We start from the raw sequence: 244914 nt of genomic DNA on the forward strand, positions 1-244914 counted from the left end.
CCCCGCCGGGCTCGCCCCCCCTCGCTCCGACCCCCCCGCTCCGCCCCGCCGGGCTTGCCCCTCCGCCCCGCCCCTCCCCGCCGGGCTCGGCCCCCCCCGCTCCGACCCCCCCCGCCCCTCCCCGCCGGGCTCGGCCCCCTTCGCTCCGACCCCCCCGCCCCTCCCCGCCGGGCTCGCCCCCCCCTCGCTCCGACCCCCCCGCTCCGCCCCGCCGGGCTTGCCCCTCCCCCCCGCCCCGCCCCTCCCCGCCGGGCTCGGGCCCCCCCCGCTCCGACCCTCCCCGCCGGGCTCGGCCCCCTTCGCTCCGACCCCCCCCGCCCCTCCCCGCCGGGCTCGCCCCCCCTCGCTCCGACCCCCCCGCGGGCTCGGCCCCCTTCGCTACGACTCTCCCCGCCGGGCTCGGCCCCCTTCGCTCCGACCCTTCCCGCCGGGCTCGCCCCCCCTCGCTCCGACCCCCCCGCCGGGCTCGGCCCCCTTCGCTCCGACCGCCCCGCCCCTCCTCGCCGGGCTCGCCCCCCCCCCCGGTCCGACCCCCCCCCGCCCCTTCCCGCCGGGCTCGGCCCCCCCCGCCCCGACCCTCCCCGCCGGGCTCGGCCCCCTTCGCTCCGACCCCCCCCGCCCCTCCCCGCCGGGCTCGGCCCCCTTCGCTCCGACCCTCCCCCGCCCCTCCCCGCCGGGCTCGGCCCCGCCCCTTCCCGCCGGGCTCGGCCCCCCCCGCTCCGACCCTCCCCGCCGGGCTCGGCCCCCTTCGCTCCGACCCCCCGCCGGGCCCCTCCCCGCCGGGCTCGGCCCCGCCCCTCCCCGCCGGGCTCGGCCCCCTTCGCTCCGACCCCCCCCCGCCCCTCCCCGCCGGGCTCGCCCCCCCCCTCGCTCCGACCCCCCCGCCCCTCCCGCCGGGCTCTGCCCCCTTCGCTCCGACCCCTCCCCGCCGGGCTCGCCCCCCCCCTCCGACCGCCCCGCCCCTCCCCGCCGGGCTCGCCCCTCCCCCCCCGCTCCGACCGCCCCGCCCCTCCCCGCCGGGCTCGGCCCCCCCCCGCTCCGACCCTCCCCGCCGGGCTCGGCCCCCTTCGCTCCGACCCCCCCCGCCCCTCCCCGCCGGGCTCGGCCCCCTTCGCTCCGACCCCCCCGCCCCTCCCGCCGGGCTCGCCCCCCCTCGCTCCGACCCCCCCGCCGGGCTCGGCCCCCTTCGCTCCGACCGCCCCGCCCCTCCTCGCCGGGCTCGCCCCCCCCCCCCCCCCGCCCCCCCCCCCGCCCCTTCCGCCGGGCTCGGCCCCCCCCGCTCCGACCCTCCCCGCCGGGCTCGGCCCCCTTCGCTCCGACCCCCCCCGCCCCTCCCCGCCGGGCTCGGCCCCCCCCGCTCCGACCCCCCCGCCGGGCTCGGCCCCCTTCGCTCCGACCGCCCCGCCCCTCCCCGCCGGGCTCGCCCCCCTCGCTCCGACCCCCCCGCCCCTCCCCGCCGGGCTCGGCCCCCTTCGCTCCGACCCCCCCCGCCCCTCCCCGCCGGGCTCGGCCCCCCTCGCTCCGACCCCCCCGCCCCTCCCCGCCGGCTCGGCCCCCTTCGCTCCGACCTCCCCGCCCCTCCCCGCCGGCTCGCCCCCCTCGCTCCGACCCCCCCGCCGGCTCGGCCCCCTTCGCTCCGACCGCCCCGCCCCTCCTCGCCGGGCTCGCCCCCCCCCCCGCCCCTTCCCGCCGGGCTCGGCCCTCCCCGCCCCGCCCCTCCCCGCCGGGCTCGGCCCCCTTCGCTCCGACCCCCCCCGCCCCTCCCCGCCGGGCTCGGCCCCCTTCGCTCCGACCCCTCCCCGCCCCTCCCCGCCGGGCTCGGCCCCCTTCGCTCCGACCCCCCCCCGCCCCTCCCCGCCGGGCTCGCCCCCCCTCGCTCCGACCCCCCCGCCCCTCCCCGCCGGGCTCGCCCCTCCCCCCCGCTCCGACCGCCCCGCCCCTCCCCGCCGGGCCTCGGCCCCCTTCGCTCCGACCCCCCCCGCCGGGCTCGCCCCCCCCCCTCCAACCCCACCGCTCCGCCCCGCCGGGCTCGCCCCCCCCCCCGCTCCGACCGCCCCGCCTGACACCCCCCCCCGCACAGCGCCCGCTAGCCTAGGGGGGGACTGACCAGACCCCCCCGCACAGTGCACACCCCCGCACAGCAACCGCTAGGCAAGGGGATACTGACCAGACCTACCCCCCGCACAGCGCACACCCCCGCACAGCGCCCGCTAGCCTAGGGGGGACTGACCAGACCCCCCGCACAGTGCACACCCCCGCACAGCGCACACCCCCGCACAGCACCCGCGAGGCAAGGGGTTAGAGACCAGACCCCCCCCACAAACCACCTGCTAGCTCAGGGGTTACCAACCAGACCCCCGCACAGCGCCCGCGAGACGAGGGGATACTGACCAGACCCCCCCCCCCCGCCACACCACACCCCCCCCCGCACAGCGCCCGCTAGGCAAGGGGGGACGGACCAGACCCCCCCCCGCACACCACAGCCCCCCCGCACAGCACCCGCTAGGTGAGGGGGGGAATGACCAGACCCCCCTGCACAGCGCCCGCTAGGTGAGGAGGTACCGACCAGACCCCCCCCCACAAACCGCACACCCCGCACAGCACCTCCTAGGCGAGGGGTTACCGAACACAACCCCCCCCAACAGCGCACCCCCCCACAAAGCGCCCACTAGCCCCGGGGTAATCGACCAGACCCCCACACAGTGCACATCCCCACTCTGGCCACTAGCCCAGAGGGTACTGACCAGATCCTGGAAACCGAACCCCCAGCTCTGCCCACTAACCGAGGGGGTACTGACTAGTCCCCGGCACACTGTACCCCCCCCGCTCTGCCCGCTAGCCCAGGGGTTACCGACCAGACCCCCCGCAAACCGCACACCCCGCTCTGGCCGCTAGCCCAGGGGTTACCAGCCAGACCCCCGCACAGCGCCTGCTAGCTGAGAGGTTACCGACCAGACCCCCGCACAACGCCTGCTAGCAGAGGGTATGTCTACACTACAAAGTTAGTTCGAACTAACAGACGTTAGTTCGAACTAACTTTCATAGGCGCTACACTAGCGCTCCGCTAGTTCGAATTTGAATCGAACTAGCGGAGCGCTTAGTTCGAACTAGGTAATCCTCATTTTACGAGGATTAAGCCTAGTTCGAACTAGCTAGTTCGAATTAAGGGGTGTGTAGCCCCTTAATACGAACTAGTGGGAGGCTAGCCCTCCCCAGCTTTCCCTGGTGGCCACTCTGGCCAAAACCAGGGAAACTCTATGCCCCCCTCCCGGCCCCGGACCCCTTAAAGGGGCTCAGGCTGGCTACGGTGCCCGTGCCAGGTGCAAGCCTGCCAGCACCCAGCCAGCAGACCCTGCACCTGGCACGGCTCGAGCCACCCACCGATGTCCCCCAGCCCTCCCCCTCTTCCCGGGACCAGGCTGGCGGCTCCCGGGAGCTTGCCCTGGACTGCAAGAGGCGGGCACCTTCCTGCGCTAGTGTGGATATCGTGGACCTCGTCCATGACCTCCGCACTAGGCACAGGAAAGTGGCCGTCTAGGGCAGGAGAGCTGCCAGCCTGGCCATCCAGGAGCAGGTGTGCATGAAAATCAAGGGGGTCCACTGAGACCCCCGACCCTGAGCTTACAATGGCCGTCCTGGTCAGACCAATGGTCCATCTAGCCCAGTAGCCTGTCTGCCGACAGCAGCCAACCCTAGGAACCCTGGAGGGGATGGACCGAAGACAGTGACCAAGCCATTTGTCTCGTGCCATCCCTCTCCAGCCTTCCACAAACTTTGGGCAGGGACACCACTCCTACCCCCTGGCTAAGACTACTCCATGGACCCAACCTCCATGACTTGATCTCACTTCCCTTTAAACTCTGTTCTAGTTGTAGCCTTCACAGCCTCCTGCAGCAAGGAGTCCGCAGCTTAACTATTTGCTTTGTGAAGAAGAACAACTTTCTCTTACTAGTTTGAAGCCTGCTACCCATTCCTTTCCTTTGCTGTCCTCTAGTCCTTCTTTATGGGAACGAATGAAGAACTTTTCTGAATGCACCCTCTCCACCCAACCCCTGCTTTTAGAGACCTCTATCCTGTCCCCCCTCCGTCTCCTCTTTTCTAAGCTGAGAAGTCCCAGTCTCTGTAGCCTCTCTTCATATGGGACCTGTTCCCAACCCCTGATCATGTTAGTTGCCCTCCCCTCTCCCAGCCTTTCTCTTCCCCTCTCCCACCTCCTTTTCCCAGTCTCCCCCAGTTTTGTTCAATAAAGACAGAGTCAATGTTGGAAGAAACATTATCTTTATTTTGTACATCAATAAGAAGGGGGGCTAGGGAAGGGTAAGTGGAAGGAGGTGAGGGAGGAATGGGGTACAAGCCCCCGATGGGGAGGACTGGGCTGGCTCTGCGGGCTTCTGGGGGTGGAAGCTCTCCTGCAGCCCCCCAATTGCCCCCTCTCCCCAGATGGCAGCCTGCGGCAAGTGCAGCCGGGCTGATGGCCGAGTGGTGTGATGTGCCCAGTGTGGGTACTCCGGGCACTCCAAGCCAGAACTTCTTTGCAAGCGGGGCACCCCTTAGAACTGTGTGTCCGGGGTGCGGGTCGGGACCCTTTAAGCGCAGCCCTCGGCTAGCCTGAGACAGCATCTCCATGCTCTAAGTCCTCCTCTTATGCCCTGCCGGCACTGCTTCCGGCCATCCTTAAGCCCTGTTCAGAGTCCACTCAATGTGGACTTGCTAGTTCGAATTACCAAAACGTTAATTCGAACTAGTTTTTAGTTCTAGACGCGTTAGTTCGAATTAGCTTAGTTCGAATTAACTAATTTGAACTAAGTTAGTTCGAACTAGCGCTGTAGTGTAGACATACCCTGAGAGGTTACCGACCAGACCCCCGCACAACGCCTGCTAGCTCAGGGGTTACCGACCAGACCCCCGCACAGCGCCTGCTAGCCCAGGGGTTACCGACCAGACCCCCGCACAGCGCCTGCTAGCCCAGGGGTTACCGACCAGACCCCCGCACAGCGCCTGCTAGCCCAGGGGTTACCGACCAGACCCCCGCACAGCGCTTGCTAGCCCAGGGGTTACCGACCAGACCCCCGCACAGCGCCTGCTAGCCCAGGGATTATCGACCAGACCCCCGCACAGCGCCTGCTAGCCCAGGGGTTACCGACCAGACCCCCGCACAGCGCCTGCTAGCTCAGGGGTTACCGACCAGACCCCCGCACAGCGCCTGCTAGCCCAGGGATTATCGACCAGACCCCCGCACAGCGCCTGCTAGCCCAGGGATTATCGACCAGACCCCCGCACAGCGCCTGCTAGCCCAGGGGTTACCGACCAGACTCCCGCACAGCGCCTGCTAGCCCAGGGGTTACCGACCAGATCCCCGCACAGCGCCTGCTAGCTCAGGGGTTACCGACCAGACCCCCGCACAACGCCTGTTAGCTCAGGGGTTACCGACCAGACCCCCGCACAGCGCCTGCTAGCCCAGGGGTTACCGACCAGACCCCCGCACACCGCGCCTGCTAGCCCAGGGGTTACCGACCAGACCCCCGCACAGCGCCTGCTAGCCCAGGGGTTACCGACCAGACCCCCGCACAGCGCCTGCTAGCCCAGGGGTTACCGACCAGACCCCCGCACAGCGCCTGCTAGCTCAGGGGTTACCGACCAGACCCCCGCACAGCGCCTGCTAGCCCAGGGGTTACCGACCAGACCCCCGCACAGCGCCTGCTAGCCCCAGGGGTTACCGACCAGACCCCCGCACAGCGCCTGCTAGCCCAGGGGTTACCGACCAGACCCCCGCACAGCGCTTGCTAGCCCAGGGGTTACCGACCAGACCCCCGCACAGCGCTTGCTAGCCCAGGGGTTACCGACCAGACCCCCGCACAGCGCCTGCTAGCCCAGGGGTTACCGACCAGATCCCCGCACAACGCCTGCTAGCTCAGGGGTTACCGACCAGACCCCCGCACAGCGCCTGCTAGCCCAGGGGTTACCGACCAGACCCCCGCACAGCGCCTGCTAGCCCAGGGGTTACCGACCAGACCCCCGCACAGCGCTTGCTAGCCCAGGGGTTACCGACCAGACCCCCGCACAGCGCCTGCTAGCCCAGGGGTTACCGACCAGACCCCCGCACAGCGCCTGCTAGCCCAGGGGTTACCGACCAGACCCCCGCACAGCGCCTGCTAGCCCAGGGATTATCGACCAGACCCCCGCACAGCGCCTGCTAGCCCAGGGATTATCGACCAGACCCCCGCACAACGCCTGCTAGCTCAGGGGTTACCGACCAGACCCCCGCACAGCGCCTGCTAGCCCAGGGATTATCGACCAGACCCCCGCACAGCGCCTGCTAGCCCAGGGATTATCGACCAGACCCCCGCACAACGCCTGCTAGCTCAGGGGTTACCGACCAGACCCCCGCACAGCGCCTGCTAGCCGAGAGGTTACCGACCAGACCCCCGCACAGCGCCTGCTAGCCCAGGGGTTACCGACCAGATCCCCGCACAGCGCCTGCTAGCCCAGGGGTTACCGACCACACCCCCGCACAGCGCCTGCTAGCTCAGAGGTTACCGACCAGACCCCCGCACAGCGCCTGCTAGCCCAGGGGTTACCGACCAGATCCCCGCACAGCGCCTGCTAGCCCAGGGGTTACCGACCAGACCCCCGCACAGCGCCTGCTAGCTCAGGGGTTACCGACCAGACCCCCGCACAGCGCCTGCTAGCCCAGGGGTTACCGACCAGACCCCCGCACAGCGCCTGCTAGCTCAGGGGTTACCGACAAGACCCCCGCACAACGCCTGCTAGCTGAGGGGTTACCGACCAGACCCCCGCACAGCGCCTGCTAGCTCAGGGGTTACCGACCAGACCCCCGCACAGCGCCTGCTAGCCCAGGGGTTACCGACCAGACCCCCGCACAGCGCCTGCTAGCCCAGGGGTTACCGACCAGACCCCCCGCACAACGCCTGCTAGCCCAGGGGTTACCGACCAGACCCCCGCACAACGCCTGCTAGCTCAGGGGTTACCGACCAGACCCCCGCACAGCGCCTGCTAGCTCAGGGGTTACCGACCAGACCCCCCGCACAGCGCCTGCTAGCCCAGGGGTTACCGACCAGATCCCCGCACAACGCCTGCTAGCTCAGGGGTTACCGACCAGACCCCCGCACAGCGCCTGCTAGCCCAGGGGTTACCGACCAGACCCCCGCACAGCGCCTGCTAGCCCAGGGGTTACCGACCAGACCCCCGCACAACGCCTGCTAGCTCAGGGGTTACCGACCAGACCCCCGCACAGCGCCTGCTAGCCCAGGGGTTACCGACCAGATCCCCGCACAGCGCCTGCTAGCCCAGGGGTTACCGACCAGACCCCCGCACAACGCCTGCTAGCCCAGGGGTTACCGACCAGACCCCCCGCACAGCGCCTGCTAGACCAGGGGTTACCGACCAGACCCCCCGCACAGCGCTTGCTAGCCCAGGGGTTACCGACCAGACCCCCGCACAGCGCCTGCTAGCCGAGAGGTTACCGACCAGACCCCCGCACAGCGCCTGCTAGCCCAGGGGTTACCGACCAGACCCCCGCACAACGCCTGCTAGCCCAGGGGTTACCGACAAGACCCCCGCACAACGCCTGCTAGCCCAGGGGTTACCGACCAGACTCCCGCACAACGCCTGCTAGCTCAGGGGTTACCGACAAGACCCCCGCACAACGCCTGTTAGCTCAGGGGTTACCGACCAGACCCCCGCACAACGCCTGCTAGCTCAGGGGTTACCGACCAGACCCCCGCACAGCGCCTGCTAGCTCAGGGGTTACCGACCAGACCCCCGCACAGCGCCTGCTAGCCCAGGGGTTACCGACCAGACCCCCGCACAACGCCTGCTAGCCCAGGGGTTACCGACCAGACCCCCGCACAGCGCCTGCTAGCTCAGGGGTTACCGACCAGACCCCCGCACAGCGCCTGCTAGCCCAGGGGTTACCGACCAGACCCCCGCACAGCGCCTGCTAGCCCAGGGGTGACCGACCAGACCCCGGCATAGCGCCTGCTAGCTCAGGGGTTTACCGACCAGACCCCCGCACAACGCCTGCTAGCTGAGGGGTTACCGACCAGACCCCCGCACAACGCCTGCTAGCTGAGGGGTTACCGACCAGACCCCCGCACAGCGCCTGCTAGCTCAGGGGTTACCGACCAGACCCCCGCACAGCGCCTGCTAGCCCAGGGGTTACCGACCAGACCCCCGCACAGCGCCTGCTAGCCCAGGGGTTACCGACCAGACCCCCGCACAACGCCTGCTAGCCCAGGGGTTACCGACCAGACCCCCGCACAGCGCCTGCTAGCTCAGGGGTTACCGACCAGACCCCCGCACAGCGCCTGCTAGCCCAGGGGTTACCGACCAGACCCCCGCACACCGCCTGCTAGCCCAGGGGTTACCGACCAGACCCCCGCACAACGCCTGCTAGCCCAGGGGTTACCGACCAGACCCCCGCACAGCGCCTGCTAGCTCAGGGGTTACCGACCAGACCCCCGCACAGAGCCTGCTAGCCCAGGGGTTACCGACCAGACCCCCGCACAACGCCTGCTAGCCCAGGGGTTACCGACCAGACCCCCGCACAACGCCTGCTAGCCCAGGGGTTACCGACCAGACCCCCGCACAACGCGTGCTAGCCCAGGGGTTACCGACCAGACCCCCGCACAACGCCTGCTAGCCCAGGGGTTACCGACCAGACCCCCGCACAACGCCTGCTAGCCCAGGGGTTACCGACCAGACCCCCGCACAACGCCTGCTAGCCCAGGGGTTACCGACCAGACCCCCGCACAGCGCCTGCTAGCCCAGGGGTTACCGACCAGACCCCCGCACAACGCCTGCTAGCTCAGGGGTTACCGACAAGACCCCCGCACAACGCCTGCTAGCTCAGGGGTTACCGACCAGACCCCCGCACAACGCCTGCTAGCCCAGGGATTACCGACCAGACCCCCGCACAGCGCCTGCTAGCCCAGGGGTTACCGACCAGACCCCCGCACAGCGCCTGCTAGCCCAGGGGTTACCGACCAGACCCCCGCACAGCGCCTGCTAGCCCAGGGGTTACCGACCAGAGCCCCGCACAGCGCCTGCTAGCTCAGGGGTTACCGACCAGACCCCCGCACAGCGCCTGCTAGCCCAGGGGTTACCGACCAGACCGCCGCACAGCGCCTGTTAGCTCAGGGGTTACCGACCAGACCCCCGCACAGCGCCTGCTAGCCCAGGGGTTATCGACCAGACCCCCGCACAGCGCCTGCTAGCCCAGAGGTTACCGACCAGACCCCCGCACAGCGCCTGTTAGCCGAGAGGTTACCGACCAGACCCCCGCACAGCGCCTGCTAGCCCAGGGGTTACCGACCAGACCCCCGCACAACGCCTGCTAGCCCAGGGGTTACCGACCAGACCCCCGCACAGCGCCTGCTAGCTCAGGGGTTACCGACCAGACCCCCGCACAGCGCCTGCTAGCTCAGGGGTTACCGACCAGACCCCCGCACAGCGCCTGCTAGCCCAGGGGTTACCGACCAGACCCCCGCACAGCGCCTGCTAGCTCAGGGGTTACCGACCAGACCCCCGCACAACGCCTGCTAGCCCAGGGGTTACCGACCAGACCCCCGCACAACGCCTGCTAGCTGAGGGGTTACCGACCAGACCCCCGCACAGCGCCTGCTAGCTCAGGGGTTACCGACCAGACCCCCGCACAGCGCCTGCTAGCCCAGGGGTTACCGACCAGATCCCCGCACAGCGCCTGTTAGCCCAGGGGTTACCGACCAGACCCCCGCACAACGCCTGCTAGCCCAGGGGTTACCGACCAGACCCCCGCACAACGCCTGCTAGCTCAGGGGTTACCGACCAGACCCCCGCACAACGCCTGCTAGCTCAGGGGTTACCGACCAGACCCCCGCACAGCGCCTGCTAGCTCAGGGGTTACCGACCAGACCCCCGCACAGCGCCTGCTAGCCCAGGGGTTACCGACCAGACCCCCGCACAACGCCTGCTAGCCCAGGGGTTACCGACCAGACCCCCGCACAGCGCCTGCTAGCTCAGGGGTTACCGACCAGACCCCCGCACAGCGCCTGCTAGCCCAGGGGTTACCGACCAGACCCCCGCACAGCGCCTGCTAGCCCAGGGGTTACCGACCAGACCCCGGCATAGCGCCTGCTAGCCCAGGGGTTACCGACCAGACCCCCGCACAGCGCCTGCTAGCCCAGGGGTTACCGACCAGATCCCCGCACAGCGCCTGCTAGCTCAGGGGTTACCGACCAGACCCCCGCACAGCGCCTGCTAGCTCAGGGGTTACCGACCAGACCCCCGCACAACGCCTGTTAGCTCAGGGGTTACCGACCAGACCCCCGCACAGCGCCTGCTAGCCCAGGGGTTACCGACCAGACCCCCGCACAGCGCCTGCTAGCCCAGGGGTTACCGACCAGACCCCCGCACAGCGCCTGCTAGCCCAGGGGTTACCGACCAGACCCCCGCACAATGCCTGCTAGCCGAGAGGTTACCGACCAGACCCCCGCACAGCGCCTGCTAGCTCAGGGGTTAAGAACCAGACCCCCGCACAACGCCTGCTAGCCCAGGGGTTACCGACCAGACCCCCGCACAACGCCTGCTAGCCCAGGGGTTACCGACCAGACCCCCGCACAGCGCCTGCTAGCCCAGGGGTTACCGACCAGACCCCCGCACAGCGCCTGCTAGCCCAGGGGTTACCGACCAGATCCCCGCACAGCGCCTGCTAGCCCAGGGGTTACCGACCAGACCCCCGCACAGCGCCTGCTAGCCCAGGGGTTACCGACCAGACCCCCGCACAGCGCCTGCTAGCCCAGGGGTTACCGACCAGACCCCCGCAGAACGCCTGCTAGCTCAGGGGTTACCGACCAGACCCCCGCACAACGCCTGTTAGCTCAGGGGTTACCGACCAGACCCCCGCACAGCGCCTGCTAGCTCAGGGGTTACCGACCAGACCCCCGCACAGCGCCTGCTAGCCCAGGGGTTACCGACCAGACCCCCGCACAGCGCCTGCTAGCCCAGGGGTTACCGACCAGACCCCCGCACAGCGCCTGCTAGCCCAGGGGTTACCGACCAGATCCCCGCACAGCGCCTGCTAGCCCAGGGGTTACCGACCAGACCCCCGCACAGCGCCTGCTAGCTCAGGGGTTACCGACCAGACCCCCGCACAGCGCCTGCTAGCCCAGGGGTTACCGACCAGACCCCCGCACAGCGCCTGCTAGCTCAGGGGTTACCGACAAGACCCCCGCACAACGCCTGCTAGCTGAGGGGTTACCGACCAGACCCCCGCACAGCGCCTGCTAGCTCAGGGGTTACCGACCAGACCCCCGCACAGCGCCTGCTAGCCCAGGGGTTACCGACCAGACCCCCGCACAGCGCCTGCTAGCCCAGGGGTTACCGACCAGACCCCCGCACAACGCCTGCTAGCCCAGGGGTTACCGACCAGACCCCCGCACAACGCCTGCTAGCTCAGGGGTTACCGACCAGACCCCCGCACAGCGCCTGCTAGCTCAGGGGTTACCGACCAGACCCCCGCACAGCGCCTGCTAGCCCAGGGGTTACCGACCAGACCCCCGCACAGCGCCTGCTAGCCCAGGGATTATCGACCAGACCCCCGCACAACGCCTGCTAGCCCAGGGGTTACCGACCAGACCCCCGCACAGCGCCTGCTAGCCCAGGGATTATCGACCAGACCCCCGCACAGCGCCTGCTAGCCCAGGGATTATCGACCAGATCCCCGCACAGCGCCTGCTAGCTCAGGGGTTACCGACCAGACCCCCGCACAGCGCCTGCTAGCCCAGGGGTTACCGACCAGACCCCCGCACAGCGCCTGCTAGCCCAGGGGTTACCGACCAGACCCCCGCACAGCGCCTGCTAGCCCAGGGGTTACCGACCAGACCCCCGCACAGCGCCTGCTAGCTCAGGGGTTACCGACCAGACCCCCGCACAGCGCCTGCTAGCCCAGGGGTTACCGACCAGACCCCCGCACAACGCCTGCTAGCTCAGGGGTTACCGACTAGACCCCCGCACAGCGCCTGCTAGCCCAGGGGTTACCGACCAGACCCCCGCACAGCGCCTGCTAGCCCAGGGGTTACCGACCAGACCCCCGCACAACGCCTGCTAGCTCAGGGGTTACCGACCAGACCACCGCACAGCGCCTGCTAGCCCAGGGGTTACCGACCAGACCCCCGCACAGCGCCTGCTAGCCCAGGGGTTACCGACCAGACCCCCGCACAGCGCCTGCTAGCCCAGGGGTTACCGACCAGACCCCCGCACAGCGCCTGCTAGCCCAGGGGTTACTGACCAGACCCCCGCACAGCGCCTGCTAGCCCAGGGGTTACCGACCAGACCCCCGCACAGCGCCTGCTACCCCAGGGGTTACCGACCAGACCCCCGCACAGCGCCTGCTAGCCCAGGGGTTACCGACCAGACCCCCGCACAACGCCTGCTAGCTCAGGGGTTACCGACAAGACCCCCGCACAACGCCTGCTAGCTCAGGGGTTACCGACCAGACCCCCGCACAACGCCTGCTAGCCCAGGGATTACCGACCAGACCCCCGCACAGCACCTGCTAGCCCAGGGGTTACCGACCACACCCCCGCGCAGCGCCTGCTAGCTCAGGGGTTACCGACCAGACCCCCGCACAGCGCCTGCTAGCCCAGGGGTTATCGACCAGACCCCCGCACAGCGCCTGCTAGCCCAGAGGTTACCGACCAGACCCCCGCACAGCGCCTGCTAGCCCAGGGGTTACCGACCAGACCCCCGCACAACGCCTGCTAGCCCAGGGGTTACCGACCAGACCCCCGCACAACGCCTGCTAGCCCAGGGGTTACCGACCAGACCACCGCACAGCGCCTGCTAGCCCAGGGATTACCGACCAGACCCCCGCACAGCGCCTGCTAGCCCAGGGGTTACCGACCAGACCCCCGCACAACGCCTGCTAGCCCAGGGGTTACCGACCAGACCCCCGCACAACGCCTGCTAGCCCAGGGGTTACCGACCAGACCCCCGCACAGCGCCTGCTAGCCCAGGGGTTACCGACCAGACCCCCGCACAGCGCCTGCTAGCCCAGGGATTACCGACCAGACCCCGCACAGCGCCTGCTAGCCCAGGGGTTACCGACCAGACCCCCGCACAGCGCCTGCTAGCCCAGGGGTTACCGACCAGACCCCCGCACAGCGCCTGCTAGCCCAGGGGTTATCGACCAGACCCCCGCACAGCGCCTGCTAGCCCAGAGGTTACCGACCAGACCCCCGCACAGCGCCTGCTAGCCGAGAGGTTACCGACCAGACCCCCGCACAGCGCCTGCTAGCCCAGGGGTTACCGACCAGACCCCCGCACAACGCCTGCTAGCCCAGGGGTTACCGACCAGACCCCCGCACAACGCCTGCTAGCCCAGGGGTTACCGACCAGACCACCGCACAGCGCCTGCTAGCCCAGGGGTTACCGACCAGACCCCCGCACAGCGCCTGCTAGCCCAGGGGTTACCGACCAGACCCCCGCACAGCGCCTGCTAGCCCAGGGGTTACCGACCAGACCCCCGCACAGCGCCTGCTAGCCCAGGGGTTACCGACCAGACCCCCGCACAGCGCCTGCTAGCCCAGGGGTTACCGACCAGACCCCCGCACAACGCCTGCTAGCTCAGGGGTTACCGACAAGACCCCCGCACAACGCCTGCTAGCTCAGGGGTTACCGACCAGACCCCCGCACAACGCCTGCTAGCCCAGGGATTACCGACCAGACCCCCGCACAGCACCTGCTAGCCCAGGGGTTACCGACCAGACCCCCGCACAGCGCCTGCTAGCTCAGGGGTTACCGACCAGACCCCCGCACAGCGCCTGCTAGCCCAGGGGTTATCGACCAGACCCCCGCACAGCGCCTGCTAGCCCAGAGGTTACCGACCAGACCCCCGCACAGCGCCTGCTAGCCCAGGGGTTACCGACCAGACCCCCGCACAACGCCTGCTAGCCCAGGGGTTACCGACCAGACCCCCGCACAACGCCTGCTAGCCCAGGGGTTACCGACCAGACCACCGCACAGCGCCTGCTAGCCCAGGGATTACCGACCAGACCCCCGCACAGCGCCTGCTAGCCCAGGGGTTACCGACCAGACCCCCGCACAACGCCTGCTAGCCCAGGGGTTACCGACCAGACCCCCGCACAACGCCTGCTAGCCCAGGGGTTACCGACCAGACCACCGCACAGCGCCTGCTAGCCCAGGGATTACCGACCAGACCCCCGCACAGCGCCTGCTAGCCCAGGGGTTACCGACCAGACCCCCGCACAGCGCCTGCTAGCCCAGGGGTTACCGACCAGACCCCCGCACAGCGCCTGCTAGCCCAGGGGTTATCGACCAGACCCCCGCACAGCGCCTGCTAGCCCAGAGGTTACCGACCAGACCCCCGCACAGCGCCTGCTAGCCGAGAGGTTACCGACCAGACCCCCGCACAGCGCCTGCTAGCCCAGGGGTTACCGACCAGACCCCCGCACAACGCCTGCTAGCCCAGGGGTTACCGACCAGACCCCCGCACAACGCCTGCTAGCCCAGGGGTTACCGACCAGACCACCGCACAGCGCCTGCTAGCCCAGGGGTTACCGACCAGACCCCCGCACAACGCCTGCTAGCCCAGGGGTTACCGACCAGACCCCCGCACACCGCCTGCTAGCCCAGGGGTTACCGACCAGACCCCCGCACAACACCTGCTAGCCCAGGGGTTATCGACCAGACCCCTGCACAGCGCCTGCTAGCCCAGGGGTTACGGACCAGACCCCCGCACAGCGCCTGCTAGCCCAGGGGTTACCGACCAGACCCCCGCACAGCGCCTGCTAGCTCAGGGGTTACCGACCAGACCCCCGCACAACGCCTGCTAGCCCAGGGGTTACCGACCAGATCCCCGCACAACGCCTGCTAGCCCAGGGGTTACCGACCAAACCCCCGCACAGCGCCTGCTAGCCCAGGGGTTACCGACCAGACCCCCGCACAGCGCCTGCTAGCCCAGGGGTTACCGACCAGACCCCCGCACAACGCCTGCTAGCTCAGGGGTTACCGACCAGACCCCCGCACAGCGCCTGCTAGCCCAGGGGTTACTGACCAGACCCCCGCACAGCGCCTGCTAGCTGAGGGGTTACCGACCAGACCCCCGCACAGCGCCTGCTAGCCCAGGGGTTACTGACCAGACCCCCGCACAGCACCTGCTAGCCCAAGAGTTACCGACCAGACCCCCGCACAACGCCTGCTAGCTCAGGGGTTACCGACCAGACCCCCGCACAGCGCCTGCTAGCCCAGGGGTTACCGACCAGACCCCCGCACAGCGCCTGCTAGCCCAAGAGTTACCGACCAGACCCCCGCAAAACGCCTGCTAGCTCAGGGGTTACCGACCAGACCCCCGCACAGCGCCTGTTAGCCCAGGGGTTACCGACCAGACCCCCGCACAGCGCCTGATAGCTCAGGGGTTACCGACCAGACCCCCGCACAGCGCCTGTTAGCTCAGGGGTTACCGACCAGACCCCCGCACAGCGCCTGCTAGCCCAGGGGTTACCGACCAGATCCCCGCACAACGCCTGCTAGCCCAGGGATTACCGACCAGACCCCCGCACAGCGCCTGTTAGCCCAGGGGTTACCGACCAGACCCCCGCACAGCGCCTGCTAGCCCAGGGGTTACCGACCAGACCCCCGCACAGCGCCTGCTAGCTCAGGGGTTACCGACCAGACCCCCGCACAGCGCCTGCTAGCCGAGAGGTTACCGACCAGACCCCCGCACAGCGCCTGCTAGCTCAGGGGTTACCGACCAGACCCCCGCACAACGCCTGCTAGCCCAGGGGTTACCGACCAGACCCCCGCACAGCGCCTGCTAGCTCAGGGGTTACCGACCAGACCCCCGCACAGCGCCTACTAGCCCAGGGGTTACCGACCAGACCCCCGCACAGCGCCTGCTAGCCCAGGGGTTACCGACCAGATCCCCGCACAGCGCCTGCTAGCTCAGGGGTTACGGACCAGACCCCCGCACAGCGCCTGCTAGCCCAGGGGTTACCGACCAGACCCCCGCACAGCGCCTGCTAGCCCAAGAGTTACCAACCAGACCCCCGCACAACGCCTGCTAGCTCAGGGGTTACCGACCAGACCCCCGCACAGCGCCTGCTAGCCCAGGGGTTACCGACCAGACCCCCGCACAGCGCCTGCTAGCTCAGGGGTTACCGACCAGACCCCCGCACAGCGCCTGTTAGCTCAGGGGTTACCGACCAGACCCCCGCACAGCGCCTGCTAGCCCAGGGGTTACCGACCAGATCCCCGCACAACGCCTGCTAGCCCAGGGGTTACCGACCAGACCCCCGCACAGCGCCTGTTAGCCCAGGGGTTACCGACCAGACCCCCGCACAGCGCCTGCTAGCCCAGGGGTTACCGACCAGACCCCCGCACAGCGCCTGCTAGCTCAGGGGTTACCGACCAGACCCCCGCACAGCGCCTGCTAGCCGAGAGGTTACCGACCAGACCCCCGCACAGCGCCTGATAGCTCAGGGGTTACCGACCAGACCCCCGCACAACGCCTGCTAGACCAGGGGTTACCGACCAGACCCCCGCACAGCGCCTGCTAGCCGAGAGGTTACCGACCAGACCCCCGCACAGCGCCTGATAGCTCAGGGGTTACCGACCAGACCCCCGCACAGCGCCTGCTAGACCAGGGGTTACCGACCAGACCCCCGCACAGCGCTTGCTAGCCCAGGGGTTACCGACCAGATCCCCGCACAGCGCCTGCTAGCCGAGAGGTTACCGACCAGATCCCCGCACAGCGCCTGCTAGCTCAGGGGTTACCGACCAGACCCCCGCACAGCGCCTGCTAGCCCAGGGATTATTGACCAGACCCCCGCACAACGCCTGCTAGCTCAGGGGTTACCGACCAGACCCCCGCACAGCGCCTGCTAGCCCAGGGATTATCGACCAGACCCCCGCACAACGCCTGCTAGCTCAGGGGTTACCGACCAGACCCCCGCACAGCGCCTGCTAGCCGAGAGGTTACCGACCAGACCCCCGCACAGCGCCTGCTAGCCCAGGGGTTACCGACCAGACCCCCGCACAACGCCTGCTAGCCCAGGGGTTACCGACAAGACCCCCGCACAACGCCTGCTAGCCCAGGGGTTACCGACCAGACCCCCGCACAACGCCTGCTAGCTCAGGGGTTACCGACAAGACCCCCGCACAACGCCTGTTAGCTCAGGGGTTACCGACCAGACCCCCGCACAGCGCCTGCTAGCCCAGGGGTTACCGACCAGACCCCCGCACAGCGCCTGCTAGCCCAGGGGTTACCGACCAGACCCCCGCACAACGCCTGCTAGCTCAGGGGTTACCGACCAGACCCCCGCACAGCGCCTGCTAGCTCAGGGGTTACCGACCAGACCCCCGCACAGCGCCTGCTAGCCCAGGGGTTACCGACCAGACCTCCGCACAACGCCTGCTAGCTCAGGGGTTACCGACAAGACCCCCGCACAACGCCTGCTAGCTCAGGGGTTACCGACCAGACCCCCGCACAACGCCTGTTAGCTCAGGGGTTACCGACCAGACCCCCGCACAGCGCCTGCTAGCTCAGGGGTTACCGACCAGACCCCCGCACAACGCCTGTTAGCTCAGGGGGTTACCGACAAGACCCCAGCACAGCGCCTGTTAGCTCAGGGGTTACCGACCAGACCCCCGCACAGCGCCTGCTAGCCCAGGGGTTACCGACCAGACCCCCGCACAGCGCCTGCTAGCCCAGGGGTTACCGACCAGACCACCGCACAACGCCTGCTAGCTCAGGGGTTACCGACCAGACCCCCGCACAGCGCCTGCTAGCCCAGGGGTTACTGACCAGACCCCCGCACAGCGCCTGCTAGCTCAGGGGTTACCGACCAGACCCCCGCACAGCGCCTGCTAGCCCAGGGGTTACTGACCAGACCCCCGCACAGCACCTGCTAGCCCAAGAGTTACCGACCAGACCCCCGCACAACGCCTGCTAGCTCAGGGGTTACCGACCAGACCCCCGCACAGCGCCTGCTAGCCCAGGGGTTACCGACCAGACCCCCGCACAGCGCCTGCTAGCCCAAGAGTTACCGACCAGACCCCCGCAAAACGCCTGCTAGCTCAGGGGTTACCGACCAGACCCCCGCACAGCGCCTGTTAGCCCAGGGGTTACCGACCAGACCCCCGCACAGCGCCTGATAGCTCAGGGGTTACCGACCAGACCCCCGCACAGCGCCTGTTAGCTCAGGGGTTACCGACCAGACCCCCGCACAGCGCCTGCTAGCCCAGGGGTTACCGACCAGATCCCCGCACAACGCCTGCTAGCCCAGGGATTACCGACCAGACCCCCGCACAGCGCCTGTTAGCCCAGGGGTTACCGACCAGACCCCCGCACAGCGCCTGCTAGCCCAGGGGTTACCGACCAGACCCCCGCACAGCGCCTGCTAGCTCAGGGGTTACCGACCAGACCCCCGCACAGCGCCTGCTAGCCGAGAGGTTACCGACCAGATCCCCGCACAACGCCTGCTAGCCCAGGGGTTACCGACCAGACCCCCGCAGAGCGCCTGCTAGCCCAGCGGTTACCGACCAGACCCCCGCACAACGCCTACTAGCCCAGGGGTTACCGACCAGAACCCCGCACAACGCCTGCTAGCTCAGGGTTTACCGACAAGACCCCCGCACAACTCCTGTTAGCTCAGGGGTTACCGACCAGACCCCCGCACAGCGCCTGCTAGCTCAGGGGTTACCGACCAGACCCCCGCACAACGCCTGTTAGCTCAGGGGTTACCGACAAGACCCCCGCACAGCGCCTGTTAGCTCAGGGGTTACCGACCAGACCCCCGCACAGCGCCTGCTAGCCCAGGGGTTACCGACCAGACCCCCGCATAGCGCCTGCTAGCCGAGAGGTTACCGACCAGACCCCCGCACAACGCCTGCTAGCCCAGGGGTTACCGACCAGACCCCCGCACAACGCCTGCTAGCTCAGGGGTTACCGACAAGACCCCCGCACAACGCCTGTTAGCTCAGGGGTTACCGACCAGACCCCCGCACAGCGCCTGCTAGCTCAGGGGTTACCGACCAGACCCCCGCACAGCGCCTGCTAGCCCAGGGGTTACCGACCAGACCCCCGCACAACGCCTGCTAGCCCAGGGATTACCGACCAGACCCCCGCACAACGCCTGCTAGCCCAGGGGTTACCGACAAGACCCCCGCACAATGCCTGCTAGCCGAGAGGTTACCGACCAGACCCCCGCACACCGCCTGCTAGCCCAGGGGTTACCGACCAGACCCCCGCACAGCGCCTGCTAGCTCAGGGGTTACCGACCAGACCCCCGCACAACGCCTGCTAGCTCAGGGGTTACCGACAAGACCCCCGCACAACGCCTGCTAGCCCAGGGGTTACAGACCAGACCCCCGCACAACGCCTGCTAGCCCAGGGGTTACCGACCAGACCCCCGCACAGCGCCTGCTAGCCCAGGGGTTACCGACCAGACCCCCGCACAGCGCCTGCTAGCCCAGGGGTTACCGACCAGAACCCCGCACAGCGCCTGCTAGCCCAGGGGTTACCGACCAGACCCCCGCACAACGCCTGCTAGCCCAGGGGTTACCGACCCGACCCCCGCACAACGCCTGCTAGCCCAGGGGTTACCGACCAGACCCCCGCACAGCGCCTGCTAGCCCAGGGGTTACCGACCAGACCCCCGCACACCGCCTGCTAGCCCAGGGATTACCGACCAGACCCCCGCACAGCGCTTGCTAGCCCAGGGGTTACTGACCAGACCCCCGCACAACGCCTGCTAGCCCAGGGGTTACCGACCAGACCCCCGCACAACGCCTGCTAGCTCAGGGGTTACCGACCAGACCCCCGCACAGCGCCTGCTAGCCCAAGAGTTACCGACCAGACCCCCGCACAACGCCTGCTAGCTCAGGGGTTACCGACCAGACCCCCGCACAGCACCTGCTAGCCCAGGGGTTACAGACCAGACCCCCGCACAGCGCCTGTTAGCTCAGGGGTTACCGACCAGACCCCCGCACAGCGCCTGCTAGCCCAGGGGTTACCGACCAGACCCCCGCACAGCGCCTGCTAGCCCAGGGGTTACCGACCAGACCCCCGCACAACGCCTGCTAGCCCAGGGGTTACCGACCAGACCCCCGCACAGCGCCTGCTAGCCCAGGGGTTACCGACCAGACCCCCGCACAACGCCTGCTAGCCCAGGGGTTACCGACAAGACCCCCGCACAATGCCTGCTAGCCGAGAGGTTACCGACCAGACCCCCGCACAACGCCTGCTAGCTCAGGGGTTACCGACCAGATCCCCGCACAACGCCTGCTAGCCCATGGGTTACCGACCAGACCCCCGCACAGCGCCTGCTAGCCCAGCGGTTACCGACCAGACCCCCGCACAACGCCTACTAGCCCAGGGGTTACCGACCAGAACCCCGCACAACGCCTGCTAGCTCAGGGTTTACCGACAAGACCCCCGCACAACGCCTGTTAGCTCAGGGGTTACCGACCAGACCCCCGCACAGCGCCTGCTAGCTCAGGGGTTACCGACCAGACCCCCGCACAACGCCGGTTAGCTCAGGGGTTACCGACAAGACCCCCGCACAGCGCCTGTTAGCTCAGGGGTTACCGACCAGACCCCCGCACAGCGCCTGCTAGCCCAGGGGTTACCGACCAGACCCCCGCATAGCGCCTGCTAGCCGAGAGGTTACCGACCAGACCCCCGCACAACGCCTGCTAGCCCAGGGGTTACCGACCAGACCCCCGCACAACGCCTGCTAGCTCAGGGGTTACCGACAAGACGCCCGCACAACGCCTGTTAGCTCAGGGGTTACCGACCAGACCCCCGCACAGCGCCTGCTAGCTCAGGGGTTACCGACCAGACCCCCGCACAGCGCCTGCTAGCCCAGGGGTTACCGACCAGACCCCCGCACAACGCCTGCTAGCCCAGGGATTACCGACCAGACCCCCGCACAACGCCTGCTAGCCCAGGGGTTACCGACAAGACCCCCGCACAATGCCTGCTAGCCGAGAGGTTACCGACCAGACCCCCGCACAGCGCCTGCTAGCTCAGGGGTTACCGACCAGACCCCCGCACAACGCCTGCTAGCTCAGGGGTTACCGACAAGACCCCCGCACAACGCCTGCTAGCCCAGGGGTTACCGACCAGACCCCCGAACAACGCCTGCTAGCCCAGGGGTTACCGACCAGACCCCCGCACAGCGCCTGCTAGCCCAGGGGTTACCGACCAGACCCCCGCACAGCGCCTGCTAGCCCAGGGGTTACCGACCAGAACCCCGCACAGCGCCTGCTAGCCCAGGGGTTACCGACCAGACCCCCGCACAACGCCTGCTAGCCCAGGGGTTACCGACCAGACCCCCGCACAGCGCCTGCTAGCCCAGGGGTTACCGACCTGACCCCCGCACAACGCCTGCTAGCCCAGGGGTTACCGACCAGACCCCCGCACAACGCCTGCTAGCCCAGGGGTTACCGACCTGACCCCCGCACAACGCCTGCTAGCCCAGGGGTTACCGACCAGACCCCCGCACAGCGCCTGCTAGCCCAGGGGTTACCGACCAGACCCCCGCACAACGCCTGCTAGCTCAGGGGTTACCGACCAGACCCCCGCACAGCGCCTGCTAGCCCAAGAGTTACCGACCAGACCCCCGCACAACGCCTGCTAGCTCAGGGGTTACCGACCAGACCCCCGCACAGCACCTGCTAGCCCAGGGGTTACAGACCAGACCCCCGCACAGCGCCTGTTAGCTCAGGGGTTACCGACCAGACCCCCGCACAGCGCCTGCTAGCCCAGGGGTTACCGACCAGACCCCCGCACAGCGCCTGCTAGCCCAGGGGTTACCGACCAGACCCCCGCACAACGCCTGCTAGCCCAGGGGTTACCGACCAGACCCCCGCACAACGCCTGCTAGCTCAGGGGTTACCGACCAGACCCCCGCACAGCGCCTGCTAGCTCAGGGGTTACCGACCAGACCCCCGCACAACGCCTGCTAGCCCAGGGATTACCGACCAGACCCCCGCACAACGCCTGCTAGCCCAGGGGTTACCGACAAGACCCCCGCACAATGCCTGCTAGCCGAGAGGTTACCGACCAGACCCCCGCACAGCGCCTGCTAGCTCAGGGGTTACCGACCAGACCCCCGCACAACGCCTGCTAGCTCAGGGGTTACCGACAAGACCCCCGCACAACGCCTGCTAGCCCAGGGGTTACAGACCAGACCCCCGCACAACGCCTGCTAGCCCAGGGGTTACCGACCAGACCCCCGCACAGCGCCTGCTAGCCCAGGGGTTACCGACCAGACCCCCGCACAGCGCCTGCTAGCCCAGGGGTTACCGACCAGAACCCCGCACAGCGCCTGCTAGCCCAGGGGTTACCGACCAGACCCCCGCACAACGCCTGCTAGCCCAGGGGTTACCGACCTGACCCCCGCACAACGCCTGCTAGCCCAGGGGTTACCGACCAGACCCCCGCACAGCGCCTGCTAGCCCAGGGGTTACCGACCAGACCCCCGCACACCGCCTGCTAGCCCAGGGATTACCGACCAGACCCCCGCACAGCGCTTGCTAGCCCAGGGGTTACTGACCAGACCCCCGCACAACGCCTGCTAGCCCAGGGGTTACCGACCAGACCCCCGCACAACGCCTGCTAGCTCAGGGGTTACCGACCAGACCCCCGCACAGCGCCTGCTAGCCCAAGAGTTACCGACCAGACCCCCGCACAACGCCTGCTAGCTCAGGGGTTACCGACCAGACCCCCGCACAGCACCTGCTAGCCCAGGGGTTACAGACCAGACCCCCGCACAGCGCCTGTTAGCTCAGGGGTTTCCGACCAGACCCCCGCACAGCGCCTGCTAGCCCAGGGGTTACCGACCAGACCCCCGCACAGCGCCTGCTAGCCCAGGGGTTACCGACCAGACCCCCGCACAACGCCTGCTAGCCCAGGGGTTACCGACCAGACCCCCGCACAGCGCCTGCTAGCCCAGGGGTTACCGACCAGACCCCCGCACAACGCCTGCTAGCCCAGGGGTTACCGACAAGACCCCCGCACAATGCCTGCTAGCCGAGAGGTTACCGACCAGACCCCCGCACAACGCCTGCTAGCTCAGGGGTTACCGATCAGAACCCCGCACAACGCCTGCTAGCCCAGGGGTTACCGACCAGACCCCCGCACAGCGCCTGCTAGCCCAGCGGTTACCGACCAGACCCCCGCACAACGCCTGTTAGCCCAGGGGTTACCGACAAGACCCCCGCACAATGCCTGCTAGCCGAGAGGTTACCGACCAGACCCCCGCACAACGCCTGCTAGCTCAGGGGTTACCGACCAGAACCCCGCACAGCGCCTGCTAGCCCAGGGGTTACCGACCAGACCCCCGCACAACGCCTGCTAGCCCAGGGGTTACCGACCTGACCCCCGCACAACGCCTGCTAGCCCAGGGGTTACCGACCAGACCCCCGCACAGCGCCTGCTAGCCCAGGGGTTACCGACCAGACCCCCGCACACCGCCTGCTAGCCCAGGGATTACCGACCAGACCCCCGCACAGCGCTTGCTAGCCCAGGGGTTACTGACCAGACCCCCGCACAACGCCTGCTAGCCCAGGGGTTACCGACCAGACCCCCGCACAACGCCTGCTAGCCCAGGGGTTACCGACCAGACCCCCGCACAGCGCCTGCTAGCCCAGGGGTTACCGACCAGACCCCCGCACAACGCCTGCTAGCCCAGGGGTTACCGACAAGACCCCCGCACAATGCCTGCTAGCCGAGAGGTTACCGACCAGACCCCCGCACAACGCCTGCTAGCTCAGGGGTTACCGACCAGATCCCCGCACAACGCCTGCTAGCCCAGGGGTTACCGACCAGACCCCCGCACAGCGCCTGCTAGCCCAGCGGTTACCGACCAGACCCCCGCACAACGCCTACTAGCCCAGGGGTTACCGACCAGAACCCCGCACAACGCCTGCTAGCTCAGGGTTTACCGACAAGACCCCCGCACAACGCCTGTTAGCTCAGGGGTTACCGACCAGACCCCCGCACAGCGCCTGCTAGCTCAGGGGTTACCGACCAGACCCCCGCACAACGCCTGTTAGCTCAGGGGTTACAGACAAGACCCCCGCACAGCGCCTGTTAGCTCAGGGGTTACCGACCAGACCCCCGCACAGCGCCTGCTAGCCCAGGGGTTACCGACCAGACCCCCGCATAGCGCCTGCTAGCCGAGAGGTTACCGACCAGACCCCCGCACAACGCCTGCTAGCCCAGGGGTTACCGACCAGACCCCCGCACAACGCCTGCTAGCTCAGGGGTTACCGACAAGACGCCCGCACAACGCCTGTTAGCTCAGGGGTTACCGACCAGACCCCCGCACAGCGCCTGCTAGCTCAGGGGTTACCGACCAGACCCCCGCACAGCGCCTGCTAGCCCAGGGGTTACCGACCAGACCCCCGCACAACGCCTGCTAGCCCAGGGATTACCGACCAGACCCCCGCACAACGCCTGCTAGCCCAGGGGTTACCGACAAGACCCCCGCACAATGCCTGCTAGCCGAGAGGTTACCGACCAGACCCCCGCACAGCGCCTGCTAGCTCAGGGGTTACCGACCAGACCCCCGCACAACGCCTGCTAGCTCAGGGGTTACCGACAAGACCCCCGCACAACGCCTGCTAGCCCAGGGGTTACAGACCAGACCCCCGCACAACGCCTGCTAGCCCAGGGGTTACCGACCAGACCCCCGCACAGCGCCTGCTAGCCCAGGGGTTACCGACCAGACCCCCGCACAGCGCCTGCTAGCCCAGGGGTTACCGACCAGAACCCCGCACAGCGCCTGCTAGCCCAGGGGTTACCGACCAGACCCCCGCACAACGCCTGCTAGCCCAGGGGTTACCGACCTGACCCCCGCACAACGCCTGCTAGCCCAGGGGTTACCGACCAGACCCCCGCACAGCGCCTGCTAGCCCAGGGGTTACCGACCAGACCCCCGCACACCGCCTGCTAGCCCAGGGATTACCGACCAGACCCCCGCACAGCGCCTGCTAGCCCAGGGGTTACTGACCAGACCCCCGCACAACGCCTGCTAGCCCAGGGGTTACCGACCAGACCCCCGCACAACGCCTGCTAGCTCAGGGGTTACCGACCAGACCCCCGCACAGCGCCTGCTAGCCCAAGAGTTACCGACCAGACCCCCGCACAACGCCTGCTAGCTCAGGGGTTACCGACCAGACCCCCGCACAGCACCTGCTAGCCCAGGGGTTACAGACCAGACCCCCGCACAGCGCCTGTTAGCTCAGGGGTTACCGACCAGACCCCCGCACAGCGCCTGCTAGCCCAGGGGTTACCGACCAGACCCCCGCACAGCGCCTGCTAGCCCAGGGGTTACCGACCAGACCCCCGCACAACGCCTGCTAGCTCAGGGGTTACCGACCAGACCCCCGCACAGCGCCTGCTAGCTCAGGGGTTACCGACCAGACCCCCGCACAGCGCCTGCTAGCCCAGGGGTTACCGACCAGATCCCCGCACAGCGCCTGCTAGCCCAGGGGTTACCGACCAGACCCCCGCACAGCGCCTGCTAGCCCAGGGGTTACCGACCAGACCCCCGCACAACGCCTGCTAGCTCAGGGGTTACCGACCAGACCCCCGCACAGCGCCTGCTAGCCCAGGGGTTACCGACCAGACCCCCGCACAGCGCCTGCTAGCCCAGGGGTTACCGACCAGACCCCCGCACAACGCCTGCTAGCCCAGGGGTAACCGACCAGACCCCCGCACAGCGCCTGCTAGACCAGGGGTTACCGACCAGACCCCCGCACAGCGATTGCTAGCCCAGGGGTTACCGACCAGACCCCCGCACAGCGCCTGCTAGCCCAGGGGTTACCGACCAGACCCCCGCACAGCGCCTGCTAGCCCAGGGATTATCGACCAGACCCCCGCACAGCGCCTGCTAGCCCAGGGATTATCGACCAGACCACCGCACAGCGCCTGCTAGCCCAGGGGTTACCGACCAGACCCCCGCACAGCGCCTGCTAGCCCAGGGGTTACCGACCAGACCCCCGCACAACGCCTGCTAGCCCAGGGGTTACCGACAAGACCCCCGCACAATGCCTGCTAGCCGAGAGGTTACCGACCAGACCCCCGCACAACGCCTGCTAGCTCAGGGGTTACCGACCAGATCCCCGCACAACGCCTGCTAGCCCAGGGGTTACCGACCAGACCCCCGCACAGCGCCTGCTAGCCCAGCGGTTACCGACCAGACCCCCGCACAACGCCTACTAGCCCAGGGGTTACCGACCAGAACCCCGCACAATGCCTGCTAGCTCAGGGTTTACCGACAAGACCCCCGCACAACGCCTGTTAGCTCAGGGGTTACCGACCAGACCCCCGCACAGCGCCTGCTAGCTCAGGGGTTACCGACCAGACCCCCGCACAACGCCTGTTAGCTCAGGGGTTACCGACAAGACCCCCGCACAGCGCCTGTTAGCTCAGGGGTTACCGACCAGACCCCCGCACAGCGCCTGCTAGCCCAGGGGTTACCGACCAGACCCCCGCATAGCGCCTGCTAGCCGAGAGGTTACCGACCAGACCCCCGCACAACGCCTGCTAGCCCAGGGGTTACCGACCAGACCCCCGCACAACGCCTGCTAGCTCAGGGGTTACCGACAAGACCCCCGCACAACGCCTGTTAGCTCAGGGGTTACCGACCAGACCCCCGCACAGCGCCTGCTAGCCCAGGGGTTACCGACCAGACCCCCGCACAACGCCTGCTAGCCCAGGGATTACCGACCAGACCCCCGCACAACGCCTGCTAGCCCAGGGGTTACCGACAAGACCCCCGCACAATGCCTGCTAGCCGAGAGGTTACCGACCAGACCCCCGCACAGCGCCTGCTAGCTCAGGGGTTACCGACCAGACCCCCGCACAACGCCTGCTAGCTCAGGGGTTACCGACAAGACCCCCGCACAACGCCTGCTAGCCCAGGGGTTACCGACCAGACCCCCGAACAACGCCTGCTAGCCCAGGGGTTACCGACCAGACCCCCGCACAGCGCCTGCTAGCCCAGGGGTTACCGACCAGACCCCCGCACAGCGCCTGCTAGCCCAGGGGTTACCGACCAGAACCCCGCACAGCGCCTGCTAGCCCAGGGGTTACCGACCAGACCCCCGCACAACGCCTGCTAGCCCAGGGGTTACCGACCAGACCCCCGCACAGCGCCTGCTAGCCCAGGGGTTACCGACCTGACCCCCGCACAACGCCTGCTAGCCCAGGGGTTACCGACCAGACCCCCGCACAACGCCTGCTAGCCCAGGGGTTACCGACCTGACCCCCGCACAACGCCTGCTAGCCCAGGGGTTACCGACCAGACCCCCGCACAGCGCCTGCTAGCCCAGGGGTTACCGACCAGACCCCCGCACACCGCCTGCTAGCCCAGGGATTACTGGCCAGACCCCCGCACAGCGCCTGCTAGCCCAGGGGTTACCGACCAGACCCCCGCACACCGCCTGCTAGCCCAGGGGTTACTGGCCAGACCCCCGCACAACGCCTGCTAGCCCAGGGGTTACCGACCAGACCCCCGCACAACGCCTGCTAGCTCAGGGGTTACCGACCAGACCCCCGCACAGCGCCTGCTAGCCCAAGAGTTACCGACCAGACCCCCGCACAACGCCTGCTAGCTCAGGGGTTACCGACCAGACCCCCGCACAGCACCTGCTAGCCCAGGGGTTACAGACCAGACCCCCGCACAGCGCCTGTTAGCTCAGGGGTTACCGACCAGACCCCCGCACAGCGCCTGCTAGCCCAGGGGTTACCGACCAGACCCCCGCACAGCGCCTGCTAGCCCAGGGGTTACCGACCAGACCCCCGCACAACGCCTGCTAGCCCAGGGGTTACCGACCAGACCCCCGCACAACGCCTGCTAGCTCAGGGGTTACCGACCAGACCCCGGCACAGCGCCTGCTAGCTCAGGGGTTACCGACCAGACCCCCGCACAGCGCCTGCTAGCCCAGGGGTTACCGACCAGACCCCCGCACAGCGCCTGCTAGCCCAGGGGTTACCGACCAGACCCCCGCACAACGCCTGCTAGCCCAGGGGTTACCGACCAGACCCCCGCACAGCGCCTGCTAGACCAGGGGTTACCGACCAGACCCCCGCACAGCGCTTGCTAGCCCAGGGGTTACCGACCAGACCCCCGCACAACGCCTGCTAGCCCAGGGGTTACCGACCAGACCCCCGCACAGCGCCTGCTAGACCAGGGGTTACCGACCAGACCCCCGCACAACGCCTGCTAGCTCAGGGGTTACCGACCAGACCCCCGCACAACGCCTGCTAGCCCAGGGGTTACCGACCAGACCCCCGCACAACGCCTGCTAGCCCAGGGATTATCGACCAGACCCCCGCACAGCGCCTGCTAGCCCAGGGGTTACCGACCAGACCCCCGCACAGCGCCTGCTAGCCCAGGGGTTACCGACCAGACCCCCGCACAGCGCCTGCTAGCCCAGGGGTTACCGACCAGACCCCCGCACAGCGCCTGCTAGCTCAGGGGTTACCGACCAGACCCCCGCACAGCGCCTGCTAGCCCAGGGGTTACCGACCAGACCCCCGCACAACGCCTGCTAGCTCAGGGGTTACCGACCAGACCCCCGCACAACGCCTGCTAGCTCAGGGGTTACCGACCAGACCCCCGCACAGCGCCTGCTAGCCCAGGGATTATCGACCAGACCCCCGCACAACGCCTGCTAGCTCAGGGGTTACCGACCAGACCCCCGCACAGCGCCTGCTAGCCGAGAGGTTACCGACCAGACCCCCGCACAGCGCCTGCTAGCCCAGGGGTTACCGACCAGACCCCCGCACAACGCCTGCTAGCCCAGGGGTTACCGACAAGACCCCCGCACAACGCCTGCTAGCCCAGGGGTTACCGACCAGACTCCCGCACAACGCCTGCTAGCTCAGGGGTTACCGACCAGACCCCCGCACAGAGCCTGCTAGCCCAGGGGTTACCGACCAGACCCCCGCACAGCGCCTGATTCCAGGGGTTACCGACCAGACCCCCGCACAACGCCTGCTAGCTCAGGGGTTACCGACCAGACCCCCGCACAGCGCCTGCTAGCTCAGGGGTTACCGACCAGACCCCCGCACAACGCCTGCTAGCTCAGGGGTTACCGACCAGACCCCCGCACAGCGCCTGCTAGCCCAGGGGTTACCGACCAGACCCCCGCACAGCGCCTGCTAGCCCAGGGGTTACCGACCAGACCCCCGCACAACGCCTGCTAGCTCAGGGGTTACCGACAAGACCCCCGCACAACGCCTGCTAGCTCAGGGGTTACCGACCAGACCCCCGCACAACGCCTGCTAGCCCAGGGATTACCGACCAGACCCCCGCACAGCGCCTGCTAGCCCAGGGGTTACCGACCAGACCCCCGCACAGCGCCTGCTAGCCCAGGGGTTACCGACCAGACCCCCGCACAGCGCCTGCTAGCCCAGGGGTTATCGACCAGACCCCCGCACAGCGCCTGCTAGCCCAGAGGTTACCGACCAGACCCCCGCACAGCGCCTGCTAGCCGAGAGGTTACCGACCAGACCCCCGCACAGCGCCTGCTAGCCCAGGGGTTACCGACCAGACCCCCGCACAACGCCTGCTAGCCCAGGGGTTACCGACCAGACCCCCGCACAACGCCTGCTAGCCCAGGGGTTACCGACCAGACCACCGCACAGCGCCTGCTAGCCCAGGGGTTACCGACCAGACCCCCGCACAACGCCTGCTAGCCCAGGGGTTACCGACCAGACCCCCGCACACCGCCTGCTAGCCCAGGGGTTACCGACCAGACCCCCGCACAACACCTGCTAGCCCAGGGGTTACCGACCAGACCCCCGCACAGCGCCTGCTAGCCCAGGGGTTGCCGACCAGACCCCCGCACAGCGCCTGCTAGCCCAGGGGTTACCGACCAGACCCCCGCACAGCGCCTGCTAGCTCAGGGGTTACCGACCAGACCCCCGCACAACGCCTGCTAGCCCAGGGGTTACCGACCAGATCCCCGCACACCGCCTGCTAGCCCAGGGGTTACCGACCAGACCCCCGCACAGCGCCTGCTAGCCCAGGGGTTACCGACCAGACCCCCGCACAGCGCCTGCTAGCCGAGGGGTTACCGACCAGACCCCCGCACAACGCCTGCTAGCTCAGGGGTTACCGACAAGACCCCCGCACAACGCCTGCTAGCTCAGGGGTTACCGACAAGACCCCCGCACAACGCCTGTTAGCTCAGGGGTTACCGACCAGACCCCCGCACAGCGCCTGCTAGCTCAGGGGTTACCGACCAGACCCCCGCACAACGCCTGTTAGCTCAGGGGTTACCGACAAGACCCCAGCACAGCGCCTGTTAGCTCAGGGGTTACCGACCAGACCCCCGCACAGCGCCTGCTAGCCCAGGGGTTACCGACCAGACCCCCGCACAACGCCTGCTAGCTCAGGGGTTACCGACCAGACCCCCGCACAGCGCCTGCTAGCCCAGGGGTTACTGACCAGACCCCCGCACAGCGCCTGCTAGCTCAGGGGTTACCGACCAGACCCCCGCACAGCGCCTGCTAGCCCAGGGGTTACTGACCAGACCCCCGCACAGCACCTGCTAGCCCAAGAGTTACCGACCAGACCCCCGCACAACGCCTGCTAGCTCAGGGGTTACCGACCAGACCCCCGCACAGCGCCTGCTAGCCCAGGGGTTACCGACCAGACCCCCGCACAGCGCCTGCTAGCCCAAGAGTTACCGACCAGACCCCCGCAAAACGCCTGCTAGCTCAGGGGTTACCGACCAGACCCCCGCACAGCGCCTGTTAGCCCAGGGGTTACCGACCAGACCCCCGCACAGCGCCTGATAGCTCAGGGGTTACCGACCAGACCCCCGCACAGCGCCTGTTAGCTCAGGGGTTACCGACCAGACCCCCGCACAGCGCCTGCTAGCCCAGGGGTTACCGAGCAGATCCCCGCACAACGCCTGCTAGCCCAGGGATTACCGACCAGACCCCCGCACAGCGCCTGTTAGCCCAGGGGTTACCGACCAGACCCCCGCACAGCGCCTGCTAGCTCAGGGGTTACCGACCAGACCCCCGCACAGCGCCTGCTAGCTCAGGGGTTACCGACCAGACCCCCGCACAGCGCCTACTAGCCGAGAGGTTACCGACCAGACCCCCGCACAGCGCCTGCTAGCTCAGGGGTTACCGACCAGACCCCCGCACAACGCCTGCTAGCCCAGGGGTTACCGACCAGACCCCCGCACAGCGCCTGCTAGCTCAGGGGTTACCGACCAGACCCCCGCACAGCGCCTGCTAGCTCAGGGGTTACCGACCAGACCCCCGCACAGCGCCTGCTAGCCCAGGGGTTACCGACCAGACCCCCGCACAGCGCCTGCTAGACCAGGGGTTACCGACCAGATCCCCGCACAGCGCCTGCTAGCTCAGGGGTTACGGACCAGACCCCCGCACAGCGCCTGCTAGCCCAGGGGTTACCGACCAGACCCCCGCACAGCGCCTGCTAGCCCAAGAGTTACCAACCAGACCCCCGCACAACGCCTGCTAGCTCAGGGGTTACCGACCAGACCCCCGCACAGCGCCTGCTAGCCCAGGGGTTACCGACCAGACCCCCGCACAGCGCCTGCTAGCTCAGGGGTTACCGACCAGACCCCCGCACAGCGCCTGTTAGCTCAGGGGTTACCGACCAGACCCCCGCACAGCGCCTGCTAGCCCAGGGGTTACCGACCAGATCCCCGCACAACGCCTGCTAGCCCAGGGGTTACCGACCAGACCCCCGCACAGCGCCTGTTAGCCCAGGGGTTACCGACCAGACCCCCGCACAGCGCCTGCTAGCCCAGGGTTTACCGACCAGACCCCCGCACAGCGCCTGCTAGCTCAGGGGTTACCGACCAGACCCCCGCACAGCGCCTGCTAGCCGAGAGGTTACCGACCAGACCCCCGCACAGCGCCTGCTAGACCAGGGGTTACCGACCAGACCCCCGCACAGCGCCTGCTAGCCCAGGAATTATCGACCAGACCCCCGCACAACGCCTGCTAGCTCAGGGGTTACCGACCAGACCCCCGCACAGCGCCTGCTAGCCCAGGGATTATCGACCAGACCCCCGCACAACGCCTGCTAGCTCAGGGGTTACCGACCAGACCCCCGCACAGCGCCTGCTAGCCGAGAGGTTACCGACCAGACCCCCGCACAGCGCCTGCTAGCCCAGGGGTTACCGACCAGACCCCCGCACAACGCCTGCTAGCCCAGGGGTTACCGACAAGACCCCCGCACAACGCCTGCTAGCCCAGGGGTTACCGACCAGACCCCCGCACAACGCCTGCTAGCTCAGGGGTTACCGACAAGACCCCCGCACAACGCCTGTTAGCTCAGGGGTTACCGACCAGACCCCCGCACAGCGCCTGCTAGCCCAGGGGTTACCGACCAGACCCCCGCACAGCGCCTGCTAGCCCAGGGGTTACCGACCAGACCCCCGCACAACGCCTGCTAGCTCAGGGGTTACCGACCAGACCCCCGCACAGCGCCTGCTAGCTCAGGGGTTACCGACCAGACCCCCGCACAGCGCCTGCTAGCCCAGGGGTTACCGACCAGACCCCCGCACAACGCCTGCTAGCTCAGGGGTTACCGACAAGACCCCCGCACAACGCCTGCTAGCTCAGGGGTTACCGACCAGACCCCCGCACAACGCCTGTTAGCTCAGGGGTTACCGACCAGACCCCCGCACAGCGCCTGCTAGCTCAGGGGTTACCGACCAGACCCCCGCACAACGCCTGTTAGCTCAGGGGTTACCGACAAGACCCCAGCACAGCGCCTGTTAGCTCAGGGGTTACCGACCAGACCTCCGCACAGCGCCTGCTAGCCCAGGGGTTACCGACCAGACCCCCGCACAGCGCCTGCTAGCCCAGGGGTTACCGACCAGACCCCCGCACAACGCCTGCTAGCTCAGGGGTTACCGACTAGACCCCCGCACAGCGCCTGCTAGCCCAGGGGTTACTGACCAGACCCCCGCACAGCGCCTGCTAGCTCAGGGGTTACCGACCAGACCCCCGCACAGCGCCTGCTAGCCCAGGGGTTACTGACCAGACCCCCGCACAGCACCTGCTAGCCCAAGAGTTACCGACCAGACCCCCGCACAACGCCTGCTAGCTCAGGGGTTACCGACCAGACCCCCGCACAGCGCCTGCTAGCCCAGGGGTTACCGACCAGACCCCCGCACAGCGCCTGCTAGCCCAAGAGTTACCGACCAGACCCCCGCAAAACGCCTGCTAGCTCAGGGGTTACCGACCAGACCCCCGCACAGCGCCTGTTAGCCCAGGGGTTACCGACCAGACCCCCGCACAGCGCCTGATAGCTCAGGGGTTACCGACCAGACCCCCGCACAGCGCCTGTTAGCTCAGGGGTTACCGACCAGACCCCCGCACAGCGCCTGCTAGCCCAGGGGTTACCGACCAGATCCCCGCACAACGCCTGCTAGCCCAGGGATTACCGACCAGACCCCCGCACAGCGCCTGTTAGCCCAGGGGTTACCGACCAGACCCCCGCACAGCGCCTGCTAGCCCAGGGGTTACCGACCAGACCCCCGCACAGCGCCTGCTAGCCCAGGGGTTACCGACCAGACCCCCGCACAGCGCCTGCTAGCCGAGAGGTTACCGACCAGACCCCCGCACAGCGCCTGCTAGCTCAGGGGTTACCGACCAGACCCCCGCACAACGCCTGCTAGCCCAGGGGTTACCGACCAGACCCCCGCACAGCGCCTGCTAGCTCAGGGGTTACCGACCAGACCCCCGCACAGCGCCTGCTAGCTCAGGGTACGTCTACACTACAGCGCTAGTTCGAACTAACTTAGTTCGAATTAGTTAATTCGAACTAAGCTAGTTCGAACTAGCGCATCTAGAACTAAAAACTAGTTCGAACTAGCGTTTTGCTAGTTCGAACTAGCGCGTCCACACTGATTGGACGCAGGGGGGCATTTAAGGGCAGCTGAAACCGGTTCTGGCAGGGCATCAGGTCAGCAGTTGCTTTGTGTGGCTGCTGTCTGAGGCTATCTGAGGCTCGTGCTTAAAGGGACCCCCCCTGGACAGCCGGTTCTCAGCTTTTCCTGCTTGCTTGCCAACCTCGCCGAGGGACAGCAAAGCGTTGGTCTCTGTGCCCGTCTGTGTCGGTGCTTCCCTTCGGGGGGGACTGCCGCAGGTGGCAACATGGAGCCACGGCTCGCCCTGCACCTTCTGGTGCACGTTCTGGACTTGCTGCTGCAAGCCTGCCAGCAATGGCTCGAGGCTGCCTGGCACCACCTGGGGAACGTCAGCCCCCTGCCTCTCCGCCTGGCCGCCCTGGGGGCCGTGGAGGAGCCGCGGCGGCGCCCCGGCACCGGCGTGCCCCGCCGCATCTGGCGTCTGGACACCAGCAGCGACTGGTGGGACCGCGTCGTCCTGGAGCGCTGGGACGACCGACAGTGGACCCAGAACTTTAGGATGAGGAGGGACACCTTCCTGGAGCTCTGCGAGTGGCTCGCCCCTGCCCTGCAAAGAAGGGACACTCGCATGAGGCCCGCCATCCCCCTCCAGAAGCGGGTGGCCATCGCCCTCTGGAAGCTCTCCACGCCGGACAGCTACCGATCCGTCGGGAACCAGTTCGGCGTGGGGAGATCCACTGTCGGAGCGGTGCTCATGCAGGTACGGCGCTCGTCGGCCACCGAGCCGGGGGGGAGGGGGGCTGCGAGGAGGGGATGGGCCGCCCCAGGGACAAAGGGGGGGGCGGGAGGAGGCGAAGGCGCCCCGCACCGGAGGGGTCGGGCTGTCCCGGCCGTACTACACGCCGCCAGGGGGGTTGCTTCCGGGAGTGGGGCGCGGGGCACTGCCAGGGCACGCACGCTCCCAGCCACCCGGGCGCCCCACTGATTGACGCTTTGCTGTGTCTCTCTCCGCAGGTGGTCAAGGCCATCAACCGGGTGCTGCTCCGCAGGGTGGTCCGCCTCGCCGACCCGGATGCCGTCATCCGGGGATTCGGCGCCCTCGGCTTCCCCAACTGCGGGGGGGCCATCGACGGGACGCACATCCCCATCCGTGCCCCGGAACACCAGGCGTCCCGGTACGTGAACCGCAAGGGGTACTTCTCCGTCATCCTGCAGGCCGTGTGTGACCACCGGGGACAGTTGACGGACATAAATGTGGGCTGGTCCGGCAAAGCACACGACGCCCGGGTGTACCGGAACTCCTCCGTGTGCCAGCGGCTGCAGGACGGGACCTTCTTCCCCGACCGCCACATCAGGGTCGGGGACGTGGACATGCCCGTCTGCCTGGTGGGGGATGCCGCCTACCCACTGCAGCCCTGGCTCATGAAGCCCTACACGGGACACCTCAATCCCTCCCGCCAGGCCTTCAATAACAGGCTGAGCAGGGCCCGCATCGTGGTGGAGGGGGCCTTCGGGCGACTGAAAGCCCGCTTTCGATGCCTCCTCACCCGTCTGGACCTGGCCGAGCACAACATCCCTCCCGTGGTGGCGGCATGTTGTGTGCTCCACAATTTGTGTGAGCGGAAGGGGGAGGCTTTCTTGCCAGCCTGGATGGCTGAGGCTGACCGCATGGCTGGACACTACGGTCAGCCCCGCACCGCCGCCGTCCGGGAAGCCCAGCGGGGGGCCATCCGGATCCGGGAAGCCCTGCGGGACAGCTTCCAGGTGGAGGAGGAGGAGGACTGACCTCTCCCTGCATGCCCCACCGGGGCCTTCTTCCACCCTACCCCCCCCCTTCCCCTTTCCCCTCCCTATCTACTGTACAATAAAGACACCTGTTTTTCCAACAAAAACGTCTGTTTATTTCAGAGAACTGGGGTGGGGGAGGGAGGAATGAAGGTGGGAGAAGGGAGGGGGAAACCTGGGACGAGGGAGCTGGAAGGGGAGGGGAGGGAAGGGAGGAAGGGAAAGGAAAGCTCAGGGGTGGGAGTCTGGGTGCCTCTCCCGTCTCGCCACACTGCGGGTCCGGGGGCGTCGGTGGGGAATGGTTGTGGAGGGGGGGGCAGAGAGGACAGGGGGTGTGGAGGAAGCAGGAGCGGAAGCAGGAGCGGAAGCAGGAGGAGCAGGAGGAGCAGGGGGAGCAGGGGGAGCAAGAGGCGGAGCAGGGGGAGCAAGAGGGGGAGCAAGAGGGGGAGCAGGGGGAGCAAGAGGGGGAGCAAGAGGGGGAGCAGGGGGAGGAGGAAATGGAAAGCGGTCTAGCAGGCTCTGGAGGTGGCCTCGCAGGGCACGGCCCTGCTCCTCCAGGGCCTCCAGACTCCTCTGGCGCAGCCTGAGGTCCTCCTGGACCCAGTGGTCCTGGAGACGGAGCTGTCGGTCCAGGAACCGGAGATGCCGCCTCTGGTAGTCCTCCTGGTTCCTGGCTGTCCTGCTTGCCCGGGCGCGGGCGGCTGCTGCAGGCGGTGTGGTGCGCCCTGCAGTCCCCGGTGCTGCAGCTGTGGTGCAAGAAGACCAGCGGTCAATTACCCCAGGGGCCCAGGTGTGTGAAACCCAGCTCCCCTCTGCAAGGCCAGGGCCCCTGCAGGATCCCCAGCTGCTGCTCCGTAGTGGGCAAGGCCCAGGCGCACGGTCCCGGGGCTCCCTCTCGCCCCAGCCCCCCGTACACATAAGGGGAACACGAGGGTACTCACAGGTGGACGCCTCCCCGGCCTCTGATGATGCAGGCGAGCGGCTCTGTGGGGTGCCTCGGGGGTCCCGGGTCCTGGGAAGGCTGGCGGCAGGCTCCTGGCTCTCAGAGCCCTCTTCCTCCTCCTCGGTGTCCAGGAGCGGTCCCTCTGCCCCGGGGTCAATCACGTCCCGGGGGGCAGGGACGGCATGAGGCCCCAGGATGCGGTCCAGGGCATGGAAGTGGGGGCAGGCCTCCGGGTCAGCCCCTGGCAGGCAGGCCCGGGAGTAGGACTGCCGCAAGTCTTTAATCTTGCAGCGCACCTGCTCCCGGCTGCGCTGGTGGCCCCTGGCGGCCAGGCTGGCAGCCATGCGTCCATAGACGGCCGCGTTCCGGTGGCTAGTGCGGAGATCGTGGACATTTGAGGCTTCCCCCCAAACCTCGATGAGGTCCACGATCTCCGCACTTGACCAGGCGGGCGCCCGCCTTTTGCGCCCCCGGGCAGGCTCCCGGGAGCCGCCAGGCTGGTCGTGGGGAGCAGTGGAGGGCTGGGAGCCCTCGGATGGCTGGCTCATAGTGTGGCAGGTGCAGGCTGTGCAGGCACGGGTGCTGGCAGCCTTGCAACTGGCACAAAGTGAGTAGCCAGCCCGTGGCCCTTTAAGGGCTCCGGGGCCGGGAGGGGGGCAATAGAGTTTCCCTGGTGTTGGCCAGAGTGGCCACCAGGGAAACCTGGGAAGCCTTAGCCTCCCACTAGTTCGAACTAAAGGGCTACACAGCCCTTAGTTCGAACTAGCTAGTTCGAACTAGGCGTTAGTCCTCGTAAAATGAGGTTTACCTAGTTCGAACTAAGCGCTCCGTTAGTTCGAATTAAGTTCGAACTAACGGAGCGCTAGTGTAGCGCATAGGAAAGTTAGTTCGAACTAACGTCCGTTAGTTCGAACTAACTTTCTAGTGTAGACATACCCTCAGGGGTTACGGACCAGACCCCCGCACAGCGCCTGCTAGCCCAAGGGTTACCGACCAGACCCCCGCACAGCGCCTGCTAGCCAAAGAGTTACCAACCAGACCCCCGCACAACGCCTGCTAGCTCATGGGTTACCGACCAGACCCCCGCACAGCGCCTGCTAGCCCAGGGGTTACCGACCAGACCCCCGCACAGCGCCTCCTAGCTCAGGGGTTACCGACCAGACCCCCGCACAGCGCCTGTTAGCTCAGGGGTTACCGACCAGACCCCCGCACAGCGCCTGCTAGCCCAGGGGTTACCGACCAGATCCCCGCACAACGCCTGCTAGCCCAGGGGTTACCGACCAGACCCCCGCACAGCGCCTGTTAGCCCAGGGGTTACCGACCAGACCCCCGCACAGCGCCTGCTAGCCCAGGGTTTACCGACCAGACCCCCGCACAGCGCCTGCTAGCTCAGGGGTTACCGACCAGATCCCCGCACAGCGCCTGCTAGCTCAGGGGTTACCGACCAGACCCCCGCACAGCGCCTGCTAGACCAGGGGTTACCGACCAGACCCCCGCACAGCGCCTGCTAGCCCAGGGGTTACCGACCAGACCCCCGCACAGCGCCTGCTAGCCCAGGGTATGTCTACACTAGAAAGTTAGTTCGAACTAACGGACGTTAGTTCGAACTAACTTTCCTATGCGCTACACTAGCGCTCCGCTAGTTCGAATTTGAATCGAACTAGCGGAGCGCTTAGTTCGAACTAGGAAAACCTCATTTTACGAGGACTAACGCCTAGTTCGAACTAGCTAGTTCGAACTAAGGGCTGTGTAGCCCTTTAGTTCGAACTAGTGGGAGGCTAGCCCTCCCCAGGTTTCCCTGGTGGCCACTCTGGCCAACACCAGGGAAACTCTATGCCCCCCTCCCGGCCCCGGACCCCTTAAAGGGGCACGGGCTGGCTACGGTGCCCGTGCCAGGTGCAAGCCTGCCAGCACCCAGCTAGCAGACCCTGCACCTGGCACGGCACAGAGCCACCCACCCGATGCCTCCCAGCCCACCCCCTCTTGCCGGGACCAGGCTGGCGGCTCCCGGGAGCTTGCCCTGGACCGCAAGAGGCGGGCACCTTCCTGGGCTAGTGCGGACATCGTGGACCTCGTCCACGATCTCCGCACTAGGCACAGGAAAGTGGCCGTCTAGGGCAGGAGAGCTGCCAGCCTGGCCACCCAGGAGCAGGTGTGCATGAAAATCAAGGGGGTCCACTGAGACCCCCGACCCTGAGCCCTGAGCTTACAATGGCCGTCCTGGGTCAGACCAAAGGTCCATCTAGCCCAGTAGCCTCTCTGCCAACAGCGGCCAACCCTAGGGACCCTGGAGGGGATGGACCGAAGACAATGACCAAGCCATTTGTCTCGTGCCATCCCTCTCCAGCCTTCCACAAACTTTGGGCAGGGACACCACTCCTACCCTCTGGCTAATAGGACTCCATGGACCCAACCTCCATGACTTGATCTCACTTCCCTTTCAACTCTGTTCTAGTTGTAGCCTTCACAGCCTCCTGCAGCAAGGAGTTCCACAGGTTAACTATTTGCTTTGGGAAGAAGAACAACTTTCTCTTACTAGTTTCAAGCCTGCTACCCATTCCTTTCCTTTGGTGTCCTCTAGTCCTTCTTTATGGGAACTCAGGAAGAACTTTTCTGAATGCACCCTCTCCACCCAACCCCTGCTTTTACAGACCTCTATCCTGTCCCCCCTCCGTCTCCTCTTTTCTAAGCTGAACAGTCCCAGTCTCTGTAGCCTCTCTTCATCTGGGACCTGTTCCCAACCCCTGATCATGTTAGTTGCCCTCCCCTCTCCCAGCCTTTCTCTTCCCCTCTCCCACCTCCTTTTCCCAGTCTCCCCCAGTTTTTTTCAATAAAGACAGAGTCAATGTTGGAAGAAACATTAGCTTTATTTTGTACATCAATAAGAAGGGGGGCTAGGGAAGGGCAAGTGGAAGAAGGTGAGGGAGGAATGGGGCACGAGCCCCCGATGGGGAGGACTGGGCTGGCTCTGCGGGCTTCTGGGGGTGGAAGCTCTCCTGCAGCCCCCCAATTACTCCCTCTCCCCAGATGGCAGCCTGCGGCAAGTGCAGCCGGGCTGATGGCCGAGTGGTGTGATGTGCCCAGTGTGGGCACTCAGGGCACTCCAAGCCAGAACTTCTTTGCAAGCGGGGCACCCCTTAGAACTGTGTGTCCGGGGTGGGGGTCGGGACCCTTTAAGCGCAGCCCTCGGCTAGCCTGAGACAGTATCTCCACGCTCTAAGTCCTCCTTTTATGCCCTGCCGGCACTGCTTCCGGCCATCATTAAGCCCTGTTCAGAGTCCACTCAATGTGGACTTACTAGTTCGAACTAGCAAAACGCTAGTTCGAACTAGTTTTTAGTTCTAGATGCGTTAGTTCGAACTAGCTTAGTTCGAATTAACTAATTCGAACTAAGTTAGTTCGAACTAGCGCTGTAGTGTAGACGTACCCCCAGGGGTTACCGACCAGACCCCCGCACAACGCCTGCTAGCTCAGGGGTTACCGACCAGACCCCCGCACAGCGCCTGCTAGCCCAGGGATTATCGACCAGACCCCCGCACAGCGCCTGCTAGCTCAGGGGTTACCGACCAGACCCCCGCACAGCGCCTGCTAGCCGAGAGGTTACCGACCAGACCCCCGCACAGCGCCTGCTAGCCCAGGGGTTACCGACCAGACCCCCGCACAGCGCCTGCTAGCCCAGGGGTTACCGACCAGACCCCCGCACAACGCCTGCTAGCCCAGGGGTTACCGACAAGACCCCCGCACAACGCCTGCTAGCCCAGGGGTTACCGACAAGACCCCCGCACAACGCCTGCTAGCCCAGGGGTTACCGACCAGACCCCCGCACAACGCCTGCTAGCTCAGGGGTTACCGACAAGACCCCCGCACAACGCCTGTTAGCTCAGGGGTTACCGACCAGACCCCCGCACAGCGCCTGCTAGCCCAGGGGTTACCGACCAGACCCCCGCACAGCGCCTGCTAGCCCAGGGGTTACCGATGAGACCCCCGCACAACGCCTGCTAGCTCAGGGGTTACCGACCAGACCCCCGCACAGCGCCTGCTAGCTCAGGGGTTACCGACCAGACCCCCGCACAGCGCCTGCTAGCCCAGGGGTTACCGACCAGACCCCCGCACAACGCCTGCTAGCTCAGGGGTTACCGACAAGACCCCCGCACAACGCCTGCTAGCTCAGGGGTTACCGACCAGACCCCCGCACAACGCCTGCTAGCCGAGAGGTTACCGACCAGACCCCCGCACAACGCCTGCTAGCTCAGGGGTTACCGACCAGATCCCCGCACAACGCCTGCTAGCCCAGGGGTTACCGACCAGACCCCCGCACAGCGCCTGCTAGCCCAGCGGTTACCGACCAGACCCCCGCACAACGCCTACTAGCCCAGGGGTTACCGACCAGAACCCCGCACAACGCCTGCTAGCTCAGGGTTTACCGACAAGACCCCCGCACAACGCCTGTTAGCTCAGGGGTTACCGACCAGACCCCCGCACAGCGCCTGCTAGCTCAGGGGTTACCGACCAGACCCCCGCACAACGCCTGTTAGCTCAGGGGTTACCGACAAGACCCCCGCACAGCGCCTGTTAGCTCAGGGGTTACCGACCAGACCCCCGCACAGCGCCTGCTAGCCCAGGGGTTACCGACCAGACCCCCGCATAGCGCCTGCTAGCCGAGAGGTTACCGACCAGACCCCCGCACAACGCCTGCTAGCCCAGGGGTTACCGACCAGACCCCCGCACAACGCCTGCTAGCTCAGGGGTTACCGACAAGACCCCCGCACAACGCCTGTTAGCTCAGGGGTTACCGACCAGACCCCCGCACAGCGCCTGCTACCTCAGGGGTTACCGACCAGACCCCCGCACAGCGCCTGCTAGCCCAGGGGTTACCGACCAGACCCCCGCACAACGCCTGCTAGCCCAGGGATTACCGACCAGACCCCCGCACAATGCCTGCTAGCCCAGGGGTTACCGACAAGACCCCCGCACAATGCCTGCTAGCCGAGAGGTTACCGACCAGACCCCCGCACAGCGCCTGCTAGCTCAGGGGTTACCGACCAGACCCCCACACAACGCCTGCTAGCTCAGGGGTTACCGACAAGACCCCCGCACAACGCCTGCTAGCCCAGGGGTTACCGACCAGACCCCCGCACAACGCCTGCTAGCCCAGGGGTTACCGACCAGACCCCCGCACAGCGCCTGCTAGCCCAGGGGTTACCGACCAGACCCCCGCACAGCGCCTGCTAGCCCAGGGGTTACCGACCAGAACCCCGCACAGCGCCTGCTAGCTCAGGGGTTACCGACCAGACCCCCGCACAACGCCTGCTAGCCCAGGGGTTACCGACCTGACCCCCGCACAACGCCTGCTAGCCCAGGGGTTACCGACCAGACCCCCGCACAGCGCCTGCTAGCCCAGGGGTTACCGACCAGACCCCCGCACACCGCCTGCTAGCCCAGGGATTACCGACCAGACCCCCGCACAGCGCCTGCTAGCCCAGGGGTTACTGACCAGACCCCCGCACAACGCCTGCTAGCCCAGGGGTTACCGACCAGACCCCCGCACAACGCCTGCTAGCTCAGGGGTTACCGACCAGACCCCCGCACAGCGCCTGCTAGCCCAAGAGTTACCGACCAGACCCCCGCACAACGCCTGCTAGCTCAGGGGTTACCGACCAGACCCCCGCACAGCACCTGCTAGCCCAGGGGTTACAGACCAGACCCCCGCACAGCGCCTGTTAGCTCAGGGGTTACCGACCAGACCCCCGCACAGCGCCTGCTAGCCCAGGGGTTACCGACCAGATCCCCGCACAACGCCTGCTAGCCCAGGGGTTACCGACCAGACCCCCGCACAGCGCCTGTTAGCCCAGGGGTTACCGACCAGACCCCCGCACAGCGCCTGCTAGCCCAGGGGTTACCGACCAGACCCCCGCACAGCGCCTGCTAGCTCAGGGGTTACCGACCAGACCCCCGCACAGCGCCTGCTAGCCGAGAGGTTACCGACCAGACCCCCGCACAGCGCCTGCTAGCTCAGGGGTTACCGACCAGACCCCCGCACAACGCCTGCTAGCCCAGGGGTTACCGACCAGACCCCCGCACAGCGCCTGCTAGCTCAGGGGTTACCGACCAGACCCCCGCACAGCGCCTGCTAGCCCAGGGGTTACCGACCAGACCCCCGCACAGCGCCTGCTAGCCCAGGGGTTACCGACCAGATCCCCGCACAGCGCCTGCTAGCTCAGGGGTTACGGACCAGACCCCCGCACAGCGCCTGCTAGCCCAGGGGTTACCGACCAGACCCCCGCACAGCGCCTGCTAGCCCAAGAGTTACCAACCAGACCCCCGCACAACGCCTGCTAGCTCAGGGGTTACCGACCAGACCCCCGCACAGCGCCTGCTAGCCCAGGGGTTACCGACCAGACCCCCGCACAGCGCCTGCTAGCTCAGGGGTTACCGACCAGACCCCCGCACAGCGCCTGTTAGCTCAGGGGTTACCGACCAGAGCCCCGCACAGCGCCTGCTAGCCCAGGGGTTACCGACCAGATCCCCGCACAACGCCTGCTAGCCCAGGGGTTACCGACCAGACCCCCGCACAGCGCCTGTTAGCCCAGGGGTTACCGACCAGACCCCCGCACAGCGCCTGCTAGCCCAGGGGTTACCGACCAGACCCCCGCACAGCGCCTGCTAGCTCAGGGGTTACCGACCAGACCCCCGCACAGCGCCTGCTAGCCGAGAGGTTACCGACCAGACCCCCGCACAGCGCCTGCTAGCTCAGGGGTTACCGACCAGACCCCCGCACAGCGCCTGCTAGCTCAGGGGTTACCGACCAGACCCCCGCACAACGCCTGCTAGCCCAGGGGTTACCGACCAGACCCCCGCACAGCGCCTGCTAGCTCAGGGGTTACCGACCAGACCCCCGCACAGCGCCTGCTAGCTCAGGGGTTACCGACCAGACCCCCGCACAGCGCCTGCTAGCCCAGGGGTTACCTACCAGACCCCCGCACAGCGCCTGCTAGCCCAGGGGTTACCGACCAGACCCCCGCACAGCGCCTGCTAGCCCAGGGGTTACCGACCAGACCCCCGCACAACGCCTGCTAGCCCAGGGGTTACCGACAAGACCCCCGCACAATGCCTGCTAGCCGAGAGGTTACCGACCAGACCCCCGCACAGCGCCTGCTAGCTCAGGGGTTACCGACCAGACCCCCGCACAACGCCTGCTAGCTCAGGGGTTACCGACAAGACCCCCGCACAACGCCTGCTAGCCCAGGGGTTACCGACCAGACCCCCGCACAACGCCTGCTAGCTCAGGGGTTACCGACCAGACCCCCGCACAGCGCCTGCTAGCCCAGGGGTTACCGACCAGACCCCCGCACAGCGCCTGCTAGCCCAGGGGTTACCGACCAGACCCCCGCACAGCGCCTGCTAGCCCAGGGGTTACCGACCAGATCCCCGCACAGCGCCTGCTAGCCCAGGGGTTACCGACCAGACCCCCGCACAGCGCCTGCTAGCTCAGGGGTTACCGACCAGACCCCCGCACAGCGCCTGCTAGCTCAGGGGTTACCGACCAGACCCCCGCACAGCGCCTGCTAGCTCAGGGGTTACCGACCAGACCCCCGCACAGCGCCTGCTAGCCCAGGGGTTACCGACCAGACCCCCGCACAACGCCTGCTAGCCCAGGGTTTACCGACTAGACCCCCGCACAGCGCCTGCTAGCCCAGGGGTTACCGACCAGACCCCCGCACAACGCCTGCTAGCTCAGGGGTTACCGACAAGACCCCCGCACAGCGCCTGCTAGCCGAGAGGTTACCGACCAGACCCCCGCACAACGCCTGCTAGCCCAGGGGTTACCGACCAGACCCCCGCACAACGCCTGCTAGCCCAGGGGTTACCGACCAGACCCGCGCACAGCGCCTGCTAGCCCAGGGGTTACCGACCAGACCCCCGCACAACGCCTGCTAGCCCAGGGATTACCGACCAGACCCCCGCACAACGCCTGCTAGCTCAGGGGTTACCGACCAGACCCCCGCACAACGCCTGCTAGCTCAGGGGTTACCGACCAGACCCCCGCACAGCGCCTGCTAGCCCAGGGGTTACTGACCAGACCCCCGCACAACGCCTGCTAGCTCAGGGGTTACCGACCAGATCCCCGCACAACGCCTGCTAGCCCAGGGGTTACCGACCAGACCCCCGCACAGCGCCTGCTAGCCCAGGGGTTACCGACCAGACCCCCGCACAGCGCCTGCTAGCCCAAGAGTTACCGACCAGACCCCCGCACAGCGCCTGCTAGCCCAAGAGTTACCGACCAGACCCCCGCACAACGCCTGCTAGCCCAGGGGTTACCGACCAGACCCCCGCACAGCGCCTGCTAGCTCAGGGGTTACCGACCAGACCCCCGCACAGCGCCTGCTAGCTCAGGGGTTACCGACCAGACCCCCGCACAGCGCCTGCTAGCTCAGGGGTTACCGACCAGACCCCCGCACAGCGCCTGCTAGCCGAGAGGTTACCGACCAGACCCCCGCACAGCGCCTGCTAGCTCAGGGGTTACCGACCAGACCCCCGCACAACGCCTGCTAGCCCAGGGGTTACCGACCAGACCCCCGCACAGCGCCTGCTAGCTCAGGGGTTACCGACCAGACCCCCGCACAGCGCCTGCTAGCTCAGGGGTTACCGACCAGACCCCCGCACAACGCCTGCTAGCTCAGGGGTTACCGACAAGACCCCCGCACAACGCCTGCTAGCCCAGGGGTTACCGACCAGACCCCCGCACAGCGCCTGCTAGCCCAGGGGTTACCGACCAGACCCCCGCACAGCGCCTGCTAGCCCAGGGGTTACCGACCAGAGCCCCGCACAACGCCTGCTAGCTCAGGGGTTACCGACAAGACCCCCGCACAGCGCCTGCTAGCCGAGAGGTTACCGACCAGACCCCCGCACAACGCCTGCTAGCCCAGGGGTTACCGACCAGACCCCCGCACAGCGCCTGCTAGCTCAGGGGTTACCGACCAGACCCCCGCACAGCGCCTGCTAGCTCAGGGGTTACCGACCAGACCCCCGCACAGCGCCTGCTAGCCCAGGGGTTACCTACCAGACCCCTGCACAGCGCCTGCTAGCCCAGGGGTTACCGACCAGACCCCCGCACAGCGCCTGCTAGCCCAGGGGTTACCGACCAGACCCCCGCACAACGCCTGCTAGCCCTGGGGTTACCGACAAGACCCCCGCACAATGCCTGCTAGCCGAGAGGTTACCGACCAGACCCCCGCACAGCGCCTGCTAGCTCAGGGGTTACCGACCAGACCCCCGCACAACGCCTGCTAGCTCAGGGGTTACCGACAAGACCCCCGCACAACGCCTGCTAGCCCAGGGGTTACCGACCAGACGCCCGCACAACGCCTGCTAGCTCAGGGGTTACCGACCAGACCCCCGCACAGCGCCTGCTAGCCCAGGGGTTACCGACCAGACCCCCGCACAGCGCCTGCTAGCCCAGGGGTTACCGACCAGACCCCCGCACAGCGCCTGCTAGCCCAGGGGTTACCGACCAGACCCCCGCACAGCGCCTGCTAGCCCAGGGGTTACCGACCAGACCCCCGCACAGCGCCTGCTAGCTCAGGGGTTACCGACCAGACCCCCGCACAGCGCCTGCTAGCCCAGGGGTTACCGACCAGACCCCCGCACAACGCCTGCTAGCCCAGGGTTTACCGACTAGACCCCCGCACAGCGCCTGCTAGCCCAGGGGTTACCGACCAGACCCCCGCACAACGCCTGCTAGCTCAGGGGTTACCGACAAGACCCCCGCACAGCGCCTGCTAGCCGAGAGGTTACCGACCAGACCCCCGCACAACGCCTGCTAGCCCAGGGGTTACCGACCAGACCCCCGCACAACGCCTGCTAGCCCAGGGGTTACCGACCAGACCCCCGCACAGCGCCTGCTAGCCCAGGGGTTACCGACCAGACCCCCGCACAACGCCTGCTAGCCCAGGGATTACCGACCAGACCCCCGCACAACGCCTGCTAGCTCAGGGTATGTCTACACTACCCCGCTAGTTCGAACTAGCGGGGTAATGTATGCATACCGCACTTGCTAATGAAGCCCGGGATTTGAATTTCCCGGGCTTCATTAGCATAAGCGGGGAGCCGCCATTTTTAAATCCCCGCTGCTTCGAACCCCGTGTAGCGCGGCTACACGGGGCTCGAACTAGGTAGTTCGGACTAGGGTCCTATTCCGAACTACCGGTACTCCTCGTGAAACGAGGTGTACCGGTAGTTCGGAATAGGCACCCTAGTCCGAACTACCTAGTTCGAGCCCCGTGTAGCCGCGCTACACGGGGTTCGAAGCAGCGGGGATTTAAAAATGGCGGCTCCCCGCTTATGCTAATGAAGCCCGGGAAATTCAAATCCCGGGCTTCATTAGCAAGTGCGGTATGCCTACATTACCCCGCTAGTTCGAACTAGCGGGGTAGTGTAGACATACCCTCAGGGGTTACCGACCAGACCCCCGCACAACGCCTGCTAGCTCAGGGGTTACCGACCAGACCCCCGCACAGCGCCTGCTAGCCCAGGGGTTACTGACCAGACCCCCGCACAACGCCTGCTAGCTCAGGGGTTACCGACCAGATCCCCGCACAACGCCTGCTAGCCCAGGGGTTACCGACCAGACCCCCGCACAGCGCCTGCTAGCCCAGGGGTTACCGACCAGACCCCCGCACAGCGCCTGCTAGCCCAAGAGTTACCGACCAGACCCCCGCACAGCGCCTGCTAGCCCAAGAGTTACCGACCAGACCCCCGCACAACGCCTGCTAGCCCAGGGGTTACCGACCAGACCCCCGCACAGCGCCTGCTAGCTCAGGGGTTACCGACCAGACCCCCGCACAGCGCCTGCTAGCTCAGGGGTTACCGACCAGACCCCCGCACAGCGCCTGCTAGCTCAGGGGTTACCGACCAGACCCCCGCACAGCGCCTGCTAGCCGAGAGGTTACCGACCAGACCCCCGCACAGCGCCTGCTAGCTCAGGGGTTACCGACCAGACCCCCGCACAACGCCTGCTAGCCCAGGGGTTACCGACCAGACCCCCGCACAGCGCCTGCTAGCTCAGGGGTTACCGACCAGACCCCCGCACAGCGCCTGCTAGCTCAGGGGTTACCGACCAGACCCCCGCACAACGCCTGCTAGCTCAGGGGTTACCGACAAGACCCCCGCACAACGCCTGCTAGCCCAGGGGTTACCGACCAGACCCCCGCACAGCGCCTGCTAGCCCAGGGGTTACCGACCAGACCCCCGCACAGCGCCTGCTAGCTCAGGGGTTACCGACCAGAGCCCCGCACAACGCCTGCTAGCTCAGGGGTTACCGACAAGACCCCCGCACAGCGCCTGCTAGCCGAGAGGTTACCGACCAGACCCCCGCACAACGCCTGCTAGCCCAGGGATTATCGACCAGACCCCCGCACAGCGCCTGCTAGCCCAGGGATTATCGACCAGACCCCCGCACAACGCCTGCTAGCTCAGGGGTTACCGACCAGACCCCCGCACAGCGCCTGCTAGCCGAGAGGTTACCGACCAGACCCCCGCACAGCGCCTGCTAGCTCAGGGGTTACCGACCAGACCCCCGCACAGCGCCTGCTAGCCCAGGGGTTACCGACCAGACCCCCGCACAGCGCCTGCTAGCCCAGGGGTTACCGACCAGACCCCCGCACAACGCCTGCTAGCCCAGGGGTTACCGACAAGACCCCCGCACAACGCCTGCTAGCCCAGGGGTTACCGACCAGACTCCCGCACAACGCCTGCTAGCTCAGGGGTTACCGACAAGACCCCCGCACAACGCCTGTTAGCTCAGGGGTTACCGACCAGACCCCCGCACAGCGCCTGCTAGCCCAGGGGTTACCGACCAGACCCCCGCACAGCGCCTGCTAGCCCAGGGGTTACCGACCAGACCCCCGCACAACGCCTGCTAGCTCAGGGGTTACCGACCAGACCCCCGCACAGCGCCTGCTAGCTCAGGGGTTACCGACCAGACCCCCGCACAGCGCCTGCTAGCTCAGGGGTTACCGACCAGACCCCCGCACAGCGCCTGCTAGCCCAGGGGTTACCGACCAGACCCCCGCACAGCGCCTGCTAGCCCAGGGTTTACCGACCAGACCCCCGCACAACGCCTGCTAGCTCAGGGGTTACCGACAAGACCCCCGCACAACGCCTGCTAGCTCAGGGGTTACCGACCAGACCCCCGCACAACGCCTGCTAGCCCAGGGATTACCGACCAGACCCCCGCACAGCGCCTGCTAGCCCAGGGGTTACCGACCAGACCCCCGCACAGCGCCTGCTAGCCCAGGGGTTACCGACCAGACCCCCGCACAGCGCCTGCTAGCCCAGGGGTTATCGACCAGACCCCCGCACAGCGCCTGCTAGCCCAGAGGTTACCGACCAGACCCCCGCACAGCGCCTGCTAGCCGAGAGGTTACCGACCAGACCCCCGCACAGCGCCTGCTAGCCCAGGGGTTACCGACCAGACCCCCGCACAGCGCCTGCTAGCCCAGGGGTTACCGACCAGACCCCCGCACAACGCCTGCTAGCCCAGGGGTTACCGACCAGACCACCGCACAGCGCCTGCTAGCCCAGGGGTTACCGACCAGACCCCCGCACAACGCCTGCTAGCCCAGGGGTTACCGACCAGACCCCCGCACACCGCCTGCTAGCCCAGGGGTTACCGACCAGACCCCCGCACAACACCTGCTAGCCCAGGGGTTACCGACCAGACCCCCGCACAGCGCCTGCTAGCCCAGGGGTTACCGACCAGACCCCCGCACAGCGCCTGCTAGCCCAGGGGTTACCGACCAGACCCCCGCACAGCGCCTGCTAGCTCAGGGGTTACCGACCAGACCCCCGCACAACGCCTGCTAGCCCAGGGGTTACCGACCAGATCCCCGCACAACGCCTGCTAGCCCAGGGGTTACCGACCAGACCCCCGCACAGCGCCTGCTAGCCCAGGGGTTACCGACCAGACCCCCGCACAGCGCCTGCTAGCCCAGGGGTTACCGACCAGACCCCCGCACAACGCCTGCTAGCTCAGGGGTTACCGACAAGACCCCCGCACAACGCCTGTTAGCTCAGGGGTTACCGACCAGACCCCCGCACAGCGCCTGCTAGCTCAGGGGTTACCGACCAGACCCCCGCACAACGCCTGTTAGCTCAGGGGTTACCGACAAGACCCCAGCACAGCGCCTGTTAGCTCAGGGGTTACCGACCAGACCCCCGCACAGCGCCTGCTAGCCCAGGGGTTACCGACCAGACCCCCGCACAGCGCCTGCTAGCCCAGGGGTTACCGACCAGACCCCCGCACAACGCCTGCTAGCTCAGGGGTTACCGACCAGACCCCCGCACAGCGCCTGCTAGCCCAGGGGTTACTGACCAGACCCCCGCACAGCGCCTGCTAGCTCAGGGGTTACCGACCAGACCCCCGCACAGCGCATGCTAGCCCAGGGGTTACTGACCAGACCCCCGCACAGCACCTGCTAGCCCAAGAGTTACCGACCAGACCCCCGCACAACGCCTGCTAGCTCAGGGGTTACCGACCAGACCCCCGCACAGCGCCTGCTAGCCCAGGGGTTACCGACCAGACCCCCGCACAGCGCCTGCTAGCCCAAGAGTTACCGACCAGACCCCCGCAAAACGCCTGCTAGCTCAGGGGTTACCGACCAGACCCCCGCACAGCGCCTGTTAGCCCAGGGGTTACCGACCAGACCCCCGCACAGCGCCTGATAGCTCAGGGGTTACCGACCAGACCCCCGCACAGCGCCTGTTAGCTCAGGGGTTACCGACCAGACCCCCGCACAGCGCCTGCTAGCCCAGGGGTTACCGACCAGATCCCCGCACAACGCCTGCTAGCCCAGGGATTACCGACCAGACCCCCGCACAGCGCCTGTTAGCCCAGGGGTTACCGACCAGACCCCCGCACAGCGCCTGCTAGCCCAGGGGTTACCGACCAGACCCCCGCACAGCGCCTGCTAGCTCAGGGGTTACCGACCAGACCCCCGCACAGCGCCTGCTAGCCGAGAGGTTACCGACCAGACCCCCGCACAGCGCCTGCTAGCTCAGGGGTTACCGACCAGACCCCCGCACAACGCCTGCTAGCCCAGGGGTTACCGACCAGACCCCCGCACAGCGCCTGCTAGCTCAGGGGTTACCGACCAGACCCCCGCACAGCGCCTGCTAGCTCAGGGGTTACCGACCAGACCCCCGCACAGCGCCTGCTAGCCCAGGGGTTACCGACCAGACCCCCGCACAGCGCCTGCTAGCCCAGGGGTTACCGACCAGATCCCCGCACAGCGCCTGCTAGCTCAGGGGTTACGGACCAGACCCCCGCACAGCGCCTGCTAGCCCAGGGGTTACCGACCAGACCCCCGCACAGCGCCTGCTAGCCCAAGAGTTACCAACCAGACCCCCGCACAACGCCTGCTAGCTCAGGGGTTACCGACCAGACCCCCGCACAGCGCCTGCTAGCCCAGGGGTTACCGACCAGACCCCCGCACAGCGCCTGCTAGCTCAGGGGTTACCGACCAGACCCCCGCACAGCGCCTGCTAGCTCAGGGGTTACCGACCAGACCCCCGCACAGCGCCTGCTAGCCCAGGGGTTACCGACCAGATCCCCGCACAACGCCTGCTAGCCCAGGGGTTACCGACCAGACCCCAGCACAGCGCCTGTTAGCCCAGGGGTTACCGACCAGACCCCCGCACAGCGCCTGCTAGCCCAGGGTTTACCGACCAGACCCCCGCACAGCGCCTGCTAGCTCAGGGGTTACCGACCAGACCCCCGCACAGCGCCTGCTAGCCGAGAGGTTACCGACCAGACCCCCGCACAGCGCCTGCTAGACCAGGGGTTACCGACCAGACCCCCGCACAGCGCCTGCTAGCCCAGGGGTTACCGACCAGACCCCCGCACAGCGCCTGCTAGCCCAGGAATTATCGACCAGACCCCCGCACAACGCCTGCTAGCTCAGGGGTTACCGACCAGACCCCCGCACAGCGCCTGCTAGCCCAGGGATTATCGACCAGACCCCCGCACAACGCCTGCTAGCTCAGGGGTTACCGACCAGACCCCCGCACAGCGCCTGCTAGCCGAGAGGTTACCGACCAGACCCCCGCACAGCGCCTGCTAGCCCAGGGGTTACCGACCAGACCCCCGCACAACGCCTGCTAGCCGAGGGGTTACCGACAAGACCCCCGCACAACGCCTGCTAGCCCAGGGGTTACCGACCAGACCCCCGCACAACGCCTGCTAGCTCAGGGGTTACCGACAAGACCCCCGCACAACGCCTGTTAGCTCAGGGGTTACCGACCAGACCCCCGCACAGCGCCTGCTAGCTCAGGGGTTACCGACCAGACCCCCGCACAGCGCCTGCTAGCCGAGAGGTTACCGACCAGACCCCCGCACAGCGCCTGCTAGCCGAGAGGTTACCGACCAGACCCCCGCACAACGCCTGCTAGCCCAGGGGTTACCGACCAGACCCCCGCACAACGCCTGCTAGCCCAGGGGTTACCGACCAGACCCGCGCACAGCGCCTGCTAGCCCAGGGGTTACCGACCAGACCCCCGCACAACGCCTGCTAGCCCAGGGATTACCGACCAGACCCCCGCACAACGCCTGCTAGCTCAGGGGTTACCGACCAGACCCCCGCACAACGCCTGCTAGCTCAGGGGTTACCGACCAGACCCCCGCACAGCGCCTGCTAGCCCAGGGGTTACTGACCAGACCCCCGCACAACGCCTGCTAGCTCAGGGGTTACCGACCAGATCCCCGCACAACGCCTGCTAGCCCAGGGGTTACCGACCAGACCCCCGCACAGCGCCTGCTAGCCCAGGGGTTACCGACCAGACCCCCGCACAGCGCCTGCTAGCCCAAGGGTTACCGACCAGACCCCCGCACAGCGCCTGCTAGCCCAAGAGTTACCGACCAGACCCCCGCACAACGCCTGCTAGCCCAGGGGTTACCGACCAGACCCCCGCACAGCGCCTGCTAGCTCAGGGGTTACCGACCAGACCCCCGCACAGCGCCTGCTAGCTCAGGGGTTACCGACCAGACCCCCGCACAGCGCCTGCTAGCTCAGGGGTTACCGACCAGACCCCCGCACAGCGCCTGCTAGCCGAGAGGTTACCGACCAGACCCCCGCACAGCGCCTGCTAGCTCAGGGGTTACCGACCAGACCCCCGCACAACGCCTGCTAGCCCAGGGGTTACCGACCAGACCCCCGCACAGCGCCTGCTAGCTCAGGGGTTACCGACCAGACCCCCGCACAGCGCCTGCTAGCTCAGGGGTTACCGACCAGACCCCCGCACAACGCCTGCTAGCTCAGGGGTTACCGACAAGACCCCCGCACAACGCCTGCTAGCCCAGGGGGTACCGACCAGACCCCCGCACAGCGCCTGCTAGCCCAGGGGTTACCGACCAGACCCCCGCACAGCGCCTGCTAGCCCAGGGGTTACCGACCAGAGCCCCGCACAACGCCTGCTAGCTCAGGGGTTACCGACAAGACCCCCGCACAGCGCCTGCTAGCCGAGAGGTTACCGACCAGACCCCCGCACAACGCCTGCTAGCCCAGGGGTTACCGACCAGACCCCCGCACAGCGCCTGCTAGCTCAGGGGTTACCGACCAGACCCCCGCACAGCGCCTGCTAGCTCAGGGGTTACCGACCAGACCCCCGCACAGCGCCTGCTAGCCCAGGGGTTACCTACCAGACCCCCGCACAGCGCCTGCTAGCCCAGGGGTTACCGACCAGACCCCCGCACAGCGCCTGCTAGCCCAGGGGTTACCGACCAGACCCCCGCACAACGCCTGCTAGCCCAGGGGTTACCGACAAGACCCCCGCACAATGCCTGCTAGCCGAGAGGTTACCGACCAGACCCCCGCACAGCGCCTGCTAGCCCAGGGGTTACCGACCAGACCCCCGCACAACGCCTGCTAGCCCAGGGGTTACCGACAAGACCCCCGCACAACGCCTGCTAGCCCAGGGGTTACCGACCAGACTCCCGCACAACGCCTGCTAGCTCAGGGGTTACCGACAAGACCCCCGCACAACGCCTGTTAGCTCAGGGGTTACCGACCAGACCCCCGCACAGCGCCTGCTAGCCCAGGGGTTACCGACCAGACCCCCGCACAGCGCCTGCTAGCCCAGGGGTTACCGACCAGACCCCCGCACAACGCCTGCTAGCTCAGGGGTTACCGACCAGACCCCCGCACAGCGCCTGCTAGCTCAGGGGTTACCGACCAGACCCCCGCACAACGCCTGCTAGCTCAGGGGTTACCGACCAGACCCCCGCACAGCGCCTGCTAGCCCAGGGGTTACCGACCAGACCCCCGCACAGCGCCTGCTAGCCCAGGGTTTACCGACCAGACCCCCGCACAACGCCTGCTAGCTCAGGGGTTACCGACAAGACCCCCGCACAACGCCTGCTAGCTCAGGGGTTACCGACCAGACCCCCGCACAACGCCTGCTAGCCCAGGGATTACCGACCAGACCCCCGCACAGCGCCTGCTAGCCCAGGGGTTACCGACCAGACCCCCGCACAGCGCCTGCTAGCCCAGGGGTTACCGACCAGACCCCCGCACAGCGCCTGCTAGCCCAGGGGTTATCGACCAGACCCCCGCACTGCGCCTGGTAGCCCAGAGGTTACCGACCAGACCCCCGCACAGCGCCTGCTAGCCGAGAGGTTACCGACCAGACCCCCGCACAGCGCCTGCTAGCCCAGGGGTTACCGACCAGACCCCCGCACAGCGCCTGCTAGCCCAGGGGTTACCGACCAGACCCGCGCACAACGCCTGCTAGCCCAGGGGTTACCGACCAGACCACCGCACAGCGCCTGCTAGCCCAGGGGTTACCGACCAGACCCCCGCACAACGCCTGCTAGCCCAGGGGTTACCGACCAGACCCCCGCACACCGCCTGCTAGCCCAGGGGTTACCGACCAGACCCCCGCACAACACCTGCTAGCCCAGGGGTTACCGACCAGACCCCCGCACAGCGCCTGCTAGCCCAGGGGTTACCGACCAGACCCCCGCACAGCGCCTGCTAGCCCAGGGGTTACCGACCAGACCCCCGCACAGCGCCTGCTAGCTCAGGGGTTACCGACCAGACCCCCGCACAACGCCTGCTAGCCCAGGGGTTACCGACCAGATCCCCGCACAACGCCTGCTAGCCCAGGGGTTACCGACCAGACCCCCGCACAGCGCCTGCTAGCCCAGGGGTTACCGACCAGACCCCCGCACAGCGCCTGCTAGCCCAGGGGTTACCGACCAGACCCCCGCACAACGCCTGCTAGCTCAGGGGTTACCGACAAGACCCCCGCACAACGCCTGTTAGCTCAGGGGTTACCGACCAGACCCCCGCACAGCGCCTGCTAGCTCAGGGGTTACCGACCAGACCCCCGCACAACGCCTGTTAGCTCAGGGGTTACCGACAAGACCCCAGCACAGCGCCTGTTAGCTCAGGGGTTACCGACCAGACCCCCGCACAGCGCCTGCTAGCCCAGGGGTTACCGACCAGACCCCCGCACAGCGCCTGCTAGCCCAGGGGTTACCGACCAGACCCCCGCACAATGCCTGCTAGCTCAGGGGTTACCGACCAGACCCCCGCACAGCGCCTGCTAGCCCAGGGGTTACTGACCAGACCCCCGCACAGCGCCTGCTAGCTCAGGGGTTACCGACCAGACCCCCGCACAGCGCCTGCTAGCCCAGGGGTTACCGACCAGACCCCCGCACAGCACCTGCTAGCCCAAGAGTTACCGACCAGACCCCCGCACAACGCCTGCTAGCTCAGGGGTTACCGACCAGACCCCCGCACAGCGCCTGCTAGCCCAGGGGTTACCGACCAGACCCCCGCACAGCGCCTGCTAGCCCAAGAGTTACCGACCAGACCCCCGCAAAACGCCTGCTAGCTCAGGGGTTACCGACCAGACCCCCGCACAGCGCCTGTTAGCCCAGGGGTTACCGACCAGACCCCCGCACAGCGCCTGATAGCTCAGGGGTTACCGACCAGACCCCCGCACAGCGCCTGTTAGCTCAGGGGTTACCGACCAGACCCCCGCACAGCGCCTGCTAGCCCAGGGGTTACCGACCAGATCCCCGCACAACGCCTGCTAGCCCAGGGATTACCGACCAGACCCCCGCACAGCGCCTGTTAGCCCAGGGGTTACCGACCAGACCCCCGCACAGCGCCTGCTAGCCCAGGGGTTACCGACCAGACCCCCGCACAGCGCCTGCTAGCTCAGGGGTTACCGACCAGACCCCCGCACAGCGCCTGCTAGCCGAGAGGTTACCGACCAGACCCCCGCACAGCGCCTGCTAGCTCAGGGGTTACCGACCAGACCCCCGCACAACGCCTGCTAGCCCAGGGGTTACCGACCAGACCCCCGCACAGCGCCTGCTAGCTCAGGGGTTACCGACCAGACCCCCGCACAGCGCCTGCTAGCTCAGGGGTTACCGACCAGACCCCCGCACAGCGCCTGCTAGCCCAGGGGTTACCGACCAGACCCCCGCACAGCGCCTGCTAGCCCAGGGGTTACCGACCAGATCCCCGCACAGCGCCTGCTAGCTCAGGGGTTACGGACCAGACCCCCGCACAGCGCCTGCTAGCCCAGGGGTTACCGACCAGACCCCCGCACAGCGCCTGCTAGCCCAAGAGTTACCAACCAGACCCCCGCACAACGCCTGCTAGCTCAGGGGTTACCGACCAGACCCCCGCACAGCGCCTGCTAGCCCAGGGGTTACCGACCAGACCCCCGCACAGCGCCTGCTAGCTCAGGGGTTACCGACCAGACCCCCGCACAGCGCCTGTTAGCTCAGGGGTTACCGACCAGACCCCCGCACAGCGCCTGCTAGCCCAGGGGTTACCGACCAGATCCCCGCACAACGCCTGCTAGCCCAGGGGTTACCGACCAGACCCCAGCACAGCGCCTGTTAGCCCAGGGGTTACCGACCAGACCCCCGCACAGCGCCTGCTAGCCCAGGGTTTACCGACCAGACCCCCGCACAGCGCCTGCTAGCTCAGGGGTTACCGACCAGACCCCCGCACAGCGCCTGCTAGCCGAGAGGTTACCGACCAGACCCCCGCACAGCGCCTGCTAGACCAGGGGTTACCGACCAGACCCCCGCACAGCGCCTGCTAGCCCAGGGGTTACCGACCAGACCCCCGCACAGCGCCTGCTAGCCCAGGAATTATCGACCAGACCCCCGCACAACGCCTGCTAGCTCAGGGGTTACCGACCAGACCCCCGCACAGCGCCTGCTAGCCCAGGGATTATCGACCAGACCCCCGCACAACGCCTGCTAGCTCAGGGGTTACCGACCAGACCCCCGCACAGCGCCTGCTAGCCGAGAGGTTACCGACCAGACCCCCGCACAGCGCCTGCTAGCCCAGGGGTTACCGACCAGACCCCCGCACAACGCCTGCTAGCCGAGGGGTTACCGACAAGACCCCCGCACAACGCCTGCTAGCCCAGGGGTTACCGACCAGACCCCCGCACAACGCCTGCTAGCTCAGGGGTTACCGACAAGACCCCCGCACAACGCCTGTTAGCTCAGGGGTTACCGACCAGACCCCCGCACAGCGCCTGCTAGCTCAGGGGTTACCGACCAGACCCCCGCACAGCGCCTGCTAGCCGAGAGGTTACCGACCAGACCCCCGCACAGCGCCTGCTAGACCAGGGGTTACCGACCAGACCCCCGCACAGCGCCTGCTAGCCCAGGGGTTACCGACCAGACCCCCGCACAGCGCCTGCTAGCCCAGGAATTATCGACCAGACCCCCGCACAACGCCTGCTAGCTCAGGGGTTACCGACCAGACCCCCGCACAGCGCCTGCTAGCCCAGGGATTATCGACCAGACCCCCGCACAACGCCTGCTAGCTCAGGGGTTACCGACCAGACCCCCGCACAGCGCCTGCTAGCCGAGAGGTTACCGACCAGACCCCCGCACAGCGCCTGCTAGCCCAGGGGTTACCGACCAGACCCCCGCACAACGCCTGCTAGCCCAGGGGTTACCGACAAGACCCCCGCACAACGCCTGCTAGCCCAGGGGTTACCGACCAGACCCCCGCACAACGCCTGCTAGCTCAGGGGTTACCGACAAGACCCCCGCACAACGCCTGTTAGCTCAGGGGTTACCGACCAGACCCCCGCACAGCGCCTGCTAGCCCAGGGGTTACCGACCAGACCCCCGCACAGCGCCTGCTAGCCCAGGGGTTACCGACCAGACCCCCGCACAGCGCCTGCTAGCTCAGGGGTTACCGACCAGACCCCCGCACAGCGCCTGCTAGCTCAGGGGTTACCGACCAGACCCCCGCACAGCGCCTGCTAGCTCAGGGGTTACCGACCAGACCCCCGCACAACGCCTGCCAGCCCAGGGGTTACCGACCAGACCCCCGCACAGCGCCTGCTAGCTCAGGGGTTACCGACCAGACCCCCGCACAGCGCCTGCTAGCTCAGGGGTTACCGACCAGACCCCCGCACAGCGCCTGCTAGCTCAGGGGTTACCGACCAGACCCCCGCACAGCGCCTGCTAGCCCAGGGGTTACCGACCAGACCCCCGCACAGCGCCTGCTAGCCCAGGGGTTACCGACCAGACCCCCGCACAGCGCCTGCTAGCTCAGGGGTTACCGACCAGACCCCCGCACAACGCCTGCTAGCCCAGGGGTTACCGACCAGACCCCCGCACAACGCCTGCTAGCTCAGGGGTTACCGACCAGACCCCCGCACAACGCCTGTTAGCTCAGGAGTTACCGACCAGACCCCCGCACAACGCCTGCTAGCTCAGGGGTTACCGACCAGACCCCCGCACAGCGCCTGCTAGCCCAGGGGTTACCGACCAGACCCCCGCACAGCGCCTGCTAGCTCAGGGGTTACCGACCAGACCCCCGCACAACGCCTGCTAGCCCAGGGTTTACCGACCAGACCCCCGCACAGCGCCTGCTAGCCCAGGGGTTACCGACCAGACCTCCGCACAGCGCCTGATAGCCCAGGGGTTACCGACCAGACCCCCGCACAGCGCCTGCTAGCCCAGGGGTTACCGACCAGATCCCCGCACAGCGCCTGCTAGCTCAGGGTACGTCTACACTACAGCGCTAGTTCGAACTAACTTAGTTCGAATTAGTTAATTCGAACTAAGCTAGTTCGAACTAACGCATCTAGAACTAAAAACTAGTTCGAACTAGCGTTTTGCTAGTTCGAACTAGTAAGTCCACATTGAGTGGACTCTGAACAGGGCTTAATGATGGCCGGAAGCAGTGCCGGCAGGGCATAAAAGGAGGATTTAGAGCATGGAGATACTGTCTCAGGCTAGCCGAGGGCTGCGCTTAAAGGGTCCCGACCCCCACCCCGGACACACAGTTCTAAGGGGTGCCCCGCTTGCAAAGAAGTTCTGGCTTGGAGTGCCCGGAGTGCCCACACTGGGCACATCACACCACTCGGCCATCAGCCCGGCTGCACTTGCCGCAGGCTGCCATCTGGGGAGAGGGAGTAATTGGGGGGCTGCAGGAGAGCTTCCACCCCCAGAAGCCCGCAGAGCCAGCCCAGTCCTCCCCATCGGGGGCTCGTACCCCATTCCTCCCTCACCTCCTTCCACTTGCCCTTCCCTAGCCCCCCTTCTTCTTGATGTACAAAATAAAGATAACGTTTCTTCCAACATTGACTCTGTCTTTATTGAAAAAAACTGGGGGAGACTGGGAAAAGGAGGTGGGAGAGGGGAAGAGAAAGGCTGGGAGAGGGGAGGGCAACTAACATGATCAGGGGTTGGGAACAGGTCCCAGATGAAGAGAGGCTACAGAGACTGGGACTGTTCAGCTTAGAAAAGAGGAGACGGAGGGGGGACAGGATAGAGGTCTGTAAAAGCAGGGGTTGGGTGGAGAGGGTGCATTCAGAAAAGTTCTTCCTGAGTTCCCATAAAGAAGGACTAGAGGACACCAAAGGAAAGGAATGGGTAGCAGGCTTGAAACTAGTAAGAGAAAGTTGTTCTTCTTCCCAAAGCAAATAGTTAACCTGTGGAACTCCTTGCTGCAGGAGGCTGTGAAGGCTACAACTAGAACAGAGTTGAAAGGGAAGTGAGATCAAGTCATGGAGGTTGGGTCCATGGAGTCCTATTAGCCAGAGGGTAGGAGTGGTGTCCCTGCCCAAAGTTTGTGGAAGGCTGGAGAGGGATGGCACGAGACAAATGGCTTGGTCACTGTCTTCGGTCCATCCCCTCCAGGGTCCCTAGGGTTGGCCGCTGTGGGCAGACAGGCTACTGGGCTAGATGGACCTTTGGTCTGACCCAGGACGGCCATTGTAAGCTCAGGGCTCAGTGTCGGGGGTCTCAGTGGACCCCCTTGATTTTCATTCACACCTGGTCCTGGGTGGCCAGGCTGGCAGCTCTCCTGCCCTAGACGGCCACTTTCCTGTGCCTAGTGCGGAGATCGTGGACGAGGTCCACGATGTCCGCACTAGCCCAGGAAGGTGCCCGCCTCTTGCGGTCCAGGGCAAGCTCCCGGGAGCCGCCAGCCTGGTCCCGGCAAGAGGGGGTGGGCTGGGGGGCATCGGGTGGGTGGCTCTGTGCCGTGCCAGGTGCAGGGTCTGCTAGCTGGGTGCTGGCAGGCTTGCACCTGGCACGGGCACCGTAGCCAGCCCGTGCCCCTTTAAGGGGTCCGGGGCCGGGAGGGGGGCATAGAGTTTCCCTGGTGTTGGCCAGAGTGGCCACCAGGGAAACCTGGGGAGGGCTAGCCTCCCACTAGTTCGAACTAAAGGGCTACACAGCCCTTAGTTCGAACTAGCTAGTTCGAACTAGGCGTTAGTCCTCGTAAAATGAGGTTTACCTAGTTCGAACTAAGCGCTCCGCTAGTTCGATTCAAATTCGAACTAGCGGAGCGCTAGTGTAGCGCATAGGAAAGTTAGTTCGAACTAACGTCCGTTAGTTCGAACTAACTTTCTAGTGTAGACATACCCTCAGGGATTACCGACCAGACTCCCTCACAGCGCCTGCTAGCCCAGGGGTTACCAACCAGACTCCCGCACAGCGCCTGCTAGCCCAGGGGTTACCGACCAGACCCCCGCACAGCGCCTGCTAGCTCAGGGGTTACCGACCAGACCCCCGCACAGCGCCTGCTAGCCCAGGGGTTACCGACCAGACCCCCGCACAGCGCCTGCTAGCCCAGGGATTACCGACCAGACCCCCGCACAGCGCCTGCTAGCTCAGGGGTTACCGACCAGACCCCCGCACAGCGCCTGCTAGCTCAGGGGTTACCGACCAGACCCCCGCACAACGCCTGCTAGCCCAGGGGTTACCGACCAGACCCCCGCACAGCGCCTGCTAGCCCAGGGGTTACCGACCAGACCTCCGCACAGCGCCTGCTAGCCCAGGGGTTACCGACCAGACCCCCGCACAGCGCCTGCTAGCCCAGGGGTTACCGACCAGATCCCCGCACAGCGCCTGCTAGCTCAGGGATTACCGACCAGACTCCCTCACAGCGCCTGCTAGCCCAGGGGTTACCAACCAGACCCCTGCACAACGCCTGCTAGCCCAGGGGTTACCGACCAGACTCCCGCACAGCGCCTGCTAGCCCAGGGGTTACCGACCAGACCCCCGCACAGCGCCTGCTAGCCCAGGGGTTACCGACCAGACTCCCGCACAGCGCCTGCTAGCCCAGGGGTTACCGACCAGACCCCCGCACAGCGCCTGCTAGCTCAGGGGTTACCGACCAGACCCCCGCACAGCGCCTGCTAGCTCAGGGGTTACCGACCAGACCCCCGCACAACGCCTGCTAGCCCAGGGGTTACCGACCAGACCCCCGCACAGCGCCTGCTAGCTCAGGGGTTACCGACCAGACCCCCGCACAGCGCCTGCTAGCCCAGGGGTTACCGACCAGACCCCCGCACAACGCCTGCTAGCTCAGGGGTTATCTGACCAGATCCCCGCAGAACGCCTGTTAGCTCAGGGGTTACCGACCAGACCCCCGCACAGCGCCTGCTAGCTCAGGGGTAACCGACCAGACCCCCGCACAGCGCCTGCTAGCTGAGAGGTTACCAACTAGACCATCGAACAGCGCACACCCCCGCACAGCGCCTACTAGCCCAGGGTTTACTGACCAGACCCCCACACAGCGCACTCCCCCCGCTCTGGCCGCTAGCCCAGGGGGTACTGACCAGACCCCACAAACCGGACCCCCCGCTCTGCCTGCTAGCCGAGGGGTTACCGACCAGACTCCTGCAAACCGCACCCCCGCTCTGGCCGCTAGCTGAGGGGGTACTGACCAGACCCCTGCATAGCCCCGCCAGCTAGCACCCAGCTCGCTGTAGTTGCCTAGTTTATTGGTAAGATCACGCGAGAAATGTCAAATGCCTTACTGAAGTCTAGGTATCCCACGTCCACTGCTTCTCCCTTAGCCTATAGATGATGGATCGTATGGTGTGTTCTGGATGGGAGCTGGAAGCATGTAAATAACTGTATGAGTCAGTTACACTCTACACCCCACCATCAACCTCAGCCTGGACCATTTTACATGAGAGATCCATTTCCTGGACACAACAGTACAAATCAGCAATGGAAAATTAGACACCACTCTCTACAGAAAACCCACTGACTCCTACAGTTACCTACATGCTTCCAGCTCCCTCAACTACCCACCCAGGCTGTGTCTAAACTACATGGCTCCATCGATGGAGCCATGTAGATTAGGCTGATTGGTAAAGGGAAATGAAGTCTGGACACTCCCACGCCGACCTGAAAGCCCTTTATCGACCTCCCCCTTATGCCTCATAGGATGAGGTTTACCGGGAAGGTCGATAAAAGGCTTTCATGTCGGCAGGGGAGCGTCCAGACTAGCGTGCTGAGCCGACAAACTGCTGATCAGCTGTTTGTCGGCTCAGCGCGGCAGCCATGTAAATTTAAATGAAGCCGCGATTATTTAAATTGCGGCTTCATTTCCCTTTGCCAAACAAACAAATCTACATGGCTCCGTCGATGAAGCCATATAGTTTAGATGTACCCCCAGAGAAATAAAAAAGCAAATTGAAAGAGCCAGACGAATACCTAGAAACCATCTACTTCAAGACAGACCCAAGAAAACCAACAATAGAACACCACTTGTCATCACCTACAGCTCCCAACTTAAACCTGTCCAACACATTATCAATAAACTACAGCCTATACTTGAACAGGATACTAAACTCCGAGAGGCTCTGGCAGACAGACCCATAGTCTCCTATAGACAACCACCTAACCTCAAAATGATTCTTATCAACAACCACAGGACATACCACACTAATACCAACCCTGGTACCTTCCCTTGCAACAAACCCCGTTGCCAGCTTTGTCCACATATTCATTCTGCTGATACCATTATTGGACCTAACCAAGTGAGTTATAAGATCAAGAACACATATTCCTGCGCATCCAGAAATATAATCTATGCTATCATGTGCCGAAAGTGTCCGTCTGCTACGTACATTGGACAAACATCTCAGACACTTCGCCAAAGGATCAATGCCCACAAAACAGATATCAGACAGGATCACAAAGAAAAACAGTTTCTTGCCATTTCAACCAGAAAGGACATTGTCTCAATGACTTGATTACCTGCATCCTGCTTCAAAGACCTTTTAAAACTTCACTTCAAAGAGAATCCTCTGAACTGTCATTCATGCTTAAATTCAACACTTTACGCTCAAATTTGAATAAAGATGCTAATTATCTTACCCATTACAAAGATAGCTTCCCCAATTATCACCTCTAATATCATTAGCTCACAGACATTTACCTCCCCCCTTCCCCCCCGTCCATCCTTCTGTTCTGAAATGTGATTTGTCCTTTTCATATGTGTTCATTTTTTTTATTTGTATCCTTTGGTATATATGGTTGTGACTGTTTTCTTCCACTATTTGATCTGAGGAAGTGGGTCTGGCCCACGAAAGCTCATCACCTATTAAACCACCTTGTTAGTCTTTAAAGTGCTACACAGTCCTGTTTTTTGTTTCAGCTGCACCAGACTAACTTGGCTACATTTCTACCACTATTTTTAGTATTTGACAAATCTGAGGCATTGTCCCAGACTGAGGTGTCACTAGAGGAGGTTTTGGAACAAAGTGATAAACTGAACAGTAACAAGTCACTGGGTCCAGATGGCATTCACCTAAGAGTACCAAAAGAAATCAAATGGGAAATTGCGGAACTATTAACTATGGTTTGTAACCTGTCCTTTAAATCAGCTTCTGTACCTAATAACTGGAAAATAGCTAATGTGAAGCCACTATTTAAAAAGGGCTCTGGAGGTGATCCTGGCAATTACAGACCAGTAAGTCTAACATCAGTGCCGGGCAAATTAGTTGAAACTATAGTAAAGAATAAAATTGTCAGACACATAGATGAACATAATTTGTTGGGGGAAAGTCAATATGGTTTCTGTAAAGGGAAATCATATCTTACTAATCTGCTAGAGTTCTTTGAGGGGATCAACAGACATATGGATAAGCGGGATCCAGTGGATATCGTGTACTTAGATTCCCAGAAAGCCTTTGACAAGGTCTCTCACCAAAGGTTCTTAAACAAAGTCAGTTGTCATGGGAAAAGAGGGAAGGTCCTTTCATGGGTTGATAACTGGACAGGAAATAAAGGGTAAGAATAAATGGTCAGTTTTCCAAGTGGAAAGAGGTACCTAGTGGGGTCCCCCAAAGGTCTGTCCTGGGACCCATTCTATTCAAATTATTTATAAATGATCTAGAGAAAGGAGCAAAGAGAGAGGTGGCAAAATTTGCCAATGATACCAAACTGCTCAAGATAAAGACCAAAGAAGAATGAGAAGAGCATCCAAACTAAGTGACCAGGCAAAAAAATGGCAAAATTGAATGTTGCTAAATGTAAAGTAATGCACATTGGAAAAATAATCCCAACTATCCATACAAATATGACGGGGACTAATTTGGCTACAACTACTCAAGAGAGATTTTGGAGTCATTGTGGCTAGTTCTCTGAAAACATCCACTCAGTGTGCAGCAGCAGTCAAAAAAGCAAATAGAATGTTAGGAATCATTAAAACAGGAGTAGAGAATAAGACAAAGAATATTTTATTGCCTCTGTATAAAACCATGGGACGCCGACAGCTGGAATAGCGCATACAAATGTGGTCGCCTCATCTCAAAAAAGATATTTTGGCACTGGAAAAGGTTCAGAAAAGGGCAACAAAAATGATGAGGGGTTTGGAATAGCTGCCATTTGAAGAGAGATGAAAAAGACGTGGACTTTTCAGCTTAGAAAAGAGGAGACTAAGTGGGGATTTGAGAGAGGTCTATAAAATCATGACTGTTGTGGAAAAAGTGAGTAAGGAAAAGTTCTTTACTTGTTCCCATAATATAAGAACTAGGGGTCACCAAATGAAACTAATAGGCAACAGGTTTAAAACAAAAGGAAAGTGATAGGGAATAGCCAGCATGGGTTTGTGAAGAAGAAGAAGTTACTCACCCTGTGTAGTAACGATGGTTCTTCGAGATGTGTCCCCGTGGGTGCTCCACTCCAGGTGTCGGGTCCCGTCCCGGCGCCGCTGGTCGGAAGTTTTCCATAGCCGTAGTTGGGCCGGACCGCGCATGCGCGAGCGGAGCGCGCGGCGTTCGCGCCTTTGCAACGGTCCGGCCCTCCCCCTTGTCAGTTCCTCTCACCGCTCGGTCCCTGAAAGACAAAGCAGAGAGACCCGGAGCGGGGAGGAGGGTGGGGCGTGGAGCACCCACGGGGACACATCTCGAAGAACCATCGTTACTACACAGGGTGAGTAACTTCTTCTTCTTCTTCGAGTGGTCCCCGTGGGTGCTCCACTCCAGGTGAGTACAAAGCAGTAACCCAGAACGCGCTCCGGGTCAATTATTTTCTACCGTGGACAGTACCGCAGAGGCTACTGCAGCGTCTGAAGCCCACCTCTTCGTTATGGCATAATGACGTGCGAAAGTTATACTAGAAGCCCAAGTAGCCGCACGGCAAATATCCGCCAGGGGAACTCCCCTTGCAAATGCAGTGGAAGTCGCTACAGCTCTCGTGGAGTGAGCCCGAGGTAATGAAGGAAGAGGTTTGTTTCTAATTGAATGACATTCCATAATACAGAGTGTGATTAATTTTGCAATGCGTTGAGTGGAAAGTGCCTTGCCTTTCGATCTAGGTGCCAAAGATACCAACAACCTGTCGGTTCGTCTCCACTGGCGCGTTCTGTCTATGTAGAACGACAGTGCGCGTCGGACGTCAAGAGTGTGAAACAGAGCGTCTCTACTGGAGGAATGAGGTTTGGGATAAAAGGTCGGTAGAACGATAGGTTCATTGATATGGAAAGAAGAACAAACTTTGGGGATAAAGTCCGGATGTAATCGGAGTGTTACTGTGTCCTTGGAAAAAACAGTGAAGGGGGGGCTTGCCATCAGCGCCCCCAATTCCCCTACCCGTCTTGCCGATGTAATTGCAAGCAGGAAGACTGTTTTCATCGTTAAAATATGTAGCGAAACCGATGTCAAGGGCTCAAAAGGTGGGTGCATAATGGTATCCAACACTAGGTCGAGATTCCAGGAAGGAGAGGGCGCGCTTCGTGGCGGATATAAGTTTTGAAGTCCCTTCAAGAATCTTTTTGTAATTGCGTGAGAGAAGAGCGCGGAACCCTCTACTGGTTGATGAAAAGCACTGATGGCTGCCAAGTGCACTCTTAAAGACGATAGCGTAAGACCTGACTCTCGTAAATCAAGGATGTAGTCCAAAACGTTCTGTAGAGGAGATGATAGGGGGTGTATATTGTTCTGAATGCACCAGTCAGAAAATCTCCGCCACTTTGCCAGGTAGGTATTCCGTGTAGACTGTTTTCTACTGGGAAGAAGTACTGTCTTGACCTCTTCAGAGCATAGATTTTCATCTCCTTTCAACCAGTGAGAAGCCACGCCGTCAGATGCAGCGACTGCAGCCTGGGGTGTAACAGTGTCCCCCCTTCCTGAGTGAGGAGATCCTGATGGAGAGGAAGAAGGTAAGGTGGCTGGATTGACATCCTGTGTAAGAATGGAAACCAGGCTTGTCTGGGCCATGCTGGAGCTAGGAAAATGACCGTTGCTGCCTCTAACCTGATTTTCTCTAGTGTTCTGGAGATAAGCGGCGTGGGAGGAAACGCATACAGAAGTGCTTTCTTCCACCTGATCAGAAACGCATCGCCGAGAGAGCTCTTGCCGAGCCCCGCTCTCGAGCAATATAGGTGACATTTCTTGTTGTCGTATGTTGCAAATAGGTCTACCAGTGGAGTACCCCATCTCTGGAATATCGCAGATAGAATGTCTGTCCTCACTTCCCACTCGTGATCCATGGGGAATTGTCTGCTGAGGGAGTCTGCAATCACATTGGCGGTGCCAGGTAAGTACGATGCTGTTATGCTTACGTTGTTCTGTATGCACCAATTCCAGCACCGCACTGCTTCGGCGCATAGGGAACGTGATCGTGCTCCCCCTTGTCTGTTGACATAATACATCGCCGCTACGTTGTCTGTCAGTATCCTTACTGTAAGCCCTCTGATCTGGGGAAGAAAGTGTTTGCATGCGTAGAAGATTGCTCGAAGTTCCAACAGATTTATATGCAGACGTCTCTCGCTGAGCGACCATTTGCCCTGTATTCGCTCGTTGTCCATATGGGCTCCCCAGCCTATGAGCGAGGCATCCGATGTTATCTGCACGGTTGGTTGCTGTCGATGGAATGGGACTCCCGTGAGGAGGTTTCTCGCTTCTGTCCACCACTGCAGCGATCTCTGAACATGTGGAGGTAACCACACTAGCTTCTGAATGTCGTGCCTCACGGGGACGTAAACCGTGGACAGCCAATGCTGAAGGCTCCTCAAGTGGAGGCGTGCATGAGGAACTACTGCAGTGGCCGCTGCCATATGCCCGAGGAGACGAAGGCAATTGTGTACCGATATGGTCATGTTGCCAGTGAGTATAGTGACAAGATCCTTGATTGCTTGAAATCTTTCTTGCGGTAAGTAAGCTCTTGCCATGCGCGAGTCTAGGTTTATCCCTATAAACCTTATAAACTGAGTTGGAATAAGTGTCGATTTCTGCTTGTTGAGAAGGAGGCCGAGTGATTCGAAAGTTTGTTCGACCATCGCCACCATTTGTGACGCCTCTCGCTGCGTGGCACCTTTTATTAAACAGTCGTCCAGGTACGGATATATTATCACCTGTAACCGACGCAGATAAGCTGCTACGACGGCCAGGGTCTTTGAAAACGCTCTGGGCGCTGACGCCAGCCCGAACGGTAGAACGCGATATTGAAAGTGATCGTGGCCTATCACAAATCGTAGAAAACGTCTGTGCGCAGGATGTATTGTGATGTGAAAATACGCATCTTGTAAATCGAGGGCAGTGAACCAATCGTTTAGATCGAGGGACGGTATTATGGAATGCAGGGTCACCATTTTGAAACGCTGTCTGCGAAGATAACGATTCAAACCTCTTAAATCGAGAATGGGCCTCCAACCCCCCGTTTTCTTTTCCGTTAGAAAGTATCTGGAATAAAACCCTCTTCCCTTGAACTGATCGGGGACCCTCTCTATTGCTCCGATATCCAGGAGACGATGAACTTCCTGTTGCAAGAGATTTTCTTGAGATGGGTCCCTGAACAGGGACGGGGAGGGTGGGGTGGTGGGGGGGATGGAGGCGAAAGGAATGGTGAAGCCGTTGTTTATGACTTCCAGTACCCATTTGTCCGTTGTTATCTCGACCCATTGGTGGTAGTAAGGTCGTAAGCGGTGGTGGAACATGGGTTTGTCCAGGTTGATTGGTAGTGTGCGCTTGCCCTCGACCAGGGAGTCAAACTTGCTGCTTTGAGGCAGCCGTGCCTGTCACTCTAGGCGGTGGTGGACGCCTCCGCTGGGGGCGCTGTCTCGATCGCGCTTGGTCGAAGGGGCGATTTTGCTGCCTCCTCGACTGATAGTCATACCGTCTCTGGTATGGGAAATAACGCCGGCGACGGAATGGTGGTGCGTACATGCCGAGCGTACGAAGCGTTGTTCTTGAGTCCTTCCCAGTATGAAGGACCTCATCTGTTTTCTCCGCAAACAATTTTATCTTATCGAACGGGAGGTCTTCTACCTTGGAGTGCAGCTCCTTAGGTACCGCGGCCGTGGCGAGCCAAGAAGATCGCCTCATTGATACCGCTGTTGCTACTCCCCGAGCTGCTGTATCAGCTATATCCATAGCTATCTGAAGATTGGCCTTTGAACACGCATAGCCCTCCTTGAGAATAGATCGTAGTAGCTCCCTGTCTGCCTCTGATGATCTCTGAGACAGCTCAGTAAGCTTTGTTATACTATCAAAGCTATGATTGGCTAGGAGAGCTGTGTAATTCGCTATGCGAAGGAGCAGCGTGGCTGATGTGTAAACCTTTCGGCCAAAGGCATCCAGTTTCTTCGCCTCCTTATCAATGCCCGCATTTTTCAGCTGCGGGTTCTTAGCCCTTTGGAGAGCTGCGTCGACCACCAACGAGTTTGGTTGCGGGTGAGTGAAAAGAAATTCTGAATCTTTAGACGCTATAAAATATCGCTTTTCTGCCGGTTTTGACGTTGGTGGAGTCGAAGCCGGGGTACGCCAGATTTCTGCAGCTGATTGGAGGATAGCCTCGTCCATAGGCAAGGCGACCTTAGATTGTTGTTTAGGGTTTAGGTTCCTCCAGAGCTTGAATTGTTTCGTTGGAGTGTCCAATATCTGAACCTCCTGAGATTGGGCCACTCTCCTAAACAGATCTTGAAAGTCCTTTGTGTCGTCTGGGGGAGATGGGTCCCCCTCAAACAGTGCGTCGTCAGGGTAGGATGACGACATATCTTTTTGTGACATATTGTGCAGCTGATCGTCCACATCCGATATCTGCCCTTCCTCAGGCTCAGATAGCTGGACTGAAGGTGAGTGGTTTTGCTGTTGAGATGACGCCCCCTTCCAGTCCTTAATTGGTGATAATTGTCGCGATTCATGAGGGGTATGGCAACAACAATGGCCAGGACGATAGTGATATCTTTCATATCCGGATGCTCGATGGCCCCTATGATCAGGGTGATCAGGCGAAGACCTTTGGGAGGAGTATCTACTGGCATACCCCCTATGATAGGATCTTGGGGGGGAATAACTTGGTGAACGAGATCTATATGATGATTCCCTATAATAACGATGACATCGTCCGTGACGATCAGAATAACGAGACCTTGATCTGCATCGCGGGGACCTTGTTTGGTTATGAGAAGATGTGCGATGAGTAATGCTTGGTGAATGAGAGGGAGAGATTGAAGGCTCGAGTGAGGCTGAAATTGAATGCCTCGTGACAGATTTCTTAGCAGCCTTAGTGGGGACTGCAGAGGCAGAAGGAGCCTCTCCCCCTTGCACTGATAAAGAAGAATGGGCAGGGGGAGGACTAACCAGGACTGCGTCGTCCTGTTGTGTTACTGCCCTGGCCGGCACCCCAGTCAGCTGTTCTTGCGGTGCCGTTGCAGCTGCAAACTGATCGGCCGGTGCCGAGTCGGCACGGAGGGGGGCGCTCTGTTTATTGTGTTCACTGAGCTCCGCGGTGCCGTGTGGCAGGGTTGCATCTGGTGCCGGACCCGGTGCCGGCTTACCCTGACTTAGTCCAGGCATTTGCGGTGCCGTTCTGATTCGCGGCTGGGCAGACTGCCGCGGCTCCAGCCCTTGGAGCGGTGCCGAGCGCTGCGTGTCATTCACGCTCTCAGCGGGACGTATAGCCGGTGCCGATGACGTGCGGCTTGATGTTGCCGCCTGCGGCTTATTTGATCTCTCCGGCTGTCTCGCGGCCCCGGAGGCTCCCTGCTTATGTCCCTGAGACACACAGGACAATGAGGGGGGCGGGAGGGAGCGGGCAGGGGAAGCCCTTTTCTTTTGCGTTCCCGTTGCCGGTGGGGATTTCGCTCTTTTACCTTGCCCTCCGGGCGCTCCTGAGAGATGTTGCTCAGAAGGCTGTAGCGCTTTATCGCAGAGGAGGAGCTTTAAGCGCATATCTCTTTCCCTGCACGCTCTGGGAGTTAACTTTGCGCAGTGAGCGCATTTTTGCAGTACATGCGACTCTCCCAGGCATCTGACACAGGCTTCATGCCCGTCAGAGGCAGGCATAGCCTCCTTGCAGTGTATACACCGCTTAAAACCTGGTGAGCCAGGCATAATCTCCCTCTCTCGTCCTCTTCTTGGTTTTTTTTTTTTTTTTTTTTTGATTCGATTAACTACTATTCTTTTATCTTCGTTTGTTTTCTTTTTCTTTTTTTTTTTTTTTTAAACGGTCCTGTGAGGAGAGAAACGGCGTTCCGCCAGCGACCACGGGCGGCTGAGAGGAACTGACAAGGGGGGGGGCCGGACCGTTGCAAAGGCGCGAACGCCGCGCGCTCCGCTCGCGCATGCGCGGTCCGGCCCAACTACGGCTATGGAAAACTTCCGACCAGCGGCGCCGGGACGGGACCCGACACCTGGAGTGGAGCACCCACGGGGACCACTCGAAGAAGAACAAGTCATGCCAAACTAATCTGATAGCTTTCTTTGATAAGATAACGAGCCTTGTGGATAAGGGAGAAGTGGTGGATGTCATATACCTAGACTTTAGTAAGGCATTTGATACGGTCTCGCATGATATTCTTATTGATAAACTAGGCAAATATAACTTAGATAGGGCCACGATAAGGTGGGTGCATAACTGGCTGGATAACCGTAGTCAGAGAGTTGTTGTTAACGGTTCTAAATCCTGCTGGAAAGGGATAGCAAGTGGAGTTCCTCAAGGGTCTGTTTTGGGACCCGTACTGTTCAATATCTTCATCAATGATGTAGATATTGGGATAGAGAATACTCTTATTAAGTTTGCAGATGATACCAAACTGGGTGGGGTTGCGACTTCTTTGGAGGATAGGGACATAATTCAAAATGACCTGAGCAAGTTAGAGAAATGGTCAGAGGTAAACAGGATGAGGTTTAATAAAGAGAAATGCAAAGTGCTCCACTTAGGAAGGAACAATCAGTTCCATACATACAAGATGGGAAGCGACTGTCTAGGAAGGAGCATGGCGGAAAGGGATCTAGGGGTCATAGTGGACCACAAGTTGAATATGAGTCAACAGTGTGATGCTGTTGCAAAAAAAGCAAATATGATTCTAGGTTGTATCAACAGGTGTGTTGTAAGCAAAACTCGTGAAGTCATTCTGCCGCTCTATTCTGCACTAGTTAGGCCTCAGCTGGAGTACTGTGTCCAGTTCTGGGCGCCACATTTCAAGAAAGATGTGGAGAAATTGGAAAGGGTACAGAGAAGAGCGACAAGAATGATTAAAGGTCTAGAGAACATGACCTATGAAGCCAGGCTTCATGAACTGGGCTTGTTTAGTTTGGAAAAAAGAAGATTAAGGGGGGACATGATAGCGGTTTTCAAATATCTAAAAGGGTGTCACAAGGAGGAAGGCGAAAATTTGTTCCTCTTGGTTTCTGAGGACAGGACAAGGAGTAATGGGCTTAAAGTGCAGCAGGGGAGGTTTAGATTGGACATTAGGAAAAAATTCCTAACTGTCAGGGTGGTCAAATATTGGAATAAATTGCCAAGGGAGGTGGTGGAATCTCCCTCTCTGGAGATATTTAAGAACAGGTTAGATAGACATCTGTCAGGGATGGTGTAGACGGAGCTTGATCCTGCCTTGAGGGCGGGGGGCTGGACTCGATGACCTCTTGAGGTCCCTTCCAGTCCTATTATTCTATGATTCTATGATTCACTCAGTGCACAGTCAGCCTGTGGAACTCCTTGCCAGAGGATGTGAAGACTAGGATTTTAAGAGGGTTCAAAAAAGAGCTAGTACATGTATGGCTGTTAGCCAGGATGGGTAGGAATGGTGTCTCTACCCTTTATTTGTCTGGAAATGGATGACAAGAGAGGGATCACGTGATGATTCCCTGTTCTGTTCACTCCCTCTGGGGCACATGGCCTTGGCCACTGTCGGCAGACAGGACATGGGGCTAGATGGACCACTGGCCTTATGATTTAGGTAGCACCAGAAACAGAGTGTCCCTGGTTTGTACCTTCACTGCAGCAAGAGCCATCCAAGATTTAAAGACTTTAAGGGGTGGAGATTCCAGTCCTTCCTTAAGTGACTTTAGTGGTTAATCATCACAATTACAAAGTTGTGTCTTATCTCCAGTATGAACGTGTCCCACTACTAGATAAAGAGCCTTCAGCTACCAGAAATGTGTCCCATCATGTTAATATCTCAAGTGTGCAGAAGGTGAGACTAGATGATCATAGGGGTACTTCTGACCTTGCTAGGTCACCTCTTAACCTGCTAAATGCTACTCAGCTTGTGCTTTTTCAGTCTCTCACTGAGGGCAGGTTTTCCAGACCTTGAGTTGACCTCGTTACTCTTTTTGGAACCCTTTCCAAATTTATCAACATCATTTCTAAAGGCTGGACACTTGGACGAGACAGTCTCCAGTAATGGTCTTTCAGACGTGGTAACACCTCTTCCTTGCTCCTACTTGACACTTCCCTGTATATGTATCCATTCTTACATTTGCCCTCTGGCCACCACAGCACACTGGAGGTATGTCTACACTACAAAGTTAATTTGAACTAACAGCCGTTAGTTCGAATTAACTTTCATAGGCGCTACACATACAAACCTATTCTATGAGGACTAATGCCTAGTTCGAATTAAGTAGTTCAAATTAAGGGCTGTGTAGCCACTTAATTCGAACTAGTGGGAGGCTAGCCCTTCCCAGTTTGCCCTGGTGGCCACTCTGGGCACCACCAGGGAAACTCGTCTGCCCCCTCCCGGCCCCGGAGCTCTTAAAGGGACATAGTCTGGCTACGGTGCTTGTGCCAGGTGCAAGCCTGCCAGCACCTAGCCAGCAGACCCTGCACCTGGCACAGCATGAGCCAGCCACCCGCTGCCACCCAGCCCTCTGCCTCTTCCCAGGACCAGGCTGGCAGCTCCCAGGAGCCTGCCCGGGGCCACAAGAGACAGGTGCCCACCTGGTCTAGTGCGGAGATCGTGGACCTCATCCAGGTTTGGGGGGAGGCTTCTAATGTCCACAACCTCTGCACTAGGCACAGGAAAGTGGCCGTCTAGGAGTATAGCTGCCAGCCTGGCCACCAAAAGCCACATGTGAACCCAGGAGCAGGTCTGCATGAAAATCAAGGTGGTCCAGTGAGACCCCCGACCCTGAGCCCTGAGCTTAGAACATAAGAATGGACGTACTGGGTCAGAGCAAAGGTCCATCTAGCCCAGTAGCCTGTCTGCCGACAGCGGCCAACACCAGCTACCCCAGAGGGGATGGACCAAAGACAATGACCAGGCCATTTGTCTGGTGCCATCCATCTCCAGCCTTCCACAAACAGAGGCCAGGGATACCGTTCCTACCCCCTGGCTAATAGCACTCCATGGACCCAACCTCCATGAATTTATCTAACTTCTCTTTAAACTCTGTTATAGTTCTAGCCTTCACAGCCTCCTGTGGCAAGGAGTTCCACAGGTTGACTATTTGCTTTGTGAAGAAGAACTTTCTTTTATTAGTTTGAAGCCTGCTACCCATTCATTTCATTTGGTGTCCTCTAGTCCTTCTATTATGGGAACTAATGAAGAACTTTTCTTTATGCACCCTCTCCACACAATTAATGATTTTATAGACCTCTATCCTATCCCCCCTCAGTCTCCTCTTTTCTAAGCTGAAAAGTCCCAGTCTTTTTAGCCTCTCTTCATATGGGACCTGCTCCAAACCCCTAATCATTGTAGTTGCCCTTTTCTGAACCCTTTCCAAGGCCATAATATCTTTTCTGGGGTGAGGAGATCACATCTGTACACAGTACTGAAGATATGGAATACCATAGTTTTATACTTCCTCTCCTCCTTCTTCCCCTGGCTTCCCCCTCCCCTCTCCCACCCTTTCTCTTCCCCTCTCCCACCTCCTTTTCCCAGTCTCCCCAGAGGTTAATCCCCCCCCCCCAGTTTTGTTAAATAAAGAGAGTTTATAAAGAGGGGTCTACGGAGGGGTAAGTGGAAGGAGGTGAGGGAGGAAAGGGGTACGAGCCCCCGATAGGGAGGACTGGGGTGGCTCTGCGGGCTCCTCGGGGTGGAAGCTCTCCTGCAGGGCCTCCTGGATCCTGACAGCCCCGATTGACCCCCCCCCGGATGGCAGCCTGCAGCAAGTGCAGCTGGGCTGATGGCCAAGTGCTGTGATGTGCCGAGTGTGGGTACTCAGGGAACTCCAAGACAGGACTGCTTTGCTGCCCCTCATCGAGGTAGACAAGCAAGCGGGGAACCCTGAGAACTGTCTGTCCAGGGTGGGGGTTGGGTCCCTTTAACCACAGCCCTCGGCTAGCCTGAGGCAGCAGCTCCACGCTCTAAGTCCTAACCTGATGCCCTGCTGGCACCTGTTCCGGCCAGCCTTAACTTCAGTTCAGGGTCCTCTCAATGTGGACATGTTAGTTCGAATTAGCAAAACGCTCATTTGAATTAGTTTTTAGGTCTAGATGCACTAGTTCAAATTAGCTTAGTTCGAATTAACTAATTCAAATTAAGTTAGTTCCAATTAGTGCTGAAGTGTAGACATACCCTGGGAGATCTTGTTTGGTTCAGTGTTTAATGGGATGGAGCGGATTGTCAATTGATAGATACAAACCCAGAAAAGCCTACTGTGATCGAAGTTCTTATGAATTAATTCCTGTTTGGACTGAAATGGGCCTTTTAGGAAGACATCTGATCTTGGTTTAGAAATCACTGTCTCAGCCCTGGTAAATTGTTCTCTGATAAAAACTTGCCTCTTATTCCCAATCTGAATTCATTTAACTTCCAGACACTGGATTGTGTTGTCGATTGAAGAACCCTCCAGCTATGAAATCTGTGTTCCCCGTGTAGGTACTTACAGATTGTGACCTCTTAATTTCCTCTTTGTTAAGGTGTACAGGGCCTCAAGGAGCTCTGTCACTTTCATCTTCCCAGCAATGTTATCTATGGCTTTCATTTCTCCAGGGCTTTTTATGGCATGGAAGGCCCCAGAGTTTCCAAGAAAGGAAGCAGTAGTGACTGTGCAGTTGGCTTGTCTTCTCTTCTCCCCCTTGCATGAATATACATTATGCTGTGAAAACAGATACCGATTTCTGCTTCAGACAGGAAAATGACCAGTGGAGTCCTGGATACTTCTACCACTTGGTACCAAGGACCAAAAGCAGTGTCTCTGAATGGGACTTGGGGTTTGTGGTGCGAACCAGCTGAACATGAGGTCCCAGCACAAGGCTGTGTCTAGGCGAGCAAATATGATTCTTGGCCGTCTAAAGAGCGGGCTATTGAGTAGGAGCAAGGGTGCGGTACATCCCTCTGGAAGCTGTGGCCATACTTCAGACCGGCTGGTGACCATTCAAAAAGGTTCAGAAAATAGCCAGGAGCTTGATCTGGGATCTGGAAAGCCTGCCGTACAATGAGAGTTTGAAGGTACTGAGTATGTGCACGCGAAGGCTGAGATTCCCGTCTGTGAGCACTTCTGTGGGGACAGGACTTCTGAGAGCAGAGGGCTGTTTAATACAGCAGACAAAGGCAGAATGAGATGCAAGGCCAGAAGCTGAAGGAAGAGAATTCAGAGTAGAAATAAGACCCAGCTATTAACAGGGAGGGAACAGCTCCCTTTGAGATGTGCTGGATTCTTGATTGCTGAGGGTATGTTTAGATTACATGGCTCCGTCGATGGAAACGATGTTTACCGGACCAGTCGACAAAGGCTTCCCTTGTCGACTGTGGTGCATCTAAACTGCCCCACTGTGCCGATCAGCTGATCGTTGGCACAGCGCGGCGGCCATTTTGATGTAAATGAAGTGGCAATTATTTAAACTGCTGCTTCATTTTGCTATGTCTAGTAAACTCATCTACATGGCTCCGTCGATGGAGCCATGTAATCTAGACATACCCCAGGGTGATTTGTAGCCTCTCAGGGTGTCTCCCGCAAAAAGCACTTCTCTAGCTCAGCTGGATGCAGGAATCACTGAGAAGCCAGACCAGCTGGGCACTTCTCACCTTAGCATCTCTGAACAGTACAGTAGTCCTTGGAGATTGCAGCCATGCTCTGGGGTGCTGTACAAACCCAGAACAAGAGGCAAGCCCTGGCCCTGACCATGCAAAGACTTATGCTTCTTGGTGTAGTTCATTGATTTCAGTGTCTAAAGTTAAGCATGTAGATAGAATCATAGAGCTAGACAAGACCTCAGAAGGTCATCAAGTCCAGCCCCCTGCCCAAGGCAGGGCCAATCCCAACTAAATCAACCCAGCCAGGGCTTTGTCAAGCCGAGACTTAAGCACCTCTAGGGATGGAGACTCCACCTCCTCCCTAGGGAACCCATTCCAGTTCTTCGCCACCCTTGTAGTAAAATAGTTTTTCCTAATATCTAACCTAGACCTCCCCCACTGTAACTTGAGCCCATTGCTCCTTGTTCTGCCATCTGTCACCACTGAGAACAGCCTCTCTCCATCCTCTTTGGAACCTCCCTTCAGGAAGTTGAAGGCTGCTCTCAAATCCCCCCTCACTCTTCGCTTCTGCAGACTAAACAAACTCAAATCCCTCAGTCTCTCCTCATGGGTCATGCGCTCCAGCCCCTAATCATTTTGGTTGCCCTCCACTGGACCCTCTCCAATGCATCCACATCCTTTCTATAGTGGGGGGCCAAAAACTAGACACAATACTCAGATGTGGCCTCACCAGAGCCGAATAAAGGGGAATGATCACTTCGCTGGATCTGCTGTCAATGCTCCTCCTAATGCAACCTAATATGCCATTAGCCCTCTTGGCTACAAGGGCGCCCTGTTGACTCATATCCAGCTTCTCATCCACTGCAATCCCCAGGTCCTTTCTGCAAGACTGCTACATAGCCAGTCGGTCCCCAGCCTGTAACAATGTTTGGGATTCTTCCCTCCCAAGTGAAGGACTCTACACTTGTGCTTGTTGAACCTCAACAGATTTCTTTTGGCCCAATCCTCTGATCTGTCCAGGTCACTCTGGACCCTATCCCTGCGCTCCAGTGTATCTACCTCTCTTCCTAGCTTAGTGTCATCTGCAAACTTGCTGAGGGTCCAATCCATCCCCTCATCCAGGTCATTAATAAAGATGTTGAACAAAACCGATCCTAGAACAGATCCTTGGGGCATTCCACTAGAAACCGACCGCCAACCTGACCAAGCTGTTGATCACTACCCATTGCGCCCGACAGTCTAGCCAGCTTTCTATCCATTTTACAGTCCATTTATCCAATCCATATTCCCTTAACTTACTTGCAAGAATATTGTAGGAGACCATATCAAAAGCCTTGCTAAAGTCAAGGTATATCACATCCACTGACTGTCCCATATCCACAGAGTCAGTTACCTCATCAGAGAAGCTAATCAGATTGGTCAGGCATGACTTTCCCTTTGTGAATCCATGTTGGCTGTTCCTGATCACTTTCCCCTCCTCCAAGTGCTTCAAAATGGATTCCTTGAGGATTCCCTCCAACATTTTTCCAGGGACTGTGGTAAGGCTGACTGGTCTGTGGTTCCCTGGATTGTCCTTCTTCCCTTTTTTAAAGATGGGCACTCCATTTGCCTTTGTCCAATCACCCGGGATCTCTCCCGATCTCCATGAGTTTTAAAAGATAATGGCCAAAGGCTCCACAATGACATTTGCCAACTCCCTCAGCACCCTCAGATGCATTAAATCTGGGCCCATGGATTTTCTAAATAGTTCTTAACTTGTTCTTTCCCCACCAAGGGCTGTCCACCTCCTTCCCATACTGTATTGCCTAGTGCATTTGTCTGGGAGCTGACCAGGTCCGTGAAGACAGAGGCAAAGAAAGCATTGAGTACTTCAGCTTTTCCCACATCATCTGTCACCAGGTTACCTCCCTCATCCAGTAGGGGCCCCACAACCTCTCTGATCACCCTCTTATTGCTAATATGCCTGTAAAACCTTTCTTGTTCTCCTTCACATCCCTTGCTAGCTGCAATTCCGATTTTGCTTTCGCCTTCCTGATAACTCCCCTGCATTCTCGAGCAATATATTTATATTCCTCCCTAGTATCTGTCCAAGTTTCCACTTCTTGTAAGTTTCCCTTTTGTGTTTAACCTCACCAAGGATGTCCCCAGTAAGCCAATCTGGTCACCTACCATATTTGCTTTTCTTGCTGCACATCAGGATGGTTTCTTCCTGTGCCTTTAATAAGGCTTCTTTAAAATACTGCAAGCTCTCCTGGACTCCTTTCCCCTTCATGTTACATCCCAGGGAATCCTGCCCATCAGTTCTCTGAGGGTATGTCTACACTACAAAGTTAATTCGAACTAACAGACGTTAGTTCGAACTAACTTTCCTAGGCGCTACACTAGCGCTCCGTTAGTTCGAATTAAATTCGAACTAACGGAGCGCTCAGTTCAAACTAGGTAATCCTCATTCCACGAGGATTAAGCCTAGTTCGAACTAGCTAGTTCGAATTAAGGGGTGAGTAGCCCCTTAATTCGAACTAGTGGGAGGCTAGCCCTCCCCAGCTTTCCCTGGTGGCCACTCTGGCCAACACCAGGGAAACTCGTCTGCCCCCCTCCCGGCCCCGGCCCCCTTAAAGGGGCACGGGCTGGCTACAGTGCCCGTGCCAGGTGCAAGCCTGCCAGCACCCAGCCAGCAGACCCTGCACCTGGCACGGATCGAGCCACCCACCCGATGCCCCCCAGCCCTCCCCCTCTTCCCGGGACCAGGCTGGCGGCTCCCGGGAGCTTGCCCGGGACCGCAAGAGGCGGGCACTCGCCTGGGCTAGTGCGGACATCGTGGACCTCGTCCACGATCTCCGCACTAGGCACAGGAAAGTGGCCGGCTTGGGCAGGAGAGCTGCCAGCCTGGCCACCCAGGAGCAGGTGTGCAAGAGAATCAAGGGGCTCCACTGAGACCCCCGACCCTGAGCCCTGAGCTTACAATGGCCGTCCTGGGTCAGACCAAAGGTCCATCTAGCCCAGTAGCCTGTCTGCCGACAGTGGCCAACCCTAGGAACCCTGGAGGGGATGGACCGAAGACAGTGACCAAGCCATTTGTCTCGTGCCATCCCTCTCCAGCCTTCCACAAACCTTGGGCAGGGACACCACTCCTACCCCCTGGCTAATACCACTCCATGGACCCAACCTCCATGACTTGATCTCACTTCCCTTTAAACTCTGTTCCAGTTCTAGCCTTCACAACCTCCTGCAGCACGGAGTTCCACAGGTTGACTCTTTGCTTTGTGAAGAACAACTTTCTGTTACTAGTTTGAAGCCTGCTACCCATTCCTTTCCTTTGGTGTCCTCTAGTCCTTCTTTATGGGAACTAATGAAGAACTTTTCTGTATGCACCCTCTCCACCCAACTCCTGCTTTTAGAGACCTCTATCCTGTCCCCCCTCCGTCTCCTCTTTTCTAAGATGAAAAGTCCCAGTCTCTTTAGCCTCTCTTCATATGGGACCTGTTCCCAACCCCTGATCATTTTAGTTGCCCTCCCCTCTCCCAGCCTCTCTCTTCCCCTCTCCCACCTCCTTTTCCCAGTCTCCCCCAGTTTTGTTCAATAAAGACAGATTCCATTTTGGAAGACACGTTATCTTTATTTTGTACATCAAGAAGAGGGGCTAGGGAAGGGTAAGTGGAAGGAAGTGAGGGAGGAATGGGGCACGAGCCCCCGATGGGGAGGACTGGGCTGGCTCTGCGGGCTTCTGGGGGTGGAAGCTCTCCTGCAGCCCCCCAACTGCTCCCTCTCCCCAGATGGCAGCCTGCGGCAAGTGCAGCCGGGCTGATGGCCGAGTGCTGTGATGTGCCCAGTGTGGGCACTCAGGGCACTCCAAGCCAGGACTGCTTTGCAAGCGGGGCACCCCTGAGAACTGTCTGTCCAGGGTGGGGGTTGGGACCCTTTAAGCACAGCCCTCGGCTAGCCTGAGACAGCATCTCCACGCTCTAAGTCCTCCTCTGATGCCCTGCCGGCACTGCTTCCGGCCATCCTTAACCCCTCTTCAGGGTCCACTTAATGTGGACGCACTAGTTCGAATTAGCAAAACGCTAATTCGAACTAGTTTTTAGTTCTAGATGCGTTAGTTCGAATTAGCTTAGTTCGAATTAACTAATTCAAACTAAGTTAGTTCGAATTAGCGCTATAGTATAGACATACCCTGAGGGAGTCAAAGTCTGCTTTTCTGAAGTCCAGGGTGTGTGTTTTGCTACTCTCCTTTCTTCCCTTGGTCAGGATCCTGAAATCAAGCTGAGCATGGCCCCTTCAGCACTTGTACCAAGAAGTTATCCCCAACATTCTCCAAAAACTTCCTGGATTGTCCGTGTACTGTTGTATTGGTCTCCCAACAGATGTCAGGGTGATTTAAGTCCTCCATGAGAACCAGGGCCTGTGATCTGGAAGCTTCTCTCAGTTGTCTGAAGAAAGCCTGGTCTACCTCATCCACCTGATCTGGTGGTCTATAACAGACACCAACCACAACATCACCCCTGTTGCTTTCACCTCTAAACTTAACCCATAGACTCTCAACAGGCTTTTCTCCCTCTAAATACTGGAGCTCTAAGCAATCATACTGCTCTCTTACATACAATGCAACTCCTCCTTTTCTCCCCCGCCTGTTCTTCCTGATCAGTTTATACCCTTTCATGACAGTGCTCCAGTCATGCGAGTCATCCCACCAAGCCTCCGTTATTCCAATCAAATCATAGTTCTTTGACTGGGCCAGGGATTCTAATTCTTCCTGTTTGTTTCCCAGGATTCTCGCATTTGTGTACAAACACCTTAGATAACCAGTTGATCACCCTGCCTTCTCCATCCATATCAGGAGTCCTCTCTTGTTGCTCGTTCCTCCTTGTGTTTCTTCCCAGTATCCGACTGCCTCACTTACCTCAGGGCTTTGGTCACTGTCCCCCAACAAACCTAGTTTAAAGCCTCCTCACTAGGTTTGCAAGCCTGCCCGCGAAGACGCTCTTTCCTCTCTTGGTTAGGTGGATCCCATCTCTTCCTAACAATCCTTGTGCCCGGAACAGGGTCTCATGGTCAAAGAAACCAAAGCCCTCTCTGCGACACCATCTGCACAACCACACATTTACTTCCTCAATTTGACAATCCCTACCCGGACCTTTTCCTTCAACCAGAAGGATGGACGAGAACACCACTTGTGCTTCAAATTCCTTAATCCTTCCTCCCAGCGCTACATAATCTACTGTGACCCGCTCAAAGTCATCTTGGCTGTATCGTTAGTTCCTACATGGAGAAGCAGGAAGGGGTAGCGATCTAAAGGTTTAATCACTTTTGGAAGACTCTCGGTCACATCCTGAATGTGAGCTCCCCGTAAGCAGCACACTTCTTGAGATTGCAGGTCTGGACGGCAGATGGATGACTCAGTCCCTTTTAGGAGGGAATCCCTGACCACTACACCACCACCCGTCCTCTTCTTTTGGGGGTGGTGGTCTTGGAACCCCCATCTCTAGGACTATGCATTCCATGCCTTCCAGTAGATGGTGTTCCCTTCGGATTTCTTCCCTGAGAGGTCCCTGCCAAAGAATTCTCCACCACAGTGCCTGGGGAGAGAGCCTGAAACCGGTTACTTACCTCTACAGGAATGGGGGATACCTGAGTTGGCCTTCTTCTCCTTCTAGAAGAGACATGCTGCCAGTTTTTGTCCTTGTCCTGTACAGTCCTCACTGGCTCTTCAGCCTGCTGTGCCTGCAGGACTAAATGCTGCCTTCTATCAAGGAAGTCTTCATCCTCTCTGATGGAACGTAGGGTCGATACTTGGGCCTCAAGTCCTCTAATTTTTTCTTTCAAAATGGCAACCAGCTTGCAGTTAGTGCAGATGACATCCCTTCTTTCTTCTGGGAGGAAGACAAACATGGCACATGCTGTGCAGATAACAGACGACCTATCACCATCCATATCTGACTTCCTTCTGAGAGATTCCTCAGATGTTATTAAATGCCTCCTTGAAGGGCAGGAGTGTAGTGTGTAAGTCCTTGCTGAATCTAATAGAAGTCACACCCCCTTCCTACTTGCTACTCCCATTTGCACATCCAAGGGCTGCCTCGGCCCCTTTTGCCCTGGCATTGTGCTGGCAGTTGATACTGAGGTGTAGTAACAGGCTGGTCTGAGGGCATGTCCCTCTCTTGCTTCCCTGCGCCACATCAAGCACAACTAACCAAAACCAAGGACGAGTCCTCCTGAGGCACCTTAATGATGTACATGTTTATTGGGGCATCCACTTTTGGGAGAAAAACCACTTTGTCAGATGCAAGACAGGCCTGAGCTGAGCAGGGCTTGAAAGAGAGATTTGTTCGGAAGATTAGGACATGCTGAGTGACACAAAGCAGAATGAAAAGTACATTCCAGGTCCCTCACAAGGGAGCCAGCAGGAGTTCAGTGCTGTTTTATGAGGAAGCAGGGCCCACGCGCAAGGAAAGAACAATACTGAGGTCTGGATAAGAGACTGGAACAGGACCACATGAATATGGCACACATTTGGTGGATGAAAAGTTTGCTTGCTGAAAGGCCTCAGAATGTACGGGGGACGGAGGTTCCCAGTGGCCCCTGCAGGAGTTGGTTCCTGGCTCTGTACTAGTTGACATTTTTATCAACGACCTACAAGGGAATATATGAAGCGTGCAGATGCCATGCCACTAGGGAGAGTGACAGATAATGAGGGGGACAGTTCACTGACGCAGAACTATTTGGATTGCTTGGTCAGCTGAGCACTAGCAAACAGTACCCGCTGCAACGTGGCCAAGAACACAGTCAGGTCTACAGGCTGTGAGCACAGACCAGGAGACTCTGCGTGAGAAGCAGTGACCCTGAAAAGCTTTGGGGATCATGGGGGCAATCAGACATGAACTCTCAGTGCAATGCTATGACTCAAAGGGGCAATGCGATTCCTGAACGTATAAACGGGAAGATGGAGTTGAAATGGACTAGTTCTGTTCCCTTGGCATTAGGCACTGCTGCCACAGCTACTGGGACCAGTCCTTGTGCCCACAACTCGGAAAGGCTGTTGCTAAATTAGCAGAGGTTTGGAGAAGGGCCACAAGAACGATAAAAGGGTTAGAAAATACACTTTGGAGTAGGGGTCTCTAGCCTTCCTAAGCACGAGATCACCTTTTGAATGTAAGTGCACTCCAGGATCTACCTCAAAGCCAAGATACCCTTCCCCCTTGCTTCGCCCATTGTTACTCACTGTCACCGGGCTGGGACAGAGCTGGGGGCGCAGGGCAGGCTGAGGAGTTTGAAGTGTGGGAGGGGCTCCAGGCAGAGCCTGGGGCAAGGGGTTTGGTACAGGAGGGAGCTGAGGCTGCAGGCTCTGGGAGGGCGTTTGAGCACTGGAGGGGCTTCGGGCTGTGGTTCAGGATGCAGGCTCTGGCTGGGTACCACTTATCTCAGGTGGCTCCTGGGTGGGGGTGCAGTGGGGCGAGGCAGACTCACTCCCGTCCTGGCCCTGCACCACTCCCAAAAGGGGCTGGCACAAGGTGGCTCCATACACTGCCCCATTTGCAAACACCACCCTCACACCTCCCATTGGTCATGGCTACCCATTCTTGGACAATGGGAGCTGCAGGGGCAGTGTCTACAAGCAAAGCCTCTGGGCCACAGCAACCTGCCAACCACTTCCAGAAGCAACACAAGCCCTGGGCAGGACTGAGGCTACCTTAGTCTCTCTGCGCTGTCGCACCATTAGCGGCCGATATCCCAATATGGCTGCTGGAGTCTCTAGGAAATTGAGCCCAATTCCAGAAGGCTTCCAGCTAATGTTCTACACATGGATGGAAAAAATTAGAGGGAATGAATTTTATGTGCACCAATATTGCGGTGATAGCAGATGTGCAGCATGAGCAGAAACACAAAATCTAGAGAGAATATTTTAAAAAATTACTATGGGGATTATTAATGCACCCACAACAGGTTAGGCAGTTTAGAACTCACTACTCCAAGAATTACATTTAAGTGTAGAGAATCCCAGGGCGGGCAGAGACTTCAGGAGTCATTAGCTAAGTATAGACTATGGGGCTTTATTAGAAAAAACTATGCAAATTGTCCTGCGCAATTTGCGTAGCTTTTTCTGATCGCTTTTCTGGAAGAGGCTTTTCCACCATTTGGCCCAGTCTAGATGGGGCCAAATGGTGGAAAAGCCTCCTCTTTTGGCAGAGCCCTTATCCCTTGTGGAATGAGGTATACAGGGCTCCCTGAAAAAACACGTTTGCTCTTCTGATTTTTTCACGGAAGAGCAAACGCACTCCCTGGATGCGGCAGATTTTTTCTGGGATACCTCTGGTATCATGCAAAAACCCCAGAGTCTAGTCCAGTGGTCCCTAACCTTTAGAGGCTGCCGGGCGCCAGGGGGCATGGCTGTTCTCCTGCCGGGCGCCAGAGGGCAGGGACACATGCACGCCCGGGGGCACCCCCCCCATAGCCACGTGCTCGGGGGCAGGGGCCCCCCGCAAGCGCCCCGCTCCGGGGCCGGCGCTCCTCCCAAGCGCCGCGCACCCAGGGCCAGGCCTCCCCCCTGCAAACGCCGCGCTCCCGGGGCCAGCGCTCCTCCCAAGCACCGCATGCCGGCGCCCCCTCCAAATGCCGTGCGCCTGGGGCCGGCGCCCCCCCCCCAAGCGCCGCGCACCTGGGGCGCAACCGGCCAATTCGCGGTGCTCCTGGGGCCAGCGCTTACCATGCGCCCGGGCCGTCTCCGGCCCCGATGAATGCACCACGTGCCCGGGGCCAGGCCAGCCCCGAGCACTTGCTGGGCGCACACAAATGGGCCCGCAGGCACCGTGTTGGGGACCACTGGTCTAGTCGTAGCCTCTGAGTCCAGCCCCCTGCCCAAAGCAGGACCAGCCCCACCTAAATCATCATATGAGAGAAATAAAAATGGTAAAATGCACAGACCCAGTCTAAACCCTAACATAGTACACTTGGAAAGAAGCAAAAGATGTAATTACACCACCACCAGGCTACATCTAGACTGGCATGATTTTCCAGAAATGCTTTTAACGGAAAAGTTTTCCGTTAAAAGCATTTTTGGAACAGAGCATCTAGATTGGCACGGACGCTTTTCTGCAAAAGCACTTTTTGCGGAAAAGCATCCGTGCCAATCTAGACGCGCTTTTCTGCAAAAAAGCCCCGATCGCCATTTTTGCGTTCGGGGCTTTTTTGCAGAAAACAAATCTGAGCTATCTACACTGGCCCTTTTGTGCAAAAGTTTTGCTCAAAAGGACTTTTGCCCGAACGGGAGCAGCACAGTATTTCTGCAAGAACACTGACAATCTTACATGAGATCGTCAGTGCTTTTGCAGAAATTCAAGCGGCCAGTGTAGACAGCTGGCAAGTTTTTCTGGAAAAGCGGCTGATTTTCCGGAAAAACTGGCCAGTCTAGACACAGCCCCAGTGTGTGCTGTGTCAGAAGGTGAATGTGAATGGCAGCATGTTGGTGTGAGGCACAGATGCTGTGTGAGAACAAGAGAGATTCACACTGTGCCTTTAAGTGTACTGAGCATGTTCAGATATAGGAGCAGATGCCAGCAAGCCCCCTTCACCCTGATCTAGGGATGTCAATGGGGAACCGGGAACTGGAGCCCTGGAGCAGCCTGCCATGGGCAGAGATCTGCTCCAGCCCCACCAGGCCCCACTGCCACATAGAGCTGGGAGTGAGCAGAGCCATGGGCAGAGGTCTGCTCCAGCTCCCCTGGGCCCCCCTGCCACACGGGTCCAGGAGTCAGCAAAGCTACGTGCTGGAATCTTGTTTAATTGGTTAAGCAGGTAAACTTAATTTTTAACTGGTTAGCTGATTAAATGGGACTTTACACCCCTATCCCAAGCCCTGTCACGCCCCCCTCTCAGTGGAGATGGCATATGGAGTGGTCAGGGGGACACCTTGACATCAGTGGCTCCCTGCTTTGCTTCTCCCACCCTGCACATCCAACTGGAGGCTCCTGGGGGCAGCTCCAAGGCAGAGGGCAGGCATGCCAGTGGGGGAAGAGGTACTGAGGTGCTGGCACTTGAAAGCCTGCCAGCCAAACCGGTCAGGATTAGGAATCATAGAACTGGAATGTAGAATACCCTTTAATCAGTGAACTGGCTGAACGTTATGTTTAACTGGTTAACCACTCAAATAGGGGAGGCCGCTTCCGGCCACCAGTTAATTGTAGCAACTAATCATCACCCGGTAACCAGGGTTAGACAAACCCTGGCAAGAGCCACTCGCCAGCCCCGCACTGCGCATGCGCGAAGCGCCCGTGAATGGGGCTCACAGTGCGACCAGCTGAAATCTACTCACCACGGGCGAGTGGATTCAGGGTTTGTCGAGCCCTGCTGGTAACTATTCACATACCTAGTTAGGGTCACCTGTCAGAGGCTCCAGGAACTACTATTAGATCCCGATCTACTAGTTGAGAACCACTGCCTTACAGTAACAGACTCCAAGAACTAACTCTTATTAACATAACAAAGAGGGTGACTTTTTCAGTCTGTATTTGCTTATATGGGGAACAGAAATTTAAGAGAGAGCTTTTCAATTGGCAATGAAGATGCCATGAATGGAAACTGAAGTGAGGCCTTGTCTACACTGCAGACTTTTGTTTTGTTGTTATTTTGATTTTCCCAAAGGCAGCTTTTTCGTGTCAAACCAAAGGAGATGTACACTCTGCAGTGCCCCTTTTGGTGACAAAATAATTCACTTGAAGAGAGGCATGGGGCTTTTTATGCAAAAGTTGTGTTGCTACAGTGTCAATGTAGACCCCTCCTTTGCTTTTATCTCATTGCCTCCAGAAAGTGTTCTACCACGCCCATCCTGACTGCACTGCCCTGCAGCTGCCCACTTCGCCTCCTCCTTTGAAGCCCTGGGCATTTTTGGAAATTCCACTTCTTTGCTCCCATCCCATTGTCTCAACAGACCATGGCACCTCCATTCAGCAAACGCTCTCTGGCATGGACCGCATTTGGAGCGAGGAGGCTGTGCAGCCCCAGCCACGCGCCATACCTAGAGGGCTAAGATCAGGACATGCTGCAGTGCAGAGCAGAGTTCTGGTCCACATGCCTCAGCTCCTAGAGGGCAAGGGAGCTGAGCCACGGCCCTGGTGCAGCCGTCTTCATAAGGATTGGGTCGCTATCCTTGGCATCGATGCCACCTGTACTGCCTCGGCAGGGCTGGAGCCTGCAGAAAGTGGATGTAGGCCAGACAATGAAGTCACTGATGAAGAGGTGAAGGTAAATGACAATGTGGGACCCATAGTAAGGTCACCCAGTGCTGCATCTAGACAGGAGCTGTTCTCAACTCCAGAATCACAGAACTGGCTGGGCCCTCAAGTCCAGTCCCCTGCTCTCACAGCTAAGGATCTCAACGTGAAGTCAATTATACAATTAACCAATACGCCTAGGCTTATGGGTTCATCTTGTCAACTACACACATCCTCCCGCTTGCTACCTCTGTGGGGGGAGCAGGAGCCGGTGCCTGTGAGATGCTAGCTTAAAAGCAGCTCCCCATGAGCACCGGATCCACCTGGCCCCCCACCCGCCACGCTGCTGCCTCTGGTAGAGAGGCAGCAGCACAGAGGGTGAGGGGGCAGGCTAGAGTTGATATGTGTGGGCTCCCATTGACCCACATTCCCCCACCTTGCTGTCTCCTACAGAGGCAGTGAGGAGGGGCACGCAGAAGCCGGTGCTGCCTCCTGCCCTGCCGCTTGCATCAGAGGCAGCAGCACAGGGGGGGAAGGGGGCGGGGGAGGCTGCCATGAAGCAACGTCTGTCAGCGGGAGAGCCAAGCTTCCCATGGAGCAGCCTGTCTGTGGGGAGCTCAGACCCTCCATGGACGAGGCTGCTGCTCTGTATCAAGAGGCAGCAGTTCAGGGCAGCCGGTCTGCACAGGGAGCTGGTTTTTAAACTGGCTCCCCTCATGGACTGACTCCACCTGCCATCCCACACTGCTGCCCCTGTGGCAGGGGCTCCTGGGAGTGCACAGGCTGCTGGCCCCACCCACAGGGACTATCGAATAGTCGTGTAACCACAGTTACACTACATCTAACATCCCTACTCACAATCCAGATCGGGGCGGGGAACCTTTTTTGGGTTGGTGGCCACTGACCCTCAGAAAAAAAGCAGTCAAGGGCTGCACACAAGTTAGGGGAAAACCCCCTCATTGACGTGGCCACCCACTGGGAAGCAGAAAGATGTTCCCCACAGTCCCCTGTGCACTAGAGCCCAGAGGGCCCAACTAAGGATGTTCAAATGCGGTTATCAGGCTAATCGTATAGTTGATACAATTTGTATCAACTCCAGGAGCCACCTGCACTGCGGCTCTGCATTTTAAATGTAGTAAGAGCTGCTGGGCTCCTACTACATTTAAAATGCAAAGGCGGAGAGATCAGCACAAGCCAGGACTGGTTGGCCCCAGCTTGCACTGAGTCCAGCAGCCCCTGTTCATGATGGACAGCCCTGTCCGCTGCAAACCTCTGCCTGCGGCCAGCCCTGGTTGCTGCAAACAGGGGCTGCTTGGCAGCAACAGCCCCAGTCCACGGGGTGTCCAGCTCCCTGCTGGGACCTCTATGGATAGGGGCTGCTTTGCAGCAGCCTGCCCTATCTGCCCCCTTGCTGCCTCTCATAGGGAAGGGCGCAGCAGGGAGAGCAAGACCAGTGGGCCCTCAAGCTGTCCCCACTGACCCTGTGTTCCCACTTCAGCCTTTGAAATGTACAAGAGAGCTGCAGGAAGCAGGGGGCCAGCAAGACAGTCCCTGTTCTCCCTGTGGCACTTTCAGCGGTTGCACGGTTACCTGTTTAACCCACTTTTTACATCTCTCGTCAATAGTGTGACATGGCTGCAAAAATAAGCAGACATCACTCTGGGATACATTAATATGAGTGCTGTCAGCAAGACATGAGAAGTCATTCTTCTGCTCTACTCCATGCTGATTAGGCCTCAGTTGGGAGTACCGTGTCCGGTTCCAGGCACCATATTTCAGGAAAGATGTGCAAACATTGGGAAAAGGCAAAAGAAGAGCACCAAAAGTGATTAAAGGTCTGCAAAACCTGACCTATTCTGGAAGACTGAAAGAAATGGATTTGTTTAGTCCGGAAAAGAGAAATCTGAGAGGGGGCATGATAGTAGCTTTCAAGTACCTAAGAAGTTGTTAGACAAAGGAGGGAGAAAATGTATTCTCCTACACCTCTGATCATAGGACAAGAAGCAACTGGCTTAAATTTCAGAGAAGGAGATTTATGGGGGACATTAGGAAAAGTTTCCCGTCAAGGTGCTTAAGTGCTGGAATAAATTGCCTAGGGAGATTATGGAATCGCTATCATTAGACAAGCACCTGTCAGAGATGCTCTACATGGTGCTTGGTCCTGCCTGCAGGGGACTAGATTTGAAGACCTCTCCAGGGTCCTTCCAGTTCCATGACTTAGGTGTCCCTGTGCTGCTGGGCTGGGGTGAGCTCAGCACATTTCCCAGAAGATTACAGTGCGGGTGGTCTAGGTTGGATATTAGGGAAAACTATTTCCCTAGGACGGTGGTGAAGCACTGGAATGGGTTCCCTAGGGAGGTGGTGGCATCTCCATCCCTAGAGGTTAAGCCCCAGCTTGACAAAGCCCTGGCTGGGTTGATTTAGTTGGGATTGGTCCTGCTTTGGGCAGGGGGCTGGAATCATAGAATCATAGGGCTGGAAGAGACCTCAGAATGGACTTGATGATCTCCTGAGGTCTCTTCCAGCCCTATGATTTGAAGGTGTCTTTCCTCATCCAAAAGTTCTGCAGCTGAAAACATACATAACAACGTGACCCACCTGAGCCAAAAGTGACGTGCTCCATGGTGCGCAACTGTTCCCTGAATGCCCAAAGTGATCAAATGCCGCTTCTGCCAAACTCAGACGATGCCTCAGGCAACAGTGAATCCCATGAGGTTTGAAACTTCACCATTAGCTACAGGGCTGTTCAGTGCCGTGCTGCTGACAGTTATGCTAATACGGGAGAGCCGGGTGGGATCCTCTCTTGTACACAGCGATGGCAAGGGGAGCAGAAAACAAGGGATTTAGAAAAATGCTTAGCATGCCGGGACCATAGAGTCCAGACCCATGACGCCATCCGCTCTGCCTTCCCACAAGAGCTAACAGTGAAGGTGGAGAGCTACCCACACTGCAGTGCTCTCTGTTCATGCTGCTGCCCCAAGTGTGGAAGTGCTCTGCAGACAGAGGACAATGGGAACATGAAACACCACCTTTCTTTTAGGGCTTTTTGATCAGCAGCTACACTTTCAGTGAAGCAATTCGGGCAGAATAGATATACCTAGAAACAGGACGTGAAATGTTAACAAGGAGGGTAATTAATGACTGGGATAATTTCCCAAGGATTGTGGTGGATTCTCCTCCACTGACTGTTTAAAATCAAGATTGGATTTGTTCCTTAAAGATCTGATCTAGTTCAAATAGCCATTAACTCAAGGCTGCCTATACACTGGGACACAGAGGTCAGACCAGACAATTGAATCTGCCACCATCTCAATCCGCTCTACCTCTTCTCCTCTGCCCCCTCCCCAGCTCCACCCCTCCAGTTCCTCCCTCATCTGCCCCTCCCCAACTCCACCCCCTCCTGCTTCCTCCCTCCTCTGCCCCCTCCCCAACTCCACCCCCTCCTGCTTCCACCCTCCTCTGCCCCCTCCCCGATTCCACCCCCTCCTGCTTCCCCCCTCCTCTGCCCCCTCCCCGGCTCCACCCACTCCTGCTTCCCCCCTCCTCTGCCCCCTCCCCGGCTCCACCCCCTCCTGCTTCCTCCCTCCTCCGCCCCCTCCCCGGCTCCACCCCCTCCTGCTTCCCACCCTCTCCTGCTTCCCCCCTCCTCTGCCCCCTCTCCGGCTCCACCCCCTCCTGCTTCCCCCCTCCTCTGCCCCCTCCCCGGCTCCACCCCACCTGCTTCCTCCCTCATCTGCCCCCTCCCCGGCTCCGCCCCCTCCTGCTTCCCCCCTCCTCTGCCCCCTCCCCGGCTCCACCCCACCTGCTTCCTCCCTCATCTGCTCCCTCCCCGGCTCCACCCCCTCCTGCTTCCTCCTTCATCTGCCTCCTCTCCAACTCCACCCCTCCTGCTTCCTCCCTCCTCCGCCCCCTCCCCGGCTCCACGCCCTCCTGCTTCCTCCCTCCTCCGCCCCCTCTCCGGCTCCACCCCCTCCTGCTTCCTCCCTCCTCCGCCCCCTCCCCAGCTCCATCCCCCTCCTGATTACTCCCTCATCTTCCCCCTCCCCGGCTCCGCCCCCTCCTGCTTCCTCCCTCCTGTTCCCCCTCCCCGGCTCCGCCCCCTCCTGCTTCCTCCCTCCTCTGCCCCCTCCCCGGCTCCACCCCCTCCTGCTTCCCCCCTCCTCGGCTCCACCCCCTCCTGCTTCCCCCCTCCTCTGCCCCCTCCCCGGCTCCACCCCCTCCTGCTTCCCCCCTCCTCGGCTCCACCCCCTCCTGCTTCCTCCCTCCTCTGCCCCCTCCCCGGCTCCGCCCCCTCCTGCTTCCTCCCTCCTCTGCTCCCTCCCCGGCTCCACCCCCTCCTGCTTCCTCCCTCCTCCGCCCCGTCCCCACGCCCTCCTGCTTCCTCCCTCCTCCGCCCCCTCTCCAGCTCCACCCCCTCCTGCTTCCTCCCTCCCTGGCTCCACCCCTCCTGCTTCCTCCCTCCTCCGCCCCCTCCCTGGCTCCACGCCCTCCTGCTTCCTCCCTCCTCCGCCCCCTCCCCGGCTTCACGCCCTCCTGCTTCCTCCCTCCTCCGCCCCCTCCCCGGCTCCGCCCCCTCCTGCTTCCTCCCTCCTCCGCCCCCTCCCCGGCTCCACCCCCTCCTGCTTCCTCCCTCATCTTCCCCCTCCCCGGCTCCACCCCCTCCTGCTTCCTCCCTCCTCCGCCCCCTCCCCGGCTCCACCCCCTCCTGCTTCCTCCCTCATCTTCCCCCTCTCCGGCTCCACCCCCCTCCTGATTCCTCCCTCCTCCGCCCCCTCTCCGGCTCCACCCCCTCCTGCTTCCTCCCTCCTCCACCCCCCCCGGCTCCACCCCCTCCTGCTTCCTCCCTTCTCCGCCCCCTTCCCGGCTCCACCCCCTCCTGCTTCCTCCCTCATCTTCCCCCTCCCCGGCTCCACCCCCTCCTGCTTCCTCCCTCCTCTGCTCCCTCCCCGGCTCCACCCCCTCCTGCTTCCTCCCTCATCTTCCCCCTCCCCGGCTCCACCCCCCTCCTGCTTCCTCCCTCCTCCGCCCCCTCCCCAACTCCACCCCCTCCTGCTTCCACCCTCCTCTGCCCCCTCCCCGATTCCACCCCCTCCTGCTTCCCCCCTCCTCTGCCCCCTCCCCGGCTCCACCCCACCTGCTTCCTCCCTCATCTGCTCCCTCCCCGGCTCCACCCCCTCCTGCTTCCTCCTTCATCTGCCTCCTCTCCAACTCCACCCCTCCTGCTTCCTCCCTCCTCCACCCCCCCTGGCTCCACCCCCTCCTGCTTCCTCCCTCATCTTCCCCCTCCCCGGCTCCGCCCCCTCCTGCTTCCTCCCTCCTCCGCCCCCTCCCCGGCTCCGCCCCCTCCTGCTTCCTCTCCAGCTCTGTCCCCTCCCTGGGGACAGGGTGTGTACACGTCACGGTGGGGGCTGAGGCTGCGCAGGGCAAGAGCCGGGACTCATTTTTGTCCACTCTATAAGGCGCCCCTGGCGGAGGGATTCCGATGCGCTTGCGCTTTAAGTTTTCTCTGCCCCTCCCCGCCTCCGGCAAGTTCCCTCTCAAGGACGCGCATGCGCAGCGAGGGTCAGCTAGCGTGCGGCGGATAACACGCTCGGTGGGGGGGGCGCACGCGCAGAGGGAGTGCAGCTCTACGCATGCGCAGTAGAAAGCAGCCTGAAGGTTCCCTCCAACGCGTAGCGCCTCGGACGCTTCGTCTTCCCACGCATGCGCAACGCCCACCAACGGTCTTCTTACCCGGCGGAAGAATCTCAAAAAGTTCTCCACTCGTGTCATCACGTGGTTCGACTGATCACCGCGGTGCGGAGGTGCCCGGCTGGCGGTGCCGTCGGCGCAGGCGCAGTGAGCTGGCTTCCCCGCCGCGCTGCCCTTCTGCTCTCGGCTCAGCCAGGCTCATTGTGCGGAAGGAGCCAGGCCGCAGCGCGCTCCAGCCCGGCCGCCGGCGCCCCTCCCCCCGCCCCGCGCGCCAACCGCCGCCGCCTCGCGCCGCCGCTCGAGCCGCCTCGCGCGCGCGCGCCCGCCCGCCGGACTCCTCCGGGGCCGCGCCGGCGCCGCCATGTTGAAGCAGCCGCAGCCGCTGCCCCCGCAGCCCCCCCCGGGCGGCCCCGGGCCCCAGGCCGGGCCCCCGCCCGCCCGCAAGGCGCCGCCACCCGGCGCCCCCAGCCCCAACGGCAGCCTGAGCCCCAGCGCCGGGCCGGCCCGGGCCGCGGCCCCGACCGGGGGAGGCGGCGGCACCAGGTAACGGCGGGGCGGGGCCGGGGCCCTCGTGCGCGGCGGGGGGGCTGGGAGGGAGCGAGGGTCCCGTCACTGCGCGCGCGTCGCGGGGGGGGGGGGGCTCTAACAGCGCGAGCGCGGCGCTGATTGGTCGTTTGTACAGCCAATCCCCGCCCAGCGGCGCGCGAGAGCGAGACCCCGGCCCCTCCCCCGCCGTGGGACCCAGCGTCCGCCCCTCCCCCCCGCCACGGAACCCAGTGTCAGCTCCTCCCCCGCCGTGGGACCCAGCCTCCGCCCCTCCCCCTTCCCCCCCAGCCACGGAACCCAGTGTCAGCTCCTCCCCCGCCATGGGACCCAGCCACCGCCCCTCCCCCTTCCCCCCCAGCCACGGAACCCAGTGTCAGCTCCTCCCCCGCCGTGGGACCCAGCCTCCGCCCCTCCCCCTTCCCCCCCAGCCACGGAACCCAGTGTCAGCTCCTCCCCCGCCGTGGGGCCCAGCCTCCGCCCCTCCCCCTTCCCCCCCAGCCACGGAACCCAGTGTCAGCTCCTCCCCCGCCGTGGGACCCAGCCTCCGCCCCTCCCCCTTCCCCCCCAGCCACGGAACCCAGTGTCAGCTCCTCCCCCGCCGTGGGACCCAGCCTCCGCCCCTCCCCCTTCCCCCCAGCCACGGAACCCAGTGTCAGCTCCTCCCCCGCCGTGGGACCCAGCCTCCGCCCCTCCCCCTTCCCCCCCAGCCACGGAACCCAATGTCAGCTCCTCCCCCGCCGTGGGACCCAGCCTCCGCCCCTCCCCCTTCCCCCCCCAGCCACGGAACCCACTGTCAGCTCCTCCCCCGCCGTGGGACCCAGCCTCCGCCCCTCCCCCTTCCCCTCCCAGCCACGGAACCCAGTGTCAGCTCCTCCCCTGCCGTGGGACCCAGCCTCCGCCCCTCCCCCTTCCCCTCCCAGCCACGGAACCCAGTGTCAGCTCCTCTCCTGCCGTGGGACCCAGCGTCCGCCCCTCCCCCCCGCCACGGAACCCAGTGTCAGCTCCTCCCCCGCCGTGGGACCCAGCCTCCGCCCCTCCCCCTTCCCCCCCCCAGCCACGGAACCCAGTGTCAGCTCCTCCCCCGCCGTGGGACCCAGCCTCCGCCCCTCCCCCCCCGCCACGGAACCCAGTGTCAGCTCCTCCCCCGCCGTGGGACCCAGCCTCCGCCCCTCCCCCTTCCCCCCCCAGCCACGGAACCCAGTGTCAGCTCCTCCCCCGCCGTGGGACCCAGCGTCCGCCCCTCCCCCCCGCCACGGAACCCAGTGTCAGCTCCTCCCCCGCCGTGGGACCCAGCCTCCGCCCCTCCCCCTTTCCCCCCCAGCCACGGAACCCAGTGTCAGCTCCTCCCCCGCCGTGGGACCCAGCGTCCGCCCCTCCCCCCCGCCACGGAACCCAGTGTCAGCTCCTCCCCCGCCGTGGGACCCAGCCTCCGTCCCTCCCCCTTCCCCCCCAGCCACGGAACCCAGTGTCAGCTCCTCCCCCGCCGTGGGACCCAGCCTCCGCCCCTCCCCCTTCCCCCCCAGCCACGGAACCCAGTGTCAGCTCCTCCCCCGCCGTGGGGCCCAGCCTCCGCCCCTCCCCCTTCCCCCCCAGCCACAGAACCCAGTGTCAGCTCCTCCCCCGCCGTGGGACCCAGCCTCCGCCCCTCCCCCTTCCCCTCCCAGCCACGGAACCCAGTGTCAGCTCCTCTCCTGCCGTGGGACCCAGCGTCCGCCCCTCCCCCCCGCCACGGAACCCAGTGTCAGCTCCTCCCCCGCCGTGGGACCCAGCCTCCGCCCCTCCCCCTTCCCCCCCCAGCCACGGAACCCAGTGTCAGCTCCTCCCCCGCCGTGGGACCCAGCCTCCGCCCCTCCCCCCCCGCCACGGAACCCAGTGTCAGCTCCTCCCCCGCCGTGGGACCCAGCCTCCGCCCCTCCCCCTTTCCCCCCCAGCCACGGAACCCAGTGTCAGCTCCTCTCCTGCCGTGGGACCCAGCGTCCGCCCCTCCCCCCAGCCACGGAACCCAGTGTCAGCTCCTCCCCCGCCATGGGACCCAGCCTCCGCCCCTCCCCCTTCCCCCCAGCCACGGAACCCAGCGTCAGCTCCTCTCCTGCCGTGGGACCCAGCCTCCGCCCCTCCCCCTTCCCCCCCAGCCACGGAACCCAGTGTCCACTCCTCCCCCGCCGTGGGACCCAGCCTCCGCCCCTCCCCCTTCCCCCCCAGCCACGGAACCCAGTGTCCACTCCTCCTCTGCCATGGGACCCACTGTCCGCCCCTTCTCCCCCAGCCACGGAACCCAGTGTCCACTCCTCCTCTGCCATGGGACCCACTGTCCGCCCCTTCTCCCCCAGCCACGGTACCCAGTGTCCCATCCTGGGAACTCAGTGTCCGCCTTTTCCCTGCCGTGGGACCCAGCCTCCGCTCCTCTCCCTCCCTCCCCCCCAGCCACGGAACCCAGTGTCCACTCCTCCCCCGTCGTGGGACCCAGCCTCCGCCCCTCCCCCTTCCCGCCCCAGCCACGGAACCCAGAGTCCACTCCTCCCCCGCTGTGGGACCCAGCCACGGAACCCAGTATCCATTCCTCCCCCGCCATGGGACCCAGCGTCCGCCCCTCCCCCCCAGCCACGGAACCCAGTGTCCACTGCTCCCTTGCCGTGGGATCCAGCCTCCGCTCCTCCCCCTTTTACCCCCCAGGCACGGGACCCAGCATCTACTCCTTCCCCGCCGTGGGACCCAGCGTCCGCCCCTACCCCTTCCCCCCCCAGCCACGTAACCCAGAGTCCACTCCTCCCCCGCCGTGGGACCCAGCATCCGCCCCGTCCCTTCCCCCCCCCAGCCACAGAACCCAGCATCCACTCCTTCCCCGCCGTGGGACCCAGCATCCACCCCCTCTCCTCCCTCCTGCCATGGAAGCCAGCATCCGCCCCTCCCCTCCGCTGTGGAACCCAGTGTCTGCCCCTCTCCCTTCCCCCCCAGCCATGGAAACCCAGTGTCTTTCCCCCTAGCCATGGGACCCAGCATCTGCCCTTACCCCACCATGGGACCCAGGCGTCTGGCCTCCCAACCCCATCCTTCAGCCCCTGTCGTCCCTCCCAAACTCTAGGACCCAAGCATCTGGCCTCCTAGTTGCCCCTCACCCCCATCCCCACAGAGCCCGGACAGGACACACACATCCCCCCTCCATGAACCCTGGCTTCTGGTCTCCCAGCCCCACCTCCCCCACTCTGGAATTCAGGTGTCTGGCCTCCCCCCTTGCCTCTCCAGAGCCAGGATGGGCTCCCAGCAGCCCCTCCCACTCTCTCTGGCCACCACCCTGAGCTGGGACAGGACCCTGGTGTCCAGGCTTCTAGCATGTCCCCTCTCCTTGCCCACCCTACATCTCTTGCCCCTCCCAAAGATGAGCTAGAACCCAGGCATATAGGCTCCCTGCCCCCTACCCTCCACTCCCCAAGCAGAGCCAGACTAGATCCCAGGTGTCTAGGCTCCTAACCTTCCCCCCTTCCAGAAGCTCCCAGGCTCCTTCCAACCCAGATCTGGGCTTGAACTCCCATATCTGAGTTCCATGACCCCACTTCCACCCAGAGCTGGGATAGGACCCAGGTGTCCAGGCCTGGGATGTAATAATGTAGTTGATTAACTGATTACGTGTATTCCTCCCTCCTCCCCCACTTTGCCAGTACATTTTTTTAGCAGGCTGGCCAGCAGCCTGGCTCAGTCCTGGATTGTGACAGATCCAGGACCTACCCCTGCTGCGGCTCTGCATTTAAAGTGTATTAGGAGCTGGGTGGGCAGGCAGCCCAGTTTAATTCTGGCTCGCGCTGGGTCTGGAAGCTCAGCCCCTCCTCTGGACAGGGGCTGCTGCCACCGCACCCTGCTGCCTCTGGTTTTTATACTGGCTCCCCTCACAGACCAGTTCCTGCCTGGCACCAGCGAAGTGGCGGGGGGCTCCTTGGGAGTGGTGCCGGAGTGCACAGGCTGCTGGCCCCACTCCCAGGGACTATAGAATAGTCAAGTAACTGATAAGAATTCATGAGATCAATTAGCCGCTATTTAACATCTCTCGTCCGGGCTATCGGCCTGGTGAGCCCGGCCTAGTGGCTGGGCCTGGCTGTGGGGCCTGAGGCTATAGCAGTTCTGTAATCAGCACTCTCTGTGATTTGTTTTCAGGGGGCAGAGCACAGGGAAGGGGCCTCCCCAGTCTCCAGTAAGTACCTCAAGCTCTTTCTAAAGGGGGGAGGGGGAACCTCCTACTGGTCACAGGATCTCCCAGCCAAGCCAGGCTGTCAAGCTCTGTCTGTGGTACTGACTTCCTGATCAAGGGCTGCTTTTCTTCCGCCTCAGCCAGGGTGGCTGGACAGGCCCTTCCTCTTTCCTGAGAACATGGCCTGGGCTGAGGACAATTTGCACTGGACCCCATTCATTCCTTCCCCTGGGCTTCTGCTGGACTTGCTTTCTGCATCATGGTACCAGTGCAAGTGTCACTGTTTCCCAAAAATGTGCGCTAGAGATGCATGGGGCCCCCAGCATTCTGACCCTGTGGCCCAGGGGCTGTGTATGGCTCATAGCTGATTGTTGGTAGCACTAGCATCTCTTGGATCTGAAGGGACATCAGTATGACAAGGTCCTCAGTGAGCCAAGCCAGTTCCCCTGGCGCCTGGAGGTAGATCAGAATCAACACTCTTAAATGGTGCCGTTCCTCACCCCCTGAGCCTGCCAGTTCCTTTTCCTGAGGCCAGATTGGAGCTAGTGTCCCCTGGAAGGGGAAGGCCCATACCTCCTTCCCAGATACCCCTTAAGGCAATGTATTGCTCCAACCCAGGTCCAGATTGGGGTGAAAGGTCCCATTGTTTCCTCAGTCCCCAGTGTGCCTGTGCTTTTAAATTGGTCCCTCACTTTCACTCCTAGTGTGCTAGAAACACTTACCGCATCCCCACTGGCTTCTCATCCCTGGGGGGTGTTCTGCTCTGAGAAGCAGCTTTAAAAGAGGCACGTTATGCCTCAGGTTCATGGTCCTGATGACAGCCGATTTAGTCTGCACTCTTCTCAAGGCCAGACGTGTTCTCTGGCTCCCTGAAGATGGCTCTTCGGCTTTGACTATCACAGCAACAGACGCTACCTCAGCAGAGCTGTGCTGCAGGACTGGGCTGGGAGGTGGAGCGTGAGGCAGGGCTCATGGGAGTTGCCGTACTAGTGGGGAGAACAGAGTCGCCAGTGGGACTCTGACATCCAGCTGTCTCTCTCTCAGATCCACCTTGGAGGAGGTTTCCCTGCAATGCTGTCTCTTCCCTCTCACTGGGCCATGTGCTGGGGTTGCTGGGTGAGATTCTCTGGCTTGGGTTATGCAGGAGGCCAGACTGGACCATTCTGGCCTTAAGAACTGTGAATTCTTTAATTGGCTCCTTCTGGAAAGAGGGGGCAGGCTCACTCTGGGCCTGCCAGTGCCGATGGGGTTGGCATGAGCTCAGGGTGCCAAAATGTGGGGGTCGTTCAGGACCTAAGCCTGCGTCTCTGCACAGCAGCAGGTGGCTGGCCCTGGAGACATACCTCAAGCATGCCCTGTAACAATAGCACCACAGAGGTGATTGCTGGTAGCCCGGGCTCCGAGGGTGGCGCATCTAGGGGAAGCCGGGGAAATGCAGGAGGGATGCTCACTGCTCCTTGCTGATGGGCTCATCTTACTGTGTTAACGACAGGTATTTGAAGGTGTCTATAACAATTCTCGAATGCTGCATTTCCTGACGGCTGTCGTGGTAAGTGCTGTCAGTTCCGCTGTAATGCTGAGGGGTTGCTCACCGTGGTGCACTCAGAAGCAGGCTGTAATTTGGGAAAAGGGGGAGTGTTTAGCTTGGGAGGAGGGTGGTCATGCTATCCCCTCTGTCAGAAATTCCTGGTTCCCAGCAATGGCCTTTGAGTTGGGAAGCAGGGAGTGGGGTGGAGAGGGAGGAGTCTGGGGCATGGGGGCGGAAGGAGGGAAGAGAGGGAAATGTGGGGTATTTTCGGCCCAGGGGACTGGACCTGTGGGGGGAGAGGAAAGGATCAGCAGGCGTGTTGATGGCAGGGGCAGGAAGGAGAAGGAGCTGAAGGCTGGCACTGCAGTTTGGGTGTCAGTGCCAGCTGCTGCTATGCCTGTTGGATGTGTTCATCCCCAGAGCATGGAGGCCTGGTCGTTATGTGCCCAGTGGGACTGGGGAGAGGGCACTGGGTGCTGTGCATGCCCTGCTGTAGAAAGAGAATTGCTTGGAGGTGGTCTGGGAGCTTCCCAGCCAAAGATTTCACCTCATCCCCACCCACCCACCCACCCTGCAAGCAGCCCAGGCTTTGGCAGCTTTTGCATTCACAATAGGTCACATTGGTGTTTCCCCAGCGAAGTGGGGCTGGCTGAGCTAAGGGCACCCAGGAGCAGCCGTGAGTCCAGGTGCTCATGGCACAGTGTGTTGCTTCCTGGCGATCCCTTTTGGGTCTCCCCTCTCTCCCAGCCCAGGAGGGTGAGCAGGGCGACTCTGGGAGCTGCATGGGGGTTGGGAGTGGTGGGAGGCAGATTGTGCTCTGGGGAGGGGACCCTGGACCCTCTGGCTTGTGCTTTCCCAGCCAACGCTAATCTCTGGCTCTGTCCCCAGGGCTCCACGTGTGATGTGAAGGTGAAAAATGGCAGCACCTTTGAGGGGATTTTTAAAACCCTCAGCTCTAAGGTAAATGTTACAGGGGGTAGAAATGGCAGCTGTTAGCATGGATGGCCAGTCCTTTGGACAGCAGCAAGTTGGTATTTGGGGCAGGGCAGCGCCTCTGAGCTCTGCAGAGGATGTGTGGGGTCCCCCTTGGCAGTGGTGGGGGAGGAGCAGCGCCTCTGAGCTCTGCAGTGGGCATGCGGGGTCCCCCTTGGTAATGGCGGGGCAGGGGCAGCGCCTCTGAGCTCTGCAGTGGGCGTGTGGGTTCCCCGTGGCTCTCAAGGCAGGGGCAGCGCCTCTGAGCTCTGCAGTGGGCATGCGGGGTCCCCGTGGCTCTCGAGGCAGGGGCAGCGCCTCTGAGCTCTGCAGTGGGCATGCGGGGTCCCCGTGGCTCTCAAGGCAGGGGCAGCGCCTCTGAGCTCTGCAGTGGGCATGCGGGGTCCCCGTGGCTCTCGAGGCAGGGGCAGCGCCTCTGAGCTCTGCAGTGGGCATGCGGGGTCCCCGTGGCTCTCGAGGCAGGGGCAGCGCCTCTGAGCTCTGCAGTGGGCATGCGGGGTCCCCGTGGCTCTTGAGGCAGGGGCAGTGCCTCTGAGCTCTGCAGTGGGCATGCGAGGTCCCCGTGGCTCTCAAGGCAGGGGCAGCGCCTCTGAGTTCTGCAGTGGGCATGCGAGGTCCCCGTGGCAGTGGTGGAGGAGGCCTGGCTCTCGAGGCAGGGCACAGCATGCAGTAACCGTTGCTGTTTGTAGTTTGAGCTGGCAGTGGATGCAGTGCACAGGAAGACCCAGGATCAGCTGGCAGGACCTAAGCGGGAGGACATTGTGGACACCATGGTCTTCAAGCCCACGGATGTCATGCTGGTGCATTTCCGCAACGTCGATTTCAATTATGCCACAAAAGGTAACGTTGGCCCTTGGTCGGGGCCTGTCCCTGCTTGGTGCGGAGTTGGGGGGTTGCCCCGCAGGGTGCAGACCTTACAGCCCATTGTCTGCTCCTAGACAAGTTTACGGACTCAGCCATCGCCATGAATTCCAAGGTGAATGGGGAGCACAAAGAGAAGGTGCTGCAGCGCTGGGAAGGGGGTGACAGCAACAGCGACGACTACGACCTAGAGTCTGACATGGTAAGAACCCTGCTGCTTGGATCCTGGGCCTGGAGAGAGGGCTTGGCTACCCACATCCCTTCCGCGGCTGCGGGCTGCAGAGCCCATCTCTCACACTTGTCCTTGTTGCAGTCTAATGGCTGGGACCCCAATGAGATGTTCAAGTTTAATGAAGAAAACTATGGAGTGAAGACAACTTATGACAGCAGTTTGTCATCCTACACGTGAGTGTGGGCCTGGGCGTGCTCTCGAGCGACTCTCGGGTCAGGCTACACGTGTCCGAGGGGTTGCTCCTTCGGAGGAGAATGGCCGTATCACACCCCACTGCGCTGAAGGAACGTGCAGCTCTCGGCAGCGAGGAGAGCCAAGTTCAAGTTCAGGCTGGCTTTCTTTAGAGTCGCTCTGCTGTTGGAATGATTTTGTTCATTCTTGTCCTGTACAAAAATTACCCTTTTCCCCATTTTCTGTGGGGATTTGTCTAGTCCATCTTCCTGCTTCCATGGGCCAGTGATTCTCAACATACTTACCGTTGGGTGCCACACATGCTTCCTGTGTGTTGTGAGCTGCAGCCACACGGTATACACGTTACCTCTACGGCCCTAAGGATGCCACAGAAGCTGCACCCTTTGGGCCAGGGCTGGAGAACCACTGCCCTGGAAATCACTCTGTTTTCTTTGCCCTTGTGGGTTGCTCTCATAGCAGAGGGGGAGAGAGAAGGCAGCTTTAAACCCACACACATGAGCAGGGGCGGGGTGTGTGGTGGCAGGGGTGGCTCAGGTTGGAGGACCTGGGATAGGTGTGGAGGGCAAGCTGGGAGTAGATGTGGAAGTTGGAACTATAGCTTTTCTAACTGCCTTCTTCTGGAGTGGATGTCGTTCCTGTCAGCTGTTTGGGAAGCAAACCAGAGCAGCCCAGGGTTCGTGTGCGTGGCCCTGAGGAGCCCAGCCTTGCTCACTGTGCAGCTGCGCATGGCAGGGTGCGGCTCTCCAGCGCACACGCACAGAACACGTACACGTGTGATTCTTGGTGGAAGCAGCTCCTTGCTCGCACTTGCTTTTCATTGTGTAAAGCCTGTCACTCGTCAGTTCCAAATTGCCCTGGGACACTGACATGCTGCCCTTGCTGGGGCTGTCCTCTGCTCCCGAAGCGCTGCTTCCTCCCCAGCTGCAGCAGTGCTAATCACACCAAGCAGGGAGCTTGCTTTTTCCATTGCCAGTGTGCAAGGGGACTTCCCCCTGCTCCGATGGGCGCATCATTTCCAGAAACAGGCTCCCTCCAGCAGAGACCAGAGCAGCAATGGGAAGGCTTCAGACAGCTCGGAGCCACAGCGGTGTCCTGTGCTGACCCTGAGGCCTGTCTGTTCCTGTCCTAGCGTCCCTCTGGAGAAGGATAACACGGAGGAGTTCCGGCAGCGGGAGGCCCGGGCAGCCCAGCTGGCCCGGGAAATTGAGTCAAGTCCCCAGTACCGCCTGCGCATTGCCATGGAGAATGATGATGGCCGGACGGAAGAGGAGAAGCACAGCTCTGTGCAGAGGCAGGTGTCCGGCAGAGACAGCCCCAGCTTGGCCTCCAGGTGAGAGAGGGATGCCTGGGGCTGGGGTAAGGAGGCCATGGGGGCCAGTGTTAACCCCCTGTTCCATCTGTGTCTGCAGGGAGAGCAAGTATGTCCCGCTGCCACAGCGCGTCAGAGAGGGCTCGCGAGGAGGTGTCCGGTGCAGCAGCTCCCGGGGCGGGAGACCAGGGGTGGGGTCCCTACCTCCCCGTGGCAGCACGCACCATCCAGACAGCAACTCTAGCCCTGTCCCGGAGCAGCGAGGGATCAATGGAGGTGAGAGCTGAGAGGCTTCCTGGCTCTGGCGCTAACAGAGCCTGAGGCTGGTTTCCAGGGCCTTCCAGCCTGGAGTTCTGGGAGGCCAGCGACTGTCCAAGCTGCTGCACCTGTCCTGTAACCCCTTCCTGTGCTTGCTTGCTTTCCAGGGCCCTCTCGAATGTCTCCAAAGTCCCAGCGTCCCATCCGGGGTGCCAAGACCATGCCTTCCCCATCAAGCCGCCCGGTAGAGGTCTCAGCAGCTCCCCCAGCAGGTGGGCGGCAGGGCCTCCAGTCTGCTCTGACGAGGAGCCCATGAGCAGGAAGGGTTAGCCTGCAGGGCGCCAAGAGGGGGCTTGTAATGCCCGAGAGCCCTAGTCTGTGTGGCTGTCCCCCTGAGGGAGGGAGGGAGGGTTAGGACCCACATCTTCACCAGTCTCTCACCAGAGTTCCCTTTCTCCCTGCAGTGGGCCGCATGTACTCTCCTCGCTCTCCCAAGTCTGCCTCAGCCACTCCGCTGTCTTCCCAAGAAGCTCCAGTGGGATCGGCTGTCCCAGCAGCGCCTGCGTCCCCCTCAGAGGCCAGAAGTGGTCTGGAATCAAGTGTTTCCCCAAATCCCCCTTCTCCCAAAGTAGCAGCCCCTGCACCAGCCACTGCTATGGAGGGTAAGGCCCAGGGAGCAGCGTGGGGCTTCTGGGGACTTGTGGCAACAGATTAGAGGGGCCTTGGAGCTGTGGCAGGGCAGTGCTCATGCCTTGAGGAATTTCCCTTCTCTCCTCTCCCCCCAGGGAAAGATGTTCCCACATCTGCGGCTAAAGACCCTGGCAGAACCTTGGAAGTGACGGGGCCCTGTGAGCTCAGCAAGTCAGCCAGCAAAGGTGTGTGTGTCTGGGAGCCAGCACTAGCTACCCTGTGGTGTGTCCTGAGGGGGCCTGCGCCCTCCGTGGGAGCAAGCCAGGTTCAGGGGCTTGGGGGCAGGAGGTAGAGGTTGCCCAGTGTCTGAGGCTGTAGCAGCCCCTCAGCTGGCCTCTCACCCAGGGCTGTTCCCACAGCAGGGCTGCAGAGTGAGCAGAAGCGGACCCAGCTGGAGGAGCTGCGCAAGTTTGGGGCCCAGTTCAAGGTGAGGCCTGGCGGCAGCAAGGAAACCAAGAGAGATGGGTGTGTCTGGGCTGGGCTCACCTCTGGCATCTGGCTTCCCCACAGCTCCAGCCGAGTGGCTCTCCAGAGGCCAGCCTGGAGTCTTTCAGTGCCAGGCCTAAGGAGCCTCTGGAGGGCAAGGACAAGGCCCTGGAGCCGGGGATCTGCGAGGGGCCCGAGGAGGCGCCCGCCATCAGCATGGTGCCGAAGCCCAGTGGGACCAGCCTGGAGTTGCTGCCGGAGAGTGGCAAAGAGGAGAAGGGGCTTTGTGAGGGGGCTGAGCAGCAGCTGGCCAGTCCCCCGGGGAAGGGCGAGCCCGAGGACAAAGAGGAAGGGCCTGTGTCTGAGTGAGTCTGCTGTGTTGGCACTGGGGAGGAGGTTGGGGGCATGGTAGGGTGCCTGAGCGGAAGCCAAAGGCTCTTCAGGGTTTTAACCTGTCTGTCCTGCCTTGCTTTCAGGCAGGTGAAGAAATCGACTCTGAATCCCAATGCCAAGGAGTTCAACCCCTCAAAACCACTGTTGTCTGTGGTGAGTGCCAGCCCCTCCATTGGCTCCAGCCGCTGCTGGCCTCGTTGCTGGGGGTGTGGCCAGGCTCCATGCTCATCTGCTCTCTCTCTGCTTCCAGAACAAATCGACCAGCACCCCCACCTCACCGGGCCCTCGTGCCCATTCCACTCCCTCCATCCCAGTGATCACGGCTGGACAGACCGGCATGTACAGCCCCCAGTACATCTCCTACATACCTCAGATCCACATGAGCCCTGCGGTCCAGGTCAGAGGAAAATGGGGGAGCGGGCTGGGCAGGCCCTGTGCAGAAGGGGAGGAGAGGGCTGCCGGGGGCGGGAGCACACTGGGAAGGACTGCAGAAGTTGGGTAAATGTGACTGGGGGAGCTGGGCCCTGCGTGGGGAAGGAAGACAGCAGCTCTGCTTGTTCTCCGATGACCCCCTGCTGTGCCCCTCTCATTGCAGGCCCCCCAGATGTACCCGTATCCTGTCTCCAGCTCTGTGCCTGGCCAGCAGGGCAAGTACCGAGGGGCCAAAGGTGAGCCTGGCATTTCCTGGGGGGCACATTCCAGCTGCCGCCCGACCTGCGATGGAGGGGCTGTCTAAACCATGGGCAGAGCTCCCCTCCCTGCTGGCTAGACCAATGGGGCAGGAGTGGGATGGGAGGCAGCAGGGATTGACGGGGAGCTGCTGTATTACTGTGGGAGGCGGGTCCCTCACCATGTGGCCTGGGGGCTTCTGGGGTCACTTCTGAGCTGCTGGCTCCTTTTCCACAGGTTCCCTCCCGCCCCAGCGCTCCGATCAGCATCAGCCAACATCTGCGCCCCCCATAATGCAGGCGGCGGCGGCGGCAGGCCCCCCGCTGGTTGCAGCTACGCCCTACTCCTCCTACATTTCCTATAATCCCCAGCAGTTCACAGGGCAGCCCACCCTGATGCAGCCCATGGCTCACTACCCCTCTCAGGTAAGGGTCACAGGGCGGAGTTGGGCAGTGAGTGTGCAGGGATGGTCCCTCTAACAGCCATGGGGCACGGCTCTTCCCTTGCAGCCTGTGTTTGCTCCGATGCTGCAGAGCAACCCCCGCATGATGACATCCGGCAGCCACCCCCAGGCCATCGTGTCCTCCTCCACACCCCAGTACCAGCCTACAGAGCAGCCCACGCCCCAGACACTCTATGGTGAGTCTGCATGCTGGGGGCTGGGACCCTCCAGAGCTGGGATCTGTTCTGCTTAGGGGACTGATGGGGGTGTGTGTCTCCCTCTAGCTACAGTTCATCAGTCCTACCCTCACCATGCGACACAGCTGCACCCCCACCAGCCCCAGCCAGCCACCACTCCAACAGGGAGCCAACAGCAGGCCCAGCACGCTGCCCCTAGCCCTGTGCAGGTGAGAGGGTGCTCCCCCAGGGCTGAGGAGGAGGGTAGTGGGTGAGCTCCCCTGTCCGTGCTCACTGTGTTCCTATGTCCTGGCATAGCACCAGGCCGGGCAGCCGCCCCACCTGGCCAGTGCTCAGCAGCAGCAGAACCTGTACCACACAGCCACGCTGACAGCCACGCCGCCCTCCCTCACGCCGGGGCCCAACGCCCAGTCCCCCCAGAACAGCTTCCCACAGCAGGCTGTCTACGCCATCCACGCCCACCAGCAGCTGCAGCACAGCTACACCAACATGGCCCACGTCACCCAGGTAGGTAGGAGGCAACTGAGCTGTGGGTATGGCCACTGCGCTGGCCCCACCCACCAACACTTGCCTGCTCTCTCCCACAGGCCCATGTCCAGACTGGAATAACAGGAGCACCACCCCCCCACCCTGGGGCGCCTCACCCTCCCCAGGTCATGCTGCTCCACCCCCCGCAGACCCATGGGGGGCCCCCCCAAGGCGGCGTGCCACAGAGCGGGGTGCCCACCCTCTCGGCCTCCACACCATCTCCATACACCTATATAGGACACCATCAAGGTCAGTGGCGGGTGTGTGCGCTGGGCCAGACTGGTACCAGAGGAATCCCTCCATGGGTGTAAGGTGCAGCTGGCTGGCCAGGTGTCACATGGCTCGGGTGCTGGTGGTGCAGCAGGGAGGGTTGGGCATGTTCATGGTGCACTGTGCTTCTCTTCCCCCACTTGCCTTAAGCCCAGGGCAGGCCCCGTGGGGGGGGGAGGTGCAAGAGCAGGCTGGAATGGCCTGGTTTGGGGGAGGGGGTCATCAGGCTGCAGCCCTGTCTCCTTGCAGGGAGTCCAGTCCTGCTTTGCTCACTAACCATCTCTGCTCTCTTTCTAGTTCAGTCTCACCCATCCCAGCAGCTCCCATTCCACCCCCCTGGAAACTGAAGCCTCGATTCCTGACTGTGAACTGAACTCCCCCTGCCGGGATCCGGTTTGCTCCTTGCCCCTCGTGTGCGCACCGGCCTGGCCGCCGGGCCTTGCAGTGGAATCCCCTTGGGGAGCCACGGCTGGGGGCGGGGCTTTACCCAGCACCTTCTTTTGTTGAGTTGCAGACTGCGCCGTGGCGAGTGCCACCTGCCCCCGGCTCCTGGAGCCGCCAAGGGTTTCTTTTCTATTATTTATAACTCCAATCGGGCTGTTAAACAGAGTGTTGGGCTCCCTCCCCTAGTAACTTGAGCACAGGAGCAGACCAGACTGAGGAACGTGGACTTTTTATTACATAAAAATATTTAAAAAGTGAAAAAAAATAAAATAAAATTTTAAACTAACTCCATGGTTGGTGTTGAGGTGAGTCTCTGGCATGCCAAAGGCAGGGGCCTAGGCTGCGCTCTGGCTGTCCCTCTTCCCGCCCAAGAACAAGATGCAACCCAGCCATGATTCCACACCTTTATTAACAACAGAAATGAACAGGAGGAGCAGCAAGCCACAGGCCCTGCTCTCCCCCCCCCCCCCCCCCCCACTGGAGAGGGCTGTGGGCAGGACACTCCCAGCGGAGCAGCTCTAGGTGAACATGAGCCAGCCTGGGGCAGCAGTCCTAGCCAGGCTCTTTCCTCCCTCCCCAGCATGGGACATGGGCAGAACTAGCTGCCTCCCTCTATTTGCAGCGCTGGTCCAGCCCAGCCTTTACGCCCAGCCCTTCACATCATCCAGATCCACCTCCAGTGTCTTGGTGACCACGCCTGTGCCAATGGTGCGGTTGGTGTCCCGCAGCGTGAAGCGCTGTCCCTCCTCCAGCACCATGGGCTGCCGCAGTGTGAGGGTCAGGGCTGTGTCCTCACCAGGCATCACCATCTCCTGCAGCGGGAGAGTGAGAGCAGGGGATGGGCACCACTAAGGAGCCAGGTCCTGTCCCTGCAGTGAGCCCAGGGTGGGGGGCTCCATACCTTTTCGGGGGGGACAGTGACCCGACAGGCCATGTCCCACGTGAGGGAGAACATGACAGGCGTGTAGTTAGAGAAGAAAGGCTTGTGCCGTCCACCCTCCTCCTTGCTGAGGATATACACCTGGGGAGTGGAGAGAGGAGAGTTACAGCCCAGCAGCCCACCTCCCCTGCCCCTCCCAGCCCCTGTCACTCCCCCACCTGGGCCTGGATCTTCTGATGGGGCTTAATGGAGCCGGGCTTGCACATCACCATGCCACGCCGCACATCTTCCCGCTTCAGCCCCCGCACCAGCGCACCCAGATTGTCTCCAGCCTCTGCCCGCTCCAGGCTCTGGTGGAACATCTCAATGCCTGTGGGGGAGGGATGGGGTGAGCAGGGGTCCCCAGCCCCCAGAGGGAGCAGGGGAGGGGTTCCATTAGCAGCACCTCCTACCTGTTACCACAGAGCGCAGGTTGCGGTTGTGCCCCAAAAACTCACACTCATCCCCCTTCCTGACAATGCCACGCTCCAGCGTCCCCGTCACCACAGTCCCACGCCCTGCAAGGGCACAGGGTTAGTGCCACAGCGTTCTGGGGAGGGGTCCCTAGAAGGGCGTGGAGCAGGGACCTGCCTTACCCGGGATGGAGTAGATGGATTCAATGGGCAGCAGGAACGGCTTGTCCAGCTCCCGCGTGGGCAGTGGGACGTGCGTGTCAACCGCGTCCAGCAGCTTCAGGATGGAGTTCAGGCCCAGCTCCGGGTTGCGGTGCTAGAAGGGGGGAGAAGAGGGCATTAGCATAGGCAGCAGATGGGTGAGGCACTGCCAGGGCAAAGGGAACTCACCTCCAGGGCACAGAGGGCAGAGCCCACGATGACAGGAGTCTTCTCCCCATCATAGCCAAACTCTGAGAGCAGTTCCCGGATCTCCAGCTCCACCAGCTCCAGCATCTCCTGGTCCTCCACCACGTCTGCCTTGTTGACGTACACCACGATGTGCTGCACCCCGATCTGAGGGGGCAACAGGGTGAGGGTCATGCCAGTTGGGCCCTGGGGGATGCCCCCACTTGCAGCCCATGCCCAGGGACCCCTGGGGTAGGAGTAGGGCGTGCTTTGTACAAGTCTGCCTCGTGAGGTATCAACAGCAGTACCCTGGAGGCTAGTCCATGCGAGTCTTCCACGGAGAGCGAGGGAGTTTTGCTGTTACTGAAACACGGCATGAGGCTAGGAGACGAGACGTGCTGAGGGTCCTTGAAGGGAAATCCACACCCCCAGGGACTGACTATGCAAGGAAGAGCCCACCAGCCCTCTCACCTGTTTGGCCAGCAGCAAGTGCTCTCGGGTCTGTGGCATCTGGCCATCAGTTGCCGCCACCACAAGAATGCAGCCGTCTAAGGGAGCGGTGCCAGTGATCATGTTCTGGAAGAAAGGGATGGCAGCACTCAGGCCACGTATGGGGCAAGGGAATGCGCTATTGCTGCCCCACGCCTGGTGGTGAACTCCTCAGGGTGACATGCAGTCCCAGGCCACAGCAGGGGAAGAGTGTAACCACCACCCCCTGCCTCCTCACTGCTTCTAGCCAGCCCCATTGCTTGCCTGCTCCCTGCCCCTTGCCCAGCCAACGGGAGTGTGGGGGTGTGCATGTGCGGATGGAGGAGTGTCTCAAAGGGGCACATTCAGGGAGTGGTGAAGAAAGCAGAGTTCTGGGAAGCGTGCCCTCAAGGCAGCAGCCAGGCTGCCCAGCAGTACCATGACTCCATAGCCTTGGAGGTCTCACAAGCAGCCCCCAGCCCTCACCTTCACGTAGTCAGCGTGGCCGGGGCAGTCGGTATGGGCATAGTGCCGGTTGGCCGTAGCATACTCCACGTGGGAGGCGTTGATGGTGATGCCACGAGCCTTCTCCTCTGGTGCGTTGTCAATCTCTTCATACTTCTTGAACTTGGTATCTCCAGCCTCAGCCAGGACTGGAGGCGGGGGCAGAAAGAGGGGGGTGAGTAACCAGCTGGCTAGGGGAGGGGGCTTGAGAGCCAGGGTGCCTGGGTTCGATCCTTCTCTGGGAGGAGAGCCAGTGTGTCCCAGCAGGGAGGGCTGGGTTCAATGCCTAGCTCACCAATGACTTCTACGACCTTGGGCCAGTCCTCTCCACTTGGCTCCTGCGTGCACAGTCACCTGTTCAGCCTGGGAGCCCCTGGGACAGGAGTCACCCTTGGGCCTGGGCAAAGCCCAGCACGACGGAGTCTGCTCCTGGCCAGGAGCCTCTTAATGCAATCAATGGGGCCAGGGGCATAGGAAACCCCTGGCCACCCAACTCCCCACCCAGAACCCCCCCCACTCACTCTTGGTGATGGCAGCCGTCAGGGTGGTCTTGCCGTGGTCCACGTGCCCAATGGTGCCCACGTTGACGTGGGGTTTGTCCCGCACATAGGTCTTCTTGGCCTCGACAGCAAAGCTGCGCAGCAGGAGGGGACAGAGGTGCGGGGTAGGTCTGGGCAGGGACACCTAGGAGCACAAGGAGCCTTGGCATGAGTACATCCCCATGCCCCCATCAACCCACGGATCCCACCTGGGTTCCACCCCCCACATCTCATCCCCAAACCAGGCTTCAACCCCACCCGATAGCCCCCACATCCCTACCCAGTCACCCCACCCCCATACCCCTACATCCCTACCCAGTCACCCCACCCCCGATACCCCTACATCCCTACCCAGTCACCCCACCCCCGATACCCCTACATCCCTACCCAGTCACCCCACCCCCGATACCCCTACATTCCTACCCAGTCACCCCACCCCCGATACCACTACATTCCTACCCAGCCATCCCATCAGGCTCCTCATTTCCACCCACTCCTTCCCCAGCCATTCCAGCATGGTTACCACCACCGCACTGCAGCTCCCAGCACACAACCCTGCCAGCCCACCCCCACTAGCACTTTACAAGCCCAATCCTACCTCATTTGCTGTGCCCCATGCCCCTAGCCTCTAACCCATAACTCATCCACCTCACCCAACACAATGCCCCTGCAGCTCCACACCCCTCCTCACAGCCAGTCTTCTGCTTCCGTGGCCACAGCCCCAAGCACCCCATTGGATAGCAGGAGCCTGCCTGCACATACGCCAGTCCTCGCCATATCCCCAGTCCCTCCCAGATTGGTGGCTCCTTACCGTCCCCAAGACGCCCAGCAGGTAGCTGGACAGGCAGCCCCGGAGGCCTGTAAGAGATCCAGAGAAAAGCTGATATGACCCTCTGGCACTGTTCAGTCATAGCCCCCATCTCACAGCAGCACGGAGGCTCATCTGGTCAACAGGAATTCACACCGGCTGTGGCCATTCAATCCTCTCTCCTGCCTAGCCCAAGAGTGTCTCCTACCAACTACTGTGCAGGGGAAGCCCTCCCCCAGAGTAGCTGACCCCAGCTGTCTCTACCCCAGTATCAGTCACTCTCTTCCCACAACCCTCATGACCCTATTTCACTCCCTCCTGCAAAACTCCACCCCTCCCTTTCAACCCCACACCAGCTCCCCAGGATCTTCTTCAATGGGTGTCAGCACCCCAGAATCCCTCCTCTCAGAACCCTGGGCCAGCCTGTTCTGCCCCCTCCCCCTTACAGGCTACTCTTTCCCCTGCCCCCACTAACCCCCAGCCCAGACGCCAGCCCCCCTCCGCTTGCAGCATCTCTGCTCCCCTCCTCTGCCAGCTGCCCAGAACCCCCCTTTCCACCACTACCTGACTCCTGCCACATGCACAATCCCTTCCCACCCCTCCTCTCTCAGGGTTCCCCCGCCCCCCCACTGCCCCCCGCCCCCCCGAACCCCCCTTTCCACCACCACCTGACTCCTGCCACATGCACAATCCCTTCCCACCCCTCCTCTCTCAGGGTTCCTCCGCCCCCCCACTGCCCCCCGCCCCCCCCAGAACCCCCCTTTCCACCACCACCTGACTCCTGCCACATGCACAATCCCTTCCCACCCCTCCTCTCTCAGGGTTCCCCCGCCCCCCCACTGCCCCCCGCCCCCCCCAGAACCCCCCTTTCCACCACCACCTGACTCCTGCCACATGCACAATCCCTTCCCACCCCTCCTCTCTCAGGGTTCCCCCGCCCCCCCCGCCCCCCTGAACCCCCCTTTCCACCACCACCTGACTCCTGCCACATGCACAATCCCTTCCCACCCCTCCTCTCTCAGGGTTCCTCCGCCCCCCCACTGCCCCCCGCCCCCCCCAGAACCCCCCTTTCCACCACCACCTGACTCCTGCCACATGCACAATCCCTTCCCACCCCTCCTCTCCCAGGGTTCCCCCGCTCCCCCCACTGCCCCCCGCCCCCCCCGGAACCCCCCTTTCCACCACCACCTGACTCCTGCCACATGCACAATCCCTTCCCACCCCTCCTCTCTCAGGGTTCCCCCGCCCCCCCCTGCCCCCTGCCCCCCCGAACCCCCCTTTCCACCACCACCTGACTCCTGCCACATGCACAATCCCTTCCCACCCCTCCTCTCTCAGGGTTCCCCCGCCCCCCCACTGCCCCCCGCCCCCCCGAACCCCCCTTTCCACCACTACCTGACTCCTGCCACATGCACAATCCCTTCCCACCCCTCCTCTCTCAGGGTTCCCCCGCCCCCCCACTGCCCCCCGCCCCCCCGAACCCCCCTTTCCACCACCACCTGACTCCTGCCACATGCACAATCCCTTCCCACCCCTCCTCTCTCAGGGTTCCCCCGCCCCCCCACTGCCCCCCCGCCCCCCCGAACCCCCCTTCCCACCCCTCCTCTCTCAGGGTTCCCCCGCCCCCCCACTGCCCCCCGCCCCCCCGAACCCCCCTTCCCACCCCTCCTCTCTCAGGGTTCCCCCGCCCCCCCACTGCCCCCCGCCCCCCCGAACCCCCCTTCCCACCCCTCCTCTCTCAGGGTTCCCCCGCCCCCCCACTGCCCCCCGCCCCCCCGAACCCCCCTTCCCACCCCTCCTCTCTCAGGGTTCCCCCGCCCCCCCACTGCCCCCCGCCCCCCCGAACCCCCCTTCCCACCCCTCCTCTCTCAGGGTTCCCCCGCCCCCCCCCGGGCGATCTACCCAGGGGGGGGACTCGCTGGAACGCGACTTAGGCAGAGACAGGCCCGGGCCCCGCTTCGCAGTTGGGTCCCCCCCGCGCCCCCCCGCACTGACCAGCAGGCCCGCGCTGTCCCCCGCGCCTCAGCAACGCGCGCGCCGCCATCTTCCGACCGGAAGTGACGCACGGAGAGCAGGCGCCCGTCCGCCGGAAATGAGGAAGTGGGAAGCAGCCGATTCCGGCCGCGGATCTCGAGCGCCCCGGAAATGCAGCGAGGCCGCTCCCGCACTTCCGCCACATCTCGATGGTAACAGCGGGCGCCTTCCGCCTGCGATGCGGTAGAAAGGGCGGGGCCAAAACCCGGCGCCCTCACGTGACCCCTACCCCGCGGGGAGTTCCATAGATCGGCCGCGCGCGGAACACGGCCCCGCCCCCCGCTCTCCGCCCAGCAGCCCCGCCCTTCCAGTGCCGCGCGCCCGCCCCCCCCGGGGGTCGGACACGGGGCGGCCGGGCGGGACCAGCCAGAATCCCCCCCCCCCCCCGCCCCCCCCCGGGGGTCGGACACGGGGCGGCCGGGCGGGACCAGCCAGAATCCCCCCCCCGCCCCCCCCGGGGGTCGGACACGGGGCGGCCGGGCGGGACCAGCCAGAATCCCCCCCCCCGCCCCCCCCGGGGGTCGGACACGGGGCGGCCGGGCGGGACCAGCCAGAATCCCCCCCCCCCCGCCCCCCGCTGGTCGGACACGGGGCGGCCGGGCGGGACCAGCCAGAATCCCCCCCCCCCGCCCCCCCGGGGGTCGGACACGGGGCGGCCGGGCGGGACCAGCCAGAATCCCCCCCGGCCCCCCCGGGGGTCGGACACGGGGCGGCCGGGCGGGACCAGCCAGAATCCCCCCCGCCCCCCCCCCGGGGGTCGGACACGGGGCGGCCGGGCGGGACCAGCCAGAATCCCCCCCCCGCCCCCCCCGGGGGTCGGACACGGGGCGGCCGGGCGGGACCAGCCAGAATCCCCCCCCCGCCCCCCCCGGGGGTCGGACACGGGGCGGCCGGGCGGGACCAGCCAGAATCCCCCCCCCCCCCGGGGGTCGGACACGGGGCGGACCGGGCGGGACCAGCCAGAATCCCCCCCCCCCCGCCCCCCCGGGGGTCGGACACGGGGCGGCCGGGCGGGACCAGCCAGAATCCCCCCCCGCCCCCCCGGGGGTCGGACGGGACCAGCCAGAATCCCCCCCCCGCCCCCCCCCGGGGGTCGGACACGGGGCGGCCGGGCGGGACCAGCCAGAATCCCCCCCCCGCCCCCGGGGGTCGGACACGGGGCGGCCGGGCGGGACCAGCCAGAATCCCCCCCCGCCCCCCCCCCGGGGGTCGGACACGGGGCGGCCGGGCGGGACCAGCCAGAATCCCCCCCCCCCACCCCCCCGGGGGTCGGACACGGGGCGGCCGGGCGGGACCAGCCAGAATCCCCCCCTGCCCCTCCCCCGGGGGTCGGACACGGGGCGGCCGGGCGGGACCAGCCAGAATCCCCCCCTGCCCCCCCCCCGGGGGTCGGACACGGGGCGGCCGGGCGGGACCAGCCAGAATCCCCCCCCCGCCCCCCCCGGGGGTCGGACACGGGGCGGCCGGGCGGGACCAGCCAGAATCCCCCCCCGCCCCCCCCCGGGGGTCGGACACGGGGCGGCCGGGCGGGACCAGCCAGAATCCCCCCCCGCCCCCCCCGGGGGTCGGACACGGGGCGGCCGGGCGGGACCAGCCAGAATCCCCCCCCGCCCCCCCCCCGGGGGTCGGACACGGGGCGGACGGGCGGGACCAGCCAGAATCCCCCTCCGCCCCCCCCCGGGGGTCGGACACGGGGCGGCCGGGCGGGACCAGCCAGAATCCCCCCCCCCGCCCCCGGGGGTCGGACACGGGGCGGCCGGGCGGGACCAGCCAGAATCCCCCCCCCCGCCCCCCCGGGGGTCGGACACGGGGCGGCCGGGCGGGACCAGCCAGAATCCCCCCCCCCCGCCCCCCCGGGGGTCGGACACGGGGCGGCCGGGCGGGACCACCCAGAATCCCCCCCCCGCCCCCCCCGGGGGTCGGACACGGGGCGGCCAGGCGGGACCAGCCAGAATCCCCCCCGCCCCCCCCGGGGGTCGGACACGGGGCGGCCAGGCGGGACCAGCCAGAATCCGCCCCCCCCCGGGGGGCGGACACGGGGCGGCCCGGGCGGGACCAGCCAGAATCCCCCCCCCTGCCCCCCCCCGGGGGTCGGACACGGGGCGGACCGGGCGGGACCAGCCAGAATCCCCCCCCCCCACCCCCCCGGGGGTCGGACACGGGGCGGCCGGGCGGGACCAGCCAGAATCCCCCCCCCCGCCCCCTCCCGGGGGTCGGACACGGGGCGGCCCGGGCGGGACCAGCCAGAATCCCCCCCCCGCCCCCCCCGGGGGTCGGACACGGGGCGGCTGGGCGGGACCAGCCAGAATCCCCCCCCGCCCCCCCCCGGGGGGTCGGACACGGGGCGGCCGGGCGGGACCAGCCAGAATCCCCCCCCGCCCCCCCCCGGGGGTCGGACACGGGGCGGCCGGGCGGGACCAGCCAGAATCCCCCCCCCCCCGCCCTCCCCGGGGGTCGGACACGGGGCGGCCGGGCGGGACCAGCCAGAATCCCCCCCCCCGCCTCCCCCGGGGGTCGGACACGGGGCGGCCGGGCGGGACCAGCCAGAATCCCCCCCCCCCCGCCCTCCCCGGGGGTCGGACACGGGGGCGGTCCGGGCGGGACCAGCCAGAATCCCCCCCCCCCGCCCCCCCGGGGGTCGGACACGGGGCGGCCAGGCGGGACCAGCCAGAATCCCCCCCCCCGCCCCCCCCGGGGGTCGGACACGGGGCGGGCCGGGCGGGACCAGCCAGAATCCCCCCCCCCGCCCCCCCCGGGGGGTCGGACACGGGGCGGGCCGGGCGGGACCAGCCAGAATCCCCCCCCCGCCTCCTCCCCCGGGGGTCGGACACGGGGCGGCCGGGCGGGACCAGCCAGAATCCCCCCCCCCCGCCCTCCCCGGGGGTCGGACACGGGGCGGCCGGGCGGGACCAGCCAGAATCCCCCCCCCCGCCCCCCCGGGGGTCGGACACGGGGGCGGGCCGGGCGGGACCAGCCAGAATCCCCCCCCCCCGCCCCCCCCCGGGGGTCGGACACGGGGCGGCCGGGCGGGACCAGCCAGAATCCCCCCCCCCGCCCCCCCCCGGGGGTCGGACACGGGGCGGCCGGGCGGGACCAGCCAGAATCCCCCCCCCCGCCCCCCCGGGGGTCGGACACGGGGGCGGCCGGGCGGGACCAGCCAGAATCCCCCCCCCCCCCGCCCCTCCCGGACACCCGCAGGCTCTGAGGCCCGGCGGCTCGTTCTGCAACAGGCTCCACTTGCGCCTGGCCTCTCCCCCGCTCCCCTGTAGCCCCCGTTGCCGGGGCAGCTGCGCTGTGACAAACGTGGACGTGGACAGGCGGACACGAGCTGCAGCTGGGACGTTACAAAAATCCCTTTATTAGCCTGCGCCGCGGCCCCTGCACACAGGCAGGTGTTAGTGTCGGGAGCTGGGGGCCCGGCGGCCCAGCCTGGCGGGGGCAAGGGGAACACCCTGCGCCCACATCCCTTCTCAGTGTTAGTAACAGGCAGGAGCAGATACTGTCTTCACTCCCTCCTGGGGGAGGGATGGTCAAAAGCTGCATCTTGGGTTAGTGGGGGGAGGGGCTGGGCTCCTCTCCCCAATCCCCCAGAGGGGCCTGGGGAGGGGTTAGTAGGAGATGAGGGTCAGAGCCTGATCAGGCCACAGACAATGTCCAAGGCCCCCTACCGGGGAGCAAAGGATCAGCCTCATGGCCCCCTGGGGAGATGGCATCTGTGCCCCGCCCCCCCAGGGGGAAGCCCCATTGCTGTCCCAGCCCCTCAGGGCTCCTTGAGCTCAGCCACGTCCTTCAGCCGCGTCCCGTCCACAATGCTGCGCACCTGCTCCAGTGACGGGGCCTGGCGGATCCGTTCCAGCTGCACCTGAGGGGCAAGAGGGACATTGGCGGCTCCCTCCCAAGTTTCCACCGGCTCCTGGGCTGCAGATGCACCCCTGCGCCTCCCCACAGGGCACAGGTGGGACCCGCCCCGTGACACCCCAGCCTGTACCTGCAGAGTCTGCGAGAGGCGGACAAAGTCCCTCTGCACCTGCTCACTGGTGTCCAGTTCTGCCTGCAACCGCTGCAGCTTCCCCCGCTGCTCAGCCAGCAGGGCCTCCAGCCTGGCCTGGGGGAGAGACAGTCACAGCCTGGAACCAACACCCCCACCCCGTCCCTCTGTACCCATCCCCAGCCTGACCTGGGGGGAGAGACAGTCACAGCCCTGGAACCAACACCCCCACCCCGTCCCTCTGTACCCATCCCAGCCTGACCTGGAGGAGAGACAGTCACAGCCTGGAACCAACACCCCCACCCCGTCCCTCTGTACCCATCCCCAGCCTGACCTGGGGGAGAGACAGTCACAGCCTGGAACCAACACCCCCACCCCGTCCCTCTGTACCCATCCCCAGCCTGACCTGGAGGAGAGACAGTCACAGCCTGGAACCAACACCCCCACCCCGTCCCTCTGTACCCATCCCCAGCCTGACCTGGAGGAGAGACAGTCACAGCCTGGAACCAACACCCCCACCCCGTCCCTCTGTACCCATCCCCAGCCTGACCTGGGGGAGAGACAGTCACAGCCTGGAACCAACACCCCCACCCCGTCCCTCTGTACCCATCCCCAGCCTGACCTGGAGGAGAGACAGTCACAGCCTGGAACCAACACCCCCACCCCGTCCCTCTGTACCCATCCCCAGCCTGACCTGGGGGAGAGACAGTCACAGCCTGGAACCAACACCCCCACCCCGTCCCTCTGTACCCATCCCCAGCCTGACCTGGAGGAGAGACAGTCACAGCCTGGAACCAACACCCCCACCCCGTCCCTCTGTACCCATCCCCAGCCTGACCTGGAGGAGAGACAGTCACAGCCTGGAACCAACATCCCCACCCCGTCCCTCTGTACCCATCCCCAGCCTGACCTGGGGGAGAGACAGTCACAGCCTGGGACCACTGCCGCCCAGCCCGGCTTGGGGGAGAGACAGTCACAGCCTGGAACCAACACCCCCACCCCGTCCCTCTGTACCCATCCCCAGCCTGACCTGGGGGAGAGACAGTCACAGCCTGGAACCAACACCCCCACCCCGTCCCTCTGTACCCATCCCCAGCCTGACCTGGAGGAGAGACAGTCACAGCCTGGAACCAACACCCCCACCCCGTCCCTCTGTACCCATCCCCAGCCTGACCTGGGGGAGAGACAGTCACAGCCTGGAACCAACACCCCCACCCCGTCCCTCTGTACCCATCCCCAGCCTGACCTGGAGGAGAGACAGTCACAGCCTGGAACCAACACCCCCACCCCGTCCCTCTGTACCCATCCCCAGCCTGACCTGGAGGAGAGACAGTCACAGCCTGGAACCAACACCCCCACCCCGTCCCTCTGTACCCATCCCCAGCCTGACCTGGGGGAGAGACAGTCACAGCCTGGAACCAACACCCCCACCCCGTCCCTCTGTACCCATCCCCAGCCTGACCTGGAGGAGAGACAGTCACAGCCTGGAACCAACACCCCCACCCCGTCCCTCTGTACCCATCCCCAGCCTGACCTGGGGGAGAGACAGTCACAGCCTGGAACCAACACCCCCACCCCGTCCCTCTGTACCCATCCCCAGCCTGACCTGGAGGAGAGACAGTCACAGCCTGGAACCAACACCCCCACCCCGTCCCTCTGTACCCATCCCCAGCCTGACCTGGAGGAGAGACAGTCACAGCCTGGAACCAACATCCCCACCCCGTCCCTCTGTACCCATCCCCAGCCTGACCTGGGGGAGAGACAGTCACAGCCTGGGACCACTGCCGCCCAGCCCGGCTTGGGGGAGAGACAGTCACAGCCTGGAACCAACACCCCCACCCCGTCCCTCTGTACCCATCCCCAGCCTGACCTGGGGGAGAGACAGTCACAGCCTGGGACCACTGCCGCCCAGCCCGGCTTGGGGGAGAGACAGTCACAGCCTGGGACCAACACCCCCCTCCCCAGCCCGACCTGGAGGAGAGACAGTCACAGCCTGGGACCAACACCCCCACCCCGTTCCTCTGTACCCATCCCCAGCCTGACCTGGGGGAGAGACAGTCACAGCCTGGGACCAACACCCCCACCCCGTTCCTCTGTACCCATCCCCAGCCTGACCTGGGGGAGAGACAGTCACAGCCTGGGACCAACCCCCCTCCCCCCCCACAACTCTGTATCCACCACCGACCTGGCCTGGAGGAGACAGTCACAGCCTGGGACCAACCCGCCCTCCACCTCTGTACCCATGCCCAGCCCAGCCTGGGGGAGATATGGTCACAGCTGGGGACCAACCACCCGCCCCTAGTGGGTATCCATTGGGGGCGGCTCTGCTTGCAGAGAGGGACGCTGAAGGAGGAATGCTGCCATGCCTTTCTGAGCCAAGTGTGGGGCTCAGTCCCCCTTTGCCTGGGGCAGACATGCCCATCCCCCCAGGTGCTCGGGCAGAGCTTGCGGCGTCATTCAACTCCCCTTTGCCTGACAGCGGCAGCCACCCCAGGCTTCCTTTGGACCACGGGCAGCCGGCCCAGGAGGGGCCCCCAAGGGAGGGGGTGTCTCAGCTCACTCACCTTCTCCTGTCCCCAGGCCTGGTCGCGCTGGGCGAGGTCCCCCCGCAGCCTCTGCACGTCCTGCTCCAGCCCCTCTGCCCGCTGCTCAGCCTGGGAGGGAACCAGTGTGATCGGACGGCCCCCCCTGGCGGTGCCCCCTGCCCACATGGGAAGAGTTCAGCAGGGCTCCTCCTCTGCCAGACCCCCAGCCGCTCGCTCACCTGCCCAAGCTGCTGCTGCAGCCGCTCCATCTCCGACCGCACGCTGCACAGCGAGGCTGCGAGGGGACAGGTGGGGCAGGGTCAGTCACGGAAATGGGAAGGAGACGGACACCCCCCCCCTCTGTGCCCCACTTACCCTCCAGGAGCTCTGTGGGGAGGGGAACAAAGAGAGAGAACGTTACATCAAAGGGGGAGCCATGACACCGAGAGCCCTTCCTCCTCCCGCCCAGCCGCGCCTTACGGCTCTCCTCGCGCTGGGCCTCCAGAACACCCTGCAGCCGGGCCCGGGCAGCCGTCTCCTCCTCCAGCCGCTCGCGCAGGGTGACGATCTCGATGCGCAGCCGCTCGCTTTGGTGCTCGCTGCTTCGGTGCAGGGCCCCAGCCTCCTCCTGCAGCCGGCGCACCAGTGCCTGCAGCTCCTGGGGGGAGAGCGAGCTGTACCCTGGCGCCATACATACACCCTCGCCACCGCACCAGTGCCTGCAGCTCCTGGGGGGGGAGAGCGCTGTACCCCCGCCCCCCGTGCTCAGCTGTACCCTGGCACCATACATACCCCCCCGCCACCGCACCAGTGCCTGCAGCTCCTGGGGGGAAAGCGAGCTGTACCCTGGCGCCATACATACACCCTCGCCACCGCACCAGTGCCTGCAGCTCCTGGGGGGGGAGAGCGAGCTGTACCCCCGCCCCCCGTGCTCAGCTGTACCCTGGCACCATACATACCCCCCCGCCACCGCACCAGTGCCTGCAGCTCCTGGGGGGGGAGAGCGAGCTGTACCCCCGCCCCCCGTGCTCAGCTGTACCCTGGCACCATACATACCCCCCCGCCACCGCACCAGTGCCTGCAGCTCCTGGGGGGGGAGAGCGAGCTGTACCCCCGCCCCCCGTGCTCAGCTGTACCCTGGCACCATACATACCCCCCCGCCACCGCACCAGTGCCTGCAGCTCCTGGGGGGAGAGTGAGCTGTACCCCCGCCCCCCGTGCTCAGCTGTACCCTGGCACCATACATACCCCCCCGCCACCGCACCAGTGCCTGCAGCTCCGGGGGGGAGAGCGAGCTGTACCCTGGCACCATACATACACCCTCGCCACCACACCAGTGCCTGCAGCTCCTGGGGGGAGAGAGAGCGAGCTGTACCCCCGCCCCCTCCGTGCTCAGCTGTATCCTGGCGCCATACATACACCCTCGCCACCGCACCAGTGCCTGCAGCTCCTGGGGGGAGAGCGAGCTGTACCCTGGCGCCATACATACACCCTCGCCACCGCACCAGTGCCTGCAGCTCCTGGGGGGGGGGGAGAGCGAGCTGTACCCCCGCCCCCCGTGCTCAGCTGTACCCTGGCACCATACATACACCCTCGCCACCACACCAGTGCCTGCAGCTCCTGGGGGGAGAGAGAGCGAGCTGTACCCCCGCCCCCTCCGTGCTCAGCTGTATCCTGGCGCCATACATACACCCTCGCCACCGCACCAGTGCCTGCAGCTCCTGGGGGGAGAGCGAGCTGTACCCTGGCGCCATACATACACCCTCGCCACCGCACCAGTGCCTGCAGCTCCTGGGGGGGGGGGAGAGCGAGCTGTACCCCCGCCCCCCGTGCTCAGCTGTACCCTGGCACCATACATACACCCTCGCCACCACACCAGTGCCTGCAGCTCCTGGGGGGAGAGAGAGCGAGCTGTACCCCCGCCCCCTCCGTGCTCAGCTGTATCCTGGCGCCATACATACACCCTCGCCACCGCACCAGTGCCTGCAGCTCCTGGGGGGGAGAGCGAGCTGTACCCCCGCCCCCCGTGCTCAGCTGTACCCTGGCACCATACATACACCCTCGCCACCGCACCAGTGCCTGCAGCTCCTGGGGGGGGAGAGCGAGCTGTACCCCCGCCCCCCGTGCTCAGCTGTACCCTGGCACCATACATACCCCCCCGCCACCGCACCAGTGCCTGCAGCTCCTGGGGGGGGAGAGCGAGCTGTACCCCCGCCCCCCGTGCTCAGCTGTACCCTGGCACCATACATACCCCCCCGCCACCGCACCAGTGCCTGCAGCTCCTGGGGGGGGAGAGCGAGCTGTACCCCCGCCCCCCGTGCTCAGCTGTACCCTGGCACCATACATACACCCTCGCCACCGCACCAGTGCCTGCAGCTCCTGGGGGGAGAGCGAGCTGTACCCTGGCGCCATACATACACCCTCGCCACCGCACCAGTGCCTGCAGCTCCTGGGGGGGGAGAGCGAGCTGTACCCCCGCCCCCCGTGCTCAGCTGTACCCTGGCACCATACATACCCCCCCGCCACCGCACCAGTGCCTGCAGCTCCTGGGGGGGGAGAGCGAGCTGTACCCCCGCCCCCCGTGCTCAGCTGTACCCTGGCACCATACATACCCCCCCGCCACCGCACCAGTGCCTGCAGCTCCTGGGGGGAGAGCGAGCTGTACCCTGGCGCCATACATACACCCTCGCCACCGCACCAGTGCCTGCAGCTCCTGGGGGGGGAGAGCGAGCTGTACCCCCGCCCCCCGTGCTCAGCTGTACCCTGGCACCATACATACCCCCCCGCCACCGCACCAGTGCCTGCAGCTCCTGGGGGGAGAGTGAGCTGTACCCTGGCACCATACATACACCCTCGCCACCGCACCAGTGCCTGCAGCTCCTGGGGGGGAGAGCGAGCTGTACCCCCGCCCCCCGTGCTCAGCTGTACCCTGGCACCATACATACACCCTCGCCACCGCACCAGTGCCTGCAGCTCCTGGGGGGAGAGTGAGCTGTACCCTGGCACCATACATACACCCTCGCCACCGCACCAGTGCCTGCAGCTCCTGGGGGGGGGGAGAGCGAGCTGTACCCCCGCCCCCCGTGCTCAGCTGTACCCTGGCACCATACATACACCCTCGCCACCGCACCAGTGCCTGCAGCTCCTGGGGGGGGAGAGCGAGCTGTACCCCCGCCCCCCGTGCTCAGCTGTATCCTGGCGCCATACATACACCCTCGCCACCGCACCAGTGCCTGCAGCTCCTGGGGGGGGGGAGAGCGAGCTGTACTCCCGCCCCCCGTGCTCAGCTGTACCCTGGCACCATACATACACCCTCGCCACCGCACCAGTGCCTGCAGCTCCTGGGGGGGGGGGAGAGCGAGCTGTACCCCCGCCCCCCGTGCTCAGCTGTACCCTGGCACCATACATACCCCCCCGCCACCGCACCAGTGCCTGCAGCTCCTGGGGGGGGAAAGCGAGCTGTACCCCCGCCCTCCGTGCTCAGCTGTACCCTGGCACCATACATACCCCCTCGCCACCGCACCAGTGCCTGCAGCTCCTGGGGGGAGAGCGAGCTGTACCCTGGCGCCATACATACCCCCTCGCTACCGCACCAGTGCCTGCAGCTCCTGGGGGGAGAGCGAGCTGTACCCCCGCCCCCCGTGCTCAGCTGTACCCTGGCACCATACATACACCCTCGCCACCGCACCAGTGCCTGCAGCTCCTGGGGGGAAAGCGAGCTGTACCCTGGCACCATACATACACCCTCGCCACCGCACCAGTGCCTGCAGCTCCTGGGGGGAGAGAGAGCGAGCTGTACCCCCGCCCCCTCCGTGCTCAGCTGTACCCTGGCGCCATACATACACCCTCGCCACCGCACCAGTGCCTGCAGCTCCTGGGGGGGGAGAGCGAGCTGTACCCCCGCCCCCTCCGTGCTCAGCTGTACCCTGGCGCCATACATACACCCTCGCCACCGCACCAGTGCCTGCAGCTCCTGGGGGGGAGAGCGAGCTGTACCCCCGCCCTCCGTGCTCAGCTGTATCCTGGCGCCATACATACACCCTCGCCACCGCACCAGTGCCTGTAGCTCCTGGGGGGAGAGCGAGCTGTACCCCCGCCCTCCGTGCTCAGCTGTATCCTGGCGCCATACATACACCCTCGCCACCGCACCAGTGCCTGCAGCTCCTGGGGTGGGAGAGCGAGCTGTACCCCCGCCCTCCATGCTCAGCTGTATCCTGGCGCCATACATACACCCTCGCCACCGCACCAGTGCCTGCAGCTCCTGGGGGGGGAGAGCGAGCTGTACCCCCGCCCTCCGTGCTCAGCTGTATCCTGGCGCCATACATACCCCCCCGCCACCGCACCAGTGCCTGCAGCTCCTGGGGGGGAGAGCGAGCTGTACCCCCGCCCTCCGTGCTCAGCTGTATCCTGGCGCCATACATACACCCTCGCCACCGCACCAGTGCCTGTAGCTCCTGGGGGGGAGAGCGAGCTGTACCCTGGCACCATACATACACCCTCGCCACCGCACCAGTGCCTGCAGCTCCTGGGGGGGGAGAGCGAGCTGTACCCCCGCCCTCCATGCTCAGCTGTATCCTGGCGCCATACATACCCCCCCGCCACCGCACCAGTGCCTGCAGCTCCTGGGGGGGGAGAGCGAGCTGTACCCCCGCCCTCCGTGCTCAGCTGTATCCTGGCGCCATACATACCCCCCCGCCACCGCACCAGTGCCTGCAGCTCCTGGGGGGGAGAGCGAGCTGTACCCTGGCGCCATACATACTCCCCCGCCACCGCACCAGTGCCTGCAGCTCCTGGGGGGGAGAGCGAGCTGTACCCCCGCCCCCCGTGCTCAGCTGCACCCCGGCGCCATTCATATCCCCTCGCCACCGCACCAGTGCCTGCAGCTCCTGGGGGGGAGAGCGAGCTGTACCCTGGCACCATACATACACCCTCGCCACCGCACCAGTGCCTGCAGCTCCTGGGGGGGAGAGCGAGCTGTACCCCCGCCCCCCGTGCTCAGCTGTATCCTGGCGCCATACATACACCCTCGCCACCGCACCAGTGCCTGCAGCTCCTGGGGGGGAGAGCGAGCTGTACCCTGGCACCATACATACACCCTCGCCACCGCACCAGTGCCTGCAGCTCCTGGGGGGGAGAGCGAGCTGTACCCCCGCCCTCCGTGCTCAGCTGTACCCTGGCACCATACATACACCCTCGCCACCGCACCAGTGCCTGCAGCTCCTGGGGGGGGAGAGCGAGCTGTACCTCCACCCCCACTGTGCTCAGCTGCTCCCCTCCCTGCCCAGCTGTACCCTGGCACCCATTCATACCCCCCGCCACCACACCAGTGCCTGCAGCTCCTGGGGGGGAGAGCGAGCTGTACCTCCACCCCCACTGTGCTCAGCTGCTCCCCTCCCCGCCCAGCTGTACCCTGGCACCCATTCATACCCCCCGCCACCACACCAGTGCCTGCAGCTCCTGGGGGGGAGAGCGAGCTGTACCTCCACCCCCACTGTGCTCAGCTGCTCCCCTCCCCGCCCAGCTGTACCCTGGCACCCATTCATACCCCCCGCCACCACACCAGTGCCTGCAGCTCCTGGGGTTGAGACTCACATTCCATATACACTCCTACTACCCCCTCCAACTTGTGGGGGGACTGCAGGGGCAGAGGGTGCACCCAATGGCCCCGGGCAGGTCAGGGAGACGGCCTGGAATCCCCACCAGGTACCTGCACAGAGCTGGGCAGCGAGGGCTGCTCCGTGGGCGTCAGGGGGGCACGGGAGCCCCGCAGGCCTTCATTCTCCTCGCTCAGCCGCTGCACCTCGTAGCTCAGCCGCTTGTGGGATGATGCCAGGTCAGCCTGGGGGGATGAGCAGAGATTGGACCAGGCCCCAACTCATGGCCTTCCCCAGTGCCCCACCATGGATCCCGGCCCTCCCAGGCACCCCCTGCTCACTATCTGCTCCTGGGTCCGGTGCTGGGTCTGCCACACGGTCGCCTGCAGGTTCTGCAGCAGCTGCTCCGAGTTCTGGATCTGATCCAGCAGCACCAGCACCTGGGGGAGACTCAGCCATCAGCACAAGCCAGCCTGGCCCGGGGAAAGGGGCTACGGGGCTGGGGGAGGGGCAGCTGTCCATGGCACCTGCTTGGCACAGTCCTCACTGCTCCGTCTCAGTGCCTCCTGCAGTCCCCGCTTCTCCTGGGTCACCACCTCCAGCTGCTGCAGGGACTCCTGGTACTGCTTGACCTGGGGGGCAAAATCTCAGGTCACCCTGTCCAAGCCACATTCCCTGCCCAGATCCATCACCTCCTCCCCAGGGTCTGTACCCCCCAGTCCTGCTGCTTTGCTCCCCCCAGGGTCTGCACCCCTCTGCCCACTCCCCACACTTCTCCCTGCAAGATCTGCACCCTCACAGTCCTGCTGCTTTGCTCTCCCCCAGGGTCTGCACCCCTCTGCCCACTCCCCACACTTCTCCCTGCAAGATCTGCACCCTCACAGTCCTGCTGCTTTGCTCTCCCCCAGGGTCTGCACCCCTCTGCCCACTCCCCACACTTCTCCCTGCAAGATCTGCACCCTCACAGTCCTGCTGCTTTGCTCCCCCCCAGGGTCTGCACCCCTCTGCCCACTCCCCACATTTCTCCCTGCAAGATCTGCACCCTCACAGTCCTGCTGCTTTGCTCCCCCCCAGGGTCTGCACCCCTCTGCCCACTCCCCACACTTCTCCCTGCAAGATCTGCACCCTCACAGTCCTGCTGCTTTGCTCCCCCCCAGGGTCTGCACCCCTCTGCCCGCTCCCCACACTTCTCCCTGCAAGATCTGCACCCTCACAGTCCTGCTGCTTTGCTCCCCCCCAGGGTCTGCACCCCACTGCCCACTCCCCACACTTCTCCCTGCAAGATCTGCACCCTCACAGTCCTGCTGCTTTGCTCCCCCCCAGGGTCTGCAACCCTCTGCCCGCTCCCCACACTTCTCCCTGCAAGATCTGCACCCTCACAGTCCTGCTGCTTTGCTCCCCCCCAGGGTCTGCACCCCTCTGCCCGCTCCCCACACTTCTCCCTGCAAGATCTGCACCCTCACAGTCCTGCTGCTTTGCTCCCCCCCAGGGTCTGCAACCCTCTGCCCGCTCCCCACACTTCTCCCTGCAAGATCTGCACCCTCACAGTCCTGCTGCTTTGCTCCCCCCCAGGGTCTGCACCCCACTGCCCACTCCCCACACTTCTCCCTGCAAGATCTGCACCCTCACAGTTCTGCTGCTTTGCTCCCCCCCAGGGTCTGCACCCCACTGCCCACTCCCCACACTTCTCCCTGCAAGATCTGCACCCTCACAGTCCTGCTGCTTTGCTCCCCCCCAGGGTCTGCACCCCTCTGCTCACTCCCCACACTTCTCCCTGCAAGATCTGCACCCTCACAGTCCTGCTGCTTTGCTCCCCCCCAGGGTCTGCACCCCACTGCCCGCTCCCCACACTTCTCCCTGCAAGATCTGCACCCTCACAGTCCTGCTGCTTTGCTCCCCCCCAGGGTCTGAACCCCACTGCCCGCTCCCCACACTTCTCCCTGCAAGATCTGCACCCTCACAGTCCTGCTGCTTTGCTCCCCCCCAGGGTCTGCACCCCACTGCCCACTCCCCACACTTCTCCCTGCAAGATCTGCACCCTCACAGTCCTGCTGCTTTGCTCCCCCCCAGGGTCTGCACCCCACTGCCCGCTCCCCACACTTCTCCCTGCAAGATCTGCACCCTCACAGTCCTGCTGCTTTGCTCCCCCCCAGGGTCTGCACCCCACTGCCCGCTCCCCACACTTCTCCCTGCAAGATCTGCACCCTCACAGTCCTGCTGCTTTGCTCCCCCCAGGGTCTGCACCCCACTGCCCGCTCCCCACACTTCTCCCTGCAAGATCTGCACCCTCACAGTCCTGCTGCTTTGCTCCCCCCCAGGGTCTACACCCCACTGCCCGCTCCCCACACTTCTCCCTGCAAGATCTGCACCCTCACAGTCCTGCTGCTTTGCTCCCCCCCAGGGTCTGCACCCCACTGCCCGCTCCCCACACCTCTCCCTGCAAGATCTGCACCCTCACAGTCCTGCTGCTTTGCTCCCCCCCAGGGTCTGCACCCCTCTGCCCACTCCCCACACTTCTCCCTGCAAGATCTGCACCCTCACAGTCCTGCTGCTTTGCTCCCCCCAGGGTCTGCACCCCACTGCCCGCTCCCCACACTTCTCCCTGCAAGATCTGCACCCTCACAGTCCTGCTGCTTTGCTCCCCCCCAGGGTCTGCACCCCACTGCCCGCTCCCCACACTTCTCCCTGCAAGATCTGCACCCTCACAGTCCTGCTGCTTTGCTCCCCCCCAGGGTCTGCACCCCTCTGCCCACTCCCCACACTTCTCCCTGCAAGATCTGCACCCTCACAGTCCTGCTGCTTTGCTCCCCCCCAGGGTCTGCACCCCTCTGCTCACTCCCCACACTTCTCCCTGCAAGATCTGCACCCTCACAGTCCTGCTGCTTTGCTCCCCCCCAGGGTCTGCACCCCTCTGCCCGCTCCCCACATTTCTCCCTGCAAGATCTGCACCCTCACAGTCCTGCTGCTTTGCTCCCCCCCAGGGTCTGCACCCCACTGCCCACTCCCCACACTTCTCCCTGCAAGATCTGCACCCTCACAGTCCTGCTGCTTTGCTCCCCCCCAGGGTCTGCACCCCACTGCCCGCTCCCCACACTTCTCCCTGCAAGATCTGCACCCTCACAGTCCTGCTGCTTTGCTCCCCCCCAGGGTCTGCACCCCTCTGCCCGCTCCCCACACTTCTCCCTGCAAGATCTGCACCCTCACAGTCCTGCTGCTTTGCTCCCTCCCAGGGTCTGCACCCCTCTGCCCACTCCCCACACTTCTCCCTGCAAGATCTGCACCCTCACAGTCCTGCTGCTTTGCTCCCCCCCAGGGTCTGAACCCCACTGCCCGCTCCCCACACTTCTCCCTGCAAGATCTGCACCCTCACAGTCCTGCTGCTTTGCTCCCCCCCAGGGTCTGCACCCCACTGCCCACTCCCCACACTTCTCCCTGCAAGATCTGCACCCTCACAGTCCTGCTGCTTTGCTCCCCCCAGGGTCTGCACCCCACTGCCCGCTCCCCACACTTCTCCCTGCAAGATCTGCACCCTCACAGTCCTGCTGCTTTGCTCCCCCCCAGGGTCTGCACCCCACTGCCCACTCCCCACACTTCTCCCTGCAAGATCTGCACCCTCACAGTCCTGCTGCTTTGCTCCCCCCCAGGGTCTGCACCCCTCTGCCCACTCCCCACACTTCTCCCTGCAAGATCTGCACCCTCACAGTCCTGCTGCTTTGCTCCCCCCCAGGGTCTGCAACCCTCTGCCCACTCCCCACACTTCTCCCTGCAAGATCTGCACCCTCACAGTCCTGCTGCTTTGCTCCCCCCAGGGTCTGCACCCCACTGCCCACTCCCCACACTTCTCCCTGCAAGATCTGCACCCTCACAGTCCTGCTGCTTTGCTCCCCCCAGGGTCTGCACCCCTCTGCCCGCTCCCCACACTTCTCCCTGCAAGATCTGCACCCTCACAGTCCTGCTGCTTTGCTCCCCCCAGGGTCTGCACCCCACTGCCCGCTCCCCACACTTCTCCCTGCAAGATCTGCACCCTCACAGTCCTGCTGCTTTGCTCCCCCCAGGGTCTGCACCCCTCTGCCCACTCCCCACACGTCTCCGTGCAAGATCTGCACCCTCACAGTCCTGCTGCTTTGCTCCCCCCAGGGTCTGCACCTCTCTGCCCGCTCCCCACACTTCTCCCTGCAAGATCTGCACCCTCACAGTCCTGCTGCTTTGCTCCCCCCAGGGTCTGCACCCCTCTGCCCGCTCCCCACACTTCTCCCTGCAAGATCTGCACCCTCACAGTCCTGCTGCTTTGCTCCCCCCAGGGTCTGCACCCCTCTGCCCGCTCCCCACACTTCTCCCTGCAAGATCTGCACCCTCACAGTCCTGCTGCTTTGCTCCCCCCAGGGTCTGCACCCCACTGCCCGCTCCCCACACTTCTCCCTGCAAGATCTGCACCCTCACAGTCCTGCTGCTTTGCTCCCCCCAGGGTCTGCACCCCTCTGCCCACTCCCCACACGTCTCCGTGCAAGATCTGCACCCTCACAGTCCTGCTGCTTTGCTCCCCCCAGGGTCTGCACCTCTCTGCCCGCTCCCCACACTTCTCCCTGCAAGATCTGCACCCTCACAGTCCTGCTGCTTTGCTCCCCCCAGGGTCTGCACCCCTCTGCCCGCTCCCCACACTTCTCCCTGCAAGATCTGCACCCTCACAGTCCTGCTGCTTTGCTCCCCCCAGGGTCTGCACCCCTCTGCCCGCTCCCCACACTTCTCCCTGCAAGATCTGCACCCTCACAGTCCTGCTGCTTTGCTCCCTCCCAGGGTCTGCACCCCACTGCCCACTCCCCACACTTCTCCCTGCAAGATCTGCACCCTCACAGTCCTGCTGCTTTGCTCCCCCCCAGGGTCTGCACCCCACTGCCCACTCCCCACACTTCTCCCTGCAAGATCTGCACCCTCACAGTCCTGCTGCTTTGCTCCCCCCCAGGGTCTGCACCCCTCTGCCCACTCCCCACACGTCTCCGTGCAAGATCTGCACCCTCACAGTCCTGCTGCTTTGCTCCCTCCCAGGGTCTGCACCCCACTGCCCACTCCCCACACTTCTCCCTGCAAGATCTGCACCCTCACAGTCCTGCTGCTTTGCTCCCTCCCAGGGTCTGCACCCCACTGCCCACTCCCCACACTTCTCCCTGCAAGATCTGCACCCTCACAGTCCTGCTGCTTTGCTCCCCCCCAGGGTCTGCACCCCTCTGCCCGCTCCCCACACTTCTCCCTGCAAGATCTGCACCCTCACAGTCCTGCTGCTTTGCTCCCCCCAGGGTCTGCACCCCACTGCCCGCTCCCCACACTTCTCCCTGCAAGATCTGCACCCTCACAGTCCTGCTGCTTTGCTCCCCCCAGGGTCTGCACCCCACTGCCCGCTCCCCACACTTCTCCCTGCAAGATCTGCACCCTCACAGTCCTGCTGCTTTGCTCCCCCCCAGGGTCTGCACCCCTCTGCCCGCTCCCCACACTTCTCCCTGCAAGATCTGCACCCTCACAGTCCTGCTGCTTTGCTCCCCCCCAGGGTCTGCACCCCACTGCCCGCTCCCCACACTTCTCCCTGCAAGATCTGCACCCTCACAGTCCTGCTGCTTTGCTCCCCCCCAGGGTCTGCACCCCTCTGCTCACTCCCCACACTTCTCCCTGCAAGATCTGCACCCTCACAGTCCTGCTGCTTTGCTCCCCCCCAGGGTCTGCACCCCTCTGCTCACTCCCCACACTTCTCCCTGCAAGATCTGCACCCTCACAGTCCTGCTGCTTTGCTCCCCCCCAGGGTCTGCACCCCACTGCCCGCTCCCCACACTTCTCCCTGCAAGATCTGCACCCTCACAGTCCTGCTGCTTTGCTCCCCCCCAGGGTCTGCACCCCTCTGCCCGCTCCCCACACTTCTCCCTGCAAGATCTGCACCCTCACAGTCCTGCTGCTTTGCTCCCCCCCAGGGTCTGCACCCCTCTGCTCACTCCCCACACTTCTCCCTGCAAGATCTGCACCCTCACAGTCCTGCTGCTTTGCTCCCCCCCAGGGTCTGCACCCCACTGCCCGCTCCCCACACTTCTCCCTGCAAGATCTGCACCCTCACAGTCCTGCTGCTTTGTTCCCCCCCAGGGTCTGAACCCCACTGCCCGCTCCCCACACTTCTCCCTGCAAGATCTGCACCCTCACAGTCCTGCTGCTTTGCTCCCCCCCAGGGTCTGCACCCCTCTGCCCGCTCCCCACACTTCTCCCTGCAAAATCTGCACCCTCACAGTCCTGCTGCTTTGCTCCACCCCCAGGGTCTGCACCCCTCTGCCCGCTCCCCACACTTCTCCCTGCAAAATCTGCACCCTCACAGTCCTGCTGCTTTGCTCCCCCCCAGGGTCTGCACCCCTCTGCCTGCTCCCCACACTTCTCCCTGCAAGATCTGCACCCTCACAGTCCTGCTGCTTTGCTCCCCCCAGGGTCTGCACCCCACTGCCCACTCCCCACACTTCTCCCTGCAAGATCTGCACCCTCACAGTCCTGCTGCCCTCCCAATCACCTCCTGACCCTCCATTCTTGGAGCGTCAATGTGGTATATTAGCACTAGTATAAGTAGAATGCTGGTGGTAAGGCCTATACAAGAAAAGCAGAAGTAGAAGTTCTGTAGAAGTCTGCCCTGCAAGTCACCCTGACTCCTTCTTAGCAGCACAAATCAAGTGGTGTTTGTTGTCTACTTTGCAAAGTAAGTGGTGAGAGATTCTGTCACCTCCTTGGTAGAGCTATAGCCATCTCTGAGCTGCGTCCTGTCCGCAGCTGTGAGAGGGCGCTTGTGATGCAGTCAGGGTGTCGGTATATTCACTGTGTGTGTGTATGGGTACCCCTGTTCAGCACCACCCCCAGCTCTGTGAGAGGGCGCTTGTGATGCAGTGGGGGTGTCGGTATATTCACTGTGTGTGTGTATGGGTACCCCTGTTCAGCACCACCCCCAGCTCTGTGAGAGGGCGCTTGTGATGCAGTCAGGGTGTCGGTATATTCACTGTGTGTGTGTATGGGTACCCCTGTTCAGCACCACCCCCAGCTCTGTGAGAGGGCGCTTGTGATGCAGTGGGGGTGTCGGTATATTCACTGTGTGTGTGTATGGGTACCTCTGTTCAGCACCACCCCCAGCTCTGTGAGAGGGCGCTTGTGATGCAGTGGGGGTGTCGGTATATTCACTGCGTGTGTGTATGGGTACCCCTGTTCAGCACCACCCCCAGCTCTGTGAGAGGGCGCTTGTGATGCAGTCAGGGTGTCGGTATATTCACTGTGTGTGTGTATGGGTACCCCTGTTCAGCACCACCCCCAGCTCTGTGAGAGGGCGCTTGTGATGCAGTCAGGGTGTCGGTATATTCACTGTGTGTGTGTATGGGTACCCCTGTTCAGCACCACCCCCAGCTCTGTGAGAGGGCGCTTGTGATGCAGTCAGGGTGTCGGTATATTCACTGTGTGTGTGTATGGGTACCCCTGTTCAGCACCACCCCCAGCTCTGTGAGAGGGCGCTTGTGATGCAGTGGGGGTGTCGGTATATTCACTGTGTGTGTGTATGGGTACCCCTGTTCAGCACCACCCCCAGCTCTGTGAGAGGGCGCTTGTGATGCAGTGGGGGTGTCGGTATATTCACTGTGTGTGTGTATGGGTACCCCTGTTCAGCACCACCCCCAGCTCTGTGAGAGGGCGCTTGTGATGCAGTGGGGGTGTCGGTATATTCACTGTGTGTGTGTATGGGTACCTCTGTTCAGCACCACCCCCAGCTCTGTGAGAGGGCGCTTGTGATGCAGTGGGGGTGTCGGTATATTCACTGTGTGTGTGTATGGGTACCCCTGTTCAGCACCACCCCCAGCTCTGTGAGAGGGCGCTTGTGATGCAGTCAGGGTGTCGGTATATTCACTGTGTGTGTGTATGGGTACCCCTGTTCAGCACCACCCCCAGCTCTGTGAGAGGGCGCTTGTGATGCAGTGGGGGTGTCGGTATATTCACTGTGTGTGTGTATGGGTACCCCTGTTCAGCACCAACCCCAGCTCTGTGAGAGGGCGCTTGTGATGCAGGGGGGTGTCGGTATATTCACTGTGTGTGTGTATGGGTACCCCTGTTCAGCACCACCCCCAGCTCTGTGAGAGGGCGCTTGTGATGCAGTCAGGGTGTCGGTATATTCACTGTGTGTGTGTATGGGTACCCCTGTTCAGCACCACCCCCAGCTCTGTGAGGGCGCTTGTGATGCAGTGGGGGTGTCGGTATATTCACTGTGTGTGTGTATGGGTACCCCTGTTCAGCACCACCCCCAGCTCTGTGAGAGGGCGCTTGTGATGCAGGGGGGTGTCGGTATATTCACTGTGTGTGTGTATGGGTACCCCTGTTCAGCACCACCCCCAGCTCTGTGAGAGGGCGCTTGTGATGCAGTCAGGGTGTCGGTATATTCAGTGTGTGTGTGTATGGGTACCCCTGTTCAGCACCACCCCCAGCTCTGTGAGAGGGCGCTTGTGATGCAGGGGGGTGTCGGTATATTCACTGTGTGTGTTTATGGGTACCCCTGTTCAGCACCACCCCCAGCTCTGTGAGAGGGCGCTTGTGATGCAGTGGGGGTGTCGGTATATTCACTGTGTGTGTGTATGGGTACCCCTGTTCAGCACCACCCCCAGCTCTGTGAGAGGGCGCTTGTGATGCAGTGGGGGTGTCGGTATATTCACTGTGTGTGTGTATGGGTACCTCTGTTCAGCACCACCCCCAGCTCTGTGAGAGGGCGCTTGTGATGCAGTGGGGGTGTCGGTATATTCACTGTGTGTGTGTATGGGTACCCCTGTTCAGCACCACCCCCAGCTCTGTGAGGGCGCTTGTGATGCAGTGGGGGTGTCGGTATATTCACTGTGTGTGTGTATGGGTACCCCTGTTCAGCACCACCCCCAGCTCTGTGAGAGGGCGCTTGTGATGCAGGGGGGTGTCGGTATATTCACTGTGTGTGTGTATGGGTACCCCTGTTCAGCACCACCCCCAGCTCTGTGAGAGGGCGCTTGTGATGCAGTCAGGGTGTCGGTATATTCACTGTGTGTGTGTATGGGTACCCCTGTTCAGCACCACCCCCAGCTCTGTGAGGGCGCTTGTGATGCAGTGGGGGTGTCGGTATATTCACTGTGTGTGTGTATGGGTACCCCTGTTCAGCACCACCCCCAGCTCTGTGAGAGGGCGCTTGTGATGCAGGGGGGTGTCGGTATATTCACTGTGTGTGTGTATGGGTACCCCTGTTCAGCACCACCCCCAGCTCTGTGAGAGGGCGCTTGTGATGCAGTCAGGGTGTCGGTATATTCAGTGTGTGTGTGTATGGGTACCCCTGTTCAGCACCACCCCCAGCTCTGTGAGAGGGCGCTTGTGATGCAGGGGGGTGTCGGTATATTCACTGTGTGTGTTTATGGGTACCCCTGTTCAGCACCACCCCCAGCTCTGTGAGAGGGCGCTTGTGATGCAGTGGGGGTGTCGGTATATTCACTGTGTGTGTGTATGGGTACCCCTGTTCAGCACCACCCCCAGCTCTGTGAGAGGGCGCTTGTGATGCAGTGGGGGTGTCGGTATATTCACTGTGTGTGTGTATGGGTACCCCTGTTCAGCACCACCCCCAGCTCTGTGAGAGGGCGCTTGTGATGCAGTGGGGGAGTCGGTATATTCACTGTGTGTGTGTGTACGGGTACCTCTGTTCAGCACCACCCCCAGCTCTGTGAGAGGGCGCTTGTGATGCAGTGGGGGGTGTCGGTATATTCACTGTGTGTGTGTGTATGGGTACCCCTGTTCAGCACCACCCCCAGCTCTGTGAGAGGGCGCTTGTGATGCAGTCAGGGTGTCGGTATATTCACTGTGTGTGTGTGTACGGGTACCTCTGTTCAGCACCACCCCCAGCTCTGTGAGAGGGCGCTTGTGATGCAGTGGGGGGTGTCGGTATATTCACTGTGTGTGTGTGTATGGGTACCCCTGTTCAGCACCACCCCCAGCTCTGTGAGAGGGCGCTTGTGATGCAGTCAGGGTGTCGGTATATTCAGTGTGTGTGTGTATGGGTACCCCTGTTCAGCACCACCCCCAGCTCTGTGAGAGGGCGCTTGTGATGCAGTGGGGGTGTCAGTATATTCACTCTGTGTGTGTGTGTGTATGGGTACCCCTGTTCAGCACCACCCCCAGCTCTGTGAGGGCGCTTGTGATGCAGTGGGGGTGTCGGTATATTCACTGTGTGTGTGTATGGGTACCCCTGTTCAGCACCACCCCCAGCTCTGTGAGAGGGCGCTTGTGATGCAGTGGGGGTGTTGGTATATTCACTGTGTGTGTGTATGGGTACCCCTGTTCAGCACCACCCCCAGCTCTGTGAGAGGGCGCTTGTGATGCAGTGGGGGTGTCAGTATATTCACTGTGTGTGTGTATGGGTACCCCTGTTCAGCACCACCCCCAGCTCTGTGAGAGGGCGCTTGTGATGCAGTGGGGGTGTCGGTATATTCACTGTGTGTGTGTATGGGTACCCCTGTTCAGCACCACCCCCAGCTCTGTGAGAGGGCGCTTGTGATGCAGTGGGGGTGTCGGTATATTCACTGTGTGTGTGTATGGGTACCCCTGTTCAGCACCACCCCCAGCTCTGTGAGAGGGCGCTTGTGATGCAGTGGGGGTGTCAATATATTCACTCTGTGTGTGTGTGTATGGGTACCCCTGTTCAGCACCACCCCCAGCTCTGTGAGAGGGCGCTTGTGATGCAGTGGGGGTGTCGGTATATTCACTCTGTGTGTGTGTATGGGTACCTCTGTTCAGCACCACCCCCAGCTCTGTGAGAGGGCGCTTGTGATGCAGTGGGGGTGTCGGTATATTCACTGTGTGTGTATGGGTACCTCTGTTCAGCACCACCCCCAGCTCTGTGAGAGGGCGCTTGTGATGCAGTGGGGGTGTCGGTATATTCACTGTGTGTGTGTATGGGTACCTCTGTTCAGCACCACCCCCAGCTCTGTGAGAGGGCGCTTGTGATGCAGTCAGGGTGTCGGTATATTCACTGTGTGTGTGTATGGGTACCTCTGTTCAGCACCACCCCCAGCTCTGTGAGAGGGCGCTTGTGATGCAGTGGGGGTGTTGGTATATTCACTGTGTGTGTGTATGGGTACCTCTGTTCAGCACCACCCCCAGCTCTGTGAGAGGGCGCTTGTGATGCAGTGGGGGTGTCGGTATATTCACTGTGTGTGTGTATGGGTACCCCTGTTCAGCACCACCCCCAGCTCTGTGAGAGGGCGCTTGTGATGCAGTGGGGGTGTCGGTATATTCACTCTGTGTGTGTGTATGGGTACCTCTGTTCAGCACCACCCCCAGCTCTGTGAGAGGGCGCTTGTGATGCAGTGGGGGTGTTGGTATATTCACTGTGTGTGTGTATGGGTACCTCTGTTCAGCACCACCCCCAGCTCTGTGAGAGGGCGCTTGTGATGCAGTGGGGGTGTCGGTATATTCACTGTGTGTGTGTATGGGTACCTCTGTTCAGCACCACCCCCAGCTCTGTGAGAGGGCGCTTGTGATGCAGTGGGGGTGTCGGTATATTCACTCTGTGTGTGTGTACGGGTACCTCTGTTCAGCACCACCCCCACACTCTGCATGAGGGGTAGAGGCTGGGCATGAGTCGCTCCAGGTGTGTATTGGGCCAGACACAGGAGAGAACTCCTCCTGGCTGGGTGGGGGGACAAAGGATAGGCAGGTCTGCCCTAGGCTGGGGGGTCTGGCCTGTCACGTCACTGGATTTGAAGGGGAGCAGACAGATCCCTGGTGCAGCCTGGGGGGCGTTTCCCCCGATTCGGTACAGAGGGGCCATGGGAGGTGTCCAACGAAAGCTTCTGTTCTGCTGATTCTATGTGTGCTACGCGTGCGCGTGCGATGTCTGTGTGTGGAGTCATGCATATGGGCTCGCTGCTGGTGCTGGGAACGCTCTCTGGCTGAGACAGCAATGGGCCTGGACTGCCTGTAGTCAGGAAGGCTTGTTCAGTGACTGGCTGTGCTACCTCGCACTGCTGCATGGACACTGGCTCTGAGTGGCCAATTCACACCTGAGGGATGCGTCTGGAAACCTGCAGAATGGCCAGTGCCTCATGGCTCCTGGCACGTGAGACAGAGACAGGGCGCTTGATCATGTGACCAGCTCCAGTTTGGGAGACCCCAGAGATCTAAAACTCCGTCTCCATCTTGTCTTCAATCTTGCTACTGATCCCAGATGCAGCCTTGCGAGGGACAGAGCCGCGAAGGATTGCTGACCCGTCCTGATACAGGATGGACACCAGGGACTTCTAAGCTGGCCGTTTGCAACATCTCTGCTGAGCGCCTGCGTCAGGAACTTGGTAATTGATGTATGTAATGTATTCTGCTTCACAATCTTACTCTCAACCTTTTCTTTCTTTTATTAATAACCCTTTAGATTCCAAAGGACTGGCCCAGCGAGCTCGTGTGCGTAAGATCTGAAGTGTAAACTGACCGGGAACCGGGCCTGGGAGGACCCATTGGGGGGGGGGGGTGAGATGGGTTCTAGAACCCCTCACCGGTGTGCAGGCCCGGGGCTGACTGGGGCACAGGGAGAGCTGGGGTGGCCGAGGGGTTTTGCTCAGGAGGTTTCCTGCTGGCCGGACTGGCAGCTGGAGCGCTCGGTGGGACTGGCGTGTGGCCTGTGTGGAAGGTCTCCAGTCGAGGGCTGTAGGGAGCCCTGGTTTAGAGCCATTCGCCCTGAGCGGTGCCCAGACCCGGCCCGGCACAGGGCCTGTGGGAAGAGTCAGTCTTGGCTGGGCTAGGATGAGAAATGAGGCTTGGAGCAGGAAAGGGGGAGTTCAGGGTCCATGAGCCCCTTCCGCCCGCCCCCAGACGAATGAGGCTCCTGCTCCTGGCCCCCGAGCTCACACTGATCCTCTGCTGCGCTGTGTCCCTGGGAACCAACAAATCTTCTGTTCTACCTGCCGCCTGAGTCCCCTCTGGCTGCGGGTGGGGACCCCCGACACTCCATGACAGCGCTTAACAGGGAATTCTCAGCAGGCAGACTGGTGTGGGCGGAGCACACCTGTGCTACTCAGGAGAAGTGTGACAGCCACCACCAGTGCAGTGGGAACCCTGAAGATCCGCAGGAAGCATCCCTTGTGCTGGATGCTAAAACTGAGTTAGTAGCACTGACGCACCTTGGAGACAAGCAGAGATCCTAAGAGTGGGGCACAGCCTGGAGACACGGAGCCTGACGCCGCAAGGCCCAGCGACTCCTCTGGGAACTGCACAGGCGCATCGAAAGGGGGGCTTGGCCCTGGGACTCTGCCGTCAGCCCTGCAACTTGGGAGTCTCAAATCACACCTGACAGAACCCAGCTCCTCACTCCTGTTCAAGCTAACTGGCCAGCCAATCGAGGTGAGCCACAACAGATTAGTAACTGCCAATCATCTGCAGGGGCACGTGTCTCTGCATGTGCGTTGGTATCTGTGTCTGCGTGCCCATCTTCGTGCGTCTGCGCGTGGGCAGCAGCGTCTGTCTGCGTGCATGTCCACATGCCTGCATGGGCACGCATATCCGTTTGTCTGCGTGTCTAACTACAACTGCGTGCGCATCCGCATCCACTTGTGTGTGTGTCTACTGCTGCGTCCACGTCCGCGTGTGTATCTACATCTGCATCCGCATCTGTGTGTATCTACCGCTGAGTGCACATCTGCATCTGCGTGTGTATCTACATCTGTGTCCGCGTCTGTGTATCAACAGCTGCATGCACATCCACATGTATATCTACATCTGCGTCTGCTTGTCTGCGTGTGTATCTACAGCTGCGTCTGCGTCCATATCTACAGCTGCATCCGTGTCCACTTGTCTGCGTATCTACATCTGCATCCGCGTCTGTGTGTGTATCTACAGCTGCATGCGCATCCGCTTGTCTGCGTGTGTGTATCTACAGCTGTGTGCGCATCCGCGTGTGTATCTACAGCTGTGTGTGCGTCCGCTTGTCTGAGTATGTATCTACATCTGCGTATGCTTGTCTGTGTATCTACAGCTGCGTGCACATCCATGTGTGTATCTACATCTGCATCCACTTGTCTGCGTGTATCTACATCTGCGTCCGCGTCTGTGTATCTACAGTTGCATGCGCGTCTGTGTCTGCTTGTCTGTGTATCTACAGCTGCGTCCATGTCCGTATCTACAGCTGCATCCACGTCCACTTGTCTGCATGTGTACCTACATCTGCATCCGCATCTGTGTACCTACAGCTGTGTGCACGTCCGCGTCTGCTTGTCTGTGTATCTGTGTCCCCATCCACTTGTCTGTATGTGTATCTACAGCTACGTGCGTGCACGTCCATGTGTGTATCTACAGCTGCGTGCATGCATGTCCGCATGTGTATCTACAGCTGCGTGTGTGCACGTCTGCGTCTGTCTCTCTACATCTGTGTGCCTACGTCATCATGAGTGTGCAAATCTGCATCTGCATGTCTGCATGCCTGTCTGCATCTCTGTGTGCCTGTGTGCGTGCATCTCTGCATCTGCTTGTGTGCCTGCGGCTGTATCTGTGCCTGCGTGTGCATGTCTGCATATGTGTCTGCGCATCTGCTTGTCTGTATGCGTGTCTGCCTCTGCTTGTCTGTGTCTGCGTGCCTGCACGTGCGTCTGCATGTCCAGGTGTGTCTGTGTGCCTGCATGTGCATCTGCATGTCCGGGTGTCTGCGTGCATGTCTGCGTGCCTGCATGTGACTCTGCATGTCTGCATGCGTGTCTGCATGTGCGTCTTCATGTATGGGTGCCTGCGTGCCTGCATGTGCATCTGCATGTTTGCGTGTCCACATGCTTGTCTGCATGCCTGCATGTGCATCTCCATGTCCGCATGCACGTCTGCGTACCTGCATGTGTGTCTGCGTGCCTGCATGTGCGTCTGCATGTCCGGGTGTCCACGTGCATGTCTGTGTGCCTGCATGTGCGTCTGCGTGCCTGTGTGCATGTCTATATGTGCCTCTGCATGTCCAGGTGTCCACGTGTCTGTCTGCCTGCATGTCTGTGTACCTGCATGTGCGCCTGCATGTCCGGGTGTCCACGTGCATGTCTGTGTGCCTGCATGTGCGTCTGCGTGCCTGTGTGCGTGTCTATATGTGTGTGACGTAGTGGGGGTACCTGGCTGGTTCCTATGCTGCTGGCTCTGGGGTAACCCCCACTGGCTGCCGTGGGTACCACAACCCAGCAAAACAGGATGAGTCACTATGCAAACCAGTGGCCAGACACCCCCCATGGAGAGGAACAAAGGAAGGTGGAATGCTGCCCTGGCTGGGGGGCAGGGCTGGAAGAGGGTTAGTGGGTTGCTGGCTGCCTGTGAGCATGGAGGAGACAGGCTAGGGAGAGGGGCTGGAGTTTAGGGGCCCAGCCTTCCCCCAACTCAAGGGGGCCTGAGGCATCCTAGCCCAGCTCTGTGACCAGATTCCATCTGTGCTGGGCTATATCCTGGAGAGGCAATAAACTTCCTCTATTCCACTGGCTGGTGCAGTCTGTTTGTGCCATTTCGGGGTGCAGGAGACGGGGGACCCCCAACGCGCCGTCACAATGTGCGTCTGCATGTCCGGGTGTCCACATGTGTCTGTCTGCCTGCATGTGCGCCTGCATGTCTGCGTACCTGCATGTGCGCCTGCATGTCCGGGTTTTCACGTGTGTGTCTGCGTGTCCGGGTGTCCACGTGCATGTCTGCATGTCCGGGTGTCCGCGTGCGTGTCCGCGTGCCTGCATGTGCGCCTGCATGACCGCGTGCGTGTGTCTGCATGCCTGCATGTGCAGGTGTCCGCGTGCATGTCCGCATCTGCCTGCACATCCACGTGCCTGTGTCTGCGTGCGCGTGTCTGTACACGCTGCTTTTCACGTTCTACACTCGAGCGCAGCGTGTTGCCTGGCCCCTGACAAATCCCCTGTGCTTCTTCTCGGCACAACTCCCCAGTCTCACCTCGAGCTGCAGCTGCGCCCACTCTCTGTCAGGCACCAGCTGGAAGCCAGGGGGTGGCAGGTAGATGCTCTCAGGCACCAGGGTGCCGGTGGACAGCAGAGAGGCTGTATCCTCCTGCTCCAGGCTGGGCCGGCGCCGGGGCCGCAGGGAGCCTGTGCTGGAGCTCGCAATGGAGATGCTGTCACAGCCATGGGCAAAGGCCAGGCTCCCTCCTGGTTCCTCCTCCCCTTCTGGCCCAAAGCCTTCGTCCCCCTCCCCACCAGGGTGGGCAGGGGGCACCTGGCTGGGGGTCTCCACATCAGACAGCAGGGACTCCGACGAACTGCAGAGTGAGCCCTAGGGGAAGGAGTCATGGGGCAGTCGGACCCCCTGGTCCATCCACATCAGCTACCCACCCCACCCAACCTCCTGCATGGCCCGGGTCTCTGCCCCCAGCACCCACTGCCTCCTGCAGGGCTCCCCGTCTCACCTCAGGCCCCTGCAGTCCCCGGATCAGGTCCTCAGCCCGTGAGAGTTTGCTCTTGAGCTGGGCAATCTCCTCCTCCATGGGCAGCACGATGCTGCGCAGCCGCTCGGAGTCCTCCTGCGCCTGTGGGGACAGAGTGAGCCAGGACCCCAGTGCCCTCGGCCTGCCCTGCAAGCCTGGGCCCCCCAGCCGCTCGGAGTCCTCCTGCGCCTGTGGGGACAGAGTGAGCCAGGACCCCAGTGCCCTCGGCCTGCCCTGCAAGCCTGGGCCCCCCAGCCGCTCGGGGTCCTCCTGCGCCTGTGGGGACAGAGTGAGCCAGGACCCCAGTGCCCTCTGCCTGCCCTGCAAGCCTGGGCCCCCCCGCCGAACGGAGTCCTCCTGTGCCTGTGGGGACAGAGTGAGCCAGGACCCCAGTGCCCTCGGCCTGCCCTGCAAGCCTGGGCCCCCCAGCCGCTCGGAGTCCTCCTGCGCCTGTGGGGACAGAGTGAGCCAGGACCCCAGTGCCCTCGGCCTGCCCTGCAAGCCTGGGCCCCCCCGCCGCTCGGAGTCCTCCTGCGCCTGTGGGGACAGAGTGAGCCAGGACCCCAGTGCCCTCTGCCTGCCCTGCAAGCCTGGGCCCCCCCGCCGCTCGAAGTCCTCCTGCGCCTGTGGGGACAGAGTGAGCCAGGACCCCAGTGCCCTCTGCCTGCCCTGCAAGCCTGGGCCCCCCAGCCGCTCGGAGTCCTCCTGCGCCTGTGGGGACAGAGTGAGCCAGGACCCCAGTGCCCTCGGCCTGCCCTGCAAGCCTGGGCCCCCCAGCCGCTCGGAGTCCTCCTGCGCCTGTGGGGACAGAGTGAGCCAGGACCCCAGTGCCCTCGGCCTGCCCTGCAAGCCTGGGCCCCCCAGCCGAACGGAGTCCTCCTGCGCCTGTGGGGACAGAGTGAGCCAGGACCCCAGTGCCCTCTGCCTGCCCTGCAAGCCTGGGCCCCCCCGCCGCTCGGAGTCCTCCTGCGCCTGTGGGGACAGAGTGAGCCAGGACCCCAGTGCCCTCTGCCTGCCCTGCAAGCCTGGGCCCCCCCGCCGCTCGGAGTCCTCCTGCGCCTGTGGGGACAGAGTGAGCCAGGACCCCAGTGCCCTCGGCCTGCCCTGCAAGCCTGGGCCCCCCAGCCGAACGGAGTCCTCCTGCGCCTGTGGGGACAGAGTGAGCCAGGACCCCAGTGCCCTCTGCCTGCCCTGCAAGCCTGGGCCCCCCAGCCGCTCGGAGTCCTCCTGCGCCTGTGGGGACAGAGTGAGCCAGGACCCCAGTGCCCTCTGCCTGCCCTGCAAGCCTGGGCCCCCCAGCCGCTCGGAGTCCTCCTGCGCCTGTGGGGACAGAGTGAGCCAGGACCCCAGTGCCCTCGGCCTGCCCTGCAAGCCTGGGCCCCCCCGCCGCTCGGAGTCCTCCTGTGCCTGTGGGGACAGAGTGAGCCAGGACCCCAGTGCCCTCGGCCTGCCCTGCAAGACTGGGCCCCCCCGCCGAACGGAGTCCTCCTGCGCCTGTGGGGACAGAGTGAGCCAGGACCCCAGTGCCCTCTGCCTGCCCTGCAAGCCTGGGCCCCCCCGCCGAACGGAGTCCTCCTGCGCCTGTGGGGACAGAGTGAGCCAGGACCCCAGTGCCCTCTGCCTGCCCTGCAAGCCTGGGCCCCCCAGCCGCTCGGAGTCCTCCTGCGCCTGTGGGGACAGAGTGAGCCAGGACCCCAGTGCCCTCGGCCTGCCCTGCAAGCCTGGGCCCCCCAGCCGCTCGGAGTCCTCCTGCGCCTGTGGGGACAGAGTGAGCCAGGACCCCAGTGCCCTCTGCCTGCCCTGCAAGCCTGGGCCCCCCAGCCGCTCGGAGTCCTCCTGCGCCTGTGGGGACAGAGTGAGCCAGGACCCCAGTGCCCTCTGCCTGCCCTGCAAGCCTGGGCCCCCCAGCCGAACGGAGTCCTCCTGCGCCTGTGGGGACAGAGTGAGCCAGGACCCCAGTGCCCTCGGCCTGCCCTGCAAGCCTGGGCCCCCCCGCCGCTCGGAGTCCTCCTGCGCCTGTGGGGACAGAGTGAGCCAGGACCCCAGTGCCCTCTGCCTGCCCTGCAAGCCTGGGCCCCCCAGCTGCTCGGAGTCCTCCTGCGCCTGTGGGGACAGAGTGAGCCAGGACCCCAGTGCCCTCTGCCTGCCCTGCAAGCCTGGGCCCCCCAGCCACTCGGAGTCCTCCTGCGCCTGTGGGGACAGAGTGAGCCAGGACCCCAGTGCCCTCGGCCTGCCCTGCAAGCCTGGGCCCCCCAGCCTGCCCTGCAAGCCTGGGCCCCCCAGCCGCTCGGAGTCCTCCTGCGCCTGTGGGGACAGAGTGAGCCAGGACCCCAGTGCCCTCTGCCTGCCCTGCAAGCCTGGGCCCCCCAGCCGCTCGGAGTCCTCCTGCGCCTGTGGGGACAGAGTGAGCCAGGACCCCAGTGCCCTCTGCCTGCCCTGCAAGCCTGGGCCCCCCCGCCGCTCGGAGTCCTCCTGCGCCTGTGGGGACAGAGTGAGCCAGGACCCCAGTGCCCTCTGCCTGCCCTGCAAGCCTGGGCCCCCCCGCCGCTCGGAGTCCTCCTGCGCCTGTGGGGACAGAGTGAGCCAGGACCCCAGTGCCCTCGGCCTGCCCTGCAAGCCTGGGCCCCCCCGCCGAACGGAGTCCTCCTGCGCCTGTGGGGACAGAGTGAGCCAGGACCCCAGTGCCCTCGGCCTGCCCTGCAAGCCTGGGCCCCCCCGCCGCTCGGAGTCCTCCTGCGCCTGTGGGGACAGAGTGAGCCAGGACCCCAGTGCCCTCTGCCTGCCCTGCAAGCCTGGGCCCCCCCGCCGCTCGGAGTCCTCCTGCGCCTGTGGGGACAGAGTGAGCCAGGACCCCAGTGCCCTCTGCCTGCCCTGCAAGCCTGGGCCCCCCCGCCGCTCGGAGTCCTCCTGCGCCTGTGGGGACAGAGTGAGCCAGGACCCCAGTGCCCTCTGCCTGCCCTGCAAGCCTGGGCCCCCCCGCCGCTCGGAGTCCTCCTGCGCCTGTGGGGACAGAGTGAGCCAGGACCCCAGTGCCCTCGGCCTGCCCTGCAAGCCTGGGCCCCCCAGCCGAACGGAGTCCTCCTGCGCCTGTGGGGACAGAGTGAGCCAGGACCCCAGTGCCCTCTGCCTGCCCTGCAAGCCTGGGCCCCCCAGCCGCTCGGAGTCCTCCTGCGCCTGTGGGGACAGAGTGAGCCAGGACCCCAGTGCCCTCTGCCTGCCCTGCAAGCCTGGGCCCCCCAGCCGCTCGGAGTCCTCCTGCGCCTGTGGGGACAGAGTGAGCCAGGACCCCAGTGCCCTCTGCCTGCCCTGCAAGCCTGGGCCCCCCAGCCGAACGGAGTCCTCCTGCGCCTGTGGGGACAGAGTGAGCCAGGACCCCAGTGCCCTCGGCCTGCCCTGCAAGCCTGGGCCCCCCCGCCGCTCGGAGTCCTCCTGCGCCTGTGGGGACAGAGTGAGCCAGGACCCCAGTGCCCTCGGCCTGCCCTGCAAGCCTGGGCCCCCCCGCCGAACGGAGTCCTCCTGCGCCTGTGGGGACAGAGTGAGCCAGGACCCCAGTGCCCTCTGCCTGCCCTGCAAGCCTGGGCCCCCCCGCCGCTCGGAGTCCTCCTGCGCCTGTGGGGACAGAGTGAGCCAGGACCCCAGTGCCCTCGGCCTGCCCTGCAAGCCTGGGCCCCCCCGCCGCTCGGAGTCCTCCTGCGCCTGTGGGGACAGAGTGAGCCAGGACCCCAGTGCCCTCTGCCTGCCCTGCAAGCCTGGGCCCCCCCCGCCGAACGGAGTCCTCCTGCGCCTGTGGGGACAGAGTGAGCCAGGACCCCAGTGCCCTCGGCCTGCCCTGCAAGCCTGGGCCCCCCAGCCGAACAGAGTCCTCCTGCGCCTGTGGGGACAGTGTGAGCCAGGACCCCAGTGCCCTCTGCCTGCCCTGCAAGCCTGGGCCCCCCAGCCGCTCGGAGTCCTCCTGCGCCTGTGGGGACAGTGTGAGCCAGGACCCCAGTGCCCTCTGCCTGCCCTGCAAGCCTGGGCCCCCCCGCCGCTCGGAGTCCTCCTGCGCCTGTGGGGACAGAGTGAGCCAGGACCCCAGTGCCCTCTGCCTGCCCTGCAAGCCTGGGCCCCCCAGCCGCTCGGAGTCCTCCTGCGCCTGTGGGGACAGAGTGAGCCAGGACCCCAGTGCCCTCGGCCTGCCCTGCAAGACTGGGCCCCCCAGCCGAACAGAGTCCTCCTGCGCCTGTGGGGACAGAGTGAGCCAGGACCCCAGTGCCCTCTGCCTGCCCTGCAAGCCTGGGCCCCCCAGCCGCTCGGAGTCCTCCTGCGCCTGTGGGGACAGAGTGAGCCAGGACCCCAGTGCCCTCTGCCTGCCCTGCAAGCCTGGGCCCCCCAGCCGCTCGGAGTCCTCCTGCGCCTGTGGGGACAGAGTGAGCCAGGACCCCAGTGCCCTCTGCCTGCCCTGCAAGCCTGGGCCCCCCAGCCGAACGGAGTCCTCCTGCGCCTGTGGGGACAGAGTGAGCCAGGACCCCAGTGCCCTCGGCCTGCCCTGCAAGCCTGGGCCCCCCCGCCGCTCGGAGTCCTCCTGCGCCTGTGGGGACAGAGTGAGCCAGGACCCCAGTGCCCTCGGCCTGCCCTGCAAGCCTGGGCCCCCCCGCCGCTCGGAGTCCTCCTGCGCCTGTGGGGACAGAGTGAGCCAGGACCCCAGTGCCCTCTGCCTGCCCTGCAAGCCTGGGCCCCCAGCTGCTCGGAGTCCTCCTGCGCCTGTGGGGACAGAGTGAGCCAGGACCCCAGTGCCCTCGGCCTGCCCTGCAAGCCTGGGCCCCCCAGCCGCTCGGAGTCCTCCTGCGCCTGTGGGGACAGAGTGAGCCAGGACCCCAGTGCCCTCGGCCTGCCCTGCAAGCCTGGGCCCCCCCGCCGCTCGGAGTCCTCCTGCGCCTGTGGGGACAGAGTGAGCTAGGACCCCAGTGCCCTCTGCCTGCCCTGCAAGCCTGGGCCCCCCCGCCGCTCGGAGTCCTCCTGCGCCTGTGGGGACAGAGTGAGCCAGGACCCCAGTGCCCTCGGCCTGCCCTGCAAGCCTGGGCCCCCCCGCCGCTCGGAGTCCTCCTGCGCCTGTGGGGACAGAGTGAGCTAGGACCCCAGTGCCCTCGGCCTGCCCTGCAAGACTGGGCCCCCCAGCCGAACGGAGTCCTCCTGCGCCTGTGGGGACAGAGTGAGCCAGGACCCCAGTGCCCTCGGCCTACCCTGCAAGCCTGGGCCCCCCAGCCGCTCGGAGTCCTCCTGCGCCTGTGGGGACAGTGTGAGCCAGGACCCCAGTGCCCTCTGCCTGCCCTGCAAGCCTGGGCCCCCCAGCCGCTCGGAGTCCTCCTGTGCCTGTGGGGACAGAGTGAGCCAGGACCCCAGTGCCCTCGGCCTACCCTGCAAGCCTGGGCCCCCCAGCCGCTCGGAGTCCTCCTGCGCCTGTGGGGACAGAGTGAGCCAGGACCCCAGTGCCCTCGGCCTGCCCTGCAAGCCTGGGCCCCCCCGCCGCTCGGAGTCCTCCTGCGCCTGTGGGGACAGAGTGAGCCAGGACCCCAGTGCCCTCTGCCTGTCCTGCAAGCCTGGGCCCCCCAGCCGCTCGGAGTCCTCCTGCGCCTGTGGGGACAGTGTGAGCCAGGACCCCAGTGCCCTCTGCCTGCCCTGCAAGCCTGGGCCCCCCTGCCGCTCGGAGTCCTCCTGCGCCTGTGGGGACAGAGTGAGCTAGGACCCCAGTGCCCTCGGCCTGCCCTGCAAGACTGGGCCCCCCAGCCGAACGGAGTCCTCCTGCGCCTGTGGGGACAGAGTGAGCCAGGACCCCAGTGCCCTCGGCCTACCCTGCAAGCCTGGGCCCCCCAGCCGCTCGGAGTCCTCCTGCGCCTGTGGGGACAGAGTGAGCCAGGACCCCAGTGCCCTCTGCCTGCCCTGCAAGCCTGGGCCCCCCAGCCGCTCGGAGTCCTCCTGTGCCTGTGGGGACAGAGTGAGCCAGGACCCCAGTGCCCTCGGCCTACCCTGCAAGCCTGGGCCCCCCAGCCGCTCGGAGTCCTCCTGCGCCTGTGGGGACAGAGTGAGCCAGGACCCCAGTGCCCTCTGCCTGCCCTGCAAGCCTGGGCCCCCCAGCCGCTCGGAGTCCTCCTGCGCCTGTGGGGACAGTGTGAGCCAGGACCCCAGTGCCCTCTGCCTGCCCTGCAAGCCTGGGCCCCCCCGCCGAACGGAGTCCTCCTGCGCCTGTGGGGACAGAGTGAGCCAGGACCCCAGTGCCCTCGGCCTACCCTGCAAGCCTGGGCCCCCCAGCCGCTCGGAGTCCTCCTGCGCCTGTGGGGACAGTGTGAGCCAGGACCCCAGTGCCCTCTGCCTGCCCTGCAAGCCTGGGCCCCCCAGCCGCTCGGAGTCCTCCTATGCCTGTGGGGACAGAGTGAGCCAGGACCCCAGTGCCCTCGGCCTACCCTGCAAGCCTGGGCCCCCCAGCCGCTCGGAGTCCTCCTGTGCCTGTGGGGACAGAGTGAGCCAGGACCCCAGTGCCCTCGGCCTGCCCTGCAAGCCTGGGCCCCCCAGCCGAACAGAGTCCTCCTGTGCCTGTGGGGACAGAGTGAGCCAGGACCCCAGTGCCCTCTGCCTGCCCTGCAAGCCTGGGCCCCCCAGCCGCTCGGAGTCCTCCTGCGCCTGTGGGGACAGTGTGAGCCAGGACCCCAGTGCCCTCTGCCTGCCCTGCAAGCCTGGGCCCCCCAGCCGCTCGGAGTCCTCCTGTGCCTGTGGGGACAGAGTGAGCCAGGACCCCAGTGCCCTCTGCCTGCCCTGCAAGCCTGGGCCCCCCAGCCGCTCGGAGTCCTCCTGCGCCTGTGGGGACAGAGTGAGCTAGGACCCCAGTGCCCTCTGCCTGCCCTGCAAGCCTGGGCCCCCCAGCCGCTCGGAGTCCTCCTGTGGCATCCGAGTGGCCAGGCACGGTCAGTCCAAAGGCCCATCAGTCCAGCGTCCTGCTGTCCAAAGCAGCCGGCGCCCAGTGCCCCAGAGGGAGGGCACAGAGCAGGCGATCACGCCTTGTCCGTCCCAGCATCTGGCATACAGGGGACACCCACACGCAGGGCTGCCCCGGCCCGGCCCGGAAGCAGAGCGCGAGCGGAGCCAGGCAGCACTGAGCTGTTACCCCTGCTCTCCTTGGCACCCCGGGGAATCGGAGCCGCGCTCTGGCCCTGGCCTTCTGTCGCTCGCGCCAGCTGGCGAAAGCAGCAGCTCCCCAGCCGCGCGAGCCACGGCCGAGGTGCTCACTTGTGGAAGAGCAAGTGTCGCACTCGGCTGCGAGCGAGGAGCAAGCTCGGCTCTGCGTCCTGCAGCTCCACCAGGCCTCCCCCTGGCCAGGAGCCCCTAGACCCTTCCTGCCACCTGACTTCAGCCTGCGGCCTCTGAGCCTCATGGCTCCTTCCGGACCTCTCTTGTGTGTCCCCTTATTCTCTCACAGGCCGACCGGCCCCAGCTGCAAGTGCTCCTCGCACAGGCGCCATGCACACCCAGACCCCTTTCTGTGCCATTCTGGCCGGAGATGGGTGCCCAGCCTGCTGCAGGGTTCGAGGGAGGGACACGCCAGGAATGAGTTCAGAGACAAGATGGGATTTTCCGTCCCATCCTCTGACCCTCCCTAGCGATTGCCAGCACAGCTGCCCAGTCTGGCTGTGGCTGCCCCCACACGCTGCTCCGCAGCGACCCCCAATCTCTCCCTGAGCGACACCAGCTACTGACCACATAGGACCTTCGGCCCTCCCACTCTGCACAGCGTCTTGCTGGATCTGGGGAGTGAGGGACCCACATCCACCTTCTCTTGGGATGAAGACATTGCTTATGTGAGTAATCCTGTGCCCACAATTCTTAGCAGCTAGTTTCTAGATTGCTCCCCCCATGCGTTCCTGGCTCCTGGCCCCACTCCTTGCCTGTGCTGCTGCCTCTGCGTGCCACGGAGCAGCCTCTGTCCACGAAGACCTTGGGCCCCCTGCAGACAGGGGCTGCTACCGTCCCACGTTGCTGCCTCTGCGTGCCACAGAGCAGCCTCTGTCCACAAAGACCTTGGGCCCCCTGCAGACCGGGGCTGCTACCATTCCACGTTGCTGCCTCTGCGTGCCACGGAGCAGCCTCTGTCCACAAAGACCTTGGGCCCCCTGCAGACCGGGGCTGCTACCATCCCACGTTGCTGCCTCTGCGTGCCACGGAGCAGCCTCTGTCCACAAAGACCTTGGGCCCCCTGCAGACCGGGGCTGCTACCATCCCACGTTGCTGCCTCTGCGTGCCACGGAGCAGCCTCTGTCCACGAAGACCTTGGGCCCCCTGCAGACCGGGGCTGCTACCATCCCACGTTGCTGCCTCTGCGTGCCACGGAGCAGCCTCTGTCCACAAAGACCTTGGGCCCCCTGCAGACCGGGGCTGCTACCATCCCACGTTGCTGCCTCTGCGTGCCACGGAGCAGCCTCTGTCCACAAAGACCTTGGCCCCCTACAGACAGGCGCTGCTACCGTCCCACGTTGCTGCCTCTGCGTGCCACAGAGCAGCCTCTATCCACAAAGACCTTGGCCCCCTACAGACAGGGGCTGCTACCGTCCCACGTTGCTGCCTCTGCGTGCCACGGAGCAGCCTCTGTCCACAAAGACCTTGGCCCCCTACAGACAGGGGCTGCTACCGTCCCACGTTGCTGCCTCTGCGTGCCACAGAGCAGCCTCTATCCACAAAGACCTTGGCCCCCTACAGACAGGGGCTGCTACCGTCCCACGTTGCTGCCTCTGCGTGCCACGGAGCAACCTCTATCCACAAAGACCTTGGGCCCCGTGCAGACCGGGGCTGCTACCGTCCCACGTTGCTGCCTCTGCGTGCCACGGAGCAACCTCTATCCACAAAGACCTTGGGCCCCGTGCAGACCGGGGCTGCTACCGTCCCACGTTGCTGCCTCTGCGTGCCACGGAGCAGCCTCTGTCCACGAAGACCTTGGGCCCCCTGCAGACCGGGGCTGCTACCGTCCCACGTTGCTGCCTCTGCGTGCCACAGAGCAGCCTCTGTCCACGAAGACCTTGGGCCCCCTGCAGACCGGGGCTGCTACCGTCCCACGTTGCTGCCTCTGCGTGCCACGGAGCAGCCTCTGTCCACAAAGACCTTGGGCCCCCTGCAGACCGGGGCTGCTACCATCCCACGTTGCTGCCTCTGCGTGCCACGGAGCAGCCTCTGTCCACAAAGACCTTGGCCCCTGTGACGGCGCGTTGGGGGTTCCCCGTCTCCTGCACCCCGAAATGGCACAAACAGACTGCACCAGCCAGTGGAATTGAGGGTGGTTTATTGCTCCTCCAGCACAGCGCAGCACAGATGTAATCTGGTCACAGGAACTGGGCTAGGATGCCTCAGGCCCCCTTGGTGATGGGGGAGACTGGGCCCCTAAACTCCAGCCCCTTCTCCTAGGCTCTCCTCCATGCCCTCCGACAGCCAGCAACCAACTCCCCCACTTCCAGCCCTGCCCCCCAGCCAAGGCAGCATCCACCTTCCTTTGTTCCTCTCCATGGGGGGTGTCTGGCCACTGGTTTGCATAGTGACTCATCCTGTTTTGCTGGGTCGTGGTACCCACGGCAGCCAGTGGGGGTTCCCCCAGAGCCAGCAGCATAGAAACCAGCCAGGTACCCCCACTACGTCACAGTTCTCCCCCCTCCGAGAGCGAACTGAGCAGGGTCACTCCGCTCGTGACCTAGGGAAGTTCGGGTCCTCTGCGTGGGAACCCGCCCCGGGGGCATGGGTGCTCCCCTTGACTCAGGCCGGCCGTGGCAAGGCCCCACATGAGCTGGCTTCCCTCTGTCCACTCGCCGCCCCGCTCCAGGGCGACTGGCGCAGGCCTGTCCTCGGGGGTCACACCCACCCTTCCGCTGGCCTTGACCTCTGGCCAGGGTCTCTCGGGCCGGGGCCATGAGCCCAGTGAGCCTTCTCTGGACAACCAGGGCGGCTTCCACCCCCGAAGCTCCATCCAGGGAGGTCTTCCCCTCCCATAACTCTCTCAGCAAGCCCAGAGGGTCTATCTGGGGTAGAGACCCCCAAGCCGCTTTCCTCCTGTCTTGGGCCTTCCCGCCCCTCTGGCAGGAGTCACAGGACCGGCAGTACCGCTGCACGGCTGTAAAGATTCCCGGCCAATAGAAGTGCTGGAGCAGCTTCAGCCGGGTGCTCCGGATCCCCCGGTGGCCCCCAACGGGGACATCGTGGGCCAAATACAGCAGCTTGAGGCGATACTTTCGGGGGACGACCAGCTGCCGCTGGACACCCCATGCCCTCGCCTTCCTGGGGGGGAGCCACTCACGGAACAGGAGCCCACGCTCCCGCAGGAATCTCTCCTGGCCACCTCTCCCCCGGGGCTGAGCTGCCCGGAGGCCAGCCTGGTCCCTCAGCCTCTGCAAGGAGGGGTCTGCCTGCACCTCAGCCTGGAATTCAGCTGCTGAGGCAGGGATCGGGACCTGTTCCCCACCTTTGCCTAGGTCCGGAGTCCCAGCCTGGCTGGACCCCGTGTTCACTGGGATGGGACCCTGAGGACGCTGCCCGGAGTCCTTCCCTGGAGCCAGGTGGCCAGCCCCCCGGTGGCTCTGGCTCCGGGTAGTGACTAGAGCCCGCTGGGATTCATGGGGCCACTCCTCTAGGTCATTCCCCATCAGCACCTCGGTGGGCAAGTGCGGGTGCACCCCCACTTCCTTGAGGCCTTCCTTCGCCCCCCATTTCAGATGCACCCTGGCTACAGGCACCTTAAACGGGGACCCGTCTATGCCCTTCAGGGTCAGCTGGGTGTGGGGTAGCATCCGCTCCGGGGCCACTATGTCGGATCGGGCCAGAGTCACCTCCGCCCCCGTGTCCCAGAAGCCCGTCACCTTCCTACCATCCACCTCCAGGGGTATGAGGCACTCGCTCCGCAGGGGCCGTCCTGCCCCCACCCGGTACACGGAGAAATCCGCCTCCTGAGAATCAGACCTCCCAGGGGAGGTGCACTGAGCATCCTTCCCCTCTCTCTGAGCTGAGGTTTGCCTGCCAGCCCCTGCCTCTGGGGCAGCCTGCCCTTCCTCCCGCCCCAGCCAGTTAACCCTGGATAGTCCCCGGTCCTGGGACCTGGTGCACTGAGCCCTCTTGTGGCCTTTTTGCCCACAGCAATGGCAAGTTAGGCTTTGGGCTGTCTCTGTCCAGGCCCTGGCTGGTTCTCCGGGGCGCAGACGACCTGTTCCTTGGTCTCGCCCCGTAGTTGACTCCCTCCGTCGCTCAGCCGAGATCCGGTCTCTGCGCGGTTCCCTCTCTCTCCGGGACTCCCGTTCACACCCGGACCGGCTCTCCGTGAACTCATCCGCCAGTCTCCCGGCCTCCTGGGGGTTCTCTGGTCTCCGGTCCTTGAGCCACAGCCTCAGTTTGGGTGGGCACGCTTCATAGAACTGCTCCATCATGACCAGCTTGAGCAGCTCCTCTGCGGTCTGGGCTCCGACTCCAGACACCCACTTGCGGCAGTATTGCGCCAGGCGGGAGGCCAGGTCCACATAGGTCTCCCGTGGCCCTTTCTGTACCCCCCGGAACTTCTTCCTGTACATCTCGGGGGTCAGCCCGAACTTGTGCAGCAGGGCCTCCTTGACTCGGTTGTAATCCCCTGGCTGTAGGTCCTCCAGCTGACTGAGCACTCCGGCCGCCTCCTGGTTCAGTGCGGGGATGAGCTCCTGCAGCCAGTCAGCTGGGGGAACCCGTTGCAGTCCACAGGCCCTCTCAAAGGAGCTGAGGAACCCGTCTATGTCGCCCATGTCCTTCAATTGGGCCACCATGAGCCTCTCCAAGCATCTGGCAGTCCTGGGACCCTGGGGCCCATCCGCACTTGGCGCAGCCGGTGCCCCGCCGGTTCTCCGCTCTGCCATGGCCAGCTCATGCTGTCGCTGCCTCTCTCGATCTTGGCGATCCCTTTCTCGGTCCTCTACTTCCAATTCCTTGATCCGCAGCTGGATCTCCAGCCGCCGCAGCTCCGCTGGGCTGGCCCCTGCCCTAAATGGGCTATGGCTTGCAGGCCTCCCGGGAGACGCTGTCTCATCTCTCCGGTGGGTTCCAGCGCTCCTCCCCCTCTCTGAGCCTGACACACTCTCAGGGGGGGTCTGGCTGCTTCCCCTGGGGACAAGATCCTGGCCCTGTGGCTGGTCATTCTCTTCCAGCTGGGCAATCAGCTGGGCCTTGGTTGCTTTCCGCACAGGCAAGCCCCTCTCTCTGCACAGCCCCACCAGCTCTGCCTTCAAGAGTCGGGCGTAGGCCATCTGCCCGCTGGGCCCCTTGGTGCAGACTCACCAGTCTAGTGCTGCAGCGCCCCACGATTCCCAGGAACCGCTTCGCTCTGTCTCCAGCACGCCTGGCTCCAGGGCTCTTGCTTCTACTGCGCCTTGTCGCTCGCCGCTGGAAGCTCCATCCACGGGGTGCAGTGCATCCCGCTCCTGACACCAGTGTGACGGCGCGTTGGGGGTTCCCCGTCTCCTGCACCCCGAAATGGCACAAACAGACTGCACCAGCCAGTGGAATTGAGGGTGGTTTATTGCTCCTCCAGCACAGCGCAGCACAGATGTAATCTGGTCACAGGAACTGGGCTAGGATGCCTCAGGCCCCCTTGGTGATGGGGGAGACTGGGCCCCTAAACTCCAGCCCCTTCTCCTAGGCTCTCCTCCATGCCCTCCGACAGCCAGCAACCAACTCCCCCACTTCCAGCCCTGCCCCCCAGCCAAGGCAGCATCCACCTTCCTTTGTTCCTCTCCATGGGGGGTGTCTGGCCACTGGTTTGCATAGTGACTCATCCTGTTTTGCTGGGTCGTGGTACCCACGGCAGCCAGTGGGGGTTCCCCCAGAGCCAGCAGCATAGAAACCAGCCAGGTACCCCCACTACGTCACAGCCCCCTACAGACAGGGGCTGCTACCGTCCCACGTTGCTGCCTCTGCATGCCACAGAGCAGCCTCTATCCACAAAGACCTTGGCCCCCTACAGACAGGGGCTGCTACCGTCCCACGTTGCTGCCTCTGCATGCCACGGAGCAGCCTCTGTCCACGAAGACCTTGGGCCCCCTACAGACAGGGGCTGCTACCGTCCCACGTTGCTGCCTCTGCGTGCCACGGAGCAGCCTCTGTCCACAAAGACCTTGGCCCCCTACAGACAGGGGCTGCTACCGTCCCACGTTGCTGCCTCTGCGTGCCACAGAGCAGCCTCTATCCACAAAGACCTTGGCCCCCTACAGACAGGGGCTGCTACCGTCCCACGTTGCTGCCTCTGCGTGCCACGGAGCAACCTCTATCCACAAAGACCTTGGGCCCCGTGCAGACCGGGGCTGCTACCGTCCCACGTTGCTGCCTCTGCGTGCCACGGAGCAACCTCTATCCACAAAGACCTTGGGCCCCGTGCAGACCGGGGCTGCTACCGTCCCACGTTGCTGCCTCTGCGTGCCACAGAGCAGCCTCTATCCACAAAGACCTTGGGCCCCGTGCAGACAGGGGCTGCTACCGTCCCACGTTGCTGCCTCTGCGTGCCACGGAGCAGCCTCTGTCCACAAAGACCTTGGGCCCCGTGCAGACAGGGGCTGCTACCGTCCCACGTTGCTGCCTCTGCATGCCACGGAGCAGCCTCTGTCCACAAAGACCTTGGGCCCCCTGCAGACCGGGGCTGCTACCGTCCCACGTTGCTGCCTCTGCGTGCCACGGAGCAGCCTCTGTCCACAAAGACCTTGGGCCCCCTGCAGACCGGGGCTGCTACCGTCCCACGTTGCTGCCTCTGCGTGCTGATCATTTAAAACTCAGACGAACAGGCTGAGACTTAGTTTAAAATGCAGAGCATGCGGGGGCGTGGGGTTGTGGTTAACGGACCATTAACTGATAAGCAATCGCTCATCGGTTAACTGACTAGCCCCTAACATCCCCACTTTCTCCAGCCCCGACCCATCTCCCACCCCCAAGTTCCCTGGGCCTGAGGAGCACCCCTCCCCGCCTCACCTTCTCCATCTGCCGCTCCAGCGAGTCCAGGTGGCTTCCCTGCGGCCGGTGCTGCTGCAGGTGGCTCGGCTCCCGGCCCCCTCGGGACTGCTCCTGCTGCAGGATCACAAGGCGCGCCTCATAGGTGCTGATGGTCTCTGGGGAAGCAGCAGAGGGCCCCATGAAGGTACACGGCTCAGCAGGGCCCCCCAGCGGATGCCCCGCACACTGGGGAGTGAGGGCCCATCCCCAGGCTGGAGCTGCACAGACACAGATGCGTGGGCATGTGCACCTTTCTCTCACACCGACTTGTCTAACATCCCCCTGCTGAAGGGCATGGAGGCAGGAGTGTGGGGTGGTACATGCGGGGTCTGCATCGGGCTGGTGGCAGATGGGGAGGGATGGGGATGGGGGCCGTGTGCGTGACAACAGGGTGATCACAGAAGGAGAATGGGGGTAGCGTGTTGAGAGAGCAGGGGTGGAGGTACCGGCCTATAGGAGCCATGGAAGGCGATGGGCATGTGCAGATGGTAGTGGGAGTGTGGGGTATGGATGGGGCTGTGATGCGTGCACAGAGCCTGTGGGCGCAGGAGGGCAGGAGGCATGGTGGGGCTGCGATGCGTGCACAGAGCCTGTGGGCGCAGGAGGGCAGGAGGCATGGTGGGGCTGTGATGCGTGCACAGAGCCTGTGGGCGAAGGAGGGCAGGAGGCATGGTGGGGCTGCGATGCGTGCACAGAGCCTGTGGGCGCAGGAGGGCAGGAGGCATGGTGGGGCTGCGATGCGTGCACAGAGCCTGTGGGCGCAGGAGGTCAGGAGGCATGGTGGGGCTGCGATGCGTGCACAGGAGGCATGGTGGGGCTGTGATGCGTGCACAGAGCCTGTGGGCGCAGGAGGGCAGGAGGCATGGTGGGGCTGCGATGCGTGCACAGAGCCTGTGGGCGCAGGAGGGCAGGAGGCATGGTGGGGCTGCGATGCGTGCACAGAGCCTGTGGGCGCAGGAGGGCAGGAGGCATGGTGGGGCTGCGATGCGTGCACAGAGCCTGTGGGCGCAGGAGGGCAGGAGGCATGGTGGGGCTGCGATGCGTGCACAGAGCCTGTGGGCGCAGGAGGGCAGGAGGCATGGTGGGGCTGTGATGCGTGCACAGAGCCTGTGGGCGCAGGAGGGCAGGAGGCATGGTGGGGCGGGGGGCGGGCAGGCAAGTGGGGGTCTCACCTTTGAGGATGGCCTGCAGAGATGCCACCTCCTCCTGGCACTGGCGCTGCACGGCAGCCACCGCCTCCTGCTTCGTGCTCTCGCTGACCGTGGCCACAGCTCGCACGGTCTCCACCTCGGCCAGCGCGGCTGCCAGCTGCGCCCGCAGCATCTCCTCGGGGTCCGGTTCTGGATCCAGGCCGGCTGCCTGCAACGCCACGCCTGGCTCCTGGGGGGCTGCGACCTCTCCGCCCAGCCCCTCCACCCCACACAGCTCTGGGGGCAGAGATGGGGGTCACAGACCCAACGTGTCGGTTGACATGACCCGACCCCTGCCCATCCCAGAACACTGTGCCCGGTCTCCAGGGGTCAAACCCCACGGCCCCTCAGGGGAGTCACCCCCCCCGCCCTCAGGGATCGCAACCCGCCCCCCAACCCAGGGCCCCCCCACACCCCACCAGGGGAGTCACCCCCCACCCCCAGGGATGGCAACCCGCCCCCCAACCCAGGGCCCCCCCGCACCCCACCAGGGGAGTCACCCCCCACCCCCAGGGATGGCAACCCACCCCCCAACCCAAGGCCCCCCCGCACCCCACCAGGGGAGTCACCCCCCACCCCCAGGGATGGCAACCCGCCCCCCAACCCAGGGCCCCCCCGCACCCCACCAGGGGAGTCACCCCCCACCCCCAGGGATGGCAACCCGCCCCCCAACCCAGGGGAACCCCCCGCACCCCACCAGGGGAGTCACCCCCCACCCCCAGGGATGGCAACCCGCCCCCCAACCCAGGGCCCCCCCGCACCCCACCAGGGGAGTCACCCCCCACCCCCAGGGATGGCAACCCGCCCCCCAACCCAGGGCCCCCCCGCACCCCACCAGGGGAGTCACCCCCCACCCCCAGGGATGGCAACCCGCCCCCCAACCCAGGGCCCCCCCGCACCCCACCAGGGGAGTCACCCCCCACCCCCAGGGATGGCAACCCACCCCCCAACCCAGGGCCCCCCCGCATCCCACCAGGGGAGTCACCCCTCACCCCCTGGGATGGCAACCCACCCCCCAACCCAGGGCCCCCCCGCACCCCACCAGGGGAGTCACCCCCCACCCCCAGGGATGGCAACCCGACCCCCAACCCAGGGCCCCCCCCGCACCCCACCAGGGGAGTCACCCCCCACCCCCAGGGATGGTAACCCGCCCCCCAACCCAGGGCCCCCCCGCACCCCACCAGGGGAGTCACCCCCCACCCCCAGGGATCGCAACCCGACCCCCAACCCAGGGCCCCCCCGCACCCCACCAGGGGAGTCACCCCCCACCCCCAGGGATGGCAACCCGACCCCCAACCCAGGGCCCCCCCCGCACCCCACCAGGGGAGTCACCCCCCACCCCCAGGGATGGCAACCCGCCCCCCAACCCAGGGCCCCCCCGCACCCCACCAGGGGAGTCACCCCCCACCCCCAGGGATGGCAACCCGCCCCCCAACCCAGGGCCCCCCCGCACCCCACCAGGGGAGTCACCCCCCACCCCCAGGGATGGCAACCCGCCCCCCAACCCAGGGCCCCCCCGCACCCCACCAGGGGAGTCACCCCCCACCCCCAGGGATGGCAACCCGCCCCCCAACCCAGGGCCCCCCCGCACCCCACCAGGGGAGTCACCCCCCACCCCCAGGGATGGCAACCCGCCCCCCAACCCAGGGCCCCCCCGCACCCCACCAGGGGAGTCACCCCCCACCCCCAGGGATGGCAACCCACCCCCCAACCCAAGGCCCCCCCGCACCCCACCAGGGGAGTCACCCCCCACCCCCAGGGATGGCAACCCGCCCCCCAACCCAGGGCCCCCCCGCACCCCACCAGGGGAGTCACCCCTCACCCCCTGGGATGGCAACCCGCCCCCCAACCCAGGGCCCCCCCGCACCCCACCAGGGGAGTCACCCCTCACCCCCTGGGATGGCAACCCACCCCCCAACCCAGGGCCCCCCCGCACCCCACCAGGGGAGTCACCCCCCACCCCCAGGGATGGCAACCCGCCCCCCAACCCAGGGCCCCCCCGCACCCCACCAGGGGAGTCACCCCCCACCCCCAGGGATGGCAACCCGACCCCCAACCCAGGGCCCCCCCCAGGGATCGCACCCTCCATGCCCGGCTCCCCCGCTGCAGGCTCCGCACTTCCGGGTTCAGGACGAGCTGGGGGCGGTGCTACCGGGCAGAGCCGGAAACTGCCGAACGGAGTCGAGAGCCCGAGCCTGGCGCGAGAGCCCCCGGCAACCACGTCCCTAGCAACCGCCCCTCCCTGGCAACCACGTCCCGAGCAACCACCTCCCTAGCAACCGCCGCTCCCTGGCAACCACGTCCCGAGCAACCGCCCCTCCCTGGCAACCACGTCACGAGCAACCACCTCCCTAGCAACCGCCCCTCCCTGGCAACCACGTCCCAAGCAACCACCTCCCTAGCAACCGCCGCTCCCTGGCAACCACGTCCCGAGCAACCGCCCCTCCCTGGCAACCACGTCACGAGCAACCACCTCCCTAGCAACCGCCGCTCCCTGGCAACCACGTCCCGAGCTACCGCCCCTCCCTGGAAACCACGTCATGAGCAACCACCTCCCTAGCAACTGCCCCTCCCTGGCAACCACGTCCCGAGCAACCACCTCCCTAGCAACCGCCCCTCCCTGGCAACCACGTCACGAGCAACTGCCCCTCCCTGGCAACCACGTCATGAGCAACCACCTCCCTAGCAACCGCCCCTCCCTGGCAACCACGTCCCGAGCAACTGCCCCTCCCTGGCAACCACGTCACGAGCAACCACCTCCCTAGCAACCGCCCCTCCCTGGCAACCACGTCCCGAGCAACCGCCCCTCCCTGGCAACCACATCCCGAGCAACCACCTCCCTAGCAACCGCCCCTCCCTGGCAACCACGTCCCGAGCAACCACCTCCCTAGCAACCGCTCCTCCCTGGCAACCACTCCCGAGCAACCGCCCCTCCCTGGCAACCACGTCCCGAGCAACCACCTCCCTAGCAACCGCCCCTCCCTGGCAACCACATCCCAAGCAACCACCTCCTTAGCAACCGCCCCTCCCTGGCAACTGTGTCCCCAGCAGCCACCTCCCTAGCAACCGCCCCTCCCTGGCTACCACGTCCCAAGCAACCACCACCCTAGCAACCGCCCCTTCCTGGCAACCACGTCCCGAGCAACCATGTAGGAGACAGACATGTTAAGAGTCTCTGGGTTAGGCTAAAAGGAGTAGAAAAAGCAAGGGTGATGTCATGGTAGGGATCTACTACAGGTGGAAGAGGTGGTGTGGCGCAGTGGGGATGCTGTCTGTCTTGTAACCCAGTGCTCTCTCCTGGCTGTGTTGTTTGATTCACTCCACATGTGTATTGGCCCAGACACCTGGTACCAGAATAAGCAGATAAGAAGGAAGGGAAAGACAAAGAAAGAGCGACGGGGATGGCCGCCTGGCTGGGGGGTAGGGCCTGGGAGCTGGGTCAGTCTCAGCTGGGCTAGGAAAAGGGAGGATGTTTTTAGACCAAGGAAGGGGGTGAAGCCCCTTCCCCCCAAGAGGACTAAGGCTCTGCCCTGGCTCCTATGTCAGCATCGAGCCTGTGCTGGGCTGTATCTCTGAGAAGCAATAAATCTTCTATTCTACTGGCTGGTGGCGTCACATCTGGCTGCAGATGAAGGTGCAAGGTCGGGGGCCCCCGACGCGCCATCACAGGTGAATGAGGCTTTTTTTAAACAACTCACAAAATCAACCAAAGCGCAGAATTTGGTAGTGATGGGGGACGTCAGCTATCCAGACATGTGTTGGGAACATGACACAGCGGGGCACAGACTGTCCAGTAAGTTCTTGGACTGCATTGGAGACAACTTTTTATTTCAGAAGGTTGAAAGAGCTATTAGGGAGGAAGCTGTTCTAGATTTGATTTTAACAAACAGGGAGGAACTGATTCAGAATTTGAATGTGGAAGGCAGCTTGGGTGAAAGTGATCATGAAATCATAGAGTTCATGATTCTAAGGAAGAGTAGAAGGCAAAATAGAGACCATGGATTTCAGGAAGGCAGATTTTAGTAAGCTCAGAGAGCTGATAGGTAAGGTCCCATGGGAAGCAAGACTAAGGGGAAAAACAATTGAAGAGAGTTGGCAGTTTTTCAAAGGGACATTATTAAGGGCCCAAAAGCAAGCTATTCCACTGAGTAGGAAAGATAGAAAGTATGGCAAAAGACCTCCTTGGCTTAACCAGGAGATCTTGCATATATAAAAATTGGAACCTGGGATAAATTACAAAGGATGAATATAGGCAAACATATAGGAATAATATAGGAATGCAGGGGCAAGATTAGAAAGGCAAAGGCACAAAATGAGCTCAACCTAGCTACAGATATAAAAGGAAAAAAGAAGACATTCTATAAATATATTAGAAGCAAGAGGAAGACCAAGGAGAGGGTAGGCCCATTGCTCAGTGAGGCAGGAGAAACAGTAACAGGAAACTTGGAAATGGCAGAGATGCTTAATGACTTCTTTGTTTCGGTCTTCTCCAAGAAGTCTGATGATGAAGGAAGGGCTAACATAGTGAATGCTAGTGGGAAGGGCGTAGGTTTAGAAGATAAAATAAAAAAAGAACAAGTTAAAAATTACTTAGAAAAGTTAGATGCCTGCAAGTCACCAGGGCCTGATGAAATGCAGCCTAGAATACTCCAGGAGCTGATAGAGGAGGTATCTGAGCCTTTAGCTATCATCTTTGAAAAAAGATCATTTTTTGAAAGAAAGGGAAATAAGAACAACCCAGGAAACTACAGGCCAGTCAGTTTAACTTCTGTGCCAGGAAAGATAATGGAGCAAATAACTAAGGAATTCATCTGCAAACACCTGGAAGATAATAAGGTGATAGGGAACAGCCAGCATGGATTTGTAACGAACAAATCATGTCAGACCAATCTGATAGCTTTCTTTGACAGGATAACGAGTCTCGTGGAGAAGCAGTGGACGTGGTATACTAAAACTTTAGTAAGGCATTTGATATGGTCTCGCATGATCTTCTTATCAATAAACTGGGCAAATAAAACTTAGATGGGGTTACTATAAAATGGGTACATAACTGTCTGGACAACCGTACTCAGAGAGTAGTTATTAATGGTTCACAATCCTGCTGGAAGCTGCATAACAAGTGGGGTTCCACAGGGGTCTGTTCACTATCTTCATCAGCGATTTAGATATTGGCATAGAGAGGACGCTTATTAAGTTTGCAGATGATCCCAAGCTGGGAGGGGTTGCGACTGCTCTGGAGGATGGGTCAGAATTCAAAATGACCTGGACAAATTGGAGAAATGGTCTGAAGTAAATAGGATGAAATTTAATAAGGACAAATGCAAAGCGCTCTGCTTACGAAGGAACAATCAGTCTCACACATTGTGACATAGTGAGCATGCGGTACACTCTGGTTGGGCAGGCTGGGCATTCACTGGTCGCTGTGCTTGGGCTGTGGGTGACCCCTACTGGCCTGCGTCTGTAAGCAATGCCCAGCGGGGGTCGCCCTGAGGGGCCTCATGTCACGTAGACCATGGCCCAACCAGTTCTCACCTGAGCAGGAAAGAACAAAGAAATGGTAGGGTTTGGAGAAGGGTCAGTCTTGGCTGGGAAACATGAAGAGAAGGGACTGAGCCAAGTGCTGGGGGTTCAGGAGCCTGTATACCCCTGCCCTAAGGCTGCCTGGCCCTGACTCCTACGTCCACATCGCGCCTAGGCTGGGCTGTATCCTGGAGAAGCAATAAACCCCCTCTACTCTACTGGCTGGTGGAGTCTCCTCTTGCTGCAGACGGGGTGCAGGGTCGGGGGATACCCTACGCATCGTCACACACACACAGCATGGGAAGCGACTGTCTGGGAAGGAGTACGGCAGAAAGGGATCTAGGGGTCAGAGTGGACCACGAGCTAAATATGAGTCAACAGTGTGATGCTGTTGAAAAAAAAGCCAACATGATTCTGGGATGCATTAACAGGTGTATTGTGAGCAAGACACGAGAAGTCATTCTTCCGCTCTACTCTGCACTGATTAGGCCTCAGTTGGAGTACTGTGTCCAGTTCTGGGCACCACATTTTAAGAGAGAGGTGGAGAAATTGGAGAAGGTCCAGAGAAGAGCAACAAGAATGATGAAAGGTCTAGAGAAGATGACCTATGAAGGAAGGCTGAAAGAACTGGGCTTGTTTAGTTTGGAAAGGAGAAGACTGAGAGGGGACATGATAGCGGTTATCGGGTATCTAAAAGGGTGTCACAAGGAGGAGGGAGAAAACTTGTTCTCCTTAGACTCTGAGGATACAACAAGAAGCAATGGGCTTAAACTGCAGCAAGGGAGGTTTAGGTTGGACATTAGGAAAAACGTCCTACCTGTCAGAGTGGTGAAACACTGGAATAAATTGCCCAGGGAGGTTGTGGAATCCCGATCACAGGAGATATTTAAGAACAGGTTAGATGGACATCTATCAGGGATGGGTTCTGCTGTGAGGGCAGGGGACTGGACTCGATGATGACCTCTTGAGGTCCCTTCCAGTTCTAGTGTTCTAGGAGTCTATGAAAATGTGTTTAAGTCCATCAGAAGCAGGAAGCTGCTAAACAACCAGCAGGGCCCTTGGACGATCGAGATGCTAAAGGAGCCCTCAAAGACGAAGGAAACTAAATGAATTCTTTGCTTCAATCTTCGTGGCTGAGGATATTGGGGAGATTCCCAAACCTGAACCATTCCTGGTAGGTGACAAATCTGAGGCATTGTCCCAGACTGAGGTGTCACTAGAGGAGGTGTTGGAACAAAGTGATAAACTGAACAGTAACAAGTCACTGGGTCCAGATGGCATTCACCTAAGAGTTCTGAAAGAATCCAATGGGAAATTGCGGAACTATTATCTGTGGTTTGTAACCTGTCCTTTAAATCAGCTTCTGACCCAACGACTGGAAGGTAGCTAATGTGAGGCCAATATTTAAAAAGGGCTCTAGAGGTGATCCTGGCAATTACAGATGTCAGTACCAGGCAAATTAATTGAAAGTATAGTAAAAAATAAAATTGTCAGACACATAAATGAACATAATTTGCTGGTCAACATGGTTTCTGCAAAGGGAAATCCTGCCTTACTAATCTGTTAGAGTTCTTTGAGGGGTCAACAAACATGTGGCCAAGGTGGATCCAGTGGCTATAGTGTACTTAGGTTTCCAGAAAGCCTTTGACAAGGTCCCTCACCAAAGGCTCTTATGCAAAGTCAGTTGTCATGGGAGAAGAGGGAAGGGCCTTTCATGGGTTGGTAACTGGTTAAAAGACAGGAAACAAAGGGGAGGAAGAAATGGGCAGTTTTCCACGCGGAGAGAGATAACAAGTGGGGTCCCTCAGGGGTCTGTCCTGGGACCCATCTGTGACATTGTGGGGATTTTGTCCCATCTTGGAGCCCATGGGCTCACGCTGGTGCCGTATTCACTGGTTGCTTTGTTGTGTGTGCGATTCCTGCTGTCCTGTGTTGCTCTGCTGTGCCTTTGTGAGTGTGTGAGGTGCCCAGCAGGGGCTGGGGTCTCTGGGCAAGGACTCCTGGGCTAGGTCTGTACTGCTTCCTTCTTGCACAAAAGCCTATGCAAATGAAGAGCAGATTAGCATATTGTTGCACTTTGTTTGCATAATTAATTAGGGGCCATTTTTGCTCAACAGGCTTTCAGGCAAAAAGGAGCTGTGTAGATGACTCCTTTTTGTGCAAAAAAGCCCTCTTGTGCAAGAGCCGTTCTTCCTCATTTTTTCAGGAAGAATGGCTCCTTTTTGTGCAAAAGCCTCTTGCGCAAAAACGGCCCCTAATTAATTATGCAAATGAAGCACAGCAATATGCTAATCCATGCTTCATTTGCATAGGCTTTGCGCAAGAAGGAAGCAGTATAGACGTAGCCCTGGGGGAGGCACGTGGGGGATGGCCCAGGCCAGCCTGGCACCTGAGCCGGGGGCAGGATTCAGGCTGGTGACCCTTGGCCCGGGAAGCTGAACAAAGCAGGAAGCTGGTGGCCTGGGGGCAGTGGGCAGTGGCTGGGGGTGTGAATGAGCATTCACCTGGCTGGGGGAGGGGAGCCGAGCTGGCCTGGAGGCTGCACCTGGCTCCTGTAACAACAAGTCTGGGCTGCACTGTGACCCTGGGAACCAATAAACCTTCAGTTCTACCTGCCGCCTGAGAGGTGGGGGCAGGGCCTGGTGAGTCTCCCACACTCCTTGCCACCAGCCTATTCAATGTATTTATAAGTGATCTGGAGAAAGGGAGAAACAGGGAGGTGGCAACATCTGCAGACAACACCGAACTGCTCAAGGGAGTTAAGACCGAAGCAGCCTGGGAAGAGCTTCCAAAAGATCTCGCCAAACTAAATGACTGGGCAACAAAATGGCAAATGAAATGTAAAGTGGATAAACATAAAGTAACGCCCACTGGAAAATAATCCCAACTATCCATGCAAGATGACGGGGACTAATTTGGCTCCAGCTACTCAAGAGAGAGATCTTGGCGTCACTGTGGAGAGCTCTCTGAAAACATCCGCTCAGTGCACAGCAGCAGCCAGAAAAGCAAACCGAATGTAAGGAGTCATTAAAAAGGGATAGAGAATAAGACAGAGAACATCGTATTGCCTCCATATAAAACCATGGGACACCCTCCTCTTGAATATTGCATACACCTCAAAAAAGATCTATTGGCATTGGAAAAGGTTCAGAAAAGGGCAACTAAAATGCTGAGGGGTTTGGAACGGGTCCCATGTGAAGAGAGGCTAAAGAGACCGGGACTGTTCATCTTAGAAAAGAGGAGACTGAGGGGGATATGACAGAGGTCTATAAAATCATGACAGGTGTCGAAAAAGTGAATAAGGAAAAGTTATTTACTTATTCCCATAATGTAAGAACTAGGGGAACCAAATGAAATTAATAGGCAGCAAGTTTAAAACAAACTAAAGGAAGTTTTTCTTCACTCAGTGCACAGTCAACCTGTGGAACTCCTTGCCAGAGGATGTGGTGAAGGCCAGGACTTTAAGAGAGTTCAAAAAGAGCTAGCTGGATTCATGGAGGTTAGGTCCATTAATGACTAATAGCCAGGATGGGTAGAATGGTGTTCCTGGCCCCTGTTTGTCTATAAATGGGTGACAGGGGAGAGATCCTGTAAGGATTCCCTGTTGTGATCCCTCTGTCTGGGGCATCTGGCATTGGCCGCTGTCGGCAGACAGGAAACTGGACTAGATGGACCTTTGGTCTGACCCAGCCTGGCCTCTCTTACGTTCATATCCCTCCCCAGGAACCACGCCAGCAACTGCCCCTCCCTGGCAACCACACTAGCCACCAGCTTTCCCAGCAACCAACCCAACAGCTGCATTTCCACACACACACACCCCCCCAACCTCCAGCAACTGCATCTTCCTAGTTACCTACTCAGGCAACCACTCAGGGCAACCACATCTCCTTGGTAACCACTCTCTGACAACTGCATTGTCCCCAGCAACCACCCTGGCAACCATGTCCCCCTAGCAACCTCCCTCTGGTAACACACTGCTCCTGCCAATCACCCCAGCAATCTCCCTGACAACCACCCTCAGCAACTGCTCCTTGGTAACGAGCTGCTCCTGCCAGCGCCCTGTAGCGTCCCCCGGGCAGGCCCTGGGCTGAGCTGCAGGAGGTGTGTGGCGGCCTGGGCCCTGCAGCACTGGGCTGGGGAGTCTGGCCAGTCTCCGGTAACTTCTTGGGCGGGGAAGCAGGACAAAGCAGGAGATGGGGCTGCCCACTGGGCTGAGACCATTTGCTGGGTTTTGACTGCCTTAGGGAGAAGGGAGTCTAGCTGGCCTGGGGGCCAGGAAGGGGGGGCCCAGGGCCCTGGCTCTGAGACCCCCCCACCAGTCCCCGGTCTGGGATGGGCTGGGCTGGGGGGCAAGAGCCCTGGCTCTGAGACCCCCCCCCCCCGTCCCTGGGCTGGGATGGGCTGGGGGGCAGGAGCAGGAGCCCTGGCTCTGAGACCTCCCCCCACGTCCCCGGGCTGGGATGGGCTGGGGGGCAGGAGCCCTAGCTCTGAGACCCCACCCCGTCCCCGGGCTGGGCTGGGCTGGGGGGCAGGAGCCCTGGCTCTGAGACCTACCCCCCTGTCCCCGGGCTGGGCTGGGCTGGGCTGGGGGGCAGGAGCCCTGGCTCTGAGACCCCCCCGTCCCCGGGCTGGGCTGGGCTGGGGGGCAGGAGCCCTGGCTCTGAGACCCCCCCTGTCCCCGGGCTGGGCTGGGCTGGGGGGCAGGAGCCCTGGCTCTGAGACCCCCCCCCCGTCCCCGGGCTGGGCTGGGCTGGGCTGGGGGGCAGGAGCCCTGGCTCTGAGACCCCCCCCGTCCCCGGGCTGGGCTGGGCTGGGGGGCAGGAGCCCTGGCTCTGAGACCCCCCCATTCCCGGGCTGGGCTGGGCTGGGCCGGCTGCTCCTGGCTCCTGTAACACGTCTGGGGTGCGCTGTGTCCCTGGGATCCAACAAACCTTCTCTTCTACCTGCCGCCTGAGAGTCCCCTCTGGCTGTGGGTGGGGGACAGGGCCCGGGGACCCCCACACTCCGTGACATACCCCCAGCAGCCGTGTTCCTCCGACAATGCCCCAGGCTACTGTGTCTGCCTGGCAATAGCCCTCAGAGATCATGTTGCCCTGGCAAGCACTGCTCTAGGGACCCTGCCAACCCCTGCCCCACACACACCCGCATCTCCCCGCCCAACATCTGTGGTGTTGGGCCCGAAAATCAGCAGGTCAGGCAAGCCCAGGCCTCACAGGCTGTTTTACGGCCCCGTCGCTCCTGACCAAAGGGCACTGCTGCCTGGTTTCAGCATTTCCAGCGCCCCCCCCCCCCCCCGCCCCATCTGTGCTGCTGCCAACCCCGACCGCAGGGGCTGTGTGTGGGGGGAGAACTTGGGGTTCTCGGAGCCAGGCACCAGGGCAGAAAGCAGTCCCCTCCCCCACTTCTCCAGTGCAGCTGCAAAGGTGTTTACACCAACCCGGCGGCCCCCAGGGAGGTGCCAGGAAGCGGGCAGGCTGCGCAGACATTTGCAGGGCGGAGGACACAGGATATGTGGGGCTCGGGCTGCCGGGGGTCTGGCTTGGAGCCGGGCAGTCCAGGACTGGAGCTTTCTGTTCGGGAACCAACGGAGCCAACCGAACTGGGGGGTTCTAACCCAGAGGGGATGTCGATTGTCACGTCATGTCAAGCGGGTCCCTACGCCAGCGTGGGCAGCACAAGGTGGAGGGGCTTGTGGGGCGTGGGCTGCCCTAGTCACAGGCGGGACACCCCAGGGCCCTCAGGCCTGCCCCTCCAATCCGAGAGTCCCCTGCCGTGGAGCCCTGTGCCCCTTCCCCACAGCTGCAGGGCCCCGGCGGCCCCCAGGGACTCTGCTGAGAACGTCACGGTCCAGGGCCCGGCGCGCCACAGCCACGCAGGCCTGCTGGAAATCGCGGGCTCTGGGCCTGCCCCCCGGCGCCGCAGGGCCTTGAGCTGGGCGCAGGCCATGGCACCCGCGCTGCGCTGCTTGCTGCTGCTGGGCTGCGCAGGGGCGGCCAGGATCGGGGCCCTCCCGCCGCAGAGGGAGCCAGCCAGACGGGTCAATGCCACAGGTAGAGGCTCTGGGGGGAGCCCCAGGGGAGCTGCAGGGGTGCGTGGGGAGGCCGTCGCGCTGGACCAGGCTGAGAGGGAGCAGCCGCAGGATCCGGCCGTGGCAGGGCTGAGGGCCGGTGGCTGGGCGTTCCCCACTGATGAGTCTCTCCCTCTCCCCACCAGAGTCAGAGGCTGCTGTGCTTCCCTGTGTGCATGGGGCTCCCCCTGCTCCACTCTCCTGGCTCTGGGAGGGCCCGGGGGGCCATAGGCTGCTGAGCCTGAACGTGAGCCTGGGGGAGCGGCCGCCCCGCACTGGGACAGGCATCGGGGCCTGGGGGGCCCTGGTGCTGCCCAATGTCTCCCCCGCGGACGCAGGCGTCTACAGCTGCCAGTGGGCCCAGGGCAGCGCGAGGAGCGTGCTGCTCAATGTTCCAGGGAGCCGTGAGTCCGGGGCACCAGGGGCTGCTATGGGGGGGCTGGGGGAGACCCGGAGCGGGGGGCCTGTGGACCTGGGGGTGGGGCTGGGCTGGGGACAGAGGGTGTTTTGGGGCGTGTTGGGGGGCAGTGCCAGTGGGGCGGCGTGACAGACTCCCAGACCCTCGCTGTGCCGAGTGGCCCTGGCAGCTCCCCCACCCGGTGAAGGGGCTGCTCTCGCTCTCCTAGGACCGCAGCTGTACCCCCTCGCCCCGGGAGCGATGCCCAGCCTGCAGTGACCCCCCCGCCCGGGCCAGGCCGGTCTCAGCACAGCATGGCTGGGTCTGCCCCACCCCCAGGGGCTATGGGGAGCCTCACGCTGTCCTGCCATCCCGGCTGTTCCCCTGGGGCCCTGTGTGATGTAGTGTGTGTACCTCAGAGCCCCCCCACACCTTTGCAGCTCTCTCTGCATGCAGGGGAGGCCAGGCAGGACTCACTGGGGAAGTGTGTCCGTGTCTCCCCCCTTGGCTCTGGGAGCAGGACAGCGCAGGGCGGGGCTGCCTGGGGGCTGAGGGAGGAGCTGCTGGGGGTTGGGGCGCTTGGGCGGAGGGAGGCATGCAGGGAGCAGACTAGTCCAGGCCAGGGGGTCCAGGGGCCTGTGAACCCCTCCCCCAGAGGACTAGGCTCTGCCCTGGCTCCGGGGGCCACGTGGGGCCCGTGCTGCGCTGCCTCTGAGAAGCAAGAACCCTTCCACCCTACGGCCTGACAGTCACACCCGGCTGGGGCCGGGGTCCCCGACGCGCCGACACACCCTGCTCCGCTCTCCCTGGCCAAGCCCAGCTGCTAGGCCGCTCGCCCATTCAGCCTCCGCTCGGCCAGGCCACTTTGCACACAGCCCCTGGAAAGGGGGAAGGGGCCTCGGGGCATTCTGCAGGCCCTGAGTCGCGTGTTAGCCCGTGCCTGGTGCACGGGGACCCCAGGGCCCACCAGTTGCCCTCTGACCCCCCACGGCTCCGTTTGCCCCAGGCCCCCTCTCATCTCGGTCTAGAATTCAGCTGCTGGGGTCAGGGGCCAGCACCCGCTGCTCTGCCTCGGCTTCTGCACCTTGGGACAAGGCCTCAGCCTCCTCCCCTTCCGGAGACGCTACGTCCCCTGCAGCCAGTTCCCCAGCCCAGCCCCAGCAACGTCCCATGTGGGCGTAGCCTCACTCCGGGCACCCCGAGGGTCAGCGTTGCCCGGGGCACTGCCTGGCCTGCCAAGCCTTCACACCTGCCCGACTGCCCCTTAGACCTGCCCTCATCCTCGGCCCGCTCCGACAAGCGGCTCCTGGCCTCCCCCACGGGTCAGAGGGGCCTGAGCCCAGGGATGGATCAGATGGCGTCTGGCAAGGAGGGGAGCCCACTCCTGCAGCCCCTGCCCAGGAGCCGGCGCCGGGGGTGCTCCCTCCAAAGGGGCAGACAGCTCTGGAGAGCCTCGTTCAGACGGTTCCCCCGGCTCCCTCCCACCAAGACGTCTTGTACCTTTTTGCCAGCGCAGTAATTACACCCCTGGTCCCAGGGAGGGGCTGCCAGCTGCGGACTTGTGGGCACCCCCCTGGATGGCTCCGACCCCCACGTGCTGTTCACAGGCGTGTCTGCTGGACCCGCACAACTCAGGCCTTGGGAGTTTGGAGGGCAGATGTCCCCCAGCGGCTTCAGTCCAACCCAATTATTCACCGCCTCTGCGGGAGCAGCCCCGCACACACAGCCCGCAGCAGAGGGGTGACTCTCCTTGAGAGAGACACCCGGGGTCTCTCTTACCCCCGCGTCTTCCCCTGTGTGCTGCAGGTCCATTCGCATGCACGCTGCCAGGCCTGCTTGCGCTGGCCATGCTCCCCCACCCTACACTGTCCCTTTGGGCTCTAGCGCGGGGTAACAGGGCCAGGGGAGCGCCCGCGCTGGCCGGCTGTGCATGTGTTCTTAGACCCCTTGGCGGTTCTCAACTCAGCCCTCCAGCCAAGCTGTGAACCAGACCTGTGAGCCTGCCACAGTGTACAGTGTCCCTGGGCCTGTCTCCAGCGCCGGTACGGGGCCATCCCCGGGAGACACTGTCATCCTGCAGCTCTCTGGACAGGCTCAGTCCTCAGCCAGTCCCCACACCCAGCCAGGAGCAATCCCTGCTAGCAGCCTGGTTTTGACTCCTCTAGGCACACGGTGCAATCTCCTCCAGCGCCAAGCAGCAACTTGCTGCTTCGCCACGGGGCTGCAGCTCCTTTTCTATGGCCTTTCTGGTTCCTGACTGGCAGTTCCAGCACTCCCTCTGATTGGCTGCATCCTCACAACCTCTGCTTTCCTGAGGCAGGTGTGGCAGGATGTGACGACACTGCACCCTGTTCCGGAACCGGATGTGACGGCCAGTAGAATAGAAGGGTGTGACGGTGTGTTGGGGTCCCCCGCCTCCTGCACCCCCGAAAGGGCACGAACAGACTCCCCCAGCCGGTAGAACAGAGGGGGTTTATTGCCTCTCCAGGATACAGCACAGCACAGATGTCATCTGGTTACAGGGCAGGCCTAGGATGCCTCAGCCCCCCTTAATATGGGGGGGTCCGGCTTCTAAACCCCCCAGCCTGTTGCTGAGGCTGCTTCCTCCATGCTCCCAGACAGAAACTAACTAACTCTCCTCCAGCCCTGCCCGCCCCGGCCAGGGCAGCATCCACCTTTGTTCCTCTCCATGGGGGGTAGCTGGTCGGACAGGTTGAGAGATCCCTTTGCATAATGCCCCATCCCTGTCCTTCTGGGCTGTGGTACCGGCGGCAGCCAGGGGGGTTACCCCAGAGCCAGCATAGAAAGCAGCCCAATACCCCCACTACGTCACAGAAGGGTTATTGGTTCTCAGAGACACAGCGCAGCACGGGCCCCACGTGGCCCCCGGAGCCTAGTCCTCTGGGGGGAGGGGTTCACAGGCCCCTGGACGCCGTGTCCTGGACTTAGTCAGCTCCCTTCATGCTTCCCCCAACCAAAACTAAAGCAACCCCCAGCAGCTGGTCCCTGAGCCCCTAGGCAGCCCCGCCCTGTGCTGTCCTGCTCCCAGACCCAAGGGAATCTTTTGTCACCTGGTCCCAGGGGGGAGACACAGACACACTTCCCCAGTGAGTCCTGCCTGGCCTCCCCTCTCATGCAGAGAGAGCTGCAAAGGGAGGAGGGGGCACTGAGGCGCGCACACACACACACACACACCAGCAGTGACTGTAACAGCACCCCCACTATGTCACACAGGACCCTGAGACCAACAGGGAGCAGTTGGGCCTTGTCCACCCCCTCACACATCCCTGACGGCCACAGGGTTGGGCTGGTAGGATCATAGAATCCCAGGGCTGGAAGAGACCTCAGAAGGTCCCCAAGGTAGGACCAATCCCAACTAAATCAACCCGGCCAGGGCTGTGTCAAGCTGAGACTTAAACACCTCTAGGGATGGAGACTCCACCCCCTCCCTAGGGAACCCCTCCCAGCACTTCCCACCCGCCTAGTGAAATAGGGAATCTCTCCTTGCAGTCCTCCCACAGGGACCAGGAACCGGCACTGCCCTGGGCAGCCAGGGGCCTCAGCGTCTCCAAGGAGGGATCCCAGTGCAGCTCCACCTGCAATTCCACTGCTGGGCTGGTGCTCATGGCCCCGGAGGGTTGTGCCTCAGTTTCCCTACCCTGGGCTGGAGGCTCTGGGCTGCCATTGTCTAGCCCTCCCCTCGGTGCTTCCCTTCCCCTCGCTGACTCTGGCTCCGGGTGAGGACCAGGGTATTCTCAGTGCTCTCTGGCCAGTCCTCCAGACCCATCAGCACCTCCGTGGGCAGCTGATCCTGCACCCCCACCTCTTTGGGCCCCTCCTTGGCCCCTACTTCAGGTGTATCCTCGTGACAGGTACCGTGACCAGGTCCAACACTCCCCTCAGAGTTAGGTAGGCATCAGGCACCATCACAGAGCGTCGGGGGGTCCCCACTCCTGCCCCCCACCTGCAGCTGGAGGGGACTCTCAGGCGGCAGGTAGAATGGAAGGTTTGTTGGCTCCCAGGGACGCAGCGGGATGGATGTGAGCACAGAGGCCAGGAACGGGAGCTTCCCTCCTCTCGGTGGGGGGGGGGTCCTGGGCCCTTCACCCCTAAGACCCTTCTCTCATCACAGCCCAGACGAGACTGACCCCTCGCCCCGGCCTGGGGCCGCCCGCCTGCCCTTTGTGTCTCTTCCGGGCCAGGAGCCGCTGTGTCCTGTGTCTGGCCCCACACGCGTTGGGCGAGTCGTGCCCAGCCTCTCCCCCCGTGCAGAGAGCGCTGGGAGGAGAGGAGGAAACTGAGGCACGCACCCAGCCAGTAACAGCCCCCCACTATGGCACAGCCTGCCCCTCCCTTCCAGAGCGCACCTGCTAGCGCCTGGTCCCGCACCCCCAGCCCTTGGCTCTGTCCACTCCAGGGGGCCCTGGGAGGCTCCAATCGCTCTCTAGGCTTATGCCCCCCCCCAGTGGAACCGGCCGGGCAGGTCACTGGGCCCCTCTCCTCCATCCTGTGCCCCCCCCACTGGAACCGGCCGGGCAGGTCACTGGGCCCCTCTCCTCCATCCTGTGCCCCCCCCACTGGAACCGGCCGGGCAGGTCACTGGGCCCCTCTCCTCCATCCTGTGTCCCCCCCACTGGAACCGGCCGGGCAGGTCACTGGGCCCCTCTCCTCCATCCTGTGCCCCCCCCCCACTGGAACCGGCCGGGCAGGTCACTGGGCCCCTCTCCTCCATCCTGTGGCCCCCCCCCCACACTGGAACCGGCCGGGCAGGTCACTGGGCCCCTCTCCTCCATCCTGTGTCCCCCCCCCACTGGAACCGGCCGGGCAGGTCACTGGGCCCCTCTCCTCCATCCTGTGCCCCCCCCACTGGAACCGGCCGGGCAGGTCACTGGGCCCCTCTCCTCCATCCTGTGCCCCCCCCACTGGAACCGGCCAGGCAGGTCACTGGGCCCCTCTCCTCCATCCTGTGCCCCCCCCCACTGGAACCGGCCGGGCAGGTCACTGGGCCCCTCTCCTCCATCCTATGCCCCCCCCCACTGGAACCGGCCGGGCAGGTCACTGGGCCCCTCTCCTCCATCCTGTGTCCCCCCCCACTGGAACCGGCCAGGCAGGTCACTGGGCCCCTCTCCTCCATCCTGTGTCCCCCCCCACTGGAACCGGCCGGGCAGGTCACTGGGCCCCTCTCCTACATCCTGTGTCCCCCCCACTGGAACCGGCCGGGCAGGTCACTGGGCCCCTCTCCTCCATCCTGTGCCCCCCCCCACTGGAACCGGCCGGGCAGGTCACTGGGCCCCTCTCCTACATCCTGTGCCCCCCCCACTGGAACCGGCCGGGCAGGTCACTGGGCCCCTCTCCTCCATCCTGTGCCCCCCCCACTGGAACCGGCCGGGCAGGTCACTGGGCCCCTCTCCTCCATCCTGTGTCCCCCCCCACTGGAACCGGCCGGGCAGGTCACTGGGCCCCTCTCCTACATCCTATGCCCCCCCCCACTGGAACCGGCCGGGCAGGTCACTGGGCCCCTCTCCTCCATCCTGTGCCCCCCCCCCACTGGAACCGGCCGGGCAGGTCACTGGGCCCCTCTCCTCCATCCTGTGTCCCCTCCACTGGAACCGGCCGGGCAGGTCACTGGGCCCCTCTCCTCCATCCTGTGTCCCCCCCCACTGGAACCGGCCGGGCAGGTCACTGGGCCCCTCTCCTCCATCCTGTGTCCCCCCCACTGGAACCGGCCGGGCAGGTCACTGGGCCCCTCTCCTCCATCCTGTGTCCCCCCCCACTGGAACCGGCCGGGCAGGTCACTGGGCCCCGCTCCTCCATCCTGTGTCCCCCCCACTGGAACCGGCCAGGCAGGTCACTGGGCCCCTCTCCTCCATCCTGTGCCCCCCCCCACTGGAACCGGCCGGGCAGGTCACTGGGCCCCCTCTCCTCCATCCTGTGCCCCCCCCCCCACTGGAACCGGCCAGGCAGGTCACTGGGCCCCTCTCCTACATCCTGTGCCCCCCCCACTGGAACCGGCCGGGCAGGTCACTGGGCCCCTCTCCTCCATCCTGTGCCCCCCCCCCCACTGGAACCGGCCGGGCAGGTCACTGGGCCCCTCTCCTCCATCCTGTGCCCCCCCCACTGGAACCGGCCAGGCAGGTCACTGGGCCCCTCTCCTCCATCCTGTGCCCCCCCCCCACTGGAACCGGCCGGGCAGGTCACTGGGCCCCTCTCCTCCATCCTGTGCCCCCCCCACTGGAACCGGCCGGGCAGGTCACTGGGCCCCTCTCCTCCATCCTGTGTCCCCCCCACTGGAACCGGCCGGGCAGGTCACCGGGCCCCTCTCCTCCATCCTGTGTCCCCCCCACTGGAGCCGGCCGGGCAGGTCACTGGGCCCCTCTCCTCCATCCTGTGTCCCCCCCACTGGAACCGGCCGGGCAGGTCACTGGGCCCCTCTCCTCCATCCTGTGCCCCCCCCACTGGAACCGGCCGGGCAGGTCACTGGGCCCCTCTCCTTCATCCTGTGTCCCCCCCACTGGAACCGGCCGGGCAGGTCACTGGGCCCCTCTCCTCCATCCTGTGTCCCCCCCACTGGAACCGGCCGGGCAGGTCACTGGGCCCCTCTCCTACATCCTGTGTCCCCCCCACTGGAACCGGCCGGGCAGGTCACTGGGCCCCTCTCCTACATCCTGTGCCCACCCCCCACTGGAACCGGCCGGGCAGGTCACTGGGCCCCTCTCCTCCATCCTGTGTCCCCCCCACTGGAACCGGCCGGGCAGGTCACTGGGCCCCTCTCCTCCATCCTGTGTCCCCCCCACTGGAACCGGCCAGGCAGGTCACTGGGCCCCTCTCCTACATCCTGTGCCCCCCCCCACTGGAACCGGCCGGGCAGGTCACTGGGCCCCTCTCCTCCATCCTGTGTCCCCCCCACTGGAACCGGCCGGGCAGGTCACTGGGCCCCTCTCCTCCATCCTGTGTCCCCCCCACTGGAACCGGCCAGGCAGGTCACTGGGCCCCTCTCCTCCATCCTGTGCCCCCCCCCACTGGAACCGGCCGGGCAGGTCACCGGGCCCCTCTCCTCCATCCTGTGCCCCCCCCCACTGGAACCGGCCGGGCAGGTCACTGGGCCCCTCTCCTCCATCCTGTGTCCCCCCCCACTGGAGCCGGCCGGGCAGGTCACCGGGCCCCTCTCCTCCATCCTGTGCCCCCCCCCACTGGAACCGGCCGGGCAGGTCACTGGGCCCCTCTCCTCCATCCTGTGTCCCCCCCACTGGAACCGGCCGGGCAGGTCACTGGGCCCCTCTCCTACATCCTGTGTCCCCCCCACTGGAACCGGCCGGGCAGGTCACTGGGCCCCTCTCCTCCATCCTGTGCCCCCCCCCCCACTGGAACCGGCCGGGCAGGTCACTGGGCCCCTCTCCTCCATCCTGTGCCCCCCCCCACTGGAACCGGCCGGGCAGGTCACTGGGCCCCTCTCCTCCATCCTGTGTCCCCCCCACTGGAACCGGCCGGGCAGGTCACTGGGCCCCTCTCCTCCATCCTGTGCCCCCCCCCACTGGAACCGGCCGGGCAGGTCACTGGGCCCCTCTCCTCCATCCTGTGCCCCCCCCACTGGAACCGGCCGGGCAGGTCACTGGGCCCCTCTCCTCCATCCTGTGTCCCCCCCACTGGAACCGGCCAGGCAGGTCACTGGGCCCCTCTCCTACATCCTGTGCCCCCCCCCACTGGAACCGGCCGGGCTGGTCACTGGGCCCCTCTCCTCCATCCTGTGTCCCCCCCACTGGAGCCGGCCGGGCAGGTCACTGGGCCCCTCTCCTCCATCCTGTGCCCCCCCCACTGGAACCGGCCGGGCAGGTCACTGGGCCCCTCTCCTCCATCCTGTGTCCCCCCCACTGGAACCGGCCGGGCAGGTCACTGGGCCCCTCTCCTCCATCCTGTGTCCCCCCCCCACTGGAACCGGCCGGGCAGGTCACTGGGCCCCTCTCCTCCATCCTGTGCCCCCCCCACTGGAACCGGCCGGGCAGGTCACTGGGCCCCTCTCCTCCATCCTGTGTCCCCCCCACTGGAACCGGCCGGGCAGGTCACTGGGCCCCTCTCCTCCATCCTGTGTCCCCCCCACTGGAACCGGCCGGGCAGGTCACTGGGCCCCTCTCCTCCATCCTGTGTCCCCCCCACTGGAACCGGCCGGGCAGGTCACTGGGCCCCTCTCCTCCATCCTGTGTCCCCCCCACTGGAACCGGCCGGGCAGGTCACTGGGCCCCTCTCCTCCATCCTGTGTCCCCCCCACTGGAACCGGCCGGGCAGGTCACTGGGCCCCTCTCCTCCATCCTGTGTCCCCCCCCACTGGAACCGGCCGGGCAGGTCACTGGGCCCCTCTCCTCCATCCTGTGCCCCCCCCACTGGAACCGGCCGGGCAGGTCACTGGGCCCCTCTCCTCCATCCTGTGCCCCCCCCACTGGAACCGGCCGGGCAGGTCACTGGGCCCCTCTCCTCCATCCTGTGTCCCCCCCACTGGAACCGGCCGGGCAGGTCACTGGGCCCCTCTCCTCCATCCTGTGTCCCCCCCCCACTGGAACCGGCCGGGCAGGTCACCGGGCCCCTCTCCTCCATCCTATGCCCCCCCCCCACTGGAACCGGCCGGGCAGGTCACTGGGCCCCTCTCCTCCATCCTATGCCCCCCCCCCACTGGAACCGGCCGGGCAGGTCACTGGGCCCCTCTCCTCCATCCTGTGTCCCCCCCCACTGGAACCGGCCGGGCAGGTCACTGGGCCCCTCTCCTCCATCCTGTGTCCCCCCCCACTGGAACCGGCCGGGCAGGTCACTGGGCCCCTCTCCTCCATCCTGTGCCCCCCCCACTGGAACCGGCCGGGCAGGTCACTGGGCCCCTCTCCTCCATCCTGTGTCCCCCCCACTGGAACCGGCCGGGCAGGTCACTGGGCCCCTCTCCTCCATCCTGTGCCCCCCCCCACTGGAACCGGCCGGGCAGGTCACCGGGCCCCTCTCCTCCATCCTGTGCCCCCCCCGCTGGAGCCGGCCGGGCAGGTCACTGGGCCCCTCTCCTACATCCTGTGTCCCCCCCCACTGGAACCGGCCGGGCAGGTCACTGGGCCCCTCTCCTCCATCCTGTGTCCCCCCCCACTGGAGCCGGCCGGGCAGGTCACTGGGCCCCTCTCCTCCATCCTGTGCCCCCCCCCACTGGAACCGGCCGGGCAGGTCACTGGGCCCCTCTCCTCCATCCTGTGTCCCCCCCACTGGAACCGGCCGGGCAGGTCACTGGGCCCCTCTCCTCCATTCTGTGCCCCCCCCCACTGGAACCGGCCGGGCAGGTCACTGGGCCCCTCTCCTCCATCCTGTGTCCCCCCCCACTGGAACCGGCCGGGCAGGTCACTGGGCCCCTCTCCTACATCCTGTGCCCCCCCCCACTGGAACCGGCCGGGCAGGTCACTGGGCCCCTCTCCTCCATCCTGTGTCCCCCCCCCACTGGAACCGGCCGGGCAGGTCACTGGGCCCCTCTCCTCCATCCTGTGTCCCCCCCACTGGAACCGGCCGGGCAGGTCACCGGGCCCCTCTCCTCCATCCTGTGCCCCCCCCACTGGAACCGGCCGGGCAGGTCACTGGGCCCCTCTCCTCCATCCTGTGTCCCCCCCCACTGGAACCGGCCGGGCAGGTCACCGGGCCCCTCTCCTCCATCCTGTGCCCCCACCCCACTGGAACCGGCTGGGCAGGTCACTGGGCCCCTCTCCTCCATCCTGTGTCCCCCCCACTGGAACCGGCCGGGCAGGTCACTGGGCCCCTCTCCTCCATCCTGTGCCCCCCCCACTGGAACCGGCCGGGCAGGTCACTGGGCCCCTCTCCTCCATCCTGTGCCCCCCCCACTGGAGCCGGCCGGGCAGGTCACCGGGCCCCTCTCCTCCATCCTGTGCCCCCCCCACTGGAACCGGCCGGGCAGGTCACTGGGCCCCTCTCCTCCATCCTGTGTCCCCCCCCACTGGAACCGGCCGGGCAGGTCACTGGGCCCCTCTCCTCCATTCTGTGCCCCCCCCCACTGGAACCGGCCGGGCAGGTCACTGGGCCCCTCTCCTACATCCTGTGCCCCCCCCCCACTGGAACCGGCCGGGCAGGTCACTGGGCCCCTCTCCTCCATCCTGTGCCCCCCCCACTGGAACCGGCCGGGCAGGTCACTGGGCCCCTCTCCTCCATCCTGTGCCCCCCCCCACTGGAACCGGCCGGGCAGGTCACTGGGCCCCTCTCTTCCATCCTGTGCCCCCCCCCACTGGAACCGGCCGGGCAGGTCACTGGGCCCCTCTCCTCCATCCTGTGCCCCCCCCCCACTGGAACCGGCCGGGCAGGTCACTGGGCCCCTCTCCTCCATCCTGTGCCCCCCCCCACTGGAACCGGCCGGGCAGGTCACTGGGCCCCTCTCCTCCATCCTGTGCCCCCCCCCACTGGAACCGGCCGGGCAGGTCACTGGGCCCCTCTCCTCCATCCTGTGCCCCCCCCCCACTGGAACCGGCCGGGCAGGTCACTGGGCCCCTCTCCTCCATCCTGTGCCCCCCCCACTGGAACCGGCCGGGCAGGTCACTGGGCCCCTCTCCTCCATCCTGTGCCCCCCCCCACTGGAACCGGCCGGGCAGGTCACTGGGCCCCTCTCCTCCATCCTATGCCCCCCCCACTGGAACCGGCCGGGCAGGTCACTGGGCCCCTCTCCTCCATCCTGTGTCCCCCCCCACTGGAACCGGCCGGGCAGGTCACTGGGCCCCTCTCCTCCATCCTGTGTCCCCCCCACTGGAACCGGCCGGGCAGGTCACTGGGCCCCTCTCCTCCATCCTATGCCCCCCCCACTGGAACCGGCCGGGCAGGTCACCGGGCCCCTCTCCTACATCCTGTGTCCCCCCCCACTGGAACCGGCCGGGCAGGTCACTGGGCCCCTCTCCTACATCCTGTGCCCCCCCCACTGGAACCGGCCGGGCAGGTCAGTGGGCCCCTCTCCTCCATCCTATGCCCCCCCCCCACTGGAACCGGCCGGGCAGGTCACTGGGCCCCTGTCCTCCATCCTGTGCCCCCCCCCCCCGCTGGAACCGGCCGGGCAGGTCACTGGGCCCCTCTCCTCCATCCTGTGCCCCCCCCACTGGAACCGGCCGGGCAGGTCACTGGGCCCCTCTCCTCCATCCTATGCCCCCCCCCCCACTGGAACCGGCCGGGCAGGTCACTGGGCCCCTCTCCTCCATCCTGTGTCCCCCCCCACTGGAACCGGCCGGGCAGGTCACTGGGCCCCTCTCCTCCATCCTGTGTCCCCCCCACTGGAACCGGCCGGGCAGGTCACTGGGCCCCTCTCCTCCATCCTGTGCCCCCCCCACTGGAACCGGCCGGGCAGGTCACTGGGCCCCTCTCCTACATCCTGTGTCCCCCCCCCACTGAAACCGGCCGGGCAGGTCACTGGGCCCCTCTCCTCCATCCTGTGCCCCCCCCACTGGAACCGGCCGGGCAGGTCACTGGGCCCCTCTCCTACATCCTATGCCCCCCCCACTGGAACCGGCCGGGCAGGTCACTGGGCCCCTCTCCTCCATCCTGTGTCCCCCCCACTGGAGCCGGCCGGGCAGGTCACCGGGCCCCTCTCTGCACAGCCCATCAGAGCTGTCTACCTGCCAAGCTGGGGACAGCCGCTTTGTCCCAGCTCCATGAGCTCCCATATCCCCAGGAAGTTGTCCGGGTTCTTGAGGGCACACCAGGTCCCCACCAGCCACAAGCCCTCTCCTGCTCCCCCATTACAAGGCAGAGCACAGGGAAACTGAGGCACACACAGTGCTCATGCAAAACACCATGCCACCCAAAGCCCTGTTTGCTCCCTGGAGAGGGATGTGGGGGTCCCTTTGGGAGCAGAGCTCAGGAGGCCTGGGGGCTGATCTAGAGGGCAGGTAGCGGGGGCTGAATTGGGGGCTGACTGAGGCAGAGGCTGGGGTGGCCTAGGTGTGGTCTGAGCCCTCTCTCACCCCGCCAGGGGACCTGTACGTCTCTGCCACCCAGGGGCGCCAGGTGGAGCTGCCCTGTGTCGGGGCGGAGCCACCTGCCGTGGAGTGGTTCTGGGATGCTGGCAACGGGACCCATCCCTTTGTCCTGCTGGGCGCCGGGCACCAGCGCAACGGCAGCAGCCTGCTCATCGAGAGCCTGGGCCCGGAGGATGCTGGGTGGTACCAGTGCCGGGCCGGGAACCAGAGCTGGGCCGTGCACCTGCGCCTGGGAGGTGAGCGCGCCAGGATGCCCCGCAAGGGTTCCTGCTTTTGCACTGTAGAACCTGAACGCCCCCGCCCTGAGACCCCGCCCCCGCCCTGAGACCCCCGCCGCCGTCCTGAGACCCCGCCCCCGCCCTGAGACCCCGCCCCTGCCCTGAGACCCCCGCCCTGAGACCCCGCCCCTGCCCTACCCCCATCCTGAGACCTCGCCCCTGCCCTGAGACCCCCGCCCTGAGACCCCGCCCCTGCCCTGAGATCCAGCCCCTACCCTCAGACCCCGCCCTGAGACCCCGCCCCTGCCCTGAGACCCCACCCCTGCCCTGAGACCCCGCCCTGAGACCCCCGCCCCTGCCCTGAGATCCAGCCCCTACCCTCAGACCCCGCCCTGAGACCCGGCCCCTGCCCTGAGACCCTGCCCTTGCCCTGAGACCCCGCCCCCGTCCTGAGACCCCCGCCCCTGCCCTGAGACCCCGCCCCCGCCCTGAGACACCCGCCCCCGCCATGAGACCCCGCCCCCGCCCTGAGACACCCGCCCCTGCCCTGAGACCCCGCCCCCGCCCTGAGACACCCGCCCCCGCCCTCAGACCCCGCCCCCGCCCTGAGACACCCGCCCCCGTCCTGAGACACCCCGCCCGTGCCCTGAGACACCTGCCCGTGCCCTGAGACCCCGCCCCTGCCCTGAGACCCCGGCGTGAGACCCTGCCCCTGCCCTGAGACCCCGCCCCTGCCCTCAGACCCCGCCCTGAGACCTCGCCCCTGCCCTGAGACCCCGCCCTGAGACCCCGCCCCTGCCCTGAGACCCCGCCCCTGCTCTCAGACCCCGCCCTGAGACCCCGCCCCTGCCCTGAGACCCCGCCCTGAGACCCTGCCCCTGCCCTGAGACCCCGCCCCCGTCCTGAGATCCTGCCCCTGCCCTGAGACCCTGCCCCTGCCCTGCCTCCACCCTGAGACCTCGCCCCTGCCCTGAGACCCCGCCCTGAGATCCTGGCCCTGCCCTGAGACCCCGCCCCCGTCCTGAGACCCCGCCCCTGTCCTGAGACCCCACCCCTGCCCTGAGATCCTGCCCCTGTCCTGAGACCCCGCCCCTGCCCTGAGATCCTGCCTCTGCCCTGCCCCCGCCCTGAGACCCTGCCCTGAGACCCTGCCCCCGCCCTGAGGTCCCTCCCCTGCCCCTGCCCCCGCCCTGAGACCCTGCCCTGAGACCCTGCCCCCGCCCTGAGGTCCCTCCCCTGCCCCTGCCCCCGCCCTGAGACCCTGCCCTGAGACCCTGCCCCCGCCCTGAGACCCTGCCCTGAGACCCTGCCCCCGCCCTGAGGTCCCGCCCCTGCCCCCGCCCTGAGACCCTACCCTGAGACCCCACCCCTGCCCTGCCCCCGCCCTGAGACTCCGCCCCTGCCCTGCCCCGAGGTCCCGCCCCTGCCCCTGCCCCTGCCCCGCCCTGAGACCCTGCCCCTGCCCTGAGGTCCCGCCCCTGCCCCCGCCCTGAGACCCCGCCCCCGCCCTGAGGTCCCGCCCCTGCCCTGCCCCCGCCCTGAGACCCTGCCCTGAGACCCTGCCCCTGCCCTGAGACCCTGCCCTGAGACCCTGCCCCCGCCCTGAGGTCCCGCCCCTGCCCCTGCCCCCGCCCTGAGACCCTGCCCTGAGACCCCGCCCCTGCCCTGCCCCTGCCCTGAGACTCCGCCCCTGCCCTGCCCCGAGGTCCCGCCCCTGCCCCTGCCCCGCCCTGAGACCCTGCCCCTGCCCTGCCCCCTCCCTGATACCCTGCCCCTGCCCTGAGGTCCCGCCCCTGCCCCCGCCCTGAGGTCCCGCCCCTGCCCTGCCCCCGCCCTGAGACCCCGCCCCTGCCCTGCGACCCCGCCCCCGCCCTGAGGTCCCACCCCTGCCCTGCCCCCGCCCTGAGACTCTGCCCCTGCCCTGCCCCCGCCCCCGCCCTGAGGTCCTGCCCCTGCCCTGCCCCCGCCCTGAGACCCCGCCCCCGCCCCAGCCCCACCCTGGGATCCCCTTGTTCACTTGCTCATTTGAGCAGAGGGTGGGCCTGGGGGTCTGAGAGTGGGGGGGCTCAGAGCTGAGGCGGGGGCTGAGGCGCCAGAGAGAGGAGGTGGCCCCTAGCCACGGCGCTGGCCAGTGGGGGCTGTGGTGCCGGCGCACGGGGCCGTGCCTGGGAGCTGGGCAGAGCCAAGCCACCAGCTCCGTGCTGTGCACAGCTGGTGCCGCCAGGCTCTCTGGGCGTCCTGGCCCCGTTCCCTGCGAGCCCCGGCCCACTCCCAGCCCTGGCTCGCCCTGTCCCTGCAGGGGAGCCGGCGTTCCTGGTGCAGGAGGGGCACACAGCCATGCTGCCCTGCCACGGCTCCCTGCCGCACCCCGGGGCCCACAGCTCCCTCGCCTGGAAGCGGCTGGCCCCGGGGGGCTCGTGGCACCTGCTGCTGGAGGTGAGGGCGCAACACTGGGGAGAAAGCCTGTTCCAGCTCGTCCTGGGCGCCGGTGCGGCCCTGGTGCTGCCGGCTGTGACGCCCAGCCAGGCCGGAACTTACCGCTGCCTCTGCGGCAACCACAGCCACCTCGTGGAACTGGGAGTCACGGCCCGTGCAGGTAGGGGCAGTGAGCCCGGGGGCCACGCCTTGCACGGGGGGCAGTGAGCCCGGGGGCCACGCCTTGCACGGGGGACAGTCAGCCCGGGGGTCACGCCTTGCACGGGGGGCAGTGAGCCCGGGGGCCATGCCTTGCACGGGGGGCAGTGAGCCAGGGAGCCACGCCTTGCACGGGGGGCAGTGAGCCAGGGGGCCACGCCTTGCACGGGGGACAGTCAGCCCAGGGGCCACGCCTTGCACGGGGGGCAGTGAGCCAGGGGGCCACGCCTTGCACGGGGGACAGTGAGCCAGGGGGCCACGCCTTGCACGGGGGGCAGTGAGCCAGGGGGCCACGCCTTGCACGGGGGACAGTCAGCCCGGGGGCCACGCCTTGCACGGGGGGCAGTGAGCCAGGGGGCCACGCCTTGCACGGGGGGCAGTGAGCCAGGGGGCCACGCCTTGCACGGGGGACAGTCAGCCCGGGGGTCACGCCTTGCACGGGGGGCAGTGAGCCCGGGGGCCATGCCTTGCACGGGGGGCAGTGAGCCAGGGGGCCACGCCTTGCACGGGGGACAGTCAGCCCGGGGGTCACGCCTTGCACGGGGGGCAGTGAGCCCGGGGGCCATGCCTTGCACGGGGGGCAGTGAGCCAGGGAGCCACGCCTTGCACGGGGGGCAGTGAGCCAGGGGGCCACGCCTTGCATGGGGGACAGTCAGCCTGGGGGTCACGCCTCGCACGGGGGGCAGTGAGCCCGGGGGCCACGCCTCGCACGGGGGGCAGTGAGCCCGGGGGCCACGCCTTGCGCGGGGGACAGTCAGCCCGGGGGCCACGCCTCGCATGGGGGACAGTCAGCCCGGGGGCCACGCCTCGCACGGGGGACAGTGAGCCCGGGGGCCACGCCTTGCGCGGGGGGCAGTGAGCCAGGGGGCCACGCCTTGCACGGGGGACAGTCAGCCCGGGGGCCACGCCTCGCGCGGGGGGCAGTGAGCCCGGGGGCCCCGCCTTGCGCGGGGGGCAGAGTGACTGGAGAGTAGGCATTGGCAGGGGGATTCGGGCTGAGGCCGGGCCCATGTGGAGGAGAACTGGGGTGCAGGGGCAGGGGGATTCGGGGTGAGGCCGGGCCCATGTGGAGGAGAACTGGGGTGCAGGGGCATTGGCAGGGGGATTCGGGGTGAGGCCGGGCCCATGTGGAGGAGAACTGGGGTGCAGGGGCAGGGGGATTCGGGGTGAGGCCGGGCCCATGTGGAGGAGAATTGGGGTGCAGTGGCAGGGGGATTCGGGGTGAGGCCGGGCCCATGTGGAGGAGAAATGGGGTGCAGGGGCAGGGGGATTCGGGGTGAGGCCGGGCCCATGTGGAGGAGAAATGGGGTGCAGGGGCAGGGGGATTTGGGGTGAGGCCGGGCTTGTGCAGAGAACTGGGGTGCAGGGGCAGGGGGATTCGGGGTGAGGCCGGGCCCATGTGGAGGAGAATTGGGGTGCAGTGGCAGGGGGATTTGGGGTGAGGCCGGGCCCATGTGGAGGAGAACTGGGGTGCAGGGGCAGGGGGATTTGGGGTGAGGCCGGGCCCATGTGGAGGAGAAATGGGGTGCAGGGGATTCGGGGTGAGGCCGGGCCCATGTGGAGGAGAAATGGGGTGCAGGGGATTCGGGGTGACGCCAGGCTTGTGCAGAGAACTGGGGTGCAGGGGATTCGGGGTGAGGCCGGGCTTGTGCAGAGAACTGGGGTGCAGGGGTTTGGGGAGAGGCCAGGCCTGCCCCTGTGACGATGTCTCTGCTCAGAGGGGTGGCGGCCCTGGATCGTGGGGGCTGCAGCCGTGACATACGCTGCTGTTGGTGCGGCCTCCCTGTATGGATACTGCCGGATCCGCCAAGGTGAGTTGGGGACGAGTGCCCCTGCTCTCTGCCCCACATCCCAGCCTGCCTTGCAGCCCTCTGCCCCAGCCCTGGGCTTTGTGCTTTGGGAGCAGTGATGGCGCGTCGGGGTCCCCCGATCCCGCACCCCCGGAGCAGCCAGACCAGACTCCCCCAGCCAGTAGAACGGGGGTTCTTGCCCAGCACAGACGGGAGGAGGCTCCAGGAGTCGGGGCCAGGATGCCTCAGCCCCCTGGGGGTAGGGTAGGGGGTCCATCGCCCCCCCCAGGCCCTCAGCTCTCAGCTTGGGCTGTTCCCTTCAGGTTTCCCAGCCAGCTACTGCCCCTGCCCCCGGCCCGGTGCCCGTCTCCCCTCCCTCCCTTTGTCTCCCCGGGGCAGAGCCTTGTTACCTGCCCAGCTGGGCCTGGGCGTCTGGGCCAATGCGCATGTGGGTGGGTCCGTGGGGATCCCACAGCGCAGGGGACCCCGGTCACAGAGCAGACAGCCCCCCCGCTATGTCACGGGGCGGGGGGGAAGTGCAATGGGGCTCAGCCCCCCAGCTCCCAGTACGCCAGAGGGGGGGCCCCACGGTGGGGGGAGTGGCCATGCGGGCGCAGAGGGGAACAGGTCCTGGGTGCAGGTCCTGGAGGGGGACTGGCTTGGTAGGGGAGGGGCACAGGTGCTAGGGGGTCCTGGGGGCTCACTGAGGGCTGGGGGGGTCGCTGAGGACTGGGGGGACTGGCTGGGGGGGAAGGGCACGGGTGCTGGGGAGTCCGGGGGGGGACTGGCTGGGGGGGAAGGGCACGGGTGCTGGGGAGTCCGGGAGGGGACTGGCTGGGGGGGAAGGGCACGGGTGCTGGGGAGTCCGGGGGGGGACTGGCTGGGGGGGAGGGTCACGGGTGCTGGGGGATCCGGGGGGGGGACTGGCTGGGGGGGAGGGGTAAGGGTGCTGGAGGATCAGGGGGGGACTGGCTGTGGGGTAGGGTCACGGGTGCTGGGGGATCCGGGGGGGGGACTGGCTGGGGGGAAGGGCACGGGTGCTGGGGGATCCAGGGGGGGACTGGCTGGGGGGGAGGGCACGGGTGCTGGGGAGTCCGGGGGGGGGACTGGCTAGGGGGGAGGGTCACGGGTGCTGGGGGATCCAGGGGGGGACTGGCTGGGGGGGAGGGGTAAGGGTGCTGGAGGATCCGGGGGGGGGACTGGCTGGGGGGGAGGGTCACGGGTGCTGGGGGATCCAGGGGACGACTGGCTGGGGGGTAGGGTCACGGGTGCTGGGGGATCTGGGGGGGGACTGGCTGGGGGGAAGGGCACGGGTGCTGGGAAGTCTGGGGGGGGACTGGCTGGGGGGAAGGGCACGGGTGCTGGGGAGTCTGGGGGGGGACTGGCTGGGGGGAAGGGCACGGGTGCTGGGGAGTCTGGGGGGGGACTGGCTGGGGGGAAGGGCACGGGTGCTGGGGAGTCCGGGGGGGGACTGGCTGGGGGGGAGGGGTAAGGGTGCTGGAGGATCCGGGGGGACTGGCTGGGGGGGAGGGTCACGGGTGCTGGGGGATCTGGGGGGGACTGGCTGGGTGGAAGGGCATGGGTGCTGGGGAGTCCGGGGGGGGACTGGCTGGGGGGAAGGGCACGGGTGCTGGGGAGTCTGGGGGGGGACTGGCTGGGGGGGAGGGTCACGGGTGCTGGGGGATCCGGGGGGGGGACTGGCTGGGGGGAGGGTCACGGGTGCTGGGGAGTATGGGGGGGACTGGCTGGGGGGGAAGGGCACGGGTGCTGGGGGGGCTGGCTGGGGGGGAAGGGCACGGGTGCTTGCGGGCTGGCTGGGGGGAAGGGCACGGGTGCTGGCGGGTCCGGGGGGGACGACTGGCTGGGGGGAAGGGCACGGGTGCTGGGGTGTCGGGGGGGCTGGCTGGGGGGAGGGGCACGGGTGCTGGGGGGGCTGGCTGGGGGGAGGGGCACGGGTGCTGGGGGGTCGGGGGGGGCTGGCTGGGGGGAGGGGCACGGGTGCTGGGGGGTCGGGGGGGCTGGCTGGGGGGAGGGGCACGGGTGCTGGGGGGTCGGGGGGGACTGGCTGGGGGGAGGGGCACGGGTGCTGGGGGGTCAGGGGGGGACTGGCTGGGGGGAAGGGCACGGGTGCTGGAGGGTCGGGGGGACTGGCGGGGGGAAGGGCACGGGTGCTGGGGGGTCGGGGGGGACTGGCTGGGGGGAAGGGCACGGGTGCTGGGGGGTCGGGGGGGACTGGCTGGGGGGAGGGGCACGGGTGCTGGGGGGTCGGGGGGGACTGGCTGGGGGGAGGGGCACGGGTGCTGGGGGGTCGGGTGGGACTGGCTGGGGGGAGGGGCACGGGTGCTGGGGGGTCCGGGGGGGACTGGCTGGGGGGAGGGGCACGGGTGCTGGGGGGTCGGGGGGGGACTGGCTGGGGGGAGGGGCACGGGTGCTGGGGAGTCTGGGGGGGGACTGGCTGGGGGGAAGGGCACGGGTGCTGGGGAGTCTGGGGGGGGACTGGCTGGGGGGAAGGGCACGGGTGCTGGGGAGTCCGCGGGGGGGACTGGCTGGGGGGAGGGGTAAGGGTGCTGGAGGATCCGGGGGGGACTGGCTGGGGGGAAGGGCATGGGTGCTGGGGAGTCCGGGGGGGGACTGGCTGGGGGGAAGGGCACGGGTGCTGGGGAGTCTGGGGGGGGACTGGCTGGGGGGGAGGGTCACGGGTGCTGGGGGATCCGGGGGGGGGACTGGCTGGGGGGAGGGTCACGGGTGCTGGGGAGTACGGGGGGGACTGGCTGGGGGGGAAGGGCACGGGTGCTGGGGAGTCTGGGGGGGACGACTGGCTGGGGGGAAGGGCACGGGTGCTGGGGAGTCTGGGGGGACTGGCTGGGGGGAAGGGCACGGGTGCTGGCGGGTCCGGGGGGGACGACTGGCTGGGGGGAAGGGCACGGGTGCTGGCGGGTCCGGGGGGGACGACTGGCTGGGGGGAAGTGCACGGGTGCTGGGGGGGTCGGGGGGGACTGGCTGGGGGGAGGGGCACGGGTGCTGGGGGGTCGGGGGGGCTGGCTGGGGAGGGGCACGGGTGCTGGGGTGTCGGGGGGGCTGGCTGGGGGGAGGGGCACGGGTGCTGGGGGGTCGGGGGGGACTGGCTGGGGGGAGGGGCATGGGTGCTCGGGGGTTGGGGGGGACTGGCTGGGGGGAGGGGCAAGGGTGCTGGGGGGTCCGGGGAGGACTGGCTGGGGGGAAGGGCACAGGTGCTGGGGGGTCGGGGGGGTGGCTGGGGGGAAGGGCACGGGTGCTGGGGGGTCAGGGGGGGACTGGCTGGGGGGAAGGGCATGGGTGCTCGGGGGTCGGGGGGGTGGCTGGGGGGAAGGGCACGGGTGCTGGGGGGTCGGGGGGGACTGGCTGGGGGGAAGGGCACGGGTGCTGGGGGGTCGGGGGGGACTGGCTGGGGGGAGGGGCACGGGTGCTGGGGGGTCCGGGGGGGACTGGCTCCCCTGGGCCCCCTCACTGCCCTATGCTGTCTGCTTCCAGCCCTGCAGAGCTGGAGGAGGAGGAGACGCCTGACGGACCCAGCGAGGAGGTGACCTGGAGTGGAAGGGGCTCAGGGGGGCAGGCCAGGGCGGGGCGGAGGGGCCAGTCTGTGGCTCTGATTTCCTGGGGTACTTGCCCCATTTGCAGGTTTTTCAGGGTGACTGGGAACGGGACTAACAGCCCTTACGGGAACGTCCTGGCGCCCCGAGGCCCTGCAGGTGAGTGTCCCTTCTGCCCCACTGCCCCTTGACCCCCGCCTCGCCCCTGCCCCTACAGACACCCCCGACTGGACCCAGCCCCCCCCGCACCTGCCCCCGCCGTCCCCGAGATCCCGGCCAGTGGCCCGCCCCCTCCGGCCCCGGCCCCGGCCCTCGCGGGGGCCCCCGTGCTCCGCAAGGAAGGCGGAAGAGCAGGCGCTCCCTGGGCGCGGCGGAGTTTCTCCGGGACACCTCTGGCAAGCCGGACCCCGCAGTGCAGACGCAGCCGGGGCCAGGGCCACGGCACCGGATCAGTCCCAACACGGCCCCCCAAGCTCCCAGCCAGCCTCACCTCCTGACCCCCAAACCGGCCCGGGGGTGGGGTAGGGGAGCCACGGGGGCGCGTTTCTTCCTGACCCTGTGGGTGACAGGCCACGGTCCTGACGCATGCGGCTGGAGCACAGGCATTGTCGGAGGGCAGAGCTGGTCACCCGCGTCCCCTCCCCCGGCCCCCCGGCCTGCGTACCCTCCCCCTCCCTCGGACCCCGGCCTGCGTCCCCTCCCCCTCCCTCGGACCCCGGCCCGTGTCCCCTCCCCCGGCCCCCCGGCCTGCGTCCCCTCCCCCTCCCTCGGACCCCGGCCCGTGTCCCCTCCCCCGGCCCCCCGGCCTGCGTCCCCTCCCCTCCTTCGGACCCCGGCCTGCGTCCCCTCCCCCGGTCGCCCGGCCTGCGTCCCCTCCCCCTCCCTCGGACCCCGGCCCGTGTCCCCTCCCCCGGCCCCCCGGCCTGCGTCCCCTCCCCCTCCCTCGGACCCCGGCCTGTGTCCCCTCCCCCAGCCACCCGGCCCATGCCCCCCCCCCCCCGGGCCTGCGTCCCTTCCCCCAGGGATGGCAAGCCACCATGTCTGGCTGCGTTGACCTGTCCCCACTGCTGCTGCCCAGCCATGTAGTGGGGGGTGGCTGCGGGGGGCGGGAGCAATGAACGAAAGAGATGGGGCAGCGCTGTGGGGCGGGGGGCCATGGGGCGCTGTCAGCTCAGGGAGACCCCCTGATATCCTGCCCTCAGCCCTGCCCCCTCCCATTCCCCGATGGGGACCCCCCCAGCCCTTTCCCCAGCCGGGGCCGCTCTGACCCTGCCCTGCCCCCAGGTGTGGGGCCCACGGAGGCCGTGCCCTATGAGAAGGTGGCGCTGGGCACAAGAGGGCAGGGGAGGCTGCTGCAGGCGGAGGGGTCCCTCAGCGCCGTGGAGTCCGAGGGTGAGTGGTGACCCCTGCCCCAAAGTGCCCCGCGGGGGCAGGGCACAGCCGGGGAGGCCGGGAGGGGGGTGAGAGGGCTGGGCGTGCGGTGCAGGGAGGGGGCAGAAAGAGCCAGGAAAGGGGGGTCTAATACGGTGAGTCTGTGACGCGGGGGGCAGCGTTCACTCACGGCTGGTGTGTGTCTGTGTGTGTGTGTGTGTGACGCGGGGGGGCAGCGTTCACTCATGGCTGGTGTGTGTCTGTGTGTGTGTGTGACGCGGGGGGGCAGCGTTCACTCATGGCTGGTGTGTGTGTGTGTGTGTGTGTGTGTGTGAGGCGGGGGGCAGCGTTCACTCACGGCTGGTGTGTGTCTGTGTGTGTGTGTGTGTGACGCGGGGGGGCAGCGTTCACTCATGGCTGGTGTGTGTCTGTGTGTGTGTGTGACGCGGGGGGGCAGCGTTCACTCATGGCTGGTGTGTGTCTGTGTGTGTGTGTGACGCGGGGGGGCAGCGTTCACTCATGGCTGGTGTGTGTGTGTGTGTGTGTGTGTGTGTGAGGCGGGGGGCAGCGTTCACTCATGGCTGGTGTGTGTCTGTGTGTGTGTGTGTGTGACGCGGGGGGGCAGCGTTCACTCATGGCTGGTGTGTGTCTGTGTGTGTGTGTGACGCGGGGGGGCAGCGTTCACTCATGGCTGGTGTGTGTCTGTGTGTGTGTGTGACGCGGGGGGGCAGCGTTCACTCATGGCTGGTGTGTGTCTGTGTGTGTGTGTGACGCGGGGGGGCAGCGTTCACTCATGGCTGGTGTGTGTCTGTGTGTGTGTGTGACGCGGGGGGGCAGCGTTCACTCATGGCTGGTGTGTGTCTGTGTGTGTGTGTGACGCGGGGGGGCAGCGTTCACTCATGGCTGGTGTGTGTGTGTGTGTGTGTGTGTGTGTGAGGCGGGGGGCAGCGTTCACTCATGGCTGGTGTGTGTCTGTGTGTGTGTGTGACGCGGGGGGGCAGCGTTCACTCATGGCTGGTGTGTGTCTGTGTGTGTGTGTGACGCGGGGGGGCAGCGTTCACTCATGGCTGGTGTGTGTCTGTGTGTGTGTGTGACGCGGGGGGGCAGCGTTCACTCATGGCTGGTGTGTGTGTGTGTGTGTGTGTGTGTGTGAGGCGGGGGGCAGCGTTCACTCATGGCTGGTGTGTGTCTGTGTGTGTGTGTGTGTGACGCGGGGGGGCAGCGTTCACTCATGGCTGGTGTGTGTCTGTGTGTGTGTGTGACGCGGGGGGGCAGCGTTCACTCATGGCTGGTGTGTGTCTGTGTGTGTGTGTGACGCGGGGGGGCAGCGTTCACTCATGGCTGTGTGTGTGTGTGTGTGTGTGTGTGTGTGTGTGTGTGTGTGTGTGAGGCGGGGGGCAGCGTTCACTCATGGCTGGTGTGTGTCTGTGTGTGTGTGTGACGCGGGGGGGCAGCGTTCACTCATGGCTGGTGGGTGTGTGTGTGTGTGTGTGTGAGGCGGGGGGCAGCGTTCACTCATGGCTGGTGTGTGTCTGTGTGTGTGTGTGACGCGGGGGGGCAGCGTTCACTCATGGCTGGTGTGTGTGTGTGTGTGTGTGTGAGGCGGGGGGCAGCGTTCACTCATGGCTGGTGTGTGTCTGTGTGTGTCTGTGTCTGTGTGTGTGTGTGTGTGAGGCAGGGGGCAGCGTTCACTCATGGCTGGTGTGTGTCTGTGTGTGTGTGTGTGACGCGGGGGGGCAGCGTTCACTCATGGCTGGTGTGTGTGTGTGTGTGTGTGTGTGTGTGTGTGTGAGGCGGGGGGCAGCGTTCACTCATGGCTGGTGTGTGTATGTGTGTGTGTGTGACGCGGGGGGGCAGCGTTCACTCATGGCTGGTGTGTGTGTGTGTGTGTGTGTGTGTGAGGCGGGGGGCAGCGTTCACTCATGGCTGGTGTGTGTCTGTGTGTGTCTGTGTCTGTGTGTGTGTGTGTGAGGCAGGGGGCAGCGTTCACTCATGGCTGGTGTGTGTCTGTGTGTGTGTGTGTGACGCGGGGGGGCAGCGTTCACTCATGGCTGGTGGGTGTGTGTGTGTGTGAGGCGGGGGGCAGCGTTCACTCATGGCTGGTGTGTGTCTGTGTGTGTGTGTGTGACGCGGGGGGGCAGCATTCACTCATGGCTGGTGTGTGTGTGTGTGTGTGTGTGTGAGGTGGGGGGCAGCGTTCACTCATGGCTGGTGTGTGTCTGTGTGTGTGTGTGTGACGCGGGGGGGCAGCGTTCACTCATGGCTGGTGTGTGTGTGTGTGTGTGTGAGGCGGGGGGCAGCGTTCACTCATGGCTGGTGTGTGTCTGTGTGTGTCTGTGTCTGTGTGTGTGTGTGTGTGAGGCAGGGGGCAGCGTTCACTCATGGCTGGTGTGTGTCTGTGTGTGTGTGTGTGACGCGGGGGGGCAGCGTTCACTCATGGCTGGTGGGTGTGTGTGTGTGTGTGTGTGAGGCGGGGGCAGCGTTCACTCATGGCTGGTGTGTGTCTGTGTGTGTGTGTGTGACGCGGGGGGGCAGCGTTCACTCATGGCTGGTGTGTTTGTGTGTGTGTGTGTGAGGCGGGGGGCAGCGTTCACTCATGGCTGGTGTGTGTCTGTGTGTGTCTGTGTCTGTGTGTGTGTGTGAGGCGGGGGGCAGCGTTCACTCATGGCTGGTGTGTGTCTGTGTGTCTGTGTGACGCGGGGGGGCAGCGTTCACTCATGGCTGGTGTGTGTGTGTGTGAAGCGGGGGGCAGCGTTCACTCATGGCTGGTGTGTGTCTGTGTGTGTCTGTGTGTGTGTGTGTGACGCGGGGGGCAGCGTTCACTCATGGCTGGTGTGTGTCTGTGTGTGTGTGTGTGTGTGTGTGTGACACGGGGGGCAGCGTTCACTCATGGCTGGTGTGTGTCTGTGTGTGTGTGTCTGTGTGTGTGTGAGGCGGGGGGCAGCATTCACTCATGGCTGGTGTGTGTCTGTGTGTGTCTGTGTGTGTGTGTGTGACGCGGGGGGCAGCGTTCACTCATGGCTGGTGTGTGTCTGTGTGTGTGTGTGTGTGTGTGTGTGTGTGTGAGACACGGGGGGCAGCGTTCACTCATGGCTGGTGTGTGTCTGTGTGTGTGTGTGTGTGTGTGTGTGTGACGCGGGGGGCGGCGTTCACTCATGGCTGGTGTGTGTCTCTGTGTGTGTGTGTGTGTGTGACGCGGGGGGCGGCGTTCACTCATGGCTGGTGTGTGTCTGTGTGTGTGTGTGTGTGTGTGTGTGACGCGGGGGGCAGCGTTCACTCATGGCTGGTGTGTGTCTCTGTGTGTGTGTGTGTGACACGGGGGCAGCGTTCACTCATGGCTGGTGTGTGTCTCTGTGTGTGTGTGTCTGTGTGACGCGGGGGGTGGCGTTCACTCATGGCTGGTGTGTGTCTGTGTCTGTGTGTGTGTGTGTGTGACGTGGGGGGCAGCGTTCACTCATGGCTGGTGTGTGTCTCTGTGTGTGTGTGTGTTTGTGTGACACGGGGGCGGCGTTCACTCATGGCTGGTGTGCGTGTGTGTGTCTGTGTGACGCGGGGGGCGGCGTTCACTCATGGCTGGTGTGTGTCTGTGTGTGTGTGTGTCTGTGACGCAGGGGGCAGCGTTCACTCATGGCTGGTGTGTGTGTGTGTGACACGGGGGCAGCGTTCACTCATGGCTGGTGTGTGTCTCTGTGTGTGTGTGTCTGTGTGACGCGGGGGGTGGCGTTCACTCATGGCTGGTCTGTGTCTGTGTCTGTGTGTGTGTGTGTGTGACGTGGGGGGCAGCGTTCACTCATGGCTGGTGTGTGTCTCTGTGTGTGTGTGTGTTTGTGTGACACGGGGGCGGCGTTCACTCATGGCTGGTGTGCATGTGTGTGTCTGTGTGACGCGGGGGGCGGCGTTCACTCATGGCTGGTGTGTGTCTGTGTGTGTGTGTGTCTGTGACGCAGGGGGCAGCGTACACTCATGGCTGGTGTGTGTGTGTGAGACGTGGGGGCAGCGTTCGCTCATGGCTGGTCTGTGTCTGTGTCTGTGTGTGTGTGTGTGTGTCCGTGTGACGTGGGGGGCGGCGTACACGCATGGCTGGTGTGTGTCTGTGTGTGTGTGTGTGTGACGCAGGGGGCAGCGTTCACTCATGGCTGGTGTGTGTCTGTGTGTGTGTGTCTGTGTGACGCGGGGGGCGGCGTTCACTCATGGCTGGTGTGTGTGTGTCTGTGTGACGCGGGGGCAGCGTTCGCTCATGGCTGGTGTGTGTGTGTGTGTGTGTGTGACGCGGGGGCAGCGTTCGCTCATGGCTGGTGTGTGTGTGTGTGTGTGTGACGCGGGGGCAGTGTTCGCTCATGGCTGGTGTGTGTCTGTGTGTGTGTGTGTGACGCGGGGGCAGTGTTCGCTCATGGCTGGTGTGTGTCTGTGTGTGTGTGTGTGACGCGGGGGCAGCGTTCGCTCATGGCTGGTGTGTGTCTGTGTCTGTGTGTGTGTGTGTGACGCGGGGGCAGCGTTCACTCATGGCTGGTGTGTGTCTGTGTGTGTGTGTGACGCGGGGGCAGCGTTCGCTCATGGCTGGTGTGTGTCTGTGTGTGTGTGTGACGCGGGGGCAGCGTTCGCTCATGGCTGGTGTGTGTCTGTGTGTGTGTGTGACGCGGGGGCAGTGTTCGCTCATGGCTGGTGTGTGTGTGAGGGGTTTTGCTCGTGAGGCTTCAGGGGGGCCGGGGGCTCTGGGGAGCACTCCTGGGGGTGCCGGGGGAGGGCCCGGGGGGGCCGGGGTCTCTGGGGCGCACTCCTGGGGGTGCCGGGGGAGGGCCCGGGGGGGGCCGGGGTCTCTGGGGAGCACTCCTGGGGGTGCCGGGGGAGGGCCCGGGGGGGCCGGGGTCTCTGGGGAGCACTCCTGGGGGCGCCGGGGGAGGGCCCGGGGGGGGGCCGGGGTCTCTGGGGAGCACTCCTGGGGGCGCTGGGGGAGGGCCCGGGGGGGCCGGGGTCTCTGGGGAGCACTCCTGGGGGCGCCGGGGGAGGGCCCGGGGGGGGCCGGGGTCTCTGGGGAGCACTCCTGGGGGCGCCGGGGGAGGGCCCAGGGGGGCCGGGGTCTCTGGGGAGCACTCCTGGGGGCGCCGGGGGAGGGCCCAGGGGGGGGCCGGGGTCTCTGGGGAGCACTCCTGGGGGCGCTGGGGGAGGGCCCAGGGGGGCCGGGGTCTCTGGGGAGCACTCCTGGGGGCGCTGGGGGAGGGCCCAGGGGGGGCCGGGGTCTCTGGGGAGCACTCCTGGGGGCGCCGGGGGAGGGCCCGGGGGGGGGCCGGGGTCTCTGGGGAGCACTCCTGGGGGCGCCGGGGGAGGGCCCAGGGGGGGCCGGGGTCTCTGGGGAGCACTCCTGGGGGCGCTGGGGGAGGGCCCGGGAGGGCCGGGGTCTCTGGGGAGCACTCCTGGGGGCGCTGGGGGAGGGCCCAGGGGGGGCCGGGGTCTCTGGGGAGCACTCCTGGGGGCGCCGGGGGAGGGCCCGGGGGGGGCCGGGGTCTCTGGGGAGCACTCCTGGGGGCGCCGGGGGAGGGCCCGGGGGGGCCGGGGTCTCTGGGGAGCACTCCTGGGGGCGCTGGGGGAGGGCCCGGGGGGGGCCGGGGTCTCTGGGGAGCACTCCTGGGGGCGCTGGGGGAGGGCCCAGGGGGGGCCGGGGTCTCTGGGGAGCACTCCTGGGGGCGCCGGGGGAGGGCCCAGGCTGGGGTCTCTGGGGAGCACTCCTGGGGGCGCTGGGGGAGGGCCCAGGGGGGGCCGGGGTCTCTGGGGAGCACTCCTGGGGGCGCTGGGGGAGGGCCCAGGGGGGGGCCAGGGTCTCTGGGGAGCACTCCTGGGGGCGCTGGGGGAGGGCCCAGGGGGGCCGGGGTCTCTGGGGAGCACTCCTGGGGGCGCCGGGGGAGGGCCCAGGGGGGGCCGGGGTCTCTGGGGAGCACTCCTGGGGGCGCTGGGGGAGGGCCCGGGGGGGGCCGGGGTCTCTGGGGAGCACTCCTGGGGGTGCCGGGGGAGGGCCCGGGGGGGGCCGGGGTCTCTGGGGAGCACTCCTGGGGGCGCCGGGGGAGGGCCCGGGGGGGGCCGGGGTCTCTGGGGAGCACTCCTGGGGGTGCCGGGGGAGGGCCCGGGGGGGGGCCGGGGTCTCTGGGGAGCACTCCTGGGGGCGCCGGGGGAGGGCCCAGGGGGGGCCGGGGTCTCTGGGGAGCACTCCTGGGGGTGCCGGGGGAGGGCCCAGGGGGGGGCCGGGGTCTCTGGGGAGCACTCCTGGGGGCGCTGGGGGATGGCCCAGGGGGGCCGGGGTCTCTGGGGAGCACTCCTGGGGGTGCCGGGGGAGGGCCCAGGGGGGGCCGGGGTCTCTGGGGAGCACTCCTGGGGGCGCTGGGGGAGGGCCCCGGGGGGGGCCGGGGTCTCTGGGGAGCACTCCTGGGGGCGCCGGGGGAGGGCCCAGGGGGGGCCGGGGTCTCTGGGGAGCACTCCTGGGGGCGCCGGGGGAGGGCCCGGGGGGGGCCGGGGTCTCTGGGGAGCACTCCTGGGGGTGCCGGGGGAGGGCCCAGGGGGGGCCGGGGTCTCTGGGGAGCACTCCTGGGGGCGCCGGGGGAGGGCCCGGGGGGGCCGGGGTCTCTGGGGAGCACTCCTGGGGGCGCCGGGGGAGGGCCCGGGGGGGGCCGGGGTCTCTGGGGAGCACTCCTGGGGGCGCCGGGGGAGGGCCCGGGGGGGGCCGGGGTCTCTGGCGAGCACTCCTGGGGGCGCTGGGGGAGGGCCCAGGGGGGCCGGGGTCTCTGGGGAGCACTCCTGGGGGCGCTGGGGGAGGGCCCGGGGGGGGCCGGGGTCTCTGGGGAGCACTCCTGGGGGCGCCGGGGGAGGGCCCAGGGGGGCCGGGGTCTCTGGGGAGCACTCCTGGGGGCGCTGGGGGAGGGCCCGGGGGGGGCCGGGGTCTCTGGGGAGCACTCCTGGGGGCGCTGGGGGAGGGCCCAGGGGGGGGCCAGGGTCTCTGGGGAGCACTCCTGGGGGCGCCGGGGGAGGGCCCGGGGGGGGCCGGGGTCTCTGGGGAGCACTCCTGGGGGCGCCGGGGGAGGGCCCGGGGGGGGGCCGGGGTCTCTGGGGAGCACTCCTGTGGGCGCCGGGGGAGGGCCCGGGGGGGGCCGGGGTCTCTGGGGAGCACTCCTGTGGGCGCTGGGGGAGGGCCCGGGGGGGGCCGGGGTCTCTGGGGAGCACTCCTGGGGGCGCCGGGGGAGGGCCCGGGGGGGGCCGGGGTCTCTGGGGAGCACTCCTGTGGGCGCCGGGGGAGGGCCCGGGGGGGCCGGGGTCTCTGGGGAGCACTCCTGGGGGCGCTGGGGGAGGGCCCAGGGGGGCCGGGGTCTCTGGGGAGCACTCCTGGGGGTGCCGGGGGAGGGCCCAGGGGGGGCCGGGGTCTCTGGGGAGCACTCCTGGGGGCGCTGGGGGAGGGCCCGGGGGGGGGCCGGGGTCTCTGGGGAGCACTCCTGGGGGCGCCGGGGGAGGGCCCGGGGGGGGCCGGGGTCTCTGGGGAGCACTCCTGGGGGCGCCGGGGGAGGGCCCGGGGGGGGCCAGGGTCTCTGGGGCGCACTCCTGGGGGCGCCGGGGGAGGGCCCGGGGGGGGCCGGGGTCTCTGGGGAGCACTCCTGGGGGCGCTGGGGGAGGGCCCGGGGGGGCCGGGGTCTCTGGGGAGCACTCCTGGGAGCGCTGGGGGAGGGCCCAGGGGGGGCCGGGGTCTCTGGGGAGCACTCCTGGGGGCGCCGGGGGAGGGCCCGGGGGGGGCCGGGGTCTCTGGGGAGCACTCCTGGGGGTGCCGGGGGAGGGCCCGGGTTGGGCCGGGGTCTCTGGGGCGCACTCCTGGGGGCGCCGGGGGAGGGCCCGGGGGGGGCCGGGGTCTCTGGGGCGCACTCCTGGGGGCGCCGGGGGAGGGCCCGGGGGGGGCCGGGGTCTCTGGGGCGCACTCCTGGGGGCGCTGGGGGAGGGCCCGGGGGGGGCCAGGGTCTCTGGGGAGCACTCCTGGGGGCGCTGGGGGGGGGCCCCCCGGGGGGGGGCCGGGGTCTCTGGGGAGCACTCCTGGGGGCTCTGGGGGAGGGCCCGGGGGGGGGCCGGGGTCTCTGGGGCGCACTCCTGGGGGCTCTGGGGGAGGGCCCAGGCCGGTGACCCTTGGCCGGGAAGCTGAACAAGGCCGGAGGCGGGTGGCCTGGGGGCAGTGGCTGGGGCTGTGGGTTAGTGTTTCCACTGGCTGGGGGAGCAGGGAGCCGAGCTGACCTGGGGGGCAGGAGCCCTGGCTCTGAGACCCCCCCTGTCCCCGGGCTGTGCTGGGCTGGGGGGCAGGAGCCTGGCTCTGAGACCCCCCCCTGTCCCCGGGCTGGGCTGGGGGGCAGGAGCCCTGGCTCTGAGACCCCCCCCCCCGTCCCCGGGCTGGGCTGGGGGGCAGGAGCCCTGGCTCTGAGACTCCCCCGTCCCCGGGCTGGGCTGGGCTGGGGGGCAGGAGCCCTGGCTCTGAGACCCCCCCCCCGTCCCCGGGCTGGGCTGGGGGGCAGGAGCCCTGGCTCTGAGACCCCCCCGTCCCCGGGCTGGGCTGGGCTGGGGGGCAGGAGCCCTGGCTCTGAGACCCCCCCCGTCCCCGGGCTGGGCTGGGCTGGGGGGCAGGAGCCCTGGCTCTGAGACCCCCCCCGTCCCCGGGCTGGGCTGGGGGGCAGGAGCCCTGGCTCTGAGACTCCCCCCGTCCCCGGGCTGTGCTGGGCTGGGGGGCAGGAGCCCTGGCTCTGAGACCCCCCCCACCTGTCCCCGGGCTGGGATGGGGGGGCAGGAGCCCTGGCTCTGAGACCCCCCTGTCCCCGGGCTGGGCTGGGCTGGGGGGCAGGAGCCCCTGGCTCTGAGACCCCCCCCGTCCCCGGGCTGGGCTGGGCTGGGGGGCAGGAGCCCTGGCTCTGAGACCCCCCCCCGTCCCCGGGCTGGGCTGGGCTGGGGGGCAGGAGCCCTGGCTCTGAGACCCCCCCCGTCCCCGGGCTGGGCTGGGCTGGGGGGGCAGGAGCCCTGGCTCTGAGACCCCCCCCGTCCCCGGGCTGGGCTGGGCTGGGGGGCAGGAGCCCTGGCTCTGAGACCCCCCCCGTCCCCGGGCTGGGCTGGGCTGGGGGGCAGGAGCCCTGGCTCTGAGACCCCCCCCCGTCCCCGGGCTGGGATGGGGGGCAGGAGCCCTGGCTCTGAGACCCCCCCCGTCCCCGGGCTGGGCTGGGCTGGGGGGCAGGAGCCCTGGCTCTGAGACCCCCCCCCGTCCCCGGGGCTGGGCTGGGGGGCAGGAGCCCTGGCTCTGAGACTCCCCCGTCCCGGGCTGTGCTGGGCTGGGGGCAGGAGCCCTGGCTCTGAGACCCCCCCCCTGTCCCCGGGCTGGGATGGGGGGCAGGAGCCCTGGCTCTGAGACCCCCCCCTGTCCCCGGGCTGGGCTGGGCTGGGGGGCAGGAGCCCTGGCTCTGAGACCCCCCCCGTCCCCGGGCTGGGCTGGGCTGGGGGGCAGGAGCCCTGGCTCTGAGACCCCCCCCCGTCCCCGGGCTGGGCTGGGCTGGGGGGCAGGAGCCCTGGCTCTGAGACCCCCCCCCCGTCCCCGGGCTGGGATGGGGGGCAGGAGCCCTGGCTCTGAGACCCCCCCCGTCCCCGGGCTGGGCTGGGCTGGGGGGCAGGAGCCCTGGCTCTGAGACCCCCCCCTGTCCCCGGGCTGGGATGGGGGGCGGGAGCCCTGGCTCTGAGACCCCCCCCCTGTCCCCGGGCTGGGCTGGGGGGCAGGAGCCCTGGCTCTGAGACCCCCCCCTATCCCCGGGCTGGGCTGGGCTGGGGGGCAGGAGCCCTGGCTCTGAGACCCCCCCCCCGTCCCCGGGCTGGGCTGGGCTGGGGGGCAGGAGCCCTGGCTCTGAGACCCCCCCCTATCCCCGGGCTGGGCTGGGCTGGGGGGCAGGAGCCCTGGCTCTGAGACCCCCCCCCCCCCGTCCCCGGGCTGGGCTGGGCTGGGGGGCAGGAGCCCTGGCTCTGAGACCCCCCCCTATCCCCGGGCTGGGCTGGGCTGGGGGGCAGGAGCCCTGGCTCTGAGACCCCCCCCTATCCCCGGGCTGGGCTGGGCTGGGGGGCAGGAGCCCTGGCTCTGAGACCCCCCCCCGTCCCGGCTGGGCTGGGCTGGGGGGCAGGAGCCCTGGCTCTGAGACCCCCCCCGTCCCCGGGCTGGGCTGGGCTGGGGGGCAGGAGCCCTGGCTCTGAGACCCCCCCCGTCCCCGGGCTGGGCTGGGCTGGGGGGCAGGAGCCCTGGCTCTGAGACCCCCCCCATCCCCGGGCTGGGCTGGGCTGGGGGGCAGGAGCCCTGGCTCTGAGACCCCCCCCGTCCCCGGGCTGGGCTGGGCTGGGGGGCAGGAGCCCTGGCTCTGAGACCCCCCCCGTCCCCGGGCTGGGCTGGGCTGGGGGGCAGGAGCCCTGGCTCTGAGACCCCCCCCTGTCCCTGGGCTGGGCTGGGCTGGGGGGCAGGAGCCCTGGCTCTGAGACCCCCCCCGTCCCCGGGCTGGGCTGGGCTGGGGGGCAGGAGCCCTGGCTCTGAGACCCCCCCCGTCCCCGGGCTGGGCTGGGCTGGGGGGCAGGAGCCCTGGCTCTGAGACCCCCCCCCCCGTCCCCAGGGCTGGGCTGGGGGGCAGGAGCCCTGGCTCTGAGACCCCCCCATTCCCGGGCTGGGCTGGGCTGGGGGGCAGGAGCCCTGGCTCTGAGACCCCCCCCGTCCCCGGGCTGGGCTGGGCTGGGGAGCAGGAGCCCTGGCTCTGAGACCCCCCCCATCCCCGGGCTGGGCTGGGCTGGGGGGCAGGAGCCCTGGCTCTGAGGACCCCCCCCGTCCCCGGGCTGGGCTGGGCTGGGGGGCAGGAGCCCTGGCTCTGAGACCCCCCCCATCCCCGGGCTGGGCTGGGCTGGGGGGCAGGAGCCCTGGCTCTGAGACCCCCCCCCGTCCCCGGGCTGGGCTGGGCTGGGGGGCAGGAGCCCTGGCTCTGAGACCCCCCCCCCGTCCCCGGGGCTGGGCTGGGCTGGGGGGCAGGAGCCCTGGCTCTGAGACCCCCCCCTGTCCCCGGGCTGGGCTGGGCTGGGGGGCAGGAGCCCTGGCTCTGAGACCCCCCCTATCCCCGGGCTGGGCTGGGGGGCAGGAGCCCTGGCTCTGAGACCCCCCCCCCCGTCCCCGGGCTGGGCTGGGGGGCAGGAGCCCTGGCTCTGAGACCCCCCCGTCCCGGGCTGGGCTGGGCTGGGGGGCAGGAGCCCTGGCTCTGAGACCCCCCCCGTCCCCGGCTGGGCTGGGCTGGGGGCAGGAGCCCTGGCTCTGAGACCCCCCCCGTCCCCGGGCTGGGCTGGGCTGGGGGGCAGGAGCCCTGGCTCTGAGACCCCCCCCGTCCCCGGGCTGGGCTGGGCTGGGGGGCAGGAGCCCTGGCTCTGAGACCCCCCCCGTCCCCGGGCTGGGCTGGGCTGGGGGGCAGGAGCCCTGGCTCTGAGACCCCCCCCCCCGTCCCCGGGCTGGGCTGGGCTGGGGGGCAGGAGCCCTGGCTCTGAGACCCCCCCCCCCCCCGTCCCCGGGCTGGGCTGGGCCGGCTGCTCCTGGCTCCTGTAACACGTCTGGGCCCGTGGGACCCAACAAACCTTCTCTTCTACCTGCCGCCTGAGAGTCCCCTCTGGCTGCGGGTGGGGGTCAGGGCCCGGGGACCCCCACACTCCGTGACAGTTGCCAGACATGGGGAGTGACTGGCAGGGGATGCGGTAGGTGGGGGCGCAGGAGCAGGAACGTGACGGGGTGATGGACTGTGAGGAAGCAGGACCCACACTGAAACCCCTCTTCTCTCAGATGAGGAGGGGTACGAGCACCCAGACAGCGAGGAAGAAGCAGCACCCGAGGGTGAGTAGGGCCGGAGAAGCAGGGAGCTGGGCTTTGCGGGGCAGGCATCAGGAGGGGCGATGGAAGGGGCCAGGGCTGCACCCCCAGGGCCAAGGTTTGGGGTCACCTGCTCTGCTTTTCTCTCCCGGCTCCAGATGGTGACAACTATGAAAACACGGCCAGGGACGTGACACTGTGCATGGGAGACAAGGGGTCCAGCGGTAACAGCCCCCGCCTCTCCCGGCACCCACAGCGCAGCGATGGAGCGTCCCCTCTAAGCCAGCCAGTCCCCCTGGCCAGACCGGAGTCCATGCCCCTGGCTGGGAGCCGGCGCCCATTCCCCACTTCCTCACTCTCCCTGGCCCTCCTGGGAGCCTCCTAGGGCAGGGTGCCAGGTCTGGCTTGGCCTAAGCGCCCAGTGGCCGAGGGAGTGAGCCTGGTGGCTCCAGCCAGCCATCGGCGGCACAGCGGGGCTAAGGCCGGTCCCTGCCAGAAATGACGGGGAGACTCTGGCCCTGAGCCTCAGCTCTGCAGCGCCCATTGGCTGGGAAGGGTGGCCAATGGGATCAGCAGGGGCGGGGCCTGTGGGCCCAGGCAGTGCGAAGAGCCAGCTGGCCCCACGTTTGCCTAGGGGGTGCAGGGACACGCCCTGAGCCCCGGGGCCCAGCCTGAGCACAGGAGCGAGGGAACGGCCGTGGTGCAGCCTCGGGGCGGGCAGGGCTGGGTTTTCCCCAATCAGCAAGTGGGCAACCTGCCTGGGGGCAAAGCCAAGGCTCCTGCTCCCCTGATGCCCTTCCCTTCCCCCAGAGGGTGCCTGCTACGAGAACAGCCTGGAGAACAGAATGGGGGGCAGCTGGGCTTCAGGTAAGGGGGACACTGGATGGGGGCCAGGGCTGTAGGGGTCCCAGCTGGGGCAGGGCTGGGGGGTGTCCTGCTCTCAGGTGGTGGCCACGCTCCACTCATCTGTCCCCGGGCAGGACCCCCCCTCCAGTGCGGCAGCTCCTTCCCGGGGGGCCCTCCGGCCCAGCAGCAGTGAGACAGCCCCTTCTCCGGGGGCCACTCCAGTGCAGCGACCCTCTCCTGGGGGGCCCTCTCCCCTGGGGGGTCCACCCCTCCGCCTCCGGGACGGCGCCTCTCAGGGCCTCCAGCCGCCTCCTCCGCCGTGAGCCCCTTGGGGGGTCCCCTCCCTCTGGACCCCAGGGCCTCCCCTCCCAGAGGGAACAGCCCAGCCCTGCTCCCCAGCCCAGAGCGACCCCCCGCAGCACCCACAGGAGGGGCTATGGAGCTTTGATCCCTCAGCCCGCACGTCAGTCTCCCCTGCAGCCAGCTGAGTCCTGCCTGCTCCGCTCTGTCCCCCCCAAAACAGCCCCCGTCTCCCAGCAGAGCCTCCAGTACCCCCGCAACAGCCCCCCCGCCCAGTGTCTTCTGTCCGGTTACAAGGTTGGGTGGGGTCCAAGCTGTGAAGTGGGAAGGAAAAAGGCCGAGAGGGTCCGGACTAGGGAGTGGAAGAGGGGCAGGGCTGGGGGGGGTCCCGGCTGGGGAATGGGAGGGGGCAGGGCCGAGGGGTTCCCGGCTGGGGAATGGGAGGGGGCAGGGCCGAGGGGGAGTCCCGGCTGGGGAATGGGAGGGGACAGGGCTGGGTGGGGTCCAAGCTGGGAAGGGGAAAGGCTGAGAGGGTCCCGACTAGGGAGTGGAAGAGGGGCAGGGCTGAGGGGGAGTCCTGGCTGGGGAATGGGCTGAAGTTTGGGGGGGTCCCCATCGGGGAATGGGAGGGGGCAGGGTGGGGGGGGATCCCACCTGGGGAATGGGAGGGGGCAGGGCTGAGAGCAGGGTATCAGGGGTCTCCCTGAGCTGACAGCGCCCCATGGCCCCCCGCCCCACAGCCCTGCCCCATCTCTCGTTCATCGCTCCCGCCCCCGCTATGCGATGGGTGGCCAGGGCCCACGGCTGGAGGCCTGGATTCTGAAGGTGGCAGTGGGGGGGCTGGCGGGGGACCCCACACTGGGTGGGTCTGGCTCGTCTCATCACCGTGGCTGGGACTGGAGCGGGGCGGGGGGGTCTGCATGGCCAGGCCACAGTTTCCCAGCATCCAGAGCATCGCCTTAGCAACAGCACCCGGCAGCCTGTTCCTCCCCCGGGGGCAGCCCCGTGTTGCCCGGGGGGGGGGAGGGGGGGCTGTGACTGACAGGCCCCTGTGTTGGCAGATGGCGAGTGTTACGAGAACACGGAGGAGGACAGCGCCCCGCTGAGCCCTGGAGCAGCACGGCTCATCACAGGTGGGGCACCCCGAGGGCAGGACTCAGGGGTCTGTCTGGGGGTGGATGCTGGGGTGTCTGTGTCTGGGGGTGGATCCTGGGATGTCTGGGGGTGGGGGTAGTTTCAGGGTGTCTGTGTCTGGGGGTGGATCTGGGGGTGGAGGTAGTTTCAGGGTGTCTGTGTCTGGGGGTGGATCCCGGGGTGTCTGGGGGTGGAGGTAGTTTCAGGGTGTCTGTGTCTGGAGGTGGATCCCGGGGTGTCTGGGGGTGGAGGTAGTTTCAGGGTGTCTGTGTCTGGGGGTGGATCCCGGGGTGTCTGGGGGTGGAGGTAGTTTCAGGGTGTCTGTGTCTGGGGGTAGATCCCAGGGTGTCTGGGGGTGAGGGTAGTTTCCAGGGTGTCTGTGTCTGGGGGGTCGATCCCGGGGTGTCTGGGGGTGACGGTAGTTTCCAGGGTGTCTGTGTCTGGGGGTGGATCCCGGGGTGTCTGGGGGTGAGGGTAGTTTCCAGAGTGTCTGTGTCTGGGGGTCGATCCCGGGGTGTCTGGGGGTGGAGGTAGTTTCAGGGTGTCTGTGTCTGGAGGTGGATCCCAGGGTGTCTGGGGGTGAGGGTAGTTTCCAGGGTGTCTGTGTCTGGGGGTGGATCCCGGGATGTCTGGGGGTGGAGGTAGTTTCCAGGGTGTCTGTCTGGGGGTGGATCCCGGGGTGTCTGGGGGTGGAGGTAGTTTCCAGGGTGTCTGTGTCTGGGGGTGGATCCCGGGGTGTCTGGGGGTGGAGGTAGTTTCAGGGTGTCTATGTCTGGAGGTGGATCCCGGGGTGTCTGGGGGTGGAGGTAGTTTCAGGGTGTCTATGTCTGGAGGTGGATCCCGGGGTGTCTGGGGGTGGAGGTAGTTTCCAGGGTGTCTGTGTCTGGGGGTGGATCCCGGGGTGTCTGGAGGTGGAGGTAGTTTCAGGGTGTCTGTGTCTGGAGGTGGATCCCAGGGTGTCTGGGGGTGGGGGTAGTTTCCAGGGTGTCTGTGTCTGGGGGTGGATCCCGGGGTGTCTGGGGGTGGAGGTAGTTTCAGGGTGTCTGTGTCTGGAGGTGGATCCCAGGGTGTCTGGGGGTGAGGGTAGTTTCCAGGGTGTCTGTGTCTGGGGGTGGATCCCGGGATGTCTGGGGGTGGAGGTAGTTTCAGGGTGTCTGTGTCTGGGGGTGGATCCCGGGGTGTCTGGGGGTGGAGGTAGTTTCCAGGGTGTCTGTGTCTGGGGGTGGATCCCGGGATGTCTGGGGGTGGAGGTAGTTTCAGGGTGTCTGTGTCTGGGGGTGGATCCCGGGGTGTCTGGGGGTGGAGGTAGTTTCAGGGTGTCTATGTCTGGGGGTGGATCCCGGGGTGTCTGGGGGTGGAGGTAGTTTCCAGGGTGTCTGTGTCTGGGGGTGGATCCCGGGGTGTCTGGGGGTGGAGGTAGTTTCAGGGTGTCTGTGTCTGGAGGTGGATCCCAGGGTGTCTGGGGGTGGGGGTAGTTTCCAGGGTGTCTGTGTCTGGGGGTGGATCCCGGGGTGTCTGGGGGTGGAGGTAGTTTCAGGGTGTCTGTGTCTGGAGGTGGATCCCAGGGTGTCTGGGGGTGAGGGTAGTTTCCAGGGTGTCTGTGTCTGGGGGTGGATCCCGGGATGTCTGGGGGTGGAGGTAGTTTCAGGGTGTCTGTGTCTGGGGGTGGATCCCGGGGTGTCTGGGGGTGGAGGTAGTTTCAGGGTGTCTGTGTCTGGAGGTGGATCCCAGGGTGTCTGGGGGTGGGGGTAGTTTCCAGGGTGTCTGTGTCTGGGGGTGGATCCCGGGGTGTCTGGGGGTGGAGGTAGTTTCAGGGTGTCTATGTCTGGAGGTGGATCCCGGGGTGTCTGGGGGTGGAGGTAGTTTCCAGGGTGTCTGTGTCTGGGGGTGGATCCCGGGGTGTCTGGGGGTGGAGGTAGTTTCAGGGTGTCTGTGTCTGGAGGTGGATCCCAGGGTGTCTGGGGGTGAGGGTAGTTTCCAGGGTATCTGTGTCTGGGGGTGGATCCCGGGATGTCTGGGGGTGGAGGTAGTTTCAGGGTGTCTGTGTCTGGGGGTGGATCCCGGGGTGTCTGGGGGTGGAGGTAGTTTCAGGGTGTCTGTGTCTGGAGGTGGATCCCAGGGTGTCTGGGGGTGGGGGTAGTTTCCAGGGTGTCTGTGTCTGGGGGTGGATCCCGGGGTGTCTGGGGGTGGAGGTAGTTTCAGGGTGTCTATGTCTGGAGGTGGATCCCGGGGTGTCTGGGGGTGGAGGTAGTTTCCAGGGTGTCTGTGTCTGGGGGTGGATCCCGGGGTGTCTGGGGGTGGAGGTAGTTTCAGGGTGTCTGTGTCTGGAGGTGGATCCCAGGGTGTCTGGGGGTGGGGGTAGTTTCCTGGGTGTCTGTGTCTGGGGGTGGATCCTGGGGTGTCTGTGTCTGGGGGTAGATCCCAGGGTGTCTGGGGGTGAGGGTAGTTTCCAAGGTGTCTGTGTCTGGGGGTAGATCCCGGGGTGTCTGGGGGTGGAGGTAGTTTCAGGGTGTCTGTGTCTGGAGGTGGATCCCAGGGTGTCTGGGGGTGGGGGTAGTTTCCAGGGTGTCTGTGTCTGGGGGTGGATCCCGGGGTGTCTGGGGGTGGAGGTAGTTTCAGGGTGTCTATGTCTGGAGGTGGATCCCGGGGTGTCTGGGGGTGGAGGTAGTTTCCAGGGTGTCTGTGTCTGGGGGTGGATCCCAGGGTGTCTGGGGGTGAGGGTAGTTTCAGGGTGTCTGTGTCTAGAGGTGGATCCCGGGGTGTCTGGGGGTGGGGGTGCACGGGACTTGCCCTCTTTCCAGCGCCCCCTCCAGCGGAGGGTGTGTGCCCTCAAGCTGCCATGCCCGTTACTGGCTCTGGGAGTGGCGGGATCCCTGCTGCCTTTTTTCTGGCTCGTCCAGGACCAGGTTTCGTTCCTGCTCCTGGGGGGCGGGGGACCCAGGCCCCCCCCCTGCTCTGGGCCCTGGCCCAGGGACCCCTAAACAGAATTGCCTGCAAAGTGTCAGTCCGTACTGTCCACTGCTCCTGGCTCCCTGCCCCGGGTCTGCCCCAGCCTGGCCTGTCTGCTATCAGGGTGCCCGCACGGGGTCCAGTGGGGGTGATTCGGGGTGCCCGCAGGAGGTGCTATCGGGGTGCCTGCAGGGGATCCAGTGGGGGTGATTAAGGGTGCCCGCAGGAGGTGCTATCGGGGTGCCCACAGGGGATCCAGTGGGGGTGATTCAGGGTGCCCGCAGGAGGTGCTATCGGGGTGCCCACAGGGGATCCAGTGGGGGTGATTAAGGGTGCCCGCAGGAGGTGCTATCGGGGTGCCCGCAGGGGATCCAATGGGGGTGATTCGGGGTGCCCGCAGGAGGTGCTATCGGGGTGCCCGCAGGGGATCCAGTGGGGGTGATTTGGGGTGCCCGCAGGAGGTGCTATCCGGGTGCCCACAGGGGATCCAGTGATTTGGGGTGCCCGCAGGAGGTGCTATCGGGGTGCCCACAGGGGATCCAGTGATTTGGGGTGCCCGCAGGAGGTGCTATCGGGGTGACTGCAGGGAATCCAGTGGGGGTGATTCGGGGTGCCCGCAGGAGGTGATAGCGGGGTGCCCGCAGGGAATCCAGTGGGGGTGATTCGGGGTGCCCGCAGGAGGTGATAGCGGGGTGCCCGCAGGGGATCCAGTGGGAGTGATTCGGGGTGCCCACAGGAGGTGCTATCGGGGTGCCCGCAGGGAATCCAGTGGGGGTGATTCGGGGTGCCCACAGGAGATGCTAGCGGGGTGCCAGCAGGGGATCCAGTGGGGGTGATTCGGGGTGCCCGCAGAAGGTGCTAGTGGGGCGCCCGCAGGGGACCAGTGGGGGTGATTCGGGGTGCCCGCAGGAGGTGCTATCGTGGTGCCCACAGAGGAGCCAGTTGGGGTGATTTGGGGTGCCCGAAGGAGGTGCCATCGGGGTGCCAGCAGGGGATCCAGTGGGGGTGATTCGGGGTGCCCGCAGGAGGTGCCATCGGGGTGCCCGCAGGGGATCCAGTGGGGGTGATTCGGGGTGCCCGCAGGAGGTGCTATCGTGGTGTCCACAGGGGATCCAATGGGGGTGATTCGGGGTGCCAGCAGGGGATCCAGTGGGGGTGATTCGGGGTGCCCACAGGAGGTGCTATTGGGGTGCCCACAGGGGATCCAGTGGGGGTGGTTCGGGGTGCCTGCAGGAGGTGCTATCGGGGTGCCCGCAGGGGGTCCAGTGGGGGTGATTCGGGGTGCCCGCAGGAGGTGCTATTGGGGTGCCCACAGGGGAACCAGTGGGGGTGATTCAGGGTGCCCGCAGGAGGTGCTATCGGGGTGCCCGCAGGGGGTCCAGTGGGGGTGATTCGGGGTGCCCGCAGGAGGTGATAGCGGGGTGCCCGCAGGGAATCCAGTGGGGGTGATTCGGGGTGCCCGCAGGAGGTGATAGCGGGGTGCCCGCAGGGGATCCAGTGGGAGTGATTCGGGGTGCCCACAGGAGGTGCTAGCGGGGTGCCAGCAGGGGATCCAGTGGGGGTGATTCGGGGTGCCCGCAGGAGGTGCTATCGTGGTGTCCACAGGGGATCCAATGGGGGTGATTCGGGGTGCCAGCAGGGGATCCAGTGGGGGTGATTCGGGGTGCCCACAGGAGGTGCTATTGGGGTGCCCACAGGGGATCCAGTGGGGGTGGTTCGGGGTGCCCGCAGGAGGTGCTATCGGGGTGCCCGCAGGGGGTCCAGTGGGGGTGATTCGGGGTGCCAGCAGGGGATCCAGTGGGGGTGATTCGGGGTGCCCACAGGAGGTGCTATTGGGGTGCCCACAGGGGAACCAGTGGGGGTGATTCAGGGTGCCCGCAGGAGGTGCTATCGGGGTGACTGCAGGGAATCCAGTGGGGGTGATTCGGGGTGCCCGCAGGAGGTGATAGCGGGGTGCCCGCAGGGAATCCAGTGGGGGTGATTCGGGGTGCCCGCAGGAGGTGATAGCGGGGTGCCCGCAGGGGATCCAGTGGGAGTGATTCGGGGTGCCCACAGGAGGTGCTATCGGGGTGCCCGCAGGGAATCCAGTGGAGGTGATTCGGGGTGCCCACAGGAGATGCTAGCGGGGTGCCAGCAGGGGATCCAGTGGGGGTGATTCGGGGTGCCCGCAGGAGGTGCTAGTGGGGCGCCCTCAGGGGACCAGTGGGGGTGATTCGGGGTGCCAGCAGGAGGTGCTATCGTGGTGCCCACAGAAGAGCCAGTTGGGGTGATTTGGGGTGCCCGAAGGAGGTGCCATCGGGGTGCCAGCAGGGGATCCAGTGGGGGTGATTCGGGGTGCCCACAGGAGGTGCTATTGGGGTGCCCACAGGGGATCCAGTGGGGGTGGTTCGGGGTGCCCGCAGGAGGTGCTATCGGGGTGCCCGCAGGGGGTCCAGTGGGGGTGATTCGGGGTGCCCGCAGGAGGTGCTATTGGGGTGCCCACAGGGGAACCAGTGGGGTGATTCAGGGTGCCCGCAGGAGGTGCTATCGGGGTGCCCGCAGGGGATGCATTAGGGGTGATTCGGGGTGCCAGCAGGGGATCCAGTGGGGGTGATTCGGGGTGCCCACAGGAGGTGCTATTGGGGTGCCCACAGGGGAACCAGTGGGGGTGATTCAGGGTGCCCGCAGGAGGTGCTACCGGGGTGCCCGCAGGGGGTCCAGTGGGGGTGATTCGGGGTGCCCACAGGAGGTGCTATCGGGGTGCCCGCAGGGGATGCATTAGGGGTGATTCAGGGTGCCCGCAGGAGGTGCTATCGGGGTGCCCGCAGGGGATGCATTAGGGGTGATTCGGGGTGCCCGCAGGAGGTGCTATCGGGGTGCCCGCAGGGGATGCATTAGGGGTGATTCGGGGTGCCAGCAGGGGATCCAGTGGGGGTGATTCGGGGTGCCCACAGGAGGTGCTATTGGGGTGCCCACAGGGGAACCAGTGGGGGTGATTCGGGGGGCCAGCAGGGGATCCAGTGGGGGTGATTCGGGGTGCCCACAGGAGGTGCTATTGGGGTGCCCACAGGGGAACCAGTGGGGGTGATTCAGGGTGCCTGCAGGAGGTGCTATCGGGGTGCCCGCAGGGGGTCCAGTGGGGGTGATTCGGGGTGCCCACAGGAGGTGCTATTGGGGTGCCCACAGGGGATCCAGTGGGGGTGATTCAGGGTGCCCGCAGGAGGTGCTATCGGTGTGCCCGCAGGGGATGCATTAGGGGTGATTCGGGGTGCCAGCAGGGGATCCAGTGGGGGTGATTCGGGGTGCCCACAGGAGGTGCTATTGGGGTGCCCACAGGGGAACCAGTGGGGGTGATTCAGGGTGCCCACAGGAGGTGCTATCGGGGTGCCCGCAGGGGGTCGAGTGGGGGTGATTCGGGGTGCCCGCAGGAGGTGCTATCGGTGTGCCCGCAGGGGATGCATTAGGGGTGATTCGGGGTGCCAGCAGGGGATCCAGTGGGGGTGATTCGGGGTGCCCACAGGAGGTGCTATTGGGGTGCCCACAGGGGAACCAGTGGGGGTGATTCAGGGTGCCCACAGGAGGTGCTATCGGGGTGCCCGCAGGGGGTCGAGTGGGGGTGATTCGGGGTGCCCACAGGAGGTGCTATCGTGGTGCCCACAGGGGATCCAGTGGGGGTGATTCAGGGTGCCCGCAGGAGGTGCTATCGGGGTGTCCGCAGGGGATGCATTAGGGGTGATTCGGGGTGCCCGCAGGGTGCTGGGGATCCAGGGGCACCTCACCCAGTGCTTCATCTCCCCTCCCAGACCTGCGGATGCTGCTGGTGGGGAGTGAGGAGCCGGAGCGGGAGCGGCAGGACGGACGCAGCGAGGGCTCCGCTGGTGAGCAGGATGGGACTGCCCGAGGGGGGTGCAAGAGGCGCCCTGACCCCCTCGTTCCCCTGACCCCCTCGTTCCCTACAGGCTCGCAGGCCTATGAGGAGATGGCTGGGGCTCTGTACGCGGCCCCTGCCCGCCACCTGCACCTCCGAGACCACAGCCAGGAGGAAGGTGAGCGTCAGGCATGGGACTGGTGCTTAGACTTCCCCCTTTGGACCCCCACGGCCAGCGCCCCGAGCTCCCTCCCTGGGCTCAGCCCCACGGCCAGCGCCCCGAGCTCTCTCTCCCTGGGCTCAGCCCCGCGGCCAGCGCCCCGAGCTCCCTCCCTGGGCTCAGCCCCGCGGCCAGCGCCCCGAGCTCCCTCCCTGGGCTCAGCCCGGCGGCCAGCGCCCCGAGCTCCCTCTCCCTGGGCTCAGCCCCGCGGCCAGCGCCCCGAGCTCCCTCTCCCCGGGCTCAGCCCCGCGGCCAGCGCCCCGAGCTCCCTCCCTGGGCTCAGCCCCGCGGCCAGCGCCCCGAGCTCCCTCCCTGGGCTCAGCCCCGCGGCCAGCGCCCCGAGCTCCCTCTCCCTGGGCTCAGCCCCGCGGCCAGCGCCCCGAGCTCCCTCCCTGGGCTCAGCCCCGCGGCCAGCGCCCCGAGCTCCCTCCCTGGGCTCAGCCCCGCGGCCAGCGCCCCGAGCTCCCTCTCCCCGGGCTCAGCCCCGCGGCCAGCGCCCCGAGCTCCCTCCCTGGGCTCAGCCCCGCGGCCAGCGCCCCGAGCTCCCTCCCTGGGCTCAGCCCCGCGGCCAGCGCCCCGAGCTCCCTCCCTGGGCTCAGCCCCGCGGCCAGCGCCCCGAGCTCCCTCCCTGGGCTCAGCCCCACAGCCAGCGCCCCGAGCTCCCTCTCCCTGGGCTCAGCCCCGCGGCCAGCGCCCCGAGCTCCCTCTCCTTGGGCTCAGCCCCGCGGCCAGCGCCCCGAGCTCCCTCCCTGGGCTCAGCCCCACAGCCAGCGCCCCGAGCTCCCTCCCTGGGCTCAGCCCCACGGCCAGCGCCCCGAGCTCCCTCTCCCTGGGCTCAGCCCCGCGGCCAGCGCCCCGAGCTCCCTCTCCTTGGGCTCAGCCCCGCGGCCAGCGCCCCGAGCTCCCTCTCCCTGGGCTCAGCCCCGCGGCCAGCGCCCCGAGCTCCCTCTCCCTGGGCTCAGCCCCACAGCCAGCGCCCCGAGCTCCCTCCCTGGGCTCAGCCCCACGGCCAGCGCCCCGAGCTCCCTCTCCTTGGGCTCAGCCCCGCGGCCAGCGCCCCGAGCTCCCTCTCCCTGGGCTCAGCCCCGCGGCCAGCGCCCCGAGCTCCCTCCCTGGGCTCAGCCCCGCGGCCAGCGCCCCGAGCTCCCTCCCTGGGCTCAGCCCCGCGGCCAGCGCCCCGAGCTCCCTCTCCCTGGGCTCAGCCCCGCGGCCAGCGCCCCGAGCTCCCTCCCTGGGCTCAGCCCCGCGGCCAGCGCCCCGAGCTCCCTCCCTGGGCTCAGCCCCGCGGCCAGCGCCCCGAGCTCCCTCTCCCTGGGCTCAGCCCCGCGGCCAGCGCCCCGAGCTCCCTCTCCCTGGGCTCAGCCCCGCGGCCAGCGCCCCGAGCTCCCTCTCCCTGGGCTCAGCCCCGCGGCCAGCGCCCCGAGCTCCCTCTCCCTGGGCTCAGCCCCGCGGCCAGCGCCCCGAGCTCCCTCTCCTTGGGCTCAGCCCCGCGGCCAGCGCCCCGAGCTCCCTCTCCTTGGGCTCAGCCCCACGGCCAGCGCCCCGAGCTCCCTCTCCTTGGGCTCAGCCCCACGGCCAGCGCCCCGAGCTCCCTCTCCTTGGGCTCAGCCCCGCGGCCAGCGCCCCGAGCTCCCTCTCCCTGGGCTCAGCCCCGCGGCCAGCGCCCCGAGCTCCCTCCCTGGGCTCAGCCCCGCGGCCAGCGCCCCGAGCTCCCTCCCTGGGCTCAGCCCCGCGGCCAGCGCCCCGAGCTCCCTCTCCCTGGGCTCAGCCCCGCGGCCAGCGCCCCGAGCTCCCTCCCTGGGCTCAGCCCCGCGGCCAGCGCCCCGAGCTCCCTCCCTGGGCTCAGCCCCGCGGCCAGCGCCCCGAGCTCCCTCTCCCTGGGTTCAGCCCCGCGGCCAGCGCCCCAAGCTCCCTCCCTGGGCTCAGCCCCGCGGCCAGCGCCCCGAGCTCCCTCTCCCTGGGCTCAGCCCCGCGGCCAGCGCCCCGAGCTCCCTCCCTGGGCTCAGCCCCGCGGCCAGCGCCCCGAGCTCCCTCCCTGGGCTCAGCCCCGCGGCCAGCGCCCCGAGCTCCCTCCCTGGGCTCAGCCCCGCAGCCAGCGCCCCGAGCTCCCTCTCCCTGGGCTCAGCCCCGCGGCCAGCGCCCCGAGCTCCCTCCCTGGGCTCAGCCCCGCGGCCAGCGCCCCGAGCTCCCTCTCCCTGGGCTCAGCCCCGCGGCCAGCGCCCCGAGCTCCCTCTCCCTGGGCTCAGCGCCGCGGCCAGCGCCCCGAGCTCCCTCCCTGGGCTCAGCCCCGCGGCCAGCGCCCCGAGCTCCCTCTCCCTGGGCTCAGCCCCGCGGCCAGCGCCCCGAGCTCCCTCTCCTTGGGCTCAGCCCCGCGGCCAGCGCCCCGAGCTCCCTCTCCCTGGGCTCAGCCCCGCGGCCAGCGCCCCGAGCTCCCTCTCCCTGGGCTCAGCCCCGCGGCCAGCGCCCCGAGCTCCCTCTCCCTGGGCTCAGCCCCGCGGCCAGCGCCCCGAGCTCCCTCTCCCTGGGCTCAGCCCCGCGGCCAGCGCCCCGAGCTCCCTCTCCCTGGGCTCAGCCCCGCGGCCAGCGCCCCGAGCTCCCTCCCTGGGCTCAGCCCCGCGGCCAGCGCCCCGAGCTCCCTCTCCCTGGGCTCAGCCCCGCGGCCAGCGCCCCGAGCTCCCTCTCCTTGGGCTCAGCCCCGCGGCCAGCGCCCCGAGCTCCCTCCCTGGGCTCAGCCCCACGGCCAGCGCCCCGAGCTCCCTCTCCCTGGGCTCAGCCCCACGGCCAGCGCCCCGAGCTCCCTCTCCCTGGGCTCAGCCCCGCGGCCAGCGCCCCGAGCTCCCTCCCTGGGCTCAGCCCCGCGGCCAGCGCCCCGAGCTCCCTCCCTGGGCTCAGCCCCGCGGCCAGCGCCCCGAGCTCCCTCTCCCTGGGTTCAGCCCCGCGGCCAGCGCCCCGAGCTCCCTCCCTGGGCTCAGCCCCGCGGCCAGCGCCCCGAGCTCCCTCTCCCTGGGCTCAGCCCCGCGGCCAGCGCCCCGAGCTCCCTCCCTGGGCTCAGCCCCGCGGCCAGCGCCCCGAGCTCCCTCCCTGGGCTCAGCCCCGCGGCCAGCGCCCCGAGCTCCCTCCCTGGGCTCAGCCCCGCGGCCAGCGCCCCGAGCTCCCTCTCCCTGGGCTCAGCCCCGCGGCCAGCGCCCCGAGCTCCCTCCCTGGGCTCAGCCCCGCGGCCAGCGCCCCGAGCTCCCTCTCCCTGGGCTCAGCCCCGCGGCCAGCGCCCCGAGCTCCCTCTCCCTGGGCTCAGCGCCGCGGCCAGCGCCCCGAGCTCCCTCCCTGGGCTCAGCCCCGCGGCCAGCGCCCCGAGCTCCCTCTCCCTGGGCTCAGCCCCGCGGCCAGCGCCCCGAGCTCCCTCTCCTTGGGCTCAGCCCCGCGGCCAGCGCCCCGAGCTCCCTCTCCCTGGGCTCAGCCCCGCGGCCAGCGCCCCGAGCTCCCTCTCCCTGGGCTCAGCCCCGCGGCCAGCGCCCCGAGCTCCCTCTCCCTGGGCTCAGCCCCGCGGCCAGCGCCCCGAGCTCCCTCTCCCTGGGCTCAGCCCCCGCGGCCAGCGCCCCGAGCTCCCTCTCCCTGGGCTCAGCCCCGCGGCCAGCGCCCCGAGCTCCCTCCCTGGGCTCAGCCCCGCGGCCAGCGCCCCGAGCTCCCTCTCCCTGGGCTCAGCCCCGCGGCCAGCGCCCCGAGCTCCCTCTCCTTGGGCTCAGCCCCGCGGCCAGCGCCCCGAGCTCCCTCCCTGGGCTCAGCCCCACGGCCAGCGCCCCGAGCTCCCTCTCCCTGGGCTCAGCCCCACGGCCAGCGCCCCGAGCTCCCTCTCCTTGGGCTCAGCCCCGCGGCCAGCGCCCCGAGCTCCCTCTCCCCGGGCTCAGCCCCACGGCCATCGCCCCGAGCTCCCTCTCCCCGGGCTCAGCCCCGCGGCCAGCGCCCCGAGCTCCCTCTCCCCGGGCTCAGCCCCGCGGCCAGCGCCCCGAGCTCCCTCTCCCCGGGCTCAGCCCCGCGGCCAGCGCCCCGAGCTCCCTCTCCCCGGGCTCAGCCCCGCGGCCAGCGCCCCGAGCTCCCTCTCCCCGGGCTCAGCCCCGCGGCCAGCGCCCCGAGCTCCCTCTCCCCGGGCTCAGCCCCGCGGCCAGCGCCCCGAGCTCCCTCTCCTTGGGCTCAGCCCCGCGGCCAGCGCCCCGAGCTCCCTCTCCCCGGGCTCAGCCCCGCGGCCAGCGCCCCGAGCTCCCTCTCCTTGGGCTCAGCCCCGCGGCCAGCGCCCCGAGCTCCCTCTCCCTGGGCTCAGCCCCGCGGCCAGCGCCCCGAGCTCCCTCTCCCTGGGCTCAGCCCCACGGCCAGCGCCCCGAGCTCCCTCTCCTTGGGCTCAGCCCCGCGGCCAGCGCCCCGAGCTCCCTCTCCCTGGGCTCAGCCCCGCGGCCAGCGCCCCGAGCTCCCTCTCCTTGGGCTCAGCCCCGTGGCCAGCGCCCCGAGCTCCCTCTCCCTGGGCTCAGCCCCGCGGCCAGCGCCCCGAGCTCCCTCTCCTTGGGCTCAGCCCCGCGGCCAGCGCCCCGAGCTCCCTCTCCTTGGGCTCAGCCCCGCGGCCAGCGCCCCGAGCTCCCTCTCCCCGGGCTCAGCCCCGCGGCCAGCGCCCCGAGCTCCCTCCCTGGGCTCAGCCCCACGGCCAGCGCCCCGAGCTCCCTCTCCTTGGGCTCAGCCCCGCGGCCAGCGCCCCGAGCTCCCTCTCCCCGGGCTCAGCCCCGCGGCCAGCGCCCCGAGCTCCCTCTCCCTGGGCTCAGCCCCGCGGCCAGCGCCCCGAGCTCCCTCTCCCCGGGCTCAGCCCCGCGGCCAGCGCCCCGAGCTCCCTCTCCTTGGGCTCAGCCCCGCGGCCAGCGCCCCGAGCTCCCTCTCCCCGGGCTCAGCCCCGCGGCCAGCGCCCCGAGCTCCCTCTCCCCGGGCTCAGCCCCGCGGCCAGCGCCCCGAGCTCCCTCTCCTTGGGCTCAGCCCTGCGGCCAGCGCCCCGAGCTCCCTCCCTGGGCTCAGCCCCGCGGCCAGCGCCCCGAGCTCCCTCTCCCTGGGCTCAGCCCCGCGGCCAGCGCCCCGAGCTCCCTCTCCCTGGGCTCAGCCCCGCGGCCATCGCCCCGAGCTCCCTCTCCCTGGGCTCAGCCCCGCGGCCAGCGCCCCGAGCTCCCTCTCCTTGGGCTCAGCCCCGCGGCCAGCGCCCCGAGCTCCCTCTCCCTGGGCTCAGCCCCGCGGCCAGCGCCCCGAGCTCCCTCTCCTTGGGCTCAGCCCCGCGGCCAGCGCCCCGAGCTCCCTCTCCCTGGGCTCAGCCCCGCGGCCAGCGCCCCGAGCTCCCTCTCCCTGGGCTCAGCCCCGCGGCCAGCGCCCCGAGCTCCCTCTCCCTGGGCTCAGCCCCGCGGCCAGCGCCCCGAGCTCCCTCTCCCTGGGCTCAGCCCCGCGGCCAGCGCCCCGAGCTCCCTCTCCCTGGGCTCAGCCCCGCGGCCAGCGCCCCGAGCTCCCTCTCCCTGGGCTCAGCCCCGCGGCCAGCGCCCCAAGCTCCCTCCCTGGGCTCAGCCCCGCGGCCAGCGCCCCAATCCCCCCCAGCAAGCACCCCAAGCCCGTCCTCATTGGGGTCAGCCCCACTGCCAGCACCCGGAGCCTCCCTCCCTGAGGTCACCCCTCAGCCAGTGCCCTGAGCCCCCCCCAGCGAGTGCCCCAAGCCCCTCCTCCCTGGGGTTACCCCACAGCCCAAACCCCAATATCCCATCAGGGTGGGACCATCCCTGGCCTTGGGGTCCCCACTCCAGGCCCTCCCTCTGGTGCCCCCAAGATGCAGCGTCCTCCTCCCCAGGGCCAGGTGCAGCAGGGGACGGGCAGGGCCCAGAAGTGGGGGGAGGGGTTCCACTCCCAGGCTCTGACCCTGGCTCCTGTCCGCAGACGCTGACTCCTACGAGAACATGGAGGGGGGGCTGGGCTGCCTGCTGCCCCCCCGGGAGGGGAGCGCCGGGCTGCGAGATGGTGAGTGGCGGGCTGGGGGCAGGCGCCAGCGGGGGACGGCCGGGGGCTCTGACCTGCTTTGCTCTCCTTGCAGTGGAAGCAGCCAGGCGGGTGCTGCCCCGGAGCCTGGCCCAGGACTAGGACTCGCCGCCCACGGACCTGGCAGCCAGGGGGCAGGGGCTGGCTGTACCTGCCTCCACGGATCCACTCCCTACTGCTGCTAGGCATGGTCCCGCGCCTGCCTGTGGGGCCCGTGGGCTCTGGGAGCTGCTCCATGGATGCTCCGGGCACTGTGCCTCGGTTCCGAGGGTCAGCCGCTGACACGATGCCCCCGGGTGCCTCGGCCTGCCATGCGTGGCAGCTCCACCAGATTCCTGTTATCGGACACGTGCACGTCAAGGCCCCCCCAGCACCAATACATACCCCCAGACGTGCTTCTGCAGCGCCTGTACATACCCCCAGATATAGTGGGAACAGGCACCCTTCCAGTGCTTGTATATACCCCTAAACATGCTCAGAACAGGCACCCCTCCAATGCCTGTACATACCCCCGGACCTGCTGGGCACAGGCACCCCTCCAGCACCTGTACACCCCCCCCCAGACATGCTGGGAACACGCATCCCTGCAGGGCCTGTACATACCTCAGTCATACAGGGAACAGGCCCCCCTCCAGTGCCTGTACATACCCCAGACATGCTGGGAACACGCATCCCTGCAGGGCCTGTACATACCTCAGTCATACAGGGAATAGGTACCCCCTCCAGTGCCTGTACATACCCCAGACATGCTGGGAACACGCATCCCTGCAGGGCCTGTACATACCTCAGTCATACAGGGAACAGGCCCCCCTCCAGTGCCTGTACATAGCCCAGACATGCTGGGAACACGCATCCCTGCAGGGCCTGTACATACCTCAGTCATACAGGGAATAGGTACCCCCTCCAGCACCTGTACGTAGCCCAGACATGCTGGGAACAGGCATCCCTGCAGCGCCTGTACATACCCCAGACATGCTGGGAACAGGCCCCCTGCAGCGCCTGTACATACCCCAGACATGCTGGGAACAGGCCCCCTGCAGCGCCTGTACATACCCCAGACATGCTGGGAACAGGCCCCCTGCAGCGCCTGTACATACCCCAGACATGCTGGGAACAGGCATCCCTGCAGCGCCTGTACATACTAAAGATGTTACAATGCGGTTCCCTCGCTACTCACATAGTAGATCTTTGTACTGACTGTACGACGAGTTGAGAGGTGCCTCTGCAGAGCTGCAGTGAGGGGTGTGACATGGGGGGGCTGTCTGCTCTGTAACCCGGCATTCCCCCGCGGCTGCACTGCGCTGCGATTCCCACTGACTCACCCCATGTGCACTGGCCCAGACACCTACTCCCAGCCTGAGCTGTTAACAAGCCTGTTCCCAGGGGAGAGACAAAGGGAGGGAGGCGGAGACGGACACCTGGCTGGGGGGCAGGCCTGGGAGCTGGGCAGTCTTGACAGGTGGGGGGGAGGCATGAAGGGAGCAGACTAGTCCAGGCCAGGGGGTCCAGGGGCCTGTGAACCCCTCCCCCCAGAGGACTAGGCTCTGCCCTGGCTCCGGGGGCCACGTGGGGCCCGTGCTGCGCTGTCTCTGAGAAGCAATAACCCTACGGCCTGACAGTCACACCCGGCTGGGGCCGGGGTCCCCAACGCGCCGTCACAGGAAGCTCCAGAGGCCAGCTCGAGCCAGACTCAGCTGTCCTGGTCCCCGCGCTGCGGCTCAGCATGTTACAGGGAGCAAGAGCCTCTGGGCTCCGACTACGTTGAAATGCAGCAGCCAGCGGTCCCCTGGCCACGGTGGACAGGCTGCTTGGCAGCCTCCCCCCACCTATTATAGAGACAGCAGGGGGCAGGCAGGGCCCTGGAGAAACGGGGAGGGTCTGGATTTAAGCCACCCTTCCCCCCTGCAGCCCCACTCCTGCTCCCCTTGACTGCAGATGGGCCCCATGCTCCCTGCGGAGCGTCGGCTGCTGAAATGGCCGCGAGTCCCCAGGCTCGTTGCAGACACAGACGCCGCCGTGTGGGGACGTTTCCCACTGCACCGCTGCCTCCCTGCCCCCGCAGAGCTGTACCTGGGGGGGCACATAGGGGATAGCCCAGGCCAGCCTCTCGCCTGACCCGAGGGGAAAGCTGCAACCAGGGACAGTCAGAAACCACCTTGGGACCAGGAAGTAGCACAAAGAGGGTGGGGGAGGGGGCTGCCTGGGGGCTGTGACCAGTGCTGGGTGCGAGAGTTTAGTTTTTGGCTGGCTTGGGGAGAAGGGAGCTTGGCTGGGGGGGCCTGTCCTCAGGCTGGGCTGGGCCGGCTGCCCCTGGTTCCTGTAACAACAAGTCTGAGCTGCGCTGTGTCCCTGGGACCCAACAAACCTTCTCTTCTACCTGCCGCCTGAGTGTCCCCTCTGGCTGTGGGTGGGCGGCAGGGCCCGGGGGTTCCTCGATGCACCATCACAGTGGTGGCAGCGGTGGGATGGGCTGCACCCCATGGACAGACCACCCGGCAGTAAGTGACGAGGTGCAGTAGGAGGAAGGGGGTTTGCAAGAGCCAGGCGCTAGAGGCTGGGAGAAGCGGTTCCAGGAAGCGGAGAGGCAGGCGTAAGGTGACCAGAATTTGAAAATGTGTGAGGACACTGAGTTGACAAAAAAAACCAAACTTGTATATGTACATAAATAATCGTATAAATAAGTGATCACGATATTAGTTGTTTTGTAAGACAAACAGACTTAACAAAAACAATCAAAACATCAATATTTGTCGCTCTTTCATGATCTTTCAATTTCGCGTTCAGTCCATTCATTGTCTTTTATTATATTTTTAATTCTTCATATTTCGTCGAACAATAAATTGTCATTTATTGTGATGCTACATTTTTCTTTAACGAATAAAACTGTTTCAAGGATTTTATTCAATTGAATTTCTTCATTCAGCAGAATCCAATCAAACATGTTCACTGGTTCATCATGCTTAGTCCAATTTTCTAGCTATTCAAGAGCACTTTTATAAAAGCTCATCCCCTCCCTCGTAAATTCTGTCTTCATTCCCGGATTGCTCTCTTGCAATTTGTTTAAATTAGTAATTACAACCAATGGAAGGAAGTTGGACTCAAGACGTTATTGAAGTTGCTCTTTAATTGTTTACTATGCAATCCCACTTCTGTAGAAGTGATATGCTCTTTTGCAATACTTTTTATAACTGACTGGAACAAAGTTGCTTGATTGTGAACAAAATCCAGAGTTACTTCAGCAGATTCAGTCCTAAAAAAGGTTTTCAAGATTAGTGGACATTTTTCCTAACTTAGAAAATATGATTTTAAAGGCTCGAACAATTGCAGCCCTCGTTCAATGGCTGGCATTAAGGTGAACCATCTTGTTTTCGAATATCCCAACAGTTTTTTATATTCAACTGAGGCTTCTTCGCAAAAAGCCTTTAATGATGTAACTCTTACTGTGAATCGGTCAAAATGTAAATACATTTGGGGTATCACAACTTCAACATCGATGGACATTGAGCTTGATGCTGTATTGATGGCATTAGATACAATATGGGCATTGCAACCGATTCCAATAATCGTTTTCCAAAGTAAATGCATCATTTTCTTATGAACATTGTTATCGCCTTTGTGATTTACACCGCCAAAATTAGTATTTGTGTTATCTGAACACATCGCAATTATTTTTTTCTTTCAAATTATGATTATTCACTAATTTTTTTATATGATTGGATATTATTTCAGATCTCTCACCACCAATTGCTTCCAAATTCAAAACTTTGATTGAATACCATTTTCAAAATTGAAGTAACGAACTAACACCGGATACAACTTTATATCTTTGTGGTTTGACGCAGCTGAAAGAAGTGTAACAAATTTAGCTTCATCTAAATCTTTCTTCAAATTCTCTTGTGCGTACGTTTGAAAAACATTGCAAATAAGAGCCCCTCCTTCAGTTCTGGCACAATGGAATTTTTTACAGTACAGTCCATGCTCCAAAAACTTTGACTGTGCATCACAGTGTGGTAAACAGTCAGACCTTCGGCAGCTGCTAAATTCTTTTCGTCTTCTCCAAATGATGTACTTCCTAAGAAGTCTGTAACTTTCTGGGACATTGATGCCGATGTTAAAGAATTTTGATTTTTTTTTTATGAAACTTGCTTCATTATGCTGGATCGGCCACCTACTGCCACGCTGAATTCCACCGAACAGACAGTCCACTTCACTAATGAATCATCTCATGTTTCATCCACAATTCTGGTGAAAGGAAATTCCTTTTTTAAATTCTCATTGGGAATTTTCTTTTAACAGAGAATTTTAATCTGAGGGTTCCGATGGGGGTCCAAACCCCTTTCCCAATTTATTCCAGACGCCCTTCTTAAGCAACCAGCTTTATTCAGGAATGCATTCCAGGGCAAAAACCTCCAGGATACTCTCAGGAAAAGTTTTTGCAACTTCCCAAACAAAGGGCAATGTCTTTTGTACTATCCTACATGGTAATCACCCCTTTCCCACTGACCCCTTACAGCTGCATGTATACACAGGTCAAGCCCTTGCACCAAAACTCCTCCAATCATTACCTACCCCTGACATTCCCTTCTCAGGCCTTACAACAGGTTCAAAGCACTAAAACAGGTTTATACCAACCTGTTTATACCAACCAGGTTTAAAACAACCTGGACATTATAATCAAACCAGGCGACAAAGGGGGTGCTGTGGTCATTATGAATAAGGCCGACTATAACCAGGAGACAACCAGACAACTCTCGAATACCACATTTTACAAACCTCTCCCCTCGGATCCCACCTTGGAATACCAAAAGAAACTACACTGTCTCCTTAAAAGCCGCCCCACAGCTACTCGGGAACAAATCCTCACAGAATCACCTTCTGACCCCCGACCAGGATTGTTCTATCTACTTCCCAAGATCCATAAACCTGGGCACCCCGGACGTCCCATCATCTCTGGTATTGGCACGCTCACTACTGGTCTATCCAGCTATGTAGACTCTCTTCTCAAAGCCTTCGCAACCAATACCCCCAGCTATCTCCGAGACACTACTGACTTCCTAAGGAAACTACAAAACATCGATAACCTCCCCAATAACACCATCCTCGCCACCATGGATGTAGAAGCTCTATATACCAACATCCCACATGAAGACGGATTACAAGCAATTAGAAACACTATCCCAGAGGACACTACTGCCAACCTGATAGCAGACCTATGTAACTTTGTTCTCACCCACAATTATTTCCAGTTTGAGAACAACTTATACCTCCAGATCAGCGGCACAGCCATGGGTACACGCATGGCCCCACAGTATGCTAACATCTTTATGGCTGACCTAGAACAACGTTTCCTCAACTCCCGTCCCCTTTCACCCCTTCTCTACCTACGGTACATTGATGACATCTTTATGATCTGGACGCATGGCCAAGAAACACTGGAGATATTCCACAGAGATTTCAACAACCTACACCCCACCATCAACCTCAGCCTGGACCATTCTACACGAGAGATCCACTTCCTGGACACCACAGTACAAATCAACAATGGAAAATTAGACACCACCCTCTACAGAAAACCCACCGACTCATACAGTTACCTACATGCTTCCAGCTCCCATCCAGAACACACCACACGATCCATCGTCTATAGCCAAGCCCTTCGATACAACCGCATCTGCTCTAATCCCACTGACAGAGACCAGAAGCTTCAGGATCTCTACCAAGCATTTATAAACTTCAACTACCCACCCGGAAAAATAAAAAGGCAAATTGAAAGAGCCAGACGAATACCTAGAAACCATCTACTTCAAGACAGACCCAAGAAAACCAACAATAGAACACCACTTGTCATCACCTACAGCCCCCAACTTAAACCTGTCCAACACATTATCAATAAACTACAGCCTATACTGGAACAGGATACCATACTCCAAGAGGCTCTGGGAGACAGACCCATAGTCTCGTATAGACAACCACCTAACCTCAAGATGATTCTTACCAACAACAACAGGACATACCACACTAATACCAACCCTGGTACCTTCCCTTGCAACAAACCCTGTTGCCAGCCTTGTCCACATATTCATTCTGCTGATACCATTATTGGACCCAACCAAGTGAGTTATAAGATCAAGAACACATATTCCTGCGCATCCAGAAATATAATCTATGCTATCGTGTGCCGAAAGTGTCCGTCTGCTATGTACATTGGACAAACATCTCAGACACTTCGCCAAAGGATTAATGCCCACAAAACAGATATCAGACAAGATCACAAAGAGAAAACAGTTTCTTGCCATTTTAACCAGAAAGGACACTCTCTCAATGACTTAACCACCTGCATTCTGCTACAAAGACCTTTTACATCTGCACTTGAAAGGGAATCCTCTGAACTGTCATTCATGTTAAAATTTGACACTCTCCGAGAAGGAATGAACAAACACTCAAACTATCTTACCCATTACCAAGATAGCTTCCCCAATTATCACCTCTAATACCATTAACTCACAAACATCCCACTCTCCCCACCTCTAATATCATCAATTCACAGACACTTACCTACCTTCCCCCCCCCCCCCCCGCATCCCCCTCCTGTTCTGAAATGTGATTTGTCCTTTTCATATTTGTTCATTTTTTTAAATTGTATCCTGTGGTATATATGGTTGTGACTACTTTCTTCCACAATTTGATCTGAGGAAGTGGGTCTGGCCCAGGAAAGCTCATCCTCTAATAAACCATCTTGTTAGTCTTTAAAGTGCTACGTTGTCCTGCATTTTGCTTCAGGTTTATACCAGTGATAGAAATGCAACCCTGTTAGTCTGGTGTAGCTGAAACAAAAAACAGGCCTATGTAGCACTTTAAAGACTAACAAGATGGTTTATTAGATGATGAGCTTTTGGGGGCCAAACCCAGTCCTGTATTTTGTTTCAGGTTTATACCAGTTTCACCGATCCCCTCCTGGTTGTATACCTGTGTCCAAGCACCTACCTCTTTACAAAGACCAAGCTTAACACCAAGGTCACACAGAGGTCATACTGACAACAAATTAATTTTATCCTTCATTTTAATTCGACATTTTTAGGGTTAATTGTGTCAACTAAAAAATCACATTGACAGTAAATTAAAATGGCTCAAAATAAACAATAACATTTCATAAATTCCCTCTAAGGGTACGTCTAAACTACATGCCTCCATCGACGGAGGCATGTAGATTTGTGTATTCGAAAAAGGGAATTGAAGCCGCGATTAAAATAATCGCGGCTTCATTTAAATTTTCATGGCTGCTGCGCTGAGCCGACAAACAGCTGATCAGCTATTTGTCCACTCAGCGCGCTAGTCTGGACACTCCCCTGCCGACATCAAAGCCCTTTGTCGGCAGCCCCGGTAAACCTCATCCCACGAGGAATAATGGGGCTGCCGACAAAGGGCTTTGATGTCGGCAGGGGAGCGTCCAGACTAGCGCGCTGAGTGGACAAACAGCTAATCAGCTCTTTGTCGGCTCAGCACGGCAGCCATGTAAATGTAAATGAAGCCGCGATTAAATGCTTTTAACGGAAAACTTTTCTGTTAAAAGTATTTCCGGAAAATCATGCCAGTGTAGACGTAGCCTGGCAGTATAACGATACTTTAAAAAACAGCGGGATATATTTTTTTGGCAAAGTAGGACAAGAAGGACCATTCTTTTCAAAGGAGGACATAATTATTGGGGAGGACAAGCCCCTCAAAGGAGGACGTCTGGTCACCTTAAGGCGGCTTAGCCCGAGTGTGGCCGCGGAGAAGCAGATTCCCCCCCAGGATGGCGCTCGAGGAGCCTGGCCCACTGAGGGGATCTTCCTGGGCGTCGCGGGCGCTGCAGCATCGGCCGGGAGTCTGCACCCCGGGGACCGGCGGGGCGATGGCCGACACCCGACTCCTCAAGGCAGACGCTGTGAGGGGCCTGCCCGTGGGGAGACTGAGCAAGGCCCAGCTGATCGCCCGGCTGGAAGAGAATGATCGTTCCGGGGCCCTGGATCCTGTCCCGGCGGGGAGCAGCCTGACCCCCCCCGGGAGCGTCTCAGGCCCTCAGACCGGAGGGGGCTGGAGCCTGCCAGACAGACGCGGTGCCCACCCGGCCATGCTCCGCCAGCAGCGGTTCGTCCAGGGCGGGGTCCATCCCGGCAGGGCTGCGGCGGCTGGAAAGCGAGCTGGGGCTAAAAATCGGAGGTACAGGACTGTGACGGGGCGAGGCAGCCGCGCTCTGAGCCCGCAGGGCCCAGCCAGGGTTACCTGGCTCCAGAGGCCTCTGCCCCGCAGCCCTACCCAGCATGCCCGGGCTGTAGTGCCGCTATAAAAGCCTGGGGAAGGACGCAGTCGGGGGCAGCTGGAGGAGAAGGACCCGCGAAGGGGGATCCTGCACAGCCGCCGCCAGAGACGCCAAGAGAGGCCGGTGGGGACGTGGGCGAGCTGGTGCATCCAGAGGCTGCCCGCTGAGGAGACGCCGGCCCGGAGGCCGCAGCGAGCTGGACGAGTACGTGGGAAGGAACCCCGGGGAACCAGGTAAGAAGTGGCCCAGGGCAGGAGCGGGAGCCATCTCTCCTGCCCCCAGACCCTCGGCGCGTTTCGACCGGATTGCCCTGCCGAGGGAGTGACCCGCCTCCCGGTCGCTCGCAGGGCCCTGGGCCGGGACCCAGTGGAGTAGGGTGGGCCCAGTCCCCTGCTACAACCCTGAACGGTGTTCCAGACTCGGGCCGGCAGGCCTAGGTCCAGGGAGGGCCAGGCGGGAGTAGCCTGCCACACTGATGTAGATATTGGGATAGAGAGTACGCTTATTAAGTTTGCAGATGATACCAAACTGGGTGGGGTTGCGACTTCTTTGGAGGATAGGGACATAATTCAAAATGACCTTAGCAAGTTAGAGAAATGGTCAGAGGTAAACAGGATGAGGTTTAATAAAGAGAAATGCAAAGTGCTCCACTTAGGAAGGAACAATCAGTTCCATACATACAAGATGGGAAGCGACTGTCTAGGAAGGAGCATGGCGGAAAGGGATCTAGGGGTCATAGTGGACCACAAGTTGAATATGAGTCAACAGTGTGATGCTGTTGCAAAAAAAGCAAATATGATTGTAGGTTGTATCAACAGGTGTGTTGTAAGCAAAACTCGTGAAGTCATTCTGCCGCTCTACTCTGCACTAGTTAGGCCTCAGCTGGAGTACTGTGTCCAGTTCTGGGCGCCACATTTCAAGAAAGATGTGGAGAAATTGGAAAGGGTCCAGAGAAGAGCGACAAGAATGATTAAAGGTCTAGAGAACACGACCTATGAAGCCAGGCTTCATGAACTGGGCTTGTTTAGTTTGGAAAAAAGAAGATTAAGGGGGGACATGATAGCGGTTTTCAAATATCTAAAAGGGTGTCACAAGGAGGAAGGAGAAAATTTGTTCCTCTTGGTTTCTGAGGACAGGACAAGGAGTAATGGGCTTAAAGTGCAGCAGGGGAGGTTTAGATTGGACATTAGGAAAAAATTCCTAACTGTCAGGGTGGTCAAATATTGGAATAAATTGCCAAGGGAGGTGGTGGAATCTCCCTCTCTGGAGATATTTAAGAACAGGTTAGATAGACATCTGTCAGGGATGGTGTAGACGGAGCTTGATCCTGCCTTGAGGGCGGGGGGCTGGACTCGATGACCTCTCGAGGTCCCTTCCAGTCCTATTATTCTATGATTCTATGATTCTATGATTGAGCTGTGGCTAGGGGCCCTGCTGTGTGTGGAGCTGGGGTCACCGCTAATGTTCCCACTAATCTTGTCATCCCTGTGCAGAATCAGTTTTCTTCTGTGCACTGTGGCTGTGCACCACCAGGGAAACACAAAGCTGGTTGTGGGGGTTGCCAATCAGCCGGGCGGCCCCCAACACTCTCCTGGCGGCCGTGTGGGCACCCAGCTCCCCGGGGCACTGACCAGCAGGGCTCTCGGCCCAGGCCAGCCCGGTTTCGCTTCCGTCTGGCTGCTGCAGGAGGCGCCTGCAGACCTGCTGGCTGGCAGGTGGGGGCCAGGCCCGGAGCACTGCAAGGCTGCCCGGGGGGCCGGTGCTAGGCTCCCGGTAAGGCCGGCTCTCAGCCCAGCTCCAGGGCAGGGGGTCACCAGGAGGCCCGCGCAGACGCCTGGTGTCCCAGGCGCTATGAGGATCTGCCCCAGCGCCAGGCAAGCGGCTCCCTCCCTGCAAGCCCTGGTGCCTTTGAGGGGGTGTCCGTCTCTGCTGGCAGACGTCTGTGCCCTGGGCAGGGGCTTCTCTCCGTGGGGCGGGCCAGTGGGACCAGGTGCCCCACAGCAGGGAGCTGGGGAGCAGGAAGGGACGGGGGTGCCCCAGCAATGGGGGGGGGCGCAGCCTCTCCTGCTCGCTCCATCTCTCGCCATGGGGCTGGAGTGTAGAGCCCCACAGGCTGGGAGCCTGGCTCAGTGGGGGAGCCGTGGGGATCCTGTGTGGGGCAGGGCAGGCCCCACAGGCTGCTCTCTGAGCCTGGCCCATGCTACAGCTCTCCCTGCTGGAGCTGACCAGGTCTGAGCCCGACATCCGGGGGCTCCTTCCTGCCCTACGCGAGCCCAGCGCCCGCCCAGGACTTGCCCGCTGCCCGTCTGCCTCACCCTCTGCTGCCTGCAGCTGCCAGGGCCAGGTCCTGCAGAGGCTGCTTCAGGGCATCCTGAAGGGAGGGGGTGGGATGCAGCATCGCACAGGGCAGGGCACCAGGAAGGGAGCTGTGCCGGTGGCTGGCTCGCCCCGTGGGGCTGGCGACGGCCGGCGGGGGCGGGGGCAGCAGCAGCTGGGGGGCCTCCCGCTTCCTGCCAATGCCCTCGAGCTACTGCCTGCCCGTGCCCCCCCCGCGCAGAATTCCTGCCCCCGAGGGGCGATTCCCCTGCGCACGTGCTGCAGCATCCGCCTGGGCCGCCCTGCGGGGCCCTGTGCACACAGGCGCCTCCGCCCGCACAGCCAGACCGGCCACATGCTGCCCTGCCTGGGGAGTGGGGCCCCGAGGGGACACAGGTGTGGTGCAGTGGGGGGGGCTGCCTGCTCTGTGCCCGGGGTCCCTGCGCGCTGAGGGGCGATGCCCACGCTGTGCTGGGCGCTGGGCGCTGGGTGCGGGCTGTGACTGACCCCTACTGGCCCAGCGGGGGGGGCTGCCTGCTCTGTGCCCGGGGTCCCTGCACGCTGAGGGGCGATGCCCACGCTGTGCTGTGCTGGGCGCTGGGCGCGGGCTGTGACTGACCCCTACTGGCCCAGCGGGGGGGGCTGCCTGCTCTGTGCCCGGGGTCCCTGCGCGCTGAGGGGCGATGCCCACGCTGTGCTGTGCTGGGCGCTGGGCGCGGGCTGTGACTGACCCCTACTGGCCCAGCGGGGGGGGCTGCCTGCTCTGTGCCCGGGGTCCCTGCGCGCTGAGGGGCGATGCCCACGCTGTGCTGTGCTGGGCGCTGGGCGCGGGCTGTGACTGACCCCTACTGGCCCAGCGGGGGGGGCTGCCTGCTCTGTGCCCGGGGTCCCTGTGCGCTGAGGGGCGATGCCCACGCTGTGCTGTGCTGGGCGCGGGCTGTGACTGACCCCTACTGGCCCAGCGGGGGGGGCTGCCTGCTCTGTGCCCGGGGTCCCTGCGCGCTGAGGGGCGATGCCCACGCTGTGCTGTGCTGGGCGCTGGGCGCGGGCTGTGACTGACCCCTACTGGCCCAGCGGGGGGGGCTGCCTGCTCTGTGCCCGGGGTCCCTGCGCGCTGAGGGGCGATGCCCACGCTGTGCTGGGCGCTGGGTGCGGGCTGTGACTGACCCCTACTGGCCCAGCGGGGGGGGCTGCCTGCTCTGTGCCCGGGGTCCCTGCGCGCTGAGGGGCGATGCCCACGCTGTGCTGGGCGCTGGGCGCGGGCTGTGACTGACCCCTACTGGCCCAGCGGGGGGGGCTGCCTGCTCTGTGCCCGGGGTCCCTGTGCGCTGAGGGGCGATGCCCACGCTGTGCTGGGCGCTGGGCGCTGGGCGCTGGGCGCGGGCTGTGACTGACCCCTACTGGCCCAGCGGGGGGGGCTGCCTGCTCTGTGCCCGGGGTCCCTGTGCGCTGAGGGGCGATGCCCACGCTGTGCTGGGCGCTGGGCGCGGGCTGTGACTGACCCCTACTGGCCCAGCGGGGGGGCTGCCTGCTCTGTGCCCGGGGTCCCTGCACGCTGAGGGGCGATGCCCACGCTGTGCTGTGCTGGGCGCTGGGTGCGGGCTGTGACTGACCCCTACTGGCCCAGCGGGGGGGGCTGCCTGCTCTGTGCCCGGGGTCCCTGCGCGCTGAGGGGCGATGCCCACGCTGTGCTGTGCTGGGCGCTGGGCGCGGGCTGTGACTGACCCCTACTGGCCCAGCGGGGGGGGCTGCCTGCTCTGTGCCCGGGGTCCCTGCGCGCTGAGGGGCGATGCCCACGCTGTGCTGGGCGCTGGGCGCGGGCTGTGACTGACCCCTACTGGCCCAGCGGGGGGGGCTGCCTGCTCTGTGCCCGGGGTCCCTGCGCTGAGGGGCGATGCCCACGCTGTGCTGTGCTGGGCGCTGGGCGCGGGCTGTGACTGACCCCTACTGGCCCAGCGGGGGGTGCTGCCTGCTCTGTGCCCGGGGTCCCTGTGCGCTGAGGGGCGATGCCCACGCTGTGCTGGGCGCTGGGCGCGGGCTGTGACTGACCCCTACTGGCCCAGCGGGGGGGGCTGCCTGCTCTGTGCCCGGGGTCCCTGCGCGCTGAGGGGCGATGCCCACGCTGTGCTGTGCTGGGCGCTGGGCGCGGGCTGTGACTGACCCCTACTGGCCCAGCGGGGGGGGCTGCCTGCTCTGTGCCCGGGGTCCCTGCGCGCTGAGGGGCGATGCCCACGCTGTGCTGTGCTGGGCGCTGGGCGCGGGCTGTGACTGACCCCTACTGGCCCAGCGGGGGGGGCTGCCTGCTCTGTGCCCGGGGTCCCTGCGCGCTGAGGGGCGATGCCCACGCTGTGCTGTGCTGGGCGCTGGGCGTGGGCTGTGACTGACCCCTACTGGCCCAGCGGGGGGGGCTGCCTGCTCTGTGCCCGGGGTCCCTGCACGCTGAGGGGCGATGCCCACGCTGTGCTGTGCTGGGCGCTGGGCGCGGGCTGTGACTGACCCCTACTGGCCCAGCGGGGGGGGCTGCCTGCTCTGTGCCCGGGGTCCCTGCACGCTGAGGGGCGATGCCCACGCTGTGCTGGGCGCTGGGCGCTGGGCGCGGGCTGTGACTGACCCCTACTGGCCCAGCGGGGGGGGCTGCCTGCTCTGTGCCCGGGGTCCCTGCGCGCTGAGGGGCGATGCCCACGCTGTGCTGGGCGCTGGGCGCGGGCTGTGACTGACCCCTACTGGCCCAGCGGGGGGCTGCCTAAAGCACCTAGACAGACCCGCCAGTCAGAGGAGTGGGGGCAGGGAGTGTGCGGGGGAGGGGCGGTCTGGGGCTCGCAGCATGACGGGGACAGACTGAGGAGGGGGCTGGAATCCAGGGGCCCAGGGACCCATCCCAAGGGGGCTGAGGCATCCTGGCCCCGACTCCTGGAGCCTCCTCCCGTCTGTGCTGGGCTGTGTCCTGGAGGGGCAATTACCCCCGTTCTACGCCTGGGGGAGTCTGTTCTTGCTGCTACGGGGGGGGGGGTGCAGTGTCGGGGGAACCCCGACGCGCCGTCACACTGGTGTCAGGAGTGGGATGCCCTGCACCCCGCGGATGGAGCGTCCCGCAGCGAGTGCCAAGGTGCAGTAGAGGGAAGGGGCTTAGAGCCAGGCGTGCTGGAGGCAGAGCGAAGCGGTTCCTGGGAATCGTGGGGCGCTGCAGCACTAGACGGGTGAGTCTGCACCGAGGGGACCAGCGGGCAGATGGCCTACGCCCGACTCCTGAGGGCAGAGCTGGTGAGTCTGCACCGAGGGGCCCAGCGGGCAGATGGCCTGCGCCCGACTCCTGAGGGCAGAGCTGGTGAGTCTGCACCCAGGGCCCAGCGGGGCGATGGCCTGCGCCCGACTCCTGAAGGAAGAGCTGGTGAGTCTGCACCCAGGGGCCCAGCGGGCCGATGGCCTACGCCCGACTCCTGAGGGCAGGGCTGGTGAGTCTGCACCGAGGAGCCCAGCGGGCAGATGGCCTGCGCCCGACTCCTGAGGGCAGAGCTGGTGAGTCTGCACCCAGGGGCCCAGCGGGGCGATGGCCTGCGCCCGACTCCTGAGGGCAGAGCTGGTGAGTCTGCACCCAGGGGCCCAGCGGGGCGATGGCCTGCGCCCGACTCCTGAAGGCAGAGCTGGTGAGTCTGCACCCAGGGGCCCAGCGGGGCGATGGCCTGCGCCCGACTCCTGAAGGAAGAGCTGGTGAGTCTGCACCCAGGGGCCCAGCGGGCCGATGGCCTGCGCCCGACTCCTGAGGGCAGGGCTGGTGAGTCTGCACCCAGGGGCCCAGCGGGCAGATGGCCTGCGCCCGACTCCTGAAGGAAGAGCTGGTGAGTCTGCACCCAGGGGCCCAGCGGGGCGATGGCCTGCGCCCGACTCCTGAAGGAAGAGCTGGTGAGTCTGCACCCAGGGGCCCAGCGGGGCGATGGCCTGCGCCCGACTCCTGAAGGAAGAGCTGGTGAGTCTGCACCCAGGGGCCCAGCGGGCCGATGGCCTACGCCCGACTCCTGAGGGCAGGGCTGGTGAGTCTGCACCCAGGGGCCCAGCGGGCAGATGGCCTGCGCCCGACTCTTGAAGGAAGAGCTGGTGAGTCTGCACCCAGGGGCCCAGCGGGGCGATGGCCTGCGCCCGACTCCTGAGGGCAGAGCTGGTGAGTCTGCACTGAGGGGCCCAGCGGGCAGATGGCCTGCGCCCGACTCCTGAGGGCAGAGCTGGTGAGTCTGCACCCAGGGGCCCAGCGGGGCGATGGCCTGCGCCCGACTCCTGAGGGCAGAGCTGGTGAGTCTGCACCCAGGGGCCCAGCGGGGCGATGGCCTGCGCCCGACTCCTCAGGGCAGAGCTGGTGAGTCTGCACCCAGGGGCCCAGCGGGGCGATGGCCTGCGCCCGACTCCTGAGGGCAGAGCTGGTGAGTCTGCACCCAGGGGCCCAGCGGGCAGATGGCCTGCGCCCGACTCCTGAGGGCAGAGCTGGTGAGTCTGCACCCAGGGGCCCAGCGGGGCGATGGCCTGAGCCCGACTCCTGAGGGCAGAGCTGGTGAGTCTGCACCGAGGGGCCCAGCGGGCAGATGGCCTGCGCCCGACTCCTGAGGGCAGAGCTGGTGAGTCTGCACCGAGGGGCCCAGCGGGGCGATGGCCTGCGCCCGACTCCTGAGGGCAGAGCTGGTGAGTCTGCACCCAGGGGCCCAGCGGGGCGATGGCCTGCGCCCGACTCCTGAAGGAAGAGCTGGTGAGTCTGCACCCAGGGCCCAGCGGGCAGATGGCCTGCGCCCGACTCCTGAAGGAAGAGCTGGTGAGTCTGCACCCAGGGGCCCAGCGGGGCGATGGCCTGCGCCCGACTCCTGAGGGCAGAGCTGGTGAGTCTGCACCCAGGGCCCAGCGGGCCGATGGCCTGCGCCCGACTCCTGAGGGCAGAGCTGGTGAGTCTGCACCCAGGGCCCAGCGGGCAGATGGCCTGCGCCCGACTCCTGAGGGCAGAGCTGGTGAGTCTGCACCCAGGGGCCCAGCGGGGCGATGGCCTGCGCCCGACTCCTGAAGGCAGAGCTGGTGAGTCTGCACCCAGGGGCCCAGCGGGCAGATGGCCTGCGCCCGACTCCTGAGGGCAGAGCTGGTGAGTCTGCACCCAGGGCCCAGCGGGCAGATGGCCCGCGCCCGACTCCTGAGGGCAGAGCTGGTGAGTCTGCACCCAGGGGCCCAGCGGGGCGATGGCCTGCGCCCGACTCCTGAGGGCAGAGCTGGTGAGTCTGCACCCAGCGGCCCAGCGGGCAGATGGCCTGCGCCCGACTCCTGAGGGCAGAGCTGGTGAGTCTGCACCGAGGGGCCCAGCGGGCAGATGGCCTGCGCCCGACTCCTGAAGGAAGAGCTAGTGTGTCTGCACCCAGGGCCCAGCGGGGCGATGGCCTGCGCCCGACTCCTGAGGGCAGAGCTAGTGAGTCTGCACCCAGGGGCCCAGCGGGCAGATGGCCTGCGCCCGACTCCTGAGGGCAGGGCTGGTGAGTCTGCACCCAGGGGCCCAGCGGGCAGATGGCCTGCGCCCGACTCCTGAAGGAAGAGCTGGTGAGTCTGCACCGAGGGGCCCAGCGGGGCGATGGCCTGCGCCCGACTCCTGAGGGCAGAGCTAGTGAGTCTGCACCCAGGGGCCCAGCGGGCAGATGGCCTGCGCCCGACTCCTGAGGGCAGGGCTGGTGAGTCTGCACCCAGGGGCCCAGCGGGCAGATGGCCTGCGCCCGACTCCTGAAGGAAGAGCTGGTGAGTCTGCACCGAGGGGCCCAGCGGGGCGATGGCCTGCGCCCGACTCCTGAGGGCAGAGCTGGTGAGTCTGCACCCAGGGCCCAGCGGGCCGATGGCCTGCGCCCGACTCCTGAGGGCAGAGCTGGTGAGTCTGCACCCAGGGCCCAGCGGGCAGATGGCCTGCGCCCGACTCCTGAGGGCAGAGCTGGTGAGTCTGCACCCAGGGGCCCAGCGGGGCGATGGCCTGCGCCCGACTCCTGAGGGCAGAGCTGGTGGGTCTGCACCGAGGGGCCCAGCGGGGCGATGGCCTGCGCCCGACTCCTGAGGGCAGAGCTGGTGGGTCTGCACCCAGGGGCCCAGCGGGGCGATGGCCTGCGCCCGACTCCTGAGGGCAGAGCTGGTGAGTCTGCACCCAGGGCCCAGCGGGCAGATGGCCTGCGCCCGACTCCTGAGGGCAGAGCTGGTGAGTCTGCACCCAGGGGCCCAGCGGGGCGATGGCCTGCGCCCGACTCCTGAGGGCAGAGCTGGTGAGTCTGCACCGAGGGGCCCAGCGGGCAGATGGCCTGCGCCCGACTCCTGAGGGCAGAGCTGGTGAGTCTGCACCCAGGGGCCCAGCGGGCAGATGGCCTGCGCCCGACTCCTGAGGGCAGAGCTGGTGAGTCTGCACCCAGGGCCCAGCGGGCAGATGGCCTGCGCCCGACTCCTGAAGGAAGAGCTAGTGAGTCTGCACCCAGGGGCCCAGCGGGGCGATGGCCTGCGCCCGACTCCTGAGGGCAGAGCTGGTGAGTCTGCACCGAGGGGCCCAGCGGGGCGATGGCCTGAGACCGACTCCTGAGGGCAGAGCTGGTGAGTCTGCACCGAGGGGCCCAGCGGGGCGATGGCCTGAGCCCGACTCCTGAGGGCAGAGCTGGTGAGTCTGCACCGAGGGGCCCAGCGGGGCGATGGCCTGCGCCCGACTCCTGAGGGCAGAGCTGGTGAGTCTGCACCCAGGGGCCCAGCGGGCAGATGGCCCGCGCCCGACTCCTGAGGGCAGAGCTGGTGAGTCTGCACCGAGGGGCCCAGCGGGGCGATGGCCTGCGCCCGACTCCTGAGGGCAGAGCTGGTGAGTCTGCACCCAGGGGCCCAGCGGGCAGATGGCCTGCGCCCGACTCCTGAAGGAAGAGCTGGTGAGTCTGCACCCAGGGGCCCAGCGGGCAGATGGCCTGCGCCCGACTCCTGAGGGCAGAGCTGGTGAGTCTGCACCCAGGGGCCCAGCGGGGCGATGGCCTGCGCCCGACTCCTGAGGGCAGAGCTGGTGAGTCTGCACCCAGGGGCCCAGCGGGGCGATGGCCTGCGCCCGACTCCTGAAGGAAGAGCTGGTGAGTCTGCACCCAGGGGCCCAGCGGGGCGATGGCCTGCGCCCGACTCCTGAGGGCAGAGCTGGTGAGTCTGCACCCAGGGGCCCAGGGGGCAGATGGCCTGCGCCCGACTCCTGAGGGCAGAGCTGGTGAGTCTGCACCGAGGGGCCCAGCGGGGCGATGGCCTGCGCCCGACTCCTGAGGGCAGAGCTGGTGAGTCTGCACCCAGGGGCCCAGCGGGCAGATGGCCTGCGCCCGACTCCTGAAGGAAGAGCTAGTGAGTCTGCACCCAGGGGCCCAGCGGGGCGATGGCCTGCGCCCGACTCCTGAAGGCAGAGCTGGTGAGTCTGCACCGAGGGGCCCAGCGGGCAGATGGCCTGCGCCCGACTCCTGAGGGCAGAGCTGGTGAGTCTGCACCCAGGGGCCCAGCGGGGCGATGGCCTGCGCCCGACTCCTGAAGGAAGAGCTGGTGAGTCTGCACCGAGGAGCCCAGCGGGGCGATGGCCTGCGCCCGACTCCTGAGGGCAGAGCTGGTGAGTCTGCACCCAGGGGCCCAGCGGGCCGATCGCCTACGCCCGACTCCTGAGGGCAGAGCTGGTGAGTCTGCACCCAGGGGCCCAGTGGGGCGATGGCCTGCGCCCGACTCCTGAGGGCAGAGCTGGTGAGTCTGCACCCAGGGGCCCAGCGGGCAGATGGCCTGCGCCCGACTCCTGAGGGCAGAGCTGGTGAGTCTGCACCTAGGGGCCCAGCGGGCAGATGGCCTGCGCCCGACTCCTGAGGGCAGAGCTGGTGAGTCTGCACCCAGGGGCCCAGCGGGGCGATGGCCTGCGCCCGACTCCTGAAGGAAGAGCTGGTGAGTCTGCACCCAGGGGCCCAGCGGGGCGATGGCCTGCGCCCGACTCCTGAAGGAAGAGCTGGTGAGTCTGCACCCAGGGGCCCAGCGGGCAGATGGCCTGCGCCCGACTCCTGAGGGCAGAGCTGGTGAGTCTGCACCCAGGGGCCCAGCGGGCAGATGGCCTGCGCCCGACTCCTGAGGGCAGAGCTGGTGAGTCTGCACCCAGGGGCCCAGCGGGGCGATGGCCCGCGCCCGACTCCTGAGGGCAGAGCTGGTGAGTCTGCACCCAGGGGCCCAGCGGGCAGATGGCCTGCGCCCGACTCCTGAGGGCAGAGCTGGTGAGTCTGCACCGAGGGGCCCAGCGGGCAGATGGCCTGCGCCCGACTCCTCAGGGCAGAGCTGGTGAGTCTGCACCCAGGGGCCCAGCGGGCAGATGGCCTGCGCCCGACTCCTGAAGGAAGAGCTGGTGAGTCTGCACCCAGGGGCCCAGCGGGGCGATGGCCTGCGCCCGACTCCTGAAGGAAGAGCTGGTGAGTCTGCACCCAGGGCCCAGCGGGCAGATGGCCTGCGCCCGACTCCTGAGGGCAGAGCTGGTGAGTCTGCACCCAGGGGCCCAGCGGGGCGATGGCCTGCGCCCGACTCCTGAAGGAAGAGCTGGTGAGTCTGCACCCAGGGGCCCAGCGGGCTGATGGCCCGCGCCCGACTCCTGAGGGCAGAGCTGGTGAGTCTGCACCCAGGGGCCCAGCGGGGCGATGGCCTGCGCCCGACTCCTGAAGGAAGAGCTGGTGAGTCTGCACCCAGGGCCCAGCGGGCAGATGGCCTGCGCCCGACTCCTGAAGGAAGAGCTGGTGAGTCTGCACCCAGGGGCCCAGCGGGGCGATGGCCTGCGCCCGACTCCTGAAGGAAGAGCTGGTGAGTCTGCACCCAGGGCCCAGCGGGCAGATGGCCTGCGCCCGACTCCTGAGGGCAGAGCTGGTGAGTCTGCACCCAGGGGCCCAGCGGGGCGATGGCCTGCGCCCGACTCCTGAGGGCAGAGCTGGTGGGGCTGTGCAGAGGGAGGGGCCTGCCTGTGGGGAAAGCAGCCAAGGCCCAGCTGATTGCCCGGCTGGAAGAGAATGACCCGTCCAGGGGCCTGGATCCTGTCCCAGCGGGGAGCAGCCAGGCCCCCCGGGATGAAGGGCAGGAGCCCGCCAGAGAGACGTAGTGCCCACCAGGCCAAGCCCTGCCAGCCATGGTTCGAGCGTCGGCAGAGCCGCGGCAGCTGGAGATGGAGCTGTGGCTAAAGGAACTAGAGGACCATAGGGAGGAGCGCCAGGACCGAGAGGCAGCGACAGCGTGAGGGGCCATGGCAGAGCGGGGCAGCTGAGAGGCTCCGGTGCGGGGGCCTGGGGGGGCCAGATGCTTGGAGAAGCTCGTGTTGGCCCAGTGTAAAGACGTGGGGGACATGGACGGCTCCTCAGCGCCTTTGAGCGGGCCTGTGAGCTGCACCGTCCCCCAGCTGAGCAGCTGCAGCAGCTCCCCCCGTGCTGGGTCAGGAGGCCACAGGGGGGCTCGCCAGCCAGGTGATTACGAACGGGTCAAGGAGGCCCTGCTGCACGAGTTCGGGCTGACCCCTGAGACGTTCTTCTTCGAGTGGTCCCCGTGGGTGTCCCGGCCCGGCGCCGCTGGTCGGAGATTTCCAGAGCCGTAGCCGGGCCGGACCACGCATGCCTGAGAACAGCGCGCGGCGTTCGCGCCTTTGCAACGGTCCGCCCCCCCGTCAGTTCCTCTCAACCGCCTGTGGTTGCTGGCGGAGCGCCATTTATCTCCTCAGAGAAAAGCCGTGCTGAAAAAAAAAAAAAGAGAAAAGCTTGTTCTCCACAGTTGGTATTCTGGTGTAGTTAGCGGTTCAATTGTTAGTTACTTGTATATAGTTAAGTGGTTAACACCGTGCCCGGCTCACCCGGGTTTAAACGCTGTGCGCGATGTAAGGAAGCCACGCCGGCATCTGACGGGCACGCGACCTGGATCAGATGCCTACGAGAGTCGCATGTACCACAGAAATGCGCCCCTTGCGCGAAACTGACACCTAGAGCACCAGGGAGAGACATGCGATTGAAACGCCTGCTGTGCCATAAGGCTCTACAGCCTTCTAATGACCAGGTGTCAGAAACCCCGCAGGGCAGAGGAGATCGCGATCCCCGCGGCGATGGGGTCAAAGAGAAAGAGAGCGTCTCCGTCCAGGCACTTCATTGTCCCGGACCAGCCAGGGACACAAGCTGGGTACGTCTGGAGGGACAGGGCACACTGGGCACTGCTAATGATGCTGGAGCAGCTCTATGGAGCGTGTCCGCCCAGCCTGAGGCTGTGGCTCCAGGACCGGAGGCCAGAGGACCCAGGAGGCCGGGAGGCTGGCGGCCGAGTTCACGGAGAGCCGGTCCAGGTGTGAACGGGAGTCCCGGAGAGAGGGAACCGCGCAGAGACCGGATCTCGGCTGAGCGATGAGAGAGTCACCTCCGAGGCGAGCCCAAGAGACAAGGACCAGCCAGGGCCCGCAGGACCTAACCTGCCATCGCTGCAGGCAAAGAAGCCACAAGAGGGCTCAGTGCACCAGGCACCAGGCCAGGGCCCACGACCTGGGCCGTTCCAGGGTTAACTGGCTGGGGCGGGAGGAAGGGCAGGCTGCCCCAGAGGCAGGGGCTGGCAGGCAAACCTCAGCTCAGAGAGAGGGGAAGGATGCTCAGTGCACCTCCCCTGGGAGGTCTGACCCTCGGGAGGCAGATTTCTCCCTGTACCGGGTGGGGCCGGGCGGGCCCTGCAGAGCGAGAGTCTCGTACCCCTGGAGGTGGGTGGCAGGGTGGTGACGGGTTTCTGGGACACAGGCGGAGGTGACGCTGGCCCGGCCCGAGGTCGTAGCCCCAGACCACATGGTGCCCAGCACCCAGCTGACCCTGAGGGGCATGGACGGGACCCCTTTAAGGTGCCCGTAGCCGTGTCCTGTAGACACCTCCCATCTGTGCTGGGCTGTGTCCTGGAGAAACAATAACCCCTGTTCTACTGGCGGGCGGAGTCTGCTCTGGCAGCTACGGGGGTGCAGGGTCGGGGGACCGGCGCACCGGCACAGCAGGGTTCCCTTGAGCAGGCTGCTGCTGGCTGCCAGCGAGTGGGTCTCAGTGTGACGGCGCGTTGGGGGTTCCCCGTCTCCTGCACCCCGAAATGGCCCAAACAGACTGCACCAGCCAGTGCACTTGAGGGTGGTTTATTGCTCCTCCAGCACAGCGCAGCACAGATGTCATCTGGTTACAGGAACTGGGGGCTAAGAGGTCTCAATGCCCCCCTTGAGATAGGGGAGTCCCAGCCCCCTCCCCAGCTCCTTCTTCTCTGCCTTCCAGCCTGCAACTGACTAACCCTCTTCCAGCCCTGCCCCCCAGCCAGGGCAGCATCCACCTTCCTTTGTTCCTCTCCATGGGGGGTGTCTGGCCACTGGTTCAACAAGTTTGGCATTACCTTGGCCTAGTGAGGCTTTCCCTGCTGGGTCTTGCTCCAGACAGCAGAGGTCACCACAGCCCAGCAAGTACCCCCACTACGTCACAGTTCTCCCCCCTCCGAGAGCGAACTGAGCAGGGTCACTCCGCTCATGACCTAGGGAAGTTCGGGTCCTCTGCGTGGGAACCCGCCCCGGGGACATGGGTGCTCCCCTTGACTCAGGCCGGCCGTGGCGAGGCCCCACATGAGCTGGCTTCCCTCTGTCCACTCACCACCCCGCTCCAGGGCGACTGGCACAGACCTGTCCTCGGGGGTCACACCCACCCTTCCACTGGCCTTGATCCCTGGCCAGGGTCTCTCGGGCCGGGGCCATGAGCCCAGTGAGCCTTCTCTGGACAGCCAGGGCGGCTTCCACCCCTGATGCTCCATCCAGGGGGGGCTTCCCTTCCCATAACTCTCTCAGCAAACCCAGAGGGTCCTCTATCTGGGGTAGAGACCCCCAAGCCGCTTTCCTCCTGTCTTGGGCCTTCCCGCCCCTCTGGCAGGAGTCACAGGACCGGCAGTACCGCTGCACGGCTGTAAAGATTCCCGGCCAATAGAAGTGCTGGAGCAGCCTCAGCCGGGTGCTCCGGATCCCCCGGTGGCCCCCAACGGGGACATCGTGGGCCAAATACAGCAGCTTGAGGCGATAATTTCGGAGGACGACCAGCTGCCGCTGGACCCCCCATGCCCTCGCCTTCCTGGGGGGAAGCCATTCACGGAACAGGAGCCCACGCTCCCGCAGGAATCTCTCCTGGCCACCTCTCCCCCGGGGCTGAGCTGCACGGAGGCCAGCCTGGTCCCTCAGCCTCTGCAAGGAGGGGTCTGCCTGCACCTCAGCCTGGAATTCAGCTGCTGAGGCAGGGATCGGGACCTGTTCCCCACCTTTGCCTAGGTCCGGAGTCCCAGCCTGGCTGGACCCCGTGTCCACTGGGATGGGACCCTGAGGACGCTGCCAGGAGTCCTTCCCTGGACCCACGTTGTCAGCCCCCCACTGGCTCTGGGTGGTGACTAGAGCCCGCTGGGATTCATGGGGCCATTCCTCTAGGTCATTCCCCATCAGCACCTCGGTGGGTAAGTGCGGGTGCACCCCCACTTCCTTGAGACCGTCCTTTGCCCCCCATTTCAGGTGCACCCTGGCTACAGGCACCTTAAACGGGGACCCGTCTATGCCCTTCAGGGTCAGCTGCGTATGGGGTAGTATCCGCTCTGGGGCCACTATGTCGGATCGGGCCAGAGTCACCTCCGCCCCCGTGTCCCAGAAGCCCGTCACCTTCCTACCATCCACCTCCAGAGGTATGAGGCACTCGCTCCGCAGGGGCCGTCCTGCCCCCACCCGGTACACGGAGAAATCCGCCTCCCGAGGGTCAGACCTCCCAGGGGAGGTGCATTGAGCATCCTTCCCCTCTCTCTGAGCTGAGGTTTGCCTGCCAGCCCTTGCCTCTGGGCCAGCCTGCCCTTCCTCCCGCCCCAGCCAGTTAACCCTGGAAAGTCCCCGGTCCTGGGACCTGGTGCACTGAGCCCTCTTGTGGCCTTTTTGCCCACAGCGATGGCAAGTTAGGCTTTGGGCTGTCTCTGTCCAGGCCCTGGCTGGTTCTCTGGGGCGCAGACGACCTGTTCCTTGGTCTCGCCCCATAGTTGACTCCCTCCGTCGCTCAGCCGAGATCCGGTCTCTGTGCGGTTCCCTTTCTCTCCGGGACTCCCGTTCACCCCCAGACCGGCTCTCCGTGAACTCATCCGCCAGTCTCCCGGCCTCTTGGGGGTTCTCTGGTCTTCGGTCCTTGAGCCACAGCCTCAGTTTGGGTGGGCACACTTCATAGAACTGCTCCATCACGACCAGCCTGAGCAGCTCCTCTGCGGTCTGGGCTCCGACTCCAGACACCCACTTGCGGCAGTATTGCGCCAGGCGGGAGGCCAGGTCCACATAGGTCTCCCGTGGCCCTTTCTGTACCCCCCGGAACTTCTTCCTGTACATCTCGGGGGTCAGCCCGAACTTGTGCAGCAGGGCCTCCTTGACTCGGTTGTAATCCCCTGGCTGGAGGTCCTCCAGCTGACTGAGCACTCCGGCCGCCTCCTGGTTCAGTGCGGGGATGAGCTCCTGCAGCCAGTCAGCTGGGGGGACCCATTGCATTCCACAGGCCCTCTCAAAGTAGCTGAGGAACCCGTCTATGTCACCCACGTCCTTCAACTGGGCCACCACGAGCCTCTCCAAGCGTCTGGCAGTCCTGGGCCCTTGGGGCCCATCGGCACTTGGCGCAGCCGGTGCCCCGCCGGTTCTCCGCTCTGCCATGGCCAGCTCATGCTGCCGCTGCCTCTCTCGATCTTGGCGTTCCTTCTCTCGATCTTGGCGCTCCCTCTCTCGGTCCTCTACTTCCAATTCCCTGATCCGCAGCTGGATCTCCAGCCGCCGCAGCTCCGCTGGGCTGGCCCCTGCCCTAGATGGGCTACGGCTTGCAGGCCTCCCGGGAGACGCTGTCTCATCTCTCCGTTGGGTTCCAGCGCTCCTCCCCCTCTCTGAGCCTGACACACTCTCAGGGGGGGTCTGGCTGCTTCCCCTGGGGACAAGATCCTGGCCCTGTGGCTGGTCATTCTCTTCCAGCTGGGCAATCAGCTGGGCCTTGGTTGCTTTCCGCACAGGCAAGCCCCTCTCTCTGCACAGCTCCACCAGCTCTGCCTTCAAGAGTCGGGCGTAGGCCATCTGCCCGCTGGTCCCCTTGGTGCAGACTCACCAGTCTAGTGCTGCAGCGCCCCACGATTCCCAGGAACCGCTTCGCTCTGTCTCCAGCACGCCTGGCTCCAGGGCTCTTGCTTCTACGGCGCCTTGTCACTTGCCGCTGGAAGCTCCATCCACGGGGTGCAGTGCATCCCGCTCCTGACACCAGTGTGACGGCGCGTTGGGGGGTCCCCGTCTCCTGCACCCCGAAATGGCACAAACAGACTGTACCAGCCAGTGGACTTGAGGGTGGTTTATTGCTCCTCCAGCACAGCGCAGCACAGATGTAATCTGGTTACAGGAACTGGGGGCTAAGAGGTCTCAATGCCCCCCTTGAGATGGGGGAATCCCAGCCCCCTCCCCAGTTCCTTCTCCCCTTGCCTTCCAGCCAGCAACTCACTAACCCTCTTCCAGCCCTGCCCCCCAGCCAGGGCAGCATCCACCTTCCTTTGTTCCTCTCCATGGGGGGTGTCTGGCCACTGGTTCAACAAGTTTGGCATTACCTTGGCCCAGTGAGGTTTTCCCTGCTGGGTCTTGCTCCAGACAGCAGGGGTCACCACAGCCCAGCAAGTACCCCCACTACGTCACATGGGGGTAGCGCTGCGAGGGGCAGGCTTGGGGAGCGGGGGGCGCAGGGGAGGGGCAGGCGGGGGGGGCACAGGCTGGGGGGCGGGGGGCGCAGGGGAGGGGCACGCTGGGGGGCGGGGGTAGCGCTGCGAGGGGCAGGCTGGGGGGCGGGGGGCGCAGGGGAGGGGCACGCTGGGGGGGCGGGGGTAGCGCTGCGAGGGGCAGGCTGGGGGGGCGGGGGGCGCAGGGGAGGGGCACGCTGGGGGGCGGGGGTAGCGCTGTGAGGGGCAGGCTGGGGGAGCCGGGGGCGCACGGGAGGGCAGGCTGGGGGAGCGGGGGGCGCAGGGGAGGGGCAGGCTGGGGGGGCGCAGGCTGGGGGGCGGGGGGCGCAAGGGAGGGGCAGGCTGGGGGGCGGGGGTAGCGCTGCGAGGGGCAGGCTGGGGGGCGGGGGGCGCAGGGGAGGGGCACGCTGGGGGGCGGGGGTAGCGCTGTGAGGGGCAGGCTGGGGGAGCCGGGGGCGCAGGGGAGGGGCAGGCTGGGGGGGCGCAGGCTGGGGGGCGGGGGGCGCAAGGGAGGGGCAGGCTGGGGGGCGGGGGTAGCGCTGCGAGGGGCAGGCTGGGGGGCGGGGGGCGCAGGGGAGGGGCACGCTGGGGGGCGGGGGTAGCGCTGCGAGGGGCAGGCTGGGGGAGCCGGGGGCGCACGGGAGGGGCAGGCTGGGGGAGCGGGGGGCGCAGGGGAGGGGCAGGCTGGGGGGGCGCAGGCTGGGGGGCGGGGGGCGCAAGGGAGGGGCAGGCTGGGGGGCGGGGGTAGCGCTGCGAGGGGAAGGCTGGGGGGCGGGGGGCGCAGGGGAGGGGCAGGCTGGGGGGCGGGGTAGCGCTGCGAGGGGCGGGCTGGGGGGCGGGGGGCGCAGGGGAGGGGCGGGCTGGGGAGCGGGGGGCACAGGGGAGGGGCAGGCTGGGCGCCCCTTTTGCAGGAAAGCCGGTTGCCCTGAAGCCCCCCCGGCGCGGATCAAGCCCCCCCGCCGGACTCGGAGCCTGGTCGCCCCGGGCTGCGCGGGGGACAAGCCCGCCGGGGCCCGTGTGCGCGCCGGGAAGCGAAAGCGAAGGTAGAAGCAGAAGCAGAAGCGGAAGCGCAGCCCGCGGGTCCGAGCCGCGATGCTCCCGGGCAGGGCGATGGGGCCGCGGGCGGGTTCTTCGCTCTGCTCCTGGGGGGCGCCTGTGAGTATCGGCCCGGCCCCCGGCCCCCGGCCCCCGGTGCGCCCCGTCGGGCCGCCTCCTGCCCGCCCCTTCCAGCTGCGCCCGAGCGTCCCGGGCCGGCCCCCTGCGGCCCCCCGGGTGCGGCCCGCCCCCCAGCCCCCCTCCGGCCCCCCGGGTGCGGCCCGCCCCCCAGGCCCCCTCCGGCCCCCTGCGGCCCCCCGGGTGCGGCCCGCCCCCCAGCCCCCCTC

General features: G+C 64.7%; 4 protein-coding genes across 18 annotated transcripts; 2 read left to right on the forward strand and 2 right to left on the reverse strand.

The window, feature by feature from the left end:
* The first annotated feature begins 93693 nt into the window (after positions 1–93693).
* Positions 93694–107922, forward strand: ATXN2L (ataxin 2 like). 6 transcript variants are annotated; one of them, XM_075917748.1, is made up of 24 exons: positions 93694–94016; positions 98166–98202; positions 99244–99315; positions 99692–99748; positions 100616–100687; positions 101410–101560; positions 101659–101783; positions 101895–101986; positions 103135–103335; positions 103415–103590; positions 103740–103844; positions 104037–104234; positions 104358–104447; positions 104622–104689; positions 104773–105053; positions 105165–105234; positions 105332–105478; positions 105677–105749; positions 105988–106175; positions 106260–106389; positions 106477–106598; positions 106687–106896; positions 106977–107166; positions 107485–107922. In XM_075917748.1, the coding sequence occupies exons 1-24, from the start codon at positions 93835–93837 to the stop codon at positions 107532–107534; spliced, it is 3087 nt and encodes a 1028-aa protein (XP_075773863.1). In that variant the 5' UTR covers positions 93694–93834; the 3' UTR covers positions 107535–107922. The 6 variants fall into 6 exon arrangements, with proteins under 6 accessions (XP_075773863.1, XP_075773861.1, XP_075773862.1 ...); XM_075917746.1 differs by having other exon boundaries at positions 107490–107922; XM_075917747.1 differs by having other exon boundaries at positions 104625–104689; positions 107490–107922.
* Positions 107845–113773, reverse strand: TUFM (Tu translation elongation factor, mitochondrial). Its single transcript, XM_075917752.1, has 11 exons — positions 113665–113773; positions 111673–111719; positions 110844–111006; positions 110305–110471; positions 109822–109926; positions 109354–109518; positions 109147–109279; positions 108964–109068; positions 108730–108881; positions 108533–108652; positions 107845–108443 (listed from the first exon to the last, which is right to left on the reverse strand). Exons 1-11 carry the CDS (start codon positions 113711–113713, stop codon positions 108273–108275), a joined length of 1377 nt encoding a protein of 458 aa, XP_075773867.1. The 5' UTR covers positions 113714–113773; the 3' UTR covers positions 107845–108272.
* Positions 113774–117041: 3268 nt separating this feature from the next.
* RABEP2 (rabaptin, RAB GTPase binding effector protein 2) lies at positions 117042–159658 on the reverse strand. Of its 5 annotated transcripts, none has more exons than XM_075917742.1 (14): positions 159501–159658; positions 157401–157655; positions 156208–156446; positions 142216–142335; positions 141747–142082; positions 126338–126442; positions 126152–126250; positions 125924–126055; positions 120697–120874; positions 120592–120603; positions 120456–120511; positions 120256–120345; positions 117692–117808; positions 117042–117565 (listed from the first exon to the last, which is right to left on the reverse strand). In XM_075917742.1, exons 1-14 carry the CDS (start codon positions 159505–159507, stop codon positions 117464–117466), a joined length of 1848 nt encoding a protein of 615 aa, XP_075773857.1. In that variant the 5' UTR covers positions 159508–159658; the 3' UTR covers positions 117042–117463. The 5 variants fall into 5 exon arrangements, with proteins under 5 accessions (XP_075773857.1, XP_075773860.1, XP_075773859.1 ...); XM_075917745.1 differs by having other exon boundaries at positions 156208–156344; positions 159501–159657; XM_075917744.1 differs by lacking the exon at positions 120592–120603.
* An 8822-nt stretch (positions 159659–168480) lies between these two features.
* LOC106731423 (B-lymphocyte antigen CD19) lies at positions 168481–221061 on the forward strand. Of its 6 annotated transcripts, XM_075917737.1 has the most exons (16): positions 168481–168988; positions 169152–169409; positions 181377–181619; positions 183901–184197; positions 185954–186046; positions 189536–189584; positions 189683–189753; positions 190879–190986; positions 202805–202855; positions 202990–203055; positions 203642–203698; positions 205039–205110; positions 211843–211917; positions 211999–212085; positions 218068–218148; positions 218222–221061. In XM_075917737.1, the coding sequence occupies exons 1-16, from the start codon at positions 168562–168564 to the stop codon at positions 218266–218268; spliced, it is 2082 nt and encodes a 693-aa protein (XP_075773852.1). In that variant the 5' UTR covers positions 168481–168561; the 3' UTR covers positions 218269–221061. The 6 variants fall into 6 exon arrangements, with proteins under 6 accessions (XP_075773852.1, XP_075773848.1, XP_075773854.1 ...); XM_075917733.1 differs by having other exon boundaries at positions 211843–212085; XM_075917739.1 differs by lacking the exon at positions 218068–218148.
* Positions 221062–244914: the final 23853 nt, after the last annotated feature.

Source organism: Pelodiscus sinensis, unplaced genomic scaffold (assembly GCF_049634645.1).
Source record: "Pelodiscus sinensis isolate JC-2024 unplaced genomic scaffold, ASM4963464v1 ctg139, whole genome shotgun sequence".
Taxonomy (NCBI): domain Eukaryota; kingdom Metazoa; phylum Chordata; order Testudines; family Trionychidae; genus Pelodiscus; species Pelodiscus sinensis.

What these genes read in the sequence shown, in the direction of transcription:
- ATXN2L (XM_075917746.1), top strand. Translation starts at nt 93,835, where the DNA reads ATGTTGAAGCAGCCGCAGCCGCTGCCCCCGCAGCCCCCCCCGGGCGGC. An exon ending in AGCCCCAGCTTGGCCTCCAG is followed by an intron (nt 103,336 to 103,414) that starts GTGAGAGAGGGA and finishes CTGTGTCTGCAG; the next exon opens with GGAGAGCAAGTATGTCCCGC. An exon ending in ACATGGCCCACGTCACCCAG is followed by an intron (nt 106,897 to 106,976) that starts GTAGGTAGGAGG and finishes TCTCTCCCACAG; the next exon opens with GCCCATGTCCAGACTGGAAT.
- TUFM (XM_075917752.1), bottom strand. Translation starts at nt 113,713, where the DNA reads ATGGCGGCGCGCGCGTTGCTGAGGCGCGGGGGACAGCGCGGGCCTGCT. An exon ending in GGGACAGCGCGGGCCTGCTG is followed by an intron (nt 111,720 to 113,664) that starts GTCAGTGCGGGG and finishes GATCTCTTACAG; the next exon opens with GCCTCCGGGGCTGCCTGTCC. An exon ending in GACGGCTGCCATCACCAAGA is followed by an intron (nt 110,472 to 110,843) that starts GTGAGTGGGGGG and finishes CCCCGCCTCCAG; the next exon opens with TCCTGGCTGAGGCTGGAGAT.
- RABEP2 (XM_075917741.1), bottom strand. An exon ending in TGGAGCGGCAGATGGAGAAG is followed by an intron (nt 142,336 to 156,207) that starts GTGAGGCGGGGA and finishes CTGTCCCCACAG; the next exon opens with GCGCAGGAGGACTCCGAGCG. An exon ending in ACCGGACCCAGGAGCAGATA is followed by an intron (nt 126,056 to 126,151) that starts GTGAGCAGGGGG and finishes TCATCCCCCCAG; the next exon opens with GCTGACCTGGCATCATCCCA.
- LOC106731423 (XM_075917733.1), top strand. Translation starts at nt 168,562, where the DNA reads ATGTCGATTGTCACGTCATGTCAAGCGGGTCCCTACGCCAGCGTGGGC. An exon ending in CAGCGCCGTGGAGTCCGAGG is followed by an intron (nt 190,987 to 202,804) that starts GTGAGTGGTGAC and finishes CTCTTCTCTCAG; the next exon opens with ATGAGGAGGGGTACGAGCAC. An exon ending in AGACCACAGCCAGGAGGAAG is followed by an intron (nt 212,086 to 218,067) that starts GTGAGCGTCAGG and finishes TCCTGTCCGCAG; the next exon opens with ACGCTGACTCCTACGAGAAC.